At 45.6% G+C, this 209,157-nt stretch overlaps 5 protein-coding genes and 1 long non-coding RNA gene across 13 annotated transcripts; 2 read left to right on the top strand and 4 right to left on the bottom strand.

Annotated features, from left to right (window-relative positions):
• Positions 1-25,314: 25,314 nt before the first annotated feature.
• Positions 25,315-54,916, top strand: LOC122371251 (pyrokinin-1 receptor-like). Of its 2 annotated transcripts, XM_043347425.1 has the most exons (6): positions 25,316-27,108; positions 35,003-35,112; positions 40,342-40,440; positions 49,132-49,174; positions 49,914-49,982; positions 52,432-54,916. In XM_043347425.1, exons 1-6 carry the CDS (start codon positions 26,274-26,276, stop codon positions 52,512-52,514), a joined length of 1,239 nt encoding a protein of 412 aa, XP_043203360.1. In that variant the 5' UTR covers positions 25,316-26,273; the 3' UTR covers positions 52,515-54,916. The 2 variants fall into 2 exon arrangements, with proteins under 2 accessions (XP_043203361.1, XP_043203360.1); XM_043347426.1 differs by lacking the exon at positions 49,914-49,982 and having other exon boundaries at positions 25,315-27,108.
• Positions 54,917-59,017: 4,101 nt separating this feature from the next.
• On the bottom strand, positions 59,018-148,377 carry LOC122371244 (actin cytoskeleton-regulatory complex protein PAN1-like). Of its 6 annotated transcripts, none has more exons than XM_043347418.1 (16): positions 148,218-148,377; positions 123,368-123,490; positions 114,708-115,079; positions 112,327-112,446; positions 109,884-109,952; positions 94,000-94,069; positions 90,565-90,738; positions 88,488-88,535; positions 86,934-86,983; positions 80,442-80,537; positions 79,900-79,963; positions 76,753-76,960; positions 66,894-67,024; positions 64,727-66,370; positions 62,298-62,396; positions 59,018-59,870 (listed from the first exon to the last, which is right to left on the bottom strand). In XM_043347418.1, exons 2-16 carry the CDS (start codon positions 123,383-123,385, stop codon positions 59,731-59,733), a joined length of 3,303 nt encoding a protein of 1,100 aa, XP_043203353.1. In that variant the 5' UTR covers positions 123,386-123,490; positions 148,218-148,377; the 3' UTR covers positions 59,018-59,730. The 6 variants fall into 6 exon arrangements, with proteins under 6 accessions (XP_043203353.1, XP_043203350.1, XP_043203355.1 ...); XM_043347415.1 differs by lacking the exon at positions 112,327-112,446 and adding an exon at positions 110,551-111,450 and having other exon boundaries at positions 62,307-62,396; XM_043347420.1 differs by lacking the exon at positions 64,727-66,370 and having other exon boundaries at positions 62,307-62,396.
• On the top strand, positions 69,007-143,871 carry LOC122371249. The gene is made up of 4 exons (XR_006254696.1): positions 69,007-69,189; positions 69,600-69,652; positions 88,512-88,608; positions 143,718-143,871. It is a non-coding gene; the product is annotated as an uncharacterized LOC122371249 (long non-coding RNA).
• On the bottom strand, positions 127,505-129,703 carry LOC122371247 (prostatic acid phosphatase-like). Its single transcript, XM_043347423.1, has 2 exons — positions 128,704-129,703; positions 127,505-128,452 (listed from the first exon to the last, which is right to left on the bottom strand). Exons 1-2 carry the CDS (start codon positions 129,283-129,285, stop codon positions 128,183-128,185), a joined length of 852 nt encoding a protein of 283 aa, XP_043203358.1. The 5' UTR covers positions 129,286-129,703; the 3' UTR covers positions 127,505-128,182.
• LOC122371248 (testicular acid phosphatase-like) lies at positions 129,311-129,595 on the bottom strand. The gene has a single exon (XM_043347424.1). The coding sequence runs from the start codon at positions 129,593-129,595 to the stop codon at positions 129,311-129,313; it is 285 nt and encodes a 94-aa protein (XP_043203359.1).
• A 10,052-nt stretch (positions 148,378-158,429) lies between the features above and the next one.
• LOC122371246 (RYamide receptor-like) lies at positions 158,430-206,695 on the bottom strand. Of its 2 annotated transcripts, none has more exons than XM_043347422.1 (7): positions 185,842-185,927; positions 177,949-179,037; positions 173,564-173,746; positions 164,212-164,280; positions 163,329-163,489; positions 161,032-161,217; positions 158,430-160,206 (listed from the first exon to the last, which is right to left on the bottom strand). In XM_043347422.1, exons 2-7 carry the CDS (start codon positions 178,900-178,902, stop codon positions 160,062-160,064), a joined length of 1,698 nt encoding a protein of 565 aa, XP_043203357.1. In that variant the 5' UTR covers positions 178,903-179,037; positions 185,842-185,927; the 3' UTR covers positions 158,430-160,061. The 2 variants fall into 2 exon arrangements, with proteins under 2 accessions (XP_043203357.1, XP_043203356.1); XM_043347421.1 differs by lacking the exon at positions 185,842-185,927 and adding an exon at positions 206,379-206,695 and having other exon boundaries at positions 158,446-160,206.
• Positions 206,696-209,157: the final 2,462 nt, after the last annotated feature.

The raw sequence follows: 209,157 nt of genomic DNA, 5'->3' as shown, positions 1-209,157 counted from the left end.
ATTAATCTTCTAATCTTTTCGCGAGTCTGTTGGAATGTCACTCGAAAAAAAATTAAAATTGCTTAGCATTGCTCACGCAAGGTTGTTCTGCACTTGAGGGTAATCGCGGCTGTCGCATGAACTTAAGCACCGTTTTATAGTGGCGGCTTTGTGCCACGTCTAGTGACGATGAACTACAATATGACATTGCAATCCTATCCATCATTTAAATAAGTACCTACATTCGTCACTTCAACAAATATAGTTGGTCGGAAATAAATCATGGTTAACTAAAAGCACATAGTTAACTGTTATTTCTGATAATAACAGGGCACTAGGGCACCACAGTGTCTAACGTGGCGCAAGAAAAGCAGCTACGATTAATGCCTGCCTCTGTATTTTGACAAACGTCTTGCAGTTAGTGCACGCACTTCACTCACTCACTCACCCACGCAGGCACACATGCATGTAGGCGCACAGGTAGGCTGCATTTATGACCGCATATTTCTGACCGTAGCATAGATAATGCACGTGCTTACACTGTGGACTAGACATTCTTCATCGGTCGATACCCTTTTAACACCGGAAATTGTCAAAAACAGTGTTCATCGATCGGCGGATAGGTTCGGCTGATTGAAAAAGAATGTAACGGCTGCGTCGAACACGTGTATCAGCTGGCCGCTGCAGTGTTGGTGTATCTACGGTGTTTTGTATTATACGGAGATGACATAACATGATGTGACTCTATAATGCCTTGCATTTGTTCAACCTTTGTAATTTTCTGCGTATAATATGCTTAGATGTTTATACTTGAAATAAGTAAGACGTGCTGATCAGACATGGAAATTTTGTAAGCGTATTGAGTTGAAAAAGGAATTATACTACACCAAGAAACCCCTTTTGTATCCATTGCGAACATGATCAGTGTTTAGGGCAGAGGTGTATCCTCAGAACGCCCAATATTTCTTCTCTAAAATTGTCCAACCCTCGAAAAGCATAGCACTGCACTTAAAATCATTGTCAATAGAGAAATCGTCAAGCTGAAACGTTTGAGTTATCCGCCTCAGTAAACAAGCAATTCTCACTGAAGGATCGAAACTCCATCGATCATATACTCGTTGAAGTTCAGCCAGCGTCTGAAAACGGTTGTCTCAATTTGTATTTTCTGCAGCATGCACATTGCCATAGTTGAACGATATGATGGAACGGATGCCTTTCTTTATGCCCTGACGCCTACTTCGTTCTGAGAAAATTCATAGGAATTTCTCGCTTGACATCAAACGATCTAATAGTGTTGAAAGTTTTGAGTTACACGACACAAATAGTTTAGTCTGAACTCGGAATACGGTCAGCTTTTAGTTTATTTGCAGCGTTCGGAGATCTTCCATCAACAAGCTATCGTCTAAAAGTAAATCATCCACACCTCGTGTCACTATTTCAGGCACGTGTCGGTGTGATGGTCATCTCCATGTCATGCATTACCAAGTTGAGCGGTCAAGCTTGATCCAGCAGATTTATACATCGGGCACGGCTCAATGTCGATTTCAGATATAGTTCTGTCGCAGATCAGTCGCCTGAACACGGCCATATTTCACTAGAGGAACATCATCAGCCACTTTGACAGCGCCAGCATGACACTCTTCTACACTCACGGACTTAGGGATTACGTAACCAGCCAACGCGCATTTCGCACTTTTATGGAACCCCGGGTGACACGAACCATCCGGATCCTCGCCCAATACGGATTGAACGCACACCTTGGCAGTTTTACCTTGTCCAATCGAGCTGTTTCTGATCGTGCTGAGCGTACGGTTCATCGACTTATGCAGGATTGTCGGCTCGCCGCGCGGCACCGCGCTATGCGTCGACAATCGAGGCGGCTCTAAGGCGTCAGCGAGTCGGCGCCTAGTTTTCCTGTTGGACTACACACCAGGTCCACGTGCTGTGATTTGTCCTTGTGATGCCCGCAAACTTTTTGTCCCGGAAGGTGGCGATAGTGAAAACCGACTCACGAAACCTATTGTTACAAAGAATAAAAAGTGGCATGAATAATAAGGATATTCAAATGTTGTGTTTGACATATGAGTGAGAAGGGGTAGTAACACTTGCGTAATAAGAAACACAAGCTTTGTTTATAAGTGACCTTGTTTATCCACTGATTTTTAGATCTTCGAATACCACTACGAATTTAAAAAAAGCTCTCGGGAAAAGCGTGTAATGTTGAACAGGCACAGTCAACCGAATGCATCCCACATTTCAGCATGGGATTCACAAACATCCAAATTGTGATGTTGTCCCTCCTGTAATTTAAGGCCGCCGTCCACTGTGCGGAATGCTTGCGGTCCGTACGGAATTCAACACGGAACCCTATGGGCGCATGCGGTCCGTTCGGAGACCGTGTGCGGACCGCATTCATGTTGTGTGGTGGACACACGTCGTTGATAGCTGGTATAATTATATTCAGGCCCGACTCGGAGGTCACATTATGCAAGTCGCGCGTCACCTCTTTCGAGCTAAATTTATTCAAGTCGTAATCGGTTCAGAAATCGACATAGAAAGTGGTTACAGCAGAGCAGAGACGAAATACCGAAGTACGACGTGTTGAACTTTCTGCGGAGAACGCAGACGGAATGAATGCGGTCACGGACCGTCTTCTGTCTTCGAGTTTTCAATTGCAAATTTAGTATTGAATTTCAACTCTTTCGAGATGAAGAAGGTAAGCATTATTTCCTTGGTAGGACACCATCTTGTGTTGCTAGTCAATGGCCATATTTTCTTTTTGCAACAACTGACAACTGATCTCTGCAATATGCCCACCAGTGTCCATGAGCTCTGCGTCTGCAGTCCGGATGCGGTCGCCGGTCACGTTCCTGACTAGTGGTGTCAATCGGTTACCGAAAAATTCGGTTACCGAAAAGATGTGCTGACCGATTCGGTAATCGGTCGGTCAGGCCCCCCAAAAATCGGACACTTTCGGTCACCCTGACTGTCAGTGAAACCATTTTCAAAAAGAGAAAGCATTCCATTTTTACCTAATAAATGCAATGTACCCTTAGCCAATGTACCTACCCTGCAATCTACCCTTAGCAATGTAACTTCTACCACAAAATGTATTTTGCAGTGGCTAAGAATTGACTGAACTTGGACTGAAATGCGATTTCCCATTATTTTCAAACATATTTTACCAAATAATTTAATTTGGGGGTAAAATAATAGCAACTCTAGAATTTCGGTCAAATTTCGGTCAAACTTTGGCTTGGGATGTTCGGTCGGTATTCGGTCGGAAATGGTACCCAAATTTCGGTTTCGGTCGGTATCGGTCAGCCATTTTTTGGAAAATGACACCACTATTCCTGACCGACTCCAGACGGAGACTGCCGGTGCGCCCATAGGGTTCTGTGTTAAATTCCGTAAGGACCGCGTGCGCCCATAGGGCTCGGTGTTAAATTCCGTAAGGACCGCGTGCGCCCATAGGGCTCGGTGTTAAATTCCGTACGGACTGCAGCCAGTCCGTACAGTGGACGGCGGCCTTTACACTCAAATATTTGCCAATATCTCATGGATAATGTATTTTGTTTTTACTCGTGAGTTATTTTACTCGAAAAAAAATGTAACACGGCATATCAAATGATGATCAACTTAATTTATTGTTTGAAAAGTTTCCATTAAGTAGGGCAGGCGCCACAAACTGGTAATAATTAATTCATAAGTAGCACTCAACGATGCGTTGTCATGCAGGCAAAAATACAGGCAACTTGTCTAAACACTCGATACGATCAGCGACAGGGGACGCCTCATGCTTAGGAAGCTGCGCCGGAAACGCTGTTGCATGTTTTCTCCACTTCACCGCCGATGTTTTGGGGTGCGATGGTGCAAAGGAAAATGTGTCTCGCTGCGAGATTCACACGAAACGGAAATAAATAAGATCAAAAATGTTGTAAAGGTGGTTTGGATTGGACCTGAGCTTTCGTTGTTTTGTCTTATAATTTACAATCGTGCCAATTGAAAAAAAAATTGCTCGTAAGAACGAATAGTTTGCTTTTGCTTTCCTTCATTTTCATGTTAATTAATGTTTACGTTATTAATTAACTAAATGCGTGAAAACTCGAAAGAAATGCAACATCCTTGCTAGTTATTAAACAGAACACTCTGACCAGCTGAGTAATCTGACTACTTAGAAGGTCAATTGGCAGTTACATCGCAGATTTTTCCGGGTATTGGCCAATCTCGATATGTTATGATGCATGATGCATCCGGGAGCTTGCTGCAAATACATTTCATACCATTTCATCGAGATGCAGTTTCAGAGCCTTGATCGATTGTCGCGAGCAGCCAGAATTCTCAATTCATACCTTATTTCTTGTTTACTAACTGGTAAGTGGAGGTGAAATTCTTAATAACCGAAACAATACTGAAGTGTCAACCCGTTTGTTTTTACGAAAAGGAAAATCATTTAGGAATGTAGCAGCCGCCTTCCAATTCGACCACGTTTTGTTTGCTGTCTTTTTGTGTGACAGAGGAATAGATCATCAGGATAAGGGTCCTCTTTACTACACAATACTCTGCTACTCTTCTAATTACAGGCTCGCCCTCGTTTGATCATTGAAATGAGAGTTTCTAGAGTGACGGATATCGCTTTAACTTCCCGAAATAGCCAACCAACCATCACTCTTTCTCTGAATGAAGCCATGACAAACACAGAAGCCCCAAATGACGCCGTCAATGGCGAACTGATTGAGTGCCCAGGCCAATCAAACATAGCTCACATAATTAGTTCCTAAGCATAACGATAGTTTTATTATCAATTTTAATTACAAGCAATTACGTCTGCTTTCTATGTGATGAAGGTTAGATTACATTAAATGCCTTGTATTTCTGGGTAGTTTTTGTTTAGCTCCATTTAAACGCCATAGGTATGTGCCTAAGACGTTTATCACTTATTATTGCAGTGCGAATTAGAAATTAGCTTTGCCTCATTAAGTGCGTTGGCTTTGGCAGACCTGGTACATATTCCCTATGGTAAAAGCTCGTAAATCGTGTTGACTACTTTCCAAAAACAACGCAAGGCGCTCAATTACCATTGACCTCTGGCCTCTGGGCCTTGACCTCTGACTTTAAACTGCATTTCAGTAATGCCACGTTGACTTCGTTGAATGGAAGACCGCTAAAACCGACCTGGAATGCGTGGCCATTTCGCGCTCTCGCTACACCATGTGCCGATTCAAGCAGTGGTTGATTTGAAATTTAATTTGTGCACCGAGACTTCACCCAGTTCTGAAGAAAACGAACGCATTACAAAGTTATGAAATAGCGCTTGTGGTTTCTGGCGGTCTCGAATTCAGTCCAAGAATCCATTTGCTAACGCGTGAACAGATTTAATAAAATTGTAATTCAAAGGATATTGCCAGACTTAAACTTATCACGTTTTAGTTGCTAACGCTGTATAATAGCATTTACCGAAATATAATTATTTCATTATTATCCTGAGGCAAAATTGCAATTATTTTTACATTTTCTATAAGGGGCGTTCCACGACAAATCGACAAGTGCCCTGCACCCTCATATTTTATTTTTTGCTTAAAATTGGTTTAATGGGTTGTGATGGGCGGGGAAGCCAGCTGTGGCAAGGATTTTTTTCTTCGAACAACGGTTTCCGAGATATAGCCTCGGGCAATTCCTGGATGTCGCGCTGCAGCCCTATGTTTGGCGGCCTATAACTCAAAAACTATTGGTTTTCTATGATAAAAACTTTATATGGTTCAACTCACAATCAACAAACAAACATTTTGGCTATCTCGGATTTTCAATTTTTGAAAATTTTGATCACGTGACCTTTTAACCTATTTTTCGAAGTGACCTTGATATTTTCCCCACTGGAAGTTGCAATTTTGTCTGATGACGATTAAAGCCTTATCAATTGTCATTCATATGCGAAAATAAAAAAGTGGATATCGCCCTGCGTTGACCTCAGGTCAGGTCATTTTTATGATCTGTCCATTATTACGAGCGGGAGCGACAGCGAGATCTCGAGAATAAAGCAAGATAGCGACAAGCGGTAAACGGTGCAGGGTACAAATGGATAAGGTCTATAATTTTTACTGAGGTCATTTTCAGGTCAGGTCAAAGATGACGTCACAGGAGCGAAAAGGAAGTCAAAATTGCGGCACTACATATATATGAAGTTTTTCTCGAATAACTTTCAAGGTATCCCAGCTGGGAACAAACTAATATCACCATCGTGATCCTCTCGTCGATCCGCATCGAAACTTATGTATGTTGACCTCGAAAGGTCGAAAGGTCAAAAGTTGACCGTAGGTCACGTGACCATCTGGCTTATAAGCCAGATGTATTTTTCCACACTTGAGACTAAAGGGCAAAAATACCCGAGTATTTTTTGGGATTTGAGGTCGGTAACAATCATAAAGATATTCCTCGATTTATTCAACTTTTTCCAATAGTTGTCCATGAGCTAAAAATAGCGCAGCCAGTATCATCGCCTCAAAGTTTCGGAAGCGGGTGGATAAAAACATATCTGACGTCCAACCTGTTACCGACGCGATTACTATCACGCTAAGAACAATGGGAGGCGCTGACAGCAGCGTCGAAGAATCTTTGGACGATCCAGACAGAGCTCGTGAACTGTCTGCACTCCTCCCTTCATTTGTTAAACATTGAGTACCGCCCCTGACATGGCCCCTGTCCATGTACGGGGCGTTATCTCAGGTGACAGCTAGGGCAGACAGATGGATAGACGGCTGGACACCTCGATTGGACGCTGAATTGTAAAGTAGATGACATCCGAACGACTTCATCTCGTACGCGAGCATCTCGTACGATGAGGCGTACTAGCATTTACAACTCACATGTTTAATTGTAAGATAACAGCCAACTAAAAACCGATTCCTACATTTTTTATATCATTGTGACTGTGAGAACTGAGAAGTGCCCCACAGCTGGTTTCATTAGTTGTTTGACCGCGTAACCTTCAAAGGCTGACATTGGAGCTTCAGACATCTCTACTCTCTAGTCCCCACGACCTGTCTCACCGATCAGCCACGCCGAACTGTCAATTGGAGGTGTCACTTTGGTTCGTCACAGAGACGTCACAGAGCCGTCACGGTGGCCGTCACGGCCTGCCGGTACGTCACTCAGACCGTGTGACGTCACATGATGGAGTATCGCCGAAACGACATGTCACGTGCACAGAAAGGACTGGGAGGCGGGCTGAGCCTCTTTGGTTACTGACGATTCCGCTATAAGTTTATCGTCGGACAGGAGTCTCAGTTGTGTCCTTTTTTATTCGTTATTTACAGACGCCGTTATTGTTTTAATTGCGCGTATGCTTTATCTATATGCATAGGTACGTTTTGTAATTTGTATGCTTCATATTTTCATCAAGTTCAAATACTATAGGCCTCAAATGTCTTGTATTGCTATAGTGTTTTCATAGACCGTGTTACTGTGCTTGCTGTTTGCATATAATTTAGTGATCATTTGAGTCTTTGCTTTTCCCCTTTGCAGTTCAGCTTAGTTTCATCATCTATGAATGCTAATACGTTTCATTTCGTCACCTGAAATACGGTATAAAGCTGATTCGTTAATCCTTCATAAACTTCTTAAACTATTCAAACTTTTCCGATCCGGAATAATCTCCCGTAATACCCGCTCTGTAATTGGGTATTTAATGCTGGCTTAGGACTGCGTTTAGCCTCGCTTTACTTGATGCAGTTTTGTATTTCAACTCCGCCAGAAATAGCACAGTCTCCGGATGAAGCTTTGCGTTTCAATTTGCAGATGCCCAAGGCGTGCTGGTTTAGTCAAGCCACATATAAATACCAACTACTTGACGGCAATTTTATCGTGCGTGGCAACAATGCTTTAGCGCCTGTAATCTTCGTCGTGAGTCGCAGAGAAAAATGAGCGTGTGCCAGATATGACGTTTTCAGTAAATCAAGGGCGATGGAATTCAGACGGCTGGGTTCTGGATGTGCGCTAAGAAGATTGCGCTAAATTGTCGAGGATCGTCCGCTTGCAAAGAGGGGGATATCTCATTTTGTTCATTTCAATAAAACACCTACCTAGCGTATACCATTTGTTTTGTTGTGTGGTTCCTTACCTTAGTGCATTATCACGTTTTCACACATTTTTCGTATTTCACATGGAATGGTTTGCGGAATGACTTTTAATACGCCAAAACAGAGACAAATTTGCAGTTGTTTTAAGTTGTCTTCAAACATCGATGTCGGTTCTATTTCATGATGCATGAAATGGCCAGGCATTTTACGCCATATGATGCTGATAAATAATTGTCATGCCACTGTCAATTAATCGACATGGCATTGTCTTGTTATGTATCAAATCCTGGCAATACATCATGTGTCATTTCATTGTCGTAGCGCCCGATAAATGTAGATCTTCTTCAATACCGTCGTATGTCATTTGAGGCATCCATCATGAGTCCTTGACAGATTCGCATCAGTCAGTCTGTTCATTTTTATCCATATAGGTCTATATAGAATCATAGGTCTATAGAATCATAGGTCTCGCGGGCCGGATTGCAATGCTGGCTGCCTATCCAGGCCACGGGCCGGACGCCGGAGCTTAGCGGGCCGCATCCGGCCCGCGGGCCGGACTTTGCCCACCCCTGCTCTAGTCCAAGAAAACACGAACAGTTCTGATTAAAGCTCCTCCGGGCAGGAAATGACACTAAACTGATAAGAGACGAGAGTCCTTTCATTATGCGCCGGTTCGTTGAGGTTGCTGAGCTAACGCTCTCTTATCAGAAGACCTGGAGACAAATGTTCATGCGATGCATCACTGCACTTGTCGCGCAAAAGTGGCTCTATTAGTTAGTAAGCCGATCTTTTGGCAGCCGATTATGTCATCAGGCGACTAGTTTATATTCGAGAGAATATCAGTATCATTTCAACAGGGGGAAGATCATCCGTATCATCTGCAATGCCGATGTGACGGGTCTTTCTGAAATGACAGTCCATCTTGTCAAGTCGAGCTTTTTAGAGGTCGTGGTCGTGAACGGATGTTTATGTGACCGAAAACTATACCCCACGATTTATACCTATTACCTCATAGGGCCTTGATACACTATACAATATCCATTAGTTGACAGATATAACTTTATTCTTTATCTGTTCTAGGCTGGAACATTAGCGGACACTTTAGGATAGTTTATTAGGGCTTTTCAAAATCTGCCTTTACCACCTTGCTTAACTCTGAAAAGTAATTATTTACGCATAAGCGTGATAAACTTCACATTGATGCCTTTTACAATCTACATAAAAAACATTCAGCGGCATGACTCGCATTTCACGGACTTCATGGTTTTCTCTGTTAAAAATACATTATGTTTCGATGAGACGCTCGCATCGCAACTGCGACGCAATGAAGCGAAACTGGTGACTGAATACGATGCCTGGGAACATCACGCCTGCCCTAAGAGTCATCCATCATTCAAATCGACAGTGTGAGCTATCTCCATGGCAACATGCCCTGAGGCGCTGGGTTCTAGCCTTAGCCAGCTGACGAATACATGAGCTTTTCAAGTCTTGTGTGGGTAGTACTAAAATATCATGTGTGCGGTAGCGAAAAGTCTCTAATTATCATTTGAGTATCGCAGATCAATATAGCCACGATTCGTATAATATTACAATTACATCGTCGATGGAGTTACCTGCTCTTTTCAGTGAAACTTAGTAAAAAAGCGGTTTTAAGATGCGTTTCGTGTTTTATAAAAGACTAAAAATGCACCCAAACACACCAAAAAAGTTTCATTTCTCGCAGCTCATTCTTGCTTATTCCTGACTAAAATAAAAAACGAAAAGGCATTACCACTCAGTGCAGTGATATGCCGTGCTGAAAGCGATTTGAATCGGATTCCATAATCACAAGTTTTGATACGCCGCTTTCCAGTATGCGCTTATGACATATTTCATTTTTTTTCTTCAAATTGTTCATTTCCCTTCAAATCAAAACGATCAAGTATTATATGAAGACATTCATGGAACAAATTTAGTGCAGAAGGGTAAAGCCACGCTGGTTTGTTTTCCCCAACATATGTACTTCATTTCTGAGTGAGAAAACGTGAAATGGTGGCCAATTTGCATTTTCATTTCGACGAGCCAGCCTCTCTTCTTAACTCTGTCATACCAGCTTCAGTTATGGAAGACCCCTGTCATGCACCGCGACAGTCCAGGCTGTTGGCTAGGCTAGTGCTGAGCAGAAGCCCATGTTCCTCGCAGAAAGAGGACCGGGTCAGGGGAGGGGGTCTGCCTGAGATACGCCGGTCATTGGGGCTCGTCGGGGGGAGAGGCTCGAGGGGACGGGGGAGGGAGGGGTTCGCCTGGCAACGGCGTGCGTCCCTGGCAACGGACACAGCCGCCCTAGGCAAAGGAGAATTCGGAATCGGTGCTCATTTGGCAGCTACTGTGACGACCTAATCAGAATATGAATCAGCAGTTGTGATGGGCTCCATATAATTGATTACCTCTGGCGACCAGGATCGCCAAAAAACCAGAAGCATCGACCAATCCATCTTGGTGGAAGGGGTTCCTCCTACAAACGAATGAATAGATGACCCAGAAAATAAAGTTGTTTACGGGTGGTCCTTTTGTGATGGTAATGCTGGTACCATTGATTGCAAACTGATATGAATGGCTGCTCGTTTTTGATAAGTAGGATGACATTTTTTGCAGTCATTCTGTCTATGGGGGGAGGGGGAATCATAGGGGAGGGGGAGCAAGGGTGAAATTGGGCCTGTTCCAGCGCCTCCAGTAGAAATTCTTGACTGGAGTCTCTACCAGAGGTTTCACTGGAGGCGCTGGAACGCAATCTGGAGATTTCTGGAGATTGGCGTCACAGATACCAAAAGAATGACGATTGATCTCTCTTGAAACGCAAAATTTGTTTTCAATTTTAGTAAAAAAAGATTAACAAAATTATGCCAATGTAATTTTCTTTACATTCAAGTTGTAATATTCTCAGTCAAAAGTTCTTTGTTTACATTCGTGATTGTCACATGTGCGCCATAACTGTAGACCAGAGCCTCCAGAGAAATTTGGACCTCCCAACTCTCTGGAGGCTACTGGAGGTTTCTGGAGCTTTGGCGAGAGCTTTCTGGAGCTTTCTGGAGGCGCTGGAACGCTCTCTGGAGGATTCTAGAGCTTTCTGGAGGTTTCTGGAGGTTTCTGGAGGCGCTGGAACAGGCCCATTGACAGAACGAAAGCAAACGTCATTCGACTTTTTTACTACGGCACGTGCTTTTATGAAACACAACCCAGGATCTTCCTACTGGTCACCAGTAAAACTGCGCTATAGTAACCTAGTAAATTTGCAACTCTAGGTAAAAGTAATTTTTGCTTTATGAAACAGAATTTTACTGGTCAACAGTAAAATCGTGGTTTTTACTATTACTTTTTACTAGACAAAGCTTTATGAGAAAGGCTACTACTGTTCAAATTCCGACGCGACCTTTCACCTGACACACCAAAAAACCGTCGGATTGGCAATTACAACCCCATCAAACCCCATCTTTCTTCTCCACCTGTACCAGACACCAGTCGCTTCGCCAGCTCTCTTCCCGGCTCTGGTTCGATACTGGCCGTCTTTTTTTTCATCAAGCCGAGCGTCTGCCGCCAAGGTCCTTCGAGAACGGCTATTTTCCGAGGATCCGCGCCGTACCGGACTTCAACGGCTCTTTGCGTCTGATTGGATCGTCCTAAGATGAGGCCAGCCGGAGGCGAACTTTGCACGTTGGGCGCGTGGGAGGAAAAAAACGGAGACGGAGCTGGTGAAAATAGCCGAACCCTGAGGCGGAAAAAACTTATATGGCCTTGGACGGAAATGCGTGTATATTTGCTACACTACGCAAGGCCTCATGCATTGGTAGAATCAAGGTAAGAATCGCAAGGTAGGTATCGGCAAAATACTTACCAAGTAAATTTGCATATGGTGGTAACTTCTCTTGCATTGGATAGCATTATGTACCTACTTTAAGAAAACTATACCTACCTATTTCATTGATTATGATTAGTTAATTTACTGTGCAAGTTTTTTAAATTTACTTTCAGCTTTTTTATCTCTATAGATTAATTTATTTACGGGTCAGTCGTATATTTACTGTACGTTTATTAAACATATTTACTTATTTGAATCGAGTGAACTGTGTGGGTTGGCCCCTATAAATTGTATTGTGGGTTTTGGAAGCTTATCCTTGTTGCGAGTTAACGAATACCGTTCGTTTGTTGTTTTGCGATGCTCTATTGCTGTTTTATGCTTCTGAGATTTCTGTTGATTTCACAATGATTAATCTGAGTTTATTGCAGACAACAGGCAAAAAGATGCGCTGATCTTCCATTTTCAATATAAACTGCCTTTACCTGAGGCTTGTACATGAACAGGAACAGCATATTTCAAACCAACAAGGCTTCTACCAATGAATCTCAAACGCTGGATTATGGAACTGTTTTTGTTGCACACAACTCCGCCTTTCACAAGGCCGAATTTTGCGGTGTGAAAGGACTTTCCTTCCGTGGAAGGCTCTACTCCGGGTCACGCCACGTAAATACTCAGACATTTTCCCTCGAAACCCAAAGTCACGATAGACTGGTACGTTCTAGTATATTTTGGTGCATACAGTACGACACACCCTTCACCGTTTTTCTCGTTGACCTCGCTTTGTGGAGCCCCATGAAATCCACTGAGCGGCGCCTCTTCACTCCCCGACATTACAAACGAGTTCGGTCAGACGGCAGCGTGGACGTGGAGTGGTTATGGTGGCGTATTTTCCTGCTAGCGTACCATCTAGTACACGTGGTGAGGCGGACACGCGACGTACATACATCGCGACGCGACGCCTAGCCAGGCGGCTTGTGGCCTCCCCAAGCGCGCGCTCGAGTGGTAAATGTAGCACCACGCGCGCGGTTGGCGCCAAAAATTAGCATTGGTGGCTACTGATAAAATTGAAGGGTCTGAGAAAGTCAGCTTTGTGCTGGCTACATGATGAGTGGTGTTGATAATAAAATGCGTTCAGTCTAACCTCCCTTAGTTTGTTTACGATGTTTACTATTTCATTGTCTCTCGTCAATGTTTTTCATGTCTACGCATCCCTTATTGCTGACATGCTGTTTGGATCAGTAGCCGGTAGCCTCAGCAATCAGCCTGAGTGCTGCTGAGGTTTTTGACCGGAGGAAAGTTTGAGAGACCGGTTCGTTAGGATATTGAACGTAATAAACTGACACACAACAGTGCTTGAACCTCGGGAATTTCGATCAGCCACTTTAAAAAGTGTCGCTGGCTATATCTTAGTTCTATGTGTCGTTGTTAAGCTCATTGCTTTGATTGAAGTGGCGTCTTTTTTGTCGGTTTGCTGAAGTTATGTCCACTCCCTGTGGCGCTGATCACGATATTTCATTTTGTAATCCTAGCGTCGCGTTGGAAGGGTTCCAAAAATATTTGTTGTTGTATCACGATATTTCATTTTGCGATTCTAGCGTCGCGTTGAAATGTTTTCAAAAAGATTTGTTGTTGGCTGGTGCCATGCTACCAGTTTCTTGCACACCAGCTTTTATATTCCAGGAAGCAAATGCGAGTCACATTTTGCTTGTTCCATGCACACCATTTTGATTGAGTTCCTAATGTGATGGAGCTTCTTTTCCCCACCTAATCTACATATCTGCATTGCCTTCATATGTTCGCTGTCCGTAGCAAAAATAAGCAGACTCCCAGCGATATGTTGCAATGTGATTTTACATGTATTTCAGCATGCAGGGTGTGTGTTCACTGTTCAACGAAGCTGTTTGTTATTTATGTGGCTTACCATTTCTTCAATGGCCAGTACATGTGCTTCTGAGAGCCAGGGTGGCCTTATCTCCATACTCATTCCTATAGACTGACGTACATCGGATGATTTAGAGACGGCGCTCTAAGCTGATACGTCACCGTATTAAAAGCATCCTGCTAAACTATGCAAAGTGACTCTCGTCAATCTTACAGGGTTTCCAGATGACCCATGCAATGCAACAAAAATCAATATAAAATATGTGTGCCGCATTTTCGTTAGAATATAACCACGAGTTCGTTCAGAGCTCATCTGCTTCATTGGGCCCTTATCAGGCATCATCAACGTATGATTGGCCGTAGCCTCATCTGTATAACTCGTTCTATAAGAGTGGTGAGCACATATATCCAGCCACGCCAAATCTAAAAACATACACTGGTCTGGAACTTGAATCATGACGATTAATTATGACTAGATAAGTGAAACTTTTTTAAATATAAAGGTACTGTATTATAGAAAGCCTTCGCAAACGCGTTTCGATTATATCATCTTCAGTGCTAGCTTCCCATAATACAAAAAGAAAATGGTACAAAAGTTCACAACACATCGCAAATACACACGCTGCAATTTTTTCTCACAATATCACGGGTAGAATGTTTTTATATACTTCTGGAATGCAAGACCGCAAATCGCCCCTCCTAAGGTGTAAAAGCCCCCCTTATGGTTCGTACATGGCACACTTTGAATTAATGCCGACTCAAGAATTTTTCTGTGCGATCTCTTCAGACCTGATTTCACCGCACTGGCTTTATCCCACTTAGGTAGGTGACCCTCTGTTTCGGCATGTAACGTAATTGAGTTAGACAAATTATGATTTATCAAATCACGCTTGTGTTCAGTTACTCTGGTTTTAAGCCCTCTGTAAGTTTCACCGATATATACTTTTGGGCAGCCCCCACAAGGAATTTGGTAGACTACGCTGTTCGCCCTTCGCTGTCCTTCAGTTCCTCACTTAATCATGTCACCTATTTTTGTTCCAGATTTTTCTATCAGCCTAACACCTGCTTGATTTAACCCTTTTGCTAAGGATTGCACTTGTTCAGAGTGTGGCACAACAATGACTCGTTTGCTTTTCTGTTGTCTTTCTTCATTTTGGTTCCTTGTATTTGCTTGTTCTTTCTTCTTTCTTATGCGTTTGGCACTGTTCTTGCATCTAATGAGAAAAGCTCTTGGGTATTTGAGCCGTTCAAATACCTCGAAAATGTGTTTGATCTCATCTGCGATGTACTCTTCGCTGCAAATACGGTATGCAAATATATGTATATATGTATATAAAAAAATATATGTATACAAATATATGTATATAAAAAAAATGCAAATACGGATGAGATCAAACACATTTTCGAGGTATTTGAACGGCTCAAATACCCAAGAGCTTTTCTCATTAGATGCAAGAACAGTGCCAAACGCATAAGAAAGAAGAAAGAACAAGCAAATACAAGGAACCAAAATGAAGAAAGACAACAGAAAAGCAAACGAGTCATTGTTGTGCCACACTCTGAACAAGTGCAATCCTTAGCAAAAGGGTTAAATCAAGCAGGTGTTAGGCTGATAGAAAAATCTGGAACAAAAATAGGTGACATGATTAAGGGAGGAACTGAAGGACAGCGAAGGGCGAACAGCGTAGTCTACCAAATTCCTTGTGGGGGCTGCCCAAAAGTATATATCGGTGAAACTTACAGAGGGCTTAAAACCAGAGTAACTGAACACAAGCGTGATTTGATAAATCATAATTTGTCTAACTCAATTACGTTACATGCCGAAACAGAGGGTCACCTACCTAAGTGGGATAAAGCCAGTGCGGTGAAATCAGGTCTGAAGAGATCGCACAGAAAAATTCTTGAGTCGGCATTAATTCAAAGTGTGCCATGTACGAACCATAAGGGGGGCTTTTACACCTTAGGAGGGGCGATTTGCGGTCTTGCATTCCAGAAGTATATAAAAACATTCTACCCGTGATATTGTGAGAAAAAATTGCAGCGTGTGTATTTGCGATGTGTTGTGAACTTTTGTACCATTTTCTTTTTGTATTATGGGAAGCTAGCACTGAAGATGATATAATCGAAACGCGTTTGCGAAGGCTTTCTATAATACAGTACCTTTATATTTAAAAAAGTTTCACTTATCTAGTCATAATTGTCACAATGAACGTTCAACATATGACGATTAATCTCGGCTCGGTTTCACACATTTATTGGATGTGTCTGACCGATTCAGCAAGCCGTATCAGCTGATCATTCGCCAGACTGGGTCACTCTTAAAATATCGGTCCGTCATATCTCATATGTCTTGCTGGGCAAATCCTTTGGTAACAGGGACCCTCCATGAAAACCAAGTACCAACATTACAAATTTACTCAGAAGGTAACACTTGTTTAACCACATACGTTACGTCAAGGACAGTGCACCAGGTGAGGTTTACTATTAGGTGAGGTCGACAGACTATAGGACGTTCTTTTTCAACCACTGATCTGCCCAGCAACCCAGTTTTTTTTTTTTGAATTTTGCTCCCGACAGGCCGAGGCCCTGGTCGGGGTAGGGGGAAGTTACTAGCTGGCAATTAGCCAGATCTTCCGTTTTACTTTACTTTAATGCCGGCTATGTTATTCCGGCCCAAGGCAGTATCAAGAGCAAAGTTTACGTTAGACCGGCTCATGTGACGTCCGGTGGGAGCAAGTGCAAGGGAAAGCCAGAAAGGGTGCCAGAGTGGCAGTGCCGAGAGGGATTTTGAGTACTTACATTTCTTGCTGCTGAATCTTGATGCTGAAATGTGGTAGTGTTGTAATGTGTGCTGTTGTTGTGTTGTGAGTTCCACCAGGAAAGTCCTAACTAGAAAAACCTGGTGCCTATCTTAGAGGGCAAAACCTGTGCGCTTTTGCCAAATTGCACAGGAAAAATCCCTTTGCTTTGATATTACGTTACGTTATATCGCTAATGTGTAAGTGTGTTTGTGGAGCTATCGCCTTCATCCACTCCCGGGGGCCATGGATGCAAGCCACCTAGGCCACGCCCGGGGTGTCCGGCCAGGTAGCTTCGGTGTCTCGAGTGGGCCTCAACCTTTAAGAGGGATCCCTGTCGAGAACCGCGAGAGGGATGGGCAGGTCCCGATTGCCGCCGCCGCCGCCGCCGGAGGGACGCAAACACGCGCGCTCGCAAACGTAAGGGAAAACCAGAACAATTGAAACAAAACAATTACAATGAAACACGAGAAAACCAAGAGAAACCAAGAGAAAATCATGTCTCCAATGAATTGGGGGAGAGGAGCCCACCGCCGCGTGCCAATGGTCCCCGCGGCGGCGGCTGGTGCCCGTAAGCTCGGGGCTCCTGCAAACTCCCACCAAGTGCTGACTGGTATGATAAGAGAACTGACGTTTCAGTGCGGACTCCAGTGACGTAACAATCCATTAAACGGGTCGTTGCGGACGGCATAGTGCCGACACCTCTTTCTCCAAGCAGATGGGGGGCAGAGGAGCCCGCCGCCGCGTGCCAATGGTCCCCGCGGCGGCGGCTGGTGCCCGTAAGCTCGGGGCTCCTTAATTGACATGGCCAGTATCCAGGAAATCAAGAAGATTGAGTCCCGCGCCCAGAACCGCTATCGACGGCTTGCCGACCACGGAACTGAGCGCGAGACTGTGCTATATGGATCGTTCAAGTTTAGTATTGTGTAGAAAAACGAAAAGAAGGTCAAGTAGGTCTGGATTTGAATCACCAAGAAGAGTAGGGAGCGTCATTGGAAGTTGATTAGTAGTCGTATATCTTTTCATCGGTTGTCTTTCAACGTCGTATAGGGGGCAATGTAGAAGAAAATGTTGGATTGTATATCTTATATTACATCGATGGCATAGAGGAGGCGGAGTTTGCTCGATAATATAGGTATGTGTGAGTTTTGTGTGGCCGATCCGGAGTCTCGCGAGAATCACTTCTTTTAGTCTGGTGTTCTGATTCGATGAGGGCCATGGTTTAAGAAGGGGTTTGATTGGGTGGAGGTGATAGTGGGGATTGATGTCCCAATCGAATTGTACTGATTGTTTAAAGGCGGCGAATAGTGAATTTAGGAGGTCGGATGCCGGGCATGGGAGCGAGTCGTTTGGAGGGTCCTGGAGACTTTCCTTGGCGGCTCGGTCCGCTCGCTCGTTGCCCGTGATGCCTGCATGACCCGGTATCCATGTGACCTTGATTTCGCGATTTCGATTTTGAGTTATTAGTGAGTTAATTTGTTTCCTGATGTCGTGGATGATAGGGTTTGATGAGTTGTGTAGTGTGTGGAGTGATTGTACCGCTGCCCTCGAGTCGGTACATATCATGATTTTGTCGATGCTTCGATTGGCAATGTGGTGAAGTGAGGCCTTGATTGCGTATAGTTCGGCGGAGAAAACAGAATGATGATTGGAGAGGCGGAATGATTGGGTGAAACCGTCGATGCAAAAGGCGGCACCTGTTTTCCCGTCGGCGCAGGAGCCGTCCGTATAAATGAATTTGTGGTCTGGATAATCGTCTTTAAATTGGAGAAAGAGGCTATGCATTTCTTGATTGGAGATCTCACGTTTGGTGTCGTCGAAAAGAAGCATTGTTTCTATGTGATTTTGTGTCCAGAATGGACTAAGAGGTGGGGTAGGTATTACCTCGTGTGGGGTTATCTTGTAGTCCCTCAGAATATTTTTAATGTGTCTTCTTATTGTAGGGTACCTGTATTCTCTATGTGTTATTATATTATTTTCTGGGAGGTTCGTCATTATGTTGTATGTTATTGTGTTTGGTTTCGCTAGAGATTTTATGTAGAAGCGGAGAAGTTGATATTCCCGGCGACGTTCTAGCGAAGGAATATTGGCATCAGCTCGGAGATTCATTGTTGGAGATGTGCGGAGACCGCCTGTGATGGTGCGTAGAGCAGTGTTTTGGATACTCTCCAGTTTGTTGCTGAGAGTAGTGGATATATTGGTAAATAGAAAGGCATTATAATCCAGGACCGATCGAATCAGGGATGTATATAGGTGTGTAAGTGTGCGTCTGTCGGCGCCCCAATCTGTGCCGGCGATAGCTTTCAGTACGTTACGTCTACGTGTGCATCTTGATGAGATGTCTTTAATGTGTGCATTGAAGGTAAGTCTCCTATCGAGAGTTACTCCTAGGTATTTGAAGATATTTACTGTCGGTATTATTTGGCCTTGCAATTGTGTACGAATGCGCGGGTTAATATGTTTGGGTTGTTTTGAAAATGTCATAGTGGCCGATTTTGTTGGTGCTATAACGACTCCCCATCGTTTGCACCAGGAGTTCACGTCATTAAGGGCTATTTGAAGGCGATTGTGAGCCGTATCGACACTGTGATGGGTGGCCCAGAGGGCCAGGTCGTCGGCATACATTGAATATTCTACGTTGTGGGCTGTTTGATTTATGTTATTAAATATATCATTGATGAAGATAAGGAAGAGTGTCGGGGAGAGCGGACTCCCCTGTGGGACTCCGTGGTCCATTTTGTGTGTGGGTGAGCATATGTTGCCTATTCTTACTTTGAAGGTTCTGTTTTCCAAGAAATTACTTATAAAGGCAGCCATTCTGCCCTTAATGCCTATATTGTGTATTTTTATTAAAAGTGCTTCATGGTGTACTCTGTCAAATGCTGCTTTTAGGTCGAGAAATAGCGCTGCGGTGACCTTGTCATTGTAAAAGCCTTGCTGAATTGTGTCTATTATGTGGATTATGCTGTCCGCTGTAGAACGGGCTGGGCGAAAGCCGTTTTGGTGTTGTGAAAGGAGATTGTTGGACTCTAGATACACCCTGATTCGATTGTTGACCATTCTCTCGACAATTTTAGAGGCACAGCTTGACAGGGATATAGGTCTATAACTAGCTGGATCGGTGTTTGGTTTATCTCGTTTAAGAATGGGAATGACAATGCTTTCCCTCCAAGAGTCTGGGAAGGTGCCATCAACCCAGAGTTGGTTAATAGCCGAGAGAAGTTGATTTAGGCCGAAGTCGGTTAGTTTTCTGAAAAATAGGTATGCTAGTTTATCTGGTCCTACCGAAGTATTGCCAGATTTAGAAATTGCAAGTTGAAGTTCATAAAGGGTAAATAGGTGATTGTAATGCTCTGTATTGTCGGAGTGAAAGGTAAGTGTTGCTAGTGTGGTGCTGAGTTCGTGGTGGAGTACTTGCGAAAAGCTGTTTTGGGATGAGGTGGATGCGTAGTGGGCTGCGAAATGTGTTGCTACTGTGGTGGGTTCTGTTGTGAGTGTGTTGTGTATAAGCAATGATGGTATTTTGAAGCTTGGCGTCTTTTTATTTTTAAAACATTTTATATATTCCCATATCTTGGATGTGGGAGTGAATCGGTTGAACTTGCTTGAGAAGTTTTCCCAAGCTTGCTTTTTGGCGTTAAGTATGGTGTCTTTACAATTTTTAATTTCTATGCGAAGTTCTTTTTCGTGTTGGGGGCAGGGGCACTTCCGGCATCGCCTGAGGGCTCTGCGCCTTCTGGCGACCGCATTCTGACAACTGTCACTCCACCAGGGAGCGTGTTTATACCCGGGCCTTTGGCCGGTAAGTGGTATGTTAATATTTGCGGCTTCATTGATTATATCTAAAATATTTTGTATATCAATGTTATTATTACTTATATTTACGTTGTGGTTGTTATATTCCTCTATGTATTTGTCAATGTAATCTTGAAAGCCGTTCCAGTCGGCCTTCCTCATGTTCCATTTTGGAAGGAAGAAATCGTTTTGACTCCTTGAAGAGGACTCTACTACTATGTGAAGAGGGTAGTGATCGCTGAAATATTTATCGATTTGGACTTGGGCCGAGAAGAGAAGACTTATGTCAGGGGATGCTAGAACAAGATCTATGACCGAAAGTTTGTTAATACCATTTTCAATTCTGTAATATGTCGGTGTTTTGTCGTTGAGGCATATGAGGTCATGCGCATCCATGATGTTGTTAAGTATGTGTCCGCGCTGTGAGGTGTATTGGCAGCCCCAGGCAGTATGGTGTGCATTAAAATCACCTAGTATCAATTTAGGGGAAGGAATTTGTTGGAAAAAGTGATCCAGTTGTTGAAAGGTTACGTTATGGGTTGGGGAAAGATAAAGGGATATTACGTTAATGTCTCGCTGTGCGATTTTAATGGTTGTTGCAACGTAATTTAGAGTCGAATTGAAAGTTATTTGTTGATGAATTAGATTGTTAGATACATACAAAGCCGAGCCGCCTCGGCGAGGTTGTTCATTTACGTTATCGCAATACAGTGAATAGCCGAAAATGTTGAAGTTATAGTTGATTGAATCTGAGTCGAGAAATCTGGTCTCCTGGATAGCGGCTACTAATGGCTTTTTGTTTACCATATATTCACGGAATTCCCCCCAGTGGCCCACAAGGGATCTTGTGTTCCACTGGAGAAGAAATTCCTCCATTGTTTGGAGTTTAACTAGTGTTCTTTGTGACCGAGCGGGTTACGGGCCGCTCTCGGAGGCGGTCATAGTCCTCGCCCGTGATTGGTTCGGACAGTCCTCGCTGGAGGGGAGGGGTGGAGGGTGAGCGCAGAGGGGAGGGGGCACTGACAATCGTGCGCTCGTGCTCTGAGTCGGAGTCCGTGAGCTCCAAGGGGATGGTATCGGCTTCCGATACTGGGGTCGTAGCGCGGGGGTTGTTCGGAGAGGGAGAGCCCGTGGAGTGTCGCGATTGGTGGGGGTCGCGCGGTGTCGGCTCGTCGTCGTCTGCTGGATCGCCGCTCTGGGTGGGCGTAGCCTGGGTGGGGGTGGACATAGTTTCGGCGCGGCTCGGCTCGACTCCGCCCCAGGGGTCCATGAGCGGGCGCGGTCCGGGTGCCGGCATCGGGGCAGCGGCGGCGGCGGCGGCGGCGGCGGGGGCGGCAGCGGCGGCGGCGGCGGCGGGGGCGGCGGCGGCGGCGGTCGGGCGAGGCGGCGGCGGCGGCTTCGGCGCTGACGTCGCGGCGGCGGCGGAGCGGGGCTGTGTGTCGCGAGTCGGGAGGGCCGGCCACTCACGATCGTCCAGAGCCGGTGCCCAGAGGGGGGCACTGGGGTGGCGGCCCCGAGCCCGGTGTTCTTCCCGTTGAGCGCGCACCTGTTCGCGGTGCCATTCTCTGGCGTCACGTTGGATGGGGCAGTGGCGGTCCCAGGCCGGGTGAGGGCCGCCGCAGCCAGCGCAGGTGGGGTCGCGCTCGCACCCGTCAGTGGCGTGTTCGGCGCTGCACCGGCCGCAGCGGGCGTTGCGCCGGAGGCAGGCGCGTTTCGTGTGCCCAAATTCCCAGCAGTGGGGGCACGGTCGAGGGGCGGGGACCCACGGGTCAACAGGTACCCTCAGGTAGCCACACGTGATGGCCAGCGGGAGCACGCGGCCGGTGAATGAAAGACGTACTGTTGGGTTGGGCCCCAGGGTTTTCACGTCGCGGGATCTGAGGCGCTGGACGCGGCAGACGCCCTGGTCTTTCAGCTCCTCGAGGAGCTCGGCGTTACTGAGCTCAGTGAGTGCGTCCGACCGGACTGAGCCCTCCACGGCGTTAAGGCGGTCGGCCAGGATGGCCGAAACCGGGGTCTCTTTCAGGCTGGTGCTGGCCAGAAGGGCGTCTGTCTGGTTCCGGTGGAATGTCTCGACCAGCAGGGGGCCGGTGCGGAGGGCCTTGACGCTTTTGACGGTCCCGCAGATAGAGTCGATTGCACGGCGCAGGCTGAACGGGTTTGTGTGGAGGAAGTTGCCGCCTCGTGTTTTCTTGATCAGGATGAAGGCCGGGCCTTCGGGTGTTGTCGCTGTCGGTGGGAGGGAGGCTGCAGCCTCGGTGTCGTGCGTCGTGGTCGTCATTTTCGGTGTTGAGTCAGGTCGGTTTCCTCTGTGAGGCGGAGCATCAACTCAAGCGAATAGCGAAATTTAATGTAGCGATGGGATGCAAAGTACAGATAAAAATACACTAGCGGGCGGAGCCGCAGATTACAAAGATAAGCCGACCCGGATAAAAAAATTGGGCGAAGAGGGCCGGCGCTGCCGGTGGCCTCGGATGCCCCCAAACAACGACAGAGGAGAATGGAAAGGACGGGGAGGGAGGAGGACAGACGCCTCAGAGAGTGGGAAAAGAAGTGGAATAGAAAACCAACTATTTGACCTACCTACAATGAAACAAGTCACAAAAGGCTGAGGGCCAGGCAAGGCGACCGGTACCAGGTACGCGGACTGCGCTGCAAGAGCGTGCGCCCACTGCGGAGACGTCCCTAACCGGTACCGTCTCCACGAGTGTCCTGAGCAACCCAGCTCTTCACAGGCCGTGAGACCATCAATTCAGACCGTGCAGAAGGCGCTAGACAGACACCTCATCCTCACATGACGTAATTAACTCGAACCGGAAAAGTGAATGGAGACGGGATGTTTATGGCCACACAGCGTTATCGCGCTCGTTTGTTGTTGTTTACCGAAGTTTATGTCGAGACAGTGTGTTTATATAAGGTCAGAGAGCACGCCGACCTGCAAAAGGTGTGATGAAAATAGGACGAGAAGCTTACGGAGGTTTGGCTGTACCCAGTGACATTGGTGATCCATTTATTATATGTAGAGGCTGCGTTGGATTGTCTGAACTTCAAAAATCATTTAACTCCTCTTAACTCGCTCTTGTCAGCGTATTTTCTTTGAAATTCGTCTATTTCTCTTCCGAAGATAACTATCAATTTTCATTGATTTAGAACTATACGGAGAACGGCAGTCGCCTAAATATCCCTGCGCGTATTTACTGTACCGTCTGATGGCAGTGCTGTGAAATCGGGCGGGCTAAAATCCCTCATGGCACACTGTTTCTATATCAGAATGTAACATGTTTATTTTTTATTGTATAGGTTCCAGTAACGTTGATCCTGTTCCAGTCTATTTTCCGAAGGAGCCCTACCTCGCAAACGGCTAGCACGATAGGCTATCAGAGCCGTTGGCAACTTCCCCTGTTTTAATTATATTCCAGCTGCAGTAATATTAAACCTTATCTAGTATTTTACGATTGCGACTCGGCCACTCGATCATTTCCTATGGGTCTAGCGGACGGCTCGCTCAATTCCGACCATCCCATTCGACGGGAAAGTTCGTTATGCCACTTGTCAGTTCCAATCTGTGTCACCTTTGTAAGGTTCGGTTGAATAGAGTTGCGACGTGATGATTTGAATTATGCGACTCTAACTGCAACCTGCAGTTAATATGAAACGCCGTAAATATGCAACGTGAACGTTTCTTTTTTCTCTTATGTTTCAACGCATGCCTTTTGGTGGTGGCGGGGGGGGGGTCTCATGATGATAGATGCTGCTATTTTGGGGCGGTGGGTGGGGTTCAGATGGTTGACCGGTAGCTGTAACCAGCAGCATAACTTCATGAGGGTGCACTCTGCAAGAGGGACACATAATGCACCATACGCAAAAATGTGTATGCATCATTAGGGCTTTATATATGGGAGATCAAGATGGCCTTTAAATGCCTTTTAATGTGATGACACTGTCATTACCGCGATTGCCTCCCAGCAAGCATCAGCCAATGAGCACAAACTAGAACACCAGCGTCACGCATTTTCAGATTAATGTCTCCGCAAACTTTGAAACACGAAAACACATCAGCAATGGATGCCATTCCAAATTAGGTATGGCAACACTTGTCATTTTCGATGCCTTTCGACAGCAATATTTTCCGGCAATAGCTCTACACCACGCAAGGCCCTAAAAGAACACCACACTCGCTGGCATGCAATGTCGCGTGCCTAGCGACTCGGTGGTCCACCGTTACGACGAAAATCGTGTTTGCTTTGCAGTTCAGCACTCCTGTGGCAGACTTGGCATCTGTTTATCGTTATTTACCGGCCTCTTTGCCGCGGGAAAATTTGCATATCGTACGGCGTCTGAGGGTCATTAGCAGGTGAGAGGGATGTTCGTCAGGGTCGTTTGGAGAAGGGAGGGGGGGGGGGGTGGACAAGCGTCTAGGCCGTTGCTGGACTGCAAACTGAATCGTTGTCACTGTGCAGCCTTGTGAAGGGCTCTGAAGCTTACAGGTAGATGACCGCTGAGTTATTTAGGCATTCACTACTTGGTGCATTCACTTGGTGCAGGTTTTTCTCAGCGAGGAGTCATGCATTATTTTTCAATGTGTTAGATATACCTGTAGCGTAGATGACACGACACCTGCCTACTTAAATACTAGCATATTAAAAAATAAATATTGCTTCTGAAAAAGCAGAGCGATATTATTAGCTATTGTACTAACATCCTATAGAAATTTATTTTAATTGATTTAAAAGAAAGAAAAAAAAACTTTTTTATCAATCGAAACACGCGAGCATCGCCGATCCGTTGGTATATACAAACAGTTATACAAGTTTTATAACTTTATATGTTTTGTGCTTCCATTGGGCAGACGAGTACCTACGTGTGTTTACCAACTCTTATGCCCATTGCCTACATGATTCTCGCCTACGCTGCTTGATCTTCTCAGGTATATTCGTATCAACTTCTTTATTTGATTCCGATTTTCTCGTTTCAGGTTTCTGCTGCGCACAGCCTGCATCAAGAACGCCTGGTCATCCTGACCCCGGCCAACATTGAACTTCTAACGGCCACCAGCAAATATTCCAATAAACCGGCGTCACAGAGGAGTACTGCCGACGAGAGGATAGTTGCCGAGCAATTTCACGCGGCAACTCGCAGCGATTTCCGTGACCGCCCCAATCAGCGCGGACAAGTAGCAATAAATCTGAAACAAATAACGAACCTACGTCCGAAACGTCTTGCTCGGCTCGCTCGTGTTCTTGTTAGTGAGGCGCCTCCCGTCGACTAGTCCGTGCTCAGTGGCGGGTCTGCTCAGATCATCTCCAAAACTACTCTACTCCCGAGCTCAAGGGTGCAGATTTAGTCGCCCTGTCACGTCTCTAGGGTGTGTGAAGGCTGTCGCAGTAGGTAACTGAGCGCGTCTGGCGGCCGATGCGCCTCGAAGGTCACTGACTGCAGAAATTCGATCGGCGCAACGTTCAGACAGATTCGGCGGCGGCGGCGGCGCGCGTCGCCGCAGTCGAGGTGGTTCGTCGCAAGCGACAGCTGGCCCCGCGTGCCGCGTCGAGATCGGCGGAACAGTCGGGCGACCGACGTCGGCGTGAGCGTTCGCGTACCAACGGTCTCACAGAGGGCGGCCGCTGACAGCACGGTACAGAACTCAGGACACTGGTGATAGACAGTGCAAGCATCCGGTGTGGCAAACGGACATCGGATATCATTGCCGCTGGTTGGCAAATCTCTTTGGAGAAAACTGGACGCGATTCGACAGGCGTCTAAGCGCTGTGAGAGAAAGAACCGCAAGTGAAAAACAGGTGCGATATATACGTAAAAGATTTTTTGAAAAGCACAAATCCTCGCATTTCCTCACACGTGCTTAGCATTTCTCTGCTTCCTCCGTAATCTAATTTTCAAAGCCACCCGAAAATCATGGCCTCCGAAAATGACAGCTTCTTGTTTGATGACTTCGGCTTGGACTTCTTGAACGACTCCATCTCCTCTACATCCGCCTTCCACAACAGCGTCAACGACACGTCCAGCACCGACGGCGACATGCACACCGTCATCCCGATGACGGTGCTGTACGTCATCACCTTCCTTCTCAGCGCCGTGGGCAACACAGTCACCTGCATCGTCATCGTATACAACAGGTACATGCATACCGCGACGAACTATTATCTCTTCAGCATGGCCATCTCGGATCTTCTGCTTCTTGTTACTGGACTGCCCATCGAGCTCTACGGCTTCTGGACGCCCGGACAGCCGTACGCCTTTGGCGAGACGTTCTGCATCGTTCACGGACTGTGCGCCGAAACGTCCACTAATGCTTCCATTCTCACCATCGTGTTCTTCACAGTGGAGCGCTACATGGCGATCTGCCATCCACTGATACAGCAGACCATGTCAAGTCTCCCTCGTACCATCCGCAACATCGTCTTCATCTGGGCAGTTGCACTTCTCTGCGCCTGTTTCCCCGCTGCTCAGTTTGGTATCAAACACAAGCTGGATGAGTTCGGTAACATCCGCGAGGAGACTGCCAACTGCAACGTGGTGCGCCATCTCTTCCCCTACGTCTTCGAGGTGTCGTCAGTGCTGTTCTTCGTCGTGCCGATGATGATCATCACGCTTCTCTACGTTCTCATCGGGCTGCGCCTGCGCCGTTCCGGACGCTCGAGGCACATGTCCCGAGGAAGTATGCACGGAGGAGGGTCCGGTACCGGCGCCGGTGCCATCGCTGCCAGGAGAGCCGTCATCAAAATGCTAGGTAAGTTTTCTTACGCATTGGGTACTTTGGGGATGCTGAAGAGCTGTGGGAAATGTTGGCTTTACTGATTAGTTTGAAGGAGGGAATAAGGGGTCCCTGGTTTCGCATGGAAATGTTTGCCTGTGTACCTACTTCATTTTATAAGACATGCTTCATGTTTTTATCCTCGTTCGTCGACATGTTTTCATGTATTTTTGGGGTGCTGCTCACATATCCATACAATGCTTACCTTCGAACGTTTTGTTAAATAAGTTTTTTTTTGTAAGCTTGCTTGCAGTGCTGTGGTGCACGGGCATGCCTCAATTTAGACATAGTACACGTCCCACGGCTATCCATCGTAGAGTATTTTTTCGGGCTTTACCCTACCCTGTTGCATACTTTTATGTCTTTATTTTTTTAGCTGTAATTGCTCATATGCGAGCGATATATCTTGCTGAAAAGGCGGTTTCAGCTTGATGAATCACCATGCTGCAGTTACATTAACCTTTGACATGTACGAGTTATTCTTTATGTTGCAAAGGACTTTAGTCATTCAGGAATATTCCTCATTCCGACCGTTCTGGGTGTGCACATCAGACAGCGTGAGATGAGACAAAGTTGTCTAATAGAGCTCGGTCTATAGCCGTGACTAGTCATGCCAGTTTGTTGACGCGCGAAGTAATGTAAAACTCGACCAGAAGTAGTACAATAAGCAATGTAAAATTGCTGGCTGCCATAGCTGATACAGCGCGGCAGGTAGCCATCCAGCTTATATTTTCATTGACGACAGCTCTTGGCTTCAGCTGTTTATAACAATGCTGGCTGATGGGTCATGGGTGTTAGCGGTAGTTTAACCCGTGCCGTGCTGTTGGCCTGATTTTTCCGTTTTAGACGGGGGCGTTTTCTACCCCCCCCCCCCCCCCCAGTCTAACTCGGCTCCTGCGTCAGGTAGCGACACGCGGTTAGCGGCAACCGAAAGAACGTCAAAAATAATGGCAGAAATACTTGGTTATTTTAAGGTCAGGTCAAAGGTCAGGTCAACAGAGGTCATCAAAGGTTAGATTTGGTCTATTTCAACAATTTTCGAAGCCCCCACGGCTAACTCAGGAACAAGAGAGCCACAACGCCGCGGAAAAAGTGCATTTGATAACCCTTTCACATATCTTTCTGAGTATTTTGTCAGATTTGACCTCAGGTCAACGGTTTAGCCTCCAGGGGGCAAAAACTAAAAATAACCGTTTTCACGAAACATATTTTTCGGTAATAACTTTTGACTCAAGAGACCTACGACATAGCGTTTGCCAGTATCGTGTTCCTCTCGTCGAGACACGTCTAATGAACTATATGTTGAACTGAAAAGGTCATTTTGAAATGTTGACCTCAGGTCAAGGTCATGACTTGAACGGAAAGGGTGATGTTGCATATCAGTCGATCCGTATCGTCGAGCTGAACACATCTGATGTGTTTAGACCGCTCTAGAACGTCTCTATCAAAAGTTATAGCCAAAAACTGCTGGTGGCTGTTCATGAACTGAAATGACCTCAGGGACACACAAAGGGGTCACAGGTGCATTTTTCCTATTCAGTGTGTCATGTTTACCTATGAACCGATGTTTGAGAGGGTTTTGAACGACATTCGTCCAGAAGAGGCGCATTTCAGTTTTCTCCCATTGACCCTATTGTAGAGGCCATAAGTGTGTTTTCTTTTTTTTTGTATAGTTGTATCAAAGCTTTTTTTCAAAAGCTGAGTTATTTATTTGAAAGGAAATTTAAAGCAACGCATATTCTTTTTGTTAAGTCTTGATTTCTTTGAGAAAAACTGAAGATGTCAAGAAGTTTTTGAAGCAAAAATGGTGTGACATGGCTTCACTAAAAAACCATTTTCTCAAATACTTTCCAACAGGTTTCGTTTAAACGTTCAGAGAGCATGTCAACTTTATGTATGCAACGTTCTGAAAGATTTACGTCGCTGGCTAAACGCGTTTACATAGGAGCTATTGGTGAAAAACCGGAGTAGATTTTGTACCCCTCCCCAAGCTAGACGTGGGTTAAGGAACAAAAGAAAAAAAACGGGCCGACCTAAGAGGCAAATGAGGTATAGCTCGTTTTTTTAAGTTTGCTCCTCATTGTAAACGTCTTTTTGAACACAGAACGAGAATTGCTAGCTGAATTACTGAGAAAACTGGTTGGCGCACATTGATTTGACCAGATTTCACTGACCATCAATTTCATCAAATTTATTTACTATTTCAGACTCATAGCTCGTATTTGCCAATACCTACAGCCCCACAGGGATAGGCGACTTCTCAGGAGTTATGTCTGAAGTGAACTAATAAATAAATTGCACGGCGCTTAAGTGTTCAAACACCCCCCCCCCCCCCCAGCAGGGCGCGGGATAACGTTACATCGTCGGTGTTCAAAACTTATTTTGAAAATATTATTCATATCTACAATACAGTGTGCGCTAACCAGTTTTCTCTGTAATTCAGCTAGCAATTCTCGTGCTGTGTTCAAAGAGACGTTTACAGTGAGGGGCAAACTTTAAAAAAACGAACTTTAGGTATATAGTATAACTATATACACACACTACTGACACTTTAAATTGACGCACATCATGAATAACAGTCTTGAATATATAAATGGATGTGAATTTGAAAGTCCAATCGATTCAACGACTTCAGATTCAGGCATCACTTCACGATAGCTGAAAAGTTTTTATATCAAGTCTAAGCCATTCAAAATGTTAACTAATTAAAGTGGAAATAGCAATCATATTTCTAGGAAAATAATAAGTTGCCGTTGTGAAAGAGTAATAGCTACAGTATATTTTCGACTGAAATGTTCAAACGACCTCATTAGCCTGCAAAGAAGCGCTAAACATAGCTCCATAATTTCCGGTGGAATGAATTGCATTTATTTCTAAAGAGGCATACCCACAACATCAACCGACGCAGCTGGTCAGTCCCCGCCGTTAATTACCTTCAAGCTAACGTTTTATGAACTTGTTTGAAAGGTCAGAACAGATGCTCAGATTTAAACCTTATTATCGCTTATACTACTTCGCAATTTCATGAATAACTCAGTGTACCCTGCGAACTGATTTCACTGCGGAGTGCTTTCTGCCTTCGATCATGTTTCACTTACAAGGATAACAGTAAAACTTCATAGCACCATTCTGTCAAGACAGTGACACTGGATGAGTGGGCATTATAGCTTATACCATCATCGGCCAAGTCCATCCAATGTGATGCATCAGCTTAGCAATCAATTTATGAGACATGCAAAACGCACATATCGTGCTTGACCTGACACCTTACACGAAGGGGCCACTGATAGTGAACCCCATAGTGATCCATGTAGTTTGACCTGACCTAGTAAGCGCCTGAGCGCGTTTGTTAAAAATTGGGCCAAATGTGAAATTGATTGTCATATCCATAATTTACGCTGCGCTGGAGTCTTTCAATGCTGCATCGATGATGGAGAGTCGTGACAAAATTTGGCATCAAAATGCTTGTAGTTGTTGGGAAATTTCCAGATAATTCAGGGAAACCACGCTTTTTAGTAATACGCTGTCATGATAACGAAACCACCATGAAATTCGTGACCAATTTGTAAACAGCAAACTGTGTGTGCTTATAAATTGCACGTTCCAAATGCAGTCATTGTTTGTTTATGAGTTACTCTGTGTGATATTTCACACAAATGCACTAGCGCTATCTGATACCAAACTAAACCAGCTCCGTCATTATTTATTTACATGAACATGTATCTCGTGCTCTGAACACTGTGGAGGCCTCAGCCGCATTCGTAAGTAACTCTATCCTATTTGCAATTCATGGGACTCAGCTCTTTTGATAGTCGCATGGCGCGCTGCCCAGAGGTAACCTCATGTCCCGATCCAGTGGCTTTAGATCGAATATTCCTGGCCATAGCTTCGGTCAATTGAGCTTGGTGTTCACATGATAGGCTCTCTAGAGATGCATTTACAGAGCGCACGTCTAAAGGCTATTTGCGGGGTCAAGCTGCCACAGTCACGTGTTCAGATGAGTCCCCAGACTGTCCGGTGAATGATCTTAAACACGGCAGACAGCGTTCTTCTGCTGATCATTGAACTGTGATAGCCAGGTGCGCTGGTGGCTTTTCTAGTTGAGGTTTATTTGCCATCGGGTCTACAGTGCAGGGATATTTCTATCTCGCACTCCTCTGAGATGCAAAGATAAGAATTTTTATATCTGCATCCCTCTGAGATGTAAAGATAAGGTCTCGAGGGTTCATAGCGAAAAATCAAGAGTTCAAGTGACGATGGGTCAATAACCGAACGACATTGTTTATGGATGAAACTTATCAAATAAGAACAAAGTGCTCTGAATCTATTTTTACATATGTGAATGCATTTAAATATAGTATTTTATTAATTAAAAATAAACCTCAACATAGAAAGATATAGGATTCCTCATGGCTCACTCGTGGAAGATCGGATATCTTTTCCTATCCTTTTCTTAACCCGCTTGGAAAAGATATCCTTATCTTCCACTCGGAGCCATGAAGAATCCTCTATATCCGTTTTATCGGTGACCAGGATTAAGAAATGTGATCACGGCTTGAGGTACAATAATAAACTATTCAATAAATGACGGAATGATGAGTATAAATCAAACGTCCCGTGGGCTGACAGTTATTGACAGAAAGTTTTACTTAGATATCAAAACCCAGATTCATGGTCATGATTCCTCTTTCGCCAACGGTGCCAATCACATGAAAGAAATGTGATTTGATAGAGCTGCTGTTTTCTAAGAGATGAGTAAAAACTCACCATCATGGAGCTCATGAGCGAACTGCATGTGTGAGAAAAATATGCCATCAATGGCACTTCTTGTCTGTATTGAAGACGGCTGCTTCAGCACATTTGTTTCATTCGTTATATGATTTTGCTCATGGCACGTATCTAATGATAATTAAGCGAAAAAGAGTTCCATGTTATCAGCATTATTTTGTCTGTTGTGCCATTGACAAGCCCACGTTCTAGAGGTGGTGCCATTTCATTAGCCTTATTATTGTATGAAACTAAACACTAATTAAACTGCGGCTTCACATGTCCCCAGGTGCCGGTTTTAGCATCACCTTATTCCGAATTGCATGGATTCCAACAAATACATGCTCCATACTTGCTATTTAACCCTCGCATGTGTAGGGGGGGGGGGTCGGATGGACCCCCCCCCCCCCCATGGTTTTTCGCGAATAACTCGCGTAAAAAGCGGCCGATCGCGACGAAACTTTCAGTACCCTCGCATTGATCAATTTTACACTTACCCTGAAAATTTCATGACCCTGACCCAAATGACCTTTGACCTGTGACCTCTTTTCCGAGACCATGTTTGGTCGGAATCGCGATTTCGCGTATGTCGGCTCGCACTAGCCGCGTGTTTGCAAGCTTTTCGTGGTTTCAAACGTTCAAACATGTGATTAGATGTTACTCCCGTGTGTGTCAAGGTCACCTGAAGGTCAGGTCAGGTCATTGACCTTTGGTGACCTCGGGTGACCTCGGGTCACTTTTTCGAGTTTTACATGTTTCTAGGCTAGTTTTTGGAGCTGAATTCGAATTTAGCAACCATTTGGACATTTACGAAGTAGTTTTGGTGACTTCGTAACATGTTACGAAGCTGTCAGAGGCGGTTGACACGTACTACGAATACCCGTCACGACGCCTACTGGTTGACCTGACCTGACCTGACCCGACCTGGTCTAAATGCTTCAAGACATCATCTGTGATCAAAACTAACACGATATTCGTGATCAGCGCCCCGAAAAACCCCTTAGCAGCCACACTTTACGACTTTCTAACAGGTCCCGATTTTCCCGACTTTGGGTCATTGACCTGACCTGGAAGGTCAACCAATGACCTAGGACCTTAAAATTGGGTATCATCGGCTTCCTCTCGTCACGGGCAACACGCTCGTTTTTTCCGCGAAGCTCTAGCTCGATCAGGGGCCAAACGGCAAGGGGGGGTCCAACCGACCCCCCCCCCCCTACACATTAGAAGCTGGCAAACGCCGCACACATGCGAGGGTTAAAAAAGAAACCAAACGATAGCTTTTCAGGCATGCTATTTTTAGAGCTGTTTTTTTGCGTTCTAACGAATACCGTTTAGGTCAAGCTTCAACACCATGCCATTTGAAAGTCACGTTTAATGTCCGTGGTGGACAATAAGTGTCCATTTGCGATGGTTTGCAGTAATATAGGTAAAATAATAAATAATAAAAATGATAAATAATAATAATTAAAAATCAACTAATCCTCAGATACACATAACAAAAATAAGGTTCTCAAGTCATTTTAGTCGAGTCAGTTGTTAGGTCCAAAAATTGCAAATTTAAACATGATTTATAAAGTCCCTTTTGAGCTGAAAAAGGATTTCAAACAAATATGCTCCAATATATTCAGACTATACGCCGCATTCATATGCTGTGACCTGGGGACTCGACCAGCAACAAGCCTTGCTTAGCTGGAAGAGCTCCCCTGGTCACACCATAAACACCAGCATTATATATGACCAGACTAATTTTTACCTGTATGCACAGAAACCCCCTTACCCAATGTACTAGGGTTGACTATTAAGTAATGGAAGTGCCTTAAGCAATTAAACGGGTTTGCACGTGCACACATTATTTAGGTGTCATTTCATGCGCCGATCTTTTTTCTATCCAATGGTGAAGACCACATGTCCCTAGCTACGTTTTGCTATAAGCTATCGTCGTTTTCCCAAGAGACCTCCCGAACCTGTGGCGCACCACCTGGCAATGGCCAAAGCCGCGCGCCAGCGCCGAGTGCAAGGTCATTAGAGCTCAGTTTGTCGTAGGGAAAAGGCCTACCAATATCAGAAAATTTATTTTCTAGTATGGAGCGACGCAGCCTCCCCACAGACGATATGTCGGTGGTTTCATCGGTTTGAGAAAGAAAGCGCCGATCAGTCTTCTGGCGGCGTTCCAGGAGTGGGTCAAGACGAGGCTGGAATGGTGTGTGATGCTTGAAGGCGATTATTTGGAGTAGTGTATGCTGTCATTTATCGTGCCAATGTGTATTGTTTTGATGAAAATATAGAAATTGTCCATTGTGTAGCCATAACAATAAGCCAATAAGCTCTGATGACCTCGCGCTGGCGCTTGGCGCGCGATTTTGGCCATTGCCAGACTCCTTTTTCATGGTGCGCCGCAGGTTCGGGTGGTCTCTTGGGAAAACGACGATAGCTTGGAGCAAGAAGTAGCTAAGGACATGTGGTCTTCACCATTGGATAGAAAAAACATCGGCGCATGAAATGACACCAAGAAAACATGTGCACGTGCAAAAACGTTAAATTGCTTAAGGCACTTCTATTACTTAATAGTCAACCCTAGTATGTATGAAAGTATGAGTGCTCATTTCGGGATCGTAGTGGGAGGTTCAGTCAATGGCTCATTAGTCCATTGACTACTTTCTGCCTTCTTCGTATGCCATACTAGCAATCCCTGGCTCTTATCATTTCTTCTTTGCTTGTGTTTGGTTTATTTCCTGTCTTAGCAGGGAGTGCTGCGACATTTATCTCCTCAGTTTTTCTGGTGTTAACGTAAGGGTTCTGTTGTCGCTGGGCTCGAGCGCGGGACACCTGGTCACTTGTTCATGGGTGGCGGTGTAATTCTTTAAAAAAAAAAATATGTGTAGCTGTGACCATGCTAGTACCTACACTTGCTACAACACACACACAAACCCAAGAATGCCCGTGTCTGGTGAGGGCTGGGGCACTCCTCAATCCCACGGTTGCAAAACTATGACCAGCCCATCCGCTGGCAGCGCTCAGGGGACACCGAGTTATAGCACCTTGGACATCTGAGGTGACTTAGAGCTTACCAAGACCTGACATGACCAACTCCCTCTGTTCCCAGTGGCGGTGGTGGTAGCATTTTTCATCTGCTGGGCACCATTCCACGCGCAGAGACTACTGGCCATCTCCGTGCCCGACAACCGATCAGAGGTCGTCAATGCCATTATGCAGGTAAGATCACTACAACAACGAAAACGGTGGTACAAAACCGTGATGTAATGTCATTTTGGCTCAACTGTTTGCGCATTTCGAGTTTTGTATTTGACATTTTGCATGTATGCAGAACGTAATAAATTATTCATGTAGCTAATATTTTAGGGGAATACATAGCTAGTAAACTCAAGTTCTCGCCATAAATCTAAACCTGATTCTTATGTAGAAGTCTGATGATATACGAGAAAATAAACGAGCTCTGTTTGTTTCCCGTCCTATCCTGTAGTGATAAATTGCCGTTTTTAAAATGTCTACCATGTCTTTGCAATGTGAGACTGAATGTTTCACATTTATGCAACTATATTATAACTTGTGTTCCTTGAAGCATATCCAGGACTGGAATCAAGCCATTACGTTTTCAACCACCACGTTAAATGCCTTTTTCATCGAGCAGCTGATAATCATAATGCCTTTAATGCCTTTCAATGAATAATTGAATGATTTTCTAAAGTTTCAATCCGTTAATTATGATAATAAAATGCAACCTGTCTACTTCCCGTTTAAATTGGTATCGAAATGTCTTAGCGGCCAGTGACCTCGCAACTGTTTATGTGCTTTCAGAGAACCTTATTTTAACTGAGGATGTCGTCGCAATGCAATCCTATAAATGCGATGGTGTTTTGTTTCGGAGATAGCCGGTATACCGGGGCTTGGCAGTCAGTCATGCAAAAAAGTAGATCTATCGTTACAGCCCTGGGAGCATCAGGTTTCAACCAAACGGCAAACGCACGCTTATACCCATCATCGGCACTTTATTTTTTGCCGTTCGGATGTTATGTGTCGCGCATATGTAGTTTGTTTTTGTGCCTAAGACGGCGGACAGAAATTGTGGGCTGCGGAATATTGTGGTGCCTCGTCTATAAACTTTCGGGTGAGCCTCAGCTTGACTCGTGTAAGAAAAGCCGACCAGCCACTCGGTTCCTAGTTTCCTCAGAAAGTAGCGCGAATGCTGTGAACTTGGAGGAACGGCCTATTTATTCGGACGTTAAAAATCAAACTGAGATCTGATGCGAAAGGGCTGTGGTATCGTATTCTTCGGTTTCAATTGTTCCACCAAATGTGATCGTCATTGCCAATAGATTGGGGATTTCACTTTGTGTTTTTTAATTTCACCGTGTCTCCCGACGTTTGTAGGGTTGAAAGAAAAGAATCGCTTTTTTAAAGACCACCACTCTTTTTCGCTCGATCGGCTTATAAGAGCAATGTTCGGTGCCTAGGACGCTGCAGTCTGTGCCCTTGCACAAGTCAAAGTGTCCAATAAACCATTCAAACTACCCCGTCTTATGTGGTGGCTGACTCGACAAGTCTGGAGCTTTATCTGCAGTTATATACGATAGTGCCGGCCGAGCCACTCTGGCTGGCCACAGGTTATCGCTGTATTTACAGGCACTGCATTTTCAGCTTAAATGCGGTCTTCTGGTAAAGTTGACTGGATATACACTGACTTTGAAAATGTCGTCAAATCCGAATAAATGGAACCAGTCGGGAATCACAGCTAAGCATATGTTGTGTTGTGGTACTAAATAGATGCCTTCGATTGCTGCAAGTGCCATGCTGTTGTTGCCACTCCAATATATGCAAACGAAATATAGGCCACTAGCTCCAGTATTTCCATGTGAAAACGTTTCCAAATGCTTCAGTTGGTTTGAGCGTTGGCTTGTGCACAAGGTTTTTGAAAATATAGATAAGATATATGAATGCATCGCACACAGTATGTCATCAGAGAAAATTGGAGTTCTACTCAATGCGACATTTCAAACGTTTTAGAAAGGAAATAAGCCCAATTGAGTAATCCTTCAACTTCGAGTAACTTCCTTTTACGTCACATGACTGCCCGGTACCACGAACTATAACACAAAATTAAATATGGCAATATTTCATTTTCATGTCAATATGGCGACATGCGCTCTCACAGTACTGCATCTTTTATCGCCCATAAGCATTTGATAGACGTCTGTAGACAAACGTCTCCATTTTGAGTGCCGAAACGACCGTCTAATGACCCTGTTCGGCGAATACTTCCTGTAAGTTCTCTGATGTCTAGACACAAGTTCAAATACAGGCTTACCGGGCCTGGGGAGAGTTCGCCACCACTAGATGTTTATGTAGATTTCTAATGTGCCCGGGCATTAAGCTCGAGTACGTTTGAGAGATTTAAGACCTGGGTGTAGCCTCAGAGGCAAACCCACTCTTGAATAAAGCCGTAATTCTTTTGTTGCCGGGAACTAATGGAATGTGCCATCTAAATGTGCCACTGATAGTCGTACGTCCTTCTCACCGACCAGAGTGTTGGCTTTGCCAATGAATCAGTCAGCGTCCAGTTGGATTGGCTGCATAAAAGAATTAAAAGAGAAACGGAACGTGGGTGAACTTGTTACGGGTCATTTTAAGTTGCTTATTTAGAGAGGGCCTGGCCGCCACTGGCCAGCCTTCTGAACGTGTCGAATTGATGAATCGTAAGATTTTCATTCAAGGGAATCTTTGTTCGGCATTGCATTCCATTCTATCATACCATAATAGGCTATTCATAGAATAGCGATCATTAATATCACTTGAACTTCATAACCTCGCATGTAGCATACATGCAGTGATATGGTATTTACTAGATGAAGCCAAACAACCTGATAAATTGAAAAAAAGAATAAATAATAAGACATACATTAAAGGTACCAATGTGTCGAAATTATGCCATATTGTACAGTTGGTACAACCTTTACTGCATCTGGCTGATAAAACAACTTCTAATCGACATTATTGCTACCTTGAAAGCAACCGAATGCCTTTAATATTTTCAGCCTGGGATTTATATAAGTAAGATGATACTTGTCAAATATTCCATTACATATTTTGCATTGATCCTACTATTTTTACATATCCTTTTCCCATATACTATTCCGCCATTCCGACGTATCGCAACATTTTGGCTAGTGTCGGGTTGACATACTACCCGACAAGCTGAATGTTGTCCTTTCATCCATATCTGCCGCCGGGCAGCTGTGCCAGTCAGCTGCTGGATTATATCCAGCAGCTGCCGGCTCTGTGGCAGCTGTTGGCAGCTGCTGGCAGCTGCTGGGACCAACCAGGCGGTGGGGACATTCCTAACTCAAGCTGTGTAGCTCGGGCCATGCCAGCACCCGCCAAAACACATACACGCACGAGCAGTTAAATAAATGACTCCGTGTTGTTATGTGATTTGGACTGATTGGTTGGTTTTATTGGGATTAATGAGAATGCTTATAATCTTGGATCGCGATCAGCCTTAGTGTGTGCTTTGGGGTAGCTCTTTCTTAACAATGATAGACTAACAATACTGTGTGCGTATTGAGTATGAATCGCTGTCGTTAAAGAGGACATTTGACAGTCAGCGAGTACATGTTGAGGAGATTCTTCTATCTATCAAGCTCGTTTAATCAAAAATCAATAATGATGACGTCTTATAATTTTCACGCCTTGCCTCGAAAGTAATGATTCGTTGAGCTAATGAGTCGTAGCGGGTCTCATTGAGTGTGCACATTCAAATCCATGATGAATGACCATATAAAATAAATGAATCCATAATAAATAAAATAAATGAATAAATGACCACATAAAATAAACGAATAAACCAACGAGAAGAGTTTGGTAAATAATGTTGGGTAGACATATTTTTAATATTATATGAGATATAAGACAACGATCAATTCGATCAAAACATCTACATCAATTTTTATCTTTTTCAAATTTGTGTTCAAATTTGATGTCCCGGGGCTGGTTGAAGAAATGCTTATTTGATCCGTAAATGCCACATTATAGTAGTAAATAATACCAGCAATATGCTTGTACATGGGGATAGCTGAATATTGAAAACATCATTTGTAGTCCTTAATGAAATAGGTAAATGAATGGCTCACATTTGTTTATTTTTGTTTATATATTTCTCCGTCCACCAAGCTTCACATGCCCCATTCCCGGGAAGCTCATCATCTTCCATCATTTTCTTTTTCATTTTGATTTTGAATTTTAAAGTAAATAAGAAATCAAATGAAAATGACTACTTGTCAAATTTACGTGCTTAAATAATTGCGCGATTAATTATGAGTTAATTATTGACGAAAGAGAAGCCAATGACTGCAATTAACTCGCCTTCTTATTAAAGGCGAGTAATTTCTGAACAGTTTATTTTCAAGCGCTGTGGCGTATTTAGTTCGATGATTCTGCGTCTGAGGTTTCTGTCAAAGTTGTATTCAAATGTATTCAAAAATCCCCTGGCCATGAAAACCGATGGAGTGTCGGCGATTGGTTAGTTTGGATGTATAATAAATGCCTACGCATTGATTGTTTTATTAATGTGCTTCTCTGAAGCGCCGGAGAGCCAGCGACTGATAACGCGATGGGCGTCAGTTCGACACTGGGCGTCTGTGGCAACAAGACACAACAATTTGCAATAAATCATAGATGGCGGCCGGCGACCCAGGCGTCCATCCCTGTCGTTCGCGACAGGGGTCGATCGATCGACCTCAGGCGAGCGATAGGTCATTACATCGGATGTCAGCTGAAAGAGGTCAGGCTGGTTGTCATCTGTACCAAGGCGCCCGGCATGTGATAGAAGCAAGCAACAAAGGAGCTGCTGTCACACGGCAAAGTACCAACATCTGTGGAAGCGCCATTTCTGCAATTTTCGCTGCTCTTTGCTAGATTCCGCGCTAGCTGCTGAATGGGAGCGAGGGTGGTATTGTCGATGGATGAATGCACCTTTTTCGAGCAGTAGATTACAGGAAATATCATGACGAAGCATTGATGTAGGTTTCCGATACCTTTTCTATTCAAATCGCAATGAGATAATTCGCTCGCCAGCACAAAAAGAAAACTAACGTCTGGCAAATATAAGAAAACAAGAAATGAAAGTGCAGCCCTTAATGCACGAGCCTTCATATTTCCTCCAATATATCCGAGAACATTTCTATCAAGACTTTTCAGCAATATTTGCCCCAAGCTGAGGCCCCTGACATAGGCTCGGAACCAGCTCGGAACTACGAATTTACAGTGATAAAAACACGTGCAAAGTGATTCAGGCACCTCAAGGCCATTTTTCCTCACACGTGCCGTACTTTAGATCAGGGCACATCATCTGACCCCAAGCTACTGACAGTGAGTGTTTTCATTTGACCCTGCAATTAACCACGTCGTTTTGTGTTTCCTCTGCCACAGGGTCTGTATCGGGTCTCTGGAGTACTCTACTTTGTCAGCACATGCGTCAACCCCATTCTCTACCATATTATGAGCGCCAAGTTCCGACAAGCCGTTCGGGTAAGTCTCTGTGAATATTTGTTCTGCCATCCTCATTTGCTTTTTTGCATTTCCTACCCTTGCTTACTGTGTTATGATTGGTGCGTGCATTATAAGCAGAGCTTTCAGGCTTGTGCATTCTGATTGGCCGGCCTTGGAAGTTTGTTCTTTTATGGCATATCGACAAAGTACAAACCCCTCTGTGGCAGCGGACCGATCGTGACCTTGGATCAGGGTTGATAAAGGTAGGTAGGAATCGATTTATTTGTCATTTTATACAATGCTCAAAATGGCACGCCGCATGGGTCATCGGCCCGAAAATGTTTTGTTCGCATGTCGTTCCTAAAAAACCTTGATGAGTGAATTTTGTTTACTTCACGGAAAACATATAGCCCAGGCCATAAAATGCGTTCTTACTAGGCAGATTGTAATGGCATAGTCGGATTTTTTAACCTGTCAGATCGCTGTAAGTGCGCAATTGAATAAGTCACGAGACAAGCTATAGGGAAGAATAGAAAGTCAAAAGGTAGAATCTTTTTTCAGCTGGCGTGCGTCTAAGGTCTTTACATTTCACGTGCGCTTTTCATTTAAGCGCCTCAAGTGATAAGACAGGCTTAAAAATCCGAGTGTTCAATAAACTCGTTCAACACAGGAGTACTCACCTGGCAAACATTGGCATGCACGATGCATCATGTTTCATTAGTGTTTTAGTGCTTGTCATGCTTTGTTTGTAATGCATCAGAAATGTTTCAAAACGTTTCCTACACGTTTAGACAGCTCGGAAAGTTGATCGTGGTAGCAACTGAAAAGTGAAGACGTATTTGTTCCATACATGCTGCACTTACTTTTTATTTGTGGTAGCATGCTGGGAATAATTGTGATGCATTCGCTATAAATATAACTACGTGAATAAACGTATGTACTTACATTGTAAATGCTATACTACACACACTTTCATAGCAATGTTCAGCTTTATTCATGGTATAACTACTTTGGCAGTTGGCATTTATAGCTATACCTACGATGCAAAGATTGATATACGTACTATGCTAGTAGGAAAACTGATATTGACTGATTATATAACGCTTGAAAGACTGCCCATAATTATGGAGAGTGTTTGTAAGTGATGCGTATAGTATTGAAACGTGGTTCACTTTTTCAACCGATGATTTCCAAGGATGCAAATATGGATTGATAGCACATGCTTATTTTGTTGTTCCTTCAAATAATTTTTATTACCTCTGTTTTCCTGTTCTACTAATATAATGAAAAAAATTATTTTCATAGGTACTGCAGCTTATTCCAATTGCCTGAGACCATTGCCATGAAAACTTTTTGCTCCAATAGGCTATGCAATGACTATGTAATATACGTGATCAGTATCTACACAAAGACAAACGAACTGGTCTATCTATTGATAAAAACATACATAACTATTGCCCATAAACACTTCATTTGAGACGCTCTAGTTGATGTATTTTGGAGCCTCGCGAAGCTTGTATCATCGCGGAGCTTGTAGCCGGTCCCGTAGCTCAGTCGGTAGAGCGTTTGACTCCACGTGGTGAGAGCACGCGTTCCCGGTTATAACAGTCCGGGTTCGAAGCGCGACGGACGCTTGACGTTTATGGGCCTCCTGACAGGTAAAGTTGCGGTTGGTGGCAGGCCGTAGCCAGGCGAAGTCAGTGAGGGGACCGGCCGTGCGTGGCTATGTGCGCACGTTAAACTTTGGACTCCAAATTCTGCCATAGCCTCTTGAGTCCCGCCAAGCAGCACATGAATGGAGAGCAACGAAACTTTTTTGGCTGAGAGCTTTGGTGCTAATAATGACCATATTGGTGACATTTCAGCCATGAAGGTCATCGCGCATGCGCAATGACATGTATACTGTGATATACAAAAATACTCAAAGCCTATAAAATATGACTGAAATGCAATCCATGAAAACTTCCATACAATCACCGAAGTGTATTTTTTCGTTTGTTTAGGGCGTAAAATGGCTAATAGTATTGTCACGTTTAATTATCAACACCGCTCGCCCTTAACTTCCGCTTCTTCTGCCCATTGCCCACTGCTCTTAGGTCTTTAGTTGCAATTTCCTTTGAAGATATGGAACTTGTAGCACTTGTTGCGAATCGATAAGCAGTAGAGGAAGACCTTGCAGCATTATCTGAAGCGACATCTCTAAAAAAAATCGCCGTACGGTGTGTTTTAGGGAGGTGCTTGCCTACGTCATTGTGCTTAGGGGTCGGATTCTAATTCATCGGGCGATTTATCAAACTTTGAGTGAGGATCTACGGTCATTGAGGTCACCAACGATTCGAAGAATGTCAACGCTCAACTACAGAGCTACTTGAAGGCATAATGTTGTATGTGAGCCACAAAAAATGGCTTTAACTAACACAGCGACCATGTATACTACAGTATACATGACTAGTCCTAGGCACAGTCCGTTGTATGCTGACGTTTACATTTCTCCGTCGTGCAGGATCCCATTGGTCACTCGGGTGTACATATATTTTTTCAGAGGCCAATTCCTCCCAATAATTGTAGTGCTACTTCTTAAGCACGTCTCAAAATTTTTCGGACCAAGGACATTAGTATACCTTAGTATACATGAACTTTAATTCTTTCTGGCAAAGTTTCAAACACACAATTTTGTTTACAAAACCTGCAGGCAATGATCAACAACGAATGGTTGTGTTAGCAAAACAACAGTTTTCAATGAGTCATACTCTTAAAAAGAAATAACAGGAAAATAATTAGGAGACGTACCTCTATGCTGCGACCACCGAGATACCGGGAAGATTGAAGCGCTGAGGCGTCAACAAATTCAACTTGAGGATATAAATTCAGCCACCAGGTGGCGGACCATGGCATGAAGAATGCAACGCATGGCCATGAAATAGCCTAGCCATTAGTGAATTCCGTAGAGATCGACTTAAGACGATGTATACCCCAGTATACAAAAAGAACCAAGAGGATAGAACTGGGATTGCGCGACCGGAGGGTAGAGGTCAGGGTCAACCCAACAAGCTTCGCTTAGCGGTGGCTCTGTCCTTGTGAATCCTTCCAATCAAAAAGGTTTGGACTAAATCTATTTAAAAAAATATATGGCGCGGAACATAAATTGGTGCGCTGTTCAATTGTCTGTTCAATTGTATTAGCGGTCACACCGCGAACACCTGCCGGCAAATCAGCAGCGTGCTTTTCGAACGTCGTCATGGCAACAGACAAATTGTTTCGAAAGCTACCTGCTAATCCTCGGCGAATAACTGCACCGATATCGGTCCAGGGTTGATGCCAGCTGATAGAAATGCAGTATTACAGAAATAATTACAAGTTCGCTTGTAAATGCCAGCAGGGAAGTGGCGATGCAGGCCCGTTTAGCTTTCTAAACGGGCCTGCATCGCCAAAAGTGCCAAAAGTGTGTGACAAAGGTATTGTCTGGCATTGACTAAGGTCATTGACAATTGCTTCTACATATATTTGTAAACGGGCTTACGCGAGAAAAACAATGTTTGATAGCTGCTGTTAGGCGAAGCAATTAGACACTTTATGTTTAGTTCCATGCAAGCTTGGGCAATCTTGTTAACCCGCGCCCCACTGGGGGGGGGCTATTTATAGCCCCCCTCCCGTTTTTCTGCGATAACTTCCAAACCGCTTGACGGATCGACGCCAAACTTTCAGTACCTTCGGCTGCATCAATTTGACACCTTGTGCCAAAATTTGAACTTCGTAGCTACCATAGGTCGGCCGGAAATGACGTCAGAGTGACGTTATGTTCGTCCGATTTCGACGCAAAACATTGAACCACGGCAATCGCTCCCAAGAGCTCAGTTTTTAAGCTAGATCCAATTTTTTTGCATGAAAGGACTTAGAATTGACCGCGCTATCAAACTGCTATCTCGGATTTTCAAATTTTTGAAAATATCGAAAATTGTATATAATAATATTCAAAATTTATATTTTTTTATTTTTTTTCAAAAAGTTTTTGGTTTTTCGAAAAAACCGGAATATATGTGACAGAACGCATTATTATGACTAACTCTAGCAAGTTTTAGCCAAATATCTTCAAAAATGGCCAAGTTATACGCATTATTGCAAAAAATTCACAATTATCAATTTTTCAAATCAATTTTTCAGTACGTATTTGACATCGTACACCAATATAAATGGCACCATCGTGTTCCTGAGCTCAAACTGCATCCAATAGACACCTTTTTTGTTGAAAAATTTTAACTTCAAAATTTGACCTTTTTTGACCTGAAAGTGACCTGACCTAAGCTAAATTCGACTCAAAATGACCTCGAATGACACAGACGACATCAAATTCGAAATCTATGGCCTAAATGGACCATAAAACATGTGTCACGTGACCGACGCATGATATAATATTTTCGTGACCTGTGATGACCTGACCCTGACCTGAAAATCAAGGTACAAGTTTGGTACCCTTAAGGTATCTAGAGCATCTGTTCACGAGTGTGGAAACCAAAAATGAGCCTGATCTGACTGGTAAGGCGGCGGCCAGAGCCCAAAATGTGAACAAGCCAAAGTGCTAATAATTTTTACTTTGACCTGACCTGTGACGTCATCGGTGACCTCGAGGTCAATGAAATTAGGTTTCGCTCGACAGTTTTTCCGGGGCTATCAGACGCCGTTTGAATTTTGACGATCGGCCCAGTAGTTTCGGAGTTAGGAGGGGGGGCTATGAATAGCCCCCCCCCCCCAGTAGGGCGTGTTATACACAGACTCAAGTGGGGCGCGGGTTAATAAGTTGGCGTGCTGTTTGTACATAAACATAATAATATTGTAAAATAAAAATAATGAACTGATTTCATTAACTCGCGGCCGGTGATAGCGCATATCTGCGCGAGTCTGTCCGTGATTAAAGTAAAACGGTTTGCTGACAGAGATTAAGTACCGACGTTTGCCAATGTCAAGCGTTTTGGCAACAAGCCACGTTGCGAGGAGCCAAGTGCACTCAACTCATTCCCCCTTGCAGAAACGTGCCCAGGCTAGGAGGGAGGGGGAGACGTGATCAGGGGCACACATGACGCATCAAGCTTTTCATTGAAAAGTGGTTATAGATTGAAACCTTAAGTCGGAAGTAGATGAAATTAATGATGCGTTGATAAATTGTTTCCTTTTTTAAATCATTCTTTGTATTATAAATGATACCCATACTAGTGTTGGGCTTATGGACACCCGACTAATTGTATGACAATCTTCTATGATCCTCTGCAGTGCTAAACCGATGACAAAATTTGTTGTATGTGTTATTAGCACCAACATGCTGCGAATATTCAAATAGTTTTTCAAAGGCAACGTGAGTAGATGATTTAGAGCCAATTGCATACCAACCGGAACAAGGCCTTTTGATTCCATTGACTCTTTCCGCTGTCAGGATATTGCATGCGATAGTCTATTCAAATGCATTAAATCACGCTCCCATCACGCACCTCCCAGTGTACGATTGATGCGAACTTTAAATAGGCTCTCGCACGCAGTTTCCTGGCTGCCGAAAGAGTCTGCTTCGGCCGTGACTGCGTTATATTTAGTTGCGAATGTTTTGATTCAAACGACTGCTTATGAAACTGGCAGTCAGTATTTAATAAGTCACGGAATGGCATAAAGTCCGCTGGCGGAATATTTCCAATCAGTGGCGCAGCCAGGATTTCGTTTCGGAGGGGTCATCGCTTCCAAAGCGGGCCCCCTAGTGTGCGGGCCCCCACCCATTTTTCAGAATCTCTCCATATTTCATACGCATTCTGCTGGGCGGGCCCCCTTTACCTGCACGATAACCCTGAGCGAGTTTGAATCAGAAAATTTGCATAGAACAGTAGCTCGGTAATCACCCGGTCTTCACTTTTTACGCAAATTGACCACGACAGAAATATGTTACTATGACGTATGACTTCGTATCTTTCGAGTCCGATATGAGCCCCAATTCCGCAATATGCATAGCATATTATATGCAATCGGAACTGTTGCCTGCTTCTGTCGCACAAGATTTAAAAGTAGTCCCATGTGCCTGTCCTAAGTCATCTATTGGCTGCTGTAGTAGATTGTGCTTTTATTCTTCTTCATTACGTGAATTCGCTCGTAAGAAGTTTTAACCCTCGCCGGCACAGGGGGGAGGGGTTGATGCAACCCCCTAAGGTTTTTTTCGCGAAGAACTCGCGTAAAAAAGCGGCTGATCGCGACGTAACTTCCATAGTGCGCTGAAATTCGCGCAACTTATAGAACAAGGATGGGTAACGTGCCTGTGAAGAGTCACAGCTCGATCGGGCCGGTGGTGAGCACATGGCGCGTGCTCAAAAAGTGCAAATTCGCGTCATAGACTTTACATGCATAAATCGGCTTGCAAAAATGGGCGACAATGGCTCAACTTGCCCGACACGGGTCCGGTCCCCGTGCAGTATCTCGGTAACCGTGGGTCCGATCGGCACGAGGAACATAGTATCGTGCATGAGAATCGAACGGGCTATCGAATTGTGTGCGGTGCAGGGATGGCACGCGCCACGTGCACCCGTGAGGGCACTTATGCTTGAAAAATTGACGTTTTGGACGGATTTTGGACTTAATGCTATTTTTGGGTGACTGTCAGACGGAGCGGGTTCAAACAACGCTTGTTGGCAAGAGAAATGTACCTACCGCCTCTCATGGGAAAATTGTGAAAAGCTAATTGATCAAAAACAAGGTGGAACAAATTGCTGGAGAAAATAGCATTTGCTTATGACTTACTTAATTACAGGGGTTTTGCTACATAACCTGGTATGTTTGACAATTGAAATGGGCATAGATTGGAAGAGCATTCAATTGTGACCAAGGTCCAATCATCGCTTTTGCATGACGAGCAACAATATTCTTAAGAATATAAATGTTTCAAACCTCTACACATAGTAATTCATCGATGGCTTTCACTCTTCAATAACCTACGCCAACCTATGTCATGAAATACACTTGGCATGTTCTATAGTAGAACGCATGGTTATTATCAGACACGAGCACCTCGATGCGATGGATATTTTTCCCAAAACCAAAATGCTTAGCCGTCAAAAGGCAATCGACCGTAATGGATACATAACCCACAGACACAAGACCAACCAAACGCCCACCGATCGAAAATACCCCTTATTCGCGTTGCGAAGCAAGCGGGTCACCCTAGCGGGCCCCATTCACCCGGGGGCTCGGGCCCTATCCACATGGGGGACCAAGCCCTATCCATACGGGGGCCCGGGCCACGTTCACCTGGGCTCCGGGCCTCGTCCACCCGGGGCTCCGGGGCCCGCCCACCAGGGGGCCCGGGCCCCATCCAGCCGGGGGCCCGGGCCCCGTCCACCCGGGGCCTGGGGTCCGTACTCCCGGGGGCCCGGACCCATCCATCGGGGGGCCCTGGCCCCATCTACCCGGGGGGCCGTGCCCCATCCACCTAAGGGGCCCGGGCCCGTTCTCCCGGGGCCCGGGCCCCATCCACCCGGGGGCCTGTGCCCTATCCACCCAGGGGCCCGTGCCCTATCCACCCAGGGGGCCCGGGCCCGTTCTCCCGGGGCCCGGGCCCCATCCAACCGGGGGTCCGGCCCCGTCCACCCGGGGCTCAGGGCCGTTCTCCCGGGGGCCCGGGCCCCATCCAGCCGGGGGCCCGGGCCCCCTCCACCCAGGGGGCCCGGGCCCGCTCTCCCGGAGCCTCGGGCCCCATCCACCCGAGGGGCCTGGACCCGTTCTCGCGGGACCCGGGGGTCCGGGCCCCGTCCACCCGGGGCCCGTTCTCCCGGTGGCTCGGATCCATCCACCGGGGCCCCATCCGCCGGGGGGCCCGGGCCCTATCCACCCGGGGGCCCGGACCCATCTACAGGGGGCCCGGGTCCCATCCACCCAGGGGGCCGGGCCCGTTCTCCTGGGGGCCCGGGCCCTGTCCACCTGGGGCCCCAGGCCGACCCCTCACCCGAGGTGTCGCAGTGGGCATTTCTCGAAGCGGGCTCGTCCGATTAGATTAGGACCTCTCTCTCTCTCCTCTCTCTCTCTCTCTCTCTCTCTCTCTCTCTCTCTCTCTCTCTCTCTCTCTCTCACTCTCTCTCTCTCGAGCGGGCCCCTGACAGAAATTTCGGGGGGGTCAGCTGACCCTCTGACCCCCCCCCCCCTGGCTGCGCCACTGTTTCCAATCAACGAAAACGGCCGCCCTAACTAAGTTCAATTAAAATAGCCATACGTAAGGGGAAATGCCACTTCGCAGTGCTCTCTCTCTCTCTCTCTCTCTCTCTCTCTCTCTCTCTCTCTCTCTCTCTCTCTCTCTCTCTCTCTCTCTCTCTCTCTCTCTCTCGCTCTCTCGCTCTCTCGCTCTTTATCTCTTGCTTTCTTTTCTCAACCTTGTCACTTTTTCTTCTTCCTTTTTTATCCTTCTCTGTTTTTTTCTTTTCGTGTACAACCACTCGCAATTCTTTTCTCGTCTGTTTTGTCCGGCATTGTCAACAAATAAAATACCTCTCCACTTGGTCGTACTTAACAACTTTCAGTTTGAAGATGACCTTCCTATCGATGGTTTTCAGATTCGTACTGCATTCTTTACTACTGATCAGTATCTAAGTCTAGAAACAGCCATGGAACCAATTTTTCACATTTATGAACGATGGTCAGATGTAACCTGATATCTTCATTGTTCTTGAGTACATTCTATGTTTAGTAACATGCTTTGCCTTTTCTGTCTCACAGGACACCTTTGGAAAGACCTGCAAAAGACTGTGCTGCTGTTCAGGTGAGTTTTATAGCTTGCAATGGTGCATTGCCAGATACATTTTTGTTGTTTTTCTTTTCGCTTAGTTTTTATTTTCCCAACCAAATCTATGACTGGTGGGATAAATCGAAACATTCCTATTATAGGCATATTGCAGTGCACCTATGCCTCCACTGTCCTTTCTGAATTAATATTCCATTTTCATGCCTATCCTATTTCATTAGCCTATCCCCTCCTTTTTCTTTCCTTCATTTTTATCGCTGCTTATTGAAGTATTTCTTACATTCTCGAGGGTTGTCATCATTTTTTTTGCGTTTCATTATTAGTATCTTTGTTTTCATGTCTTATGGTGCGTTTAGTTAGCTTCAAGTCCAATTTCCAGAAATAATGTATTTTTGCAATTGCCTCCAGCGTGCGCATCCAATCCAAGTTAACCGTTACTCCGTAGCTATTGTATTATTATTTACTTTGTAAATAAGGTTTGCAGGATAATGCTTAAGCGTTATTGTCCCGCTCCATATGCTGAAGTAAAGTGTAGTTCTAGCATGCTTCGGTTGTAGCCTGTTTGTACACGGTGTAGTGCTTTGTGAGCTAAGGCTGCGTTAGCCGGTGAATAAATGTAATTTTCAAAACAGCCTGCTCATTTTTCGCCCAAACCGCCTTTTGGCGGCGGTTGGAACTCCTTTTGGAGCAGTTTTCGGTGTTTTTGCCCTTTTTTGGCCTGGCTCGCGGCTGACCGGCAATGGTGCTCGCTCGGTAGGGACTTGCGATCGAGAGGATTCAGTCAGTCAGCCGTCAACAAACATTACTGGACTGACGCCATCGGCCGGTGAGCCGCCCAAGCCGCCGCCGCCTCCCCCGCCCCCGCCGCTTGCCACCACCCACAGCCTCCGTCCGCCGCTCGCGTTCTGGAGCGAGCGCTTGAGCTTGAATGGGCGGTCGAGTGGCTGGGGAGCGTATAACAGCCTGCTAGCACCGCTTAGACATTAATCCGCACCAGCGCATAGCACGCACTAACGCTCTTCCAATAACACTTGCTCGTCCTGTCGTAGCTAGAAGCTCGTGAGGTTAACTCTTGTCTGACATTTTCTTTGGTGTCGTTTCAGTTGGTTGTGCTTGACTGACTAATTTTTAGCTTATACCGTGTTATGCACAAGCTCAAGTTAGATATGCACCGTACTTGGAATCTAAGCTGCTCTGCTTAATACCAAACATAATTGTTTCGTTTTCACTGGAAGCAGCTTTTCATTTACGACTTTTTCCAATTCAAGCGTCAGTTCTTAAAATGAACACCAGCTGCCCCGAAAGTATTGGCACAGCTGACGTAAGTTAATGCTCTGCTAGTTTGGATAAATATCACAGTATATTCCACGTAAATCCAGCCACCATTAAATAGCGTATGGAAAACTTTGTGCGTTATTTATCATGCGCAATGTGCAACGCTTTACGTTAGCCAACTGTGGGAGACGTTAGCAATTTGTCTAGCTCAAATAATCTTGCCGTCTCTTGAGCTCCAGCTTTGGCTGAAAGTGATAACTGGCACGAGCACATATGCATTGCGGAAATTTTTGGACGTGCATGTCTGCATGTAGTGTTTGCTGGATATGGTTGTGCGTTGGATCCTGAGCTGAAAATTGTAACTATCAAGTATTTGTATCATCGATGAAGTAAATAGAAGTTGATAGAAGTAAACAAACCAATGTGCTAACGAGGAAGTAAGCAGGTACTTGGGCCTCGCATAAATCTGACAACTACCAATCAACTTAGTCATCATTCGTTATCTTGAGTTAAAATGTCATGTTCAAACAACACTTACGTGAAAAAGATACGTCAAATACAAAATCGTTTAAAAAGAAAAAAGCGACTGCCAAAAGCCGATATAAAGCAAAAAACATTATCCCTTGTCAGCTACTTGTATTCATTCTTTGACAGTCTATTATAGTTGAAACCAACTTGAAACCTTTCGTCTATGTTGGCTGAAAGATATGACACGTTCCTTCACTTAGCACGCTCTATTATTGTCGCAAAAGCCGCGCTGCTTTCCAAACACTGGCCATTTCAGAGCTAGCGAAACTGATTCTAGAGGCGTGGAAATGTTTGATAATGCTCCACCCTTTTCTGGCTTTGAGCCAGAGTTGTTAAGTGTTTTGTCGGGGGCAGTCACCTTATCTTGCTTCTGCAACGTGAGATAGGATGAGCATTTCAACTACTTAACAGACACAAATTGAGTGTGACGCAAAGTTTTTGATAGTATATGTGTGTTGGGTGTGAGCTTGACCTTTTGATCACTCGGAGTGGTTCTAACAGCTGGACTTTAAAGTGTTTTATGATGAAAAGTTTAGGAGTGACACGGCATATGTCAATAGTCATTTGTTTTCATAAGTTGTTCTGTCCAGCAATACAGATACATTAGCAGAAAAGTTTATCTTTAGCAAACCAAACAACGTAAAATGTGGCATTTCTTGTACGTGAAGAGCTTTTGTCAATGCTGCAATCGTCAAATGCAACTTTAGTTTATCCCAAACCGACGAATACAACTTTACTGCTCACCATAGATAAGCACGAAACAAGTAGGTACTAGCTCACTTAGGAAGCGCGACTATTGTCTCATTAGACTGACGCCAAGATCTAAATTCGAGGCTCTAAACTCAATTCTGACTTCTGCAGCTCGGAAAATGACAAAACTTCAAAAGATCGAATCAGTGTAATCATGGTCATTGTGGCGCGGCACACCAGGGAGAGATCAAACAAGTTTGGTACAAATAAGTAACAACATCAAAGTCTGGCTAATTCGTCAACATTGGACGGCTGATATGAAACAGCATGATAATCTTTTCGACAGATAGCTTTATATGGTGGACATTTAATTGAAGCCTGTTCCTCTCGGTGCCCAAAACATGCCATTGTTCAAATTAGGCTGATGTTAAATAAGAAACTAAAGCGTTTGCAGCCTGCATATGCATGGAATATAAACACTACATCCCTGCACAACTTTTTAATTTTATTAAGAATTTTCTACTAGAGGTGGGTAGATAAAAGACATTGGCTGTCATGCCTGCTTTACCTCTTTACTTGTGCTTAGCATGCTCAACTCGTGCCTTGTATGTATGATTTATTTTTCATCAGCACTCTGAGTCTGCAACATCTAAATGTTATTTTTTTTTTACTGCGTTTCACACATTCAGCAACCCCTGTGTAACCCGAATGCATGCCTGCATTGTCAGGTATTTACATATGAGCGTCACCTGAACTGAGCTTTACCGTCGCTTTTCTTCCAGACGGTGGTTCGGAAAAGATGCCGGAGCTTCTCGCCACGGTCGATCCTCTGCTGGCCAAAAACACCACTGTCACCCGGGTCTGAGCCGCCGCTCGACCGCCACCATGACGCCATTATGACGTCACAATGGCGTCGTTTCTTTTCTTTCATCGCTTCCCTTGACCGGTTGATGTGCGTCGCAAAAATCAGCGCCGCTCAACAGACGACCTCGTTTAGCCTGAGCATCTAAGTGAGTGCAACAGTCGCCGGTTGGTCACGCAAGACCACATCTCGCAGAACATTTAGCCGCCGCTATTTGGGGCCTCTGACGTCATCACTGACGTCATTTGAGCTCGGAGTCGGCCGTCGGATACTACGCAGTGACAGGCGTGACCTGCTGCTCTTTAAACGACACTGATAATAAGTGATTGGCGCAGAGCGGAAACGAAGGAACGCTGTCATGGCGATGTATGATAGCCGTTGGGTAAAGACTCGCTGATCCGATGGTGCTGTGCTGGAGATGACAATCGTAGCGCATGTGACGAGATATGACGCTGTGTAGTGATGCGTAGCGATGGAGCTCGAGTCTCGCCGATTCGAGTCTCGTATCCATCGAAGCTGAATCCAATGTTTCCTCGGATGAAATCATTTGTAGTTTTTTTTTTAGAACAGAGGCGCATTTATGTTTTCTTTTTTCATCAGCATGCATTTTGTCTCACATAGCAGTTGTGGTGCCAGGCTGGTTTTGAGTGATCAATGGTAAATGTGAATACTGAATAGGTCATTTCAGCGTGTGTATTGTTCGAATTGTGTGGTTGGACTTTTGGCCATATTTTTGCGCGTATGAGAGGGTTATGAATCTCGTCTTGTTGGCCTGTAGATGTCAAGTACTTGGCTTATTTGTCGTATAACTGGAATATGTAGGTTGTTAACGATCAACATTTCGGTGCAGCGAAAACGAGTACCTGGTAGTTGAGAGAGAAACGGGCCGGACCCAGGCTTTTCGCCAAACGTATGTGCAATTTTTGCTCTGCATAGCTCGCTTATTGTACATATGTACATTTAGTATTTTTGAATCACAGTATCAAGTTGAAATCTGCCACAGATAGATATATGTGATTGGTCGGTATGCTTCGTGGTGTAGATATGTGTTTTTTTTTTGTGTTTTGGTGAATATGTCCCATCTTTTATGTATATCATTGTACCTTTAGTCACTGACATTGTGTATGGATAAGATGGTAATGCGATCAAGAACTTAATCTGAAATGTGATATACGTCATTATAATTTATGACGCTATCTATTTCTAAAATTCGCTGCTGTGAATAGGATTGTGTTATTTTTGTCATGATCTATGTGTATTGTATAGATTTAGAGAAGTATTTTTGGCAGCATCTGGAGAACTCGTGTTAGGATGAAATTAATTAGTTTCTGGCTAATAATGGCTCAAATAGTTCCGTATGAGATACTTCAGTCATTATTGCAGTGAGCATATATCAAAAAAGTTCATTGTCACAATGCAATAGTAGACTATCGAATTCCATAAGCTTGAGCGGGTTGTTGGCTATGGTGACGTTATTCTGGCTAAACCTGTTGAGATCAATGGCTCCTTTTATAATACAGATACGTAACTGCTATCGAGAACGGTATAAGTCGTAGCACCAAAGCCTTTACTTTTTCAATTTTATGTGAATTGCAACTCGACGAAATTTTATGTTACGAGCATTTAGTAGACAGTACTATCCACTTATGGTCAATTTTCTTCTCCATTCATAGTATTGTTTATCTAAAAATGACTTTTCTTACACGATAAAGCTATTTGTGTGATAAGCGCAAGTCTGGAAAAGCCCAGCCCTACCAGCAACAACATACCAGAGCGTTGCATGATGAAATTTAGCTTGATATTCCCCACCTACACCATTTAAATCTTGCTAAAAAAGATGAAAATTTGTATTTTTAATTGGTGCTTAGATTATGCCACTCTCGACGGCCGAAAAAAATAATGTTACGGGATGCCCTGTGAGCTTTCTTAATAAGCGTAAGGAAAACTGTTAAAGGTGAATATCTCTATCGAAAGTTGCTACTGAATATGCTGCAAGCTATCGAGGGCCATTGGATGATATATTTCAGGAACATGATAAGTTAGTGTGAACGATGACATTTGTCGCCAGCTACATGTCTTTGTGTTCGATGTAGTGTCGCGTCGGGCACCTTCAGATAGCGCCCGCAGGAATCTCCGACAAATGTAGCGCTGCTCCAGCTCACATCTCTCTTTTTGTGGGCTTATTCCGTGTTGTGCGCCGCCCGACTGGACAGGAGGTGTTTCCGTGTGCTTTCCGCGTTGGAGCTGGCTCGTGGCGGCGCTGCCCCGAGCCCGACCCACCAGTTCTGCTGCCGCCGGGTTCAAATACACCATTTGTCTGGATCGTTTGTAATTGCCGGGAAGAAGGTTGGCCGCTGGGCGCCGATAGTAGCGTGGAAATGATAAGTTACTACAGATATGACGCTGGAATGCTGCGAGCCAAAAGTGTTTATCACCGGGAAAAGTTTTGGGGGCTGATTGAACATCCTATTGGACGCAACACGGCTATAACCCTCGCCCGCACATGGGGGGGGGTGGTTGCCACCCCCCCCAGGTAGTCTTTGTGCTCTGCACTCAACATTTTTAGAGCTAGAAGGCTGATTTTTCGTATAGCTGCTCCTCTATCCTTTCTTGATGTCCACTGAAAATTTCAAGTTTCTGTGACCTTTGGTTTCGGAGATATGACCTTGTTTTTCAGGTCATGTCATGACCCAAATGGCCAATTCTCGACATCTTGCGTTGGCTATGGGCCTTGTGGGCTTTTGACACCTTGATTTCGGCCTTTTTTACCAGTCTTACCTCCCACCGATCATGGAACATGTTGTTCGACGATGTACAGATGTCAAGGTCAAGGTCAAGGTCAACCTAGGTCATCTAAGATAATTGCGTTTTAGGCAAGCGGAATTTACTTTTTGTGGAGTTTTTTGACTGCATTTTTGGTAAAAGCTTCTCAGATCATGATTTCATGTAATATGGACACATAAACAATCGGTGCACACATCAGTATACACACAGACACACACAGACATACAAACACATATAATTGACCTTGACCTAACTTGACCTGAAATGACCTCAGCAGCAAAAACCTGGTCGGGTAGTGTGAGAAAGAGGTTCTAGCTGGCTTGGCACCAGAAAACGGCATCGTTATCGGTATATGATAAGCAGCGCACTTGATATCCAACAGTGACCCAAAACAGCAACATTTTTTAGTTTGACCTGACCTGGAAGGTCAATGACTGACCTGAGAAGGTAAAACTGGGTATCATTGGATTCGTCTCTTCCCAAAGAATCTTTTTGGTCTTTACCGCTAAGCTCTATCTCCAACAGGAACGAAATGGCGCGGGGGGGGTGGCAACCACCAGTGGCGGCGGAAGGTAATTTTGGATGGGGGTGCAAAGTTTTCTCGAAGGGCCCCTCTGGAAGTTTGGGCCCCCCTTCATTTTTTTTTTGAGTGATTATTATTGATTTATGAAAAACGAAGATTTTGGAAAACTATCCCCATACACACAAGTTCTGCAAAAGGTTTGAAATTGCAGTGTACCTACCTATCTCAAATAATGAAAGCATAAAGAAACAAATGCAGCTAGTTTTTATCGGCTAATCTTTTAGTCTAGCCACCACCCGCAGCGTCTCAAACCACTTTTCTGGATCCGCAGTGGACCATTGAGGGCCCTACGAGACCGTTCCAAGAATTGACCGTGTTTAGAAGCCCCTTGGAATTGAAACCGACCACATAGGGACTCCTCCAGAGACCTACATGACTCCCCAGACTGAATGAGCCCTCTGATCAGGGTCGGTCCCTTAAAAGTTGCTGAAAGGTTTCAGAAGGCAGTATAGGCTCGAAAGTCTTTTGAGGGCTCTCAGAAACCGGCATCGGACCCCCAAAAAACCTGTATGGAGGCCCTCCAAAGCCGGGATGGAGGCCACATGAGCCGATGTTTAGCCTAAAGAGACGGTATGGAGAACTGAATAGAGGAAAGGGGTCTCAGTGGGGCCTTCAGGGGCAAGCGTTTAAGCCTCAAAAGTATGCGTGGGGTCTTAGAGGCAGGTAGACCCCTGGAGTATGCACGGGGTCCCAGGAGCTCGCGTGTGAGCCCAGATATTCGGCTGGCGGCTACTAGAACCAGCATGGGGATTCTTAGAAGCCGCTTAGACCCACATTTCACGGGTCATGAGTCCCAAGAGTCGATGTAGGGGCCATAAAAGCCGGTGTAGGGCCCATGGCCCCATAAGTTCCGACATTGAGACTCAGAGGCCGGCGATGGGGCACCAAGAGCAGATAAAGTGCCTCAACAAGCCGACATGGAGACTGAGAATCAGTGTGGAATTCCAGGAGCCTACGTGAGCTCTCAGAGACCTTCGTATTTCGTAAGGTCCACAAAGGTCGTTGGGTCCTCTGAATCTGAACTCTGCGGGGCCCTCAGAGGCTAGCATGTCACCTGGTACCTGCCTGCGTTGAGTTGAGACCCTTCGAGGCCGTCGTAGGGTTCTTCAGAGGCCAGCGTTGGCCCTTGAAGCCTACGTTAGGCCCTAGAAGCCGTCAAGAGAGCTCTCAGAAGTCAGAGGTCAGCATGGCCCCTGGAGCCTGCCTGCATCGAGGCCCTCAGAGGCCGCCGTGGGGCCCTCAGACGCCAGCGTGGGCCTTTGGAGCTTGCGTTGGGTCTTAAAGACCATCGTGAGGGCCCACAGAGGTCGTCGTCAGGGCCCTCAGCCCCTCAGGGACCGTCCTGGGGTCCTCAGAAGTTGTTGTGAGGGCCCTTAGAAGCCTTCGAGAGGATCATCAGAGGTCGTCATGAGGGTCCTTGGCCATAGTGAGGGTCTTCATGGGCCCTCAGATACCTTTGCAGGGCTCTCAGAGGCCTTGGTAAGACCGCTAGAGGCCATCGTTAGGGTCCTCAATAGACCGTTGCAGGGCCCTCAGATGCCAGCAGCCTGGTTGTGTTGGGCCCTCAGAGGCCGTCGCTGGGCCGTCTGAAGCCAAATGGGCCCTCGGACTTCAGTTGGGTCTAGGACCGTCACGAGGGCCTTAGAGACCGTCGTAGAGGCCCTCAGAGGCCAGCGGGCCCCTGGAGTCCTGTGGGACCCTCAGCGGTCGTCATGAGGGCCCTTAGTGGTCGTTACAGAGCCCCAGGGGACAGAGGTCGCCGTGAGAGCCCTCAGAGATCATCGTAAGGGCCCTCAGAGGCCGTCATAGGGGCCCCAGCGTGGCCCCTGGAGTCTCCTTGGGGCCCTGGAGTCTCTGTGGGACCCTCAGCGGTCGTCATAAGGGCCCTTAGTGGCCGTTGTAGGGCCCCAAGGGACAGGTGGTCGTGGGAGCCCTCAGAGATCGTCATAAAAGGGCCCTCTGAGGCCGTCGTGGGGCCCTCAGATGCCGCATGGAGCACCAAACGCGGCTTGGGACACTTCTAGCCGGTGTGGGGGCCCCAAAGACTAGCATGGGGCGCTCCTAACCATAATTGGACATCCCGGATATCAGTGTTCGTTTCCCGATCACTGGTTTTCAGGAGAAAATGTATTGGATGGTGCGACGGGCCCCTTGTACGGATTTTGCGGGTGCAAAAAGATATGTTTGCACCCCCATGTTTTTCGATGGGGGTGCAGCTGCACCCCCTGCACCCCCTATTCCGCCGCCACTGGCAACCACCCCCCCCCCCCCCATGTGCGTTCTAGGATGGGAAAATGGCATGTGCGGGCGAGGGATAATAATCATTCAGGAATGAAATGAATTTACGAAACTGTGATATTTTTAGCATCATTTCCAACCGAACGGCACCTCCCAAAGTCGTACAACATGGTTTGCTTGAGCAAAAAAAAAAACGAAACAAGGGCGCTTTTCGTCCGGCGTTTTTATTTACAGACCACCAGCTCCCTGGTCTGTGAGGCCCCCCAATGAGAGGCCGAGAAACGCCAGCACGAAACTTCCATATAGGTATGGAAAGCCGGCAGCGTGTTGATAAAAACACACCGAACAGCACTAAGGAATACAACTGACATGGGTGAGCCCAATTCCGAATAAGTCAAGCTGGGGGAGAGGTGACGAAGGGTTGCCTGCCCGCTCGCGAGCGAGCGGCCGCGTCATGCCATGCGGCAAGGCATAGCTACAGGCGTGTGATACCTCCGCCATCTAGTGAAGAGTCTTTTAAGCAGTGTATTTATAGATGTCGCTAGTGCAGAGTATTGCAGCGCAGTATCATTTCAGGCACCTACTGCTAGCGCCATCTAGTAGCTGTTTTATCAGTATCTGATACTGCGAGGAGAGGGCTTCCCTCATTGTACACGGTCTTCTCTACAAAGAAGATTCCAAACGTTAACCAAATGTTTTAGGCTAGGTTAGTGCCAGACGTGCAAGGCGACTCGCTTCCCTTACAAATTGACAGGATATTGATGCACTGTCTTTGCGATTTTTAATGTTGAAGTTACGAAGTACTTCACTGAGTGTCATTCGGTGACAGTCTTGACGCACTATAAGGCTTTGTATCATTATCTTGCGTATTCTTCACTTATTGTAGACCCATACACTGACAATCAAGTTTCGTTTTATTGAAAAACGCCACCCCACCACGCCTCTAATTCAGAACAATCCTTCGTAAATGACTAGCCTTGCAAGTAGGCCATTACATCATACAGTATATTCTTGAAGTGGCAGAAAAGGTAAAAGTCGACCAAAAGCAGTGCCAGTGGCAAGCCCACCAAACGAGCTACATACACCTAATGGATGGTAGGGTGTCGCAAATGGGCATTAATTTCGCCACACTACTAAATCCTATCTTCAACAGGGACCACACGCGGGATTGACATTCAAATACGCTTCACGCCAGTTACGCTAATGCCAGCACAAATCATACACCAAAGAGCCCATCCGTTGTCAGTGCGGAGCACGGCGGCTCAGTCCCAGCAAATCCTCTTAACTGCGCAGACCTCACAGATGGCGTAAACGGATCGGACAGAAAAACAACCAGCCGTCAAGCCAGCGCCGCGGGCCAACAAATCGCGGACGGTCACAATGTCCCGCGTGCCGCCTCGGCCAAATGACGTCATAGGACCGAACAGCAGCTCAGCTCCAGTGAAGTCACGCTTCACACAATCAGTCCACGACTCCACAGTCCACACGCTTGTCTCGAAATTACCTCACGAAATGTACTCCACAGCGTAACTTCAAGCGTGTTTCCAACCCTAACCGCGGGCCTGTGACGAGTCCCTCGCTCACCAATGACGTCATATTTGCTCTCTAATGACGTCACTGGGTCATGAGCGGCTGAGTGAAGGTGACGGGCCGGTAGAAGTGGTCCTGGTTGCCCCAGCCGCGTGGCGCCGTATTGTAGTTCGTCCAGGACTGCCGGTTACGCTGTCGCTCGGCCCACGAGGCCACTGGCGCCGCTGTCAGGTGGTAAGACAAGGTCAGCGCAGAAAATGGCCACGTAGTGGGAATTATTGAAAAAACGTTATGTTACCGTAGTGCAGATAATTTTCTATGACCTCATCTTCATAGCTTCAAAAAGCTTTATCAAGAAACGTTGATAGTAAACATGTTTTGCCGAAACTTCTTTTGAAATCACGATGATGAGGCCATAAAAAAACTTTTCATTTTAAAATATGATCTTGCAAAAGCACAAAGAACGTGAAACTACTGTGGAACCAATAATTCACCTTAGTTCGATTTATATTTATTGGTGGTTGAGGTTCCACCAGACAGACGAGCCAAATTTAGTTTTGCTTCTGTCTGGCGAATGGTTCTCTCGCGGTTCACCGAACAGTTTGAACGCAAGTCTTCAAAGTTCATTAGCTCTCCGAAGAAATATTTCTGAGAATATCCTAGTGATGTGAACTAAGGTCATTTTGTTCAGCAATCCAGGGCGAGCCGAAATGATTGGTTGTTTCAGGTATCAACGTGAATGATGCGCGGTGTTTTTTTCTCGTTTCGAATTACTTTTCGCAGTAATTCAGGAATGGAAAACATGCGCATTAGATGAAATAAGCATTCAACAGCAATTTGCCGCATTTGCAGTGAGCAAAACTGGATCATTCTGGGTACATTTGTACTCAGTAATGAGTTGAATATGTAAGTCAAGAGACTCGCTCATTCCAACAAGTGGTGCTTAATCAATAATTACTTGCGTTTACATTACATGTTTTCAGCGATGTGTTAAATCAACTCCAATTATTGAAGGCAAATCGGGCCATTTACTTAACTCACAAAAAGTGCAATTATCGGAAACTAGATCGATACAAATTGCTTGATTGAATTATTGTTTACCCTTCAGCTTCATAGACATTCGTTGAATGTTACTGATAATAAGTTGCTATGAGAGAGAGAGAGAGAGAGAGAGAGAGAGAGAGAGAGAGAGAAAAAAAGAGAGAAAGAGAGAGAGAGAGAGAGAGAGAGAGAGAGAGAGAGAGAGAGAGAGAGAGAGAGAGAGAGAGAGAGAGAGAGAGAGAGAGAGAGAGAGAGAGAGAGAGAGAGAGAGAGAGAGAGAGAGAGAGAGAGAGAGAGAGAGAGAGAGAGAGAGAGAGAGAGAGAGAGAGAGAGAGAGAGAGAGAGAGAGAGAGAGAGAGAGAGAGAGAGAGAGAGAGAGAGAGAGAGAGAGAGAGAGAACTTTGTATTTACAGACACTTGGTCCAATTCTACCAAACATCACATATCAAGGCGCTATCAGAGCAGCGTTCCATGCCACTCTAAAGGGTGAGTGCCACCCTATGTCACATTTAACAATACACTGATAATGATATTTTTCGAATCATATAAACGCTGCACTATGGAAAGCGCAACCTAAGTTTTTATGATTTAAGTCTGAACCTGCATTACAAACTAAATTCCTCATTGTAACAAGGTTTCTCGACATCCTGTTGGCACGACACTGTCCTATTCTCTAGCAGATTAAGACCTCAACTAGCAAGCAGTTTACATTCCAAGAGTCCATTTAGGCTAACTCTACTCCACGCACGCACAATTAGCAGTCGCGTCCCCCGTGACAGTAGCGCTCATATGTGCTGACTGCTCCCTCGCGCTAGCGACGCGGCGCCTTGCCACAGCTCCGAGAAATTACACCCCCAGGGCATATCGCGGCACGCGCCTCAGGCGTGTTAAACAGTGAGATAGAGGCGAGGGAAACAGCTGCACTGTCTGGACCGAGACTGAATTAAACTGCAGGATTATGAACGTGGACGAGTTCCATCTTGTTACGGATGGAGCTGAGTAAGCAAGGCTGCTCAGCAATGCAATGCATTGTAACAGTGTCTTGCCACTGACGAAGGAACTAGAGATGTCAATCGGATACAGACTTTTTGGTATACCGATACCAAACCGATACCAACTTGGTATTTGGTATTTCAATCCTAATGTGTTCGGTATTTTGTTGGTATCATGAACCCCCACTTATGTATAAGAGGCGAAGAAATCGGTAAAAAGTTGGTATTTCCCTCATGTTCCCAAGTTGGTTTGGCTTCGGTATTTCTCCACAGTTTTGGTTGGTGTTTGGTTTGGTATCGGTATTCCGATTTTCTGTAACTGACATCACTAGAAGGAACCCTATAGCCGAAACGTCTAGTTGCTTATAATATTTGCTTCGATATTGCCATTGGGTGTGAATAAGCATACCAATATCCAACAGTGCTGAATATTTTCCGTAAGTAGATACTGACGAGTAGATATCCCACGTGACGTTGTTTTTACGTTAGTAATATCATCGTAAATAAGTTAGCTATCTGACCAGATAAGCAGATGGGATTGTCGGAAGCCCGTAATCATGACGCAGTGAAAGTGTCGCCGGGCAGACTGGGCCACTGGGGAAATGGCCGATTACGTGCCTAGCTTACCCTGGCTATTGGTTATGTGATCGATGCTTGGCTCAGCCGGGGCGGGCGCGGCCGGCGGGCGTCGCATGGTGACCTCTGGGACCGGAGGCGCTGCCGGAAACCAGAGGTTATGTAAGAGGTCACAGGGGTCGGGTCAGAAGGGATAGTTGCGGAACATAGTCTGCATCTACAGCGATTACGAGCGGTGTCAAAAAATGAAATTTTATTTGCGGCAGGACACATTCTACTCAACCAAGTGCAGTTTATGCCAAAATGTGGATCATCCCTCCTTCAAAAGAGGAGAGGACCAATACCTAATTCTTTTTGCACAAGGGAAAGATCACATATAAATTTGACCTCCTCTGAAAGAGGCTCTTTTCCAGATGACTGAGTGGCTGTCTGTTCGTCTGTCATGCGTGAACGATGCTCACTGGAGACTAGACAATGGATATTATTATTGTCCAATACAATTGCATCACATTAGCCCAAATATCGTGATAGACATCAAATTCTTCAGCGTGACTACATGCAACGCAATAGCCTTACAAACACAAAAAAGGAAACATACCGGATGTTCGAATGATCTTCAATCAAACTTTGATAAAACGTGTCCGGTGCTTCTGATCCTATAATCACCATCGGATGTCAATAAAAAAAACATCATAGATGTAGCAAGCTGTGTCAGTTGTTGGCAAAACAACAGCTATGGTTTTGGAGGGTTAGAAGCTATGGTTTCAGAAGCTTAGGCTTAGACGGAAGCGTTTACGGATGTTTGCCGAACATGTATTTAGCGTGAAAGAAACGATGGATGGACTCCTAGTCATGGGCATCTCCTGGCTTCATTGGTGGAGAAAGTATTGATCCTAAGTGTCTGGAGCAATGCGCCCGTTCAACCGTTATCAGAAAACACTTTGTCAAGGAGTGAAGCCTTATAAATTGTGAGGCATCCAGCGAAGTCTGGACCCAAAGCTAAACATTCCGTAATGGAAAAAAAAATCATTGAAGATGTCTGCAAATATCTTATGAAGTACTTCAAGGATATGGGTTTGAATCTCTCACGCTTTCAAACAGGAAATAGGATGAGATGTATCTAAAAGGCAATTTCTTTACATTATGAAATTCATATGCTAAAATAGTTCTACAACATTCAACTAGAATAGATGCCGGTGAGTGGCCATGTCATTGTTGACCTTCAACAATCGATTCGTATAAGAACGCCGGCAAAATATGGCGTGCATTTATCTTAAAAGCTTTCCATGTATTGTTACAGCTTACGACACATCTGCGCATTAACTAAAGGTGTGCATTCATTTATCAAATGCCCCAATTCCTCATCATCAACAATTTACCGCGGACGTGCATGGTGTTTATTTACATGCATCCACAACATACGACGTTCCCATAGTGTAATGAATACATCATTTTATTATTACACTATTAGATTATATGGCTATTTATTATCAATTACACTCTATTATTTGATACACTATGAACTACTTAACATGCGCTAACGCTGAAGACTAGATATAACGTTGGATGGCAGAAGCAAACTCTGACGTGATTAGCATGAACTGTGAATTGTTTTGACGTTCAACTGATTATATAGATTTACGTTAGGCGGCACGGGCGGACATCGATAGCAGCGCCTCTATCGGTCACTAGGGAAAGCTGGGCTGTAGGCCACAAAATACCGGCCGAGTTGTCACACGTTGAATAGGTTTATAGACATCAGTCTTGTGAAAAAGTTGAACTTTTGCCTTCAATATTTCTACAGGCAATTTTAGAAGTGTCCTCACATTGATTACAAAACCGTTTAGATTATTGTATTAACTTCAAGCCTTCCCTATTGTTCTTGATGATGCGGGAACTATTTCTAATTAGTGTTTCTAGCTTAGTAAAAGAACATATTGTGCAAACGATGATAAAAGCATAAATGGAAGATTTTAAACGCAATTTTTACTAACAATTAATGGTGTAAATTCTCTACACATCAAGGAAAAGGTGCATGCTAACTGATACTTTAAAGTTCTTGGGGCCAGTTGTTTTCTTCTTTTCTTACGTCGCCCCAATGGCCGTGGATACACTTATGATAACACCTATCGAAAAAGCCACCAATAATAAATATATGAATTGATAGAAAGTCAATGATTTTTGATAACGTTAAATCGTGAGTAGCTATAGATGTAACATTATAGTATGTGGTAGTGAGAGCAGTAAAAATAGCAGCAAACATATGAATGAGCTTCTCAGCGTGAAAATGTCATGCACTGATTCCAAAAAGCTAAAACTGCTTGATACGCCTGACGTGAGGCATTATCATGCAACCACTACTATGGAAGCATAGCAAACTACACTAGCAGTAAGCAAGCGCTATAAATCATGCATGCAGCACCGAAGAAGTGGGTAGGGGTATCGGCGGCATCCACCCAAAAGGTGCTCACCGGACAAGGGTCTCGCCTCCTCAGTGGCTCCTCCCTGCCATCCAAGACCCGCCGAACCGCCGAGATACGCCTGTAGCGCCTCTTGATTCACAGATGTCTCCACCAGTGCGACCTCGCACTGGAACATGACGTCATCGACCGGATCCGGCGCGCTCATTGGCTGCCCGCCGGCCAGCGGCGTGGTGATTGGCTGCTGCTGGGACCAGCCGCCGCTGCTGCCATCTGTCGCCGACCGGCCGAACTCGGACGAAGCACACGCTGTGTGCGATTGGTAGGAGCTTTCTGACGTCTGATATGATTGGTTGTAGCTTTCTGTGATGCCGGCTGATTGGCCGATGTCTGAGGTGAGGTCTCTCGTGTGTCCAGAGCCGTACTGGGCCGGTGAAGTCATTGTCTGCTCGTCAGCATCCCCCCACGCCATCAGCTGATCCTCCTGCTGCTGCCGCGCGGCGGGCATGCTGACCGCCTCTCGAGACTTTCCTAGCCTGGGCGCCGTGGCCGCCAGCTTCGGCTCCACCCCAGAGAACGATGTCTGATGGAAGGCGTTCGGAACGGCCATCGTGGGTGCCCTGGGTTTCTCCATCGGTACCGCGGGGCGAGAGCCCGAGTCGAACGTATCTCGGATCGCGCTGACCCGACCCCAAACACCGCTGACCTCTTCGCTGACCTCAGAGGTCAGCTGTGACTGCCTCTGACCTCCAGCAGGACGAGACGGGGTCAGTCGAGCGCCAAACGCTGCGGGCTGGTCATCCAGCGAAAGGGGAGGTGCCTCCATGGCCGGTTTGGGGACGGACTTCAGTGTGACAAGAGGCTTGGGCTCTTCTTCTACTAAGTCAATCGCTGAGTGCTCTACAGGTTTCTCGACATGTCTGAGGGTGACCAATGGCTTGGGCTCTGGCTCAGGCTCATTGTCGAACACCTTTTCCTCTTCAGGAAGACTGACATGCTTGAGAGTCACTAGCGGTTTAGGCTCCTCGTCTGCTACTCCATAATCTGAGGACCTGGTGGACTCCTGGGGTCCGGTCCAGTCCGCGGGCTTCGCGATGGGTTTCAGCGCAGGTAGTGGCACAACTGGCTCAGCGACAGGCTTAGTGACGGGACTCGCAGTAGGCTTAGCCACCTCTGTGACCCCTCCAGTCCAGTCAAAGGGCTTGTCGATGGGCTTCAGCAAGGCTAACTGAGGACCAGCGTCTGGATCGATCTCCATTGGGTCATAGGGATGCTCGAGGTCAGTGGGGTCACTAGAGGTCAGGTTAACATCACCCGGGATGTCAATGGACCCAAGTGAGTGGCGTCCCTGCTCTGAAGAGGTTGTTTCCATCTGACGAGCTGTTTCTTCAAACACCTTTTCAGCGGCGCGAAGCTCCAGCTCTTGACGAGACATGCCGGAGGAACTTAGCGTCTCCAAGATTTGCGTCGAGCTGCTGTGGCTCTCACTCTCTTCATGTTGCATAGCCTGTGTGAGACGCGACTGCTGACTAGATTCACGCGACTGCTGGTAAGATTCAGAGACCATCGACTGTGAGGAGACGCTGGAGACGTTGTGGGACTCTCTGGCTGAGCTCTGGGACGTATTCGTCACCGCGTGGCCTTGGGTGATCTCATTGAAGGCCTTGGAGGAGGTGGACTTGAATTTTTTAGTTTCTGCAACGCAAATTTACGCGGCTGTTAGAAACGGAAGCGTTAGCGATGCGCTATGAACCATTCCTGCCCACATTGTGACTGGACAGTGAATATTGCGCTAATAAAAATGAGTGTGACACACAAAATGTTAACAAAGATGATTGCTGGTTGATAGACAAATAGAGGTACAGTAAGAAAAGTAAGTTAAAAGGTTAGTACGTTACCGACATGCGAAAGTCAATATTTGCAAGTGTTTCAATTCCTCTGAGCTCATCGTTCCCTTGGATAAACTTGAAATCATTTATCTCTTTTTTTAATTAGCATGGTTGACAGTGCTTGAGATTCTCAAGATTTGAGATTTGAGAATATCAAGCACTCTGAACCACGCTAATTTAACAAAAGAGATAAACGAGTTGAGATATTCGTAGTCATATGATATGAGCTAAAAAAAAGACGTCATGTATCTCAAGACACCTGCGTGCCTCGACACAACTTTCTCATATCCAGCATGTGCTTACCGTAGCGTACTTCAGCTTGTACCCACCTGACTGCTCCTGGACGGCAGACCAGCTGTGTGCGGTACGCGGGGCGTAAACTCCACCACTGGGGAACAGGGGAGCTGGTGGTGGCTGGTACAGCGACTGGAGAGGCACCGGCGCCAGCTGCACCGGCGGTCTGCGGGTCACAGAGGTCACAGAGGTCACAGAGGTGGTCACAAAGGTCGCAAAGGTCACACGGGGCCACAGAAGTCACAACGTGTCACACGGAGTCACAGAGATCACATCGGGCCACAAAGATCACAGTAAGTCACAGAGGGATCGCATAGGGTGATATCTAGCCACGAAGTCATTCAGGGGTCATAGCGGCTACACGGGGCACAAAAAGGAATATTGGGTCACCAAAGGCGACACTGTTCATTGTCAACATAACGCTCAGAAGCTTACATGTCACACGAGTCCGGCGAGATCACAAAAGACATTCCACGATAGCCAGTATACAGGGTGCGTCATAAGTTCTGGTACACTTTTTCTTTTAGTAATAAAAAGAGTTACAACAGGTTTACAGAGTTGAGTATTTCAGTAGAGGATCTTTATGAAGTTAAGTCAAAGCACGTGTGATATCATGAAAAAATATTAACTAGATGAGCCTTAATTAAACAAATGGTAACTGACCGCCCGACAGCTAAGTGCACACCATGCCGCCTTTCTCTCTAACAAAGAAAGTTCGCGGGGCCATCGTCTGCATGAAGATGGCGGATATCTCGGTAGCAAAGATATGTCGCACGAATACACGCGGAATCGTGTGTATCGGATGTGGACCCGGTACCAGGAGACCCAGAGTACCGGAGACCGATTCCGTTCCGGCCGCCCCCGGTCCGCCCACACGCCTCAGCTGAAAGCCGCGGTTCGCAGCCGGATTGTCCGCAACCCCGAGTGTCCCATGCGCCAAATGGCCCGGGACCTTAATGTGTCCGAGCGTTCCATGCGCAGACTCATTTCTAAGGATCTCCGCGTGAAAAGCCTCCGCAAGAAGCACGTTCACTCCCTCAACGCTGCACAGCGCCACATACGGAAGGAAAGCGCTCTCAAGCTCCTCCGGACCGGGGGCGGCCGGAACGGAATCGGTCTCCGGTACTCTGGGTCTCCTGGTACCGGGTCCACGTCCGATATACAAGATTCCGCGTGCAGCGAAGCGCGCGACATATCTTTGCTACCGAGATATCCGCCATCTTCATGCAGACGATGGCCCCGCGAACTTCCTTTGTTGGGGAGAAAGGCGCCATGGTGTGCACTTAGCTGTCGGACGGTCAGTTACCATTTGTTTCATTAAGGCTCAGCTAGTAAATATTTTTTTCATGATATTACACGTGTTTTGACTTAACTTCATAGAGATCCTCTACTGAAATACTCAACTCTGTAAACCTGTTGTAACTCTTTTTATTAATAAAAGAAAAAGTGTACCAGAACTTATGACGCACCCTGTAGGGTGACAATATAACCAACACACATAATCAGAGCCGTACTTGTATCTTTTATATGTTCGTGGAATGACATACAGAGCCTTGTCCTTGTCATGCAGTAACGTAAACAGATACAGGCAAAACTATCCATTGTAGAGCAATGCTGACACCAAATTCGTGTTCAGCACCTCAAACTACTCTGGAAAACAGTCATTCTTGTTGAGGGAAAACTAACGACACTCTTAGTATGCACCTGTTTGCAATATCCGATTATTTTTCCGTCTTTCATCAACGCGACACATGGCTGTTCCATCAAAGTCATTGCCGCCGGCCGGCCATGCCCGGGCGGTCACCCCTCACCCCACCCCGCCCAACCTCACCCTCTCCCCGTCCGCCTCGCCGGCCAGGGGCCGCAGCGGCCGCTTGACAACAGGACAAGACTCGACAGGACTGCGATCAGAAAAGACGAAATATGCACTTCGTTGTTTCAAATGTCTTGTTATACACATTTAGTCAGGTGTTGACCTGAATTGAAAGATATCTTCAACAAACACATATCTAGGTTTGTGTCAACAATAATCATCCGCGGCAACCCGCAAGCTTTGTTGTCATGGCAACTGAGCTGTGATTGGCTGTCCCCAGCGCATGAGGAAGTTACGCAGCGCAGCGCGTCATGCGTGTAGGCTCCCCGGAAGAAGTCACGGTCGAGGGTGAGTGAAGTGTGGAGCTGTGGGGCGATTGTGCTAGAACTCTGAAGAAAACCTGACATTTTGTGAGGTGCCCTGTGTCAATAGTTCGAGGTGCAAGTGCGTTGTGTGCTGTGATACGGAGGGGACGCTGCAAATGACCTTGGAGCGACCGAGACTGACATCTCTGGCAGGTAGGATTGGCGGTATTCTTATAGCAGGCGTCTCACATGCTGCCACCGGTTTGGTGGCTTACCGCTTATCCCGGGTTTGTGCGATTGCCTTTTCGTTTTTGGCATTAGCTACCCTAATCACTAGCTAGGAAAACCGCACAGCGCATGGCAACAGGATGTTTGTTGGTGCGTTTTTTTCCTAGTGTTCGTCCTCTGTACTTTCGAAGGGACTGTTGTTCAAACTTCAATGGATGCTGATGCGGTTGCGGTGAGTATATGCACCATATTTCCGAATGCAGACTTAACTTGTTATTTGCCTATCAGTTGGCAGTTGCTCTCAACCTTGCCGGGAGGGCTGACGTGTTGGTATCGCATACACTGAGCAATCTGTTGACTCGCGGTAATTGTCTGTCTGATTCTGTTTCCGACAGAAGTTTACAAGCCTCCGTCCGTACCAGACGTAATGGAAACTCACCATTTTAAGGTCAGTCCAGGGTACTTTGTACCATTTAAAAAAGTACATTCGCCCTGAGTTTGCAGTTTCGTTGCATTTCATATGCTAATTTACTTACTATAATTTGAGAATTGATAAAACTGACCAGTAGCGGCGGAACACCTTCAATTAAGGGGGGGGGGGGGCACCGCCGACTTTTAGTCCCATTCTTTCCATGCAACGCCCATAGGGCTAATGTTAAAATGCCAAAATCAAAGGGGGGCACGGTGCCCCGGTGCCCTCCCCGTTCCGCCGCCTATGAAACTGACAAATGGAGCACAAGCATCGTGGGTAATTTGATTGAATGTTTCATTTTTTGTAGCCCGTTAAATTAGTGAATTACGTCTCTTTCCACCTATTTCATGTGGCGCTGATGGTGGCAGGCGTCCAATAATAGAGAAACAAATGTAATGCCACGTCTGATGCAACAAATTGCTTAGATTTGTCTTTAGATTTATCTTGTATCTCAGTGCAACAATATATGGCTGAAGCTGATGATGACTTTTCCACGCGTAACGCTCCTATTTTGGATTGCTTTCCGTCGGCCTCGGTAGCTTTGCGTGTAATATTTTATCAAAATAATTATATTCACCTTCTGTAACTACCCTCACTTTGAAGTTTAGTCCCATCATCTACGATGTTGGACTCCCGACCTGACGCAAAAATAAGCTACAGCTTAGTCGGTACACCAACTGATGACCGATGTAAATCGACACCACATTTCTTTCAACCAACATTAAGAGGTGTCCATTGCCTGAATTATCAATTTTGTAACCTAACTTCTTAGACGTATCCTTACTACGCAAACAAACACACCTATGGTGAGTCTGCATCTTTTGTGACTTTTGAGACAATTTTCTGAAAGATGAGAACCGATCGAAGTAAATGTTGGAAAAATGAAACAATAGAAAAAATAAACAAAAGTAGTAAACAAAGGGAAACCAAGTACCTAAATAAAACGGTTTCATGATTTTGTTTCGCTTCCGGCTTCTCTGCAAACCTAGCAAATCAAGGCACACATTTGTGTTATGCTGTGTGCAGTATGAAGTACAGTCAGTCTGCAGTGTGTGCAGTACAGTCTGCACTGTGCACTAGGGTGGCCATTTTTTTGCAAAGTACACGGAATCACCGCTCCTAGCCTCGATTCTGATGCATTTTTTCATGCTGATTCCGAATCCGTCGAGAAAAATGAAAAATTCGTAAAAAATTTGACCCCTGGACGTCCTTGAAGTTTTTGGATAAAGTGAAAATATCGACATCTCACTGTCTAATCGAAAGTTGCGTTGTGTTTAGACTAAAAAGTTTATATGAACGTGAAATATGGTCTGTTGGCGTCACAATGCCGCTAAAACCAGCAATATTACTCATTTGGTTTAGCAACAGCGTTCAATAATATCGGCACCCTTTGGGGCAATCTGCCTCTGATGGCGAGTATCGAACTAATAGTGATACACGTCTGCCTGTAGGTGGCAGCACTGTTCCCCAACCTTTGATTCTTTGATAGGTCATTGTGATATCATTAACACGTTTTATCATCATGTTTTCCTTGCCAAAAGATACAATAACCATTAATCTGATTGTCTGAAAGAAATTTCAAGCATCAGTGTGTCATTTTCCTTACCTAAACAATGTCTAAAATAAGGCTTTTCTAACCAAAAGCAAACAATCTGGGTGAAACGGCAATGCCCCAGCAATGTAAGCAACGATTACACAAGGAATCGTTTATGACAGGCTTATTTCGTTTAGTGTCATGCAGGGGATGCACCTATAGATGTTCGGCGAGCCCCACCGGCAAGTGGTCGTAAAACCCTGTGACCTGACTTCAGCCCAGCTGCCGCCCCGCAGTGATGTGTTTGGAAGATTATGCAAGCTCAACTCTCAAGCTAGAGGCGATGGCGTCGTGCCTCACCTCACTGATATGTATCACGTACCAATAAAGCCCATCATTAAACATGTCTCCGATGAAGTTAATGTATGGTTACGCGCTTCCTTGCCTGTCTGGAGGGTGTGAAACTGCCGTCCGAGGCGCCGCGGAGACCGTGTCGCTGCAGACACTGACCTCATGAGAACAGCGGCCCAAGTCGGAGACGGCCTTGCTGGCTGTTTTTCAGCGGACCCGACCTGTCGCCTAACTATACCGGATTCACTGCCAGCCACAATGAGCGAATTCCCGCAGAGGAAGTGTAAATGTAGCGAGGCAGAAGGCCCACTGGAGGGTGTCTCACTCTGCCGAGCAGCGGCACAGAGCAGAGGAGCAGCGCTGCCGGTTTTTCGCCTGTCCTTTCCAGTATCCCGCTGTTGCCTAGCTACTGGCCGATGTGCTAATGCCTGGCACCGAGCTGATCTGCGAGGAAGGACAAATCCTCGGGATGTTCCGGTAACTAATTCCGGTGCGCTGTCAAACAGCGAGCTGGTCCTTTCAGATTGTGCAGTTGTTAGAGTCTGACGCTTTAGCGATCTTGCCTATTGTTCGACAGTTCATGATTTTGGCCACCATTGAGTCAATGCGCTGGGCAGGCAAGTAAGTGCATAACCATAATACTTCACCGGTGACCTGTTAAATGATGGGGTTTATTGGTCCGTGACACATCAGTGCCGCACAACGCCATCGGCTCTAGTCTACGATTGCATAATCTTCCAACGACATCACTACGGGCCGGCAGCTGTCATAGGGTCATAAGTCATAGGGTCTTACGACCCAACCAAATGCCGGTGGGGCTCGCTGAGCTTCTAGGTGCATCCCGTCCCGTGTATGCTACTGAACGAAATTAACCTGTCGTACACGATTCCTTGTGTAATCGTGTTTACCCTGGCCTATTACCGTTTCATTCACATTGTTTGCTTTTACCTTATTTTACCTCATTTTAAACATTATTTAGGAAAGGAAAATGACACACTGATGCTTGAAATTTCTTTCAGACAATCAGATTAATGGTTATTGTATCTTTTGGCAAGGAAAACATGATGATAAAACGTGTTAATGATATCACAATGACCTATCAAAGAATCAAAGGTTGGAGAACAGTGCTGCCACCTACAGGCAGACGTGTATCACTATTAGTTCGATACTCGCCATCAGAGGCAGATTGCCCCAAAGGGTGCCGATATTATCGAACGCTGTTGCTAAACCAAATGAGTAATATTGCTGGTTTTAGCGGCATTGTGACGCCAACAGACCATATTTCACGTTCATATAAACTTTTTAGTCTAAACACAACGCAACTTTCGATTAGACAGTGAGACGTCGATATTTTCACTTTATCCAAAAACTTCAAGGACGTCCAGGGGTCAAATTTTTTACGAATTTTTCATTTTTCTCGACGGATTCGGAATCAGCATGAAAAAATGCATCAGAATCGAGGCTAGGAGCGGTGATTCCGTGTACTTTGCAAAAAAATGGCCACCCTACTGTGCACACTGTGCAGGCTGCAACAGCCCCGAGCGCCCGCCCAGTCACCCAGCCAATCGGCACGGCTCTCCTCTGGGAAACCAGCCGCCGCCACCGCTCATCCACAGCTGGGCTGCTGTCCCGGTCGACCCGCCGTGGATATGAGCGCCACCCAGAGTGGCATCACGAAGCACCACTCAGCGGGACCCATCTGGACCGGACGGCGAGACTGTCCCGTTCAGCCACTCAGTGTTGAAACAGCGTCTCTCCCCACAGCGGTGGCTGCTGGTTTCGTGATTAGGTACTCCAGTGCCGTGAGCTTAAAAAGGCAGCTAAAAAATGTCGTGATGTCCTCCTTCCTGTTTTTTTTTTTGTAAAAAACTATTTTGTACGCATAATCTCCGTGCTGTCCTATTTAGTGCATTTTTTTATAAAAAATGTACCCATAATCTTAGGCAGCTTTTGCAAAATTGTTCAAGAACTCAGGTTTGTTTTTCAATAGAAAGGCGCAGTTCTAACGAATTGTTTTTAGGTAGCTATTGAACACGCACCCTCGGTTACCGATACCGATGCTGGTAAATGCGTATCACGGACGACACACTGGCTCCTAGTAAGGCAACTCACGTCGGACTGAAAGGCGCCGCAAAACATTTTGCACTTAATAGCCCCTTCGTGTAGTCAACCAGTGCAGTGGTGCAAAATCCTATTGACCGCATTATCAGAATAGGCAACGCGCGTGATAGATAATCCAACGATGGTCTTGTAAATGCTGGAAATCGGATAGTTAAGTTCAGCCACTTTGCCACAACCACACGGTAAACGGCTTTTAAATGCAAAATGGTTTTCATGCATTTCACCCCATCGTCAATTGACTTTCAGGCATAAACCCGTTAAGCAACACATAATTCAATTTCAGCATCATCGTGGAATGCAGATGTTATCAAAAGCTGTGAATATCACAGTACGGCTTTCTATCATATTCGGCCCAGGGGACTTGATCTCTCGCCTCGAGACGTTTTCTGCTTGGCCGGAGTGGCGCGTTGGGCCTGGCTGTGATCACCCTTTTGTGGGGCTGACAAATTGAGCGGAGCGGCGTTCCCTTTGACCCCACTTGAACGGATCAATTCAGAGTAAATTGGCGATGTCGCGCCTATGGGCGCTGCTCCTGAGCAGTACTCTTGTGGAAGGATGAGTGAGGATGGCTTTTCCGGGGACGGAGAAAATAGCCGCATGGCGACCATGCGGTCATGGAGAGAGCATTGCACGTTCTCTTCGCTTATAACGGATGGCGGCTGTGGAATAAATTGAGATAGCAGCCCGGCTGCCAATCTTCTTAGAGCAGTGGATGCTGCCGAAAAATTATGTTGACCTTGTTATATATGTAATATCGCGAGTGGTAGCCCAGCCTGCGTCATATACGTTTAAATGCCTATAACATTGGAAGGCGCCGTTGTAATGTTGAATGCTGAATTAAGCTATATTGGTATTGAAGTGGAAAAAAACGAAAAATGTTCAATAAGCATTTCGCTGCCATTGACTGATAGCTATTTACCGAAGATACATGCATGATCAAGTAAAAGAGCATATTGATTTTGTTTTGTGCATTGGAGGCAATTTCATGTGGAATAAGCAACTTTTCTCTGTTTATGTTTCGGTGGATTGCATACTTAATTATGAATAGTAACTGAACCCCGGAACTGGCCGTTGAATGGGTTTCGATTACCTCCATACGTGTGTCTTTGTTTCATCATACCCTTCCGACACGATGATGGCCGCTACATTAGGTACAATCACCGGGGAGGTTCCATATCCCGCCGCATGACTGACCCGCGCCCGGCCGGCTTAACCTCATCGTGGCCCACAGAGACATGTTGCCATGTCAAATTCCGGCGGCCGGGAGCGTGTGTATGTTTTGCGGGGCGAGAGCCGGCTCTGACGGAGGAGATTGCGCTGAGCAGTGCCAATTTCAGCAGATGGAGGTCCTCCGAGGCGTGCTGGATGGTCTCATATTGCAGCTAACGCGCACGCGTTTGACACCAGGGACGCATTATGGGGTCAGTATCATATTGTAGCCGAACGTCGTGGTGCAAGTGCATGGTTAATTGAAGACCGGTTTGAGGATATTAGTGTCAAATGCTCGTGCGAACTGTAGAAGGATGAGATCCCCCCGAAACAGGTCAAATTAGCCTAAATAATATGATTCTTTATTTAATGAGCCCGTGCTATTTATTGAAGCCCATTGCATACAATCTCATTAAAGCATTTGACGTTTACTGACGAAATAAATAGTTTCAATCGGCCAAAGCAGATTGCCTTCTGTTTAATCTAGCTGTTAATGATGGTCGATGTTAATGATGATCGATGGAAGGCTTCAGAGATCAGAGTTCCACTTAACTAACTCTAAAGCATTTTGCAGTCCAATTCTGAATGGAAAATTGGGCAGATTCGTCAATTCCTGATGTTTCCAATTCTGGTAAGCAATCATTATCTCAACGGCTTCAAATGGACAAGGACCCATCGGACGTCACTTAACTATCGTAAGTAACACCCTAATGAGCTTACGAACCGGTAATGATTGATCACGTAACACAAAAATAGAAATTTCCATCGTTGTTGGCCGCTTCATTTCATCATTTCAGGGAGTTTATCTCTCGGCTCCTCGCGTTTTCCTTCGGAGAAGACAAACCGAGCGTGCCACGCGCTCGATTGGCCCTCTCAGCGAGAGATGTTTGCGGCCATCACTCATCGTGAATCTCTGTTCTTTGGCGCTATTACAAGCGGCGTCGTGTATCATAAGACTCCAGATGTTGACATCTCCAAGCAACCGCCCGCCCGCGCAGCATCCTGCATCGGCGTGGTGAAGGACACCAAAACGTGGTTGCCGGGTGCCGACTGAACAGATGGCTAAAAACGATGAGTAGATGTGTTTTCGTCTTGCTGGAGTGATGAATTGCGAGCACGTGATGTTGAAGTGTGGCAAATATCAGGTGCTGATTTTGTCGGTATTTTGATGAGAAAATGAGAAATACCCACGCCAGCAGACGATTGATTTCAAATAAAACATTTACTTATGTCTTTTGAAATTGCCAGCTCGATGTTGCAGGTAAAGGCGCTGTACCTACCTGAATCATGCTCTGAAACCAAGTTCAGTCATGGAAACGAAAGTCATGGTGCTATTCGGACAGATGATCTACGCATTGATCCATGGAAGTGATCACTAGATCAATCAAAGTCATGCTCGTGATAGATGTTTAAGCTTTACTTTTGTAATATATGCCTAATTGATTGCTCACGTTAGAATTAATTTGTACTACCTATCGGACTTTAGCTGTCATAAACGTGCCATCATTGTAAAACGGATGCTTGGTAGCTCGGCCCCGTAGCTCAGTCGGTTAGAACGTTGGACTTCCGTTGGTGGGAGCCTGAGTTCGAGTCATTCCAGCGCTCGATATGCGACCCCTGACGGGGATGGTCTGCGGTTGGTGGGAGCAGCCGCAGCCAGCCGAACTCGGTGGAGTGGAACAGGCTGTGTCCGACTTTGATGGGCACGCTAAGCTTCGGAATCTCCCACTACCCGGAATCGCCCGATCTGGTGGCAGGGTTTGAGGCCTGTGCAACAAATTACGCCCAGTCGTAACCGTGGATTCCGGTGCTGTCACCGTCCATTCAAACACTCCAACTAAATTCATATAAAAACACTTACTGCTGGAAGGCCGGCGCTGGCTGCGACGGTTTCGGCGCGGGCTGCGCCGGCTGTGGCGCAGGCTGTGCCGGCTGCGGCGGTGGAACTGCGGGTTTTGGCTGAGACGGCGCGTCCACTTGGGACTCATCTGTTTTTCTTGTCTCACGGTGTTCCTCGTCTACGACCCACTTCTCTGCTCGCTTCTTTCGCTTGGCGAATATTTGCGCACCTGGGGATCATGAATACAACTTAGCGCGAGCTGTCTCGAGGTAAATCAATAACTCATGATAATGAAAACTTGGTGTGTTGCGAAGGTGCACAAGGGATGTCTGGGAAGCACAAATGAAAGTGTATAAATCAAGAGGAAAGGTGTGTTGTGTAATGTTTATGCATACAATGTCATGTATAAAACACTGCTCGGTTTGATAGGATATAGTGTAGCAAGTGTAGTGTCATGTAGTGAGGATACACGACAATAGAACAATGCAATAGTTTTTTTTTATTCAGTGAAAGTCACATCGACCCTGTGTGGTAATAAGCAAAGCTGCTGAATCTCTTGCTCTATCACAACAGTCATACAAGGTGTGGTTCAGAAGCACTAAAAAGTGTGCGGTAGATTTTTAAAAGGGAAATATTGGTATATATTTTGTCACTTTTATCTTGTTTGCTGGATCGGAAACCCATCTTCAATGTTCACAGCTTCATTAACCCTCGCCCGCACATGGGGGGGGGGGTGGTTGCCACCCCCCCAGGTAGTCTTTCTGCTCTGCACTCAACATTTTTAGAGCTAGAAGGCTGATTTTTCGTATAGCTGCTCCTCTATCCTTTCTTGATGTCCACTGAAAATTTCAAGTTTCTGTGATTTTTGGTTTCGGAGATATGACCTTGTTTTTCAGGTCATGTCATGACCCAAATGGCCAATTCTCAACATCTTGCGTTTGCCATGGGCCTTATGAGCTTTTGACACCCTGATTTCGGCCTTTTTTGCCAGTCTTACCTCCTACCTATCATGGAACATGTTGTTCGACGATGTACAGGGGTCAAGGTCAGGGTCAAGGTCAACCTAGGTCACCTAAGATAATTGCGTTTTAGGCAAGCTGAATTTACTTTTTTTTGAAGTTTTTTTGACTGCATTTTTGGTAAAAGCTTCTCAGATCATGATTTCATGTAATATGGACCCAAAAACAATCGGTGCACACATCAGTATACACACAGACACACACAGACATACAAACACATATAATTGACCTTGACCTAACTTGACCTGAAATGACCTCAGCAGCAAAATTCTGGTCGGGTAGTGCGACAAAGAGGTTCTAGCTGGCTTGGCACCAGAAAACAGCATCGTCATCGGTATTTGATAAGCAGCACACTTGATATCCAACGGTGACCCAAAACAGCAACATTTTTTAGTTTGACCTGACCTGGAAGGTCAATGACTGACCTGAGAAGGTAAAACTGGGTATCATTGGATTCGTCTCTTCCCAAAGAATCTTTTTGGTCTTTACTGCTAAGCTCTATCTCCAACAGGAACGAAATGGCGCGGGGGGGGGGTGGCAACCACCCCCCCCATGTGCGTTCTAGGATGGGAAAATGGCATGTGCGGGCGAGGGTTAAGCTTTAACCCGCGCACCGACGGGGGTCTGCGCCAACTTAGAACCGACGGGGGGATGACCGCCCCCCCCCCCCTGAGATCTCGAGAACGAAGCAAGATAGCGATAAGCGGTAAACGGCATGGGATACGCACGGACAAGGTCTACAATTTTTACTGAGGTCATTTTCAGGTCAGGTCAAAGATGACGTCACAGGGGTCAAAAAAGGCAAAATGGCGGCGCTAGATATCGAGATTTTTTTCTCGAATAACTTTCGAACTAGTCAAGATAGGAACAAACTAAGGGCATCGTCGTGATCCTCTCGTCAATCCGCATTGAATGATATATATGTTGACCTCGGAAGGTCAAGGTCAAAGGTTGACCTCAGGTCATGTGACCTCGAGGTCATCATGTATAGCATTCGATGCGCTTTGACGAGCTGAACACAATGAGACCATCCGCGCGGCTGTATCTTGTTCCTTTACGGATTCCGAGATAAACAAATTGTAGCTACTAAAGACCTTATAACATCCTGCGACTTTCAAAGGCCTCTGACTTCTACTGTAGCTCTGGCACGGTGACAAAGTTGCAAAAAAGTGTTTTGAGGTTGGGTCATTCAAAGTGACCTGGTGACCTGGCCTAAAAAGCTAGGAGGTTCAAACTTGCACATCATGTGTAAAATTGATGAGAGAACAGTCGTACCAAATTTCGCGGCGCTACGCGCCGCGGTCAACCCGCTATCTACGAAAAACCTCAGGGGGCGGATATCCGCCCCCCCCCGCCGTCGGTGCGCGGGTCAAGTAATTCATCTTGGAAGTTTTGATATTTTTTTCGCTTTAAATTTTCACCTTATTTCGTTTCGTTTTCATTATTTTAGTTCGCTGGCAGTGAAGCTGCCACACATTGTCAGGGAAACCGGTGAAGTTTGTTGAGTATCAATTAATATATCAAAGCGTCTGAAATCTGCCGTTCATTACAATCAAAGATCTTGACAAGTTTCCACCGGCTGCCTATCAAACCGGCGAATTAAACCAAGTTATCGGAAAGCAGAGCCGACGGTATTCTACTCGACTTTTGGTGCGCTCCATAACAGCACAACCGTTCAATTTGTACGACAGTAGATCAAAGCCCTCTATAGGGCAGTAAATCACACCAACAATAATCAGAGGTGAGCTTCGCCTTTTCATGTTTTGTAGAATTGTCGCTTACAAAGGTACGACCTCAACTGGCGAACTGTTGAAAGAATTGGGTTACTTTTCGTGTTTTGTGTGTGATTAACTGGTCTTCAAATGCGTCGTTACGTAGTTTTGAAAAGGTACATTTGAATAAGTGAAATTGCATAAATTTGAATGTGTAGATTTATTCACTTTGCTAAACTTTGGAACGCTTAGCTCAATATAAATCTGACTTACTTTCGCTCCTTCGAAACGCAGTTCATTAACGCGGGTGTTCACCATCATTTCCCAAATGTCACTTTCAAGTTTCATGTGTACGCTAGGTGTTTTAACTAACCGCACCCCACGGTATTGTCCGAGATTCTCTTCCAGCCGGCCTGCCGTGCTCATACGACACTCACCCTTCCCGGTGGGTGAATTGAGGTCCTTGATGAGGTCTGAGCAGATCTCCGGCGAGAGGCCACCCTGGTGATAAATGAACGTGGTTAGGCGTGATGACCGAATAGTATCCAGGCTCCAGACACCACAGACGGGCAAATAAGCGCGAAACTTACACCCGGATATCACTATGGCGTGCAAGAAGATGTCAAGCATACAGCGTGACATTACGGTCGTTTATGTAAATTATGCTTTGCGTAATGACTTACGTGACTGGCATGTAAGGCCGTTAGGCAAAGAGAAAACACAAGAAAGAGCTTTTTTGCCTTCTGAAGTTGTACACCTGAAGATATAGTTAACAACTGTTATCATTATTACAATGCGTAATGATGTGGACTTAGACTTGAGTGCTGTGCAACCTATGTAATTTGACCATTTTCACTGAGTGAAACAGCTAACGGAAGATGTTTTTTCTTTTGAATTTGACCTTGGCTCTTATGATGGAATTCCTACTCTACAACACACGCATACATAATTGAGAGAAACCGTTACCCACGATCAGTACCTTGTTGTCGATTATCCAGCCCTGTTTTTTGAGCGCGTTCATGTCGTACACGTGGCCGTGTGGGTTCATGAGCAACTGTAGCAGCGGCTTGTCCTTCTGAAAAAAATGACAACGGGAAACGTCTTTGCACGGTTGTATAGTAAACAATGAGTGGTTAGGTTGTGGTTTGATTGGGGATGCAATAAAACATTATTTGATTATTTAGATGATTGACGTCAGGGAAATGTGCAAATATATCTGTCCAATATGGGCTGGCCTTTGTCGGTGGCCAAGGAATGACATTAATTCAAAAATGTTGGGCCCAAGCTACTCATGCCTCTATCGCGGATTAGATTGAAACACTCAAATAAAGGTGATGATGTTGGATAGTAAACAATAAGTAGGTAGTTAGGTTGTGGTTTAATTGGGGATGCAATAAAACATTAATTATTTAGATGATTGACGTCAGGGAAATGTGCAAATATATCTGTCCACTATGGGCTGGTCTTTGTCGGTGGCCAAGGAATGACATTAATCCAAAAATGTTGGGCCCAAGCTACTTATGCCTCTATCTTGGATTAGATTGAAACACTCAAATATAGGTGATGATGCTGTATTACAAGGTTACGTTGCGTCATTACGTTGCGTTTTCATATTTGCTGTGAAATACTATCCATACATATAACAATATAAACACACATCAACATTAATTACATCTTGTTCACGCGATTGTAATAATTCAAACATCTGATACCGCTCATGAACGTACAATAGGGCCTCTCATCTTATCAATAATGTATCGTAAACTAAACATAATAGAAAGGATGCCTAACAAAGCAGTTGCTGGGCGATGTTCACATGTACAATGCAGTAAGCGGGATCACGAGAGCTCAACTTTCCTTGAATTCACATCTTTTTGGGCAGCTACGATTCTTTACAATAAAGTTGACATATAGGTATATGTAATAGATTTCGCGATCCACGCCAGCCCTTTCGCAATGCCGAACAATGTTTGATAATTTGCATAGAGTTGTTTTCTTGCACTGGCGACGAAAGCTTCTAACAGGTGACAATGACATGATGTAGTACATGTACTAGTATACACATATTTATCTCTTCGATCCCTCCGATTTGTCCTCGGGACCAACAAATCCCATCTCCTCAGCGCCTCAATTTCCGTGATCCCTGCTGGCCGGTCCCGTTCATCCGACGTGAGTAGCTCCTCAGGGGCATTGGCTCTCTCGTGGGGCGAGGTGACCGTTTGCGAGGTTGAGTGCACGGTGTACACATGTCGATTTGTATTTTGAGTAGATCCTGAGTCTCTCATGGTCTCTATGATCTCGTCCCGATGTGTTTGACCTCAGGTTGTCATGTTAATGAGGTAGCCGGTTTACTTGAGAGCCTAAAATTGGGCACCAATCGTTCCCCTCGTAACGGTGAACACGCTAATTTCGTCGGAAAATTAACCCAATTCGGGGTAAAAAGTCAAGGGAGGTCGAAAACCCTCTGCCGTTGCGGATGAGGAAGCTGATAGGTCCGGCGGTGGTTAGCCCTAAAGAAAGGCCCTAAACATTATTCTAAACAACCTAGCTATAGTTTTTTTTTTCAGAAGGGTTCTGGCTCCAAGCTCATTATCGAAGCTCTCTCGTGAGTTCTGCAGCTTCAGCGTCTGACCAAGAATTTCCAACCGCAGAAATATTCCATTTCAAGTTATGCTCGGTTAATCCATGAATATTGTGCATTCTGAGCATAGTGGCTGCTGGCACCCAATGTCCGTACAATGGCCCAAAGTGTCAACGAAATTGAGGAAAACTTCGTTTTCATTGTTACCGAGGCTAGAATCGACTAAGTGGTTCTGTCCTTGGTAGCTATGCTATGCATTACATTGCAGTGCAAGTTCGACAGCATGACATCACCTCTGTTCTAATATCTAGCCCCAAAACGCACGTATGGAAATCATCGGGAAGAAATCACATTAAACTAGTCGACCTTTGATTTTCTCAGGTTCATTTTTTGCCCGTTTTGCTGGCTAAAACACGTGTTTAATCGAAAAACATGACTGAAGCCAGGCATATTTACGTCTGGACAACGAGTTGCGGGGAAAAGTGCTGATTGTGTTGCAGTTTTAGGAGCCGGTGATTAGGCTGGATTTTTGGGTTACTTTTTCGTTCCGATTCATGTATTTCATAGTGTTTGGCTTTTGAATATTTTAGTTCTTTCAGATAAATATTACTTGCCTTACAACTTTTGTAAAAACGTTTCATTTTTTTATAAGCCGACGTTCAGAGTCCTAAAAATACATCAGCACTACAATCATTGTAAACAAACAAATGGAGCACCACTTGGCTCTGTCCAAGGCCATTTTTTAGTTTATCTGGTGGTTTTCTTGCTCTTGTACGTCGTTTTGTTGGATGTTTTAAATCCCTTAAGATTGACTTATATCATATTTAAGAAGCATGTTGACTGAAAACGATCTGAACTCTGAAGTATCCAGGAGGCTGACAGAGGTCTTGACTACTGAGCAATATCAATATCAAGTTGAACAAGTTATGAAATTTTGGTTGATAAACGCAAGTTGATCGGGCTCATATATCAGCAAGAAAAAGTAAAATTAAAAGAGCTTATTGTCTAAAAACAAGCTATAATATTGCAGACCTTGGAGCAATACTGAAGAGCACGCTGAGCAGGATCATGCCAGAAAATGTTGACTGATGAGCGCATATTGATGTATTGGTATGAATATTGAATGATAACTTACAACAGCAAGATAAATTAGTGCTAACTATCAAGTTAAAATCTACACCTTTTTAGGCGCAATTTCAAAAAGTTAAAGGTCAAATTCAAAAAGTTTACGTTCAAAATGCACGTGAACGTTTTGAATTTGGTCTTTGACTTTTTGAAATTGCGCCTAAAAGAATCAATGGACTTGGGCAGTTTTACTATGCTTAGATGCTATGCAGATTGTAATGTGCATCAGGTACTCAGTGTCTGGCAAATGAAACATGCGATCATTCCATTGCTACTGGAGGAGAAAGCTTGGATCACTAAATCCACTTTATGTTGATTTTGATGTTAATCATCATCACTGTATTTTTTTGAAAAAAGGATTGTAGTAAAATTGTCAATGTGACAATCCATGCAACGATGTGATCATATTATGTGTTCATAGTCATTCGTGATAGTCATTATTGGTCCAATATACAATGGCAAAACTCTCAGTCTCAGCGTTTCTTCCTGTGGATGGCCAGCAGTGACTCAGAGCTTAGAAGTATTAGTTTTCTTCACAGGACTGGGATAAAAAGTACTGAGGGTAATCTTCCACCAAGGAACTCTACTTTGACATGGTATGAGATGTAGGCACAAGTAGGTAGGTGCTCAGTTCCTAGTCAGTAGTTGTGTATATTTAGTCGGGTTAGCTTAGATCAGATTGTTAGTTTTTTAATTTGCCAAATGTCCATAAAAATGTGACCTGAGCAATGAGCATACCTGAACCTGACTAACCTGACAGCTGACCTAACCTCAATGTTAATCATCACACATATTTGCAGCCTACCCAAGACCTGCGTGGCAGTAGCACCCAGTTATAGGTAGGTACTCACCCTAACTCAATCTTACCTGCTAACCTTCAACTTGCCAAAAGTTAGCTCACATTGCCAAGCTGTGTCCAGGGAAACAGTCAACTGAGGAACTGGCTCATTGGGTGGCTGGTGTGAGTCTGTGCATTTAAAGTGTTTCTTCTCTGTAGCTGCTCTGCACTGCTGTATGTCATGTTAGATGCTCAGAAAATGTGGGAAATTATTACTAAGCTACACTGTAAAAAAAACTTACAAGCCCCTCGTAGAGGAATTCTCAGCGCAAAAATAACATTGCAGGAGCGTGTAAATTTGGCTAATTTTAGGCTAGTTGCCGAGCAACAAGCTTGTTCGACAAGGCTGTGCCTCGTATGCATACGACCACCGTGCTCCACCTAGTTTGACAACACGCACGTAAATAGCGTGGGTAGTGCGTCTACTAGGTGTCATAATAGCCCCTGCCTGGTAAGGTAACTAGCCACTGCCTACTAATCAATACCCAGTAATTGTACTAGCCCCCAAGGCTAGTAGTGGTACTAGCTCAAGGCCAGTAGTGGCACTAGTTAACTAGTACCACTACTGGCCTTCGGGGTCGGGGGCACTGGTCGACGGAATTCCGTCAACCCAGTGCCCCCGACTCTCGACCGCCACCCGCAAGTAAACAGACTGAGTAGCGCTGCAGCACATTTATTCGAGCACGAGAACGAGAACGAGAACAATAACAACGCCAGGACAATAACTATAACTTTAACAACAACAACAACAACAACAACAACAACAACAACAACAACAACAACAACAACAACAACAACAACAACAACAACAACAACAACAACAACAACAACAACAACAACAACAACAACAACTAACTGAATAATTTGCAATCAGGTTTCTTAAATAACCACAATCAAACATTTGTGATTTTTCATTAGCTCTGCACCGGCGGCAGTCGCGGGGTGAAGGTAGGCCAGGACATATGTACATGGCCCCATTCTTTACCAGAGAAGTCTGTAATGGGTGAAAAAAAACAATATTAGCATTATTATTATCATAAGGCATACCAATCTGGAAAATGATTAAATTAAAGTTGAATAAAGTGATATATTCCTGCCACAAGCTAGCGTAAGTCCCAAACATATACATAGCTATTCTGACTTGGATAGACGATACCGGCGCACTTCTGCCAACGACGGGCAGCATTATGCGATACTATACATCTTCTAAGAAGCTCAACAACATAATAACTTTTGTTTACAAATGGACAACCTTTTTGTTGAACACACAGCAAATGATACAAGATGCCTCACCTTCAATCAAGCCAAAGAGCAGTTGGGCAGACACACACAGTAATGGCGACGCAACACAAAATGGACGCCGGCTCCCGGATGCGGGGGGGGGGGGGGACTCCTTCTGAAAGCAGCCACAGACTCCTAGGTTGTAACATGCGACGAGGATAGCTATGAGGCACATCCTCATAGCCATCCGAAGCCGCTTACCACGCAAGCTTACCAGCACGTTTACCAGCTGCAGGCGTTCGTGACAACAAGCGGGGTTGCACGCAAGGTTATCCGTTTAGTAGGTGCCAGCCGGGGCCTCGTCAGCTGAGCTAATAGCAAAATGACCTTATTGAGGGACACGCCAAAAACTGGCCGAGAACAAGCCAACGGCGGGTAACACTGTGAGGCTGTGCGTAGTTCATTAACATTGCGCAAAATTAGGTTCCTGAACATGCTCTCGCTCGTAGGCATTTGTTCCACAAAGGGCATTGTTAACGTGCATGGCTCTGACTACTAATGTCCATATATGTTGTAACGAGGTGCAAGGGAGGCACTCGTAAAAAATGCCTAATTTCAAAATTAGCTAGTGAATTTTTTTTACAGTGTACTTTAGTGCTTTGTTAATGCTCGAGACATGAACAAGTACAGATCCTGCAGGGTACAGCTATGAGTTAGGTGCTAGGTGAGTATGTTATGTGAATGTGCTGTTCCCTGTTTGACCGTAAGTATACAAACAAGCACAGGGTCACAGTTATATTCAATCTCCATATAAACATACAACAAAAACGGCCATATAGCCTAACTCCGAACACACCACAGATAACTTAAGCCTTTGAAGGCACAAAAATGTTTTGATTAACAGGACAGGTTTACAATATATCCTCTGTCCTTGGGGGATCTTGTTGCCAAGTTGAGGTATGATGACTGAACTTCAGGATTGATCAACCTTTTCTTAGCCACTGCTTACTATACGAGAAAGACCAAATGCTTGTTTGTTTTGATTTACAGGACATGTATACAATATATCCTCTGTCCTTGGGGGATCTTGCTGCCAAGTTGAGGTACGATGACTGAACTTCAGGATTGATCAACCTTTTCTTAGCCACTGCACTGCTTATAAACGAGAAAGCCCAAATGCTTGCTTGTAAACTGCGTTGAAAATTTAATGATCCACCTTCAATTCTGACATGAAGGCACAAATGAAATAGTTCCCTCTCCTTTTGGAATACACAAAGCAAAATATTTAATAAATTTTAGTGGATGAACAAGAGCAATCAGCATAGCTTTCCCCCAAGTTAACTCCTGGCACTGTTGATGAATTACACTGACGCTTATTCGCTTCATATTTTGTAACAAACGCGCTAAAACTGCAATTTAACAGCACTATATGCTTCTTGACAAAATGCAATAGTATTAAAAATTTAGCCCTGATGGCATTCATTCTTGGTGGAAACGTAATTACAAAATATTTTGTAGTAACTATTAAATTCCGGCCGAAAACAGTGCACGGTTTAAAAAAGAATCATTCCAATGACGGTCCATTCTTGCGGTCCTGAAATCGCCACTATTTCCGGCCTCTCCAACGCAACTCGTTGTCCAGACGTAAATATGCTGAAGCCAGAGCCCTTTAAAAAAAAAAAACTATAAACATCATCTGAACTCACCGGCACGTGCGGAGATTCGGCGCCATCCTCGTTCTCCGACTGGGAACCACCTGTGGATCAGACTGGCTGTGAATTTTCAGTCACTGACTGAACTGCCCTCGTCTGGAAGACCTGTTTGCTGAACTGATCATGCACTAATACTGGCTATGATGGTCGCTTTTTCCAGCTAGCTGTGTTTGTTTGGAACCGTATTTGGATGACTTTTACTGGTTTGTATGTTATCGTTGGCCTTTAAATCATCCGCACTAAAATTCTTCTCGCATCAGAATACCTTTAGAAATATACGGCTTTCCTACGACTATAGAGATTCACGCTATAACATTCATTGACTTGGCACACTTTATTACGGTGACGTCTTGTAGAGATTTACATACCAAAGAATGCAAAAACAACCAAAATTGTATCAAAGGATAAGCGGCGCTTAGGTATTTATTTGACAGACATGATGCCACTCTGTTGGTATTTGCGATGTGGAATATATGCTCACGAACAGTAACAACTCTTTGCGGAATGTAGTAGTTACCTACTAGAGAATGAATCAGTTACTGTCTCATTGGAAGTATTTTACAATAATTATTGTCAGAGTAAATTTTGGACAACCAAATATGTGACTTTCGTACGGGACAAATAAAATAAATTGTTCCCGTAGAAAGTAATCGTATCGATTCGACGCTACTTAGGCCATCTAAGGGAAATTTTGGCAATGCGAATCTGCCTTGTTACGAGTATACCATTAGGTTCATGCACCACAAACTCCGGCAAACGCTTGAACATTTGCATTTTCTGTGCTGGGTCTCCGCGCACGCAATGCACCTGTGTTTCATGCAAAACAATGCGAGCCAATATTTTTTTTAAGCTCAGTCCTGTAATGTTATGCGCCTCATTACTTTCCAACGATTTGTACATATTGCTAAGTTCTGTAGATGCACGTGAAAGTGAATGCGTATTGCAAACTGATTTTTTGATTATCAGCCACAAATTGGTTTATATTCAGCAGTGCGCTTATACATCGCCAGATACTTATGCACATATTCTGCTGAACGTTGTTAGTCATCGAAATGGATTTATTTACTGGGCCGTGCTTTTGTAAACAATGTAAAGAAATTTACAGGGTTGGCCCGTTCAGATGCTTGCGGACGTTTTGTTTTGCATCACTTACCATTTATGCCTCTATTAGGACACTATTAAAGTCACAAAGGTATAGCGACATCACATTTTACTTCTATCTACATAAGAATACAAGGTAGTCTCGGAATGAACTCTTCATAAACTAAAACAGGAAAAAGGTGAAAAAACGAAAAAAAACGAACGAAAAGTTTGAAAATTCTTATTTGCAAATAAAAAAGTCATAATAGGTTATTTGTAAGTGATAAATGTTAGATGTAAATTAGGTGAAATGAGATTAATGTAATGGTTGGTAAGTACCTTACCTAGCTACTGTCTAATTTTTTATTTGAAAATGAGGGAACTGTGTGCCACGTTGTATTTTTGTATTTGTCACCTAGGTCTGTAAACGTTAACAGCTATCGGTCACCGTGCAATATCTAAACTTAACTGTCATCTCATGTGATTCTATAGTTTCCTGGTGCGTCACTGCAGCATCTGCAAATAAGGGAGAGCGTCTACAAAGGAACAACGCACAGCAACTCGCGAGAATAAGGACTTCTATGCAGATGTAAGTAATCCTGCATAATTTATACGGCCTTGCAGGCTTACGACATGCCAGTAAAGCAGCAATAAATAGGAAACGTTTATCATCATGACGGAACATTTTAAACAGGGCAAGATGGAGGTGGTTTTTATTTGATGTATGTTGCTGGTTTGTTATACCAGAGCTCTATGACAAGCCATTTCCTTCACGTTTGTTTTATATACGTAAGCTCTAACAATGCCGTAGAAGTGGAATTAAGCAAAAATTACATCTTTGATTAGTGTGAATGGGGCTGTTTTAAGAGTTTCAAACAATAAAGAGCTGTGAAAAACTGTACTTAACTCGTAATGGATTTATAAGAGAAAAGGAAAATGTAACCTGAAAACAAAGAACCGTGATTTGTATGTGTCAAACATATTTATAAATATTATACATACAATCAATTAGTATTCAGTTGGTCAAACCGTGTCAAGAAGAAAGCAAATATCATCCAAACATTTTCTCTCATCGCTCGGCTACCCCGGGTGCTATGAGGAGTTGCGTAGCTTTAATTAATACAACTACGCATTCAATCAACTTGATGAATTCAATCTTATTCATCAGCATGGACGTAGCCTGACTGCGTGTCCCGTAAATCTGTCAATGTCTGTCAAAGTTCCTTCCATCCCTATCCGAATTAAACCCACTCCCCTTCCTAGATAACTTTTCCTGACGCAAGCGTTCAGTGAAATATTGCTCTCCCTCGTCTGCGAAATCATTATCGTAAATGTGCAGTTTTCTCTCGACAATTTGCAGTTAAATTTTGTTTTATTAATTACTTTTCCCTCGTCAACGTAGAAGACAACGCTGTAAATTTTGCGGCGAACCTTCGTCAAGCATTTCACATAACCTATCTAAAGGCTGAAACAGACTCTTTCCGCGTTCAGGAAATCGCACGCGAGAGCCTATTCAAATACATTGTAATTCTTTTCGCATCAATCGCTTGCGGGAGGTGCGTGCGATTGATGCGAGCGTGCTTACATGTATTTGAATAGGCTCTCGCATGCGATTTCCTGACTGCGGAATATCCCACCTTTAACATGGGGTTTGAGTTGAGATAGCCATGTTTGCGGCGAGGTTCAGAAACCACTATCTATCTAGGTTGCGACCCCCGCGGCCTCTTGGTGTTGAAGAAATTCGTTCCCTTCATTTGAAAATGGGCCTTGTACAAGGCCCTATCTTCAACATGGAGCGACCGTTAGTGTGACGTCACCTCGTTTAGTCATTCTGATTTAAATGGTTTTGTTCGTTGAAAAATCGCTTAAAACTTGGTCTGAACTTTGTTGTGGTGCCTACAGAGTAAACAGAATCAGCTTTATGACAGTAATGTGGCCTGGGGAAGGAGGTAATTATGGGCTGTGACGTCACATATTTGAAAGTTTGTGTTTGGAATATGGGAAGCCTAAGATGTTTAATGAAAAATAAATGCCAGAACCGTGTTCCTGGTCATCCAATCTATAAAGTCGGGCACAATTTAACTGGTTTTAACAACATTTTAGAAGGTGGGATAGTCCCTTTAAATGGATCACGATTTCCGTCTTAGCATGTCGATAATTAATGCTAAACGAGGATTTTTAATGCTTTCCCTATTTCACAGCATTATAGAACGCAATAAAGAACTGCAGTTCTGGAGGCAAGGAATCCATCCTCCTTGCTCGTTGGTATGGGTAGTGGTGAGGCTTTGCCATGCTTTTACGCGCGGCTAGATTGATTTTTATTTTCTTACAAGTATAAATACAGACACATCTTACCATGAAGTAATTGACAGAAGGCATCCTTATCATAGCTGTAATCACTAATCAGACATATCCATATTGCGTTAACTTGTATACCATAGGCACGAAGTTGTCTATAGTGAGCTACATAACAGATAGACACAGAAAGAGATGGGAAGAAATATGAGACAGTTCAGCCCGCTTCCTGCTAATTGTTCTCACTCACCGTGAACCCATTTGACGCTGCGTTTCTTGCGCCGTTCGTACATCGATTGTCCCTTGGATTGCTTGTTACTGGCATCGCTGAGGGAGGAACTGATCTTCTTGGCCATTTCCACTTGCTGCTCCCAGGTGGGGTGCACCTTTGGCGAGAAGAACGCCGAGTCCACGAACATGGTCTCTGGGGAGGCGAGGGGGGGGGGGTCAGTGGGTGAAGGGAAACGTGGGATATGATCAGTGTGGCAAAGCAACCGCCAGGTCTACTTTCACAGCTACGAGTTAAATAAGGTGTCTTTGAAGTGTGTTTGAATTGACACTGTGTGTGTTTGTGTTTTTCTTTCAGACACGTTGCGCTGATGCAACCATACGAGTATGTTGTGCTTTTTTTGGTGCTTAGTCAACTGCCCTGCATGTGCGGGGTGGGATGCGTCTGCCGCATTTTCGGCCGCTGCCGGAATTGTGCTGAATCACCTCGTCCGGCTCAAAAGCTCGCTGACTTGCTCGGGACTTTAAATTTTGAACAGCCCTTCACCATACCAGAAGCCCTTCGTGATGCCTAGCGACCTTCTGAGAACCGTGTTTTGTCGTTCAAATTTGATATCGTCTTCCAAAGTTACCTTATTGCATCGTCCTCCAATTCACAATGATGTAATGCTGTACAATGGTAATCATCACAATATATAAGTCAATATTTTTACCTGTATTGATAGAAGTAAATGCCAAATTTTAGGCGGTTTACCCTTTAGAAAAACTGAGAATGCAGCATGATCTTACGTTTCAGTTTCTTTGAACCTACTTGAATTATGGATGCCATATGTCCTTGATGAATTACGATGTCTTATATGAATATTCATTTTAATAACGTGACCTTTAAGCATGAAATTAGATGGCAAATATTAGTACTAGTGAAATAAGCTCGGGAAAGCAATTAAGACTGAAACAAAGCCTACGTCTGAAAGCAAAGCCTGATAGCACATTGCTTTCTTATTAATGTCATTAAAAAACTCAAATTTGTTTGCAAAGCACGAATTAAAGTAGCAGATTTTGTCAACCAAATAACTATTGTCTTATATGAATATTGAATAAAGTCGAATATGAATAAAGTCGAAACAGAACCATCGATTCCAAATCATGCAGCGTTAAGATGATGAATAAATCATAAATGTGGGAAATCATTTTCGAACGCATGTGTTATGGTAGCAAATTTTAACACGCGATTGCCCCTGCTATCATAAGCAATTTACCTGTGAAATTGCCAAATTTTCCCCAACCTGCATGCCATTTTTCATCGTCTTCATTAGCTTTCGCGGAAATGTCCAAGTAAAATGACAAATGATATTTCTTAAGTGATGAATGGTGCTTCTGTTGGTGGTAAATAAAGGATGCACAATGTTGCTGTTGCGGTATTACACTCACGAAAATAGCTTTGCAGATTAAAATGTAAGCATTGGATTATTCAGAACCGGTGGGTAGTAAAAGGAACCGTTGTGGCATCCTTGCCGAAATTATGCATGTGCATTGTGCATAGCTTTCGATGCTTAGAATTTACTTATGTGGCTCGTGTATTCCAAACTTGTATTTATTTTCATTTGTTCCACCACTTTTTCACTTCACATGTCCAAGTTAAAGTTTGATTCGTGAAGACATAATGCATCAGAAGTCATGCGAGTTAGCAAAAAAGGATGCAATGCTAGATAATTCATCTATACCGAGCAGTCATGCTGAAAAGTTAGTGATTCCGCTGATGTTAGTGCTTCAACGAGATTTGCAGAAACCAAGAAACATCACAGGGTTGGCATTTTTGCCGGCAAAAACTAGTTTATGCCATTTGCCGGTTTAAACCGGTTTTAACCGGCAAAAACTGGCAAAAACTGGCAAAAACTCAGAAATATCACAATGCTATGCCTAGACATGATTTTGAACAGGAAACATTTTAAGGAGAATTCGGTGAAAGCTGTATGCTTTCAAACAGAAGTGACATTGACCATTGAAATGTTTCATACCTCACTCAGAAACATTTTCATGGGCTATCCATAAGGAGCTAGTAAGATGCCTTTTGGGGGTGACAAATGAGCCAGTGCAAGGGTGACTGGGTGAGTCCTGCACAATCAGAAGTGCAAAGAGGTATCTGCCACTGATATGCGCACGGCACCGCATGACACACTACTTACCGTGGCCGCCTTGTCCCTCTCTCCCCTTACATGGAAATACATTCCGTTGTGGATGTCTACCGACATACATAGACATTTTAAGCAGGGATAAGTAATTAGGCAACTTCGGATGTTTAGTGCATCTATATAACAACCAGAAATGCATTTGTACATTTCAAATCCATTCCTAACTAGACAAGTTGTAGGTTTGGCCATCTGAGTTTTAGCCAGTTTTTGCCAGTTCTTGCCACAAGGGTTTCAGCCAGCCGGTTTAAACCGGTTAAAACCACTGGCAAAAACCAGTTTTTGCCACCCCCTGCCAACCCTGACATCAACGCAGTATTTTCAATGGGTACGATTGAATCTCAGTTTAGCTAGAAATCCGTGTTTCTGCCTTGTCATGTCATTAAGGGGACATGTTCTCAGTTTGACAAAACGGCGTTACATGAATTGCTGGTCATGATCGGCCAATTCTTCGGTCGCCGAACAGCGCCATAATCGCTTATCATTATGCCTCGTAAACCATATTTGCACAAGATGAATCGACCAATATGCGTCGCAGTCGAATAAAAGACCCAATTGAGCCCTATTCACTGGCTAATGGGTATTTGATGTGTGGCGCGTAATAGCACGTGATAGATTTATGTGCGTGTCTGACATGCCATGCTAAATGAAATGCCTGGTCAAATGGTCATGGGTTTAACTTGAGGTGCCGACACGTGAAACGATATCTCTTCTGTGCCTCATGGCTGGCGTCAGGGTCACTTGAAGGTCATTGACCTTTGATGACCTCGATTGTTCCACTTTGCAGAAAATGTTTGAGGCTGCTTTCGAATTTCATTTTGATGTGTTTCAGAATTACTTTTAGAGCCAACGTAACACGTGGTGGAGTATACTTAACTTCACCTGACCTCACATAATCGCATCTTACTAGAATGTAAAAACAAAAACATAATAATCCATCGACATAGATGTGAATATTGATCGGAGGGTGTACACACTTCTTTTGCTATTAAATGTATGTTACCGGGCTGGTTTTAAACATTTTGTTTCTGCCAGAATACGCAGATACATGGCCGAGTAATATTTAAAGTTTCAGGTCGGTACAACTTCTATCATTTATATTACTATCACTCAATAATGTGATGGCTGCATTCTTGGATGAGGACTAATGCCCTTGTGTTTGTCAAGAGGTACGGTTTCGGCTATTCTCTGGTCTTTCCATTGTTTCTTTGCCAAAATCATGACATTCTAATTTCGAGCAATGCTTTTAGTTTTTGATCTATACTTACTTTTCTTGTGAGGTATCACTGGCTCATCGTGAGCGGGAGTGAAGACCTTCGAAGGCGGCACGTGCGTCTGCTGCGGAAGAGAGAGAAAAATTATCAGACTAATATTGCTGAAACAAACAGTTACTCACATTGTGACATCACCGGTGTTTCGTTTTTTTGCATGAAACTAGACAGACCTAGTATAAACTAAATGTTAACGGAACGCTAATACATTTACGTGTACACGCATGTGGTTTTGATAAAAGTATCAGCTGTCGATGGAAATATGTCACCATGCACGTGTTTTTAATTTTAAACAGATGCTACCAAAGGGAACAAACTGAGGTATCAATTATGATGTTAATTAGTCAGATAGTTTTCTTCAGCAAGAAGCATGGGTATTGGGTATTCAATTTTCTTCACTGTTCACTTATTTAACCCGCGCCCTGGTGTGGGTCTGAGCCACCTTCGCCCTGGTGGGGGGGGGCCAAAATGACCCCCCCCGTCTAACTCGAAAACGAAGAGGGCTAGGAAGACGCGGAAAAAAGCAAACGAAAGCCCATAACAAGTACGTTCGAAAGTATTTCGGTCATTTTTTCGCTAAGGTCAATATTGAGGTCGCTAGAGGTCATCATAGGTCAAATTTCAGTGTTTTCGGTGTTGCCGGACATATTCCGCTGTAGCTCGGAAACTAGAAGAGCTAGAGAGCCGCGGAAAAAAAGCAATCGATAGCTCTTTTCAAGCTCTTTCGCCAAGGTTCGTCAGATTTGACCTCAGCTCAACGGTTTGGCCTACAGAGGTCATGCAAGGTCAACTTGGCAAATTTCGTTGAAAATGTTTTTAACTATAGCATGCATTCACGAGAAAATAGAGAAACGATTCATGCACCATCGTGCTTGGCTCGTCGAGACGCGTCGAATGATATATAGTTTGACCTCGAAAGGTCATTTTGAAAATTTGACCTCAGGTCAAGGTCATGACCTTACCGAAATAGGTCATGCTGCATATCATTCGATCCGCATTGACGAGACAAACACGATAAACGTCGAACGGAGTCTCTATCTCTATTCAATAACAAGTAAGTGCAGAAAAACCGCTGGTGACCTCTGGTGACCAGGGAGATGACCTAGCGTGACCTCAGCGAGGTCACAAGCAAATGGTTTCACATGGGCTGTGATTTGCTGACCCAAGACACTTCAATAACGAAATATAGGAACAATCACGCCCGATTTAGCTGAAAAACAACTACTTTTCGATTCTCCCATTGACTTATAATGGGGAGCAGCGATGACCTGACCTGACCTTAGGTCACATTTATAAAAAATCCGAGATAGCCATTTTGTAGAGCTGGGTGACATCTTCAAGTACTGTAAATTTTACATCGATCGGATAAAAGCTGTGCCTTTGAGAGAGCTTTGAACTTTTTTAGAGGTGGTGTCAGTTTTGGTGACCTTGTGACCTGACCTGACCTGACCCGAACCCCCCAAAAAAGGACATGATGTAAAAATGTTGAATAAACAGCTATACAAAGTTTCAGGGCGCTAACTCAAGTGGTTTCTGAGTTATCGCTGAAAAACCACAGGGGGGGGGGGCCAAAATGGCCCCCCCCCACCAGGGCGAAGGTTAACCCTCGCATGTGTAGGGGGATCGGATGGACCCCCCATGGTTTTTCGCGAATAACTCGTGCAAAAAGCGGCTGATCGCGACGAAACTTTCAGTACCCTCGAGTTGATCAATTTTACACCTACCCTGAAAATTGCATGACCCTGACCCAAGTGACTTTTGCCTGTGACCTATTTCTCAAGGCCATGTTTGCCCGGAATCGCGATTCGGCATATATCGGCTCGCATTAGCAGCGCGTTTGCAAGCTTTTCGTGGTTTCAAACGTTCTAACATGTGATGGTGAAAGTCGAGGTCACCTGAAGGTCAGGTCAGGTCATTGACCTTTGGTGACCTCGGTTCACTTTTCGAGTTATACATGTTTCTAGGCTAGTTTTTGGAGCTGAATTCGAATTAAGCAACCATTTGAACATTTACCAAGAAGTTTTGCTGCCTTCCGGTAACATGTTACGAAGCTGTCAGAGGCGGTTGGCACGTACTACGAATACCCGTACTGGTTGACTTGACCTGACCTGACCCGACCTGGTCTAAATGCTTAAAGACATCATCTGTGATCCAAACTAACACGATATTCGCGATCAGCATCCAAAAAAAAAAAAAACCGTAGTAGCCACACTTTGCGACTTACTAACAGGTCCCGATTTTCCCGACTTTTGGGTCATTGACCTGACCTGGAAGGTCATTCAATGACCTAGGACCTTAATATTGGGTACCATCGGCTTCTTCTCGTCACGGGTAACACGCTCGTTTTTCCCCGAAGCTCTGGCTCGATCAGGGGCCAAACGACAAGGGGCCCAACCGACCCCCCCCCCCCCCCCCCTACACGTTAGAAGCTGGCAAACGCCGCACACATGTGTGGGTAAATGTTCCACGAGCGTCGAGCAACTGTAGGTATGCTATCGCTGAATCTGCGGTGATGGACGCCATCGATGATCATTATTTCTCATTAAATCGACCTACATGGCCTTGCACTCAGTGGTGCATATAGCGAACTGGCATTACCACTTTTATATCGGCACTCTCCAGGCCTCGGGATCGGTCTGCGTAATGCCACGTGCCCGACGATGCTAATGGGCGATTCCCGGTAATATTGGCAGTGTGTCACGTCATGGACGATAGGCGAAAAAAACAACTTTTTTACGGCTGTGATAACTGCATGGGCGCGCTCGTCCTGGTCACAACAGGCGCTATCAGTATCAGAAATTGCACAACCATGGTCTCACTGTGTAAATAATCTTATTTTCAACACTTGAATGATTATTTTAAAAAGATCAGCACAAATCAGGTTTTCATTTATGGATCAGAAGACACACTTCCGAGATCAACGATGGTCTGGCTCAACGAGCGCATGGGTGATCGGATCATACCCCAGCGTGCCAACGTTAGCTGGCCGCCACACTCCCCAGACCCATCGCCCCTTGACTTTTATCTGTGGGGGTTCCTCAAGAGTGTGGTATACGCAAAGAATCCTAAAACTCTGGACCAGCTGAGGAACTCGACCTGGACATGCATACGGAAAATCACGCTTGAAACATGTGCCCGCATAGCCTAAGAGTCCTAAAGACACTCCGCCATGTGTGCCGAGCGAAAGGGAGGGCACTTCGAGCGTTAGCACGGCTGAACCTTTAACGGATGTGATGCGATGTGTGCTTGTTATGTTAGCAATGCATGAATGAAACCTAGTTTCAATATTTCTAATTGTTTTCTTCTGAGTTGCTGAAAATTTCGGCAAAACAATTGAAAGCTTTTTCCCAGGAACACCCGTGGAAATAGTTGAAGAGCGAAATTGCAAGGGTTTTGCTCTTCCGTTATCACTCGGCTGTCACGTAACGTACAGTAAAATAGATTATATCAAACAAAATGCTATGGAATGAGCTTTCATATGGCACCAAATTTAGGATCATTACGGAGCGAGCGAAGCGAGCGTAGTCTTTCCTGAGATTAACGGAAATTTCTGAGTATGAGCGGCCGGCCGGCCGGCCGGCCGGCCGTGGTCACGCTTTTGCGAGGCTTATATCTCAGCAACCACTTGACCGATTTACATGCGGTAATTTTTGTAGGGTAGCTTCATTTCTTCTACCAAGTATTGCACTATTCCCGATGCATGTGGGTGACCCCTTATGCACGTGCCACGTGCAAAACCAAGAGGTGTCACTTTTGTAATTGTTGCAATATCTCGGTAACTACTGGGCCGATTGCGCTGAGAGTTGGCATGTAGGTAGGCACCCACTAGGCAATGCATATCCATGTGCCAGAGTTGGGGTGCTGCTGCACGTGCGCACGTGCAGGGGTCGTTTCCAGATCTCGAGAACGGCTGGACCGATTGCGCTCAAATTTGGTACACGGTTACGGAGCAGTTAGTAGGGTGCCGTGCACAAGTCAGTTGGGACCCATTCTGCACGTGCGCACGTGCAGGGTGCCGCTTCCAGATCTCGAGAACGGCTGGGCCGATTGTGCTCAAATTTGGCACATCGCTAGAGACCGGTTAGTAAGGTGCCGTGCACAAGTCAGTTGGAGGAACCCCCTCGCAATTTCGCACGTGCAAGGCCCACCCTCTCGCTCGCTCCGTTAGTCGCCACAAAAGGCGTTATACTGGTTGTATGCTCAGACACTGAGATATCTTCCTTTCAAATGAGGTACATTTTTTGGGACACCCTGTATACGCTTCACCTCATATTCACCTCAACTGAAAAGACCACATTGTTTGTGGTTGCTGTATGGTTAGATAAATAAATAGATTTCTAGCTGATTTTTATTTCCTGTGCACCAGCACAGTGGCGGCGGAACACCTTCAATTAGGGGGGGGGGGGCACTGCCGATTTTTGGTCCCATTCTTTCCATGCAACGTCCATAGGGCTAATGTTAAAATGCCAAAATCAAGGAGGGCACGGTGCCCCGGTGCCCCCCTCCCGTTCCGCCGCCTATGATTCAGCACTATCCGGGTTGTCTACCAAAATGTCACGAAAGGATCATAATTGCGTAGGCCTAATGACTAATGCCGAGACTTATGTCAACTCGTCTAATGTATTCCAGACGGCTTTGGTCTGGTAATGGTTCAACGAAACTGACTGTTGTGCGTGCGTTCACCATACGCCTACATACGAGCTTGTATAATGTTCAGTGGAAACATAAAGAGAAATAAGCAATATATTTTCTGAATGCTACCGGCCATTAGTGCTTTGCCTCGCTCTAACATGAATAAAGGGATTGGGCTTTCCCGACAATTATCATATGAGTTTTCCACGACAGCATCTAGGAAACGCAAGAGATGCGCCGTGAAACTTGCTAAAGAATATAATCGTGCGTTATACAATGCGAGCCCACCACTCAAAACGCAAACGCAAACGCGACAGCGTTGTTGGTTGACAGAAGCATTAGAGATGACATGCACTTAAAATCGTGGCGATTCAGTGGGTCTTTTTAAGCAACTTATTTTCAGCCAGTAGCGTGCCAATATGGCTGAGGCATTGTTAGTCTGAAGAAATTATTACGTAGCGAGCGAAGCAAGCGTAGTCTTTCGTAGATTAACGGAAATTTCTGAGTATGAGCAGCCGGCCGGCCGTGGTTACGCTTTTGCGAGGCTTATATCTCAGCAACCACTTGACCGATTTACATTCGATGATTTTTCTAGGGTAGCTTCATTCCTTCTACCAAGTATTGGACTATTCTCGATGCATGTGGGTGACCGCTTATGCACGTGCCACGTGCAAAACGAAGAGGTGTCAGTTTTGCAACTGTTGCAATATCTTGGTAACTACTTGGCCGATTGCGCTGAAAGTTGGTATGTAGGTAGGCAGAGGCACCCACCATGTGCCACAGTTGGGGTGCTGCTGCACGTGCGCACGTGCAGGGGTCGATTCCAGATCGCGAGAACGGCTGAACCGATTGTGCTGAAATTTGGTACATGGTTAGGGACCAGTTAGTAGGGTGCCGTGCAAAAGTCAGTTGTGACCCATTTTGCACGTGTGCACGTGCAGGGTGCCGCTTCCAGATCTCGACAACGGCTAGGCCGATTGCGCTCAAATTTGGCACATCGCTAGGGACCGGTTAGTAGGGTGCAGTGCACAAGTTAGTTGGAGGTGTCCCTTGCAAATTCGCTTGTCCAAGGCCCACCCTCTCGCTCGCTCCGTTGGTCGCCCCAAAAGGCGTTTTACTGGTTAAAAATATTGCTGTTCTTTCCTGGCTGATTTCATTCCTGAGGTAAGCAATGAAATTTGTAGCATGATTTCATTTTGTGTTTTTATTGAATTCCTTAAAAGCTCGCCTAAGACAGAAGAGCGTGGTGTCCAATGGTTCCGCTGTAACCATGCCGACTATTTCCGGTACAGGGGAGCTGATGCATCCTATTCCGGATATCGAGAATTGATGGGTGGATCATGTGCTTATCTCACACAAAAATGTGGATCGCTACAAAGTAGATGAGTTTTGTTGTGAAGAAATTGTTTGGAGGAAAAAGTTTAAGATTGCAAGAAGCTATTGCAAGCATCTCGTGTTAGCGGTATACAAATCCGCTGACTTGAATAATAAGACATCTTGCGACCTCTCAGTACAAGACAAATACGATGATGATAAAGATTGTCGAACTCACCATGAGTACATCATCTTTGGATGCATCACCCGTTAGTTGCCGATCAAATGGCCGTGTCTCGACACATTCAATAAAATTGATGATATATTGCGATTGGAATAAATGTTTTACCGTGCTTGGTACCTCTTCAATTTGCACGTGTCACGTGCCGAGGCGGTGACTTAAATGCATCGAAAGTAGTGCGATGCTTCGAAGAAGGTAATAAATTAATTTACAATTTACCAAAAATGTTGCAACTCCATTGGCTAAGCAGTTTCTGAGGAGTCCATCAAAAGCATGATCATGGCCCGCCGCACACACTCAGAAGTTTCCGTTTATTAGCACGTAAGACTTCGCTTCACGCTTCACGCTCGCTCGTAACAATGCTTCATTGATTAGCTTGGTTACCAATTCACATGCTACATTCGCTCGACAAAGGTACCTTCATCAGAGAAGCAATACCTCGGACATAATCAGGGTTGTAACGACGGAGTACTGGATTCGTGGAACTGCTGATCTTTGTCCGGATGTGCGACTTGCACGTGCATTGCTGTAGTCTGTGACGTTTTTATCCTAAGCCGGAATGTGCAGTGTTGTGACGCAGCTTTCATGTAATCCATCGTGGAATGTGATCTTAACTAACAGGATGCAGGCGATTGATGAACAAATCGCCCAATGAAAAACAAGCACTAAAGCAATGCCGTTTATAAACTAAATGTCTATCATGATCAATGATCACCAGTTTATGACGTGAGACAAGATGCGTCCATGATCTATCCCTCGGAAGGTTTCGGACCTGATGGAATAGTTAATAAATTCAGCTCTTTCAGTTCATCAAGAGGCCCACTAGAATGTCTCATATCTAAATTGACTAATATGTGCACCTGTGGTACGATATAGGAAATGCACAAACATCAGCTTTCCTCAACGAAAATTTGCTCGTACATACCTACCAAATTATTGACTTTTTACCAACCGCTTCAATGCTACATACATCCCACGTCCTTATATCATTTCTCTCACCACTCACTGCCCTCCATCACTTTCCCCTAATTGCGGCATCGGGCAGCATTATCAGTAACCTGTGGGTCAGTATGTCAGAGGTTGGGGCGGTCCGCCCAATCTGCTCTGCCGAGCAATTGATCACCCCCCCCAGCCCCCCCCCCCCCTACAGGTCTCCGTCTCCTGTCCGCCACGCGACAGGTGGCCCATGTTCCCGTGATCCATCGACACCCCCTAATCGCCCCCTCCCCCCCCCCCGGCCGGTGACACTGACGTGAGGCGCTCGTCGCCCGGGGCCACACGCAGTCGCCGGGAGACTTGGCACGGTGCCAGCGCGGTGGTCTAGCATTGGGTCAGGGGGAGGGGAGGAGCGGAGGAGCAGGGTAGTGGCTAGTGGTTGGAAAGGCTATAAAACAGAGTTATCAACGGAAATTTAATCAGACACCACCAATTGTTATGTAAGTTCCAAAAATGCTTTTGAAATAACACGAGTTCATGCCTAGCGTTTTTTTTTTTTTTGCAAAACACAACATTTTTTAGGATATTTAGATTCATGAAACCAGCAATACGCCCAAATTCATTTCGTTTGAAACCGAGAATCGAGGAAATGTAGTGTTTCGTATTTGGATACCAATATTTTGATCTCATTGACATTTAAATTACATGCATATTTGTTTTTACCAATTGGATTCGACAGATTATTTACATTTTTGCCCTTTTAAACTTTTGAGCAACAAAAAGTCAATGCAAGGCCTTCCCGTTCAGTGTTTCCGTTTTCCATTTCCGGATCAGTGCTCATGCTTCCCGAAATTCATCGTTCATATTTCTCCATTTAAGTTCTATGTACATTCTCCTTTTCAAACCCTTATATCTTGCTAATGACGTACATGATGCCACCGAAAGCTTTAGAGAGACGACAAACAAGACGGCAGAGCAGCGTAAAAGCCCACAGAATAGCGGATAGATTGCGAGAGGGAGAAATTCCCATTTGTGGACAGGCCGGAATCAGCAGCGCCCGCGTTGGCACTTTTTACGGTGGTTTCGCTGCCTCGAAGGCCGCAGATATTTTCTGAAGCGATTTCGCTCGCACCCAACCGCCTCTTCAATCAGCTCTTGAATCAGCACGGATTTATTTGCGAGGCAGTTCGACGTAATTATGTGACCTCGGTCTGGTATGGAGAGGCCAATCAGCCACCTTCTTGGAAGGCAGGAAAGAAGTGTCACTTTTAGATCGAAAAATGATTGGATTTAAGATCAGCAATGTAGCGCTCATTGACGACCTTGCTGGTGTGAGCTTTGATGGTAGAGTTGTAAGTACCTGAAGTTTGTTGGAAGTCGCGACCTTCAAAGAACTCAGTCGAATAGCTTCGTTGCCATACCAAATTGAATTATTATTTTTCGTTGGCCGACTGCAAGTTGTTTAGTGTTTTATTATTGTTGACAAATTGGGTCATAAGCCAGTACATTATGGACATCATCATACTCAGCGTATAATAAACGGTAGCTATGTAAGAACATAAAAGACATCTGTGAGTAGTCAGCGGCCAGAATGCCAATGGCATATTTCAACTGTCATGTGGCTAGTGCTTCAGCCTGCTTGTGTACCACTCTGGGTGTGATGCAAACATAAGCATGTCTCATCCTCTAAGGCAAAACATGGTACTCAATCCGTGCTCCCTTACGTCGCATGTTGCGTCCCGCCAAGCTCATTTCAGTGCCTCTATTTGCATCAAGGTTACACATAACTATACATTATACGACGTAGTCCGAGGCCTGAGTCGTGAGTCTTCGGGGGACCAAAGTGCAAAACCAAAGGAATTAAACACTACCGAAGTTAGATGGTCTGGTCACGTCTCTAAATTTTACACCTCGGGGTCAGGTGTATAGTTGTTAGGTAGGTACACAATGGGTGCAGCACTTGTAAACTTGGCTTATATATGGGATCTGTTCCGTACCTGTGAGTTTTGACCCTTATGTGTGACACCTGTGACCCCTTCACCTGACTGATGTAACCACTTCAGCTTCCACAACTTCCTGATAACCAGAACTTCTTTATAACCAGAACATCCGTCTGAGCAACGATACGGGAAAGAAGTCGTTTCGAAAGCTGTCTATATTCAAATATTCTACATATCCATGTACTAGTGTACTGCATATTCATTTTACTGCGACCGCGGTCAAAATGAGCTTTAACAATCCGCATGCATTCAGCTCGACATGCCTTACGACTCGCAAACTTTCTCGGTTTCATCTCGTTATCCGGTTTCTGCGCAGGTGCGCTTCAGCATGCTGTTCCGTCATCTCAGGGATCAGATTTGGCACTTACTTCTCCATGGAAGCACTGTCCAGAGAGGCCAGTGAGAAACTGCTTGGCGCTGGGGTTCGTCTTCAGTTCGCTAGGCAGAAAGATTCCCCGCTCGTTGTCTGCGCTACCTGTGGTAGCAGTCATCCCTGGGAGCTTCTGGGCACCTGGAGGTGGCTTGGCGCCTGCAGTAGGTGCGCCCATTCCAGGTAGTTTCTGCGCACCTGGGGGCAGGTTGCCACCACCACCACCGGCTCCTGGAGCAGATCCCAGCCCCGGGAGTTTCTGCGCGCCTGGAGGAAGCTTGCCAGCCCCGCCGCCACCTGACGGTGAAGCCCCCAGCCCCGGGAGTTTTTGCGCTCCAGGAGGAAGCTTCCCACCACCACCACTTGATGGGGCGGCACCCATTCCGGGTAGTTTCTGCGCTCCAGGAGGTAGTCTGCCACCACCACCAGCGCCTAGTGGGCCGTCTCCCATTCCGGGGAGTTTCTGTGCTCCCGGAGGAAGCTTGCCACCACCACCTGGACCAGACTTGCCGAACATGTTCGCAGAGAAACTCGCGAAGTCCTCAGAAGGTTGCACGCCACCGCACGTCACAAATTAAAAGTAATTTAGTGTCTCCACGGCTCACCAGATAGCACCGAAAATGTTACGCGACTTCTGATACACCCGTGGTCACCAAAAGTTACACCAGCACACGCTTTCTCGACCAGACAGCGATTGTCTTTCACTGGGTACTGCTGCTCATCGAATAGGTCAGTAGAAATCCTTCCACAACCATCTACACCACTGATATTAGGTTTCTACCAATAGCTTTCGGACGGTCCAAATTAGCACCTCACGTCGCCTGTAACTCTCACTGGTAGCGATACCACGATGGGATTGGCACCGGTGTTTGATGTCACTCCAAGTCACTACCAGGGTCTCACCACCACTTTGCCGGGATAGGTAATTGTCCCGCGGGCACAAGCTCTCCACCTCAGAGCCTCCTCGAGAGTGGCGCAGCTTCAGGAATCCAGGTGCCGAGCTGGGAGAAGAGCCAAACACTTATTGGCGTTGTTTGTTCACAGCTTCCACGCCGCACTCCGCGATGTTTGTTATTGCCTGCGGGTGAGCGCTAGCCGCCAGCAATCGTGGCGAAAGCTCGGGTCGATTCAGCGAAGTTCCGGGGCAGCAAGAGGATAAAAAGCGACCGGCAGGCTTCTGTGGTGTCGGAGATTTGTCGGATATTGTGGTCTGCTGGTTTTTTACTGTTCAATGACGGACCGCACAATCGCCTAACTGTTGAGGGTTAATTTAACCGACCAGATGTTTGGAGGACTAGCAAGCTGCACTGTGAATAGCTTTGCCTCTGAGTTGCAGCGCTGGACTTGAAACTGAGCTGTCCAGATCAATACTCGCTGACGCACTTCCGAGCTTCACGTGGGTCGCGACTTGTCCCCCCGGTTCGTCGGTCTGGTCTCTAACAGACTGGTGGTCTGGTGGTCTGGTCCAGTTGGATGGTGGTCTTCCGCTTCCAGCTCCCAGCAGCGGGGCACTTTGGATCACTCACTGTCCATGGGCGATCACTCTCCCGGGAACGGGTGGCTGTGTTTCAGCGCGGGCTGGTATATCTCGCACTGACCTCCAAACTGTGACACGGCGGGCGCCGGGCGGCCCACTCCACCGCCCCGGCCAACTGGCCCGCCGCCGTCGTATTTTTAGGTCGTGTCCTCCGACTGAGCCGCCGGCACGACCTGCTGGCACTCCGAGCTACCTTAGCAGGGTTGTGCTCGACTCAAAAAAATTTGCCGACTCGACTCATCATTCACCTTCAGAAAGCCCTGACTCAACTCTGACTCAAACAAGGAGCTGATTTTTTCCCTTGACTCGACTTATGACTCAAGCGGCTCAATGAAAATATGAGTCGACTCAAATTTGACTCAATTTTTTTTTGTTGAGTCAAGTGACTTGACTCAAAATTGACTCAGATAAAAAAGTTGTTGAAGGGGGGGGGGGGGGTGAAAAAATCCGGCAGCAGAATATATATATATATATATATATATATATATATATATATATATATATATATATATATATATATATATATATATATATATATATATATGACTCAACTCAATGTCAAAAGTTATTTTACTGACTCAACTCTGACTCAACTCAACGCCTTAATATTTTTGTCCGACTCAACTCTGACTCAACTCAACAGCTCAACATTTTATCCGACTCGACTCAAATCTGACTCATTTGAGTCAGAGTTGAGTCAAATTTCTGACTCGACTCATGAGTCAAGCACAACCCTGTACCTTAGACCCCCCTCTCGACCCCCCTCGACCCCCTCGGTCGTCCGCCCCTCAGCAGATCGGCCTCATGTCGATCGTCCCTTCTCGGCTACTGAAGCGTCGTTGAACATCTTCATCTCGGTTAAGTTTAGTAGCCCGTTTCAGCGAAAGGTCGACCCGAGAGGCACCCCCGGTTGGGGGCGGGGGGGGGGGGGTGTAAGAGGAGAGGGGGAGCCGTGTCCGTCGGCACAGTCTACGTCACTATAGGTGAGAGCTTTGGCAGCCAGTCGCGCTGTTTGGCAGCACGGCTAGCCTACGCCGCCCACGTGAGATTATGTCATGCATACCACCTCTGTGAGAAGGGCGACGGAGCAGCGTCTACCGGAATTCACTGAGGCGATTTTAGCTATTCAATGACTCTGTTCACTGAAGCATCAGATAATCGAAAATGATTGAAGTTTATCTCCAAACGATTTCAGTCTCCTTTATATTGACCTGGACCAATAAAGCTGGGCGAAACCTGAAATAAATAGTCTGAAATTGCCGCCATAATATCCTGGCTACCGCATTTATTATGCGATCGAACAGACACAAATAAAACGAACGCGGATTCGGCTGCGTTATTTATGCTGCCCATCGACTTCTTTCCGTGTTCACAATGGGAGAACGCCTGATAGGATCAACGACTGCTAAAAGGAGCAACAGGGCGGCTAAGTGTTCTATCAGTAATTAAGGAGCCTAATTACGCTGGGGGCTCACAAATCTGTATTTAGCTTTTGTTGGACCAAGTGGATGTGGGGGAAATCTAGCCAGTTTATTTGCATTTTGCATGGCAACTGGATGCTGTAATTTAATTATTTAAATGAGACACGCCATATATGACATTTTCCGACACTGACAATGTCAAGCTTATTTTCATTAAACTTTAGATCTGATGTATATCAGACCGTTTTTCTTATTTTCATTCAGAATTAGGTCAGATATACATATAGTAAACGTTTTTTCTTATTTCCATTGAACTTAGGCATGGTACACTATTACTGTTTCAACACCTGTAGACCTAAAAACCCTAGGGCTTATGCGCACAACAAGCTAACTAGTAATTGATTGTGTTATATATTGCAAAGCTTACGCCGTGCCTTTATTGAGCGTCTAATATAGCGCAGTCATTGACAAAACGTACTGCTATTATAGTCCTTCCATACAACTCTGCAGAGTGCTTCAGTGCGCCCGACTCTGCAATTTTACAATGCAAACGGCCGACCCACATCAATTTTCTCTGATTGCCGATAACTCTAAAGGCACGGACTTGTTCATTGTGCAAGGTCATTGAATGTGCTGCAGGTTATATTGTCCGCCGACCCCGCCTGGCTTAGAAGCGGCTTTGCTAGCGCAAATCAGACCTCACATGCGGGCCGCTTGCGCCCGAGATTTGCATCCTTATGACTACGCTAGAACACTATTATGCATTATTTTATAACCAAATTAGATGCTTCTCGCCCTAGGGTAGCGCTTGATGTGTCAATAAGGAACTTAATATCTAGTCCTGAGAAAGTCGGTTGTGAATAATTTCATTACGCACCTACTTTTACCCGGAGGCATTGTGTTTCTAAGCTATTCGCCTGAGGAACCTGCAGGTGAAGGATCTCCGCAGGTGATTCCTGTATTTCTCCCACCTTGTTGAAGCCAATTTTTGAAACTTCAAGTCCTTTGTTGATTTTGTATGAGTGATATGTGCAATCATGATGTGTATTTTCTGAAAAAGGCCCGGTATGAAATTCCCGCAAACCGCTTCTTCACCCACAAATGCATTTGATGCACTGTGTGGGTAGATATATGTATAGGTAATACTTCAGTATGCTGCAGTGCCATCCGGTATGAAAAAAAAAATGTTCATGCGTTGCTCCTAGGTCGATTTGCACACTCTGAAGTTCTGAACAGTGAACAGGAATGATCAGCGCAAAGTGACTAGAATCTGTCAAGCAAAAGAAAGAGTGGAGCTAAAGCACCTGAATCACTTTGCACGGGATTGATAGTCTGCACGGGAATCGGAATTGTAAGTCTGAGAAAATTGGTGTGAAAAGCCGCGAAGAAAAATTCTAGGATACATTGGAGGCCATATAAATACACATATATCAATAGCTAATGTGCTTTTTATCTTATGAAGAAATAGTATGCAGTGCTCTAGCGAGGAACATCTTGATATATGTAGTTAACCCGCGCCGTGCTGGTGGCCTGAACTTTCCGCCGAGTGCTGGGGGGGGGGGGGGCGTTTTCACGCCCCCCCCCGTCTAACTCGGCTCCTGGGCCACGTAGCGACACGCGGTAAGCGGCAATCGAAAGAGCGTCAAAAATAAGGACGAAAACACTTCGGTCATTTTTTGGGTCAGGTCAAAGGTCAGGTCACCAGAGGTCACCAAAGGTAAAATGTTGACTATTTCAACATTTTGGAAACTGCCAACGGCTATCTCGGGAACCGATAGAGCTACAGCGCCGCGGAAAAGCGCATTCGATAGCCCTTTTACAGACCTTTCTGAGTAATGTTCTCAGATTTGACCTCAGGTCAACGGTTTAGCCTCCAGAGGGCAAAAACTCCAAAAATAGCCGTTTTTACGAAAAACGTTTTTTCGTCAATAACTTTTGACTCATAAGCGCCATGACATTACTTTTGCCAGCATCGTGTTCCTCTCGTCGAGACGCGTCGAATGAACTATTTGTTGACCTTGAAAGGTCATTTTGAAAATTTGACCTCAGGTCAAGGTCATGACCTGACCGAAAAGGGTCATGTTGCATATCAGTCGATCCGTATCGTCGAGCTGAACACATCTGACGTGTTTTCACCGCTCTAGCACGTCTCTATCAAAAGTTATAGCCAAAAAACTGCTGGCGACCGTTCATGACCTGAGATGACCTCAGGGGCACACAGAGGGGTCACAGGTGCATTTTTCCTATTCAGTGTGTCATGTTTACCTATGAACCGATGTTTGAGAGCGTTTTGAACGATATTCGTCCAAAAGAGGCGCATTTCAATTTTCTCCCATTGACTTATAATGGAGAGGTCGCAAAATTGACCTGACCTTAGGTCACAGATATCAAAAATCCGAGATATACATTTTATACATACTGTTACTCATATCAATCGCTGAAAGTTTCAAAGTGATCGTTCAGTCGGTGTAGCTATAGCGAGCCTTTGAACTTTTTCTGGGGTAAGGTCACTTGACGTGACCTGGTGACCTGACCTTGGACGGCCTAGGTCTGAAATTTTCACAACATGTGCGGAAATGATGTAGGAACACGTGTACCAAAAACGGCGGCGCTGCGCGCCGCCGTTTTTGAGATATTCGCGAAAAACCTGAGGGGGGGGGGCGTAAAAACGCCCCCCCCCCCAGCACGGCGCGGGTTAATATTTCAAATGACCTTTTCCTCGATAATTAATTGGAAATGCAATAAAAAACAAACATTATATTGTTTTGCAAATTTTCGAACAACAGTTCATTCTCAAGCCACATGAAATAATTGATAAGGTTGTCAATTGACAAGGTTGTCAATTATTTCATGTGGCTTGAGAATGAACTATTGTTCGAAAATTTGCTAAACAATATATGTTTTTTATTGCCTTTCCAATTACTTATCGAGGAAAAGGTCATTTAAAATCCTAACTACATATGCTTGTTATCTTGCTAAGGTTTGCCACACACAAGAGCTTTGGATCGGCGTTTGATAGCAGGCTAGGGAAAATGTGTTGAAATCATTAGTTGCTATCTACGAACGGTGTCCAGATATATGGGAACGATTAACTTGTGATTATTCAAAATGCGGCTCAAGGGTAACGTTCGGCCATATAAAGCTCCATGAGTGGGCTGAGGCTGGGTAAATCTGGCCCTTTGTATACCAGCTATTTATGTCACAGGTCTGACATCAAAAGAACAAAACAAAACACTTTATTTTAGACGTTGCCCGCTGTTGTTTCAATGCATTGGTCTTATTTGCTTATCAGAGGCTGTGAAAGTTTCTTTTGTGTTTGATACATTTTCTATGTTCTATCAAAATTCCATTTTTAGAACATCTCAATGAAAACTGCCGATGGAACTGAGCCGTTCCGGGCAGAACAGTAGCGCCACCTGTATAAACTGACCTGTACGGGAGGGGCCGGAGGCGCTGGTGGCTCCGGCACCGGTTCCGGCTCCGGCAGCTGCGAGGACATCTAGCGGCAGAAATAGGAAACAGTGAACAGAACTGCGGTGGTGGTGGCGTCAGGCGTATTTTGCATTTAACTATATAGGTTTGATAATTTATATTGGATTTCATACTATGCTGGTAAGATTTATTTTCCTCTCTCATATCGAAATTATTATGTGAGCACCAATATGGCCAAGCAACAGTAGTTAGCGACAAACAAGTTATCCTCTCGGTAATTCGATAATAGTAAACACCATACGGTGAAAGTTAGAAATCATGCTGACGATAAAATTATAAGTAGATCATCGTGACAAACTGAACAATTAATTACATCACGTTAAATACAAAACGAAAAAGAAAAAAAAAACGGGCAAAATGAAAGGGCAAAATGAAACGAGAGCGTAAAAAGATTACAGGGTTTGTAAAAACGATCGTCAAAATCAAGTACGTTTAAAAATTGAGTACAAGTAACATCTCACTCACCAGCAGGATAAACTGAAAATTATCATTAGACTCCGGTCGTAATCAGTCTTCCATCGTGCCCTGGGCCATGCTTGGTTAGTAAAACGTATTTCAAGACAAAACCCGACACAAATCTTCATCGCAATTCGCATCTGACTAACCTCTGATTCCTCCCTCACGCATGCATCCACCTGGACGTGACCTCCCCCCGGAGCCGGCGGTGGTGGACTCTCCCGTTTGACAGGCGCCACCACCAAAGGACTCGTCCTTCCATACGGTCTGGCAGCCATATTTGGAATCGTGAACAGCTGGGCGGCTGCCGGAGCCGACACGGGTCTCTGCGTTCTCCCAGCCTCCGGTCGAGGTCTCATAGTGACCTCAGGTGCTCGAGTCGTGACCTCAGCATCGTTTTCGAATGTCTCCACTTGGGGCGCGTCGGCAAAGTGGACTCTTTTGGGATGATCGCCCCTGTTCGGTGCACCAGTTCCAGCTCCCCAGCCGCGAGGCTGTGCGTTGTTCATCCTCGGGAGCGTGGCATAGGGTGAAGCAGCGGCCTCTCTTGCCTTCCACTGGTCGTGAGCGCTCATTGGAGGAGTCCGCTGCCGTTCGGGGGCCTCGTGTGCGGTGGCGGGTGCAGTCGGATGACCGGAGATGGCGAAGGCGGTCCCACCGCCGCCTGGCCAGCCTCGCGGCAAAGATGAGGTGTTTGTGGAGGTATATGGGGAGGGAAAGCGACCATCCCTTGCTTGGTATGCGATCGGCTCCGTTTGAGCTTGAGCGCTTACCATTGACGTACGCGTTGGCGTGACAGAGGATGCTGCTACGTTTGGCACGTGCGGCTCAGGTTGCATGTCTTCGAAATGTGTTCGGTTCGACGTAACGTCAGTTGATAGGCTGCTGTTCTGCTCGGAGACGACTCCGCTGGCCACTGATTGGCTGACGGCGGTAGGGTCCGGCTGCCATTGGTCGTTCGATTCACCTTGACCTTCCGCGGCTGCTGCTGATTGGTGCGCGGGTTCAGGGGAAGTGGGAGGCGTTGCAATGGGTGGACTGGCGATCTCCTATGGACACACAAAGGGTATTGCACTCTCAAACTCTGTTTATGCGTCTACACTCCACTCGCCACCGTCTATGCTATTCCACACTGCACTCATCTATGTTTTGGGTAAGCATTTCTCACGTTTTATTACTAACTTCGATTACTCTGGAAAGTGTTTTACTAAAACTCAAGTACCTACAGGCGCTATGGGGATAAAGTACCTATGACTAAAAAGCAGCAGCTACATATCTTACAGCAGCTACATATCTTACTACAGCAGCTGTATATCTTAGCATGGTTACTAATTAACAAGAATGCGTTGACTGGCAGTACAGGCATAATGGGCTACTTCGCGGGAAACGTCCCGACTTTTTAGCACATGAAATATATTCAGGAGGGGCCAGCGTTAAGTGCTGGGAAATTCGACATATTTCAAGCAAGACAATACTTAAAAGATTTCTACTCATTCCAAACTCCGTGGTCTTGCAAGTGAATAATATTTATGATTAATAAATGGTGCATTACGACACACACCAACAAAAGTTTGAATAAAACGCACATTTCAGCAGTGCATTTTCTTATCTACAAAGCCTAACTACTTGCTATTATCGTATGACGTTGTTTTGATTTGATAACGAGGCTGTAATTTACCGGTCATGTATGGTGTCATTGGCAATAGCGCCTGCTTCTAAGATTCCTTTTAATGGAAGGTATGCTATATGTTACTAATAACTACTTTGAGCATCACGATTGGGATGATTCTCCTACATAAAATCAAGGAAAATGTCTATGAAACAAAAAAGCGTATGTGATCTCACGCGGGTTCTCTATAACGAAAGCGGAATTCTCATCTACATAATGGAAGCGGAATTAGCATCTACGTGTGAATGCCACTTACATCGAATGAGTCTTCGATATGAATTTGTGAGAAACGCGACCTCCTGCGGTACTGAAAGTTCTCCTTGGAGTGTTTTCTTTCTGATGCGAATGTCACCTCTGACATGTGGGACTCATTGACCTGAACAGTGAGCAAGTCAGTGTGATAGTACCTATCAGTAGCGGGCAGTTCTAAAAAAAACTACATAGATGAGCAGAACTTTGCTATCAAATTGTTCCTATGGTTCATGTTTTTTTTTTTTTTGTTAAATAAAACAATGATAGGAAAGGCTCCCAATACTGAGCGAAGTCAAAGCATATAGCATCATTTACAAATGGCAATGAAAGAAGGTAGGCTTAGTTGCAGGTAAGGCTCTCAATGTATGCGTATGTAGCTTACGACTTCTTCTTTGGGTTTAATTTATTTTTACACTTAGTAGGCCTCAGTTTCTACATCGCGGCTAGCTTATGCATTCGTACACAGATAACAGTAGTACTACTGTTGTTACTGTACTACTGTTATCTGTGTTCGTAATATCCACAAGTGTGAATGCCATCAGTATATGCGGTTGGGTGGATATTGGAGCCACTGCTGCCGCCATGAAGTCTGCATTTTACCAGACTTCCGATACCGCCATTGGTTTATGGTTCATCATGGAGTCAGACACATATTTTGCAATACCGGAATTCATGGTGAATGGAATGGACTGCAGATTAGACGGTGCCATACATATCAATGATGAAGAGATGAAAATCGATTTACTGTATTTAGAGTTCTGAAATAGATGATCTTATGTTCGTCTTAGAACCTTTGAGTTTTGATTTAGATTTAGAAGCGTGTGCATGATAAAACTATATTGATCCTGTCAAGCTCGATGTAGCACTATGATAAAAATGGCCGGGGGTCAAGTTCACCACATCCCTTTTGGGAAGTTCCACGGCGAATTTGTCTGTGGTCAGTATTCCGGAATCACCACCCGCATTCAACGGTATAGTGTGAAATTGTACCATCACGGTGTGATGAGAATGCCATCCCCACTTTGTTAGGGCGTGGGACAGGGCAGTGGCGTTTCCTAATTACACTCGCCATCTGAGCTTATTTTTAGCCTAGCTCTGCAGACTATCAGGCACTTTCCGACTCGGCTAAATAGCGAGTTTTAAGAGATCCGATTGAAGGGAGCTGTGCCGGGGTTAATGTAGGTCGTAGAGTTCATCATAGTTAGCCCCTAAAGCCCATCTATGATGATGCGATGGCTGACGTATTTTATACCTACTTACGATGGTGATTTGAGATATGCACAAGACATTTGTTTTAATAGCTTCTAAAAATACAGGTCATAACCTTCATTCGGTCTTCTCTCAAATGCGATCCCGAGGTATTGATGCATGATTCCGCTTATAATCGAAATATTCAGCTTAATCGAAATGATTTAGGGCGGCGAGCGGGTCATTAAGCTCCCTGCCTGCATAGGGCGGACGTTAGCGGTGATTGACGGGCAAGTTTGTTTTTTCCTGTCATGTTTTGACGGGGTGAGCGCGTGAGTTGATTAACGCCCTCGCCCCAAGCCGGGCTGAATTCAGACGGCCAGAAGCGAGTCATATTCTACGAGTCCTGAATGCTAATGATTTCAGTTGACTGAGAATCTGGAAATGGTCGGCTGGTTGGCCGTTTGGAATTCATATGGCATGTTCTACTTCCGTGGGACTCAACTAACCAGAGTTGTCGCATTCCTAATATCAGATTCAGAGATGGCAGTTGCTGAGTTCCGTGACATTGGTTCCCATTGTTCCGTTCCGTTTTCGCTTTTCCGTTCTTATGACATTTTTTATAGGGATGCGCATTATGCATCATGTTTAAATTGATACTCTAAAATGACTAAAATCATCCACCTGAAAGTATCTATGCAGAAGGCCCATTTACCGAGTTTTGTCAATCATTCACACAAATTCCACAGATGTGTTTCGTCTGTTGAGTTGTTTCATCTGGTCACGTCTGGAACTGTGCATTGTCAAATCTAATAAATCGTAACAAATCAAATCTAACAAACATATGTTTATCTACCTATATTTTTCCTCATATTCTTTTTTTATTTTTTACGTCCTCTCCCACTCCCATTCCCACTCTCATCCCCTCTCCACTCTCCACTCTCCACTCTCCACTCTCATCCCCCCTCTCTCTCTCTCCCTCTCCCTCTCCCTCTCCCTCTCTCTCTCCCTCTCCCTCTCCCTCTCCCTCTCCCTCTCCCTCTCCCTCTCCCTCTCCCTCTCCCTCTCCCTCTCCCTCTCCCTCTCCCTATCCCTCTCCCTCTCCCTCTCCCTCTCCCTCTCCCTCTCCCTCTCCCTCTCCCTCTCCCTCTCCCTCTCCCTCTCCTCCCTCTATCTCTCTCACTCCGCGTCTCTCACCTGCGCTCCTTCCGGCGGCGCCACCCGCTGCTCGCCGCCAGCTTCCTCCGGCTCGTCGCCCGCCAACTCCTGCTCCACTTCTCGTTCGATCTCCGTGATGACCTCGTTCAGCCGGTTCTTGATGTTCTGTTGGCTAATCTCTTGTACGTGAGATGTGGCCTGGGCGGCGGCGGTGGTGGCGGTGCGGTCGGTGGTCCCCTCGGCGCTCACCACACCACTGGTGGTGTCATTGGTGCCGCTGGTGCCGCTGGTGGCGGTGGTGATGGTCGTATCGGTGGATATGTCGGACAGTTCGCTCCTTGATGTCGGAGCGATGACCCCGGGCCCCGCAGCTGGCGAATCGTCGGCCATGGCGGGGGGTTCAGAGCTCTCCTGGGAAGGACAGAGGCTATTGTTAGATGAGGTACAAACTTCTCTATTTTACGGCTTTAGGAAGTTGTGCCAGCGATGTCGCTTTGTTCTGATTAGTGCACGCTCCTTATGTACTGCGGATGAGGTCGTGGTCGTGGAGGCATTGTTGAGAGTTCTTTGTGATATGTAACATGTATTGATGAGTTCTGTCAATGTCACATCTGTTTACAAACCAGAGTACAATGGCATGCTACAAAGTCGTCATTGGGCATCCAACAATAAATTAATTGCTTACAATAACAACAAAGGTACAAGCGACCTCGAACAATAAATAAACAAACAAATACAATGCACTTATACAATTAACATCGAACAATAAATGAATAAATGATAACAGTCAGTTTACAAGTGACATCGAACAATAAATAAGTAAACAATAGCAATAAATTCCCACAGTAATTCATTAGTAAAAGACAAAAACAAAGACACGAACAACAATTGTTTATCAGTGTTGTGATACAACCCATAGTAATACCAGTTCACCATTGGTCTTGGCAGTTGTACTCATCGGTGGCTATTCCTTGCTCAGGCTCTCAGTCGAATTCTAAAATGCGGAAGGAGATAAGTTCATTCACACTTTTCGCACACCGGCTAAAACGGGTACAATAAAAATTAAATTAAACTAAGACAATAATAACGATGACAGCAAGCGGCTAAACTGCGGTGTTGTAACGCCACCCTCAGCCGCCCCGCGCCGTCAATTACCCTAAGAATGAACCACCGGCATCTCGGCCACGCCCGGCGGGTCTGCGGCCTCTTTGAAGAAGCCCACTCAGCACGTGCCTCGCGCGGCATCCAACATTGGCGGCGGCGGCGGCCGTCCGTAATTCAGTCACACTGACGGCCCGTAACTCGTTCGTAACTCAGTCACACTGACGGCCCGTAACTCGTTCGTAACTCAGTCACACTGACGGCCCGTAACTCGTTCGTTACTCACTCTCACTGACGGCCCGTAACTCGTTCGTAACTCAGTCACACTGACGGCCCGTAACTCGTTCGTAACTCAGTCTCACTGACGGCCCGTAACTCGTTCATAACTCAGTCTCACTGACGGCCCGTAACTCGTTCGTAACTCAGTCTCACTGACGGCCCGTAACCCGTTCGTAACTCACTCTCACTGACGGCCCGTAAATCGTTCGTAATTCAGTCTCACTGACGGTCCGTAACTCGTTCGTAACTCACTCTCACTGACGGCCCGTAAATCGTTCGTAATTCAGTCTCACTGACGGCCCGTAACTCGTTCGTAACTCACTCTCACTGACGGCCCGTAACTCGTTCGCAACTCAGTCTCACTGACGGCCCGTAACTCGTTCGTAACTCACTCTCACTGACGGCCCGTAAATCGTTCGTAATTCAGTCTCACTGACGGCCCGTAACTCGTTCGTAATTCAGTCTCACTGACGGCCCGTAATTCATTCGTAACTCAGTCTCACTGACGGCCCGTAATTCGTTCGTAACTCACTCTCAATGACATCCCGTAACCCGTAAGTGAGACGACTGCGCGGTGTGCCAGCTGACGACGTGGGTTTGGTTCACAGTTGTTCACCAGCTTACCGAGTCGGAGAAGTGGTGGTTCTCAGCTGAACTGCTGGTTATCCGCTGTCCATTATGTATGTATGTATGCATGTATGTATGTATGTATGTATGTATGTATGTATGTATGTATGTATGTATGTATGTATGTATGTATGTATGTATGTATGTATGTATGTATGTATGTATGTATGTATGTATGTATGTATGTATGTATGTATGTATGTATGTATGTATGTATGTATGTATGTATGTATGTATGTATGTATGTATGTATGTATGTATGTATGTATGCATTGACATCACAAACCTTCCACATACAGCGTGGCGATTACGGCTGAGGCGATTACAGGCGCTGCTGGGAACTGCTCATCCCCGTCCGTACACGCCTTGTCGAATGTCTTCCTCTGATATTTCTGGCTATATTCTTCCTCTGCAATCCTCCCAGAATGCATACGACAATCTTGTAGAAGGAACGAAAGGTCGTCGACAGCTGCCCTTTATTTATGCATGGTCAGCGTCCGCCCCTGTCTCTGTGCCTGGTGAAATAGTCGCCATGGTGGACCGCGAGGTGTCTGACTCCATCAGTCCTCTAGAAAGTTCATTTGCATGCATTCTTTGCTGGCACTGACAAAGGGCTCACCCTTATGCTATTCCAAGAACAAAAAGGAAATCTTGCTCCCTTCCCAGATTGATAACGCACATGACTTGGGTTGTTATTTGGTATAATTTCAGAAGCTGCTGGATGTTTCAAGCTGCATATTCCACGCCCTGCATACTACTCATGGCATACCTACCAAGTACAATGTGCTTTCATCAGCCATAAGATGTCTGGAGTTTCGAATGGAAAGACTAATCAGACATGCTTCAATGATTTCCACCACCCAGTGGTGAAGTGATGTCTCCGTTAAACTAAGGTCTTCCGGATTATTTCAGCAAACTACATAATTAACCCGCGCCCTGGTGGGGTCTGTTTATAACGCGACCTGGTGGGGGGGGGGGCTATTTTTTGCCCCCCCCTCGTATCTCCGAAACTACTGGACGGATCCGCAAAATTCAAACGGCGTTCGATAGCCCTGTCAAATTTGTCGAGGGAAACCAAATTTTATTGACCTCGGGGTCACCGATGACGTCACAGGTCAGGTCAAAGATAAAATGTTTCACCGTTCACGGGGCTTCTAGGGAAAGCGCTATAACACCGAGTAAAACGCATTTTGTCGAAAATCAGCGATAAGACGTCAGTTGTCTAGTACATATGTTGCTATTAGAGGTCACTGGTCATACCAGGTCAGGTCACATGTCAGGTCACCAAAGGTCACCAAGGGTCACCACATGAACACAACTTTACTAAGGTTGTGCGATGCATGTTTTATGGCCAGTTTTTCATTTCCAACCCAATTGTGTTGGTTATAAGACCATCAGGTACGGTTTAGGTCACTTTCTGGTGGAGGTCAGGTCAAGGTCAGGTCAAAAAAGGTCAAATTTCAAAGTTGATATTTTTGCATAAAATGGGTATCGATTCGATGCAGCTCGTCACGGGGAGTCTAATGGTGGTCTTTGTTTTGCACTACGAGGTCTAGAATTGCTAAAAATTGAGTTTGAAAATTTGACGTCATCAATTTTGAACAGTTTTTTCGCTATAACTTCGCCAAAAAAAGAGGTATCAATCTAAAATTTGGTATGTGGATGGAAGGCGGTAAGGACTATCACATATATTCCGGTTTTTGCGAAATTCAAAAAACTTTTTGGATTTTTTGACTATTATATCCCAAAAATCTATTTTTTGATTTTTGGGGGTCAAAATAAAAAAATCAAAAATCCGAGATAGCAGTTTTGTAGCCCTGTTAATTCTACAGCTTTTATGTCCTAAACATTTTTCTGTATTTGCAAAGCTATAGGCCTGACAGCTCTTCCCGCGAAACCCTTTTTTGGGTCGAAAACGGCAGAACATGACGTCACTCTGACGTCATTTCCGGCCAACCTATCATAGCTTTTGGAAAAATTTTTGGTCACAATGTGTAAAATTGATGTCCGGGAGGGTACTGAAAGTTTGGTGACGATCGGCGCAGCGGTTCTGGAGATATATCGAAAAGTCTGGAGGGGGGCAAAAAATAGCCCCCCCCACCAGGTCGCGGGTTAATATCATGCAAGGTGAAGCAAGAACTGGAACTAATGGCATGAAACTACAATTATTTAAGTTCGAAATATTGCTAAAAAACGTCTCACACTTTGCCATGATCGTAGCTGTTATCAGTTTCGATTGTACGACAGTTGATAAATCAATCAGCCGTTTCATTATTTTTTAACTGTTTTGATCCATTTTTAACACGCGCAGTGGAAGGGTTGCGAGTACTACGCCCAGTGGAAGGGGGGGGCGGATGTCGCCCCCCCCTAAGATCTCAGCTCCCACTGGAGCTAGAAAGACGAAATTTGGAGGGTAGGTGGGGGCCATAGGGAACTCTATTGTGTGTGAATTTTGTGACCCTAGGTCAATATCTTCAAGGTCAAATGAGGTCAAATGTGGTCAAATCTGCCATATTAGCGACTTTTTTGCGTTTACACGCCGATAACTCAAAAAGTTACCGGCCGATTTTTTTAAAACTTTCACTATACGAAAGAGCAAACGTTTGTGAGTATGTATGGTGAATTTCTAGATAATCCAACAATAAATATGGCAGTTAGAAGCCTGCTAAGGGTAAGATGTCGCCGGCTGAAGCGGCATCGGCCGACGCGGGAAACGCGGCAATCACAATTTTGTGTTTACACACTCATAACTCAAGTTGTTACCGGCCGATTTTCAAAATTCTTTGACCATATGATTGCGTGTACATTTCTCAGTCTTCTCACCGAATTTGACGCGAATCTAATATAATCAGCGGTAAGGAGCGCGATGTAAAGACGGAACCGTCCCGCCCCGGCACAGTCTACAATTCAGGCGGCGCGTAACGGCTAGCGCCGGCCGCCGCGCCGCCGCGCCGCCGCGGCGGCACGATGTTTGACTTTACACCGATATTACTAGAAAAGTTGTGAACCGATTTTCTTACTTCTTGCACGAGAAGATCCGCAATTCAATTCCGGACAGGTAGCCGAAATTTCACATTGATATTGTGCTTGAGGCGCGATCTATTGGCGAAAAACAGGAGGGGTGGGCGAAATCCGCCCCCCCCCTTCCACTGCGCGTGTTAATTTTTTGATAGTTCTTTGCGCTTTATATTTGCTTTTACGTGTTTTCACGTTTTGAATTGAACATCTATCTCTTTTGCTTAAGTTTGAAAAGGTGTAGGACGCTTCCTGGGACCACTTTGATAAGGCTTTTGTTAGTATTTTACATCCGCGTGCATTTAGTTACATCCTAAGAATATTCACCATCTAGCAGTGGGTGTTTTTAGTAGGTTCGGTGGGCGTATTATGCGCCATTTGTATGCTTTCGTCTCATTGGGCTGTATTTTGCTACATCTCCTACAAATCATAGTTCAAAGCACCTATGGTTACATCCGCAACCACTTAATGAAACTTTTGGTGCGTAAAATGCAGCCAAATGGGCGGAAACGTGCGTCGGTCGCATTTTATTCCCTTTTATCAAAATTGGCGACTGAGCTCAGTATATCAGGTGCGGGGGTTCACATGCGCAGCACTATGCCACAAATCATCGTTTTCGGTCTCGTAACCTCATCTCGACTGTGCTATACTGGTTCCGGGAGTGTCTCTTATAGTGCGGTGACTTCGAGTTTCCAGTGTCGCTTCCATTTACCGCCATCTCCGCCTCTGATGGTGGTATGAGCAGTAGCGTGCACGTTCGACCGCTCGCCTGTCCACGAGACTTGTCATTTGTCGCATACGTGGGCGATCGCACTATAAAAGCTCTCTATGTGGGCGAGGAATGGAGCTTTGAGGGAGGACATTAGCAGAACGGCTGTTATGAAAGCTTTGCGTAGGCTGGTGAATGACGGGATAATGTTTTTCCTCGAGGTTTCCGGCTGCGATTCTTCAGGGAAGAAGGGCGTGTATGCTAGCCTTTCGTTTATTTTTCCACAAATATTGTTTACAATGTTATCCAATATTCCATTTGATGATAAATGATATAGTCCTTGGTAATGGACTGGGTCATGTTATAGAAGAATAAGGAATGCATGTAGGAATACTTGCATATATACTGGTAGAAATTCCTATGTCTACACATGGGCTCACACTGGCTCCCCACGCAAGCCAAGCTGCAGATCTCACGTTATCGGCTGAGCGTGCTGCGGCAGTTTTACTATAGTTCGTTTTTCTTAAGTTTACCCCTCACTGTAAACGTCTTTTTGAACACAGCACGAGAATTGCTAGCTGAATTACTGAGAAAACTGGTTAGCGCACATTGTATTGTAGATATGAATAATATTTTCAAAAATAACTTTTGAACACCGACGATTTAACGTTATGTTAAGCGCCGTGCAATTTATTTATTAGTTCAGACATAATTCCTGAGAAGTCGTCTATCCCTGTGGGGCTGTAGGTATTGGCAAATACGAGCTAAGAATCTGTGAAATAGTAGAGAAACTAGGGTTACCCGCGTGCTCCGCAACGCGAAGAAGGGTTATTTTTGACCCGTGGGTATTGGGTTGGTCTGTGTCGGTTTGGTTGGTATCAAATTCGTTCGATTGCTTTTTGACGGCCAAGCATTTTGTAAGAAAACAAAAAGATGCATCGCATCGAGGTGCCCGTGTCGTATTATCATGCGTTCTACTTTAGAATGATTCGAAAACTGGCGTGAAGTCTTTTGAGGGCCATCGATGAATTTCGCTAAAAATGACAATGTAATGGTTTGGAACATTTACCTTTTTAAGGATACTGTTGCTAATCATGCAAAAATGAAGAGTGAATATTGGACAGAATTGAATGCTTTATCCAATGGTACCATATTCAATTGCCAAATGTATCAGGTTATGCAGCAAACCCCGTGTGATTAATAAAGTGGCACAAAATTGACAAACACCATTTTCTCCTGTGATTTGCACCACCTTGATTTGGATCAATCAGCTTTTTACAACTTTTATATGATAGGCGGTACATTTCTCTTGCCAACAGGCGTTGTTCCAACTCGCTCTGTTTAACGGTCACCTAAAAATAAAATCAATTCCAAAATCCGCCCAAAACCGCAATTTTTCAACAAAAGTGCCCTCCCCGGTGCACGTGGCGCGTGCTATCCTCTGTATCGCACACCATTCAATTGCCCATTCAATTATCTACACGATGCTGTTTTCCCCGTGCCGGTCGGACCCCTGGTCACCAAGATATTGCGCCGGAACCGGACCCGTGTCGGCCAAAATTAGCCGTTTTCGCCCGATTTCGCACGCCGATTTATACATGTAAAGTCTATGACGCGAATTTGCACTTTTTGAGCACGCGCCACGCGCTCCCTATCAATCCGATCGAGCTGAGACCCCTCAAAGGCACGTCGCGCATCCTTGATCTATAAGTTGTGCAAATTTCACCGGGCTAGGTGCAACGGTCTGGCCTGTAGTCCACGCAAAGCACCACCAAGTCGGGACCTCGGTAACGGACAGACGCACCCTCCTCAAATAGTAATATAGATTTGATGAAATTGATCATCTGTGAAATCTGGTCAAATCAGTGTTCGCCAACCAGTTTTCTCAGTAATTCAGCTAGCAATTCTCGTGCTATGTTCAAAAAGACGTTTACAGTGAGGGGCAAACTTAAGAAAAACGAAGTATACTAAATATATATGGCCTTGGTTTTACTATAATTTGACGTTGGTTATTCTAGCAGCATATTCATTTATACGCGAATCCGCTGCAAATAGACAGATACGCGCCGTCCCCGAATATGCTGCTACCTCGTGGTAGTGGAGGCGAGCCCATGCATGGCCCAGACTCGATTCTACCCGGGGCTATTCATATTGGGCTTAGGCATAGAGACAGCAATTTTAATATATGTCTTGTTTTAGGAATATGCACTGATGTCGAGTTGTCCAGGTCAAGGTCAGGTCATTCATCAATGAGGTTGTGGGGTATGGTCATGCTGCATACCAAACGACGCGCCTTGACCAGGCGAGCAGTTTGGTACCACTTACAAATCTTTAGCACCATCATGTCGTGATTTATTGACAGAAAACTATTAATGACGTCACATGACCTCAGATGACCTTTCCCGGTGCCCCTGTCAATAAGCGGCACCAGGATCATCACCGATGAGATAATCTTCCATAATACTGAAAGAATTGGGTGGTTTTGACTCGTTTACACGAAGCAGGAGGCGTTTCAATATTTTCCCATAGGCTTGCAATGTAAAGGTCACGAGTCTGGCATAACCTCAGGTCACATATAAAAATTCTGAGATATACAAATTACACATACTGGTACCCTAACTAAAACCTGATGAGAAGAAATTGATCAGTCAAAAACTCTAGCTATGGCGTGATTGCAAACTTTTCTGAGGTGGGGTCAACAAACCACCTCTGTTGACCTGACCTGACCTGACCCGGCAATTTTTTTTTGTCAAAATGTGCGCAATGAATGTTAAGAAAAAAGTCACCGGGTATGAGCTTTCAGTCTTGCGGCGTTTGGCAATGGCACAAGAAAAACCTGAAGGGGGGGGGCCTTAAAGGCCCCCCGCCCGGAATAGGGTTAACGCTATAGGGCCAGGGTCCGCCCCTAACAGGCCTATGTAAAACGGCATCAATGGGGCGGCAAAACGTCGACGAATTATGATCGTACCTGCTGCACACCGTCCATCTGGTGGACGGCGGCGAGGCTCAGCTTAGGGGTCCTCCGCTAGGTAGCAGCACTGGCGCGGATCGCTGGTACGACCAGGGCTCGCGTCAATCGAAGACGTGTTTCCTGAAATAGAGGTTTCATTATAAGTCATGGAAGCAATCGAGACTGGGAGCAACCGTAGCATCCAGAAAGCCCCATCATTTTCTGACGACGGGCAATGTCTCAAGATTCACGAAAAGGTCCCTCGGTCGCAAGGCCCGAGGGTCCCAATTCCCATCCCTGAAAGGGTTCCCCGCCTTGAGCCGAGAAATCTACGGGCTTGTAATTTTCTCACCAGTGCCATCTGGTGAATGAATTTTTACAAGTAAAGGTTTGGCCAAAATAAGCGCCCATTGTCTCCGAACGTTAGGCGTAGCGCTGAACTCACACATTCCTCTTGGCTCAAATATATTCGAAAATCGAAGCACCAAGGACAAAGGCTGGGCAGTGGGCAACGCAGGGCAGGCAGCACTTCACGCCGTAAAAACTAAAGGTCAGGTCAGCACCCCCAGGTCACGAAGTTGGTCGAAAGAGGTCATGTCGCATATCATTCGATTCGGCAGGCCTTCCTGAGTCCATTGGTGGCTTTGCCGACTCGCTAGCTCAATTTGATCAAGAGTTATTGACGAAAAACTAATATGACCTTGATGACGTCATAAATGACGTCACGCAAGGTCAACATTGCAAAAGTGACGCATCTAACCTTGCAAGGAGTGCATCAAATCACGATTCTGTGTGCTTGAGATAGTTGGAGATCGTTCCCGGCGCCAGAATAGCAGTTTTCATTTTTCCCCATTGACCCCAATGGTGAGGTCACGAAAATGACCTGACCTCATATGACCTTTAGGAAAAATCCGAGATATACAAGTTGTGGGACTCATAATGGATACTAGATACTGCAAGTTTCATTTCCCTGTGACATCTCCTCTGGCAGTGAGGGCGTTGCAAAGTTGCGACATCTGAAGACCGTGCAGAGGTTCACTTATGACGTCATAGGTCCTATGGGGGGGGGGGCCCTCGGCCGGCGAGGGTTAAATGGATCCTAGAAAAGAGCAGGACTGGATGATTGTTTTAGTAAATTGATTTCATCCTTGTCCTTTGGTAATTTATCATAACACGTCGCATTCATTACTTGAATTATCATGTAAAATCGCTTGATGAAGCAAGTAAGCTATTTTTCATAGAATGCAGACCTGAAACTGCTTGTATGATGCACATATTTACAGCTTAACAGCCTCCAAACACCGCATTTCAATTCAGCTTCTAGTCTTCGACATCGTTTTAGACCTCTTCCTCTCTTCCTCCCCCCTCCCTCCCTTCGTCCCCCCCTCTCTCTCTCTCTCTCTCTCTCTCTCTCTCTCTCTCTCTCTCTCTCTTTCTCTCTCTCTCTCTCTCTCTCTCTCTCTCTCTCTCTCTCTCTCTCTCTCTCTCTCTCTCTCTCTCTCTCTCTCTCTCTGTCTCTCTCCCATCTCTCTCTCCCTCTCACTCTCATTCCACAAGCCACCCGGCTTTGGCCAGCTGCGTCTCTCTTTGTCTCATCTCCGCAGGGTATACCGCCACTGATACGACGGCACGATTAGCTCCTGGAAATTAGCTGATTACCTGCGCCACGAGGCGTTGTGGCCGTGCTGTCCTCAGATTAGACGGCGCCTGTGAAAAGCCAACGGCGCTCCGAGGGTGTGGTGAATAGAAATTACACTCTATTTTGGAGGAGTAGGGTGGTGGCAAACGCGTAAAGCTGATGACGTGCCCAGGGCGATGTAACTCTAGAGAGTGACGTACTTAACCCTCGCCCTGGCAGGGCCTTTTTCATAACACGGCCTGGCAGGGGGGGGGGGGGGTCGATCCGACCCCCCCTCGCGATTGGCTCCTATGGCACCTAGAAACACCAAATTTGGTAGGTAGTTGGGCCCCATGGAGTTCTCGCCCCTGTGCAAATTTGGTTGTTCTAGGTCAATATTTAGGGGGGTTTTGGGGGTATAAATGTAAAAATTTCGCTAAAAACAGGTCAAAAGTTTTTCGCTTATAACTTTTGATCTTATTAAGATAGAGCAAAAAGAAAAGCATCAGTGAACTCAGCACGTCAAGGCGCGTCGAATGATATACTTTTTAGCTTGCTTAAGTGTACTTAAAGTTTTCTTAATTTTTAAGTAAACTTTAATTAACTAATTTAGTTCAAATTAACCAAATTGCATCATATCGCATATCATTCGATTCGGCTGATCACCAGGAACACAATGACACCATTTTTTAAGCTCTAGCGTCATTATGTGCCAAGTTATTGGAAAAAATGTGATTTGACCTCAGTTGACCTCATTTGACCTGACCCATGGATAAGTACACCAAACAAAGAAGCACCAAGTGACCTGCTGTTAAGTACTGTGGTTTCAAAGCACAAAAGTGATAGAACGAAGCGGATATCTCCAGTATTTTCCGAATTTAGTATTTTCCCATAGGCTTAACATTACGACGCAATGACGTCTAACTGACCTCAGGTCAGTGACCTCAAAAAACCCGAACTATATGTTATACAACTCGGTGAACTTAGTACATCCTGAAAGTTTGAAGGAAATCAGTCGAAAACTGTGAGTTGTACAGGTGCATAAAGAAAGTTGAAATTTGACCATGACCTTGTACCGGTTTTTCTGACCTGGTGACCTGACCCAAGGTCACCTGGACCTGAAATTTTCAGGTCATATGTAAAAAGGTTGCCCCATAGGCTGTGCCAAATTTGGCGGCGCTGCGCGCCGCCGTTTTTACGCTATCTTCGAAAAACCTTAGGGGGGGTCGCATCGACCCCCCCCCCCGCCAGGGCGCGGGTTAAGTAGAGAGAGAGAGCGTAATTTCAACTACCGCATTGTACGAACCATTCATATACTCTTTCAGGCATACAACATCCACGCTTGTTATTGCTTATCAGTCAGGCCACGCAACACAGATCCGAACAAGCTATCGGATATCGGATAAATAAATAACACACGAGTAGATCACAACGCCTGTATGACCCTACGATTGCCTGATGACATCAACCAACAAAGTGCTCCGGTTTGTGACTTTAGGTTCACAATATATAAGGACCCGGCCCAGATATCTGGCCCGGTTGCTGGTTTGTGAGCGAAGCTTCTACAGATAGACATGTTTTCCTTACGTTCCTCGCATTTCCATGTTTTCCTCACAGATATACTGCCGTCAGTGGGCGTCGATGCGGCTTCTGTTTTTGCTACTGATACCATGCTAGTGCATATCATATCTAATTTCAAATGTAGAAGTTGAGTTAGAGAGTGCTTCAGAAGGACATTGTTTGCTGATAAGAAAAGAAAAAAAAAGAAAAAATATGCCGACAGCTTCTTTCAGCGTACAGGATGTGTATCATGGACATTTTTTCTGCATGTTATCATCCTGAAACGTGATCAAACGACGTGTCATCTATATGAGAGAGGACGCAGTGATTGTGCCATTATTTACTCATCTTAAAGCAATCTGATCGTTTCGTCTTCAAAGGGAACACTTGGGGAAGACGCGCTTGCTTGTCTTTCATGCGCGCGCACAATGCGTCTCACTTATATTAGCGTGTAAGATAATAGCGGCACATAAATAAGGCAGGACACATATTTTTTTTCTGGTGGCGTCGGGTTTTCACCATTTGCCGTGGTAGCTTGGGGTGTTTTTGGCCACACTCCCCATGTTTTTCATCATGCGGTCGGGCCATCCATCATGTCAGGTAACTATGCCGCTAAAAAAGCTTTGGGATCTTGTCAAACAGCTTTGTGACCTGGATTTAGGGCATTATTGTCTCGCATCATGTTATAAGATTCAGCAATATATGAATCTGGGATTTTACATATGTGGCCAGGAGTGAGATCAGCTTTATGACTATTATAAATAAGATGATGGGGACAAACACTTATGTCGCCCTCTTCAACCAATCAGTCAAAAACGCAAGACTTTTCTTTTGAAACCGTGCCAACTCTATTGATATGCCATGGCCAAGGTGCGAATGACCAGCGGTGACTACATAAGACATAAGGTCACCAGCATTTTCGGCAATACGGATGCGGACGATAAAGTAGGACGAGCGTCCGAGTCTTACAAAATACGTTATGCCTCCTAAGAATATGCATGTATTGACTTCATTTTTTCATACTTGGCTATTGCCATGTCCACATTTTGTTCCACTTAATGTAACTCTCTAAGCCTCCACGACACGTTTGATTCGGTTGCTGAAACTGTTACACGCAATGGCCACCATGGCATTTTTTCAATGCAGTCCATCTTGATCTTGGTCTTCAAGGAGGCCTTGTTGTGAGGGTATTTGTTGACTTTTCTCTCAGAAAAAGTCCTATAGAGACTAATAGAAGGGCCTACACTCAGGAGTATTACAGGGTCATGTGTTCTTCGGAAAGATTCCTTCGCCTCTTCCCCCCTAGGCATCCTGTTATGAAGCTATACCTTCCAGCTAAACCTTCGTTCACCTTCTGTCCTTTTACGAAACGGAAGTGGAACCTCACAAAGGCTGTTGAAGATTATGTATAGCTTTCAGTACTGCCCTTATGACAAAAATAACGCATTACACGAATTGAAAACAGTGAGCGATCTAGCCTTGACGAGTTACATCTAAAGATTAAATCACAAAGATAAACAAAACGCTCCTTTTCATCCAAAACATTCAAAATGGCTACCGTTCCTGACCAGACCCCACGTCGACGCCCGCTCAACTTGTCCGTGCCTGTCCTCAGTTGCCGACCAAACACCCCTTCCTGCAGATCAGAGAAGGGCCTAGTCACGGCGCCACTTGTTCGCCTTGGGGACGTAGCCCTCGGGCACGGCGGCGCACTCCGCCTCGATGTCGTCTGGCACAACGTCTGCGGTGAGCTGGACGAAGCTGTCCCACGGGCAGCTGAGCTGGCAGCCGGGCAGCTGCAGCGGGTACGGCTCGGCGGCCGTGTCGTTCCGGTAGAACAGCTGCACGGTGGGACCGACCTCGGGCTCCTCGTGCAGCTCCACCAGCACGGCGCTGGCCAGAGGAGGCATCACGCCGTTGTACACCTGGGGTGGCGAGAAACGATTTGAAGCCGTCGTTCAAGGCAGCGGTTAAATGTTAATTAAAGGCAGTTTTACGTACAAAGACTGCATATGCTGATATTGGTTGATGACATTGCTCCCTAGTTATATGAATCCATTATTGGTAACCGTAAGCATACTACCAGACCTCCACTATCATAATTATCATCACTTATCATCGCGGAAGGCTGCTGAGACGTCACCTCAGCAACTACCCCGTTCGGTCATCGACTCACCATCAGAGTGGTCAGGAGGAGGGCGACGTTGGTATCGTGCCCCGAGTAGGCGAACAGCTTTCTTTTAACCGGGCTCAGGTAGCCATACACACTGGCCTTCATGTTCTTCAACATATCCTTGAGCAGGGGCCCGCCGCCGAGCCGACGCTGCAGCGGTGTGGCGCCCAGCAAGCCGAAGTCGAGGTTTCCTAGGGGCTCCATCAGATCGGGGAACGCCGGCGCGTCGTAGCCGGGCGGCATGGCCAGCGCCCACTCGGGCGTCGTCAAGTTGTGGGTCGACTCGATCCGGAGTGTATCGTAGAGCCACTGCACGTGCGTAATGTCGGCCACCAGGTCGCCGCTGTTCTCGGTCAGGTACTGGTACAGGCCGGCGTACTCGGCGTTAATGGCCTCCATCTGCGGTAAGCTGTACACGCGATCGTGCTCGGCGTTGTAGGCGGCGCACATCTTGTGGGACTTGAACTTGTAGTCGTCCTCGAACGGCACGGTGTGCACGGGGATCGGCTGCCAGGCAAGCTCGGCGTCCCAGACGTCCTGTCCCTGCGGCGGGAACAGGCCGGCCAGGTTGGCCTGCGCCGACATCAGACACCGGTCCACGTCGGCCGCCTCAATGTGGGTGTATGTAGTTCACGTGATACAGCTCCGGCAGAAAGCCGTCGTAGCGTCGGCGCAGGAAGCGGCCCAGCTCGAGCTGGTTCTGTTTGCCCTCGTTGGTCAGCTGTCCGTAACCTTGCGGCCAGGCGCCGATGTTGGGGTCGGTCGGGTACGCCGCGATGATGGTCCGGGCGCCATGACGGTACAGCACGTTCACCAGCCGGAGGGTGTCGGGCGCGGCGGCGGCCACCAGCGGCAGCAGCACGGCGGCCAGCAGGGCCCGGGTCGGAGTCGTCATGGCGGCGGACTGACGCGGGGAGTGGGAGGACCCCATTCCGCCAGCCCGGGTGTTATCTGACGCTAGCCGTGACCCGCAGGCCCGAGTACAGGCGTGAGCGGCGCGACATCTGCTCCACCTGCGACACTCTTGATGTTAGTGCGTGCCTCTTAGGGGCGGTAATTGGGAGCCAAAACTCCTCTCTGCTCATTTACCGAAGTGCTGGCTATTTCAGCATCAGTTCAAACACCTAAATTTAATGCGTGTCCTTTGAAAGTTTTTTTTTTTCAAATACGCAATATGAAGTTTCTTAATTTCCCTGAAAGCGCCCCTGCCAGTTGATTTTGACGTTGTGTAACATATCTGGGAGGGGCGGCCGCAGCTGTTCGGTCCCACGTTTTCTATAGCCCGGCAGTGGCTGGGGTATTTCGCCACCCGCCGTTTGCTGGGGGGGGGGGGGCGTTAAACGCCCCCAACCGATAGCCCGAGAACCAATAACGAAACGCACGCACGAGGCGGCAAACGAAAGAACGCGACGAGACGCTTCAAATGAGCACTTGAAAGTTGAATTCGAGGTCACAAGTCGGGTCAAGTTCAGGTACAGGTACAACACCTGAAATCGGGCTTTCAGTAGCATGGACTTAGAACCTCGTAATGGGCGCTTCTCGTGACACACTGTCAAAACTGCGCACAATCCTTCATAAAAGGCATAAAGAGTGTCAGGTCTATGTAGGGGTCAGTCAAACATAGGCCAGGGTCAAGGTTAGGTCAATCAGGTAAGCACATATCCCCGAAAATCATAACTGGTATTCGCAGTCACATGTTTTATGACACATGTTTTATGAGTAATTTTGTGCGTAGAACAAAATGGTGACATTCTTTTTATCATACGAGGACGTTTTGGCTAAAAAAGGCAATTTAAGAAATGCATGCATCATGGTCGTGAAGTAACGACCATGTACCGCGTGTTGTTGTTGTTGTTTTTTTTTTTTTTGACTGATGAGATTAGATTATTTGCATGGGGTTATCTAAGTGCCTTAGTTTCAGTGTACCGCCATCTGCCACACCTGGTGAGATTGGGCCCTCAAGCTGGTTATCTTCCACCCATAAATGTCCAAAATTTTACAGATTTTTATGTTATAAATTTACTCCGAACTTTTTTATTGGAAGGATTGGCAAGGACAAAGCTTGTTGCGAGACTTGTTGCGTTGACCTTGCCCTCCACCCTCCGACCGCGCAATTCCGGTTCTATGGCAGAATTTAGAGTCCATAGTCTAACGTGCGCACATAGCCGCGCACGGCCGGTCTCCTCACCGACTTCGCCTGGCTTCGCCCTGCCACCAACCGCAACCATGCATGTCAGGAACAGAGGTCAAAAAAACTTCCTACTCGCTTACATTGTAGGCGACAGAAGCTGACAGGCACCAGAGACATTTGGTGACAAAGTCACGAAAATGGTGAACACACTGCATCGCATTTGTTGACGGCGTTTTCGCACACTGCTAGCGAACAGACTAACCAGCCAATCCGCGGCGAGAATAACCCTGAGCGAACCAATCGGATGCTGGTGACACGAGGGGACAACGCTGAGCTGACGCCCCAGCCGCCAGGGAGCCTTCACTGTGGATTTTGTAGGCCCCAGGAGCCAACGCATCAAAGATTTTGAGCGGGCCTTTTCGGCGCACGTCTATGAGAGGTATGCTGTGATCATGAACACGTAGCAAAACAGGAGTGGACTCTCGCGAGTAGCGCGTGCTTGTCCAATTTTCAAACAAGTTTGAATGCTTTCAAGAAAGGGACTGGCGCCGTCAAGGCCATATATAGGGGCGCCGTGATGAAAGCTGAGCCTGAGTTGTTGTATAATGTATTGTGGTTATGAAAGGCAGGAAATAACACTGGAGGTAAGGAATCTTGGGGTGTCTAATTTTGCTGGTTTAGGTACTTGTAAGTTGGATCAACAACGCTAGCCCGGTGGGGATCAAAAGCAAGGCTGTGTGGATTTGTTGCCTGATTTTGAAACACTTGCCAAAGTTGTCAATGAATAGATGTTTTTACTGTTAATGTTGATACAAATTTCATTTTGATTTTAATCTTTTCAGCCCTAGAAGAGCAGGAATTTCAATTTTCATTAGCTGGTAAAAGTAGGTATACCAGTCCAAGGACTCCGAAAAAATGTTGTAGGTTGGTATGTAGTTTGTAAGCTGGGAGGTTGTAGGCTGGTAGGTTTTCTGTTTTGTGTTGGTATGTTGTAGGTAGGTTGTAGGTTAGTAGTTATGTAAGTTTGGTTCAGGCTTAATTGTTTTTCCTTCATTCCGACTTCTACTCTTTTACTCTTGCATAAAGTGTTTAAGAACTCTGAATGAAAGAAAAACATTATCATTACCTAACCTAATCTTACTTTCTACCCTACCACCATACCACCTATTACCTACCAGCCTACAGCCTATCTACCTTCTACCTACCTGTACCTACAAGCTACAACTTCCCTACCTTCAACCTGCCAACCGACAAGCTCCGAAGCATACAACCCACCTACCTAGCACCTACACCTATTTTATTTTGACTTATTGTATACTATTAACAAAAATCTAATGATTATGATTTTGGTTCAACAATATTAGTGGCCTTGATGTGGAAAAGGAACGTTTTGCAACATGTTGCATAGGTAGGTATATTGTATTATACATAGGCACCTATTATTTGTTATGTCATAACAGGTGTGAAATCTCACCATATAGAACACAAATCTAAATGTATTATGGAAAAATGTAAAATAGAATGTAAGCAATTCTTAAATGCATCTGCACAAGATTAGTTACACATGTATTCAGTGTCCCAAAGTTGAGTTTTGGCTGGGGTGTCAGAGGGGCATATTATCCACCAAAAAGGGGTAGAAGGTGGAAACTGCTGGTTAGAATAGATACAAAAAGAGTGAGAAAAGATCAATAGCCTTTATTTTTATCCATGAGTATCTATTATGATCATAAACCAACTCCAAGTATCCACACAACTCAGTCCACCACACCTGTCCTGTGTCCACCTGTTTAAGTCCACCACACCTGAACTGCCTTTTGATGTAACAAGGTGTTCTTGGCTGAGAGTGGTTAATTGCTCTTAGAAATTGGTGGTGAGAGTGGCAAATGAATCTCAGTATTTCCCACCCAAATCAACAAATTTTGGGACACTGTAATAATACATTATCCAGGTTTAAAGCCACACTAACATTGGCGACACTGACATTAACACTGGCCTGATGAAGCCTAGATTTTTCCCAATTTTATTACCCTAGTGCAACACTTATCCGGCCTCTGGGGGCAGGGGACACAAAGGGGGTTGAAAAATTTTGTAGGTGACACAAAATAAGTTTTTTTGACCTCTGGTCAGGAAGTCCATAAATGTCAAGCGCCCGTCGCGTTTCGAACCTGGACTATTATAACCGGGAACGCGTGCTCTTACCACGCTGAAACCAACACTCTACCGACTGAGCTACGGGACCGGCATGTAATGTGGTAAGAGGAAATGTAATGTGGTATGAGGAATGATGTAATGTGTAAGATGGAAATGTGGTAAGAGCAAATGGACACTTATCTAATGTATTTAAAATAAATATTAATGCGTAAGACAGCAATTGCATCGTAAGCGCTAAGCACAACTAATGTTTCCGGGAACTCTTGACATTCATCGCACCGACGGGGGGGGGGGGGCGGTCATCCGCCTCCCCCTGAGGTTTTTCGTGAATGGCGTGAAAACCGCGGCGCGTAGCGCCGCAAAATTTGGTATGACAATTCTCTTATCGATTTTGCACATGGTGTGCAAGTTTGAACCTCTTAACCCTCGCCCTGGCAGGGGGGGTCGATGCGACCCCCCTAAGGTTTTTCGAAGATAGTGTAAAAACGGCGGCGCGCAGCGCCGCCAAATTTGGCACAGCTTATGGGGCAACCTTTTTACATATAACCTGAAACTTTCAGGTCCGGGTGACCTTGGGTCAGGTCACCAGGTCAGAAAAACCGGTACAGGGTCATGGTCAAATTTCAATTTTCTTTTTGCACCTGTCCAACTCACAGTTTTTGAATGATTTCCTTTAAACTTTCAGGACATGCTAAGTTCACCAAGTTGTATAACATATACTTCGGTTTTTTTTTAGGTCACTGACCTGAGGTCAGTTAGAGGTCATTACGTCGTAATGTTAAGCCTATTGGAAAATACTAAATTCGGAAAATACTGCAGATATCCGCTTCGTTCTATCACTTTTGTGCTTTGAAACTACAGTACTTAACAGCAGGTCGGTCACTTGTGGCTTCTTTGTTTGATGTGCTTATCCATGGGTCAGGTCAAATGAGGTCAACTGAGGTCAAATGACGTTTTTGCCAATAACTTGGCACATAATGACGCTAGAGCTTAAAAAAATGGTGTCATTGTGTTCCTTGTGATCAGCCGAATCGAGTGTTATGCAATATGATGGAATTTGGTCAACTTTAACTTAATTAATTATTTTAAGTTTACTTAAAAGTTAAGAAAAACTTTAAGTACACTTAAGCAAGCAAAAAAGTATATCATTCGACGCGCCTTGACGTGCTGAGTTCACTGGTCCTTTTCTTTTTTCTCTATCTTAATTAGTTCAAAGGTTATAAGCGAAAAACTTTTGACCTGTTTTTAGCGAAATCTTTACATTTATAACCCCCAAGTCAAAACCCCCCTAAATATTGACCTAGAACAACCAAATTTGCACAGGGGCGAGAACTCCAGGGGGCCCACCTACCTACCAAATTTGGTGTTTCTAGGTGCCATAGGAGCCAATCGCGAGGGGGGTCGCATCGACCCCCCCCCCCCTGCCAGGCCGTGTTATAAAAAATGCCCTGCCAGGGCGAGGGCTAACTTTTAAGGTCAGGTCACCACGTGACTTTGAATGACCCAACCTCAAGTCACTTTTTTTGCAACTTGTCACCGTGTCAGAGCTACACTATATAGATGACGAAGGACTTTGAAAGTCGCAGGATGTTATTAGGTCATTGGTAGCTACAATTTGTATATCTCGGAATTTTGATATCGATGACCTAAGGTCAGGTCAATTTCGCGACCTCCCCATTGTAAGTCAATGGAGGGAAAAATCAACTCTCTGTTTTTTCACTAAAACGCGTCAGCATGGCCCCTTATACCATACATGGCTTCATATACGATCAACCTTGACTACCTTGAGGCCTGTTTTGCTGTTGGGCAGCTGTAAGGTCATATGACGTCATCAAAGGTCACCAAAGTTTTTTTTTTGCCAATAACTCCTTACAGGAACGAGATACAGCCGCGCGGATGATCTCATTGTGTTCAGCTCGTCAAGGCGCATTGAATGATATTCATGCTGACCTCGCGTCACGTCACCTGAGGTCAACCTTTGACCTTGACCTTTCGAGGTCAACATATATGTGATTCGATGTGGATTGACGAGAGGATCACGATGATGCTGTTTGTTTGCTCCTAGGATGTCTAATTCGAAAGTTATTCGAGTAAAACTCCATATCAAGCGCCGGTATTTCGACTTTTTTTACCCCTGTGACGTCATCTTTGACCTGACCTGAAAATGACCTTGTAAAAAATGTAGACCTTGTCCGTATGTACCCCATGCCGTTTACCGCTTGTCGCTATCCTGCTTCGTTCTCGAGATATCAGGGGGGGGGGGGCGGTCATCCCCCCGTCGGTTTTAAGTTGGCGCAGTTGGTGCGCGGGGACTGCGATTTGTGGGCTCAAATGGGCCCGTAACGTTACGTCTCTGATGTATTCATTAGGTCAATAACTGTAAACAAAGACCGAACTCTGCCATCACACGGTAAATTAGAGTTCATAAGCAATGCAAACTCTCAGCTTGATCAATGATAAATAAGTTATAATGACGTGTTGCTGAAGTATCCACTTTATCTCAGTACCGCGCTGCTTATGCTACAAACAAGATGAACACTACAACAGCACCAAAGCATATGCACACCATCAAAGAAAACGATTTTTCGTCAGCGTCCGGGAATCGCGAGTCTCAGGCTCATATTTCGCGAGTGCATCGTCTCGGAGGGACCTCGTTATCATTGTTTTTCTTCTATCTGGATCCCCAGGCGGACAGGCGGCCGTTCGCACGGCGGCCGCCATTAGCTGCGACACCGTGACGTCAGAGTGATGACGTCACTGGGCTTGGAAGTTTGGTAAAACAAACGTCTGTCGCCGTAACGGCAAACAGTCGCTGTTGAAATAACACGGGGGCAAGGGCGGTGGTGGGTCTATGTCAAAACAGAGGTGACCTTGTTCTGTCAATTATTTATCAAATAATTTATTTTACAAACAATTCTTAATAATCTCTGCATAGAGCTGTTCTTTTGCATCCCAATAGTAATGCTGGTTTGTCTATGCATGTTATTGTAGGGAAGTGATGCAACCTATTATCGTATGTATAGCGTAAGGAGTGAGCCCCGTCCTTTTATCATTACGAAAAGTGGCGACATTTGCGCTCGCACTCTCAGCGACATTGAGCATTTTAAAAAAATTATAGTTCTCGATATTTCGCCGACCAATCAGCGTAAACCATGCTCGACGCACATTGGCTAGCCAGTGACGATTTTGGGGTCAAAGCGTCAAAGCCAACATGTAACATCCCAGGCGGTTCAGTTTAAGACTGTATTTTGATGTTATTAGGCTACCCTGGTAAATACTTGGATAATTCCTGAAATTTATGATTCATTCTGTGTCCGATCAATCAAATTTTACTGTTATCCAATTACAGAAATGCGTCGAAAAGCGATTTATTAGATGGGCCCTAACGCCGAATTCGCCCCGTTACCATGGCAACCTGAGGCTGTGACGCGTCGTTGCCCTCCGTCCTTTATGTGTTATAGGACTCGGCAACCAGTAAAGGATACCGGCCTGATAAAACCGGATCTAGCCCAGGGGCTAGAGGCTGCTGAACACTACCATAAAGAGAAATGAAACGCACGCACTATTTTTATGAAAGCAAGTAGAAATGTGGTCGCTGAATTTCACGCACATTAAATTCTGCTCATATCATGTGGCCCAGTTGGTATGTGTGCGTTAGATTACCGCTCGAAATCGGTGTATTTTAGTTGGCCTCGTTCTCGCTCGCTTAGTCCTCCTGTCTGCTGAGTGGGAGAAACGGAGAGTCGGATCCAGGGGCGCGCCGCGAGGTGCCCATCGATTCCGATACGGTGGATTAGCGCCGGTGCCCCGTCCGGGCGTGGTGAAAAATTGACCACAGGTAGTCCAGGCGAGAGACATAACGATCGCACAAACCAGACAGACCTAATGGAAGTCCGCGCCTGAAGACACCTTTCGAAGGCAGGCCTCGTGCAGCGCTGTGAATTGTTCGCTGAAAAACCTGGTCGGGATTCTAAACCGAGCCAAGTCATGGCGTTTGCGCTGCCAGCGCTCTGCTGCGCCTGGCACATGAGCCAAATGCCATGGCGAGAGTCGCGTCGGCCGCTTTTCGTGGCCGTGCGGCCGGCAGCTGACGGTCCCGAACGGTTCCGTTTTATGGCTTTTCCTGGAGGGAAGCGCTCTGGTGCTCGACTGGTAGCACCGTTCCAGGAGGCCCAACAATTTATCTGGACTTCTGGCTGCGGTTGTCAACGCCCCCTCACTTGGCCCGGTCACAAAACCGCCCACACAGCCGTCATGTCGGTCAGGCGTCACGGCACTATTCTGACGTCACGTCAATCTTCTCTGGTGTCACGTCACTCCTGTGGTGGAAATGAAACTAATTATACGCCCGTGGATGGTCTAGGTTTGTTTAGCACTGTCTGGTGTGCTTAGCTCACGATGTTATTGGGTTCATCTAGCAACAAATTGTTCTTGTCAACACAGTCTGACCTTTAGTTCATTTCCTGTTCCTCCGAATGTCCACGCCCCCGTCTGTTTGTCTCTGTCTCTGCCTCTGTCTCTGTCTCTGTCTCTGTCTCCGTCTATGTCAACTCTCACACTCCCTTCTGAGTCCGACCATCCTCCCATACTCTCCCTTTTCCTCCCGCAGGGCCAGGCTACCGCTCTGCAGACGGACTGTCTGGCACGAGTCACATGTGAGCCGGCGGAGCCGCTTTTTGTTAGATCTGTGGGACGAACTGGTGCATGGTTCCGGTCTCTGGAGACCGTGCAGGGGTTGGTGGCCCCGAGGCTCTCGATTCTAAGAAAGAGGTTAATTAGTTAGGAGTCCAGGAACTCAGTGGGACACGAAGAAGAGAGTGGGAGAGAGAGAGAGAGAGAGAGAGAGAGAGAGAGAGAGAGAGAGAGAGAGAGAGAGAGAGAGAGAGAGAGAGAGAGAGAGAGAGAGAGAGGCGGGGAGGACTCCAAGATGCTGAGATGAGGTGTGTAGTGAGATAAAGATCGCAAAGGCATGCGTAAAAATATGGAATCTATGAAGGCATGTGATTCGTTTTATGTGGCATTTGATTGATGTGTATTACGCTAACCTTTGTAATGTTTTGTGTTCGTACCTATCGGAAGAAATCCTGCTAAAAGTTTAGTCATTAAATTCACATCTAAATTCCACTTAACATATAGAATGAAAAAAAAAAATCAGAACCCGACTCAAGCTCGATGTCTGGCACGACGTGAGTTGCACCAATCGTTTATGTGTTGCACCTGTCGTTTATGTGCCGTGTCTTTTATGTGCGTTTTAAATCTTGCCCTGCTCTTGTCATACGCATTTTAAACCTGTATTTATGTTAACTGACGTGAATGCTCGAAAACCCACCATGTGGAAGCACCTAAATACATACATACCAAGCGTTAAAACTGAAATGAATAATCTCAGCTTTCTCAGAAATCAACCTCTAACAGACGCCGAGTGTTACATAGAAGTAGAAGAAGGACCCGCAGTGCTAACTATTATCTCACACAAACTATGTGAATATGATCCACAACCACGCCCAACCTACAGAACTCAGCCTTTGGGGACCCCGACCTTGCACCGCTCAGTTTCCTGGGTCATCTGGCACCATGCCAAGTTCGTCTGGCACGCTGCCAAATATACACACATTCAGTCGGCTATGGCTGACGTTGGCACGTTGAAGACGCCTCCGCTGCCACTGAGCTTGACCCGAGGGGGGTTGGGGGGGGGGAGAGGGGGCGTTACCGAGGGCATCGACCACCTGGCTGCTGATTGTTGCCGGTATGTGCAACTGGTGCGGTTACAGGAGCAGCCTGTAACCGATAGCTTTCTTGTGTATCGGTTTTCGTTTTGGAAAACGGGGCAGCCCATGAGGTGATGTGCGTGGAAACAGATACAGGAGTTAAGGGTGCAGGAAATTACTTGGTGTTTTTACTTGCTGGTGATAATGAGCCAAAAAAAAAAGAAAAGAAAAGAAACAAAACAGAAATGTAAAAGAAGTAAGAGTGTAAAAAACAAAACAGAAAAAACTAAGATCATTTCTACCAAGAGGATATTGATTGAAGTGAGAACCATTTGCAACATGTGTGCAACTAAGCAATTTTGGTCAGTTGAGATCGCAGAAAAACAGTTAAGAATCACTAACATTGGTGATACGACAGTTATTCGATTTAGCCATTTTCCAACAACACGGTCAACAGCACAACAACACGGTTGCCTTCCTTTAGGTAAATATCGCTTTTCCACCCAGTTGAATGAACGAAACTTTTCTAAAAATGTAAAAGCCGGATATATGGAACAAATTGCGGATGCTTTTCGTCATTTTGACAGGCGACAATATCCTGTTGAGTCGTCGGTCCCGTTTCCAATAAATAACTGTTTGAAAAAGCTTGTCTTTTTCAGTAAACAATCCATTTATCTAGCTATGCGCCAGTCTCGATGATAGATCCAACACCGGGAGATGATTGGAAATGTCGGGGGTATGATCTGTTTCCGAGTCGCGGGTCGATTATTACGCAGAGATTATGTAAGCTCTCGGTGACATTACGGAGGCTGCAATAAATAAGGATATTATCAGGGTTTCTCAAAATGTAAGGCGAAGACGCTACATAACAATATATTTATTTGACATGAATTAGACCTCTCTCCTCTCTCTCTCTCTCTCTCTCTCTCTCTCTCTCTCTCTCTCTCTCTCTCTCTCTCTCTCTCTCTCTCTCTCTCTCTCTCTCTCTCTCTCTCTCTCTCTCTCTCTCTCCCTCCCTCCCTCTCCCTCCACAATGTAATTGTTGAATTTTAGCACTTTTTTCATTATTTTCCAGGAAATATTACCGTTACAACCGGCCTCATTTCACGAGTGACGTCTAGCAACAAATAAAATTGTAAAGGGCTGACAAATTTTACTATCTGTCATCTGTGTAATACATGTCGAGTCGATGCATCATGAGGACAACTGACATTGTTGTCCTTGCGCTCAGCGATAAACAAAACTGACCAAGTGACATATTTCCTAGCAGTTCTGCCAGCTTTCAGCAAGCCCTGTCAGTTGTCACCAACAGAGCTAGCTGAATGCTGAATTATTGAGATCGAGCTTTGTGAAACATTTTTGGCTAGATACGAGCTGACTTTAATGGTATCCGACGTTTCTGGGTAGTTATTTTCAGTAAATTACAGCATTAATATGTTGCCTGCCACATAATTTGAGGTAATTTTGCCGTGAGCCGCAGCAGTGGCCTGGATGCACGGTTTTAACCCTATTCCTGGCGGGCTCCGCCGGGACAAGAAACTGGCGGGGGGGGGGGGGCCGATTCGGCCCCCCCTGAGATCTCGAGAACGAAGCAAGATAGCGACAAGCGGTAAACGGCATTGGATACGCATGGACAAGGTCTACAATTTTTACTAAGGTCATTTTCAGGTCAGGTCAAAGATGACGTCACAGGGGTCGAAAAAGTCAAAATGGCGGCGCTAGATATGGAGAGTTTTTCTCGAATAACTTTCGAATTAGTCAAGATAGCAACAAACTAAGGGCATCATCGTGATCCTCTCGTCAATCCGCATCGAATGATATATATGTTGACCTCGAAAGGTCAAGGTCAAAGGTTGACCTCAGGTCACGTGACCTCGAGGTCATCATGTATATCATTCGATGCGTCTTGACGAGCTGAACACAATGAGACCATCCACGCGTCTGTATCTTGTTCCTGTACGGAGTTATTGGCCAAAAACCTTTGGTGACCTTTGATGACGTCACATGACCTCACAGCTGCCCAACAGCAAAACAGACCTCAAGGTAGTGAAGGTTGATCGTATATGAAGTCATGTATGGTATATGGGGCCATTCCGACCCGTTTTAGTGGTAAAAACAGGGAGTTGATTTTTCCCCCATTGACTTATAATGGGGAGGTCGCGAAACTGACCTGACCTTAGGTCACCGATATCAAAATTCCGAGATATACAAATTGCACATACTGGTACCCTAACTAAAGCCTGAAGAGAAGAAATTGATCGGTCAAAAACTCTAGCTCTGGCGTGATTGCAAACTTTTCTGAGGTAGGGTCACCAAACCGCCTCTGGTGACCTGACCTGAGGTCAGATCAACTCAAAATTTTCAGACATTTTTTTTTGAAAATTTGAGCCTCCTAGCTCAACGTGTTTGGGAGAAATAACCAAAAAACCTCAGGGGGGGGGGGGCTCCTGAGGCCCCCCCCGCCAGGAATAGGGTTAATTTTGTCCCATTTTCTGTGGTACTTGACCTCAACATCCGTTTCAATTCGCAAAGCCATATTGCACAGTCCAAGCTGTTTTATGTTAAGGCAAGCCGCGCGCCTGGAGACATAGAGTGGCCCGCAACACTCCGGCGCACACTGGTCGGAAACGCCCTCACGAGAGGCCACGGGCGATTCCGGAGTTTCGGATTATTTTTTATATAGATCGATTTGAAATTGATCAAATTATTATACTTAGGCCAAAAAAACTAATCCGGGTAACCAAAAATAACTGTAATCAGCCCCTGAAGATGAGGTATCCCAGAACTCGGAAACTGACGCGGAGCAAGAGGTTTCTTGAGCCGGATATTCAGAGTCTTATTGCTGATAGACACCAAATTGAAATCCCACATATTATGCATCAAAATGTTCGTTATGAAGTTGCCGACTGGTCAGTGCAAAATTTTTGGTATACTTTTTCCCTAACTAAGATTTACTGTAGCTTTGTTATGAAGGCTCTCCTACAGTGATTCTGGAATATAACTGCAAAGTTTAGGTAAGGAAACAACAGGTAGTCCCATCTAGTTCCACTCTGATTTTTTGTGAGATGAAGCAGGATTTAGATTTACACCAGGGCAACATAAAAGCTAACTGCGCATATTTGCGCAAAATTTGCAGGAGCCGCTCTTCCTACCCAAGTACCGCCCGCCCCGCCCCAGTTTCGGCTCGGCCGCCGCGCCCGGCTTACGCTGACCTGTGTGGCCTGCACGCATCCATGCGTAGTTGACTGGTCATTAAAAACAGATGCGCTTGAGCTTATGAATTTTGTGAAAAGCGCGTTTTATGTATGCATTTATGTATGCATTGACATCAAAAGCCTCCCACATATTGCGTGGCGATTACGGCTTGCATTTAGAGAGCCTTGCTAGTGACAGCCATCACTCGGCTGAAGAAAGTGGAAATTGAAACCTTCGTGAATATAAGACGCTGCAAATATAGGACACCTGTCACTGACGTCGGGTTACCTTGGGCCGTCTTTTTACATTAGATCACAATTCCGGTATTTAACCCTGGCCAGTGGCCGGACCGATTGGTTTTCTATATTGAGCGGGGAGGGTTGGTACAACTCCCTCGCCGTTTCGCCTCTAATTGAGCTAGAGCCTCGCGGAAAAAACGAGCTTGTGTGCCGTTATAAGACGCAACAATTAGGTACTACCCGATTTTAAGGTCTTAGGTCAGCCAGTGGCCTCTTAGGTCAGGTAAGTGCCACAAGGCACGGGCTCGGTTTTAGGTTAATTACTTTGCCAAAAATGGTCGCACTGCCGCGATTTTGGCATCATCGTGTTTGTCTAGCTCAGGCGCGTTGAATGCTATACTTGGTGTTCGGATGAAGTCAACTTAAGGTGTTAACCTCGGGTCAAGGTCAGGTCGGAGCCCCTCAGGTCACGGAAATGGTTGAAGGAGGTCATATCGCATATCATTCGATTCGGCAGGTCTTCCTGAGTCCAATGGTGGCTTTCCTCACTCTCTAGCTCCATCTGATCAGGAGTTATTGACGAAAAACCTATATGGCCTTAGTGACGTCATAAATGACGTCACGCAAAGTAAACAATGCTAAAGTGAAGCACTGGACCTTGCAAAGAGTGCTTGAAACCATTCCCGGTGCCCGAATAGCAGCTCCCAATTTCCCTTGTTGACTTAAAGTGGTGCTAGATCCTGTATTATACTCAATTATGACGTCATAACTTAACAGCTTCACGTCATATATTTAGTGCTTGACATCCAAATGATAGCTTACATATGACAGAGAAGGTATGCAAAGTTTTATGAAGTTTGCTTCACTAGTTGTGGAATAACAAGCAAAAAACTTTTGCGGAAAGGCCGCTGGCCTCTCGCTGGAGCGTTTCCGACCAGTGTGCGGCGCCTGGAGAGGTAGACTAGCCCGCAGCACATCGTGAGAGCGCTCAGCGGCCAGTGCAGCACCGGGCGTGGACGCTGGGCGTGGAACTTTGCTGATAGCCGCGCCGGTGATATTTGTATCAGAATTCAGATCAATGACTAAGCACAGGTAAACTACAAAAAATTGATCATCTTCAATGAACAAGTTGCGCTCTGGCTCCAGAACCATTGGTCTGACCTCATCAGTACCAATAGACTGGTGGGAATTTTCAACAATTGCTTCTTTTTTAATTTCTTTGGCCAGTGAGCCCGCACCCGTTGCATGGTACGTGTTGACTGTAAAGGAAACACACACACACTCCATCAATTTATTCGACTTGGTTCGATGGTCTATCCTTAGGTATGTAAGCCCTGCTTTCTCTGAAAAAGTTTATTCTGGGTGCTGCATTCAAGAAAGCAAACACGGCATTGCTTTTTTTAGTGTTTTCAAACCTTGGAGCATCAAAACACTGCCAAAAATGTCATTCATCTCCCACCTTATGCCATATTTTGCCCCGCCCGCAGGCTGTGGCGAGGAACGTGGCGCTCGTGGTAATTTATGACCGTTCGCCTGTGCACCTGTCCCCATCAGTTGGCTGGGTGCCGCTCAAATGAGTGCTGTCGCCGACAGGGACGAAGTACCACCGTGCGCCTCTACATCTCCGCTGCAGGGCACCCCAGTGGCCCGTGTCATTTCGTTAACCGGTGACAAATGGAGGGACGCGAATGGCTGAAGTGGGAAGGTCGTAGAATGATGCAAACAAACGTTGTGGTTGGAATATATTGTGGAAGGGTAGTAACGTTTGTTTTAAGATGTCGTGGTGTTGCTAAACACACAGCAATATCTCGGTATTACAGCAAACAACAGATAAATATGTCCAAAATCACGTCGATTTTCGGAAATCCTAGCCTTTGCTGTAACCGATACCCGTCTTCTTTGGTTCTTTGTGAAGGCCTGTTGTGTTACGGTCTCTTGTGTTGGGGTCATTATTCACTATCGTAGCCATAGGAACACATGTTTGAGGAAAACGAAAAACAGAGAGGCGTCTTATAAGAACCAAGCGAAAGTGCATATGAGCTTGTCATTTTTAGTTTCATTTATGCTGGCTTATGCATTTACAACATGTTCTGACAGACGCTGTTGCTGTCTATATTTCCTAAAATGGTTAGTTTTATATTGTCAGTTTGTTTAGGATAGTATTTCGCTTTTCTTATGTTTTCAAAACTCTAAAATGGCGACCTAAATTACGTGTTATAAGTCAGTTCGTCGGTGGATCCAGAAACGCTAACCAGATTTAAATTTTGAACGAAAGCGTATGCTGCTTTATATGGCACTCCTTTTCAATTTGCAGATATTGAAGTATCGTCTTTTCAACGTTTCTGTATATTCGCTCCAGTTGAACAATCGCCGGCAAATACAAAACGCTGGGGCGGACCCAAGGCAGAAGTGTGCCAAGCTTATTCGCTTTTTAATCCAGCGCCAGACTATGCACTGCATTGTCTAGCTTCTATGCCTTCCGTGTGCTGAAATTGAAATATCCCACCGTTCTAGCGCCATCAGAGGCCGCTAACCAGAATTCAGCGGCACCGCGCCGACCACTCGGCCGTGGCCGGTAGCCAGCTGCGGCTGCCAACGGCCACGCCACTCCGACAAAAACTGTGGGTACTCGTCCCCCCCCCTCTCCCCCACCCCTTCGACCCGTCTCCGGCAGGCCGTATCCCTCCACCACGCGACTCGGAGTCGAGATCCGTGATCGCCACTCGGCAACTACTCGACTCCTCAGCGCGGTGGCGGCTATCACGAGTACAGCTCGTGGTGCGAAAATAAAAAACAACAACCGATCGTTCTGCGGCTGCGCTAACACCACCGGACGCAACGGACGCCGCTCAAAGGGAGAAGCGTGGGTACGGGGCGGCGTGGCGCAATCGGCGAGCTCGGATATGATTTCCTGCGCCGACTGGTGGTAACGCCTGGTAACGCCGCTGTCTGACGCCCGGGGGTGGACGGAGGAATGTGTAAAAACAGTGGCACGGGCGCCTCGGACGCCAGCAGCGAGGAAATGAGTCGCCGGTGGTAAATTAAGTGGAGCATGGCAACAGTAGGGGAAGTTGGGGCAATGCCGGAGTTGGGGCAAAGCCGAAATTCGAGATATTTCGAAAACCGTAAGACATGGATGCCACCTGTCAGTGATGCTCTGAAGCTTAAGTGACTACAATTATCGCATGTTTGTTACGAGTCGTCATTGGGAATACTTCGACTGTGAGGGCGCCAAGAGCGTTTTCAAGGTACGTTTCCCTTGTACTACATGCGCCTTTGAAGCTGCATTTCTTACTCATTATGCTACCGTTTGTCTGGCCAATTCGGTCAAGTAATCTTTAGCATGTCTTTGCATAAGTGTGCTGCCTATTTGAAATTTATACAGCACGTTGAAAAGTTATGGGCCTGCAAATGAAAGTATTGCTGGCTGGGGTAATGCCGAAAACGTGCGATTACGCACGTGTTAAAAGCACGCTACGTGGACTTTACTGCTGTAGAATAGCAACGCGTATTTTTAGTCACACAAATTACACTTTCAACCGACACAACGGCCTGTTACCTATAAGGAATAACTTACCTGGCATTTTCTTATTATATTACACAATTATAACTTCCAGTGTGCACCGCGTCCTCAAGCTCTTAAAACGCGTGTCAGCTTTGATGAATTCTGGATAAAGTTTGAGATAAACTGGCAAAACATCAATGTCGGCATTCCCCGTAGATCATTTCTCCCATTTTCGGCTTTCCCCGCAGTCCGGGGCAACGCCGAAAAAGTCACTTCTTTGATATTTTTAGTTTGTGCGCTTAAGGGTATGCGAATTCATCAAATGCGCCTGGTATGTTTGAAAGGCAAAAGACTGGCCTCTCGAATGACGCCAACAAGAATAGCTTATGTTGTCTACCTTGCGTGCTACGGGCGTCAGAAAAAAAGTCTTCGGCGTTCCCCCAACTTCCCCTAATTGAGGGGATAGAATGACCGGCAGACTCGAGGCACGTGTTAAGGTGGAATTGCTCCTAGTTGCTATGTTATTGAGGAAGGCTACGCGTATCGGTGTTCCATTACTGGCCGGTAGAGGACATTCGACATAAAAGGACATGTTTTGTCAGTAACTACATTATGGCTGCTAATATATGCTGCCTTATTACTCGTTATATCTCTTCTACCAAGCATTACCATTTTATGTAGAATGCTTGATAATCGGGTGGTTAGGAAAGTTTGCCCGTCTCACCAAAATATGAGGCATAATATTATGAACATTAAAGAATCACAACAGCGCGTATCAGTGATAGATGTTTAGTGGTTTGTTTGCCAAAATGAAAGAATAACAATTGAAATAGAAAACATTCAGGAGAAATTAAAAAAAAAAATCACCTTTCCTTTTTCACTCTCCCCTTTCCAAAAAAATGCAGTAGTGACTCTGTTTTTTGGAAGAAGATATAATCAAATCGTTATTCAATTTCGCTTATGGCACCCTATCAAATATCACGTTGTTTTCATCTGCCAGTCGGCAGTCCATAACTACATTGCCAAACTCTCAGGAGTGCAAACTGCATAGTTCCATCTCAACTTCAATGCTGCGCTTTTGTAGCATAAACTTGGCTATTTTGCGAACCTAAAACACCATTGGTATAAACAATGCAGCCTAATGTTGCGCTGTTTTCCCTCAGATAAGTGTCTTGTTGTGTCAGTGCATTCTAAAGGCCGCCGTCCACTGCGACGGAATTCCGTCCGGAGTCCGTCCGGAATGTCGCCGCACGCTGGCCGCATCCGGTCCGGATGCGGTCCGGATGCGGAGAGCTAATAAATGTTTCCTATCACTTATTACCAAATAAAATATTGCAAGTAACCAGCAGCGAATACTCTTGCCATTCTAAGGAAATAATTTTTACTTAATTCATGATGATCGAGTTCCAATTCTTCGTACAATTCACAATGTTTGCCTCCGATACGGCCCCAAACCACGTCTGTTCCGGACGTTCCGGATGCGTTTTCCGCAGAAAAGTTCAACGCGTCGGACATCACTCTTCCGTCTCCGTAGCAAGTAGCAACCGCATCCGAAACGCATGCGGAGAGCTGACGGAAAATCAACAGCTGATCGCCGTTCGGATGCGGTCCGGACGGAGCGCACACGATTTCCGTACGGACCGGATGCGCCCATAGGGTTCTGTGTTAAATTCCGTACGGACCGCACGCGTTCCGCACAGTGGACGGCGGCCTTTAAGCTCGAAATGGAAACAGGTTGTCATTCAAGTAGCGTGTTTTAGACAACTTAAGGCTTAAGCCCTTCAGGACTGCACTCACAAGTTACGTAAGGTCCTTTATGACTCGGGCTGAAAGAGTTATAGTGCTTCCATATTGCAAACGTTTGTATATGGAATGGGTTTCCCGCACCACTCAACGCACTCCACTCCAAGTGACAATTCATTTCACAACTTGCGAGTCTTCTCTGAGGTATAAGATCCTTTCCTTGAGATGTAAGACTTCCATAATGTGTTTAGATTGGCGTCGTTGACTGTCAGCTTATTACATCGATTTTCCGTATCTTATAACAAATAAGTACATAGGCGCGGGAGCCGGGGGGGGGGGGGGGCAGTGGGGGCAGCTTTCCCCCCAACTCTGGGGCCGTGGGGGCGGTGCCCCCACAGCTTTGAGACGGAATATCACACTTTTTTTGCAAATGTTTTCTTTTTTGTTGAAAAAGCTAAGGGATGAAAAATAAGTGGCCTAAAACCGGTGAGAAAACTAGATTTGGGGGTACCCTAGGTTGATCTCTATTATGGTGTGCCCCCCCCCCCCCAGTCTGAAAGTAGTTCCCGCGCCCCTGAATAAGTAGGTAATACAGAGCGCCGGTCAACGCCTTTCTCACTAAAACACAGCCAGTCGCGGTCATTGAAACCGAGCCTCACTGCTTCGGTTCCTATGTCGCTCGTAACGCATAAATGACAGCGAACACGTAAATGACAAACGCTTCGTACCGTTCTATAATTTGTGCTAAGTCATGCCAACATGAGGTCACAATTTGAGCTCAAACAGTATCTACCTTTGCTTGACCCGACCCCACGCGACAACTTCACGACCCTGTCCGCGCTCACCTGGTGTGCCTGTCCGTCCGGCCTGGCCGGTGTCCGGTGTCCTGTGGTGTGTCCGCGGGTGTCCGGAGTGTCCGCACCGCACACCGGACGGCGGTAACAGTCCATGACAGTCGGCCAGTCCGACCCGCCTTCTCCCGAGCGGAGGTGCCCACCGGAGCCAAAATAGAAATCAGCTGGCTCTGGCGGCCGGAGCTTCTGCCAAGATGGCGCCGGCCACTGCCGGCAGGCATGTGGGCTGGGAAAGCTGGCCAGACATAGACTGAACAGACAGACTGACACAGACACAGACACAGACAGACAGACAGACACAGACAGCCTGAAAGCCGGACACAGACAAGGATTCAGGCGCTGGACACTAGAGACAAACAAGCAGAGATGGACAGACGGGCACACAGACAGACGGTCACACAGACAGACATAGGCACAGACACATATTCACAATGAGACATAGACGAACAGACGAATAGGTGAAAAGATTGACAGCCGGGCAAACGATCACGCAGACACATACAATACTTGACGCAGACAGACCCCCAGGAAGAAAGCAGGTATTTTTTTTTTTTACTATTTTCTCGTGTGTTTGCGTGGGAGGAGGGAAACCCTTTCAGTCTGGAGTAGTTTGTTTTCATCATATCTCATTGCTCTGCAACGGGATAGATGATAAGTATGTTGCGCAGTTTGCTAAGGTTTCCATTCAGGTTATTTTACGCTTACGAGGTAGGCCGTAAAAATGTCGCTGTCCACATAAAAGCCAACGCATGATATCCTAGCTTGAAGGTAATCCCTGACAAAGGATGCGCAGGAGCATCAACGGATGAGTGTTGTATATCGACATACTGGCTAGGGCCCATCTAAAGGCACAGTGTGCCCAGCATTAGACAAAAAATTGTTTATTTCTTATTTTATAGCTATCGTCAAAATACAAGCGTCTTTTGTTGCACAAAACACTAAGTGGATAAGAAGGGCGATGTGGGGCATAATTGGAAATGTGGAGCATTGCGCGTCCTTGCGTTGTTATTTCCAAATGACTGATAAGCATTCGTGCTATCGTCGGTTAACCCACGCATGACTGGGGGGCTCTACAGAGCCCCCCTCCCGTTTTTCGGCAATGTCTTCTAAATCGTTTGACGGATCCACACGCAACTTGCGGTACCCACCGCAGCATCGATTTGACACCTTCTGCTAAAATGTCAACTCTCTAGCTACTATAATTTGGCCGTAAATGAGGTCAGAGTGACGTCATGTCGGCCGATTTTGATGCAAAAATATTGAATTACGGGGAACGCTAAAGCTACATCCAATTTCTTTGCATCAGTGGACTACAAATACACGTAGCTATCAAACTGCTATCTTGAATTTTCGAAATTTTGAAAATTTTGAAAAATATGTTTTTAAATTACTAAAAAAGTTTTTTTTTCAAAAACTCGTGATTTTTCGCAAAAAAGCAATATATGTGACAGAACACACACTGATGAAGTACTTGAGCAAGTTTTAGCGCAATATCTTCAAAAATAGGCCAAGTTACTTGCATTCTTGTCAAAATTTTACAATTACCTATATATTTTTTCAAAACCATTTTTTCGTACGCTTAGTCACTCGCGTTATGGAAAATACCCCAGTCATGCGAAGGTTAACGAAAAAAAGATGAAAGGCGAGATACAGTGAGACGATGGTGTACCTAACAAGAGTAGGTAAATCATGCAATGAGTAACTTCGATGAAAAACGGCATTATATGCTTTATTTTCAAGTGCTCTGACCTTTCTAAACGAGAAATTTCGTTCGTAAGGAAACCCCCGTCAACACTTTCGGGGATAGGGGGTTACGCTTCTACGCTGCCAGACAGGGAGGGCTCAGTAGACAGATGACGTCACGGGGTGTCAAGGTTTTGTCGATTTTTTAAGACTTTGCTGTGCAGTAAATTATCTTTTTTTAGGCTCTAAGGGAGCCTAAAGGTTAATATCAAACTGCTTCAGAGTATAAAATCCTCGGAAGATTAATATTGGCGAAGATTGGTAGACACCCGCTGACGTCATCTGTCAAGGTCACCGATGTCAACAAACGGCTAACCATTCTACCTCCTATATACGGCCTTGTTGGGGGATAGGTACCCGGTATCCCATATCAGAGATCAGCGTGGTGCTCTAGTGAGTCTCAGATGCCGGTGTGGGCCCTCAGTCCTCAGGTGCTGATCACTGACGTGGAGCTCCAGAGGCGTCAGTGTGGGGCTCTAAGTAAGAGATGCCGATGCTTGGCCCTCAGAGTTGCAGGTGTTCCCAGAAGCGTAGACGTGGGGCTCGTAGGATGGCGTCTAGGTACCCTTTACAGCTCAGCGATCAGTGAACTCACTCAGGCGTCGACGCAATGCCATCAGGAGCCCCGTGTGGCCCTCTGGGCGCCCTAACAGTTTGTAGCTAACAGTTTGTAGCACCAGAGGCCGCCTCAGGCTAGCCTTTGCGCAGTGCAGGTGGCGCTGTGATCCCAGAAAGCTGCAACTCTGAGATGGAAACACACTTCTGAAATGCAAGTTTCTTCCCTCCCAAGCTAGAAGTTGCGATGTGTAGCTTACACACTGGAAGTGCTATGAATAATCCAACAGCTGAGTCATTTACATCGGTTGTGTATACTGTTAATGTCCAAGACTGCGGCACCCGTCTCAGAGGGCTGAGACTGGCAGAGCCGGTGTGCGGGGCCCATGCTGATAGATACCTTTTGTAATGTTTTGTATGTATGTATGTATGTATGTATGTAATGTATGTATGTATGTATTTACGATTATGGGCGATCCACACATGCGTGGCGATTACTGCCCCTTTTGTGATATCGTTTTACGTTTAACAGCGGGAGACAGGGATGAACACATGTTCTGCCTTGTTTCTAAACTTACGTAGAACATCTTCGATTGTAATCTTTACCTTGGCCTACCGTAAGGTGGGGCTCACCTTTCCGTGCTTCTATCCTCAGGATACTGAAATCCTTCTCCTCCACGCCGCAACCCCCCTCCGGGCTGGACAGGCAACTTTATCTCATGCGGGCTGCTCCCTTGGAGCGGCACCGCTGCTCCTGAGGGAGCGCACTCCGTAGCCGGGTGCAGTGAGTGCCTTGGGGCTGGGTGGCCTGTCCTCTGACGGGCTCAGCCCCGGCGACTCACTAGGGTGCCTGCCCAGACCAATGTCTCCCCCTAATTCCTATCATCCTTCCGGCTCTGCAATGGTCTTGTCGACCGAAAGGGCTAGTGGTGTCAATCGGTTACCAAAATTTTGGTATACCGATACCGAACCAATACCGATTCGGTATTTGGTATTATATACCAAAAGCATTTGGTATTTTGTCGGTATCATGAAAATCAACTACTGTCATAAAATATTTGAAAGCATTTTTGATATACCTTCTGAACTCAAATTTGATTTTGCTAAATGACACTGGATGAAGAAAAATGGCAATCATGACACATTTCTCCCAAATGCATGATGTCCTAACAAATGGGCAAACACATCAACTGTAATATCAAATACATCAGTCTACCAATGTTAAATGGCAACTTATCAGTGTTAGCAAATTCCAATACCATGAGGATAATTATCCTACAATGACAAAGAAAGCCAATGTGCAAGACATAAACATTAATTAATGTTTAACTCACTGTATGCTGGAAAACATACTTAAACTACCTGTCTCAAAATTTCCAAAGCATTTATTAGCAACAAATTTGACTTTGTTTTGAGGAGTCTGTGATTGATCTTGACCTTGTCTTCCTCTTCATTTTACTGCAATGCAATTACATTATCCAAAACCCTGTTTAATACAGCACTAGCTTCACCATTATCATCTAATATTTAAGGCAGCATTTGTCAATTCATCATCACCCGCATCACCCCACAAATCTTCAACTTCGCTCAACTTCAAAAAGCCTTGTAATGAGCGATGCTGTCATGATCCTGTGGATAATTTATTTTCTTCAATTAGTGTTCTCTTTCCTGCTCTCTCAACAGATACAGATCGCTAGCAATTTAATCATAAGCTTCGTAAAATATAATTGGCTTTTGGCTTGACTCGCACACAGCAGTTTCAAAACTGAACACATCTAAAAACATTTCAATGTCGCAGCTGTGCCAGGTTGAGGAACCGATATAGCTCGTTTTTCTGGTACTTCATTTTTCAGCAAAAGCGGCCTACAACTTTCTTGAATTAATTTTAAGAAGTCAAAATTTATACAAGGAATTTTGATTTAAGTGGACTTAAGCAAAAAAGAAAAGAAAAACTTTATTTTATACAGTTTTATCATTAATGCAAATGGCCGCCGCCTCTAAGGCCGCCATTATGGAAGAGATGACACGTGACGTGTGCCAATTCCTCCGTAAAATTATGGACATTTTACTAAGATTTCATCGCGGTATCAATACAGTGGTGTCTGCTATCTATCAGTGTGCCTCGTAAGTAATTATTTATCAAGTTTTATTGTGTTACACATTTGTTGATGAAGAAAAATTGTCTGCGTCAGTATTAGAGTTCTGCACGGCTGCAATTTTCCACAGCCTAGCCACCCCGCAGCCGTGGCTCCACAGCCACAGCCGCCCACAGCCGTGGCAAACTGTGGGCAGCCAGCCGTCAGCCGGCCGTGGATACTTTCAATGAAATGCATCCAAATAGTATATAATAAGTTGTTTTTAGTTGAAACATATAGCCAAAAGCACATTGCAATGGGCTATAGATTCTCAGGCTCATGAAGCATCATAGGTTAAGTGGTTGTGTATATGGCTTTAGGCCGAAGGCCTGAAGCCTGATGCGCATCGCATGCCTTCACAAGCCCTTGCAAGGGGTTAAGAAAGATGGGTAGGTAGGTACCTACATCAACAGAAAACATAAACAACGAACCAGAATAGAAGCACTAGCAGTGTAGACATCTAATGCCAAATCCTGAAGCATGGTTGTGGGACAGAACGACAGACCCTGATACTTTCCATTATCAATGTTAGGTATGGAAAATGAAACTGAAGTTGATGGACTGTCAAACAGTGATTGTCTAGTCAAAACTCTTGCTTCTTTCTTACCTTGCATATTTTCTGGGGTGTGATATGCCAGGCTTGAAGCAGCCTTCTGAGCAAGTCTCTAACTAATTTGATATGCAAGGCATCAAAACACTAGTGAGCATCCAAGAAAGAAAAACATTCATCTATTTTGATTTTTCCAAATAATGATCTTCGCTCAAATCCCCAAGGACGTGCGAGCCACAATTGCCTCTTTTAATCAAAAATTTCACTTGAGTTTTTAATGACGTCAATAGCAAAGAAGTGGCAATAAATTGTTTTGTGTCACTATAAACAGCCATAAAAATTATAATCAATAAATAATAATGCTAAACAGTAGAAAACTTGCTCTCAAACAAAGATTAATTATCAAATTTTTACGTTTTCAAAAGAAGACGTCATTTTATTAGTAAAGTCAACAGCTCGCGTAAGAAATATTGTGTTCAGGGTTTTCACCATCATGTGAATTACGTGTTCAGGGTTTTCACCATCATGTGAATTAACCGTAAGTAAGGTTCATGCTCACTTATAATCTAATTCCATTGGCTTCGTTGATCAGCATTTTCTGTTAGCGGTCTTTCACACACCAGTTAGAACATAAAGCGCCAGTTTTATATTATGTAATTGGACTTGCCGAAAATCAAGAAATACATCTAAGAGTTATTTTAGATAATATTTTATGAAGCCTTTACCTGCCTTTACCTAGACGTGATTTCTTTTTAATTTACCTGAAAGAATTATTGAACGCTCGTCTTCAATAGCTGTAAGGTGCTCTCCTAATGACCAGGTGAGATTGATTTGAGAGGGATGTGACAATGCAACATATTGCATTTTCTGAAACTGTCAAGCTCTTGATGATGAAGGAACAATCGGTACCTATAATTAGTATTCTGTACCAGAGTGCAAACTCCCCTACAGCAAATGGTAAAACCATTACAGGTTTTTAAAGGCTTCACCACTTTCAATGTTGCTGGGCATCCTTTGCATGATTTTTACAGGCTAGACTGCTTATCAGAATGTAAGATTGAGGATTTAAAATTTTATATTTGAGTACTTAAGATTGAGCTTGAAATCTCACAGCCGTGGCCACAGCCGTAGCCGTGTTCTTGGAGATATTTGCAGCCGCCCCGGCCCACAGCCGTGGGGCTGCAGCCAGCCGCGGCTGCAGCCGGCCGGTGCAGACCTCTAGTCAGTATCGTCACCAATCACCATGCTACTTGGGCTGAACTGTAGGTATCATGGGCTTTGTTTATATTAATGGTGTAGCCCAAGGTGTAGCCCATCATTGTCAATTGGGTCACCACTTTTGGATCATGATAACACACTTAACCCTGTCTTGACTGGACTCGAAATGAATGACTTGAATTGAAAGAAGGTTTGATGGTTCAGGCATGGACAAGATTCAGGGTTCAAGTTATTTTCCTAACACCTCATGCAGTTGACTTGAATCCACATTCCAGTAAAATAACTGACCTGAATATTTGTTAATAGTTGCAAAATAAGTTATAAATGTATTTTTTGCAATGCAAATAATCAAGAGATTGCCTGATTTGTTTTTGTTACCTTATTTCAAAGTATTAGGTACCTTTCAAGGCTTATCATATGTCTTGAGAAAGTTTGAAGCATTTGTTTGATAATTCCCTGATTTCGGTATCTAGTCGGTATTTCCCCCTATTTCTGAAAATCGGTTCGGTTTTGGTATACTCTCAGTGATTTTGGTCGGTATCGGTTTGGTATTGGTTTGCAAAATTTCTGAAATTGACATCACTAGAAAGGGCCTAACCCAACAAAACAAAAAAACAAAAAACAAAAGGTGGGGCTATTTGAGACAGTGGGGTTATTTGACACAGTATTTAAAATCGCTATAAAATAAAAACCACTTAACCCGCGCGGGGCTGGGGTCTCCAGCCGAACGCGCGGGGCTGGGGGGGGGGGGGTAAATTTTACCCCCCCTGTTATCTCCCGAACTAATGGTCCGATTTGGAAAATTCAAACGCCAATCGAAAGCTCTCATCACGAACTACTAAAAACATGTACTTAATTTAAAGTTTGAGGTCAAGGTCAAGGTCAGGTCAAGGGTACAAATTGCAAGTTTCTACAGTCTCGGCCTTGCACCGTAGTTGCCGAAGAATGGAGTCATGGACTGAGACTGATCGCCCAAAACGTGTTCTTAGGCTACCAAGACAATATTAGTTGCATACAATATCATTCAGAGGTCAAGGTCAAGGTCAGGTCAGGTCAGGTCAGGTCACACAAAAACAAAATATAGAAAAGGGCATGTGCGACACATGTTTTATGGGTCATTTTACTCATAGAATTCAATAGGCACACTCAATAAGTAATATGGACCACCTCTGGATAAATTTCAGGTCGAGGTCAGGTCAAGGTCAGGTCAAGTGAGGTCAAATTTTGAAGTTGGTTGTTAAGGCCTAAAAAGGTGTCTATCTGATGCAGTTTTTCACGGCGAATCGAATGGTGCTATTTTTGTTTCCGTACGAGGTCTAGAACTTCCAAAAAAGTCATTTTTCAAAAATTTTGTGTGTCGTGACGTCATAAAATTTTGAATAACTCCCACATTTTTGAACCGATTCTTCTAAAATTTGGTATGTAGGTGCACATAGACCACTTCTCTGACATATATTCCGGTTTTTTCGATAGACTCAAAATTTTGGATTTTATAATGATTTTCCCCAAAAAATCAGTTTTTGAAAAAAATTTAGGCCAAAATCCAAAATTTTCAAAAAACCGAGATAGCCATTTGATAGACAAAGTAAAATTACGTATAACCTTTTTGTTACGTCTTGATTCCTTTAAAAATGAAGATGTTAGCGGCGTTTGAACTTTTGCCGTTTTTGAGGCGAAAATGGCGAACATGACGTCACTAAAACGTCAATTTCTCAAAAATTTTCCGACGGATTTCGCTCAAATTTTCAGGGAAGGTGTCAAATTGATGTAAGAAAAGGTACTGTAAGTTTGGCGGCGCTGCGCGCCGCCGTTTTTGAGATATCGCAAAAATTCGCGAGGGGGGTAAAATTTACCCCCCCCCAGCCCCGCGCGGGTTAAAATTTATGCTTAATTTTTTGCTCAGGCGATTTACTGCTCGATTCCACACCTCCCTGAGCGAAAATATCACACAAAAATCAAACGATCTTCATTTTATAGTGATTTTAACCCGCGCACCGACGGGGGTCTGCGCCAACTTCGCACCGACGGGGGGGGGGGCGGATGACCGCCCCCCCCCCCTGAGATCTCGAGAACGAAGCAAGATAGCGACAAGCGGTAAACGGCATCGGATACGCACGGTTAAGATCTACAATTTTTACAAAGGTCATTTTCAGGTCAGGTCAAAGATGACGTCACAGGGGTCGAAAAAGTCAAAATGGCGGCGCTAGATATGGAGACAGTTTTTCTCGAATAACTTTCGAATTAGTCAAGATAAGAACAAACTAAGGGCATCATCGTGATCCTCTCGTCAATCCGCATCGAATGATATATATGTTGACCTCGAAAGGTCAAGGTCAAAGGTTGACCTCAGGTCACGTGACCTTGAGGTCATCATGTATGTCATTCGATGCGTCTTGACGAGCTGAACACAATGAGACCATCCACGCGGCTGTATCTTGTTCCTGTACGGAGTTATTGGCCAAAAACCTTTGGTGACCTTTGATGACGTCACATGACCTCACAGCTGCCCAACAGCAAAACAGACCTCAAGGTAGTGAAGGTTGATCGTATATGAAGTCATGTATGGTATATGGGGCCATTCCGACCCGTTTTAGTGGTAAAAACAGGGAGTTGATTTTTCCCCCATTGACTTATAATGGGGAGGTCGCGAAATTGACCTGACCTTAGGTCACCGATATCAAAATTCCGAGATATACAACTTGTAGCTACTAATGACCTAATAACATCCTGCGACTTTCAAAGGCCTCCGACATCTACTGTAGCTATGGCACGGTGACAAAGTTGCAAAAAAGTGACTTGAGGTTGGGTCATTCAAAGTGACCTGGTGACCTGACCTTAAAAGTTAGGAGCTTTAAACTTGCACAATATGTGTAAAATTGATAAGGGAATAGTCGTACCAAATTTCGCGGCGCTACGCGCCGCGGTTTTCCCGCTATTCGCGAAAAACCTCAGGGGGGCGGATATCCGCCCCCCCCGTCGGTGCGCGGGTTAAATACTGTCTCAAATAGCCCCACTGTCTCAAATAGCCCCACTGTCTCAAATAGCCCCACTTTACGGTACCCTTGTCAGTGGTCTTTCTCCCGAAGTAAAGATCTGTATGATCTTTTATTGTGCTACGAAGGTCGCCCGTGCTAGCTCGCCCGCCTTACGCTAGAGGGCGGATGTGTCGGGCCGTCCGAACCACAGAGCCCGCTGCTCTCGCTAACATATCCCATACCCAGCCGCAGAGAGCATCACTACGGCATTATTGAACACCCACGCACTTAACACGGGATATGAATGCTCGCAAGCTACGGTTACTTTTTGTATTTCAAAACACGGGTTGAAAGGCTTGTCTTATCTTGTGTCCTGATAAAAGCTTATGGGATATGTGACCCAAGATTACTTTAATATGACCTGTCAAATAGCATGACCATTGACAATCAACCTGTTCAAATTACAATTTCAAGTACTCGGGCGCCGCAAAAGGCCTTTTGCCCTAGGCCGCGTCTTTGAAGCTCGGTAAACGTTAAGGGGCTGCCAAAACCTATGTTTGTTATAGCCAAGCTCAGTTAGCGGCGTTTTGAGTTTTTTTCCGGGGTCAGAGTCGAGAAGTTAGTAAGTTGACATGTGCAAAGATGGCTCTGTATTGCGTTTGTCGCGTGATTATTGATGCATATCACCAACTGCATGACTTTTTGTAATTCAGCGTTCCACAAATACCTACCAGCGTGATTGGTTCTATAAGTTATCTCTGATGTCTTTGTGAATATTCCTCTGAAGAATGTGTATTGTATCAGTGTATCAGTGTAATATATGTACAGTGTAATCAGCCAATGCCGTTCGGTTGATTTCGAATAAATGCAACACGACGCATTCGAAAATCAAATAATATTTATCCTTTTTTCCCCATTTGATGTCCGTTGTATGAAAAATTCCCTGAGATATGTAATCTTATTTATCTAGTTAAGTGCGCATCCTGGATTGTAAATAACACGCTTGACGTCCGTGCGTTCTTACATCATACATTGAGAACATATATTTCAGAATATATATTTAACATCACAGGAAAAGCCGTGCCATTCACTGACTAGGACAAGAGTGTTTCTATTCTTGTGTGAACAGTGGTGAATGACGATTATCATACAAGTGTCTAAGATGAAAACGTGCGCAAAACAGTAAACAGCAAACGAATGATTTGCCGACTTATCTGACATTTTTGTATTTATATGTACATAAAAATTGATCGTCCTTTGAGTCTATGAAAGTATAGACTCATGAAAACATCCTTTTTTGCTTTGAAATGGCCTAACAAATAGCTCGTATTATAAGTAAATCTTCAACATTGACTGATATACACTATACATCAAACATGTAGCAGAAGAGAACATCGAACAATCAATTGTTCAACTTAAATTTAACATTCATCCACCGAATAGTTACATATGTAGGGTAGCTTCTTAAACATCAGTAAGAATATCGCTGATAGTAAGATACTGCATGACTTTATTTGTTAAACGAAAATAAATACGCACACAGACCGATTTTTTCCGCCAAAAACAGTTACAACATTCCACACAATGCACATTGTATAGAGCCCGCTGACTTCCTAGCTACATACCAGTAGTTGTTACTGAGATAGTTTAAGATCGGGTATTTGTCTTTTATCACCAAATTATAGGGAAAACCGCTTTGAACAAGTGGTTAGCTAGGGTCATTCCCCATTCAGTCTCAGGCTCTCATGTGATGACATTTGCTCCAATAACTTCTAAGAATTTATTTGCTTCCTTACATTTTACCTTGCTTTCGACATCTGGATAATCAGGGATAATTTTCCGAAATCACCGGTCATTTTTTGGTATTGCAAGGACCATCGATGCAATTAGTCACATTTTTAGATTGTTTTTGCTTCCACAATTCCTCTTTTACTCGTTGCCATGTCCGCTGTACACAGTGCACGATGGCAGCCTAAAACACCGAATGATCCCAGTGATCCCGGAAAATTTCCCTGATTATCCGGATGTCGAACGCACGCTTAGACTTCTGAGGTTTGGCGGTGGGCAGTGGCACTGGCAATGGCAATGACACTACCATGGACAATGGACAGCTCAAGTTATTGTTCCAACAAGTTATGTGCCTATGATTCTGATTCTCCAAACAGAAAGCTGAAATTTATAAACTTTTTGATTTCTTTTTATAAATGTTCCTGAAATTTGGAAACCAGACTGACAACGTGCTCACTCCAATCGGACTCACTTGAGCTGTTTGGAAAAACTGCGACGTATCCTCTTACTCGAAAAAAAAAAAACTTCCAGGGAACTGGCATAATCCAAGCAAACCTTCTCGATTAGCTATATGGGGCCCAGCGGCCAGTCCTGCGCATCAGCAAGACCCTGCACTCATAGGTCACTAGCCTCAACAAAGGCAGTGAGCGCTGACTCCCTGCACGAAAATGTCACCGTTCCTTGAATAGTTCTTCACAGTTCGCATGTGAGCGATTACTCCCTCCATTGTGGTGGCGCTGTTCCTTGGACATTGCAAGTCCTCCAATTACTCCCTCCATGAACTCCGATTACTCCGACCCGCTCCTTGGACACTCCTCATCCATGAGAGTGTCCGCGTACCGAACACTCCTCTGTCGAGCAGTGTCGTCACTCACTGGACACTCTTGAGACGGGAGAGTGCCAGGTACTGCCGTCGCAGTGGTCTCGGTGAGTTTGGATTCGATGAACTCAGGCCGCAAGTGACGTCCAAACTGAGAGGAAGAGCCGCGGTGGCGGCCGAGCCCTGCACAGCCGCTCTGTGGAGAGAGAGAGAGAGAGAGAGAGAGAGAGAGAGAGAGAGAGAGAGAGAGAGAGAGGGAGAGAGAGAGAGAGAGAGAGAGAGAGAGAGAGAGAGAGAGAGAGAGAGAGAGAGAGAGAGAGAGAGAGAGAGAGAGAGAGAGAGAGAGAGAGAGAGAGAGAGAGAGAGAGAGAGAGAGAGAGAGAGAGAGAGAGAGAGAGAGAGAGAGAGAGAGAGAGAGAGAGAGAGAGAGAGAGAGAGAGAGAGAGAGAGAGAGAGAGAGAGAGAGAGAGAGAGAGATCCTGTCAGAGGATAGACCCGCCGAAGTTCGATTCCAAAGTTATTATCAATAAGTAAGGCAGCAAGAAAAAGACGGTGTTGTTTTCTACTGCGCCGTGTTCGATCGTGCTGCGAATGGGGTGGTCAGGGTGATGATTGTGTTCGGACAAAGGGAGGGACTATGCCACTTTTTAGTTTCTCTTCTTTTATAACATGACCCAACGCTCAGCACCCCTTCGCAGCACGCTCGAAAAAAAGAAAATCAAACAGTGCGAAAAATAGGAGAGCGGTAGCACCGAGTGACCGAGAAGTATCCCATGCTGGTCACAAGCACACGACTCACGAATAGTATTTCAACAGGGATTCAAGCCTAAGTTGTGACGTGAAAGCTGTTCAAAACATTATCAATGCAGCTGTTATTGAGGCAGGTGAAAATAGTAGAAGAAAACGGGCGCATAAAATACTCTTGCTAAGTAAATGTGTAAAATACATAAATAATGATAATATCTAAACCATTTATCATTGGTATAGAATCATACTCTCGTCTCACTGCGACGTCTCTCACTTGGTGTTGAGCGGCGCCGCCGGCCGCTCAGCCGGCTCCGGAGCATGACACGAGTGGGCGGAGCCATTGGATCTGCGCAGGCGCAGTGACCTCAGTGTCCACTGCGTGTAGGAGGTGGCCCGCGAGCGGACGCTGCTACCCGCGCGGCTGATAGCGGCTGGAGGACGCCGGCAGCGGAGACAGACCCTGTGGGAAGGGGTGCAGAGTAGTGATGCCAATTACGGAAAATCTTGATACCGATATCAAACCAAATACCAACAATAACTATGAAAAAATACCGAAACCGAGCAAACTTGGTAAACTCAGTAAAATGCCAACTTTTTACCAAAGTCACAGCTTCTTTTACATTAGGGACTTTTCACAATACCAACAAAATACCAAATGCATTAGCCTTGAAATACCAAATACCAAGTAGGTATCGGTTTGGTATCAGTATACCAAAAAGTTGGTATCTGCTTGACATCTCTAGTGCAGAGTCAGGGGCGTGAGCCTGGGGGTAAAATATTGGGTACTTGGGGGGGGGGGGGGGCACAGTAGGTGGTGAACTGACAAATGTAGGGTGAGATACTGGATGTGTTTTGATAGGTGTGCTGAGCGCAGCAATTTGCTTTATAATCTGGCAAGCCTAAGAAAGATTTGATTAAAAGCACATCTGCCAATGATAGACATGTTTCCGTAATATTGCCTCTAGTATATCCGAGAACATTCATTTTTTACCGCTTCTCTGACAGTTTTTTATCAGCATTACGAGCTTGCGTGGGCTAGGCTGCTTCTCATTGCATCGATTCAATACGCCTGCTTCTAGGCTCGATGAACAGCTGTTGAGTGTGACATTTATTGGAAGCCTCAGGTGTTCTGATCTTCTGACATTTATAATTCCTGAAATAGTTAATCTGTAGGACTTTGGGGACTCCTTTCCAGGCATGCCGGATAGAAACTGTGAATCTTGAAACTGTGCAAGTGACCTCTTTGACACCGCACGTGGGTTAGAGAACAAACTGATCTAGTCGAGTACTTCTCAAGTTGTCTGGTCAAAGTTTAGCAATCAGAGTTGGTGTTTCTGTTAAATTTAAATAACCAGGCTGTTACTGGGGCATTGGGGCATCGAGTCTCTCGTTAGGTGTCGTGCAAAAGAGGTGGTAGTGGTGGGCTCAAGCCAATCAAATCGACATTCATCCAACACTCGAAACAGGACGCATGAGGTGGGAAGGAAAAACTTGTGACGAAATAAGCTTGGAGTCTGAAGTACTCGTAGACATTGAAACAAAAATTTCGATATTATTGGTGGGATGAAGCTAAGGTCAAATATCCGGCATTGGACGCTTAGAAGAACATTGAAACCTGGGCTACTTGCCAAAACATAAACTTTGGCAGGACTTGGCTGGGATTTAGCTGCATAGTACATACTTGTAACACGATTATGAAGTGCAACATGGTTTTTACCCAATTTAGTCAAACCCAGGCAATGGTAAAGGGCATCTATTGTAAAAAGTAAAAGTTAGTCGGCGTTGTACAAAAGCCATCAACGTAGTCCTTTGGTTTGAGGAATAGGTAGCCATGCAAGGGTCAATGCCAAGAGCAAGTTCAGCTAATGTCGAGTGAGTGTGATTTATGTATTCACTCATGTACTGTGCACCTGTACATGTACGCTGTACATATAAGCTGCACAATGCACAATACATTGTGCGGTGTGGAACAACGATGAATATCATAAATAACCCAATTTATGCTACCACAGAAACGAAAATACACGAGATCAGCCATTGGTCACGATGCTTGTTCTGTCTCGATTGCGCCCTCGGCGTGGTACGTGCCCAACCGAGACTGAGTCGAAAATAGAACACATTTCGTGCCGCCTCTGCGGTCCCGGGGGCTCTTCTGGAGATAAATAAAACATGCGTTTATCCGCAGAGCACCACTGAGGTTATCGGAGCTCCATATCTCCATCCGCTTCACTACACATCCAATTTCACTCTGTTTCTGCGCTGCGGTGCGATGCAACTGTTTCTTACAAGTTACAAAACAGACTTGCTAAATGCATTAGTGCCCGGGGCCCAATTTTATCAATGTCGTATATATGGGGCACTGATTAGAAGTTCAGCTACGTTAAACAGCTATTAGACTCAAAGTTGTCTCACACATTTCAGTCTACCGTATAAATTATTTTTCTAAGGAATCGGTTCGCTACGTCTGATAATCATTTTCCAATGTCTGTATCATAATAAATTATACTAAAGGCAGTAGCTGCGAAAGCACGATGGTTTAGCAGATTCGTCCTGGCAGTAGTTGCCACTTACCTGGAGGCCACAGCTGAGAAGGCAGCCCTGAACTGGGCGTTCATCCCGCAGTATATGATGGGGTTACACACACACGAGGCCATGCTGAGCCAGTACGTGGCGGTGTAGAGATAGCCGATTCCCGGCCACTCCCCCACCCACCGGTGGATGTCGTATACGATCTGTGGGAGGGGGATCAGCGATCATGAATTCACGTGTGAACAGTGAATGCGATCATCACCAGGTGCCCGAATTTGATCATTCATGCGGCAAAGGCGAGTCAGCCGTTGGTTAGGTGAGTCATGAAACGAATTAAGGCCAGGCTACACTATGCGTTTTCTGCGTGCGTTTTTGCAGGTTTGCGTGTTTTGCGTAATATCGTTCTAGGAAAAAAGTTATAAACAATATAATTTTTACTTTGGTTATATACAAAAGCTAATATAACTCTTATGTAACTAAAATTTAAGGTGAAAAACATCACAAAAACGTAATATCGTTCCTTTTTCTAGAACGATATCACGCAAAACACGCAAACACGCAAAAAACGCACGAAGAAAACGCATAGTGTAGCCAGGCCTTAAAGCAGCAGTGTGTCAACCAATAAGGAATCGTGATATCACGTATCAAAATTAGGAGTAACGGCACACCATTTACTATAAATGCATGACACACTTTGTTACTTCCAATGATGTTACTTTTATGAGGGGAGAGCTCCAGCTTTTAGGGTCGAATGCGTCAGTTGGGGCGGCATTGTTAAATATTGTATTACCTGTAATAGCTTGTGCCATGGTTGCCAAAAGGGAATCATTTATATATTTATTTTGCTGTAATGGTATGTAAAAAATAAAAAGAACTAGAACGAGTGCAAATAATGCGATTCTGGTAGCGGCACGTGCTCACTAACCTGTAGCACGTGATTGGGTAGCCAGCAAATGGTGAAGGCGGCCACCACGATCACCATCATCTGGACAGTCTGAAAGGCACATCAACATTTCAGACATGAATACGGCATTAGCTAGCCGGAGGAAGGCTGCTGATGGACACGACTACAAAGCCTCTGTAGATTTTTTTTTTGCAGAGCGGCGAGCATTAAGCCGTGGTTCCGTAAAGCACATTTGTGCGTCATGATATCGTCAGTGGATAATATTTGACAATGTGGGTAGATACACTGACATTTACATTACCACGAACAGCATCCTGATCGGATTTATTGCTGTTATTTTGTAGAAGACAAGGATGGATATGTCAGTGGTGACTCACTCGGCTTCTCTATCGCCATGGTGTTTTAGAGTGTCGATAGTTGGATTTTATTATGGATTGACATACTATCAGTTGCGGCCGGATAATGTCAAAACTGATTTGAAACTCTTCTCAACATATGTGGCTGGAACTTGTAAGATATGTACTCGTAATTTAGAACACCAATCTAAGAACCAGACATTGAAGAACTGTGTAACACACATGGCCTCACCCCATGGCGGCAACACGCCTTGATTGAACTGAACTATAAACGCTACTGAGCAGGAATTGCTTGACTTATTTCACATTTACTTTACCGTATCTAATCCCTGCCCGACACATGTGGACTTTGTCACGCTTAATACTGACCCATGTCATGACCCATGACACATTTTTTGACACGTTTGCTGACCCCACTGACACACCATCTAACCCTGTCTCAGACAATCTCCACCACAGCCAGATATGTGACTGATATTCTCAATCATCATCCGACGATTGTGTATGTATTTTCACGCATCTGACGCAGCTGACCTCCCCTCCGCTCCTCTCCCTCTCTCCTGCGCTCCTCTCCCTCCCCCTTCTCTGTCCGCCGCCCCGGGTCGCGTTTACCTCCCGGGAGCACCAAAATCACCATCACCCGCCTCTCTGCGCCCGTATAAATATTTCATCACTAACACTACACAGACGGGGCCGCACCGAGCCGCCTTTTAAACAGATCGGAGCCACACCGCTGATAGTGCCAGCGCCGCCGCCCGCCGCCGCCGCCGCCCGGGTGCCGAAAAGTCGTCCGGCCGGCCGGGCGCGCTCCGCCACCCACCACGCGCAGGAGAGGGCGAGCTGAGGCCAGTTTTACCAACAGAAGGATTTTTTTTTTTTTTGCATAAAGACCGCTTCACTTACAGAATGAAACGGTAAAGCGCTATCCTATCCTCTTACATGCGCACCGCGTTTACGTTCCGTAGGTGAAGCGGTTTTTAGGGGGGGGGGGGAGAATCCGGCAGGCGGCTATTTTTCTGTTGGCAAATCTGGCCTCTGGTGAGTTTAATGGAATTCAAGTGAGTTGAAGGAGCTGAGTTGGAGGAGGGATTGAGTTCTTAGGTCCATGAGATGCGCGCGATGGTAACAGAATGAGGTGCGTGAGGGGTAAATGAAAGAAAAGTTTCGTCATGAATGAGGTACCCGTGAGTAGAATGAAAGATATGATCGATGTTGAACATGGTTGGTAGGTGTATTGGACTAGGCCTTGTTTTTTTTACATCATGCCGAGTTCAGGAGACATGAGTGTCTTATGGTGAGCGTAAAACAACAGCAATTGATGATTATCCAAATAATATTCAACTAAATAAAATGGAAAGGCCGTTGACAACGGACTTCACCTACTAACAGCTTATGACATCGGGTAATACACCGATTTGATAGTTTCTCCACATCTTTTTACGCGTATTATGGCTGTTTTATCCAGAACGCTTCAGTAAAACGGATGTCACAGTTACTAGGTAAACGTAAATGTCTTACGATGATTCTGGGAATTATACCCGCAGCTTCATTGGGTCAGTCACCCAGGACTGGTGAGCGAACTAAAACACTCGGGTAAAGCTGCAAGATAATGGACAATTTTCCGCTGAAAGAGCTGCTGATCACAGCTTAAATCGTGCAATAAGGCAGCGCTAAGTTTCTGGTACACCGATTTCTCAGAAATTTATCGCAGTAAGGCCGGTGACTTCTCACGCATTCGAGAATCATCAGAAATCGCTGCGTTAATGCCTCAACATTGACGTTTTTCAATGTGTCAGTGCAGTTACACGGCAATCTGTTCCACGAATCGACGAATTAACGGAACGGAGTGGATGTTGAAAAGCCGCCGTGGCAACAGTCAAGTTGGTAGTGCAAGACGACTATCGAGTATTTCCAAAGTTCATATTTTTATAGACGGGTGCCCGGTGCTTTTTGATTGCTTCTGATGAAAACCAACTGTAAACGGCCTGGGCATTCGCTGCACTGCTTTAGCTTCTTGATTTGGCAGTCTGTTCATTATTCTTGTTCGTTTTGTGCAGTGCGTCATTGTGCAGTGTTCACTTAAAGTGACTCGATATCGTTAACCCTCGCCCGTATTGGTGTTTTGACAGCCGCGAACGTATGTATCATGTATTTATACGGGGGGGGGGGGGGCGTTGGACCCCCTTGCCGCTTGGCCCCTGATCAAGCCAGAGCTTCAACGAGGTGTTGCCCGTGACGAGAGGAAGAACCTTTCCAATTTTATGGTCCTAGGTCATTGGATGACCTTCCAGGTCAGATCAATAACCAAAAAGTCGGGAATATCGGCACCTGTTCTGTTAGATTGTCGTAAAGTGTGGCTGTTATGTTTTTCTTCAGAGTGATGATCACGAATATGACGTTAGTTTTGATTACATATGATTTTTTCCTGCATTTAGGCCATTCGTAGTGCCGGGTATTCGTAGTAGGTGTCAAGCGCCTCTGACAGCTTGGTAAATGTTACGATTAACATGGTTTCGGAGTCGGAGTCGGAGTCGGAGTCGGAGTCGGAGTCGCCCGGAGTCGTGGCAAGCAGCCGGGAGTCTGAGTCGGAGTCGGAGTCGGTCAAGCTGCCTCGACTCCGACTCCGGAAAATAACTAGAATCTGTGATATCCAAGGTGATATCACTTTTCAGTTGTTTTTTTTTACCAGTTGCCCGCGGTAGAATTCGCTTCCGGGCGATACAAATTGCACACATCTTGTTTTTGTTCTGAATGACAAACATTGGATCTTACAAGTTTCAAGTTATATCATAATTTAGTAGCCACTAAACTTCCACTATCTGAAGTATAAGACGAGTCAAAGACTAAATGACAACTGTATTTTTACTTTCTTCGTTTATGCTCTGAAAAGTATCAACACAAAGGAATGACCGACATGATGGCGATGCTCGTGTTCGTGATACGGCCGCCTCTCGCGCTTCTCGGCGGGTTTCCACGCTGGCCGCTGACCTCTTGTGGATTCAGCTGCGTCCACGTGGGAGAAATGGTGACTGCATGAAGGAAACCGGAGAGTATGAGCGGTCTCCCCGTGCACATAGACCTAGCACGTGGCGTCACATCACGCAAAATTTTGGCGGCCGCGCCATTGCCCTTCGTATCAGACCCGGAGTCGGAGTCGGAGTCGGAGTCGGAGTCGGTCAGGAGCTCGGAGTCGGAGTCGGAGTCGGAACAGCGCTACCACGACTCCGAAACCCTAGTTACGAAGGCACCAAAACTACTTCGTAAATGTTCAAATGGTTGCTAAGTTCGAATTCAGCTCTAAAACTAGCCCAGAAGCACGTAAAGCTCGGAAAAGTGAAACGAGGTCATCAAAGATCATTGACCTGACCCGACCTTCAGGTGACCCTGACACCCACCCTAATGCATGGAAACAACATCATGTCACATGTTTGGACGCTTGAATCCACGAAAAGACTGCAAACGCGCGGCTAATGCGAGCCGACATACGCCGAATAGCGATTCCGGCCAAACATGGTCTCGAAAAATAGGTCCCAGGTCAACCTTCATATGGGTCAGGGTCATAAAATTTTTAAGGTAGGTGTAAAACTGATTAAATCGAGGGTACTCAGTTTCGTCGCGATCGGCCACTTTTTACGCGAGTTACTCGCGAAAAACCGAGGCGTTCGTTCGACCCCCCCATACGTGCGAGGGTTAAGAAACGGACTAAGTAAATTATTAGCGTAAGCGAGCGCCGAGAGCATTGCAAGTTCGGTTTGCTGCCAGCGGATACATCATGCAGCCATTGTTTTTTTTCAGTAATTGTTAGTTACTTTTCTGTTTGTTAAAAAAAAAAACACCGGAATGCTAGAGTGTGGTAAGGAAAAATGTTTCCACGTTATTCGATACATTCTGTCGCGGTACAGAGAAGGGGACAAATCAGGGGTGCGGAGCCGGAGCCGGAGCCGGAGCCGCCATGACAATTCACCCGGAGCCGGAGCCGAAGCCGGAGCCGATTTGTTTTTCCGAAGCCGGAGCCGGAGCCGGAGCCGTATGAAATTTTCACGGCTCCGCATCCCTGGTACGAATGTCTATCTTCTGAGCCTGAGACTGATCTCCAAGGATGTTGACTAATCTCTTAGAATGTTGACCATGTCCTCGAGCGGCTGATGCCTGTTCCACCCTATTGAGCCGCTCCGTCGGCTTTGTTTGTGCTCAGCTCGATGGCTGTTTGTTTGGGTAGAAACCAGTCGATTGGGTCATGAACGAACTCGTTGACAAACTCTCAGCTTAACGGTGGGGTGGGGCCGGTGGGGGAACTTTGGAGGAGTGGCACCAATCGCCGTGACGAGTTTTGAGACATTGACCCCGTTTCCATGGGCATCACTGATCCGGATCAGCAAATTTAAATCGTAGGTATTGTATTTATCGAAATCTTCCTTATATGTTATAATTCCAAGTGGATTAGGCTTATATAATCAGTTAATCCCTTATTTTGATTCTGATATATTGTCTAACCATAATGGATTAGCTAATCCATTTTTACTGATCCGGATCAGTGATGCCCATGGAAACGTGGTCATTCATCATAGAGATGTCAATCGGATACCAACTTTTTGGTATACCGATACCAACTTGGTATTTGGTATTCGAATCCTGGTGTGTTTGGTATTCGAATCCTGGTGTGTTTGGTATTTTGTTGGTATCATGAACCCTCACTCATGTATAAGTGGCTGAGAAATTGGAAACAATTGGTATTTCCCTCGTGTTTCCAATTTGGTTTGGCTTCGGTATCCCAGGTTTTGGTTGGTATTTGGTTCGGTATCGGTATTCCGATTTTCCGTAATTGACATCACTAATTCATCAACTGTTGGTTTCTGCATATTGCATAAGTCGTCTCGCATTGTGTGGATTACTTATGATCGTGAAAATTGCAATACAGCAAAAAAAAAACCACTTCCTTCAACGACAAACTTTCTCGTATTCCTGTATATACGCTTTATTCATCCATTCATCTTGGGATGAACAGTTTAGCGAGTGTTGTTTGCAGTGTGATTTTATTACCTAAAAACTTTCTTACACACCGCTTCGGTGACTTCCCTGATGAAGCTGTGTGCACTTTTCTAAGAAGTAAGAACTACAAAGTAGACTGTTTCATAAAAGTTTCGCTTACCTTTGGTGGAGTTTTGTTTTTGCATGAATACTTCTTGGAAGTAACAGTGTGTGTGCATTCTCTTCGGCTGGTGCCTTATTTGGCGTGCTGCAGAGAATGCATTGCAGTGCATGTGCAGGCGAGCTCGCACTGGTGCTCGTTATCCCATCGACAGAATGTAAATTAAATCCGTAATCAGACAGCAATATTTATAGTGTCAATGGCCAACCAGTGCCACACCGATTGTAAAAAAATACGTGGCGTGACGGGAGCAGTAGCATTTATTTGGTACCAAAATGGCACAATCATTTGATTGGCATACAAGTGGCAACAATGCATGACCTCTGGGCGATTCTTGCGCATTATCGAATGACGAATGAGCCGGGCTCACGCTACTAGCCCAGCCCAGTGGTGAGTTGACATTTAGACCGTGTGACATCGGGTGCCTAGTGGGGGTCATAATCTCTTGCCGTTCCCCTTCACCCCGCATGATCTCACGTCCCTTACATCGACTCCCAATCGACTCCAAATCGACTCCTAATCGATTCCAACTTGACTCCCAACCGACTTCCAATCGACTCTCAATCGGTGCCGACCGCGAATTTAGCATCATTTATTCTGAACATGCTCGTAATGATCTCGAAAGTCAATAGAGCTACAATATTGTGTTGTGGTGTATTGATGTATTTATTTACATGTATTTACGATGTATTTACGGAAGACCGCAGAGAAAGGTCGACACATTTTAAGACTTTCTTCCTTCTTCAAAGTTTTTTTTGTCACTCTGTTACACCGCTAACTTTAAAACCAACGACTGATTTTAGAATGTCTCAACAGCACTTCTGATGCCAGAGTTCAAACGACAATCCTTTCTCTGAAATGTCACCGCTCGCTCTAATAGACATGAGTGGCTTATCTAAACGTGATTCTGAAATGGTAGACCATTTCAACTGTGGCGAACAGGCGGCAAACAGACGGCGGTCGCCCACAGTCAGCGAGCACCGACAATAGACGGCAGAGCGTAGACAGACGCGACTATAGAGCTGCAACGGACCGACCGGCGTCTGCTGTGTAATCACCAGTGAATGGAGACCGGGGCTGGGGTAGCTGTCTGAACCCCTCGTGAGCTCACATCCAAGGCGCCAGAGCGTTAATGTTAGGTTTGGTAACCCTCTAGGGTACTCCATCGAGACCCCTGCTTCTAACTACGAGCGCCCATTTCAACACCCTCGAACGGCCTCGGCCGCCGGCTGAGCGCGGCACAAGCGTCATAATCCCCCTTCGGTCATCCCCGATCGCTCTTCTGTTAGCAGCGATGCTTCCACTCCCCAGGATCAGACTGCCTTCCCCAGGGTCGATGGACCCAGCCGACTGAGCCGCTCTTTGGCCAGACGATTTCGACGAATCACAGCAACGATTCATCATATCTGATCGGTCGCCGGCTACTGACAGAAGAATCTGTGAGCTAAAGACGCTCTATCAAAGCCAAATGATATGGTTTATGGTGCTTCTTCACCCTGATGAGATGTCGCCATTGGCCGGTCGTCTCATGCCTGATGGTTTTTGTCCCATCATTTAGGAAAATGGAAAATTTCCGGGAACAGGGCATCATTTTTTAATAAAAGTTAAAGCAGTCAGTCGCGTGAAGCTCTAGCTAGGTGCATCCAGACTGAGTGAAAAATCAATTAATTTTTACTCGAGCTGTTGCTACGCGCAGATGATGACCGTCGGCGTCAGAGAAGACAGCTCGTGTTGTAGAAGGCTGATTGGGTTATTCTTGCCGCATGGTTACTGTGTTGCTAGCTGAGCAAAAATAGAAGGGTGCTAGGTAGAGGTCTGCACCGGCCGGCTGCAGCCGCGGCTGGCTGCAGCCCCACGGCTGTGGGCCGGGGCGGCTGCAAATATCTCCAAGAACACGGCTACGGCTGTGGCCACGGCTGTGAGATTTGAAGCTCAATCTTAAGTACTCGAATATAAAATTTTGAATCCTTAATCTTACATTCTGATAAGCAGTCTAGCCTGTAAAAATCATGCAAAGGATGCCCAGCAGCATTGAAATTGGCGAAGCCTTTGAAGACCTGTAATGGTTTTACCATTTGCTGTAGGAAAGTTTGCACTCTGGTACAGAATACTAATTAGGTATAGGTACCAATTGTTCCTTCATCATCAAGAGCTTGACAGTTTCAGAAAATGCAACATGTTGCATTGTCACATCCCTCTCAAATCAATCAGGTTTATATAGCCTTGAATCAATCTCACCTGGTCATTAGGAGAGCACCTTACAGCTATTGAAGACGAGCGTTCAGTAATTCTTTCAGTTAATAGAAAAAGAAATCACGCCTAGGTAAAGGCAGGTAAAGGCTTCATAAAATATTATCTAAAATAATTCGTAGATGTATTTCTGGATTTTCGGCAAGTCCAAATAAAACTGGCGCTATATGTTCTAACTGGTGTGTAAGTGACCGCTTACAGAAAATGCTGATCAACGAAGCCAATGGAATTAGATTATAAGTGAGCATGAACCTTGCTTACGGTTAATTCACATGATGGTGGAAACCCTGAACACGTAATTCTCATGACGGTGAGATCCCTGAACACAATATTTCTTACGCGATCTGTTGACTTTACTAATAAAATGACGTCTTCTTCTGAAAATGTAAAAAATTTGATAATTTATCTTTGTTTGAGAGCAAGTTTTTAACTGTATAGCATTATTATTTATTGATTATAATTTTATGGCTGTTTATAGTGACACAAAACAATTAATTGCCACTTCTTTGCTATTGACGTCATTAAAAACTCAAGTATGATTTTTTATTCAAAGAGGCAATTGTGGCTCACACGTCCTTGGGGATTTGAGCGAAGATCATTATTTGGAAAAATCAAAATAGATGAATGTTTTTCTTTCTTGGATGCTTTCTAGTGTTTTGATGCCTTGCATATCAAATTAGTTTGAGACTTGCTCAGAAGGCTGCTTCAAGCCTGGCATATCACACCCCAGAAAATATGCAAGGTAAGAAAGAAGCAAGAGTTTTGACTAGGCAATCACTGTTTGACAGTCCATCAACTTCAGTTTCATTTTCCATACCTAACATTGATAATGAAAAGCATCAGGGTCTGTTGTCCTGTCCCACAAACATGCTTCAGGATTTGGCATTAGATGTCTACACTGCTAGTGTTTCTATTCTGGTTCGTTGTTTATGTTTTCTGTTGATGTAGGTACCTACCTACCCATCTTTCTTAACCTCTTGCAAGGGCTTGTGTAGGCATGTGATGCGCATCAGGCTTCAGGCCTTCGGCCTAAAGCCAGATACACAACCACTTAACCTATGATGCTTCATGAGTTAGAGAATCTATAGCCCATTGCAATGTGCTTTTGGCTATATGTTTCAACTAAAAACAACTTATTATATACTATTTGGTTGCATTTCATTGAAAGTATCCACGGCCGGCTGACGGCTGGCTGCCCACAGTTTGCCACGGCTGTGGGCGGCTGTGGCTGTGGAGCCACGGCTGCGGGGCGGCTAGGCTGTGGAAAATTGCAGCCGTGCAGAACTCTAGTGCTAGGCTTGCGAGGCATATCAGGTTTATGTGAATCACATCATCGTCACTATTATCATCTCTCTCTCTCTCTCTCTCTCTCTCTCTCTCTCTCTCTCTCTCTCTCTCTCTCTCTCTCTCTCTCTCTCTCTCTCTCTCTCTCTCTCTCTCTCTCTCTCTCTCTCTCTCTCTATCTCTCTCTCTCTCTCTCTCTCTCTCTCTCTCTCTCTCTCTCTCTCTCTCTCTCGCTCTCTCTCTCTTCCTATATAACTCATCTCACTCACTCCTTTCCTCCACTCTCCTTTCAAAACCCTCAGATTCAAACACACCATCCCGCCCAAGCACCTACCTTTCGTCTGGCCCTGGCCAGTCTCAGCTGCCGGTTATCTTGCCGCGTGGAGGGCAGTCCGCCGCGACCCCACACCTCCACGGCTATACGACCATAGGTCAGGGTCAGTACCGTCACCGGGAGAAAGAACTGCAGCAGCAGCACTGCGGTGGTGTAGTAGCGACGACCCTCGTCCTCCCACCGCTGGGAAAGGGGGAAGGAGGGGAGGTAATGCGTGAGATATGCAAGCGTTGGTTGGAGGAGCGGTGGGTCAGTTGAACTGCAAGGGAACTGCCCTGACTTCTTTTGCACGGAATGAGCATGATGAAACGTAAAAAGACAAGGTGAAATTGAACTTCTATCCGAAGTTCTCAACATTTCCTGTTAATGACATTTAGACCTAGCTTAGTTGTGTAAGTCATAACCTCGGCCGTTGATAGGAGCGTTTAGCGTGACTTTTAATGCCTTCGACCAGAGCTTTTAATGAAGATTTCAACACCGCACAGTGGCCCTTTTTCAGAATTAGCACGCATAAATTCAAAATATTTTTTCTCTTCTTTTGAGTAAAAAGCAGTCTAATCGTGTGCAAAACATTCCAAACTATCCGATGGTGCCATTTTTACCTCCTAAAAAGATGATTATCTTTGGTAAAACTGACCGCAAAATCGAAGTTTGTCGAGAGGCGCGCGGACACCACCGGCGGACCCTAAAAAGTAGGGTGAGATGAACATCAATTGGTAAGACTTTCGATGAGAAAATATTAAAAATAAGTGGCATGGCTGTGAAGCTGAGCTTACGTAGAAGCCCTAGAAACCACTATTTTCATTGTATAAACTTAAATAGACCACTTTTGCCGAATATTCTGGACACAATAACAGGACAATTATTAACTGGAGATGGCGGCATACATGTGAAGCTTTATGTTAAGCAGCACACTCTGGGACATGTCGTATTATACATCGTTCGAATCGCCGATCTCTTCTGACCATGTCCACCAAAGGGCATCGCGCCATTTTGCGCCATTTTGCTTCTACGGTAGATAACGTGAGCCAGTTCAGTCCGCGAGCGGCTGTGGCTCCTGTTCGATACGACTAAGCTCATTGACCTGGCTCGAAGCTGGTGTCACCTGGTGTGCGCCTAAATGTGGCTTGACTTTTGCCATAAGATGTGCTAATTGAAATGTCATGTATAACGCTGTGCCCAAGAAAAACTGTCCGATTTCTTTTCGCGTTTGATGTCCAAGCCGCACAAGTCCCGTGGTCGGCTTAAGATCGAACGTAAGCGCCTTTATTTTTTGTATTGTTCGCGCCGCGCTGACCTTAGTTGCTGCCCGGCCGGGGCGGACTAGCGGTGGCTGGCAACAGCTGTAGATGCGGTCACGTGACGCCCTGGGGCGTCCTGGCGGTCAGTGCACGGCGGTGGGCTCGCCACACTTGCGTTCGGAGCAGCCTGGCCGGCGGGCGAGCCGTACGAACGTGCGCCAACTCTTGGGCCGAGCACGCTCACTGGGATTTTGGCTTAGGCCGAGCGGCCATTCGTTGTTAGAGGATCGAGCTCATCTCGCTGGGCTCTCGTTGCTTCGGACTCCACTGGGTTACGGATGCGTTTCATCTGCACTGTTCGCGATGTGCTTTAAAAGAATAGACCTATGCCGTTTCCTCTTAGAGCGCAGAGGCATCAAACTATGCACTACTGCTGACCTTCTCCAATTTGTGTCTAGGGTGCGACTGCAGCATGGCTTTAACGATAACTCCAGAGTAAGCTTGGATGATGTGAGGAAGGTGGCAGGACTTATTAGAACTCGATGGAATCGGCGTCGGCATCATTGTTCCACTCAGCGTTTTTTAAGCATGCATGAGACATGGCTGGAGGAAACGACCTGCCTCTCAAAGCCGCTCTGTGTGAATCAGGCATCGGCATCCGCAGGCCGCCCTCCACTACCCTTCTCTGCGAAGAAACGCAGGGCAAAACTGAACGCGACCACTGAGCTGAGGCAGCGGCACGGCTGCGATGAGCTGGTGTTTTCGGCAGCTTCGGCAGTTCACCAGGCTGGCCGGAGGCGCGCCTCGCAGCTGGTGGAGGCGGCCGGCTCGCCGCGCCGCGGACTGAGGCTGGCTGCGCAACTTGGTTCGCAGTCGACTCAGACCAGTGCCGCTTACTCTGCAGACGAGGCGCTGGCACTCATGGTGGATATGGATCTGACAAAAGCTCAGTATGCATACCTTCAACAATCGGCCAAGCAGGACAAAGGCTTGACAAAGTTGTATCCACCCTATAATCTCGTGGCTAGGGCAAAGTCGACCTGCCTTCCGCCTGTCGCAGCCATCTCTGTGGTGCCGGAGAGGGCTGGCACATCCCTGCAGGAGCTCCTGGACCATACAGCCACGAGGATCCTGCTGCTTCAGGCCGAAGTCCTGAAACAAATCAGTTCTGAGGATGTCCGGTTGGAGCTCAAGTTGATTTGCAAGTGGGGCATGGACGGCTCAACTGGGCACAGTCCGTATAAACAGAGTAAAATGACATGTGACGACCAGCTGTTCGTGGTTAGCATGGTGCCGCTGCGGCTGGTGCTGAAGGATGGGAGCGCCGTCATCTGGGCCAACCACACACCAAGCTCGGCTCGATTCTGCCGGCCGATCTCAATTCAGTATATCAGGGAGTCGACATCCCTGACAGCAGAAACAGCTAGGAACATGGAGAAGGAGATCGACGAACTCCTACCCCTTCAGAGCGCATCGGCTACTGTCAGCTACGAGTTGTATATGACGATGGTGGATGGGAAAGTGGTGAATGCCGTCACAGGCACTCCATCTTCGCAGACCTGCAGCATCTGCGGCGCCACACCCCGAGCCATGAACAACCTGGAAGCAGTCTCTACCCGTCCCATCCGCAACCTCCAATACGGGATCAGCACCCTCCACTGCTGGATCCGAGCAATGGAGGCGTTGCTGCGCATTGCCTACCGCATTCGTCTTTGTAAAAGGACAGCTCGAGACGATCAGGAAAAAAAGCTGGTGGAAGAGACGAAGCAGGAAGTGCAGAGCAAGCTCCGAGAGCGACTGGGTCTTCGGGTAGACGAACCGAGGACAGGCGGGGCAGGCAACTCCAATGATGGCAACACGGCGCGACGGGCCTTCCAGTCTGCCAAGGAGTTTGCCGCCTGCACAGGAGTGGACGAGCGACTGGTCCGACGGGTGCATGTCATCCTGCAAGCCGTCAGCTCCTTCTACACGGTCAACTCCGCCGCTCTGGCGGACTACTGCCGACAGACCGCTGAGCTGTACGTGGAGTTGTATGGATGGTATTATATGCCGGTGACACTCCACAAGCTGCTGATGCACTCAGCCACAGTTGTCGAGTGGTGTCTCCTACCGATCGGCGCCATGTCAGAAGAGGCTGCAGAGTCCGGGCACAAACAACTCCGCAAGTTCCGCCTGAAACATACCAGAAAAGACAGCCGCCTACACGCCATCTCTGACTTGTACGGCTATCTCCTGGTCAGCAGCGATCCGCTCGTCAGCAGTATCGGGGCGAGCAGGCGGCGCCGGCGGTATCGAGACAAGGTCAGTCAGCTCCTGCCGGAAACCGTGGCTCTTCTCAGAGAGCCAGAGCTGCCATCAAGCAACGACGAAGTCTACGGAAGCGACAGCGGCAGCGATACCAGCTCCTGCAGCGATGACGACAGCGACAGCAGCTGCTGCAGTGACGTCTGAGAGAGCATGGAACTATCAGTGAAAACAGGAGCTCGAGAAGTGGGGCTGAGAAAAGTTCAGGCTGTGTTAATTCTTCCCCACACATGGGACATATTTTTGTTCAAAATGTTGTTCGCTATGCTGTGTGATGAGTGACTTGCTGTGGTGACTTCCTTTGTGTTGCTGTGACCCGAAATTTTAACACTTTAGAACCATGGTTCTAAAGTGTTAAAATTTCGGGTTTATGTTGTTAACGGGAAAATGCTGTGGGAACTGGTTGCTGTTACGTGTAAAAACAATGAATAAGAACACAGGACAATTATAAAGAATACACATTCTGGTTGAACAATACTTGCATGTGACAATTGAAAAAAGTGGGCTGCAGCTTTTCAACCAATTCAGGAACTGTCCATTAAGTAGATTAGGCTGGGGTGTTTCTAACGGTCAATTAGTCTTCTATAGCATTCGATAATTCATTTCGACTCAACGCCCTATATACATTTTGACCATTTCAGCATCTTAAGTAATGTATTTGATCACGTGGTGATGTCTTGCACCACTTTCAGGTAATGTGGGAATTAATGCGTGCTAATTCTGAAAAAGGGCCACTGTGCACCGGTAACCGTGAGCGCAGTACCTACAATCGGCGGTTACCAGCTAAGCATATCTTTTCGCCCAGCAAACTATCGGCCCCCAACTTTGCGCGGTACTTACCTCCTGGCAGACCCGTCTCTCGTGCATCATGTACCACGGGTCCGGAGGTACAAAGGTACGCGACGTCACCGCCGCTGGTACCGACGTCGCCGCCGCCAGCGTCCAGACCACTGCGATGACGACCCTGGCTCGACGTCGCGATCCTCTTGGCACCAGAGGGTACACGATGGCTCTGTACCGATCCGCCGCGATGGCGACAAGAGTGTATGCGGAGACGTACACCGACACTGGCTGCGCGAAGGATACCAGCCGACACAGAGCATCCCCAAGCGGCCAGTAGCGTAGAAGGACCACGTAGACCACCGTCAGTGGCATGCAGAGGGTGGTCATGAGGAGATCTCCCGCAGCCATGTTGGCGATGAGGAGGTTGGTCACGGTTCTCATTCTCGGAGCCGCGTAGACGACGTAACAGACGAGTCCATTGCCGATCAGGCCGGCGAGGAAGAGGATGGTGAAGCTGATCCAGACGATGACGGTGAAGCCGACTTCAGAGGGAGGTTCGGGAGGGTCGCAGCGCCATTGGAGGAACTGCGCTACGGTGAGGTTGGGGTGGGTGCACACACAGTCGTGGAGGAGTGTGGCAGGGTCATCGGGAAGAGGTATGGTCAAGCAGTCGTCATTGAACAGGAACTCCGGTAATGGGGATGGTAGGGAGGCGTTCAGATCGGCAAGCGTGTTCTCCAGATCGTCAGCAAAAGAGGAGTTTCCTGTGTTGAATCTGGATGAGAGGAATGATGAGTTGGGAGACGTGGAAAAGGATGAAGATGATGGGTGGAGGGTGGGAAGAGATAATGAGATGTTCAGATCATTTGGGAACGTCATCCCTTGAAGTGGTTCATGAACTGATGATGTCGTCTCGTCAATAAATGTCATGTTGTCTGTAAGTGGCGAATTCGTTGTCGATGTCATTGGTAAAACGCTCGCAGAAGATTCGTTTGTTTCCGACAGTGACATGGAATGCCTTTTTCTGCTACGCTTCCAGTGCCCTCGACAATGCTACTTCTAAAAGCCGGGCCGCTTGTGCTTCTCAGATGAGATTGTCGTCTAAAGCTAGGACGCCGCAAGATGTTTCCAGTCGAAAGATTACACCTGTGAAGAAAGTAGCTGTTACAATGATATTGCCATTTTTCGCTGTTCTTTGGTAACTAAAAATGAAATTCAGACACATTGAAACAAGCGCATATGACTTCTGACCTCATGTTTAAAAGTGAGGACTATACTCGTAAAATCAGGTGTCGAAAACGAAGCAACGACCGCTTATGGGCCAGATACGTGCTGCTTTGTGCCCATGGAAAACACAGAACAGAGAAGAGAATAGAGATTAGCCGTCCAGCCGTCAGGGACCACCTCACTTAGCGTGGCTTCCCCAAAACATGGCGCGTCTTTATCGCTGTTGGATGTTCTCCCGAAAGGCCGAAACGCCCTATGTGCAGTGGAGCTACAAACGCAACTGCGGATAGTTGTATCCATGAATGTAATTTACTATCAAGTATCATCAATTTCTATCACTCATTTTTTGATAATTTATTTAGTTATTTGAGTTATTTATTTTAATCAACATTTATTTTGAAGGAAAACGTTCCTCGATAAACGGGTCCTCGGTGCTTTGTTTCTCTGACAGGGAAGCTTGTAAGCAATCAGATCATGGGCCTGGCAATAGCACTGTATCACTGTCGATCATTTTTCTCAGTCTGGCTCATGTTGACAGATGGTAGAGCGCCACCTTTGCCCTTTGTCGCTGATCAAACGGCCTTGCCGCACGGCTGCAATTCATCACAGTTTCCGCAAACGCCGCCGCCATAATCCTACTCGTAAAGTGCTGCCAATAAAGTTGGACGATACGTGTCTGCGGTCGTCCAGACATGAAGTCACGTGCACGATTGAAAAATCGCCCTTTTGGGGTGCGGCGGTGGTGGCCTTTCATTTGGGTGTTCTCGTGATGGGTGTCTAAACGTTGAGGTAGAAACTTGCTGGTATTACAGGAAGATGACGACAATTGGTCGTCGCAATAAATTTTGATTTGAATAATGCCCATATCGTGCAGCCATATTGCATTGTTGATTGTTGTCATATCCATGTAAGCCTTGCGTCAAACGTAGGTCGGATAGTGTGATAATATGAATTGCTATGAACATCGCGCTGATCGCTATCAGTCGCAATAAAGATAACCGCAACTTCCCAAACCGCTTTTGTGGGGCCGACATTACCCCGGGTTGTGCCTGCATGTGGGCTCGATCATACCAAGCTACGCACGAACGATGTCGAAATTAAACTAAGCAAAAATGTTAATTAACACTTTAAGTTAACCTGATAATCGTGCACAATAATTTGAAGACAGTTGAATACCAAAGGTATACCCCTTCTCATGGACAGATTGGTGCTCACTGCCAATCATATACTAAAATATATTTAATTGCCCGGTCTAATCACAAAACCAACCATTACACCGTCGTTTTTCCGAGGACGAAAAATAAGATATTGTCTCCCATGTTGTGGTCCGAGCAGTGCATTTGTACTGATGGCAGTTGTTGGTTGCTGCATAAGATATCAGCTGCATGTCTCCATCCATTCCCGAATGTCTGGGGTCCACCCAAATACCAAAAACACGTCTAGACTAACAATAGCATTATACTTAGTCTGATAGCATTATACTTTTTTTAAAGGTCGTCTCCCGTTAACCCTATTAGTGGCAGGGGGGGGGGGGTGTTTTTATCCACCCCTCAGGTTTTTCGGGAATATCTCCGAAACCGCTGAAGCTACGGTGCTGAAATTTTCTGACTTTTCCTAAAACTAGGTACACCTTTTTAGGCGCAATTTCAAAAATTTAAAGACCAAATTCAAAAAGGTTACATTCAAAATGCACGTGAACGTTTTGAATTTGGTCTTTAACTTTTTGAAATTGCGCCTAAAATGCTGTAAATTGGGCACATTCCCTGAAAATTTCAAGTTCATAACTTTACCAGGGGCGGCTCCAGAGCACTGGGAATTGGGGGTCCTATTCGTGAAGCGAGTCATTTGGGCGAAGATTACGATGCTGCACCAGTTTTACGAACAGTGAATGAAAGGTATCATGTGATAACATATACAAAGTTATTGTGCATCCTCTTTTGACACGTTTTTGCTATAATAGGCGGATCCAGGCGTCCAAAAAGGGGGGTTATTTTTTACCTCCCAACATAGGTGCCCTGACACCGCCTATGCATGACCAATACAATTTTAGTCGTTCTCTCATAAGAAAATTGTAACATAACAAGACCATTGCCACCCTTTTTAGAAACAGTAGGGGAGAGTGGGGCACATTCGTGCATGGGGCACATTCGTTTTCAGCAGTTTATGGGAACATGAGTGACTGCACGAGCTCAAGGTAAATTATGGAAATATGTCTATCATTGCAGCCCTTCGTTCAATGTAGAAGACAACACTGTACCTACTGTCATGCTTGATAAAAACGCAAATTTGTAATATTCGTGCGCTCTCCAAACTTTTCTCATAGCATCCATTTTCGTGATCGTGACTCGGAAATGTGGTTCAGCTTTTCAAAATTGGGGGGCGAAGAAGCTCACTGTATACACGGAACAGCTGCAAACTTGTTTGTTGAAAAACTGTCATTTTTTCAACAAGAAATTTTGAAATATATTACAAATGACGTTGTGGGGCAGGTTCGTGTACGCACTGCCTGGGGGCACATTCGCGTGCATATTTTTTCCGTTTTTGCGAGTTATGACTATATCTGTAATAGGTTTCACTAATGACGCTCGCCTGACTCAGTCTCGGCTGCTTGCGACGTCGTGACAAGTAATTCACGCGACCTTGGCGAGGTCACGAAGGCCTGCAGTTGGCACATTCTTGTTGGCCTGCCCATTCTGTCTTCATATGTTGTGCAATGCATTCTTGTCGAAAGGAATTAAGTGAAATGACCCACTGCCAATTTCTTTTGGTAAATTTCTGGCAATGCCCGGTAATTGCTCGAACTTTGCAGGGTGCACGGAAGTGCCCCACCCCTTGCACGAAAGTGCCCCATAGGTGGGGCAGTTTCGTGCAAACGTTCAGAGTTATTAAAAGTCATTTTTTCTTATAGAAGCAATAATCGTAGAGGATAACTTTTAAAGAGGAAAAGCATCTGCAATAGGTCCTTTCCATACTATAAACAACAATTTTGCCGTTGCACTAACCAAAGAAAAGATATATGGATTTATCCTTTTTTTGCACGAATGTGCCCCAATCTCCCCTACCAACAAAAACCTTATTTACTATACTTTTTGTGTACCCCCAATCTCAATGATCTGTATCCGCCTATGATTTTTGAAAATGCATATTTTTAGGATCCATGTGAATTCCATGGTGTGTCAAAAGTGGAAATAGCCGGTGCGCCGTCTGGCAACCCGGCAGCCCGCCGCCATAGGGAAATTCATGCTTTTTGTTGCTTTTTCGCTCCCTATGAGTCACTTGATTTAATTAGAGCTTAACTAGGAACGAGGCGGGTCACTTGGACGTATTCGGGAGCCGAATACGGTGTTTTGGAGCCAATACCTGGGAAACCCTGCCCGCCCAATGCCAGTTTTTAAGAGTCTGCATGCCCAAATTAACGTTGCGCGCGGCCGTTTTCGGTCGGTTTTCCCCGACCTTGTGGCGAAATCGCCTTATTTATTCAACCAGGGTGGGCTAATTCGCTTAACTAGGAATGAGGCGTTGAAGAGAATTATTCAAGGAATAGAGCTGTGCAAAAATATTTTTTGTATTGTTAAAACTGTATCCGCCCTCGAACGATAAATATTGTTGACCCATCAGAAACACATCACCTGGAATGCGTTTGGACTTGGCTGGATCTAATATTAGCGAGTATCTGCTAATGCAGTTTCTTGGCTTACATAGTGCGCACACAAGCATACATACTTCCTGCCCTTGGTTATTCCTCACTTGAATGAAAATTTTGCTATAATAACTATTCCAAGCAGTTAACAGGTTTTAGTGCAGTGCCAATTCGGAACCGTTCAGCGCCGCCAGTCTCCCAGGCGGCGCGTAACGGCTGCCGCCGGCCGTCGCGCCGCCGCTCTGGCAGGGTGTTTGACTTCATATCTCTGTTGCTAGAAAAGTTGTGGACCGATTTACTTGATTCTTGCATGAAAAGATCCGCCATTCAATTCTTAGCAGATAACGAAAATTTGACGTCAATTGCACGATCCGCTGCCCAAATTGTGGTACTGCCATCTATTGACAAGGCTGGCGAACTAAAGCCGGGCGGCTATTTCCACTTTTGACACACCATGCCTGGTTAATTCTCTATCGATCGGCAAAAGTTGCGTTAAGATTGGTTCAGAAACCTGGCCGTGATAAACAGTCTAAAATGTATCTGCAATTTGCCCGTTTTTACCCCCCTCTACCCCCCTATTGACATTTTTTAATTTTATTTTTTTTAGAAATGTAGATCTCGTTGAGCCAAATCGAATGCCGTTTGAATTTTGAAAATCGGCCGGTTAGATCTCGAGATATCAAGGGGGGGTCGTAAACAGCCCCCCCCCCCCCCTGCCACTAATATGGGGTAGCCAGGAGCCTGCCACTAATAGGGTTAAGGCCGTCTCGCCTGAAGCTAGGGCCGCGCGAATGTTTTCAATTATTTATTGAGAGTTGAGAGAGGACCTATGTCCTCGCACATGCCCGAGCCCATTGGCTTTCATGCCCTTTGATATACAATCAACCCCATTTTTCGCTGTCGTAAAATAAAACGGCGTCGTCACTTCAAAAGTACATATTCACAATTAATAAACTGTTGGCCACTATTCCCAGGTCATCCGAAGCAACATTTTGTTCACCAACGTATCCAAAGTTCTCTCTTCCATGTCAGTATCGCCTGCCTAATGATGGCGATCTCTGTTCTCTTCGCCTGCTGCTAGTTTGTTCCAATTATCTGCGCTGCCGAAGCGAGTGATATCTGTTCTCTTAGTCTACGCGAGAATGGTGTTCCCCGGTCGCAATACGACGATAATGGTGCAATTAGAAAATAACGATGCGTTCTTTTATGTTAGGCGTGAATGCAGGCGATGAGATTTAGAAGAAATGAGAACAGTGGGGTCTTCCCGTTGTCTGTTGCTATGGAATATTTACCAGAATGGCATGTGGAATATGAAGTTATTTCGAGGCGGAATAAAACGTGTATTTGTCATATTGCTTTGTTCTTTTGACTGTAGAATAATCCTCTAGAATGTTTCCGGACAATCCCACCTTGCGGTGGTTGCTGGCTGACCAAGCACACATGCAATTAGCTCACATGACAAATCCACCGGCTTCAAAGGGTGCGAGGCGATTTGACCCTAAGCAGAGGGTGGTGTAGACTTGCAGACTAAAACAATTGAAGTGGAATTTGGAGTCTAGTAGATAGCCATCAACGCAGCAAAATTCCACATTGTAATAGTAGCCCACTAAACGAGATGAAACGGAGGCTTAGGTGGGATAGAGATGTAAACAAATAATTTAACTCAAAGGAAGGGATAAGCGTTATGGGATGGGACGCGGGACTGCCAGAGCCGTAGTCCGCTCACTCGCCGCCGCCTGTCATCGGGTAGGTAGGCTGTGCCGCATCACACTGCTGCAATCCGGTACAGTCTGCCTTCCAGGCGGCCGGCGCTGCCTCCAGACGCGCCGCTTCGCCTCGGCTCCGAGCAGATAACGACGGGGGTAGACGCCAGAATAGCGCAGTCAGTTGTCAGAGGCCTGTCAGCACAGCAGAGTTTCTTATGTCGAGTTTTTTGAATGGGTGGATTGATAAAGCCGGAGTCCATGCTTAATTGCTTAGCAAGGCTTGTTGCGCAGATACTGATTCTGATCATCATTTAGGACTGTTTTTTATTTACCGTTTTGTTTATTCTTATATAGACCGTTCCGTGCTTCTATCCTCAGATACTGAAATCCTTCTCCACGCCGCAACCCCCCTCCGGGCTGGACAGGCAACTTTAGCTCATGCGGGCTGCTCCCTCGGAGCGGCACCGCTGCTCCCGAGGGAGCGCACCCCGTAGCCGGGTGCAGTGAGTGCCATGGGGCTGGGTGGCCTGTCCTCTGGACGGGCTCAGCCCCGGCGACTCACTAGGGTGCCTGCCCAGACCAATGTCTCCCCCTTTATCCTATCATCCTCCCGGCTCTGAAATGGTCTTGCCAGACCGAAAGGGCCTAACCCAACAAAACAAACAAACAAACAAACAAATATTCTTATATCTATTCCAGGTAATCGTGAGAATTTCGACTACAACTTTAAGCCTGCCAATCAAAGCCGGATACGGTCCGTCCCACTGACTTCAACTGGCTGTGGCTGCTCCCACCATCTGCATACAACCTCGGTTCGAACTCTCATGTATAGAGCGCCAGTGCGACTCGAACCCGGACTGTTTCTGCTGAGAGAAGCTTATGAGCTGACCAGCGCTTTGACCGTAATGACTTCAAACTCTATACTTGATCGGTTTATCTGAAGAAAATGTGGTTAGAAAATATGTGGGAGTGTTGATCACTAAATGCTTGCCTGAAAAGCGCACTTATGATTGCGTTTTATAAGCGTTAGTCACACATGTGTTGCCTCAGTTTGGCTTGGGAATGTTGTAACATTAGCTTCCTGTGCCGGCCAAGGTTTAATTATAGTTGCAAAATTGATGATTACGCGATTGCTTTTCATCTCAAAGCATGAAACAAAATGAATGATCACATGCACGGCAGAACGACTCACAAACAATTTCACGATGCATAAAACAAATTGACTCAAACCTCAACAGAATGATTTCAGTTAGTTTGTATTCGGGTCACCACCCACGCGTAAGTTACCCGAGAACCTTGCTAGAGCATTTCCAGGAAGCCAATCGACACAAGTGATCGGACGGGACCGTACTTAGGGACAACGGCTGTAGTTCTCACCGGACAAAACTGGTCACCTTCGGTTCACCGTGGTCAACGAGGTCCAGCTAAGGTCAGCTGAGGTCACTCCGGCTGCGCAGAGGTCAACAGAGGTCAACTGAGGTCTACTGATGTCAGCTGAGGTCTACTGAGCGGCCGGAGATGACTGGTCTCCTCCCGGCAGCCAACTGGCCCTCGAGTGCCCCCCGGGCGGTGAAGAGGTTCGTGGGCGCCTGCGTGACCCGGCGACGACCCGGCCGGCACCGACGGACCGTCCCGGCACCCGGAGATAAGTGCTGAGGTGTCGGACCGACGCGACGGCGCGACACCTGTTGCTTCGCAGGATGCTCTGGTGTCGCAGACACGATGGATGGCGTTGGTCGTACCATGGACCGTTGTGTGCCTAACTTTGGTATACAGATCTCGCGTACCATAGAACTCTGTATGCTTGACCTCGGTACCTATACGGAGCTCTGTGGCCATACTGGCTACTGTGGTGACAGCGGTGAGCGGGGTCGTGACGCTACTCAGGCCGTGACGATCGCACCATGAGGTCACTCTGTTCGTGACCGTGACGTGATGTGTTGCGTGACATTGATCGTGACCACGACGCGATACAAGTGATGTTGCACAACGAAGCTGGGCTGAATTTGATGTTATTTTTGCAAATGCTTACTTGAAAGAAAACATGCATTTGTTTTAAACTGCATCGAAATCTACATTAATTGGAAGTAATGGGTATTATAGGAAATATTGTGTAAATTAATGACAACTTCTCGAGTATCATAAACGTAAAAAGTAACCAGTTATGAAAGGGTTTCAGAGATCACAGAACTGCAAATGGAACTGCGTTCCATTTACTTGATTTCCGTTTAAATGCAGCGCCAATGTCATCAGGCCAATATTGTTTCCGTCGACCATCGTTTTATCAGATAACGTTGCGATTTAACTCCGTTGTTTGGGGCTCCTTTATAATTCGGGAAATGACTTTGTTATTAAAGATGATAGCTGGGGGATCGAAAGCTGACTTACCATTTGAAAGAACTTTATCTTTTGAATGTCATTCAATGGGCGGCTGAGATGTCATATGAGATATTAAGTCCACCGAATTCCAGGCTGAATAGTTCATTTTGCGCTTTGGACTTGAATGCACTGTATAAATTTGATGCTCTTCAGCTGCCACGTGTAGTACTGCCGTATCGAAAACAGCATTCATGGATCCGAGTTATGTAATGTGTATCGCTCGTTTATGAACATTTACAACGCTGTTATCTTCAACAAGGGAAAACGCGCGCTCGACTTTTTCGGGCCGACGCCAGTTCAGGCGCGCACACAGGATTTTTGAATGGGGGGGGGGGGCACGACCTTCGAACTGGGCCCCCCATGCCGAAGGGCTCCCCCCCCCAAAAAAAAATACGGCCCACGGGGCTATATTTCGGTTGGTTTGAAGCTTGAGCACTTGGTTTGTCAATGCATGGTAGGTAAAACAATTATTTCGGCACCAGCTTAATTTTCAAAACATATATATTTTTACGCTAGCATGTTTTTTTAGCATGTTTTTTTTTTTCGCGCACCCCGGGCCCGCGAGTCACCCGGGGGCCCGGGGTCAGCTCAGGCAAGGATGTATCCAGGACCTTTCGATGGGAGGAGGAAGGCACGGTGGGTCCAGTCTCACTGGCAGACGGGTCTCTTTAAAACGGTCTTTGCATGAGAAAATGTGGAAAATCGGCAAGCAAAAGTATCATTTATGCCCGAGGAGTGTGCCTAATGTACACTAATGCCTAATTTACATGGTATTTTACGAGCGAGCGAAGCGAGCGAGCTCCTCAGAGTCACCGGTGTGTGGCGCGCTCAGAGGTGCCAGTGAAAGGCCGTCAGATGCGCTGGTGTTGGGTCCTCACAGGCGCCGTTGCGGGGTCTTAGGGCTTAGAGACACTGGTGGGGCCATCATTGGCATGTGTGTGGCCCTGCAAAATGGCCTGCAAGTGTAAAGTGGCCCGTCATAGGCTGGCAAGGACACTCGGAGGCTGGTAAGAGGCCCTCAGAGTCACTGGTACGTGGCCCTCAGAGGTGTCGGTGTGGGGACTCTCAGAGCCGCCGATGTAGGCCCTTAAGATGCGCTGGTGGGGGTCCCTTGGAGGTGGGGTGAGGGGCCTCGCAGTTGCCGTTGTGGGTGCCTTTAGAAACACTGGTGTGGACCGTGTGTCTATCACAGACGGATGTGGAGCCATAGCAGCCAATCCCTCGTTGGCCGTTACTAGGGCCCTGAGCGGCCGGCGAGATCTCTCAGAAACCGGCATTGGGCCTTTATGAAGATAATTGTGGCTACATAGGAGCCAATAACGTGCCCCCACAAGCCCTGTGGTGTCCTTCCGAGTTGAAGTGCGGCCAGCGCGAACCCTCTGCTACCAACTGGCGCCGCAGGGCCCCTCGGTTTCGAAGGAACCCTAAACCCGAGAACGGGCACGTACCCCCTCGCTCCCTTGCTATGTCACTGAATCCAAGTGATTAGGGGCCCTTTAGGTAATCATGGGCGTTTCAGATGACCAGGGGTTTTCAATTGATCAGGGGCCCACCAGGTAACCATGGGCCCCTCTGGTAACCAGGCGCCCCTTAAGTAACGAGGAACCCCATCAATAACCAGGGCCCCTCAGTAAACGGGGGCCACTCAGGTAAGTGTAGGAGTCCCGCAGAAGGGCCGGCAAGGTTTCTCAGGTCCGTTTTTTGACAAGGCTCTTATTGACTCAGGTGCGAGCCCTTTGCCATCAGCAGGGGCCCTTTCAAGCCTTTTGAGGGCCGTTTAACGTCTCTTGAGTTCCCATTGAGGCCTTTTAAGGGCCCTTTGAGCAGTCGAGGGGCCTTTGAGGCCTTTTGAGGTCCTCTTGACGTCAGCTGAGGACCGTTGGACGCCAGCTGAGGATTGTGTTTTTGGGCCTTCTGATGGCCATTAGACGCCAATGGATGACCCTCTGACACCAACTGGGGCCCTCTGACACCAGCTAGGGGCACTTTAAGTTTGACGCTAGCTCAGGGCCCTCTGGCATTAGCTGGGGGCCCTCTGACGCTAGCTCAAGGTCCTTTGACGCTCTTCAAGGCCTGCTGAGGGCCCTTGAGGTCTTCTAAGGGCCCCTGAGGCTTTCTAAGGGCCCTTTGAGGCTTTTTGAGGGCCGCTTGACGCTAGCTGAGGACCGTTTGAGACCTTCTGATGGCCATTTGGCGCCAGCTGGGGGCCATCTGGCACCAGCTGGGGGCCCTCTGTCACCAGCAAAGGACTCTTTAGAGCCTTCGGAGAGCCGTTTGACGCAAGGGCATGGCCCTCTGACGCCAGCTCAGGGACCTTTGACACCCTTTAAGGCCTTCTGACGTCCGTTTGACGTTAGCTGAGGGCCCTTTGAGGCTATCTGAGGGCCCTTTAAGGCCATCTGAGAGTCCTTTGAGGTCATCTGAGGGCTCCTTAAGGCCATCTGAGGGCCCTTTGACACCATCTAAGGGCCCTTTGACACACACCAGATGAGGGCCCTATGACGCTAACTGAGGGCCCTTCGAGGCCATCTGAGGGCCTTTTGAGACCATCTGAGGGCCCTTTAAGGCCATTTGAGGGCCCTTTGTACACGGTCTTCGGTGGTCTAAGGATTAGTTAGAGGCCCATTTGAGGCGGCCGAAGGCCGCCTCAAATGGGCCCCCTCCTTCGAGTTGGGCCCCCCAACTCGAATGGGGGGGCACGGGCCCGTGTGCCCCCCCCCCCCTTGTGTGCGCCCTTGCGCCAGTTCATTGGTAGCGACCATTCCACCGTAAACTTTTGGACAGCTCTTCGCCATATGGCTTAAATGGAGGCGAAGTGAACAATTAAAATGGGGCAGAAGTGGTCCAAGCTCATGCATATTAATGTTTATTCACTTCAGCATAACTTCACCATGACGCCTGCCTCCTTTATCGTATGCTTCGAGAATTAGTGTGCGGCTTGAAGATGTTAATTCCAGGATTTGCATAAAAATGTCATACCTTTTTTGGTGCCGCCAAAATCGTGTGGCGCGTGGAAAGGAAATGGTGCATGGTTTAGGTGAAGTTGTTTGCAATATTGTTCGCTAATAGGGTGTATTTTTAGAATGTGGTTGCTACGCATGCGCTAATGCATCTTGTAACGATATTCGCTTTAAAGTCAACACTTTTGGATGGTGCATTATTTCGGATCATAGCCCTACTGCGCGGTTGAATTGTGCCGAAGCTGCAGTATGTCCTCCATTTCTGGGATGGCTTAGTATTCGTATATGAATCCGCATATATCCGGATGTGTATCACCGATCACATCACGTGTATATCCGTACGTAATCCCATACGCGGACTTTTCGCCTCGGATATCAACAATGACCGTTTTAACATCATGCCCTTCCCGTGCTTCGCCTGCTAACGGCCCTTGATAAGCGTCAAACGGCATAAGTTATCTGCGTCCTGACCTTGTCAACGGCACCAGCGTCGTTCTAGATGGCTGGATGGAGATTCGGACACCCGTTCATCCATCGGAGAGGCAGTTCATGACACAGCCAGTTAACGAACTATTCAGCTCATCCTTTCAACACCATTCCATCCACAGCCATCATTGCAGTCGCGAGGGATTTTGAATGTAATTGGTGGGACGCTTCATGAATAGAGCTTCTGCGGTAAGTGATGGCAGTGAGACATCCGTATGCAATGTATCTGAGATGATAAATGGCGCTTATGATTCCTAGCTTTTGATTTAGCCTTTAACCCTCGCCCCGTTGGGGAAGGGGGGCATTTCCCCCCCCCCCTGTGGTTTTTCCTGAATAGCAAGAAAACGGCGGCGCGCAGTGCCGCCAAATTTTCAGTACCTTCCCGGGCATCAATTTGACACCTTCACACCAAATTTCAAGTCTTAGGTCACCCTAGGAGGTCAGGAGTTATTGAGGTCAAACTGAGGTCATGTTCGAGCAAAAAAGAGCAAAAAACATGCAATCTTGAAACGCTCACCAAATCTACAATTATCAAGCAATTTCAAAGTTCTTTATATGGTCTAGTAGACAAAAAGCGGCGCTACAAGACCTCTATCTCGGATTTTCAAAATTTTGGGTTTTTGACAAAAAAAAACAACAAAAAATTGATTTCTTTAAACTAAAAAATACAAATTTTTTTCCGAATTTCGAAAAAACGGAATATATGTGATAGTCCCTGCGCTCTTCTATATACATACCAAATCTCAGATCGATATCTCGTTTTTTGACCAAGTTATAGCGAAAAATCTGCTCAAAAATGATGACGTCAAATTTTTGAACTCAATGTTTAGCGATTCTAGACCACGTACGGCAAAACAAAGACCACCATTGAACTCCCCGTGACGATTTGCATCGATTCCATACCCATTTTATGCAAAAATATCAACTTGGAAATTTGACCTAATTTGATCTGAACCTTGACCTGACCTTGACCTGAACCTTGACCTGACCTTGACCTGACCTTGACCAAAACGTGACCTAAGCTGGCCCCAAAGGCTGCCTGACCCACATAATCGCATTTGTCATGTAAAATGGACCACAAAACATGTATCACACGACACTTTCATATTGTGACTCCCCAGTGACCTGACCTCTGTGACCTGACCTGGTATCAGTGACCTCAAATAGCAAAATATGTGTTTGAAGAACATTTCCCCATCGATGATTTTCTATGAAATGCATTTTACTCGATTTTACAACGCATTTCTGGAAATGGCTGAAATGGTGAAAATTGGACCTTTGACCTGACCTGTGACGTCATCGGTTTGACCTAGGTCAATAAAATTGGGTCACAAGGTAGTTCCCTGATGGGCTATCCAACACCGTTTGCCGCTTGTCGCTAGGTTGCGTGGTTCTCGAGATCTTAGGGGGGGGCCAAAATGCCCCCCCCCCCCCCCAACGCACAGTGGGGATTTTTCCGATCTAGCACGTCTCTTCGAGAGAAAACGTACCGTGCCGCACAGCGACGGCAGCGCGCGGCGGGCACGGCCGAGCCCCGCCGTCCACGTGGTCCTCTACAGGGCCTGGGGGGTCATCTGGAGCACATATGTGTGCTGACCGGCCCCAATGCGCCGGGCCGGCCGCCGCCGGCCGGCTCGGCAGTTCGCGACGCGACGACGACGGCGACGCGGCTCCGCCGGCGCAACGGCGCCGGCGTCGTACGATACGATTAACGTGCATTGTGTGGTGAATATTCAAGAAATAGACATTCATCAAAGAACTCTTTTGGTCCTCCGGTTAATGAAATGATACGATCAGATACGCAATTCTTAGTGAACGGGACGATTACATGAACACTTTGGTCTGCCGTGCTGGATCGGAGTAAACGACCACGAATCACACGAACAACGTCTTTATTCGTATTAGGGCAAACCATAGGTGGCATTGTAGCCAGATTGTGCACAGATGTTGGCTGGTGTGTCCTGGTAAGAATTTTGCCTGTAAATGTGCATAATCAACATAGTATAGGGGGTTCAATTGGACCCCCGGCTCAGCCGTTTGGCCCCTGATCAAGCTAGAGCTTCGCGGAAAAATCAAGCGTGCTGCCTATGACGAAATGAGGCCGAATATATCAAATTTCAAAGTCCAAGGTCCTTAGTTGACTTTCCAAGTCAGTCAACTAAAGTGAAGTAAACTAAACTAAACTAACTAAGCTAAACAACTAAAGTCAAACTGAAGTTTCAAGTGAACCAACTAAAGTTGGGAAATCGAGACCTCTTGAAACTTCGCAAAGTTAGGGTGTTACGGGGTATTTTGGGATGCTGATCACGAATTTCATGTTAGTTTTGATCACAGACGATGTCTTGATGCATTTAGGCCAGGCCGGGTCAGGTCAGGTTAGATCAAACAGGAGGCGTCCTGCCGGCCATCCATAGTAGGTGTCACCTACTACTGATAACTTCGTAGCATGGTACGAAGGCACCAGAACTACTTCGTAAATATTCAAATGGCTGCTAAATTCAAAATCAGCACCAAAAACTACTCTAGAAACAAGTAAAACTCGAAAAAAGTGAACCAAGGTCATCAAAAGGTTAATGACCTTGACTTGACCTTCACGTGACCTTGCCACCCACCATAATGCATGACACCAATATCATTTCACATATTTGAACGTTTAAAACCACAAAAAGACTGGAAACCGCGGATAATGTGAGCTGGCATACGCCGAATCGCGATTCTGGCCAAACATGGTCTCGAGAAATATGCCACAGGTCAAACGTCAGTTGGGTCAGAGTCATGACATTTTTAGGTTAGATGTAAAATTGATGATCTCGAGGGCACCGAAAGTTTCGTCGCGATCGGCCGCTTTTTGCGCGAGTAATTTGCGGAAAACCATGGGGTTTTATCCGACCCCTTCCCCCTCCCCCTCCCCACAAGTGCGATGGTTAATAAGGTTACGGTATGTATAATTTACGCTTGTCATCCTATTCCTAGTGAATGTGTCCCAGAAAATATGCATCATATAAATCACGAAGTAAAATTATTCGCCTATGTCCGGAACATACCTATATCGTGCTGTTTGCCCTAGCGCTCCAAGAGTGGGGGTGTTAACCCGCGCCCCGTTGGGCTCTGCCGAGCAACGCGCCCCGTTGGGGGGGGGGGGGCATTTTGGCCCCCCCCCTAAGATCTCGAGAACCACGCAACCTAGTGACAAGCGGCAAACGGTGTTGGATAGCCCTATCAGGGAACTACCTTGTGACCCAATTTTATTGACCTAGGTCAAACCGATGACGTCACAGGTCAGGTCAAAAAGGTCCAATTTTCACCGTTTACAGGCATGTCAAGAAATGCGTTGTAAAATCGAGTAAAATGCATTTCATTGAAAATCATCGATGGGGAAATGTTCTTCAAACACATATTTTGCTAGTTGAGGTCACTGATACCAGGTCAGGTCACAGAGGTCAGGTCACTGGGGGGTCACAATATGAAAGTGTCGTGTGATACATGTTTTATGGTCCATTTTACATGACAAATGCGATTATGTGGGTCAGGCAGCCTTTGGGGCCAGCTTAGGTCACGTTTTGGTCAAGGTCAGGTCAAGGTCAGGTCAAATTAGGTCAAATTTCAAAGTTGATATTTTTGCATAAACTGGGTATCGAATCGATGCAGCTCGTCACGGGGAGTTCAATGGTGGTCTTTGTTTTGCCGTACGAGTTCTAGAATCGCTAAAAATTGAGTTCAAAAATTTGACGTCATCATTTTTGAACAGTTTTTTTGCTATAGCTTGGCCAAAAAACGAGATATCGATCTGAAATTTGGTATGTATATAGAAGAGCGCAGGGACTATCACATATATTCCGGTTTTTTCGAAATTCGGAAAAATTTTGGATTTTTTTTTTAGTTTTGCCAAAAAAATCATTTTTTTGAAATTTTTTGGGTCAAAAACCCAAAATTTTGAAAATCCGAGATAGCAGTTTTGTAGCGCCGCTTTTTTCTACTAGACCATATAAAGAACTTTGAAATTGCTTGATAACTGTAGATTTGGTGAGCGTTTCAAGATTGCATGTTTTTTGCTCATTTTTGCTCGAACATGACCTCAGTTTGACCTCAATAACTCCTGACCTAAGGTGACCTAAGACTTGAAATTTGCTGTGAAGGTGTCAAATTGATGCCCGGGAAGGTACTGAAAATTTGGCGGCGCTGTGCGTCGCCGTTTTCTTGCTATTCAGGAAAAACCACAGGGGGGGGGGCAAAATGCCCCCCCCCCCAACGGGGCGAGGGTTAAGATACTCTAATGTGAATATTCCGTGTTCAGGCAAGTTTCGGCAGCCAAACTAGGCGTTTTCTTGTGCAGGAGAAAGTGGCGAATTCGATAGGATATATTTCGGAGTGGAAAAGTGTGGAAAACATTGTTGATTTCTTACATTTATTTAGAAAACCATTCCTTCAATATGGTGTCTGTAAGGGTTTTTTTTTTGTAAATGGCGTTTTTGTGACCTTAGTAAGGTTGTGGCATACTTTTTGTTTGCCATTCAATTCCTAATAAAGGTGCCTTTCAGAAGATATGCAACTTTAAGACCTCGCAAGATTACAACCAACAGGACAGGACAATGAAATTGAACTATACTTTCGAGCCTTGCTGAGCCCATTGAGTAATCACGCATGAGTGTGAACTTTGGGCGCATTTTTCCTAGTTTTGCTGTGGACATGCAGATAAAACAATGTCATATATGAAAAATTCAGACATTTCTTAGCCCCACTGACACAAAAAAAAATAAAAAAAAAATCGAAAAAAGATTTTTGGAATTAATAGGCGCTAGATCGGAAAAATCCATACTGTGCAACGGGGCGCGTTGCTCGGCAGAGCCCAACGGGGCGCGGGTTAACACGTGCACCGACGGGGGGGGGCGGATGTCCGCCCCCCTGAGGTTTTTCGCGAATAGCGGGAAAAAATTTGGTACGACTATTCTCTCATCAAGTTTACACATGGTGTGCAAGTTTGAACCTCCTACCTTTAAAGGTCAGGTCACCAGGTCACTTCGAGTCGAGTCAGGCTGGCGAAGACCGTGGTCAGGATGTCGCTGACGGAACCAAAGATGAAGAAACTCAAACAGTGGTAAAAGAAGACAACCGCAGCCAGAATCAAATAGCGACAGCTGAAGACAAACCCTCAGCACTGACAGAGACCGATCAGCATCATGGCCACCTCCGAAACACCGTGAACGGGATTGCTGAGGGAATTGGCAGAATTTCTGAAGCAGTGAACAGTATTTACGCATCTATGGGCGGATCGACTGACGAAAAAGGATCGCCTGGTTCGAGTCGATTCGCCCGAAGGTTGCATAGGTACGTAACAGTAGTCATGCACCTTTCCATGATCATAATTCATGTCCACGTTTGATTGCTACGTTTCCTTTACTTCTTCATCGTAATGGCATAGGCGGTGGAACGGGGGGGGGGTACCGGGACACCTGCCCCCCTCTGATTTTGGCATTTTAACCCTCGCCGGCACAGGCCATTTTGAGTCCTTCGACGGCACAAGGGGGGGGGGTTGGTACGACCCCCCTCGCGTTTGGCCCCTGATCGAGCTAGAGCTTCGCGGAAAAAACGAGCGTGTTGCCCGTCACGAGAGGAAGCCGATGATACCCAATTTTAAGGTCCTAGGTCATCGGGTGACCTTCCAGGTCAGGTCAATGACCCGAAAACCGGGAAAATCGGGACCTGTTAGATAGTCGTAAAGTGTGGCTGCTATGTGGTTTTCCGGGGTGCTGATCACGAATATCGTGTTAGTTTTGATCAGAGATGATGTCTTTAAGCATTTAGATCAGATCGGGTCAGGTCAGGTCAGGTCAACCGGTAGGGGTTGTGACGGGTATTCGTAATACGTGTCAACCGCCTCGGACAGCTTCGTAACATGTTACGAAGGCACCAAAACGACTTCGTAAATGTTCAAATGGTTGCTAAATTCGAATTCAGCTCCAAAAACTAGCCGAGAAACATGTAAAACTCGAAAAAGTGAACCGAGGTCACCCGAGGTCACCAAAGGTCAATGACCTGACCTGACATTCAGGTGACCTTGACACCCACCCTAATGCATGGGAGCAACATCAAATCACATTTTTGAGCGTTTGAAACCACGAAAAGCTTGCAAACGCGCGGCTAATGCGAGCCGACATGCACCGAACCGCGATTTCGGCCAAACATGGTCACAGAAAAGAGGTCACAGGTCAAAGGTCATTGGGGTCAGGGTCATGAATTTTCAGGGTAGGTGTAAAATTGATCAATGCGAGGGTACTGAAAGTTTCGTCGCGATCGGCCGCTTTTTAAGCGAGTTATTCGCGAAAAACCTTAGGGGGAGGGGGTTGCATCAACCCTGTGCCGGCGAGGGTTAACCCTCGCCGGACCTATTGGTTTTCTACATACGCGCCGGCCGAGGGGGGGGGGGGGGCGGGTACGACCCCCCCCTCGCCATTTCGCCCCTGGTGGAGCTAGCGCGTCGCGGAAAAAACGAGCGTGTGCGCCGTTACGAGACGCAGAGATTGGTACCCGATTTTAAGGTCCTAGGTCAACCGGTGACCTCTGAGGTCAGGTCAAGTGCCCCAGGGTACGGTTCAGTTTTTGGTGAATAACTTCGCAAAAAACGGCCGCAGAGCCGCGATTTTGGCAGCATCGTGTTCGCCTTGATCAGGCGCGTCGAATGATATACTTTTTGTCCGGGTCAGGTCAACTTGGGGTGTTGACCTCAGGTCAAGGTCAGGTCAGCACCCCCAGGTCACGAAGTTGGTCGAAAGAGGTCATGTCGCATATCATTCGATTCGGCAGGTCTTCCTGAGTCCATTGGTGGCTTTCCCGACTCGCTAGCTCAATTTGATCGGGAGTTATTGACGAAAAACTAATATGACCTTGATGACGTCATAAATGACGTCACGGAAGGTCAACATTGCAAAAGTGACGCATCTAACCTTGCAAGGAGTGCATCAAATCACGATTCTGTGTGCTTGAGATAGTTGGAGATCGTTCCCGGCGCCAGAATAGCAGTTTGAATTTTTCCCCATTGACTTATAATGGTGAGGTCACGAAAATGACCTGACCTCATATGACCTTTAGGAAAAATCCGAGATATACAAGTTGTGAGACTCATAATGGATACTAGATCCTGCAAGTTTCATTTCCCTGTGACATCTCCTCTGGCAGTGAGGGCGTTGCGAAGTTGCGACATCTGAAGACCGTGCAGAGGTTCACTTATGACGTCATAGGTCAGTGACCTGACCTGACCCAAAAATGCGGTTGGTGTCAAAAGATGCGGCTTGGATCAAAGGTCAGGTATGCCAAGTTTCAGCTCTCTATCGCCAGCGTGTTCGGAGCTATCGCGAAAAAACCCTATGGGGGGGGCGGCACCCGCCCCCCCCCCTCGGCCGGCGAGGGTTAAAATTAGCCCTATGGGCGTTGCATGGAAAGAATGGGACCAAAAGTCGGTAGTGCCTTAACTTAACCCGCGCCCTGCTGGGGGGGGGGGTGTTTGAACACCCCCCTTGTGGTTTTTCGCGACTATCTCAAAAACGGCGGCGCGGAGCGCCGCCGTTTTTGGTACACCTTATCATACATCCATTCTACACATGTTGTGAAAATTTCAGACCAAGGTCATTCAAGGTCAGGTCACCAGGTCACTTGAAGTGGCCTCACCTCATAAAAAGTTTCAATGTCTGTCATAGCTACACCGAAAGACCGATCGCTTTGAAACTTTCAGCGATTGCTAAGAGCAATAGCATGTACAAAATGTATATCTCAGAATTTTAATATCGATGACCTAAGGTCAGGTCAATTTTGCGACCTCCCCATTATAAGTCAATGGGAGAAAATTGAAATGCGCCTCTTTTGGACGAAAGACATTATAAACACTCCCAAACACCGAATTACAAGTGGTTTAGACACACTGAACATGAAAATGGTGTCCATGACCCTTGTTTATGCCCTGAGGTCATCTTAGGTCTTAGGTCATCTTAGGTTTCTCTTGATGAAAGCAATGACGAAACCAATGGCATATTTTCATATCGAAAGTATGAAGAAATAAGAACGAACTGTTCATTTGATATGCCTAACAGTGTTTACAAAACTATAAATTGCAACACAGACAAGCAGCTGAACATATTACATGTAAATGCACGATCTTTGGTCAATAAATTAGATGATCTCTGCAGCCTTCTTAATGACACCACGATTACTTGGCATGTTATATCCATATCTGAGACATGGTTAACCAAAAATATTGAAAAGTGCTACAATTTGCCAGGCTACCAGGCTGCATTCTGTAGCAGATCAGCTGGTGCGGGTGGAGGCTCAGCAATCTACAGTCTGAGTTATCTGTCCCCAGAATGCCTAGACAGTCCTACATTCACTACGGCTGAGGTTATTTGCACAAAGATTAAAATTCAAAATACATGTCTCATCATATGTCAAATATATCGATCACCTAGTACTGACAAACATCAGTTCAATGAAGAACTTGAAAAACTACTCATTTGGCTTAGCAATCTTAACAAGGTCACTCTGATTACTGGTGACTTTAACTTTGATCTTTTCTCAATTGGATCCAATCCAGCTGTTCAAGCTTTTCTACATAACCAACTGTCTCATGGCTTTTTCCCTACCATTTCAAAAACAACACGCTCCTGCCACCCATCTCACACTCTTATCGACAACATCTTCTGCAATGATTTGACAAGGGTGGCACACTCGGGCATTATCCTAAGTGATCTATCCGATCACTTTCCTATCTATGCATCTCTAAATGTTCACATAAACACTGCTAAGGAGCAAATAAAATTGACTAATGAGCAACAGATATTTGATTATAGGAAGATTGATGAATTCAAATCCTATATATCAAATGAACTTAGAAATATTTATCAAGAAACTTGTACTAATACCATGGCAAACAAAATAATTGAAACATACAACAATGGTATAACAGCCTTCTCTTACACAAAAAGATTCACCAGGAAAGACCATCCGAGGATGCCATGGATTTCTCCAGCTATTCTTACCTCTATTACCCAAAAAAACAAGTTGTTTAAAAATAAGCTAAAAAATCCTTCACATAATAATACAACTCAGTACAATCAATATCGGAACATTCTCACGCGCGTCATTAGGTCTGCCAAAAGATTGTATTACATTAATGAGTTCAATAAAAACTCTGGCAACTCCAAAGAAACATGGAAAACTATACAATCTTTGATAAACACTGGCAACAAAACTGATGACATTCCTTGCGAAGTTTCAGATGGCAATGACAAAACAGTAACTGATGATCAAAATATTGCAGAAACCTTTAACAAATTCTTTTCCGAGATAGGTGAAACTTTAAGGAAAAGGATACCACCTTCACCATTTGACCCACTGAGCGAAGTACCATTCGTGCATGAAGAAATGGATTTAACTCTTACAAATGAACAAGAACTTATCGATATAGTTAATAAACTGAAAAATGTCGGTGCTGGTATCGACAACATTAACTCTAAATTGTTTAAAGCTTCATACAAGGCCATACTAAATCCTTTACTTTACTTCTTGAACACCTGTTTAAGCAAAGCTGAATTTCCATCACCCCTAAAAGTGGCAATCATCAAACCAATATTTAAGGATGGCGATAAAAAGCAAGTGGGTAATTATAGACCAATTAGCATTTTACCCTTTATTTCAAAAATACTTGAAAAACTAATATACCGAAGGCTCATTGAGCATCTTAACAGAAGCAACATTATTCACTGTAATCAATTTGGTTTTCAAAAAGGAAAGTCAACTTATATGCCGATTCTTCTTCTACAAGATATAATTACTAAAGCCTTTGAAGAGGGCAACTTTGCGCTCGGCTTATTTCTAGATGTAAGAAAAGCTTTTGATACGGTGCACATTGATTTGCTACTACAAAAACTACAAAGGTATGGTATAAGACACAAATCACAACAAATATTATCTTCATACTTGCAAGAAAGGAAGCAATGTGTGAAAATAAGAAAAGCATACTCATCTGTCAAAAATGTTACTATGGGAGTTCCACAGGGATCGATCTTGGGTCCTCTGTTATTTATATTATATATAAATGATTTACCAAACATCAGTCCTGACGTAACTTGCCTCTCCTATGCAGATGACACTGCAATCATATTTAAAGATAAATGCATACATAGCCTACAAAGAACTGTAAATGAAGTTACTGAAAAAGTCAGTAACTGGTTTCATGCAAACTTTCTTTCTCTAAACGGCACAAAAACTTTCACACAGCATTATGCAACTCAGTCTTCAGGGTTAAAAGTAAACGTAGTACTTGATTCAACTGAAATTAAAGAGAAAGAGTTTATCAAATATTTAGGAGTCTTCATCGATAAGTCATTGAAGTTCACAAAACATATAGACTATACATCAAATATCGTTAGCAGGAACATCGGAATAATGGCAAGAGTACGCTTCTATATTGATAAGAGAACGACCCTCCTTTTGTATAATGCCCTAATTCTTCCATATCTTAACTATTGCTGTATCGTTTGGGGAAATAATTACCATGCTCAGTTAGAAAAACTCATCATATTACAAAAGAGAGCTGTCAGACTAATTGAACGAGTTTACCCACCTCAGAGCTCTGTGCCTATTTTCAAAAAATATAACTTATTAAGGATCACTGATATAGCGAGATCTCATATGCTTCTTGTTATGCACAAATTTATTAAAGAACAACTTCCAGAAAAAATTAACAACCTGTTTGATTTGAGTCCCGAAAACCATGCCGGCACGAGGCGTACCACTCACTTCAACCAGCCCTTCTCTAATCGCAACTACAGACTATTTACTATCAGATTTCTAGGTCCTAGATTGTGGAATAGCATTGTTGCACCTCTTTTCACAACTGTTTATCATATTCCATCTTCAAAACAAATAATAAAGAAGGTGATACGCAGACACTTTGTTGATTCATACAACACTTAAGATAAATATGAACAATTAATGAACAATCAAAACAAATAATAAGAATAATCAACCTCATAGCGACAAACATTATTCCTACCTATATATTGTGTATAGCTATACTGTTCGTATATCGTTAGGGGTTTGTATAAATATGTGCTATTTCCACGGTGTACTCTGCGTTGGAAATAGTACATATTACCCACTTTGGTTTGTGGGATGCATATGTGTCGTGTGTGTATGTATGTGTGTATGTTTCGCGTACATGATACATATGCATATGCATGTATGTACGTATGTGCATGCCATGCATGTACACAACATAACGATTCGTATATACCTATATTAAATACCAACTACAATAAATCCTTGTGTGCCACCCTTCTCAATCATTGTCTATTTCAATTTGCATATTTACCTCATGGTAAATATGCAAATTGAATGTAGGTTACATGCATTACCTACATTGACATCTATACAACTTATTGTACTAATTCTTATAATACTCTAGTCCGTGCTGTTTCCTGAGGTTCTGTCTGGCAACAAGCCTAGCTTAGCCGGACGGAGCCAAGGGTTTCGGCAATAAAAATAACCTTGCAAGAACATGACCAGGCATGCTTTTCCCCACCTTGAGTATGAATGCGTATTGCGTTAATTACTAACACTGGTATAAATGATAGTTGCTTGTGTTGGTATAGTGGGCAGTCATTTTGCTTCACTTGGCAATGACTACTTTCCTCCTTTTTGGCGTACTTACTAACATTTTTTAGTAGTATTGCATGCGTTATATTTTATTTATATTTTCCACTTCTTAGCAGGGAGTGCCGCGACTTGATCAATTTGTTACGTTACCTGGTGTTAAAGTAAGGTCTCTGTGCGTCGCCGGGACTGTGGGAGGGGGCACTCCTGGTTACCTGATCATGGGTAACGGACTATCTTAGAAAAAAAAATGGTATCTAACAGTTTTTCGCAAATAACTTTTGATAGAGGCATGCTAGAGCGATGAAAACGCCTTAGATGTGTTCAGCTCGACGATACGGATCGACTGATATGCAACATGACCCTTTCCGGTCAGGTCATGACCTTGACCTGAGGTCAAATTTTCAAGTTGACCTTTCAAGGTCAAGTTATAGTTCATTCGATGCGTCTTGACGAGAGGAACACGATGCCGGTAAAAGTAAGCTCGTACAGGGCTTTGGTCAAAAGTTATTGCAGAAAAACTGTTTCCGAAAAAAATCGGCTATTTTTGCAGTTTTTGCCCCCTGCAGGCAAAACCGTTGACGTTAGGTCAAATCTGAGAGAATTACTCAGAAAGGGCGTTAATAGGGCTATCGAATGCGCTTTTCCGCGGCGCTGTAGCTCTATTGGTTCCCGAGTTATGCGTTGGCTTCTTGGAAATTTTCGACATTCGACCTGGAAATCGGCGAAATTTTGCCTTCAATGACCTCTGGTGACCTGACCTTTGACCTGACCAAAAAATAATGACCTCTGGTGACCTGACCTTTGACCTGACCAAAAAATTGACTGAAGTGATTTCGTCATTATTTTTGACGCTCTTTCGAACGCCGCCTTCCGCGTATCGCTACGTGGCCCAGGAGCCAAGTTACAAGGGGGGGGGGTGTTCAAACCCCCCCCCCCAGCAGGGCGTGGAAATCCAGGACCCCCAGCCGGGCGCGGGTTAACACGCGCACCGACGGGGGGCGGATATCCGCCCCCCCTGAGTTTTTTTGCGAATATCGAGAAAAGCGCGGCGCTGGCGGCGCGAAATTTAGTACGACTATTCTCTCATCAATTGTACACATGGTGTGCAAGTTTGAACCTCCTAACTTCAAAGGTCAGGTCAGCAGGTCACTTTGAATGACCCAACCTCAAGTCACTTTTTTGCAAATTTGTCACCGTGCCAGAGCTACAGTAGATGTCGGAGGCCTTTGAAAGTCGCAGGATGTTATTAGGTCATTAGTAGCTACAAGTTGTATGTCTCGGAATTGTGATATCGGTGACCTAAGGTCAGGTCAATTTCGCGACCTCCCCATTATAAGTCAATGGGGGAAAAATCAACTCCCTGTTTTTACCACTAAAACGAGTCGGAATGGCCCAATATACCATACATGACTTTATATACGATCAACCTTCACTACCTTGACGTCTGTTCTGCTGTTGGGCAGCTGTAAGGTCATGTGACGTCATCAAAGGTCACCAACGGTTTTTTGTTAATAACTCCGTACAGGAACAAGATATACAGCCGCGCGGATGGTCTCATTGTGTTCAGCTCGTCAAGACGCATCGAATGATATACATGATGACCTCGAGGTCACGTGACCTGAGGTCAACCTTTGACCTTGACCTTTCGAGGTCAACATATACATCATTCGATGCGGATTAACGAGAGGATCACGATGATGCCCTTAGATTGTTCCTATCTTGACTAGATCGAAAGTTATTCGAGAAAAACTCTTTCCATATCTAGCGCGGCCATTTTAACTTTTTTGACCCCCTGTGACGTTATCTTTGACCTGACAAATGACCTGAGTAAAAATTGTAGACCTTGTCCGTGCGTATCTCATGCCGTTTACCACTTGTCGCTATCTTGCTTCGTTCTCGAGATCTCAGGGGGGGGGGGGGTGGTCATCCGCCCCCCCCCCCCGTCGGTACGAAGTTGGCGCAAACCCCCGTCGGTGCGCGTGTTAATTTCCATAGCTTTAGTAAGATTCAAACATCTATCCATCGCCTTTTTTGAGAGATCAACAGACATAATCGGCGTTGAAGTGACTGGTCGAGTTATATAGTTATATATGCCATGGAACCAAGAGTGATTTTTATCTTCATGTTTTGCGTTCAGATGTTGCAAGAACCATAGATAAAAAAAAAAAATTGTCTCTTGTGACCCAATGGTATCAGAAGTTCTCATATTTTCTCCCTCAGATCCTGGTAGAGGAGTCAACGATTCCCTGCGAAAAAGCACACCCTATATGGTGCAATTTTTATGAATAGAAGTGAGCCGGTAATTTTTTCTGCTGTCCTCATAGAAGACTAACATCATCCGATATCCTCCTCTTTCGAGTTTACCTGCATGTATTGCTCGAACTTTGCCTTGATTGGTTACACAACATTTGTGAAATGGGTCTAAACGGTCAGCTACTCGGAAGCAGTTTCATAAAACGAGGGCACTTGTGCAGTTTGGTGTACCTTTCGCGCCTTCTTTGAGCTGTTCTACCGCTAACAAGTTCCTCCAACTGTTCTACTAAAACTCAGCCGGTGACCGCGTTCCCATACAAGTTACACACAATCTTCTCCGATGGCTGTCACCTTCAGCGTTTTACAACTGGAGACTTGGGACGCAGTGTGTGACATTTAGTGACGTCATGACGTCAACTGACCTCCAGCGACCCGTGGCAAATGTTGCTCACTTCAAGCGGCGCTGAGCCTTTGTGCTTGCTTCCGGGTGTATCGTTCCAGCTATGCCGGGGTTAGGCGGTCAAATATATAGCGAGTCACAAAACAAGTTATTTTTGGTTGGACGTACGGCCATCTGTAAGGCTGTGGTCTATTTACGTTATGCTTGTGTACTAATATAGCTGTACTCGCAATTCGTATCATGCTACAATAGTATCATAACTATATAAAACACCTTCAACGTATGATATAGTTGTTTGGCCCTGGTAATATGAGTCGATTCGAAAACCCTTATTAGAACAACCGGCTACATTAGATATACTCTCCGTTTGACGATGTTTGCAACATACGTTTTGACCTCCAGTGTTTCAGGTATTGTGTGTGACCTCTGGTGACCTCTGCATAACGATCTCCCGTGTCCCCGTACCTCTCCTACCGGTTGCCGGTGTCTGTCTCGCCCCGACACGACCCGTCCCCCTCCCTGCCTCCCTCCCAGAGGCGTGGCAGTTTCTCACGAGGCTGGGAGCACTTTGTCTTCTTTCTGCACGGCGAAATGATAGCAGGCTACGGTGCAGTGCGAAAAGTGGCATCAGATACGCCCCGGAAACGACATATAAACGCTAACTAGAATGCCACAGATATTTAAATAGGTTGATGACTGTTGAGGTTTGTTATAATGATGAAATTAACCAGTAACTTAGCATTAACATGGTTCATTTTGCTTTGAATAATTTGGATTGTAAAAAATAAAACCATTTTGATATTGCCGATTTAATACACAATACGATTGTCTGGCTGGGAGGCTAAGCAATTCATTTCTGTCTGCTATCGATGTCCTATAAACGTCATGGCACGTCACACCAGGTGACCCTGCGCGACCTGCCCACAGGATGTCACGCTCACGACTTCCCCACCCTCGTTCGGTGACTCAGGCTCTATATCAGCCTCTGTTGCTCCACTGAACATAAACATCAGTGTGATCGGTTGGATGACAGAGGCGTGGCAGCTGTCGACAGAAAACACAGTTTATGTGGTGCAACGGGAGGCTGCCAGATGAAAACAGCTGTCAACAGGCGTGGTGCATTGATTGGTGGCTGGGATACTTGTTCTGCGGGATTTAGGGGAATGTTTAGGGTCAGGTCGTATAAACGTTGCAGTTACATGCATTGTGCCGATGAACCTTTTTGACGGAGCAGGATTGTCGCGTGGGAAAGAAGGCATGACAACTGGTTTTCGCGTGATGGTGAGTTTTTAGGTGTCGTTGACGTTACCAAAGTTGCAACTCGCAGCAGCCTTTTTCCTTTGCCCGATTACCAATGGCATAGTTTTACACCACGCTGTTGACTGATATGCGGGGTGGCTGGCTGGGACAAACCAGCGCATGTACGTCATCGAAGTATTTTGATGAGTAGATCTCCAGAGTTTGCCCTGTATTGGTACTGAAGTCCTAGCGATAAGAGCCATAGCTTTTACGCATTATCGTCCTCTTTTTTCACTGCTCTTTGCTGCTGTACTTGATTGCGACAATCACGTTTGCTGAGAATGGTGTTGCTAAATCAAGACCAACGTACTTACCTTCCCCGTAATGTCATTTGGTTACCATTCTAGGTAAATACCTTGCCCAATGATGGCAATTGACAACTCTGGGAAGAACCTCTGTGGTTTCATAAGTAAGAAACCTTACCAGCCACTTTTCGATGGCTCCCCAGGTAATATTCTCTCAGTCCATCCAATTAGTTGGTAGTTGGTACCCACCTGTGTCATAAGGAATGTGACGTCGGTCGCCATGACGTAAATCAGCAACTAGGTCCAGCACTCCGGGAAGCTGTAGTCCACTGCGACAGCCATGCTGTTGAGACCAGAAGTGTCGTACACAACCACTCACGTTCACCAGCACCGAATATAACGGCATATAACGTCATTAACCACGAGCAACCGCTGAGAACACGAGCGTTCCACACGTGATGAGAACAGCTTAGCACCTCCTCACTGCCACTCGTACCCACAGATGAGGCGCCACTTCCCCACTTCAGCTGCAAACACCCGCACCTCGCGACCTTCACTGCGCACCTGGATGGGTCGCGGCCGAGCCCCCGCCGGCGCTGTGCTAACGGCCCGCTGCAGGTGGCAATGCCGAGAGCTGTGTTTATCTTATCTGAGACGACTGCAGGGCGGACCGAGATGTGGCTCTAGCCTGCACTGCATGCTGCCACAGCCGCCGTGGCGGCCGCGAGGGGAGGAAGGTGTACGCTGAGGCGTTGGGCCGGGAGTGCTAGTAACGTTATTCCATAAGCGTTATTCATCGACAAAATACACCAGTCAGAGCTTATAACTCTGGGTAGTTCCAGACTTCGGAAATGTGTAGCTGAGACGGCCACTAAGCGTTAGCTGAGGTGGAGTCTATACCTGCTTTCTTTACGTCTCTGCTTTGGGGATGCTTCCACGGCCACCGGTGCTGTAGAACAAGCTGTGCGCTGTTTGCAAAGCAATGTCCGATCTTACAGCTTTGAGGCTGTGGTGCTCATACTGTTTTATATGATTATACCGGTGCTGGGAATTAGATAATTATCCTCGACCTGATTTCTGATGTCATCAGTGGTCTCTGGGCATACGCGAGAATGTTTGAGTTGACAGATTTTCAGGGACATTAACCCTATTAGTGGCAGGGGGGGGGGTTGTTTTATCCACCCCTCAGGTTTTTCGGGAATATCTCCGAAACCGCTGAAGCTACGATGCTGAAATTTTCTGACTTTTCCTAAAACTAAATTGGGCACATTCCCTGAAAATTTCAAGTTCATACCTTTACCAGGGGCGGCTCCAGAGCACTGGGAATTGGGGGTCCTATTCGTGAAGCGAGTCATTTGGGCGAAGATTACGATGCTGCACCAGTTTTACGAACAGTGAATGAAAGGTATCATGTGATAACATATACAAAGTTATTGTGCATCCTCTTTTGACACGTTTTTGCTATAATAGGCGGATCCAGGCGTCCAAAAAGGGGGGTTATTTTTTACCTCCCAACATAGGTGCCCTGACACCGCCTATGCATGACCAATACAATTTTAGTCGTTCTCTCATAAGAAAATTGTAACATAACAAGACCATTGCCACCCTTTTTAGAAACAGTACCAACAAAAACCTTATTTACTATACTTTTTGTGTACCCCCAATCTCAATTATCTGTATCCGCCTATGATTTTTGAAAATGCATATTTTTAGGATCCATGTGAATTCTTGGTTCATTCTCTATCGATCGGCAAAAGTTGCGTTAAGATTGGTTCAGAAACCTGGCCGTAATAAACAGTCTAAAATGTATCTGCAATTTGCCCGTTTTTACCCCCCTCTACCCCCCTATTGAAATTTTTAATTTTCATTTGTTTAGAAATGTAGATCACGTTGAGCGAAATCGAATGCCGTTTGAATTTTGAAAATCGGCCCGTTAGATCTCGAGATATCAAGGGGGGGTCGTAAACAGCCCCCCCCCCCTGCCACTAATAGGGGGTAGCCAGGAGCCTGCCACTAATAGGGTTAACCCGAAGTACAAGAGTTAACCAGTTTGTAGAACCACCATCAGTTGATTACGATATGGAAATTACCTAGTGCGAGCATAATCATGGTGACATGGGATTGTCCGGATAATGAGATTTACGTAAGGAAGCTTACGTAAGGGCGCTCAATTTTCAAAGCAAATGCATGAGCGTAATCACATATACATCAGTGAGTGGATCACGGCACAGACTCAGGACATGTAATAGCCGTCATGGTGACGTAGCTCACGTGGGCTGCATAGTTGAGCTATTGACAAGCTTAGTTAGTTGATACTGCCGAGTACATATTATGTGGGCGCTCATCGTTCGGCTCATTACTTCAAAGTTGATCATGTGTGCCATTATAATGACTGATAGGATATAATATAAAAAAATGTTATGAAATTATACGATAGATAGATATCAATGTTATCTAGCTAAATATATTCAATCTATAACATTAACCCATTAATGCCGGAATTTTTATTTTTTGATTATTTAGTTGTCCTTAACAAATGTTAGCCACACGGGTCCCAGTAAGAAAACTGTGCAAGCTTAAAAAAATTGTTCCATCGGTTCTCAAGTTATAAGTATGGGTCATAAATGACCCAACCGGCATTGGCATAGTCACAAATAAGGAGTTATCACGAAAACCGATTTAGCTAGATACCTTATTGTATACTGTATAGCGGTCTCAGCCAAACAATATTAAGAGGCACTGCATTGCAATGCTTTGCAACGTCTCATTTAAGAGGCCGTTGGTGCCGCTGGCAGGCCTGTGGTGCCCCTGTTAGGCCTCTGGTGCTCCAGAGGGGACACCATAGGCCTGACGGGCCTGTGGTGTCCCGGAAGGACTGTGGTGCCCCTGGGCCCTGACAGCCTGAGGTGCCCCTGACAGGCTTGTGGAGCCCCTGACAGGTCTGTGGTGCCATTGCTGGGTTTGTGGTGCCCCTGGCAGGCCTGTGGTGCCCCTGGCGGGCCTGTGGTGCTCCTGCTAGGCCGCTGGT

This window comes from Amphibalanus amphitrite, unplaced genomic scaffold, assembly GCF_019059575.1.
Source record: "Amphibalanus amphitrite isolate SeventyFive unplaced genomic scaffold, NRLGWU_Aamphi_draft 001221F_arrow, whole genome shotgun sequence".
In the NCBI taxonomy this organism is placed as follows: Eukaryota; Metazoa; Arthropoda; class Thecostraca; order Balanomorpha; family Balanidae; genus Amphibalanus; species Amphibalanus amphitrite.
The sequence above is the reverse complement of the archived record's forward strand: the minus strand, read 5'-3'. Positions and strand labels throughout refer to the sequence as shown.

Bases quoted from the DNA above. Each gene is read 5' to 3' on its own strand.
- LOC122371246 (XM_043347421.1), bottom strand. From the start codon at position 178,902: ATGTCACTGTCGGAAACAAACGAATCTTCTGCGAGCGTTTTACCAATG. The intron at 164,281-173,563 runs GTAGGTGCTTGG...TGTGCCTTTCAG, and splicing joins TGGCCAGGGCCAGACGAAAG to ACTGTCCAGATGATGGTGAT. The intron at 163,490-164,211 runs GTTAGTGAGCAC...CCCCTCCCACAG, and splicing joins TACCCAATCACGTGCTACAG to ATCGTATACGACATCCACCG.
- LOC122371251 (XM_043347425.1), top strand. From the start codon at position 26,274: ATGGCCTCCGAAAATGACAGCTTCTTGTTTGATGACTTCGGCTTGGAC. The intron at 35,113-40,341 runs GTAAGATCACTA...CCTCTGCCACAG, and splicing joins TCGTCAATGCCATTATGCAG to GGTCTGTATCGGGTCTCTGG. The intron at 40,441-49,131 runs GTAAGTCTCTGT...TCTGTCTCACAG, and splicing joins AGTTCCGACAAGCCGTTCGG to GACACCTTTGGAAAGACCTG.
- LOC122371248 (XM_043347424.1), bottom strand. From the start codon at position 129,595: ATGACGACTCCGACCCGGGCCCTGCTGGCCGCCGTGCTGCTGCCGCTG.
- LOC122371244 (XM_043347415.1), bottom strand. The intron at 79,964-80,441 runs GTACTGATCGTG...ATTTATCACCAG, and splicing joins GCTGGATAATCGACAACAAG to GGTGGCCTCTCGCCGGAGAT. The intron at 66,371-66,893 runs GTGGGTACAAGC...TTTGCGTTGCAG, and splicing joins TGCCGTCCAGGAGCAGTCAG to AAACTAAAAAATTCAAGTCC.
- LOC122371247 (XM_043347423.1), bottom strand. From the start codon at position 129,285: ATGTCGGCGCAGGCCAACCTGGCCGGCCTGTTCCCGCCGCAGGGACAG. The intron at 128,453-128,703 runs GTGAGTCGATGA...TCGCCACCCCAG, and splicing joins TCCTCCTGACCACTCTGATG to GTGTACAACGGCGTGATGCC.